The following is a 286,410-nucleotide window of genomic DNA, read 5'->3' as shown; positions in this document are numbered from 1 at the left end:
TACTGTAATCACATAAACTAGATCGGGACATTGCCAAAGGTTCTAAGAAGGCCATTTTAATAAGAATACTAGAAGGAAATGTATTATTTGAAATAACATAATAGTATTCCAGTAAGAATACTATATAGTGATTGATTCTAGTAACATTATGGGAGACAACTTGTTTGGGACGGAGCTTTATTATGGCCAACCTTCTAGCAAGAACACTCACTATAGGCATTTTTTTGGAGGTTTTGCGATGGCTAACTAAATCTGAACGCATTCAAGGAAATGAATTTTGTTTGCTACCTGGCTTCTACTAGCTTTCGTGCATTATTACAATTGTTAGCATTTGCAGTGACTGACGAACAGGTCAAAGGTCACTCTTTTGTGCCTTGTCATTAAGCAGCGCTGTAACGTCTCGGGCGCTAAGTAGTGCACAGCAGATGAGGGTTAAGTAAGGGAATCTTTTTTTTCATTACTTCTCACTATGTGCATCTTTGAACTATCGACACAGCACTCGGTGATGAATTGTGCTCCTTCGTGTGAAGTGTCAGGATGGTAATAGGGTGCGGGACGCCTGGCCTAGCGAGTATTCAAGTGTGGCGGTAAAGATAATGGCTTCAACTTTAACTGTAGTTTTGTGAATTCAATAGAGAAAGTGCTGAGAGCGGAAAAAAAATCGCTGTATCGTTTCGTTCTCAAAAGTTGGCCCAGGTTTTGTATATGAGGGTCTCTGTGTATGCTAACATTCAGAGTTTTATCAGAGATTGTTCTGAGAGAGAGCCAAGTTAACCAAAGCTGTAATGGTAACTGAGCAAGCTGAGCTAATAAGCGTGACAGCTGTAGCTGAGTGAACCAATCTAATGAAGACTACAGTGCTAAGTGAGCGATCTGAGGTAATAAAGGCCACAATGCTAGCTGCGTGAGTGAAAGTAACAAAGCCTGTGGTGCTAGCTGAGGGAGCCGAGCCAATAAAAGCTATGACGTTAACTGAGAGAGCTGAGCTAATGAAATCTATAGTGCTAACTGAGTGATCTGAGATAACAAGTCTACGATGCTAACTGAGAGATCTGAGCTAAAAAGAGGTTGCGAGGTTAACAGAGAGAGCTAAGATAGTAAGTGCTGTGATGCTAACTAAGCGAGCTGAGATAATAAAGGCCGTAACATTAACTGAGAGAATTGGGCTAATGAAGGCTGTGTCACTCTGGTCAAAACACTACCTACATGCAAACAGTTTGTGGACTGAAAAAAACAAGAGAAAATAAAAAATCTGCTGTACCGTATTCAGATGTTAAAGAGGCATACAGACTGAACCTCGAGGAAATTGGAAACGAGGAAATTGGTATTTATCACATGTGCGTACACACAGCTGTACGCAATGCCTATTGATAAATCCCACACATTCGAAATTGATGTGCTCGTGCACTGCCACGCTCATTTGCATAAAGAAACGCCCTCAAATAACCATATATGGTAAACAACTCCCTTTTAAAAAGCACAGTAGCCTGCTCGCAGTACTGCTTGAGTGTGAACATCTTGTGATCTGCATCTTGTGAGCACCGAAATCAGTAATTACTCTCTCAATCATGCTGATATGATACATAGTACATGATATAGAAGCTCCGCAGGATTAGTTTACCTGCTATTACACTGATCTACCACTAGGGGTTCTTGCATACACATGGTCTGGAAATATCCACACATCCTCACGTATAAGCAAAGCTTGATAAATCCCATTCAATGCATAGTAACCTGCGTACATGTGCGTTTACGCACAAAACTATGCAAACACACGGGTGATAAACGAGGCCCCAGGACTGGGTTAGGTACTCTTAGGGCTTTGTTAAAAAATAAATAAATAAATAAAAGTCAAGAGTAGAATTTCCTTTGGCATCAGTAAAGTTTCTTTTCTTATCTTATCTTATCTTATCTTATCTGAGTGAATTGAACCAACAAAGTCTATGGTACTTGCTAACCCTGAAGTCAGCAAGTTCAACAGAAGATTCCTTGTTTTGTGATTTGTGAACAACCTTATTTGATAACTTGTATATAACTTGTGTACAATGAAAAATTGGTAAAATATACGCTAAACAGTTGATTGTTTGTACATTTTGTTATCCTGTTTTTGTGTGTTATCCTGAAAATCCCGGCCTCACCCCTAAAGTCACTATGCTACGATAGTGCTTGATCGTCTGTGACAGTAAAATTTCAGTGTTTTCACTGACAGAATAAGGAGGTAAAAATAAATAAAACTTTTTTAAAAGATTAAGATTTTCAATCCTGAGGTAAATGCTAAAGCTAATCTGAAAACAAAATTCTTGTTAAAAATGCTGTTTTTTAAAAAAATTATTATTATTATTATTAGTCATAATACATAAAACATTGTGATGTAATACATAAAACATTGTGATGTAAAGTTATTGTTTTATGCTAAGTGTAATTACAGTGTAATTTTAGTAATAGGAAGTCTTTTCTTAGTAACCTAACAACACATCTGAGGTAAATGTTTTATGCTAAGTGTAATTACAGTGTAATTTTAGTAATAGGAAGTCTTTTCTTAGTAACCTAACAACACATCTGAGGTAAATGTTTTATGCTAAGTGTAATTACAGTGTAATTTTAGTAATAGGAAGTCTTTTCTTAGTAACCTAACAACACATCCGAGGTAAATGTTGTCGTTCCTGACAGGTATGTGTCGTTTTTAATGTCACTATTCCCTTAACTTGTCTGTTTGCAAGCCTTAATGGCTACTTGTTAGCTAGTTCCATGGTTGGACTGATTTTTTAGCTAGGTTTCCAGTTGCCTAGCAACAAGGTGCACACAAGGTGCTAGGATTACCTCAGCCAGTTACAGGTATTATTAATGTTATAGCATTATTACCTCAGGCATGTTACAGGTATTATTAATGTTATAGCATTATTACCCCAGCCAATTACAGGTATTATTAATGTTCTAGCATTACTGCTGTTATTATTGTCCTTTTTTTCTTTGCTTTGGTATTACATATGGCCATGTCAACAAAGCTCTACTAAATTTAATCTAATTCATTATCAATCCAGCTAGTTAGCTTGGTTGTAGTTTATTTTCCATGAAACTACTTGAGATATCAGGACAACTAGCAAGCCTAACAAGATAGTTTAGCTAACTAGCTGGCTAGTAAATTACACTAGGCACCAATTTAATCAGCATTAAATAGACATTTACATTGTCCAGTATAAAAAGCAACTGTTACCAGAGGTTAGGCCATAATGATTTACCTGGCTAGCATATAGCCATTAAGTCTATAATACTGAATAGTGTGAAATATTGTTTTAAACATTCACGGTTAATGCTGATTGAATTGGTGGGTAATTTCATGTGCAAGCTGGCTAGTTATCCTAACTAACTTTAGTTAGCTAGGTTCATTGACAAACTGGTGCTCTCTACTTGTCATGATACAGTATCTCTAGTCATTTCAAGAAAACAAACTGCATCTCTTGGACTCTGAGGACTGCCAAGTAGCAATTTTCTAACAGCAGCGGGTTGGCAGGGTTAAACACCCTCTTTCTCTTTCCCTCTTGTTCTTTCATCTCCATTCTGAAAGCCATATGTCGTTCCTCCTTGGCAGAAAGCGAAAGGAAAGTCTGAGCATCTCTGCATAACTGAAAGCCCGAGCATCAATCCTTAGCAAACGAGATTAGAGACGTAAGTCATCATTTTTAGCTGCTAGCCCTGCAGCCCATGAAACCAAGGCCTCGTCCTCGTCCTCGCTCAGTTCCTCAGAGACGGAGAAAGAGAGAGATATAGGGAGAGACGGGTGCAGATGAAAGAAGTCTCCATCCCATTTCCCCTCCATCTCTCCATCTCTTTCAGCCTCGGGTTGGTAAGCATGACCAATCACTGCTCTCCGTCCACCACACAGCCATACCACCCCCCCTCCCTCTCTCTCTCTCTCTCTCTCTCTCTCTCTCGCCATTTCTCAGCAGTAATGGAAAAGGTTGGGCACAGGATTGGGAAGAGGTCGTGCCTGACCACCCAGAATGATGATGAGGGCGAAGAGGATGAATAAAGCCCCACATCTCTCTGTAAATTTCTTTAAAAGCTTTGGAACGTCAGGAAGAATTTCGCTGATTGTTGCCTGGATGAATGAAATCATGCTGTACAGTATTTGCTATGATAACGCTGTCTCCAGCTTGCACATCTATGTGATTTTTTTGTTCTATATTAGCAAAAAGCCATTCTGTAAAAAAAAATCATATCACCTAATGTTTAGCTAATTCCAAAAAGTTGAAAAAAAAACACAGAAAATGAAGTATCTAATTTTTGTATTTACTGTGAGCTATTCATGTAATTTATACCAATTATCCTCATACTGCAACATGTTATAGTGTTTATGGTAAATATAAGGCGATCCAAAACCTAACCCTGAGGGACACCTGATATAGCATTAGTATCATTTACGATTTTTAATGTCATGTGAGCGCCAAATGTATGTGTCTTCCGACAACCTTCCTCTAAAACCATTAACTAAAGAGCACACTACTAGGATACTACTAGGATAATGCAAAAATTATGATGGCAAAATCCATTGCACCAAAAAAAAAAAAAAAAAAAAAACACCCATATATTTATGTAAATCCTAAGTGTATATGCTGAGCTGTAATAGGCTTGCAGTTGTGAATAAGGAACCCATTATGTTTCTGATTGATGATTATCATTGTGATAAGTGACAGTTCTAATCACATCAGCGTTCTTATTGAGTAATCAGATATAGAGTTCTCTTCATGCGCACACAGTGTGAAATCAAATAAATCGTCATGATACAAAGCGTTTAATGGCTTCCATTTTTTCTAAACCCACGCATTAAATCAGTTTTGCACGCGGCACACTGAGCAATCATGTGCAAACATGCTCAAGTACTGAATTACAGGAAGTAAAATATCAGCCTCATTCTTGAGCGATGTCAGTCAGTTTTTTTAAGACATGAAGGGGCGTGGCCTAAAAGAGGGTATAGAATTGAACAGGGCTTCATGTGCATTTGGGAAACATTTCGAATATGGCTTGTTTGGAAATCCATGGTGTTGAATCTTTCAATTAAGCTGATTAAACATTTCTGACATGTCTGACAGACTGTGCAATCATGTCATAATATATAATGAAGATCCTCTCTGAATAGACCTGCTAATAGATCATATTTGTTGCAATCCCATGAGTTTTGCGTAATCCTACTCACACTCTTTCTTCTACATTGTGCAATTTTTGTCTGGGACAGCAAAATCAGGCTGAAATTCATACAGAATGGTTTACTATTATGCAGTGTAGCACCACCATTAGACTAATGAAAGTCCACAGTAAAGTGCTTGGACCCCTAAATAACATGATAACATCATAAAAAAGGTGAGCTGATTATCCAAATGTGAGAATGTTATTCCTGTTAGAATTGCTGTTAGAGCTCAGTTACAGCACCAGACGTTTGTGTCTGGACATCATGACAAGTGTGTGTGTGTGTGTGTCCTCGTTCCTTTGAATACTCACACACTGTGTACTGCCAGATGACACACACTGATAACGGGGCGTTCGGAATCCTGCTTAACAAGGAACAGTGTGTTACAGACGGTTGCTTTAATCAGCACGGCAGGATCTGGAGTCTCACTTCAAAGGCCTCTTACCAGACACACACACACACACATATACACACAGGCAACTACATGTAGGTGTGTAATCAGTTAAATTTCCCTACAGTGCAGAGATATTAAATGTCTTTGATATGCTGTTGGGAATTTGTGTGTTACTGTGTGTAAAAACACCTGTATGTATCACTACACAAACACACACACACACAAACACACACAGTCTTATGTATGGTCCAACAATGCAGTGACACATTGTGCTTTGAGAAGAAAGCTGTGTCACCGTCCAACAGTTTAAACACTCAAGTGTTGCTTTATCCTTGAACACATACACCCACACACGAATGATTTTATATTGAACCCCAGGGAAAACCCAGGCTCTTTTAAAATGCTACACTGTCAGCTAACTTCAGCAGTGTGTGGACTAAGACATGAGTTAGTGCACTTCAGCTGAAGTCGCCTTTATTGTTAGCAATAACAAAAAGCAATAACATAACAGGCATAACAGGGTGGAACATAAGAGGATGCAACATAACAGGAAGGAACACAACAGGGTGGAAAATAAGAGGATGCAAAATAACAGGAAGAAATATAACAAGATGCAACAAAACATGAAGGATCGTAACAGTGTGGAAGTATAACAGGATGGAAATATGAGGCAAAATAATTTAAATTAGTCAAAATTAGCAGTAAATATCAGTTTTTAATTATTCGCACAAACAAATGTAGTTCTGCAGCTAAAACTATATGATTTTTCTCTACTAAAAGTCTACTAATTTTCATATTATATCAAAATCCCAACTTTGTAACATGGTGGAACATAACCAACACCAAACTCCAAAGTGACCAAACACTTAATCCTTCTGAACAAGTAAACCATATCTGGGGTCAAAACACAAGCAGAGCAGATTCATGGCTCAAAATCCCACCTGTTCCACATGTACACACAGGAAGTACTATAGTACTATAAATACACAGATTAATGAGGGGTTAATGAGAAGCAGGTGAGACCAATTAACAACCATGGCAACATGGCAACAAGAACAGGAAGCTATGACCACATGAAGAAAATGAGGGCGAAAAATAGGACAGAGAGCGTGTAAGTGCACAGTAAATCCAGAATCTCACTCTAGTCATGTATCGACAGCTCTGAATCACTCCACCGGTTTCTATAGAAACAATAAGGTTTTATTTGAAAGGCAGGGAATATAATATGTATGCACTAGAGTGGTAGATATTTTTGTCTGAAAAATGTAAAGATGGAATGAATGAAACTGGAGTAAAAGTGATGCAAAAACTAAACCTGCACATTTCAACCAATGTCAAGGTGATGTGAAAAAAAAATCTAAATATGATGGAGGGATGAAAGAAGAAGCACCCCTAAAGAGTGGAGGAAGAAGAGACTGGAGCTGGACGGCATCATCCCTTATAGCTTATATCTTTAACTTATATCTTTAGGATCCACTGTGCAGGTTCACATACTGTCATTCTCCAAGAAAACAGGAGAGGCTGGCGCTATTTTGAATGTTAATAAGGCATACGCAAGCAAGAAAGAAAGAATAGAAAAGGCAAGAAAAGAAAGAATGTAAAAGCTAAAAAGGAAAAATAAATAAATAAAGACAGCAGCAATATAAAAGGTTAAAGAAATAGAAATAACATAGACTGATAAAGGTTAAAAAAAAAGAAAAGGAAAGAAAGAAAGAAAGAAAGAAAGAAAGAAAGAAAATTTAAAAATTAAAGAGGAAAAAAGTAACAATTGAAATGGTAAAAGAGAAAGAAAGAAAGAAAGAAAGAAAAGAAGAAAGAGTGTAAAAGGTATAAAGGATAGATAGAAAGAAAGAAGAAAGACTGTAAAAGGTAAAAAGGATAGATAGATAGAAAGAAAGAAAGAAAACAAGAAGAAAGACTGTAAAAGGTAATAAGAATAGATAGAAAGAAAAAAGAAAGAAAACAAGAAGAAAGATTGTAAAAACTAAAAAGGAAAGAAAGAAAGAAAGAAAGTGTGATTATAATGAGTGTGCAGTTCCACTGAGTGTGAGTTGAAGCGAAGCTGCTGATTGGTCGGCTGCTGTAACGCGCATTATGACATCATCAGCTGTCAGTTGGAATTGAACACTGTGTAATCTTTCATCTGAAACGGTTTCAACTGTATAAAGTTTATAAAAAGCTAAAAGTCCACAGTGCGGCTCTCGGTGAAATCCTCTACAGAAGAAGCACGTGTGATTTGGAGTCGGTGTACGATAAATACTTCACACTCAGCACAGGAAGCAGGAAAGAAGAATAAGAAGGCAAGTAATGTGAGAGAAATAATAATAGGCTTGTTTTGCAAACATTGCAATAAAGGTTTTGTAGAACTGTGGAAGGAAATTCATTTTCAAACAGAACACGGCACGAAATTGTATTCAGCAAGTCCGCCTCAGAGCCTGTACAGTCACCTGTAGAATTCTGTAGTTCCAAGAACTCCACTTCAGAGATATCTACATTCAGACGTACAGCCTGCAAATCCGTCCAAGAGCTGGTTTACAATTCCCAAAGCCACCAATTATAGCTCGAGCCAGCCACGGACGAGACGAGACGAGACGAGAAGAGACGAGACCAGCTCTGAGTGACAATCCCTTCCTACGAGTGAATAAAGGATTAGCAAAGCTGGTGATAGATACTGTTGACCCACTTCCACTCCAGCACAACAGGCTTCACTTCCTGTTAGAGAGGAACCCCATATTTTACTGCCTTCTCTTGGACTTGGAGCCTTTCATGTGAGCTTACTGAGTGTGGCTTTGAAGACAAGACTACCAGCCAGAATCTTTTCAATCAAAGCGACGCCATGTACCAACACTAGCAGTAAGACCCCACTGTACGCCTGCGGAATTATTAAGACGGCTACGTGAAGAGAAATCCAATAATTATACAGAAATAAGTCCATATCGCTAACCTGATTCTAAAGCATATCCCTCACAAGGTTCAACTCATAAAATGAAACGGAATTAATTATTAATCACTAATGTTATTTAGATGTAGTTAATCCCAAACGAACCCTCCTAAAGAGTGGAGGAAGAAGAGACTGGAGCTGGACGGCTTCATCCCTATAGCTTAGACCTTTAACTTATATCTTTAGAATCCACTGTGCATTCTCCAAGAAAACAAAAATACATACCTAGAATGAAAATACATACCAAGAAGCAAGGCTGTCGTTCTTCTTTCGGCTGCTCCCATTAATTCAATTCAATTCAATTTTATTTGTATAGCGCTTTTAACAATGGACCTCGTCACAAAGCAGCTTTACAGAAATAAATGGATTCACAAAAAAATATATTGTAAATATGTGAATTTATCCCTAATGTGCAAGCCAGAGGTGAAGGTGGCAAGGAAAAACTCCCTGAGACAATATGAGGAAGAAACCTTGAGAGGAACCTGGCTCAAAAGGGAACCCATCCTCATCTGGGTGCAATGGATAGTGCAATTATAAATAAATCCCTTCTATTATTGTGTACTATATGGACAAATAGTGCAATTGTGCAACCAATAAATTCATCACTGTTTTTGCAAGAAGTTCGGTTGGTTAAAATCTATCCACCGTCCACTGATGGAGTCCTGAGTACGAAGGTGTTTGTGGAAACTGCAGCCCCAAAGCCACTACAGCAATCGCAGTCCCAAGCCATTACAGTACAATTAGGGGTCGCCACAGCAGATCATCGGGCCACATGTTCGATTTGGCACAGGTTTTACTCCAGATGCCCTTCCTAACACAACCCTTCCATTTTTTTTTTTTTTTTAATTTATTATTATTTTTTTCCAGGCTTGGGACTGAGAGTACACTCCCAGTGGCTGGGTTGGTTTCCTGCCCAGGAATTGAACCGATCAAGAGGTAAGACTGTAAAAGGTGAAAAAGAAAGAAAGAAAGGTAAAAATTAAAAATTAATCAATTTAAATGAAAGCCAGAAATAGTTTTTTTAAAAAAAGAAAGAAAATAGTAAAAGGTAAAAGGTAGAAATAAAAGAAGTAAAATAGCAAAAAAGAAAAGGAAGGAAAGAATGAAAGAAAGACCTTCAACCACTTTTATTTTAAAACATTACATTAAAAAAAATGCATTTTATTTCATTATTTTTCAAGAAAGAATAAAAAATAAAAAGGAAAATGTAACAACTGAAATGGTAAAGAAAGAAAGAAAGAAAGAAAATGGTAAAAAAAAAAAAAAACACGAAAGAAAGAAAGAAAGAAAGAAAGGTAAAAAGTAAAAATTTAACAATTAAAATGGTATAAAGAGAAAGAAAGAAAGAAAGAAAGAAAATGAAAGCCAGAATGAAAAAGGTTAAAAAATAAATAAAATAGTAAAAGGTAAATGGCAGAAATAAAAGAAATAAAATAGTAAAAAAGAAAACAAAGGAAAGAAAGAATGTAAGACCTTCAAACACTTTTGTTTTAAAACATTACATAAAAAATACATTTTATTTCATTATTTTTTTCAAGAAAGAATAAAAAGGTAAAAACTAAAAAGGAAAATGTAACAACTGATAATGAAAGATAAAAGGTAAAAAGGAAAGAAAGAAGGAAAGATTAAAAATGTAAAAAATAAAAAGGAAAATTTAATAATTGAAATGGTAAAAAAAGAAAGAAAGAAAGAAAGAAAGAAAAAAGAAAGAAATAAGTAATAACAGATTTTAAAAAATTTGAAAGAAAGAAAAAAGATTTTTAAAAAATGTTTTTTTATAACATTTTTTCTTTTATTCATTTACAGTTAAACAAATGGATTAAAATCAGGTCTCTGTGTCACGTGTACATGCGTTTTATTTCTTGTAAACGTATCTGGAAATCAGCCGCTTTCCTTTTGATAAAGAGCAGAGCGAGTTGTGTGTTGTGAGGTTAAGTGCAGGAATGTGTGCGTTCTGTATCGCTCACATTCCTGCACTTAAAAATGCATGGAATTACTGCACTGCACATTTCCGCCTCTGGATATTTCTCTAAAATTCTCATGATAGGTTTTGCTCGCTTACACCACGACTAGTCCATTTTCAGTGCACAGCCCATGCTTTTAAAGAACACTGATGGAATGAGTTCACTTTAATTCCAGCTGACGGACACCATGTTCCACTACCAGGCTTTCCGTCTCGTACAATTCGTCTGTCTGAAAACAAAAAAGGCGACAAATGAATATTCAAATTATTCAGATGTACAGGGACAAATTGAGATGTTTGCATTCTGTGTTGCTTAACACGCATCTCATAGCGACACAAAAGAAATGTGTATTAGTTAATAAATAAATAAACAAACAAAATGGTATTGTATTTCGACGAGTGCTAATCCACAAAATCGACGCTGACGATCTTTCTCAAAGCTGATGTGCTAGCTAGCCAGAGCAAGAAATACTGTACGTTCACTCCACTTGGGTCCTTACTACATTGACCGGCATAGATGAGATGATTGAGTGCGATTGTGTATTGCTGAACAAGTGTAGCCTGTAGGCATATAGCTGTGATCCTATGGAAGTTAGGCTAACAAATGACTTTGGTTCATTACATACAGCTAAGGTATAGTAACTATTATTTGTTTATATACTGGATAGCCAGCTACCATCCATCCATCCACCATACCACTTATCCTGGACAGGGTCAAGGAGTAACCTGAAGCCTATCCCAGGGAGCTTGGGGCACGAGGCAGGGGACACCGTGGACGGGGTGCCAACCCATCGCAGGGCACAATCACTCACATATTCACACACTACGGACAATTTGGAGATGCCAGTCAGCCTACAATGCATGTCTTTGGACTGGGGGAGGAAACCGGAGTACCTGGAGGAAACCCCCAGAGCACAGGGAGAAGATGCAAACTCCACGCCCACAGGGCAGAGGAAGGATTCAAACCCCCAACCCCCAAGTGTTGCGAGGCAATAGTGCTAACCCCCATAGCCAGCTATGCTATGGGTTACCTCTTTATAAAGTTAGGGTTTGTAATACAACTGGGCTATCAAACAACCAGCCAAACTAGTAACATTTATCTTCATTTACACACAGTTGAACTTCCATTTATGTGTTGATTTTCTCCACCTCAGAGTTTTCACTGGAGCCTCGGAGCGAAAACACTTCTCTGGATATGGAGCTCCTCTGTAGTTCCTCGGTCCACAAAGTCAAAAGAGCAAACCTGAGGGTGTACAAACTTTTGCACTCGACTGTATAATATCCTACTACACAGTATGTACATAGTTATCCAAATTTAGATTATAGATATTAGCCTGGTTTATTTCTGTTAACTCTTTTTATCAGGCAAAAATAGACACACCCCTATATGAATGCATGACCAGCTAGTGCTCATTTGCATATGCAAATTAAGCTAACTGGATTTTTTTTTGGTAAGTCACTATTTTTTCATTTTTCCTGTGTCTCCTCGTTGGTCATGACTAACACTGTAACACATTTTTAGGTGATGTTAGAGCGCTCACCACCTCACCCACTCTCGTTATTACTGTACTTCTTTTTTTTAAATGGAAAATAAAGCCTTGGATAAACATCTAGAAAATGTGCTTCGTTTCTCTTGTTTAAAAGAACTAGGCATTTGGGACAAAACCTTAAAATGGCTGACGTTCAATAAGAGCACTAACTACTGAAAGATTTTCGACTGATCAAAAATGGCCAACATTCTATTAAAAATAATAACGAATTCTAGAGGTGGGGATCAAACACCAAAATGGCCGATGTTCTAGTAATAATGCTAGTCATGAAATCTAGCATTTGGGACAGAGCCCTAAAATGGCTGATGTTCTAGTAATAATGCTAGTCATGAATTCAAGCGTTTGGGAAGGAACCCTAAAATGACATACATTCTAGTACAAAACATTAATCATGAACTCTAGCATTTGGGACAGAACCTTAAAATGACCTTTCTAGTAAGAAGAGTAAGTTGTCATGAAATCTAGCATTTAAGCACAGCCTCTAAATGGCCAATATTTTGATAAGAACACTAAGTAGTCATGAACTGTAGCATTTGGAACAGAACCTTGAAATGGAGGACGTTCTAGTAAGAATGCTAATCATGATTTCCAACGTTCTAGTAACAACGCTTATCATGATTTCAAGCATTTGGGACGGAACCCTAAAACAATCTGTGGATCTAGTAAGAACACTAAGTAGTCATGAAATCTAACACTTGGAATGGAGCCCTAAAATGGAGTAAGTTCTAGTAAGAATAATAGTTGTAGCATGACTATTATGTAGAATTCATAATAGTCATGAATTCTAGCATTTTGATAAGAACAGTAAGGAATCATGAAATCTAGCATTTTGATAAGAACAGTAAGGAATCATGAAATCTAGCATTTGGGACGGAACCTTAAAATGGCCAACATTCTAGCAAGAACCCTAGTCATGAATCCTAGAAGACTAACTAGTGAAAGATTCTACTATTTGGAACACAGCCTTAAAATAGAGAGAATGAGACCACTAATTAGTGGTAGATTATAGTGTTTGGTGAAGTCTAGCATTTGGGATGGAGCCCTAAAATGTATGAAGCTCTTTCTGTAGAGCTGTAACTAATCATGAACTCTAGTGTAGCATTAGTAAGTTAGCATTATTTCTGAGTTTTCATAGACATGTATTTTTTATTTTACCATCATCGTGTTTTCGAATCCTCAAATCGCATCACATCACTTGGGTTCTGGATTTCACACATAATATAATCATCAAAAGTTGTTATATTTACAATTTGGCAGTAGAAATACATGTAACAGCATTGTGCTAGTAAGCTAGCTAATGTTATAATAATTCTTTTCTAACTCTGAGATTTGGCTATCAAGCATGAATAATATTCTATCTATAACAAAACAGTAGATATGATGACTTAAATTAGAGATGCTAACTGAAATTGCCATGGTTACTATGGTTACAGATAGCATTTTACAGTTAGCATGTGTCTTTTTTAAGTACACTCATATATTCTGTATAATAAATATATTTATTTTATGTTCTCCATCTTTTATAATCACTATTATTTTTTAATCACATGCTAGGCTTCTGTTCATGTTTTTAAATCCGTTATGAAGTTTCTTTTTGATCTCTGCTATCGAGAGGCTAGCGTTCTTTTGAACTACTTTTCTCTTGTGTTTTTTTTCTTTTCTGCTAATTTTGACCTCCAAAATGCTAATCACAGTCTCCAATGAGCTCTCTCACCCTGACAACCGCTCGTCCCCTCATATGAGGACGCATTAATATCTAATACACTCGCTAATGAGCTAATAATGCAGAATCCAACCACGCTAATTAAACCTTGAAGTTCATCTGTAAAGGAGTCCATGAATAAAATCAATAAGGCTAGCAACAGAGCTCTTGGTATTGCAGGCTAATATTTATACACTGTTTATATTTTCATCATGAATTATGCATTGATTATTAAAGCCCCCTTTTTCACGCTAATGACTGCCAATCAACTTTTTTTTCTTTGCTTTTGAAAGGTTTAAAAAGCAAAAGTCAATTAAAAAGCAAAGTCAAGCAGCACTTGCTGTCCTTCTTTTAACTTCGTCAACTTAGTGTTGTGATTAGCATAAAATACTGGCTTCAGAACAGCATTAACCTATCTAGCCAGCTACATGTTAATGAGCTAACTAGTTGGCTAGCATTAAGCAGCAGATATCCGAATTCGCTACCAAGTGAGCGCATTAGCTTAAGTATTTCATTGTGAATTTAACACCAGCTTTAGGCTTGCAAACCTCAAATTACTAACCTTGCTAGCAAGCTAGCAAAAGGGCTAAAAGCAAATTAAAACCAGTAACTGTTTTGATGACTGCAAGCTAACATTAGGCTGTGCAAGCTAGCTAGTTTTCCCTCACAGTTATTTTTGCTAAATAAACCAAGCTAACTTCACCGACTCCCACATTTTCATTTCATTATCTGTTGTTCATCTCGGTCTGTTTACACCTCGGCTCCTTATTGCTCCTCATGATCTTATCCGTTTTCATTTCCTGCTAGCGCTTAGCATTTAGCCACACGCTCCTTTTCTTTCCTCCATCTCCGCCTCTTCAGGGTTTGAGGCGATAACCTGACGCTATCAGGCACGTCTCTGAGGAAATATACTGGAGGAGAATTCATTGGATTTAATTGTACACTCCATCCCAGACAGGGAACGAGGGACGGAGTGGATGAAGGAAGGAGAAGAGAAGACGAGGGAAATGCAAAGAGCGGAGTATCAAGTAACTAGAACTGGAAATAACATCGTTCACACTTCAATTTCAGTCTATTATCCTCAGTGGAGAAAGCCAAACAGGCTTTGACTAGCATGGGTCAACAGTGATATAATGCTAACGTTGTGGGTTAGCATCACCAAGTTACACATGAAAAAAACAATAAATAAATAAATAAAATCTTTTCCTGTGACTTTTTACGTGAGGACCATTAAGCGAGGTTTAAATACCTCTTTATATTGATTCCATTTTTGATGTTTTAAGTGTGTAATCATACAGTGTGAGATTTATATAGTTTAGTTTATATCGCTACATCCTGCTAGCTAGCTCTTTAGCATGACATTTGTTAGCATGTATGGTTTATTTCTTGCTGAAATGATACGTTAGCTAGCTGGTAGTGGTTTGTGTAAGAGTTGCTAGCTTTGGGTTAGTTAGCTAGCTTATTTTGGACATATTTGAAATGGTCGATAAAACTGTCGCTCTGCTAGTAAACAAATGTCAGCTGATCTTTTGTGTCGATTTTTTTTTCTTTTTATTGAAGTACAGTATTGTCATAAAATATCGTAAAACCATTGTGAAATTTAATGACAGTTTAAATCCGGCGCACAGTTAGCCGCAACCAGTGGCTATAAAAAGGCTTAAAATTTCACATTTGACAGCTTAAAGTGATTATCGTCTTTTCCTCACGTCTTGAGGGGAAGTGTATCTGATCGGCTCGGCTCCTGGTTCTCTGAGGGAGAAGGCTGAGAACGTCAAGGCTGAGTAATTTAAACCCCGTGTCGATTGAAACGCAGCCCTGGAAACTGGATTTTGGTGGATTCCTGTCTTTTTCCTTCCTTCCCGTCAGTGACACACGGCTGCTAAGGAGAGGAAAAGGAGAAGAGAATGTGAGGAAATGTGTGTGTGGGTGAGACGACACCTGCTGAGACGAGCCCACCGCCGTCGTCTCTTCATCCTGAGACATGTCAGGGGGTCTGAAGAGAACATGAATGTGCTGAGACTTTAAACTGGAACTCACAGAGAGGGCGGAGTGATGGATGACGAAAAAACCTCCAGAATGAAGAGTGCAGAACCTTAGAGAACATTTACTTTGCTTGAAATGTGTATGAAGATGTCATACACATCTGTGTTTAAAAGCCATTAGGCTTTTAAAACATCCACTATGTAGAATGATCCAGAACGAAATTCCCATTACAAGAAATGTTCTAGAATATGTACTTCTACAATGCTGAACATTCTAGAACTTTTACTTTTCTTAAAACAGAGTATTCTGATCTTGTAAATTATGTACTAAAACATAACTACATTATGTGAAGCATTCTAGAACATTCACGTCCACTACGTTAAAGCATTCTAGAACATTCTCGCCCACTATGATGAACATTCTAGAACATTTACTCCAACTGTGTTTAGAATCCATCATAAAAAATTTTTGAATCTGTTCCTAAAACATAAATCTAATGCAGAATGTTCCAGAACAATTTCTTCCCTTAAAGAAAGTGCTCTAGAACATGTACTTCACTACACTGAACATTCTAGAACTTTTACTTTGCTTGAAATATAGTATGCTGATGTTCTGTGTTATGTACTAAACATAACTCCATTATGTGAAGCATTCTAGAACATTCATATCCACTATGCTGAACTACGCTGACCATTCTAGAACATTTACTCCAACTGTGTTTGAAATCCATTACAAAAACTTTCTAAAGCATTTACTAAAACATAAATCCACTTTGTGAAACATTCCAGAACAATTTCTTCCCTTAAGCATTTTAAAATACTGATCTAATTATGTATAAAAACATAACTCCATTATGTGAAGCATTCTAGAACATTCATATCCACTATGCTGAACATTCTAGAACATTGACATCCACTATGCTGAACATTCTAGAACATTCATATCCACTATGTTAAAGCATTCTAGAACATTGACATCCACTATGCTGAACATTCTAGAACATTTACTAAAATTTAACTCCACTATACAAAACATTCCAGAACTATTTCTTCCCTTAAGTATTATAGCATACCATAATTATGCTTCATACTGCCACGAAAACGCTTCAGCTGTTTTCCATGGACTACACCAACACACATTGTGCTCACACACACGCACACTACAGTGTAAACCCATATGAGGATGGGTTCTCTGTTGAGCCTGGTTCCTCTCAAGGTTTCTTCCTATCACCATCTCAGGGAGTTTTTCCTTGCCACCGTCGCCCTGCTTGCTCATCAGAGACGTCACACACACACACTTCACTTTACTTTTGTTTGTGTAAAGCTGCTTTGAGACAATGACCTTTGTAAAAAGCGCTATACAAATAAAAATGAATTGAATTGAATTGAATAATTACTGTGTAAATCTTTCTAGATTATTTACATCCACTATGCAGAACATTCGCTAACATGTACGTCCCAGTGTTCTGAACATTCTAGACAATTTCACTCTATGTAGACATGCTAGAATATTAATTTCTACCTTGTGAAGCATTCTAGAACATTTGTTTCCATTGCGTTTAAACACAAATCCTAAAACAGACATTCTAGAACATTTACTTCCTCTATGGAGATCATTCTAGAATGTTTAATTATCTATGGAGAACATTCTAGAACATTTACTTCCATTGTGAAAAATATTCCAGAAGCTTTACTTACACTATAGAGATTATTATATCACTATTTGTAATATTCTAGAACATTAACATCTAGTATACAGACATTCTAGAATACTCTAATAAAACTTCCATCTTGTGAAACATTCTAGAACATTTACTTCCAATATGTTCAATGTTCTAGAACATGTTCTTTCTGTATGTAATATGTTCCAAACATGTAGTGCCAGTATGCAGAACATCCTAGAATATTTACTTCTTTTCATTGTTTATAGTTTATAGTTTAATATACTTTTAATATTAATCAGACAAGTTAGTTGTTATAGCAACCATAAACAGTAGTTCCATCGCTGACTGTTACAAAATGCTGACACTGGAGACTCCTTCCAATGTAAATGTTACTTAAAAAGTTACTTAAATTTCTGCTTACAGAAAACCTTCCTTGGTTATAATCGAGAGAACATGTCATGGTGAGGATGAAATAAAAGAATTATGAACCTTGAGCCAAGTGTGTGTGTGTGTGTGGTGGTTTTTTTTTTTTTGGTTTTTTTTGGACCTACTCTCATTCAATGCAAGATCTCATTTTGGAGAGTACTGTCTGGAAATTGTGTGTGTGTGTGTGTGTGTGTGTGTGTGTGTGTACTCTGTCCTATTCTCTTTACAGGGACCAAAAGTCCTGAGAATGCAGGGAACATTCTGATGCAATAACAAACGTTAATGGTTTTTGTAATACAATATGCAACACGACCACAATTAAATATATGTGGCAGCCTTGGAAAACCCTTTATATGGGGAAATTTATGACATAAAAACTACCTGAGCTGGAATATGTTTCTCTTTTGCTGTCAATCACAAGGGTTCATCTGACAGGTTTTCCCAGAATGCCACACATTTATATTGACAATGTAAAGACAAAGTGACAGAAGAAATGAGACAGAACCATCTGGAACATCAACATTTACCTCAGATGTGTTGGTAAATTACTAGGAAAATAATCAGAACAACTAATACTACGTTACAATTACATTTAGCATTTATCGCTAACCAAACTTCCATTGTTTCCACCAAAGCTCATTCAATGCCATCTGAAAGTTTCTACCACAACACACACATAATGGTCACAACCCCTAGAACATTTTAGAAGGAGGATTTCCGACAGAAATAAGTACCACTGGATATCAAACGCCTCCTTTTTGTGTCAGGTTCAAAATTCTGGCACTTTTATTGTTGGATCATTTTGCCCGGAGCTACAACTGTGAGAAGCCTTGATCTTTTTCTACGCAGCTTTCTGTCTGGTGCTGATAAAAACGGTCTTTTAACGGGAGGTAAAGTTATAATGACAGATAAATTTCAAAGAAGGTCAGTTCGACATGTCAGGGGGGGTCTAAAGTACATATAAGCAGAACGTCGTGTTATTTGAAACAGGGAAACGATCTGTGCAACGGTGATGCAACAGTTCTTCTCACACAAACTGAAACTAGCCATTTTATCACACGGTTCTCTGTCACGTTCTTCTGACTGTGAATAATTAAGGCTAGTTCGTGCTTCGGCCATAATAGTGGACGGGGCCATGAAAGTCACCTCAGTTCACTTTCACTCTGAGACCTTTTTAAAGCAGAAATTTAAACAACGTACTAGATGAAGGCAAATATGTTACAAAGACATTGTAATTTAGAGTCATCTCCAGAAGTCGGAGAAGTCCAGTTGACATCACACTATTTAAAGTAGACAAAAATATCTAAACAAATTTGTTAACATCTATACACTTTACAGTAATAGATTTAGAAACATAGCACATGTCTGACACTATTACTTTTATAGAATACAAACATAGCTAGCTAGCTAACTACTAATTTAGCTAATATTAGCTAGGAAGCGTAGGCTACTGATAGGCTGTTTTCCAAACTTAAGCAAAACTTGATTGTGGCATAGATGATATATTTTTGTGTTTTATTTTAAATAACTAAATGTTTAATAAGCTATATTAATGTTAACTGAAAACACGTTATGAATTTGGATAGCTAGCTGAATTATGCTAGCAGCTTGACCTTACTTCACATCCCCTTGCACTCAGAGGTTTAATTAGCAGTTAAATTACTTTATTCATATCAAACAACTCAATCAACAACACTCGAGTCAAGTTCTACACATTTTTCACAAGTCATTTGTATCTGAGTGCGTCGTTATAAACCAGATGTTATGTTTATGGCCGCTCGAGGCAAAGGCTATAAAATAAAAATGGCCTCTCTGCTCAGGTTCGACACCAAACACCAACACAGTAAGGACTTATTTGTATTGTTATTTGTCTTTTATATATCCAGGAGAAAAAAAACTGCAGAGACTAGCATATCACGGAACAACAACATGAAGAAAGAGTTGAGCATACACAGGTGTACGCTAATCTCCTTCAAATAAATCAGATAAAAATGATAAAACAGTACCAGACTGGTATATTTTTGTGCCATAACAAAGCAATGTATATGTTAGCATTTTATCAATAAACTTCACTGTAAGATGGTTATTTGGTAGAGTATTTAAGATAAGCATGCTATTAAATGTGACTGGCAGAAGTAACCAGAACCACTCCCCTTTGCCCCGCCCATTTGCAGCTAGCTCTGGTCAGCTAATATCCCTCTCTGGTATTGTAAGGCTACTGATAAACTGTACTAGCTGACCTATATTTGTTTCCCTGTATTAGCATAAAGTCTGATTTCATAAACCAAGTTGATTGGCTAGGTTCAATTTTGTTATATTTTTTGTTATTTACTAATGTAGACTTTCCCTTCCTGACAATATCAGAATGTTCTTTGTGTGCACTTTCTTTATCTTCATCACACAAGCCTGCAGATATTTGGATTTTACAAATAAATACAATCGGAAATATTAACACAATAGCAAAGATTTTACCAGAACATACAACTTAGTAGAGATTCAGCTGAGGTACAGGAGAGAATATATCCAAACACCCTCACACACACATACACACTGAATTATTCACTATAATGCTGCCTGTGGGATAGTTTGAAATATAAAAAGAGTGGTAAAAAATGAGAGCGAGAGAAAGAGCATCAAATGTTACGTATTCAATAACACACTTGTCAATTTTTCTGATCATTTCCACCAGAAGAAGAAGAAGTGAGACATGCTGTGTGTTTTAATATGATCTTCTCTCCATCACATGTGTGTGTTTGCAGCACCAGAGAGTGTCCTAGTTTCCAGTCCTATGTGTTCAGGATGCTATAATAACAGCGCTCTATGTTTCTCAGTCCCAGTGTTCCTATAGCTCCATGTTCCCATGTTCCTGTACTTCCCATGTCAAAGTGCTCTATGTTTATTCCCAGGCCCCAAAGATTTCAGGACCCTATGTTCCCAGAGCCCTATAAGTCCAGATCCCTATCTTTCCTAGACTCTTTATTCTATGTGCCTTAAAAGCCCAGTGCCCTATACGTCCAGGGTTCTATATTTCCAGCACCCTACTCCAGAGCCAAGTCCAAGTTCCTATGTTCCCAGTGCCCTTTAAGTCAAGTGCCCTATATTCCCAGTGGCTTGTAAGTCCAGAAACCTATGGTTCCAGTGACCTATAAGTCCAGGGTTCCATGTTTGCACTGTCCTATAAGTCCTAGTCCATGTTTTCCCAGTGCCCTATAAGTCCAAATCCCTATCTTCCCAATGCCCTAAAAGCCCAGGGCCCTATAAGGTCAGAGCACTGTGGTTTCAGTGCCCTATAAGTCCAGGGACCTATGTTCCCAGTGCCCTAAATATCTTGAGCCCTATGGTTTGAGTGCCCTGTAAGTCCATGACCTTAGTTTTATCAGTCCCATGTACTATAAGTCTGTTCCGTATATCCCCAGTGCCCTATAAGTCCAGGTCTCTCTATTCCCACTGATCTACAATCAAGGTCCTTCTATTTCCAGTGCCTTATAAGTCAGGTCCCTATATTCCCAGAGCCCTATTTTTCTAGTGTCCTGTAAGTCTTGGTTCCTATACAGTATTTCCATTGCCCTATAAGTCAGGTACCTACGTATATCCTCGAAGCCCTATGGTTCCAGTGCCCTATAAGTCAGGTACCTATATTCCCAGAGCCGTTTGGTTCCAGTGCCCTATAAGTTTTTGTCCCTATATTCCCAATGCCTTATAAGTCCTATTCCCTATATTTCCAATGCTCTATAATTCCAAGTCTATATATTCCCAATGCTTTATAAGTCTTAGTCCCTATATTCTACTAGCAACATAGAAACCAGTGTTTTATGCTAAACACAATGAGTCAAAAGTCAAAGTCAACTTTACTGTCATTCCTTCTTATCGCAGATGTGTTGAGTGAGGGACGAACTATAGTTTCTCCAGGACACATTGCTACATTTAACATGAAACAGCAGCAGACAACAGTGCAAACAGACAATAGACTATACACAACACTATATAATATACTAAAAAAGGAAAAGAAAGATCAGTGGTCACATCTCACATGATCAGATTTGTGATTTGGATGATCACATTTGACGTAAGCTCCTCCCTCATTGATTTAGACAAGACAAGCAAAGAGTTGAAAGTGAGAGAGGAAGGAAAAGCCCCATCACTGCCATGTACACTTACTGCCCTCTAGTGGCTGCTTTTTGGAATTTCTTCCATCTCCTTCAGTCACCTTGCCCGAGCACATGTTTGTATCTGTTTTTATCAGAGCTGAGATATTATTATTTCAGATCGATACGTAATTCCAGCTGGGTTTGCAGGCGAATCTGAAATCTGTGGTTTTTCGTGATTTTGAGATGAATTGATTCAGCTGCTGATCAATCACTGCGTTGCACAGTCTCAAGGAAGATGTGAAACATCATATACACACTCACACGCACACACACACACACACACACACATACACACACACACACTTGCTCTTTATAATGCATTGTGTGTGTGTATGTGTGTTTCAGATCCTCCTCGAGGCGGTGTGTCTGACAGCTGACATTTAGCTGATCAATGAGGACCTCAATCAGATTCATCAAAGCGTGACATCACTCAAAGCCTCATTAATCAGCATGATGAGTTTATGCACTTACACACTGCTGATATATCAGCAATTACTCGTTATGAACACACACACACACACACACACACACACACTGGAAATGTGCCTCATGTAGCTGATAAGCTGCTCTCAGTCAGTGTATGATGTGAAAGATGTGTGTCTGATGTGTTCACTGGGACTCCTGCCTAGAGTGAGGTTTGTGGAGATCTTCTTCCATGCCCTGGAGGTGCACACAGCATTTGTTTCTGATGTTGTCCAAATCTGTATGGGGAATACCAATGTTCTTCTTGTGGAGGAAGAGGAACCCGAGGAGACCTTGCAAGGTGAACACTGTATTGTTATTCTTCATACTTCTTCTTCTTACAATTATTATTATTCTCTCACACTTTCCTAACAGGCATCCAAAGTTTGGTGTGAATAATTAAAAGTGCTCCCAAGATAAGACCTCACTTCCTGTTTCCAGTAACATTCCTCAGTGACCAAAGGACATGAAAGGCTTGGAGTCAGTATGGCATAACATGACTCATAGGAAACCAGTTTTCCTTCAAATTCAAGACTAAAATCACAGTGTTTCTGCATTCATGTAAAAATTACACGAGCATTTTTAAAGTGCCCCCTAGTGGTCAAACAATACTACACTTCTGGATGACCTTTAGGCAGTGGTCTTAAATTCACATATCAAACTTGGTGTGAATAAGCAAATCATTGCTTAGTAGTAACGACTGACTTGTGAAAGAATCTGTTCATGAGAAGGATTCGTTCATGAGTTGAACATCGCTACTAAGCATTTGATTTGGCTTTTTAAAGAATCATTTGAACCAGTTCACAAGTCCAGCTGTATCAAACTTTGTGTTTCGTCTACACAATGTTAGAGTTATTTGTTTAGGAAATTTTAGTATAATTCTGATTCTAATAAATTGTAACATTTTAACACAAAAAACAACACAAAGTCTAACATACTAAGAAGAACTGTTTTGAATTGATTTTCTGTCTGAATGAAGACCTTTTGTCCTACAGGCATGGATTCTTTTAATGACACAGTAAATAATACATTAAATGACAATTAACTCATTTGTGAACCAAACATCATTGGTTCATCACTGATTTCATAAAAATCATAAGGAAATATTTTCTATAGTTGTTTCAGTTGCTGTTTACCTCAATAGCTGATAGGAACTTATTAAAACTGGTAGGTGCAAACTGTGAATAAAAATAACATGTGCACAAGTATTTATAAGAACATAAACACACATATAGATGTGAATTTTATGTGGCACATTTTGGAGGTTTTATACCTCCACCACGTGACAGTGAATCAAATTGAATGGTTGATTCATTTTTTAAAAAATCGACTCAGTAAATTGAATCAAACTTCCCATCATTTGTGCTGAGATACAGGCCACTTCCTGTTCGTCAGATGGTTATAAATATCAAACATCTTGTGTATGAAAACCCCAAATCACAGCAGTTAATGACTTCCTGTCTCCGAATGCTATAAATACAATCTAAGATACAAACAGAAAAGAGTCATGAACTTTTCCTGATTACTTCCTGCTCTCCCTCTGTTCTCGCAGTTCTCATCTGTTTATTGTTCTGTCATGATCCTAAATTGTGTATATGAAGAATATGAAGACTCCTGAGACCTGAACTTTTGTTGTTTTAAATGTGATTGATAAATGCAGATTGATGTAATTCTGTACTGTAGCACAAGATGGCAGAAGAGTGATTCCTTTTTGTGCTGCAGTATAATCTGTGTTTTTATCATCTATAATGTGGAACTAGAGGAATTTATAATGCGTGTACACACATTTAGTGCTGGAATGAACATTCCAACATGTGTGTGTGTGTGCGTGTGTCTGTGAAATACACTTAAAGGCTCTTTCACACCTATTCATCAGTTTGCTGAGTACGAATCAGAGAGAAAGTGATACTTTTGGTTCATTTCCTGTTTGATTTGGCTTGTTTTCTCATTGCATGCAATTAAACAAATCTAGTAGTGTGTGTACAAATAATCATCTGAGCATGGAGAACTTATGCGGCCAGAACACAGCTCCAGAACAATACTCACCTGCACTGAATAGAAAAACCTATGTAATTCAGATGTAATACAGCACATCACCACAGTGTGGCAGCAGAGCGACTTTTATTTATTACTGGAATGACTGTGTTAAGTGATTAAACAAGAGATTAATTATTTATCATCTCACACTGCAGGTTTTTAAAGCTTTGTCTGTCAGGTAAACAACATCAATAATCATCTTAACCTTTTTATAAATGCCAGTACCAATTTTTCACATATTTCAGCTAAGAAAATGCTCCACACATGTCTATATAGAAGCCACTGATTCTAGCAAGGGCCTAGCAGCCTAGCTAGTAATAGCATGTCGATCTGGTCATGCTAGCTAGGTTATTTGGCTACAGGTTTTAATTACATGATATAATAGCTAGCGAACTTGGTGCTAACATTGCCTCACCTCTTTGGTTAGCTGGCTAATGTCAGCGCAATTCTGTGTTTACATAGCAGACTAGCTTAGCTAACAATGCTAATCTCATATATTGTGTAAATCAATTTGTGCTGAATAAATGAAAAGAAGTAACTTTTTTAAAAAATATAAGTAACTAAATACATTTTTTAAAAAATGTAAGTAACTAAAAAAATTTTGCTAATCAGAATTGGCCTCAAAAAAAAAAAAAAAACCTTTGGTTGATACTAATTTTGCTATCAACAACATCCATCCATCCTTCAACTTGGGGCACAAAGTGGGGGGAGTGTCAATCCATCACAGGGCACAATCGTGGATACAGACACACACACATTCACACACTACGGACAATTTGGAAATGCCAGTCGCCCTACACCGCATGTCTTTGGACTGGAGAGGAAACCGGAGTACCCAGAGGAAACCCCCAAAGCACGGGGAGGACCTGTAAGCTCCATGCACACAGGACGGAGGCGGGAATCGAACCCGCCTCAAATGTTTTCCTTTTTTTTAAACAACATTGACAATTATACTTTTAATACAATTATGCACACCATTTGGTTTCTTGTTGAAAGAAAGAAAAAATCTCCAACAGTTGAAGATTTTAATTTCAAATATTTAATATCACATTCAGAAAGGAAGGTGCAAATTTTTTGAACTTACAGTCAGGTCAGGTCCACAAGTATTTGGACACTGACACAATTTTCATAATTTTGCTTCTATACACCACCACAATGGTGGCAACCAAGATGTGATTGAAGTGAAGTTTCAGCTTTATTTCAAGGGGTTTAACAAAAACACTGCATTAACTGTTTAGGAATTACAGCCATTTTTTACACAGTCCCTCGATTTTCACAGGCTGTAATTGGACAAACATAATTATAAAAAAATTAAAATTATTTTAAATGCTTGGATGCAAATCCTTAACAGTCAATGAAAATATAGCTCTATACACTTCAGAATTCATCGTGCTACTGACCCAGTTCCATAGGCAGCCATACATGCCCATGCCATAACACTGCCTCCATGTTTGACAGACGATGTGGTATGCGTTGGATCATGAGCCCTTCCTTTCCTTCTCGATACTCTTCTCCTCCCATCATTCTGGTACAAGTTAATCTTGCATCAGAACTGGGCAGGATTTTTAGAGGGTTTTTTGTTCTTGAGTTTTTGTTCTTTTTTTGTTCTTTTGTTCAAAAGTTTTTGTTCTTTTGGGTATTACCAGTGGTTTGCATCTTGAGGTAATCCGTCTGTATTTACATTCATGAAGGCGGCTCTTGATTATAGACTTTGACAATGATATGCCTATATCCTCAAGATGTTCTTGACTTGGCTAGATGTTGTGAAGGAAAGAATTTTGCATTCATCCATTTTAGTTGTCTTCCGCGGTCTTCCAGGCCTTCCAGGCTCGCCAGTGCATTCCTTCTTTTTAAGAATGTACCAAACTGTTGATTTGGCCAATCCTAAAGTTTCTACTATCTCTCTGATAAGTTTGTTTTGTTTTTTCAGCTTAATGATGGCCACTTTCACTTGCATCGACACCTCTTTGGGCCCCATATTGAGAGTTCCCATGAACAGCTACTGAATGCAAATTCAACTCTTGGAATCAACTCCAGACCTTTTATCTCCTTAATTTGTCATGAAATAACAAGAAAAAGGTCACACCTGGCCATGAAACTGCTTGTCAGTCAATTTTCCAATTATTTTTGAGTCTGTGAAAATTAAAGCTGAAAGCATACAATTCAATCACATCTTGATTGCTTCATTTCAAATCCATTGTGGTGGTGTACAGAGGCAAAATTTTCACAGTCCAAATACTTATGGGCCTGACTGTATATCATTTTGTTTTGTTTGGGGTTTTTTTCCTTACAAAATTATTTGACTTGTGCGCTTTACGATAAAGGAACATGAGATGTGACACACGAAATGTTTTGCTGCTGCACATTTCTTTGTCTTCTTCAAAGGGTGCACAAACTTTTGTACTCACCTGCATAAGATGTAATCATAGAAACCTTTTTTTTTTTTTTGCTTCATCAAATGAATAGACTTCAGACTGGAAAAGCAGCACACATTGTCAGTGATTACAGTGAATGAGGGTACCACCAGGTGGCAGCACTGTGACGTCATTTATTATTTCACGCCACTTCAGAGGATGTGACATCATGGCTTACAACATCAACTGGTTAATCTTGAAGGACCAGAGAGAAATAGCTATATTAAGGATAGCTATATTATTATAACTATCTATAATAGCTATATTATTATAACTAGATAATAACTGTAGTTATAAGGATAGTTTTGATATTTTTTTTTTCCAAGTTATGTAATGTTTAACACTTTTGTACACAGGTTTTTGGGATCAGAACTTTTCACAACAAAAGAAGCACAATTTCACACACTAACTAAACTGAAAAAAAAAAAAAAACAGTTCAATTGTTTGTGTGGTTGTGTTGTTATTTTCCTCATTAGTTAGCTTGCTAGTTATTTTCTAAATATTTTACTTTTTTAAAATAGATTTGAAATAGTTTAAAGGTGAAAGAAACTGTCAAATAATTTTGAATAAAAATAATGTTTGAAATAAATGAAATAAATAAATTCTTTTTGAATAAAAATATTAACTGCTACAGTATTTTAGTGAATTAAAAAAAAAGGTAACATTGCTAATAAACAATGAAAGCAAGTAGGCAAATAGTGTTAGTCTAGTTATCTGTACTGATTTTTGACCTTTCTATTTCAGTGTTAGCAAAAATCCTATGAGTCATTAAGCTGAAAAAATGTGTCATTAAGCTGCACAGTCATTTCAGCACGTTAAAAAAAATCTTTTAGCAAAAAATATTTGCTACAGGAGTTGAATGAATAACATGCTAACATTCTGACTAAACCAGTGCAAGCAAACATGATGCAAACATCATGCTAAATAGAATTCATTTCAGGATTTTTACACACGTTTTTTTCTCTTATTTCATCAAAATCAACACATTTTTACATTTAATAAAGCCACATTGTTTGCGTTAATGCTAAATTAAGTTGTTGTTGACCAGAAAATACAAGCTGAAGCTAGCGAAACTAAGAAATCTGGCAGGCAGCTGTTAGCATCGATTCTGAGGTAAAATGGTTTGATGCTACTAAAAATGTAAAACTTTCATCATTTATTTCAATTTTGTACATGATTTTCATGTTGTTTTTTTTGTGAGATTGTGACTGAACTAACAAATATCAATTAGCATTATGCAGCTAACATTATGAACTAGCATCTACAATATGCAAAGTATATCAACGTTAAATTAAATACCTAACCAAATGAAAGTGAAAAGAGAGTGAGTAAACAGGATTTTAGTTTTACATACGGACTTATTTTTTACTTACTCTCATTATCTTTCTTTTCTCTAATTCACCATTTTCTTTTTTTTCTGTTTTTTTTCCTTTTAAATAGTTTTCCTTCCTTTTTTTCTCTCTTGTCTCTTTTTTCCTCTACCTACTTGCTTTTCTTGTTATTTTATTCTTTTTTTCTTCATTTACTTTGTTCCTCTGTAGTCTTCCCTCTTTTTTCTCTCCTTCAGATTCACCTTTTTTCTTTTATTATCTTTATTTTTAAATCTTTGGTGTATTCTTTGGTGTTTTTTTCCCCCTTTTCCATTGTATCCCTTTTAACTTTTTTTCTTTTCTTCTTTGTATTATTTTATCATTATTTCTCTTTTTCCTCAATCTATTTTCCTTCATTTCTTTTCCCATCCATTTCCTTTTCCCCTTTTCCCCTTTTCCCATCTTCTCCTTTTCCTCTATAGTCTCACCTTTGGTTGCTTCTCCTTTCTTTCTTTCTTTCTTTCTTTCTTTCTTTTTGTTTTTATTTTTTCCATCTTTTTTCCTGTATTCTCTACTTTCTTTTTTTACTTGATTTCTTCCACTATTTTCCTTCACTTCCTTCTCCTTCTTTAACTCCTTTTCCTTCCTGCTTTCACATGTGAATTTTCACATAAAATGATCAAGTGAAAAGGTTCAAACTGTTTTTTTTTTTTTAAAGATGAGCAGATGAACAGATGAACAGATGAATGGGGGACGGAGAGGTGAACGTGTGAAAGACCCGAGGTTACACACAAGGACAATCTGTAGCCTTGCTTTTTAAAGAATGAACGAACACACACACACATGCACCTCCCCCTTCACTAACCCTAAAAAGTGGGAGGAGTTCAGCCATTTTAAACAGCGAGAGAGAGAGAGAGAGAGAGAGAGAGAGAGAGGAAGAAAGACAGAAAAACAAATCTGAGGGTCAGAGAGATGGACAGGGAAAAAGTGATAGCAGGAAAACAAGTAGCAGGGGAAAGTTTTTTAGGGAAGAATGTAAAGCGAGAGAAATAGAGAGAGAGGAGAAGACTAAGACATAGAGAAGGACAAGTGGGGGTAGAAAGTAAGAAACGCCTGAGGGGAAACTGGGGGGGGGGGGGGGGGGGTAAAGAAGAAGGGAGAGGGAAAGAACAGAGATGGATAGAAAGAAAGAGAGAAAGAGAAAAAGAGAATGGAAAGAAAGGGGAGGGAAAAGAGAGAAGAAGGCACATATACCTGAAGCATGGAAAATTGTAATTAAAAGAGAGAGAGAGAAAGAGAGAGTGTGTCTCCTTCCCATCTCCTTCTTTCCTGTTCTGCCTGTGTGTGTATGTGTGTGTGTGTGTGTGTGTGTGTGTGTGTGTTTGTCACTTCCTGCAGGAAACACACTTGCCACCGAAACACCACTAAAATGGCCGCCATCTACTGGGAGAGTTTCTCTTTTGTTTCCTCTGTCCATAAATCGTGTGTGTGTGTGTGTGTGTGGTAAGAGAGTCGTGCCCTCCTGCCACCCCTCTGAGACGGGATTAAACTCTTTTGTGTGTCATGTCAGTGGTGGGGGGCTGGGGGACGTGTTCCAAACCAGCGATCAAGCACTAGAACCAAAGAGCAGGAGATCCACCTGTATGAGCACTGTGGGATAGAGGGAACCGGAACACACACACACACACACACACACACAAACACACACTAGTCTAAAGTTAACACGAAAGAAAAAAATAAATAGAAAAAAAGAACAGTTTGAAGGGTCAAAGAAAGAAAAAGACAAAAGAATAAAGAAAAGGAAGAGAAGCAATGGGGGAAAAACAGGAACAGAATGAAAGAAAAGACAGCTGGAGGAAGAAAAGAAAGAAAAAATAAAGGAAATAGTGATTAAAAAAAGAAACAAAAAAGATGGTGGGATGAAAGAAAGAAAAGGAAAAATAGTTTGAGAATAGTTTGACGGAAGTACGAAAAAGGAATGGAAGCAAATAAGAAAAAAAAAACAGGAGAAACCAATGAGAGATAAAGAAAAAGAGAGAAAAGGGAAGAAGGAAGAGAACAAAAAATGGTCAAGGGATTGAGGAAAGAATGGAAGTAAGAAGAAAAGAACAGAAAAAAACAGGAAAAATTTAAAGAAAAGGGGGTAAAAAAGAAAGAAAAAAAGATGGTAAGAAGATTAAAGGAAGACAAGAAATGGGAAGCTGTGAAGAAAGAAAAAGAAGGCAAACAATAAGGCAGATAGAAAAAAAGAAAAATATAGAACGAATGATCAAAAGAAACTGATAAAGAAACTGAGAAAACAAAGAAAGGAGGTAAAAAGGAAAGAAAGAAAAAAAAGAAAGAAAAAGGCAGGAAAAATTTAAAGAGAAGAAAGAACCATTTGAAGTACTATAGGAAGATAAAAGAAAGGAAGCAAAGAAGAAAGAAAAAGAAGAGAAACAATGAGGCAGATAGATACTGATACAGAAAATGGATAAGAAAATGAAAGAAACTGGTAGAGGGATTGAGGAAAGAGCGGAAGGAAGCAGGAAGAAAAGAACAGGCAGAGGAAGAAGGAAAGAGAAGGTAAAGAAAAATAGGAATAAGAAACACAGAAAGATTGTAGTTGGAAAGAAGACATTGTAATTAGTGTGCATTATCCATTGAGTGCGAGTTGAATCGAAGCTGTTGATTGGTCGGCTGCTTTAACGCCTGTTATGACATCATCAGCTGTCAGTTGGAATTGAAACCGTCCAACATTCCGTCAGTGTGTTTCACACTTTAATCTGCAATATAACTCGAAAACATCTGCTATTTCTGACTTCATGGGAGTTTTTCCATTGCTGTTTTGTTTAGATGAAAATGGCGGCTGTCAGGGCCAGAGTGGGACTGATTTTCAGCCTGGAAATGTCATCTGAGCGGCCCACGCATGTGGCCTCTATGTGCAGCCCACACACTCACACGGGATGTCCACCGTGCCAAATCCACAGTTTGAAACTCTTTTGACTATTTATTTTCAAAGATATTGCACAGTAGACACCAACTACAACACAGAGAATTGTACAAATAATTTAAATTGTGAACAATGAATGAACTAGGTTAATGAATGTCGAGATTAAATAGAAAACATACATAAAAGTACATCTGAAAGGAACAAATCAGTCATGTTTTGAAAATTCCTTGATACTAAAATGACTAAACACTAAACTGAAAGTAGCCTTTAGATGAAGGAAAGAAATTGTCGCTTGTCAAGCTACAGTGCAGTCAGAAAGTATTCAGACCCCTTCATTTTTTTTCACATTTTGTTATGTTGTAGCCTTATGTAACATAAAATGCTTTGAATTTTTTTTTTTTATAATAATTATTGATTTTTTTTATACCCAATAATGACAAAGTAAAACCCAGATTTTTTATAACTTTGCGAATTTATTAAAAAGGAAAAAAACTGAAATATCATATTGACATAAATATTCAGACTCAGTACTTAGTTGAAGCACCTTTGGCAGTGATTAAGTCTTTTTGGGTATGATGCGACAAGCTTTGCACACCTCGATTTGGGGATTTTCTGCCATTCTTCTCTACGGATCCTGGGTCCCTGGAGGACTAGTGGTTAGGCCTCAGCGATCTCACCACCATAGCCCGGGTTCAATTCCCGGACAGGGGACTAACCCCAGCACACGACAGTGCACTCCCAGTGCCGGTCCCAAGGCCGGATAAAATTGGGGAGGGTTGCGTCAGGAAGGGCATCCGGTGTAAAGACTGTGCCAAACCAAATATGAGGACCAGTGATCCACTGCGGTGACCCCTAACAGCTGGAGCAGCCAAAAAATGCAGCCAAAAATGAACAACAACTTCTATGCAGATCCTCTAAAGCTCTGTCAGGTTGGATGGGGACCGTCGGTGGACAGCCATTTCCAGGTCTCTCCAGAGATGTTCGATTGGGTTCAAGTCCAGTCTCTGGCTGGGACACTCAAGGACATTCACAGAGTTATCCCTAAGCCACTCTTGGATTGTCTTGGTTATGTGATTAGGGTCATTGTTCTTTTGGAAGATGAACCTTTGGGCCAGTCTGAAGTCCTGAGCACTCTGGAACATGCTTTCCTTAAGGATATCTCTGTATTTTGCTGCGTTCAGCTTTCCTTCTAGCCTGACCAATGCCCCAGTCCGTGCCACTGAAAAACACTCCCAAACCACCACCATGTCTTCACCATCGGGATGGTATTGTGCAAGTGATGAGCGGTGCTTGGTTTCCTCCAGACATGATGCTTGGAATTGAGGCCAACAGTTCAATCATCATTTCATCAGGCCAGAGAATCTTGTTTCTCACAGTCACAGTCAAATTCCATGCGGGCAAATTCCATGTGTCTTGCATTGAGGAGAGACTTCCATCTGGCCACTCTGCCATAAAGCCCAGATCGGTGGAGAGTTGCAGTGATGGTTGACCTTCTGATCTCCACACATGATCTCTGGAGCTCAACCAGAGTGACCATTAGGTTCTTGGTCACCTCTCTTACCAAGGCTCTTCTCTCCCGATTGCTCAGTTTGGCCGGGCGGCCAGCTCTAGGGAGAGTCCTGGTTGTTCCACACTTCTCCCATTTAAGATTTATGGAAGCCACTGTGCTCTCAGGAACCTTAAATGCAGCAGAATTTTGTTTTGTAGACTTCCCCAGACCTGACACAATCCTGTCTCTGAGCTCTACAGGCAGTTCCTTTGACCTCAGGGCTTGGTCTTTGCTCTGATATACGTTGTCAGCTGTTAGACCTTATATAGACAGATGTGTGCCTTTCCAAATCATGTCCAATCATTTGAAATTGCCACAGGTGGACTCTAATCAAAATGTAGAAACATCTCAAAGATGATCCAGAGAAATAGGATGCACCTGAGCTAAATTTCAAGTGTCATAGCAAAGATTGTGAATACTTATGTCAACGTGATATTTCAGTTTTTTTAAGTTATCACAAGTCTGGTTTTTGCTTTGTTATTATGGGGTATGGAGTGTAGATTGATGTGAAAAAAATAATTTAAAACATTTAGCATACGGCTGCAACATAATAAAATGTGAAAAAAATGAAGGGATCTGACTACTTTCTGAATGCACTATATAAGTTTGTCATGATTTAAAGCAGTAGAGTATCTCCTGTGACTTTTTCTCTGTGGGTAATTTGCATTTATACTCATTGCTAGAGTAGCATGTATCATGTGCTACACTGTGAGTGACATAGATTCCTGTCTCAGCAGCTGCATCGCTACCATCTGGGCTTGTTGCTGTCATAAACAAGTCTGTAAATTTGGCGCGTTAACATGTGTCCTCCTCTAACACCTTTCTCTTCTTTAGTCTGGCTTTTTCCGCACCACTTTTTTTTAGCTGTCCATATTGATTAAGGCCACTCTTGTCTAACTGTAAACCTGTACATTTGTCATTTGACCAACCTGGAATCAATCGAGCAATTAGGGATCATGGACGGGAGGCCGGGGCATGATCGATAGGCTACAAGTGTGTGTGTGTGTGTGTGTGTGTTCGTGTGTGTGTGTATATGTGAGTATGCGACTCAGAGCATAGCTGCTCGCAGCCTACTACAGCCTACATTAGCTAGCATTAACATCAACTGTATTATAAACTGAAATGTTAACTAACTCCTCACCACCATGACGTGTTTGCGGTTGCCCCGTTTCAGGGTTTGCTCAAATAACTCCCAGCAGTCAGAAAGTAAAATACTGTGAATGGTTTTTCCCTGTTGGAAAAACCGAGAAGGACATTTTTCCCCCATATGACATGAACGCAACAAAGAAAATAGCGAGGAAAAAAAAATCTGTTGGTGTGAGGTTTCCCAGTTCACAATTCTAGATTATTGGAATATTTTCTAAACATAATTTTTTTTTTACCTACATAAAGTTTTCTGGATTTTCTGAGAACATTTTTATGTAACGTAGCTGCAGTAACTTTAATTGTAGAAACTAGCAAAGTAAATTTAAAAAACCAGCAAACAAACAAACAAACACAAAACAACCAAGTTTTCTCTCAGTAAAGGCAGTACTGTATCTAGGACCCAAGTATATATATATATATATATATATATATATATATATATATATATATATATATTTTAATTAGGAGTCCAAACAAATGTTTCCATGTAATACATTTTGTGATTGTACATAAATATTTAACAAATCTAAGGAGTACATCTGTTTCTGGACTGGCGAACAAAAATAAGAACTGGTCTCATATAAAAATGACTCTGGCACAGAGCATGTAGTGGGTTAGCACAGCCAGATTTATTCAGTGAGAGAAGTAAGAAATAAATACAACAAATAACACTGTAATAATAATAATAATAATAATCAGTTTCCTGTTATATTTATTTTTAAAAAGTAACTTTTTTTGTTTTTGTGTCCTCACAAGAAGTTCTTACATAACAACAATAACTCTGCAAACTAATTTTAATTTTTTTAATTAAAAAATAAATAAATAAATAAAAAATTATAAACTAATTTTATTGGAGACAAAGACAAAATATTTGCACATCTTTTGTCACATTATAAGAGAGATTTCAAATCCCTTCTTTCTGGCTTCATTAACCTCTGGAAGTGTCAGCAAGATGGCCGCTGAGTGGCCATTCTTTACTAGAAAGACTTTCACAGTTATCATTGTTATATTAAGCAGAAAAAGAGCTTTATGTTATGGAGGCTTAGTGATTGAATTATTAAGCTCTTAGCACTATAATATACAGTGCTGCAGGGTGGAGGGATGCAGATCACACACACAAACGTCCCAGTGTAAATTTAACAAGAAAGAAAGAAAGAAAGAAAAAAAAAACAAAAACAAAGAAAGAATAGTTTGAGGGGTTGAAGGAAGAAAAAAATAGAAAAGAAACAATAATAAGAGAATGAATGAGAACAAGAATGGAAAAGAATGAAAGAAAATGGTGGACAGATTGAAGAAAGAAAGAAAGAAAGAAAGAAAGAAAGAAAGAAAGAAAGAAAGATGTTGGGATGAAAGATGATGTGTGTTTATAGTGAGTGTGTGATTATAATGAGTGTGTGTTTATAGTGAGCGTGTGATTATAATGAGTGTGTGATTATAATGAGTGTGTGATTATAATGAGTGCGTGATTATAGTGAGTGTATGATGATAATGAGTGTGTATATAATGAGCGTGTGTATATAATGAGCGTGTGATTATAGTGAGCGTGTGATTATAGTGATTGTGTGTTTATAGTGACTGTGTGATGATAATGAGTGTGAGATTATAGTGAGTGTGTGATTATAATGAGTGTGAGATTATAGTGAGTGTGTGATTATAATGAGTGTGAGATTATAGTGAGTGTGAGATTATAATGACTGTGTGATTATAATGAGTGCATGATTATAATGAGTGTGTGCTTATAGTGAGTGTGTGATTATAATGAGTGTGAGATTATAGAGAGTGTGTGATTATAGTGAGTGTGTGATTATAATGAGCGTGTGATTATAGTGAGTGTGTGATTATAATGAGTGCGTGATTATAATGAGTGCGTGATTATAATGAATGTGTGATTATAGTGAGTGCGTGATTATAGTGAGCGTGTGATTATAATGAGTGCGTGATTATAATGAGTGCGTGATTATAATGAATGTGTGATTATAATGAGTGCGTGATTATAATGAGTGCGTGATTATAATGAATGTGTGATTATAGTGATTGTGTGTTTATAGTGAGCGTGTGATTATAGTGAGCGTGTGTTTATAATGAGCGTGTGATTATAGTGAGCGTGTGATTATAGTGATTGTGTGATTATAGTGAGCGTGTGATTATAGTGAGTGTGTGCGTATAGTGATTGTGTGATTATAGTGAGTGTGTGATTATAATGAGTGTGTGTTTATAATGAGTGTGTGATTATAGTGATTGTGTGTTTATAATGAGTGTGTGATTATAATGAGTGTGTGATTATAATGAGTGCGTGATTATAATGAGTGCGTGATTATAATGAATGTGTGATTATAGTGAGTGTGTGATTATAGTGATTGTGTGTTTATAGTGAGCGTGTGTTTATAGTGAGCGTGTGATTATAGTGAGCGTGTGATTATAATGAGTGTGTGTTTATAATGAGCGTGTGATTATAGTGAGCGTGTGATTGTAGTGATTGTGTGATTATAGTGAGCGTGTGCGTATAGTGATTGTGTGATTATAGTGAGTGTGTGATTATAATGAGTGTGTGTTTATAATGAGTGTGTGATTATAGTGAGTGTGTGATTATAGTGAGCGTGTGATTATAGTGATTGTGTGATTATAGTGAGCGTGTGATTATAGTGAGTGTGTGCGTATAGTGATTGTGTGATTATAATGAGTGTGTGATAATAGTGAGTGTGTGTTTATAGTGAGTGTGTGATTATAATGAGTGTGTGATAATAGTGAGTGTGTGATTATAATGAGTGTGTGTTTATAATGAGTGTGTGATTATAGTGAGTGTGTGATTATAATGAGCGTGTGTTTATAGTGAGCGTGTGATTATAGTGAGCGTGTGATTATAATGAGTGTGTGTTTATAATGAGTGTGTGATTATAGTGAGCGTGCGATTATAGTGATTGTGTGATTATAGTGAGCGTGTGATTATAATGAGTGTGTGATTATAGTGATTGTGTGTTTATAATGAGTGTGTGATTATAATGAGTGTGTGATTATAATGAGTGCGTGATTATAATGAATGTGTGATTATAGTGAGTGTGTGATTATAGTGATTGTGTGTTTATAGTGAGCGTGTGTTTATAGTGAGCGTGTGATTATAGTGAGCGTGTGATTATAATGAGCGTGTGTTTATAATGAGCGTGTGATTATAGTGAGCGTGTGATTATAGTGATTGTGTGATTATAGTGAGCGTGTGCGTATAGTGATTGTGTGATTATAGTGAGTGTGTGATTATAATGAGTGTGTGTTTATAATGAGTGTGTGATTATAGTGAGTGTGTGATTATAATGAGTGTGTGATTATAGTGAGCGTGTGATTATAATGAGTGTGTGTTTATAATGAGTGTGTGATTATAGTGAGTGTGTGATTATAATGAGCGTGTGTTTATAGTGAGTGTGTGATTATAATGAGTGTGTGTTTATAATGAGTGTGTGATTATAGTGAGTGTGTGATTATAATGAGCGTGTGTTTATAGTGAGTGTGTGATTATAATGAGCGTGTGTTTATAGTGAGTGTGTGATTATAATGAGTGTGTGTTTATAATGAGCGTGTGTTTATAGTGAGTGTGTGATTATATTGAGTGTGTGATTATAGTGATTGTGTGTTTATAGTGATTGTGTGATTATAATGAGTGTGTGTTTATAATGAGTGTGTGTTTATAATGAGTGTGTGATTATAATGAGTGTGTATTTATAAACAGTGTGCCAACATACACCTCATTTTAATGCAATGGCTGCACAAACTGTGCTGCATTATTTGTAGGTCACATGACCATAACGTATATGTGGACTGTCACATCTCCTTTTAAACTTTTTTTTTTTTAATTGTTTTGTTTTTTATTGTTCGGCATTTTACCTTCAGACCTGGTGTCTTTTTGGATTTGGAGGCAGACCATGGAAAAGAGCGAGCTTTTCCTGGAGCGTCTTCATCCTGAAAGAAAAGTGTGAAAACTCTGCAGGATATGACGACATAACGCCCATTATGACATCATCACCTGACAGCTGGAACTGAAATTGTCCAACATGCGGGAAGGTTTTACACTTTAATCTAAAACATAACTGTAGAACACCTTAATAACATTTTGTTTTCCTAACACGACTTTATCAATGGCATGATATTTATGTAAATATCAGAAGTAGCATGTTTGTGACATGAGTTTGGGATAAACATGTGTTTAAGTGTTTATGTCTTTATGTTAATAGTTATATATTTATGTACAGGTCAGAAGTAAGCTAAGTGCTAAGTGATGCTAATAATGCTTAGGTTTTGTTTATGATAATGAGGGAGCTGCAGATTGGATAAATTCCCCGGAAGTTGTGTGTTTACAGTAATCACACTGGTATAAAATCATATGCACGCGCAGCACACACATTAAAAAAAAGGGGGCTTTTGGGATGTTATTTACGTTCCGACCGGAAGTAGTGTTTATGCTAATGAGCTGGGGGGGCTGGGCGTATAGCGCGGGATCCGCCCTTCATTCAGCACATGGTTTACGCAGCGTTTCCTTCGCGCCACTTTCTCAGTTTTACTACGACCTACTAACTGGTTTGGGTGAATATTTCCGGTGCGGTGCGGCTCGGTGGCGCGTGCTGCTCGCTCCAGGCGGCGGCGTGGAAAAGTTTGCGGTGCAGTTTGGTGCGTTTTGGGGCCGAACGGCGGCACTGATCGGGGGTAAGTGTGTGTGAGTGGTGTATTGAACATGGTGGATTTCACAGTGTGAGGAGCTGGTGGCTTTACTCTGCCTTATTCACGGGGAACCTGTTGTCGCGTGCGTGTTTCTTATTCCCAGCGTTCGGCACGAGGACCCGTGTCAGGTTGTTTTTTTTTAATATAAATCGGGATTTGGATTGATTTTGAGCGTGGCGGGAGATTTCAGGAGCACGGGGCGGTGTATGAAACGCAACTATGGCTGATGAAAACAGTGTAGTAAAGAGTGGCGCATGGTCGCCCTCTGCTCCTCCATGAGAACATGAAGGGGGGAGATTTGAAAAAGCTGCACCGTCCCTCCTGCACTTAAACTCGCTCCGAGCTCCAGTCCGTCCCGCGCAAACCGAACTTCGGCGATCGGAGGACGTTATGAGGCTGATTTCATGTTTTTAACAGCTCTTTGTGCGCGTTTATTGTTAGCAGAACAAAGCGCGCGCGGTGAACAGCAGGAACAGCAAGCAGCGCGTGGGGAGCAGCTTCCGTAGGCCGCGCGCTCCACCACCACCGCAGCAGCAGCAGCTTAGCAACCAGTGCTAGGCAACGCCAAAGTGGCGCGCTGGATTAAAAAATACCAATAAAATAAACAATATACTGTGAAGGTTTAATGTATATTTTAAACCTGAAAAAGTCGTATGTTTGTGTGGTGTATTTCTGTGGAATAAAGATTGTGTGCTGTGAGAGTCGGGACGCTGCTCGTTTTGTCGTTACAGTGTGTTCATGGAGCTAACTAGCTAGCATTAGCCAACTTAGTTTCGATACAATTAACCAAATTTACTCGTTAATCATTATTAATTTCAATACACTTTATTTATGATATTTAATTTTCCCGTCATTTCCCCCCCGCAGCTGTGGTGCTTTAGCATGCTTGCTTCGTACCACGCTAGCTGTTAGCGTTAGCCAGCTAGCATTAGCGCAGCGCTATGGCAACAACACAGAACTAAGTTTTAATTTCCGGTTCCGTCCTGTCGCTGCGAACGTTTTTATTTGTTTATTTTTTAATAAATTTTTTTATGTACTTGGTGTGGAAATATGTCGTTGTGACTGAGCGGTTTTAAACGTGGACTAACATTCACGCTAATGGTTCGGCTAGCGAGCTCACCGGCGCCATGTTACCGTTTCTCATGAGGGGGATGGGTGACCGCGCATGCGTGAGATTCGTGCGCCGACTGCGCATGCGTGGTATTCCAACGCACAGCGCGGTCCGCTTACTCGTGCTCTCTGAGTTCTGATCAAACGCGACGCCTTTAACTGGAAATTAGGATTTTTTTTTAAAATTATTATTATTTTGGACTTAACATGATTATTAGTAATGATAAAAGATGGCGGAGATAAGAGCCTGGCTTATTAACACGTGATATTAAGCACCATGTTGGTATTTCCTGTGAATCTGAAGCACATGTAAATAATCCCTAATATTTTTTTTCTGTTTTCTTTTACTCTTTAGGTCTGATCCAAGATTCCTAAAAGTTATTGGACACTGAAGTACCACCATCCCAGTGGCGGTGTGTGTGTATGTGCCTGCGTATTGCCAAAGTGCTTACAGTGCAGGTAGTAATAAGAAATATCTACTGCAGTGGAGGCACTTCTAGCAATGCGCCGGCGGTGGAGGCTCCCTACGCCCTCGTCCCAGCAAGGGAACAAGTGAGCACGCTCGTGCTAAGGTGCATCTAGTGCAGATAGTGAAGTAGACTAGCACCTACTGCCCTAAGTGCTCCTTCTGGCATGAGGGGCCGTGATTAGCATCTCGCCCCATCCAACCACCACCAACAACCAACCCCCTTCCTCCTCCTCTTCCTCCTCCTCCTCATCCCTGGCTCTGGTGCAGATCTCGGCTAGTTTTGCATAGTTGCACCACAAGAAAACACGAGTTGTGCAAATCTATGCAAAACTGACGGCGGCCTGCCTCTTCTCCCCGTCCCGCTGCCCGAGGCGTCCCGAGCTCGAGTGGTGCTAAAGTGCTTATAGTGCAGGTAGTGTGTGAGCGATCTACTGCAGTGTGAGCACTTAAAGTACTTCCAGCTTCAAAGCGACACTTCCTGCTGTAAGCGCAGCGCCACGTCACTTCCTGTTTGCCGAGAGGACGGCGTCAAACATCAGTCCACCATGTACACTATGCACCCCCCCCCCTTTTTTTTTTTTTTTTTTTTTTACACATTTGTCATCCCTTCATCCCTTTCCTTCTTTGTTCACCTTTATATTGTTTCCTCCACTTCCTGTTTCCTGTTCTCCTTCCTCCCTGTACCCTCACTCGTCTTTCATTCTTTTAGTCCCTTTTTTCCCCTTTTTCTCATTTGCCCCCTTTTTCCACTCTCTGCTTTCTCTCTCTCCTCTAATTTTAAAATCTTTTTTCCTCCTATTTTTCTTCATCTCCCTTCTTTTCTTTTTCTCTTCCTCGTTTTTCCCCTCTGTTCAGCTTTCCTCTTCGTTTTGCTTCCGTTCCCCTTCCTCACTTTAGCATTTGTGTCTCTTTTTATTCGTTTCACTTTTTTCTTTTCTCCACCGTTCTCATCTTTCCAGTTATCTGTTCTTTCTTTTCCTCCTTCTCCCTCCCCTTCTTTCTCTCTAATCTCACCATCTCGTTTCTTTTCTTTATCCTATCATTCCCCTCCCTTTGTGTTTCTCTGCATCTCGCTTCTTTCCTGTTTCATCTTTGTTCTTTTTGCCCTCGTTCTTTACTTTGACTTCTTGTCTCTCCTTCTTTTTGTCCTGTCTTTTTGTCCTCTCTCTTTTTTACCCTTTCTTGCTTTTCCCAATACTTTCATCATAATTCATAATTTTGCCATCTTGTTTTTCTGCCTTTTTTAGCCTATCCTTACTTTCTTTATTTCCCTTTTCTATTTCCTCCTTCTCTTCCCTTTCTTCATCTAACCTCATTTCACTTTTTTCTTGTATCTTTCTCTCTTCTAGCTTTTGTTCTCTATTTGCTGTTCTTTCCTTTCCTTTTTTGCGTGCTACATTCAACCTTTTTCCATCTTGTCTTCTCTCCTCACCTCCTCTATCTCTTTTTTTTTTTTTTTTTTTTTTTTAACTTTATCCTCTGTTTCTTTGCTTTCATTTTATTTCCCTTACCTGAGTTCTCTGCCTCTTTTCCTTCTTCAGATCTAATCTTTCCTCCGCTTTCTTTTTTCTCATTTTCATTCTTTTTTTCCCCCCTTTTTCTCCATCTCTTGCACTTTGTTCTTCTACCTTTTGTCGCCTCTTGTACCCTTTCTCTTTTTTGCCACTTCCTTGTTGTCTTTTTCCCCTCCTTTTCTATCGTTCATATTTTTCTTCTCCTCTAATCTCTTATCATTCTTTCTTGTCTTTTTCTTCCATCCATCCATCTGTGGTCCACTGTGGCCGTGCCCTCAGGCCCGCCCGCAGTGCATTATGGGTATTGTGTTGAGTCATGAGTGTGTGATGTGATGATGTTGCCGGTCCCGTGCTCTGTCCTCTCGTCCTAACTGCGCTGTCCCTCGCTCAGTTTTGCTGGTTTGCATCCTGCTTGACTTTACGTTCGCTGTGCAAATCCATGCAAAACTGAGCGCAGCAGCGGCTGCTCGAGACGCGGCGTCCGGTCTCGTCCTCGTCGTCCCCTTGCTGTGCAGGTCGGGATCGGTGACAATGCTGTGTGTGTGCGCGTACAGACGTATTGCACTTGTCCCGGCCTGTACAGGAGTGTGGAGATCACATCACGCTGGATGGAGCCGCGTAACAGTGAACCGGTTTAAGTGTGAATACGATCAGTAAATAAACCGTCTTGGTGTGGAACAGTGTTTAAATGGAATAGAATGGAAAGGAAATAAAACTGATTTCCAATAATGATGCTTGGGTTTACTTTTTCTGTCTTTTTCTTTTTTTTTTCTCCCCATGACAGGCTGTGTCTCAAATCAAGTTTCGAGCTCAATTCATGTGTGTGTGGCTTTTATTGTTAATTATTTTTTTTTTTTAAATAAATGTATTACATCACAGTTAATCTTTTTTTTTTTTTTTTTTTTTTTTGGTATTGTATCAACAAGGTCCTAATGTCCGCCATGTTTTCCAGAATTCTTGTATATGCTGCTTTTCTAAAGACTGTCCAAATGTCTGGCGGGCTGTGTTCCAAATCAAGCTTTTCCTTTTACCCTAAATTGTTTTTCAAGCCACTGAGTAGTGTACATTACGTTGATGCCACTGGCCCAGCATTTGATCACAGTGTGCAGTATTTTAATTATATTATTGAATTAAAATAACATTTTTATATAAGGCACAAAAATGGCTGTGTTCCAAATTGAGTTTCAGCCCAATCAGGTGCTGACCTATTGAACAGTGCGAGGCATGCTTGGATGACTAACTGGCTGTGTTCCAAATAAACACCTGTAAACAAACCGTCTTTAAACACGTTTAACGCGCGTGTCGGGTTTGTGCTGGTACACTTCATACGTCACGAACAACCGACTGATATCCGTGTACACTCTGCACTTCAGAGCCTCGGTTTATCTACACAGAAGTAGAATATCTTCCCTTTCAGCTGAAGTTGCTCATCATCCAAAGAACTCTGTCTGTCTATCTGCCCTTTTTTTATCCAGTAAGAATGGAGGGATTGCCTCTTCTTTCAAAACAAGCAGTTTATAAATGGCTGTGTTCCAAATCAGGTTTTGCCCCTCAATAAGTGCCTTCATTTACACTACAAGGTTTTTCTGAATTTTTCAAATTGAGTAGCCTACTATCCCTTTCCTTCATTCATTCCTTCTTTCTTTCCTGTAACTTCTTCCCATCCTCTTTTCTTTATTTCCTCTGCCTCATTTCTCTCTCCTTTCTTTCATTCCTCTCTCTTTTTTTTTTTTTTTTGGTTGCACTCTTTTCCTTCTTTCATTCTGTCTCTCTTTCCTTCCTTCTTTCATTTCTATCCCCCTTCTTTCTTACTGTTCTTTTCCTTCCACTCTGTCATTCTTTTGTTAATTCTTTTTTTTCCCTCCAGAATGTGATGAATAGCTTTGTTTTAATTCATTTCTACTATAATAGACTTTTTTTTTTTTTTAGATCAACTAAGAAGTCAATCACACCTTTTACTATATTTTTCTCTCTCTTCATTTTCTTTATTCTTTCTTTCTCCACCCTTCCTCCCTTCTCCCTATTTTTCTTCTTTCTTTTTCTGGCCATCCTTTCTCTTTCCTTGTACTTCCATAGTTCCTTCCTTCCTTTTTTTAATTTGTCCCTTTCTTTCCTTCCTTCCTTGTGTTTTCATCTTTTACTTCCTTCCTGTCACTGGTCCTTCTTTTCTTTCTACCTTTCTCATACTTCTGTACTTCCTTTTTTTTCTTTGTCCTTTTCTTTCTTTCGTTCCTTCCTTCCTTCTTTACTCAGACTTCTGTACATCTTTCCTTACTTCCTCCCTTCCTTCCTCTTTCTGTCCTTCCCCCACCTCCTTTCCTGTCCTTTCTCTTTCCATCTTTTCCTGTCTTTCCTCCTTCCTCTTTTTGCCCTTTAATTCCTTTTTTCCCTTCTCTCCCTTTCTCTCCTTTCTTACTCTCTGCTTTCTTTGTTCCTTTCTTTCTCATTTCATCCTTCCTTCCTTACCTTTCTGCCCCTCTTTATTCCTCTTTCCTTTCTTCCACCTTTCTCTTCCTGGCCTTTTCTTTCCTTCCTTACTTCTGTTTTTTTTCCCCACCTTTTCCTCCTTTCCTATCTCTGGTCCTTCCTTTCCTTCCTTACTCATACCTATTTCTGTACATCTTTCCTTGCTTCCTTTCACTTTGTCCTTTCATTCCTCTTTCAGTCCTCCCCCCACTTTCCTTCCTTCCTCTTATTGCCCTTTAATTCATTTTTTCCCTTCTCTCCCTTTCTCTCCTTTCTTACTCTGTCTGTTTTCTCTGTTCCTTTCTTTCTCTTTCCATCCTTTCTTCCTTTAACTTTCCTCTTTCCTTTCTTCCAACTTTCTCTTCCTGGCCTTTTCCTTCCTTCCTATCTCTGGTCCTTCCTTTCTTCCTACCTTCCTCTACTTACTTCTGTACTTCTTTCCTTTTTTCTTTCTGTCCTTTTATTCCTTTGCCCTTCCTTCCTCTTTCTGTTCTCCCCCCACCTCCTTTCCTGTCTTCCCTCCTTCCTCTTCTTTTTCCTTTAATTCCTTTTTTCCCTTCAGTCCATTTCTCATTTCTTACTCTCTTTGTTTTCTTTGTCGCTTTCTTTCTCTTTCCATCCTTCCTTCTTTACCTTTCTGCCCCTCCTTATTCCTCTTTCCTTTCTTCCACCTTTTCTCTTCCTGGCCTTTTCTTCCTCTCCCGGGTTCGCTTGCGTTTCTGTTTTCTGTCCACTAGGTGCCGCTGTGGCCTTCAGGAAGTTAAACATTGGGAAGGAAGGATTTGACATTTTGCTTGAATTACTCTTGATTTAAGAAGCAGCTGATTAAAGCTCATTACAGCACTGCAGATTAGAGTGCGGCTCTGAGGGAACTTTCCAGGATCAGTGACGGATGAAAATGTAGCTTCAGGAAAGAGCAGTGTGTTCAGAAAAGCTCTGGAGTGTGTGTGCTGGAGTGTTCAGATGGCCCTGAGCCATACTGTCTTGTGTTTGTTTAGATTTCACTGTGGACTAGTATGTGTGTGTGTGTGTGTGTGTGTGTGTGTGTGTGTGTGTGTGTGTGTGTGTGTGTGTATGTATATGAGTGTGTGAAATGATGTCAGTGTGAGAAGGAGGAGCTGGAGGAGGCGGAGACAATTCCAGGACACCGCCCATGTTGCTTTGACAGCTCCAGTAAAGCTGTGTGTTTGTGTGTGTGTGTGTGTACGCGTGTGTGTACTGGTTGTTACTGCGCCGTGTGAGACTTAATGCATATCATCTGAGGTACAGTCCTGATTTTCTGACCTTTTAGTAAAACTCTTCTGAGATTTCCTGAACATTTGTGCATCTTTCCTGAGACTTCAGTGTGGTTTGCTGACATTTAAAGTAACTTCAGGTTTTTTTTTTTTTTTTATGTCTTAAAGTAGCTCTAGTGAGGATTAAAGCAGCTATACGTATTTCCGAGATCTTAAAGCCACTCTTAGGGTTTATCCCACTGTTTTGAGGTTTAACAGATTTTTTTTCAGAGGTTTTAATCATTATTCATGAATATTTAACCAAACGTTTCTGAGATTTATTCAATATCGGCGCATCTGAGAGATGTAGAACTTTTCAGGTTTACCGTTTTTAATCGTGAGCGTTAATACGACACTTTCCGATGTTTTTTTATTATTATTTTAAAAATTAAGGGAATGATTTTGGAGTTAAAAAAAAAAAAATTTTAAAAAACTTTCCATATTCTTTTTTTTTTTCTGAATATTTTATTCACTTTTTTTTTTTTTTTTAAAGTACATTTTGTGATTTTGTAGATCTCTTCTGAGGTGAGTTATTTTTTGAGGTTTAATGAATCTTTATGAAGCTTTAATGCAGCTTCTTTTGTTTGAGTTTGGAAGTGGTTCGTTTGCAGTTTTGCAGAAATTTCCTGAGCTAAAATTATGATTTAATGAGCTCTAACGCAGCCGTTACATCAGATTTACGAGGTTAACTGAATCATTTTTGAAGTGCCCTTAAACATTAAAAAAGATTTAATGACAATAATAATAATAATAATTATTATTATTATTATTATTATTTAATGTTAAAATTTTGAAGGTTTTCATGCATGTTTATTTGAAAAGTAGGAAATTCCTTGATTTGAGGGTTACTGAGTCATTTTTGAGGTCTAACGAATCATTTTTAGGTCAAATGAGTCATTTAAAGGTTTAACGTACTGTCTATATATAATTTGTTTATTTGTATGATTGTTGAGTGAATAATTTCCTGAGGTTTAATATGATTCATTTAGGATAATAATATTCTGTCAAAAACCTTTTTAATGAGTCATCTTCAGGCGCCCTGAATCAGTTATGATGCTTTAGAGAATCATTGTTGGTTTCATTCTGTTAAGATTTAATGAATCACTGAGAATCATTTTGAATATTTATTAAATCATAAGGTTTCATGACTCATTTTTAAAGATTTAGTGAATCATATGTATAATGATTTGTTTAAGTTTTGATAAGTTATGAGGAATCTGCATTAAACTTTACTCAACTTTTTTTTATTTTTATTTTTTTAACATTTTTGTCTATAGCAAGGTTTATTTAAGCATTCGTTAGGATCTTATGAGACTTTGTAAAGCTTTTGTAAAGTTTAAAATTGATTTTTAAAGTGGTCTTCTGGGGTTTCTGAAGTTTATTGTGAGTCTTCAAAGATTTATTTCTACCTCTTACTCACATCAGGGCATGCTAGGTTTAGAAATGGACTAAAGCTGAATAAAGTGTGACGTAGTGAACGTTTCACTGAAGTTATTCTGAGCTTTAATGTGGCTTTTCCTCTGATCTCGTGCAGTATTTGCAGCATCACCTGTGAGTGGATCAAGGTTCCCTCCACACCTGGAGTTTCTCTGAACAGAGTCATTACTGCAGCTAGATTGTTGTAGTTAAAATGGACAGCTGGTGGTGGTTGGTGTGTTTGTGCTTTGCTGCTCTCACTGACAGAACGCAACAAAACACGATGAGCTGCGATAGCGTGCGCAATCTTCTGCAGCTGCAGCAGATCGACACAACAACTGGTGTACTGGACACACCTGAGAAAGGTAAGGGACAACATTACCACACACACACCCCTTGGACAGGTAAGGGACAGCATTACCACACACACCCATATACCTTGGACAGGTAAGGGACAGCATTACCACACACACACCCATATACCTTGGACAGGTAAGGGACAGCATTAGCCCACACACACCCCTTGGACAGGTAAGGGACAGCATTACCACAGGTATGAGGCAGATTAAACTATGGAACTTTCACATTGAGACACAATGATGGAATGGTGGACAGGATTTCATCTACCAGCTTAAGATGTCAAAATGGTCTTTACAGCAGCTGACCAATCAGCAGGTCTGATATAAACTCTCTCCTTGGAACTCTTGGAACTGTTTGTTTGTGTTTTTGTTTTTTTTTTTTTTGCACTGCTGTTCCACTTTGAAGTATGTCCTTGTTGCAAGTTTCATAGAACCTGCACTTGTGAGGGCCCAAAGATTTGATCAGTAAATTCTTTTAACTATGTGAAGTTTGAGTTTGTCATTTTCCAGTCAAAGCTGTTTTATCCTTCCATCTCCTCAGGATGAGATAAGCTTCATATCTGTTTGTTGCTGTTTAGTTTCCGTCTGACAACAAACACAACACGTACACACTTGTGCCTCGAGCAACTGTATTTCAGAACAAGGGCTTGACTGGTGTGGTAAACTCAGCTGGGTAACAGCTAGCTATCTTACTAACCAGTAAACACTAGACAACAATGTCATAACATCGTCCTTTATTATTGGCGTGTACTACTTAACTGATTGGAGAGTTGGTCCGTTTGATTGGGAGAACAGTTTCTGCACCAACTGGGATATAAAATTGACAGACTGTGGTAGAATATTGAGTGTTGATATAAGGGGTGGGGTTACCAGTCAGCTGTATTCACAGGATGTATTTGATATCAAAAGCCAAAACTGCTCACCAGATGCCATAATGCTTTCAAGCATGCTGAGAAGACAGGGTGCCCAAGGGGGACACTTGGGAGTGAAATTTGTCCAGGAGAATAATTGGGCAGGGCCTGTAGTTTACTTGCAATGTACTTAAGTACAGTTCTGATTGTTGTAGGTTAGCATGATAGACAGGTTAAGATGATGGGTGGGGTTAGAACTCTGCTTTAATTACATCTCTGTTCACATCAAATATGACTCTGACTGTAGAGTGAACATGAATTTTAGATGTTCTCAAGATGCAGTTGAATATCTGATGGATCCAAGAAGGAGATTTCACAACAATTGTGCTTTCTGTATCCCTGAACATAATGTTTGCATTTTTCCCACTGAGTATTGGGGCATGTTGAGTCTTGTAAGCACAGTGTAAAAAAAAAGTGACGCTTTGCCTCTTTGTGAAAATAAGTCTATCTGAAACATTTGGGTGGAGGTTCAGCAGGAGAGAAAACCATGCCTGAGGCTCATCATCTCAGATTATTTGGATGAGTAGAAGATAATGAGGAGATGACAATTGAGCAAACGATTTAATTTGAAAACCACCGTGTGTTGATCTACAAAAACATGACATCTGTGTTTCTGATTCAGCGATGGAAAATCTCTCTGAAAGATAAACGTTTGATGGATGCAGAGTTTTTTTTACACTCGCTTGCGCCAGTTCGTGTTCAAACTCGCAGCTCCGCAGCTGACCTGCATACAGAGGAGTGTGTGCTGGTATCGAGTGTGTGAGTGTGTTGTATGTGAAGAGTTGTTGCTAGCCTTGATGATATCATTCAAAGAGATAAGCAGGAACAAGATGTTCTCCTGACTGTATGCTTTCACACTGTACATTTAGAGAAAAGAGCTCTTCATGGGTTCTTTGGATGGTTAATGGTTTTGTCCTTCTTAAGGTGTTGTACTTGGTACCTTTTCTGAAAGGAAAGCCTATTGTAGAGGTCTACATAGAACCTTTAAGGGTTTCTCAGTTTGCCTGTCTTGGGCCACCATTAAAGGTGCTAGATGAAACTATGCTGGTGTCACTGCTGGTGTCACAGCGTAGATTGGGCTAAGCCAAGTCTTCCTAGTCCATACTTGTGCAATCGCATTAAGGTTGGACTTTAGCACAACCGTTAAGACTTTACCACATTCACCAAAAGAGAAAAATGGTTCTTCACAGGTTCTTCGGATGGGAAAAGCAAACCTGCTGTTATAGGGTTCTCCTTGGTTTACATAGATTTAAGAGGCAATGTCACAATTTTACTCAATTTCATGTTTTGCATTCATTTTTTTTTTTTTTTTAATTTTCCCACATTGATGTTTCTTAGAGTTATTTACCATGATTTACATGGCTGTGATTCAAGGAAAATATACCATCCTTCAATTAATGGAACAGTACACCCTAACTAGTGCCATACTTAGATTTTACAGATTAGGACTTGGACTCTACAGCTTGGAACACTGGACTTCTGACTTGGACATTATAGTTTGGGACTCTGTACTTGATTTGCACTCTATGGCGTGGAATTCAACTTGGTCTCAAGGTCTAGAGAGTCTGGACCTGACTTGGGTTCTATAGCTGGATATTATCTTGGGACACGAGTCCACTCGGATTCTATGATTTGGGACTTCAGGCAGATTTTAGGTCTACAGACTCTGGACACAACTTGAACTTGAGCTCTTGACTTGACACTCACGCTACAGCTTGGGACTCTGTACTTGACTCTGACTCAGTGACTTTGGACTACAGACCTGACTCAGACCCTAGGAGTACACACTCTGGACTTGATTAGGACTCCAGATCTAGCAACTATGGACTCCATTCAGACTCTGTATCTAGGATGTGATCGTAAGCCGATATGCACACACTCCTAGAATCTGGGTAGTCCTGGGTCCAGGTACTAATGAGCTGTGCTGCATTGTTTGGTGATAAAAGGGTACACAACACTTACATACGCACACCAGCCTGATAGATCCTCGTGCACACTCAACACCAGTAGACAGAACTATATTGGGTAAATGTCATTAAATAAGTGGTTTGTGGTCTGATGTAGTGTATGTGTATAATACATGCACAAAAATAAATTTCCTTTTTCGGTTCTGACAGAATCGGATCTTCAAGTGTGTCTTAGCCGCAGTGTGACCTGCTGCACGAGGAAGGTGGAGGAGCAGTACCAAACAGCAGTGCATCAGGACATCCAGAACCTTTTGCAGACCTTCAGCTACAACCTGAAGCTCCTCATCACACAAAATATTGCTGCCTTACAAGGTGAGTGAGATCAGACCAGGTCAGAACCCTTTCTCTCAAGCTTGCCTCAGACTGAGTCTAAGCTTGCCTCTTGGTTTAGGTCAACTTTAATGAGATTATAAGAGATTGGATCAATCTGGCTGGTTTAATCTGGTTGGATGGGGTTCTCATTAGATTCTGTCAGATTGGGTCAGGTTAAATTGGGTCAGGATTGGTCAGATTGGTTTCAGTAACAGTTTGGCACAACATGAAATGTTCAAAATATCCTTCATATTTTGCTGTCTATTTCCTTTAGCTTTGCCCTGGTGCTATAGGCTAATGTAGCTAACACCTAATACAGTCTAATAGGTTATGTTATAAACTCATAACGTCATTGTTTCGAACAAAGTGGATCCTTTTCAGTGTGGTACAACCAATTTTAGTTGGTTAGCACTTGATGTTAATTGTAATTACAGTGTAGTAATTAGTTTTTTCTGAATAATTTAGCAACACATCTGAGGTCTCATTTCCACTGTGTCTTCAAATCATCGGCATAAATGTTCACCCTCAGTTATTAGCTAGCTTAAGTTCCATGTCCATATTTCAACATTGTCTAACAACAGTATAGCAAGCATTGTAGTATGAATGCAGTATTAGCCTTGCAGCTCCATTAACTGTCTTCAGACACCAAAATGGCTGATCGAGGACTTCAGTGGGATGTGATACGTTCTGAATATTTTGTTTTTTGGTCATACTGTTCCACCTGAAGGTTTGCGTTTGTTCCTATCTGCTCGTGTGTCAGTGTGATGTTAGTACTCAGTGATGTGTGTGTATTACAGGGCCCAGTGGAGGTAATTTAAGGCAGTTAAGTTGCATTCTGGGAGGCTAATGGCTCATGATGAGATGTTCCTGTGACTGTAAACACGCACACGCACACTTGCGCATTCCTTTTAACCTCAAATCAAATGTCCTGTTGAAAAATACTAACCTGTAATTTACCACCCAAAGGCCATTCTGTCTCCCTCTATCTGTCTCTCCCTTTCTCTCTGTTTCATTCTGCATCTCTGTCTCCCTCTTAACATCAGTGTATTTCTCTCTCTCTCTCCTTCAGTCACTTTATCTATCTCATCTCTGTATCTGTCTCTGCAGGTTTCTCTATATATGTCTCGTTTTCAATCTCACTCTCTATCTCTCTTGCTTTCTATATTTTAACTGTATCTGTCTCTTTCTGTATGTCTTACTGCCTATACCCCTATATCTGTTTCTCTATATCTTTGTCTCTCTTATCTGTCTCACGGTCTGTTTTTTTCTGCTGCACTCTTTCACTATCTGTCTCAACATGTTTTTTTTGTTCACCACTGTCTCTATTGACTTGTCAGCTGGCAGTCAGTTATGGTTTAACGTTTAGCCTTTAGCTCATGAGGACAGCTGAAGGATGGTTGATCACCTGTTAGACAAACATTCTCATGAGCTCGTCTGGCACCTTCACACACCTGTGTGAGTAAACACACGTCCAAACTGTGACTCACACCCCGGCACTTTCTCTCATTTTATGGCTGTGCTCCATTCTTTATTAAGGGCTTTAGTGCATATCTATACTGTTTTGCTCAATAGAATATCAACAAGTAAAGAAAGGTGCTAATAAGTTGGTGGCTAGCAATTTAGCTGGTTAATTTTAACCATGAAATGGCTTATGGCAGATTACATGCTACATTCAAACTCCGTCACGAACAGCGTTTGTGTTTACAAGAACAGAAGATTCAATATGAACTTTTTTGACAGTTGTCACAATATTGTGTCACATGGAAATTAGGTTAGCAGCCTATGCTAACAGTAGTTACAGAGTACTTTTACAGTATTTTCTGAATAATTTTCTGACACATCTGAGGTAAATGTTGATGTTCCAGACAATGTTGTCTCGTTTTCCATTACTGTGTCTTTAGCTTGCTGTGTAAAATAACAGCTACATGCTAGCTAGTCATATCAACCCTGATTTAGCTCAGAAAGCTAGCGAACTTAGCTAGTGTCCATATTACCACGTTACCTAGCAACACTTTAACCACTTTAATGTCACATGTCCTGTGTTTTACTTGTCTTTCACAAGTTATACTCAAAAACACCAACAAAAGTGAATACAAACACGACTGCTAGCTGTGAGACGAGCTTTTTACTTTCGGTCACAGTGACAATTTGGTTGTCCATGTTTGCACAAACTTTCATGGTGTTCTGATTTGGTAACTAGAAGGACACTTGATTTGGAACACAGCCAGTCAGACAAAAAAAGGCTTTGAGGGAAAAGCAGCCAATACACAGCAGGTGAGACAAAATAATCGTTTTGGTTTCCATGGCAGGATGACTGAATGCGAAAGAAAAGGTGACCTATACACACACACAGACTCTGAGCCAAAGCTGTGTCCTTTCATTATCAGAGTAATGTGCTTTACTACTGAGGCATTTAGCATTGCTGAAAGACTATAACAGCTGGTTTGTTACACATGCTAACATACTAATTATCTTGATTACTAATGCTAGCTAATGCTAAGTGGATCTCTTGGCTTTGGCACCATTTACATTTGTATAGCCTCAAAATCTCAGAATTTATAAATGAATTTGTTCATTTGACAAGTTTTAGCATTCTGTTACATACTTTAGTAGTGTTATGCCATGCTAATGTTTTAAAAGAAATAATTAGCTAAAGCAAAGGGCCTCCATTGGTGTTTTTTTTTTTTTTGTTTTTTTTTTTTGTATTTTTTTTTTTGTCCCCCACCAGTAGTGTGATTAGTTTTACTTCAAGATTAGTTTTATTTCTTGTCTGTAAACTCTGAATTAGCTAAGGTTTGTTGCACCATTAGCATTAACATTGACAGCCTCCAGGTCTCACATTTATTTACTTATTTATTTGGGTTATAGATTATCTCTCATGTTTATGGCACATGCTAATACCCTGAATGAACTAATGCTAAGTGCATCTTTGGCTTCATTTGACCCCAGTTGCTTTCAGATTTAATTGTTTGTCATTTTACTCAAATTATTCATTCCTTAGTGTTTTCCAAGAAAGTTTTTCCCCCCAACATGGTACATTATGCTCAATTTCTCTATGGAATCCTTTCTTAAAATCATATTTGTCTAACTAATTTACTAATTCAGCAAGGCTAATATTGATCACACAACAATTATCACTAGTGCTAATGCACTTTTTGTGGATGTTTCCTGTATTAGCTGTTTAAAGCAGGGTTTGCAGTCAATGCTACAGTGTAACTTTTGCCACACAGAGGTTTTTTTTTTTTTTTTTTTTTTTGTAAAAAGTCATTTTTCCAACATACCTGAGGTAAATCTTGACGTTCCTGACTGTTCTGTCTAGTTTCCAGTGCTGCTGTATCTTTTCATTGTCTGCATAAGACTTACTGTCTATGTGCTAGCGAGCTAAATCTTATCTCATTCAAAAGCTAACTTATGCTCTGCATCTAGATGTCCCACGTAATAGGAACCCCATTATCTGGAAAGTGGTCCAATCACTAACCCAATGTCATTTGGTGACTGTCTCTTTTTTTTTTTTTTCTGTACTTTTTCTATTTATCTAACCATACAATACTAACACTCCTAATCACACACAATGTTAATTTTGCTAATCCTGTTTTCCACAAGCACGAAAAGCGACATCAGTGCCCCATTTCCATCAGGATGTTTATACTGTCCACTTCCATAGCCTGTGGACAAGGACACAACATTAAGTAGTGAACTGACAGGCTTAAAGACGATCCTCTTGAATGCATAATGTTGATAAATAGCGCATTACATGCATGACTGATACTCTAATGTGCCACTCTGCTTGCTGTCACTTTGGTTTTGATTAAGTCTCACTGGCAGCATCTGGCCCTTATTTATGCATGTCTCTTTGTCTCACATTTTAGACTAATTAATTTTAGTGGCAGGACACGGAAAAGCCATGTGGGTGGCTGTGTGTGTGTGTGAGCTAGAGAGAGAGAGAGGGTGAGAGAGACGTCCCATTCCCAAGAGAATTTTTTTCAGATGGGAATTCCCCAAAGCAGTGAATCTGTATTTAAAGCCTACGTGAGCCACAAGGCTAATGAAGCTAACAAGTATTGCTTCCAGTTTAGCACTGTGCAGTCTGCACGTTTAAGTCGTCACACATTCGCCTCAGATGGTTTTGTGGAGTTGTTCACTGTCTCAAACAGGCTTATGTGGTTTCTCAGACTGTATGGCACACTATAAAAATGGACTAAAGAATGCTGAATAGCCGAAAACAGCCCATCTTGAAGCCAGATCCCTTTCTGGAGTCTGGACCTGGACTGAACTCTAGAGCTATACACTCTAGACTCAACACAGACTCTACAGCTTAGGATTCTGGACTTGACTCAGGATCTAGGTCTATGGACACTAATGACTTAGTCTCCAATGCTAGTGTCAGTGCACTTGAATTTATCTACAGAATCTACAGGACACTGGAGTCAACTCAGATCCTAGATCCAGTAAAGCAGAACTTGACTTGGACTTTTGAGAGTCTTTTAAGCCAATGTGTCCCAAGCCGGTAAAGTCTGAGTGAAGTCCAGAGATTCACTCAGACTCAGACTTTATATTGTGTACAAAAACTATGTACTTGACATGGGCTGTAGAGCTAGGAGCTATGTAGTCAATGTTGATTATAGAGCTAGGAACTATGTACTGTACTATGTACGATGACAGACTCTAGAGCTAAACCCTAGACCTGGGAAATATGGTCTCAACATGGAGTCTAGAGCTTGGAACTGTGGACTCGACACTGACTCTGGCGCTAGGAATAATATGCTCAGCACAGAATGTAGAGTTAGGAACTCTACAGACTTTCGACAGTGACTCAAGAACCTTGATCTGTGCAGAGACTCTAGAGCTAGAAACAATGTACTTGGTGCAGACTCTATATCTAGGAGCTATGTTCTTCACACAGAACCTAGAACTATGAACGATGTACTTGAGCCAGAATCTAGAGCTAGTAAAGATGTTCTCCACACACAATTTAGAGCTAAGAACTATATACTTGAGACATAATCTAGAACTAGTAACTATATACTCCAAACAGAATCTAGCGGTAAGAACTGTGTACTCGATACAGACTGTAGAGTTAAGAACTGTGTACTCGATATAGACTCTAGAGCTAAGAACTGTGTACTTACCCTGTATGGATCTAGAACTAGGAACTATGGACTTGACACCCACTCTAGAATAGAGAAAAACAGAAACAGTTGCAGTGTGTGTTAACTGATTAAAAGGTCTCATTTGCTGTGACACTGGAGTTCAGGTGTGTGTTCAGTGTTTGTGGCGGGAGGTTTTGCTACCATATTTAATTTCTCAGGACAGAGCCTTTGTGTGCGTTGTAGTCTCATCCTCCTCTCTTTGCAAAAGTTCCAACACTCACTCACTCTCTCACTCACTCACACTCTCTCTCACACACACGAAAACACAGTTAGTAACCTCGGTCAGGAGCTCCACTTCTCCTCATGCAAAATAACAGGGTTCAAAAACAGAGCATTCTTTCACCATGAGAACTGGAAAGAGACAAAAAGAGAGATGGATGTAGAAAGGAGATAGAAGGTTGTTTTTCAGTCATAATATTCTGTTCTCTCTCTCTCTCTCTCTCTCTCTCTCTCTCTCTCTCTCTCTCTGTATGTGTATGTGTGAGATTATAATGGCTGTGTGTAACACCAGACTGACTCCTAAATCCACCCACACACAATCTTGCACTCACACAAACTTCATGCAAACAGCTTTTCCCCTGTAATTTCACACACACAAACATACAGTAAATCCTGTAATTAAGAATGTATTTCCGAAGTGTGAGCTGTACACAAGGACACACTGCGGTGTCACCGTTTCACTTAACAAGTCAATGCAGCACTGATTAGCATAACAAGTCTGATTAGCAGACTGAGTCTGGAGTGCTGTGGCTATGCTCACAATCAGATATATCATTATTCCATGGCTACAGAAAACTCATTTCTCTTTGACTAGCCAGTGTGAATTAATTCTTATTTTATAACAGCATTGTGGAATCCTGATTGGCCAATGCATCTGTGAATCACAATGCAGTCATTGTAATATGTTATCATTTCTATAGTAACATATCATTCACAGTGGATTCACAGTTCATTTTAAAAATGTGGTGACATTTTTCTGTTAGGAGATGTTTGTTTAACGTTTATGGAAGGAGTCTCCAGTGTCAGTGCTTTTGTAATGCTCACCACATGACATCACCCTCTACCTGTTGTAAGGAATAAGCATCTTGTCTTCATTAAGATGCTGATGAAGATGACCTGCTGGCAAGCACAATGAACACCACACTTCATTTGTCTGATCACTGTGTGTGTGTTAGATAAACATAAAATAAGATCTTGTGTCATCATGAAAGACAACTGCTAATGAGTCGATTCGTTATTGTTCCTCTGTCGTTCTCCCAGTGCTGAGCCGCTGTGTTTCATTCACATCGCCTCTGCTGAAAAAGAGTGTGCTCAGTGTAATTGAATTGGGCGAGTGGGACATTAAGTGATTAACTCTTAACGGATTTTCTCGCCTCTCAGTGGAGCAGCTCCTCTGTCTCCTAATTAACTTGCACTCGTTAACTAACTGGATCATGTAGCTGAGAAAATGGAGAACTGCAGGACTGGAGAACAAGTGATGTCTAATCCTGTTGGACGATTTCCTCGTTTAGCGTAAATACCATGTGGTCTGGTTTAGAAGATAATGAACATGATTGCTTATGAGGATTGTGTCCCCTGATCAGATGCCACTGTACAAAGGTTCTTAAAGGGTCATAGGGATAGTTACCAGTTCTTGGCTTCCTGAAAAGCTTCTACTTGGAGCCTTTTCTGTATACATAGAACAGGCATGGTTTCCACCAGAGAAACACCCATAATCCCTTTAAGGGTTCAAGATTTAAACTTTTCTATAGACCTGTTTTTGCTGCAGGAACTTGGAAATATCACAAACTCAGAAACCTTAACATGTGAACCCAGAAATCATTTGAATAATACAGCAACATTTTGTAAGAACCTCTTTTTTTCCAGGAAGTTTATCAAGATTTTTTAAAATCAAGTTTTATTGAGCAAATTTATGACCTCAAGCTCTACAGGAACCCTGGAACGTTTTCAAGAACTGAACATTTTCTGGCATCTGCGACCATTTCAGAAACTGGGAAACTGTTGTAGGTGACTTTTTCAAGTATGTGGGGAACTTCTTGAGGAACTTTGGTGGAAGCCCAGCTACATAGCACGTTTTTCTAGATCCAAGGACCTTTCAAAAAAATAATTCAAAAAATAAATAAGAGTCAGTTACATATGGGAATCATTAGAACATTTTCAGGAACTCAGCAACCTGTTCAGAAATCTGGGAACTTTTGTAGGAAATTCTTTCAAGGAACTTCTTCACAATCTTTTTTGGGAACCCAAACACTTTTTGTGTTGTATTTTGACAAACCTTTAACATTTTTTTTTTAGGAACTGAAGGAAACTGAATGATTGTACTTCTTGGTTTGGAAGTGGTACTATTTTGTAGACCAGGAACTATTGGGGGTGGAGCTTGCCATACTGATTGGTCCAACGCAAGCTTAGACCAACGCTTTTAGCTTGTATTTTTTGCAAAATTTGTTTACTTACTGCTACATTTCCACCGCAATTTCAGTAGTCTTCACAAGGGATAGGGAGGTGTTATGATCCCTTCAGAATATACTGAAACTCTGAATCATGAAATGGCCAATACTATGAACAAGAGGATTACCTCTCATTACACTTTTTTTATTCAGTATTTATTTGAGATTCAAAATCTCCTTATACCCTTGTAAACAAGTGTATTAAGTATGAATAATTTACTTAAAAATTGTACAATACATTGTCCTAGAAAGCCTTTGTTACATATTCCCCATCACAAATCATGTGTTTTTCCTTTCATTTTTTTTCTTGGTTTTATCTCTTTATTTGGCCTGCTGTGTGAACACGTGTGAAGTGGAACCCGGCTAAACCACAAGTCATATGACTGATATACATCGCTCTGTTTAACACACCCAACATGAAACACACACTGAGTTTCCCCTCGTGATGACCCACACTGCAAACAAACTGATGGAGGGGTGGAAAGTACAGTTTTGAGAGATGTAATTTAAAAAAACCTTTTCAGAAACTTAACAAGAAAGAAAGACTGTTGAAGGAAAGAAAGAACAAGAAAGGGAGGTTTCTGAAAATGGTTAAAAAAAAAAAAAAAAAAAAAAAGAGAGAGATAAAATTAAGGAAAGTGCAATTAAAAAGGAAGAAAGAATGAAATGTATAATTAAAGAAGGATTGAAGGGTGAAATGAAAGAAAGGTAAAAATGAAAACAGTTGGGAAGAAGTAAGGAAGGAAGAAATGATTAAGAAAGAAAGGTCAAATGGAAAAAAGAAACAGACAAAATGAGAAATCAGGCTGAGAGTGAGAGACCACCTGATCTGTGTTTGGTCAACTTTATCTGATCATGGAAACAATTTATATATTTTGGAAGGTGAAACTAAAGATCTCAGTGAGTCACAACATACATGACAAGACGTGTGTGTGCACACGAAGTTTTAAAGTCACTTGTTCCAACACTTGCAGGAGGAGGAGCTTATAGACCATAGGATGGTAGGAGGAGGAGCTTATGGGTCTCAGGCTGGCTGGAGGAAGAGCTTTGTAGGTCTCAGGATGGCTGGAGGAGGAGCTTATGGGTCTCAGGATGGTTGGAGGAGGAGCTTGTAGGTCTCAGGCTGACTGGAGGAGGAGCTTGTAGGTCACAGGATGGCTGGAGGAGGAGCTTGTAGGTCTCTGGATGGTAGGAGGAGGAGCTTGTAGGTCTCTGGATGGTAGGAGAAGAAGCTTGAAGGTCTGAACTGCCAGTTAAAGATCTTAATATGAAAGCTGCAGTGTCGTGCCCCCTATTGACAACTGAAAGAAGTTAATGTTTTATAAGCTAATTGTTATCCCGAACTGTTGTGGATAGTTAATAATCTCTCTTTCTCTCTCTTCTTCTTTCTGACTGTCTCTCCTCTAGACATGGTGGACTTGGTGGTGCGTGAAGTGCAGAACAACACCTTTTCCCTCTTGAAAGTTTTGTACGGTGACCTCGCCTCACGTGCTTCCTCTCCGCTGGCTGAACTCTTTACTGATGTTGGTCTCTTTGTGCTGGGGGCGGAGCTTAACCTGGAAGAAGCAGCACAACGTTTTTTCCAAGCACTTTTCCCACTGGTGTATGACCAACTTGAGAAGCCAGGCATGGCACGTTTAGATCCCGTCTACCAAGAGTGTTTGCGGTCAGTCGGGCACCGCACAGCAGCGTATGGTAATGCCCCAAAACGCCTCGCGTTGCTGGTGGCACGTGGCTCGCGGGAAGAACGCATTTTTCTGCAGTCGATGCACCTTGCCGTTGAGGTCATCAACACCACAGACCACGCTCAGCCAAGCCGTGAGTGCCGTCGTGCGTTAATGCGAATGCGCTACTGCCCACTGTGCCAAGCCCTGACAGACAGCAAGCCATGCATGGGCTACTGCCTGAACGTGCTGCGTGGCTGCCTGGCCAGTCTCGCCGAGGTCGACACCCACTGGCAGGAATTTGTACGCTCGCTGGAAGCGCTCGCGGCACGCATGCATGATGGGAACGAGCTCGAGCATGTACTCGCCTCAGTTCCCCCTCTCATCATCGAGGCTGTGGCTTACACAAGCAGGAATGCTGCCCAACTCACCTCACAGGTCAGAAAAGTACCATGAGGGACAGGCAGCAAGGACGGAGCTCAAATTTGATCAGCTAATCACAAACTTGATGTGATGTCACCACTTGACACATTGCTTAGAATAAAATCATGGAATGGCTTCATTTACACAATATAAACCTTTACACTATTATATAAATAAAATAAATATAAACTAAACACTATTAGTTTAGTTAATACCTCCACTTCAGCTGCTATATTTTTTTTAGTAAAACATTTATTCAGTGTTGTTAGTAAGTTAGCTAATATTAGGTAAACTGCTGTGGTGATGTCATAAGATCAAATTGTCAGATGGCTGATTAAATTTAACCTCAGTTCTGCCTCTGTTGCTAGAGGGATTTAGCAAAATCAAGGTTTGTGGCCACTACCTAATAGTGCACTATTCTCTAATAATCTTATTCCCTTTCTGTGTGTGTCTCTGGGTGTGTGTGGGTGTATGTGGGTGTTGTAGGTTCGAGGTGTGTGTGGAGAACCTGTACGCTCTGGTCCTGTCCAGCAGGGAGGTGCTAGTGACGCACTATACCTCCAAACCCCTGAAAGAAGCACAGAGGACACACTGAGTCACAGGAGACGGCAAGTCTTACTTATATCTTTTTATCATTATTTCTAGTATTAATTTAATAGGAATTAAACATACTCCAAGAAAGATTCCTATATTTTTTCTTTTCAGATTGTGGAACTTTGTGTTTGGATATTTCTGGGTAGATTTCTGATGCAATTTGTGTAATTTTTTTTGTCTTTTTTGTGCCATCTGGTGGACATACTGGCTAACTGCAGTTTAAATGCATTACAGCCACTGAATGATTGGTTTATGATTTTATTGTCTTTTGTGGGCTTTATCGGAAATGTCTTTCATTCATAATATACAGTTTCTTTCACTCTGTTTTAATTTGAGCTGAAATACTGAATTTATATACAGTGTATATACAGTCCCCTACGAAAGATTAGCCTGATTGTTTAAAGAATTAGTAGCTCTGATTGTCTACTCTTGGTTTGAGCCCTGGGGTTCCCCTGTGAAGACTGATTTTGTTGTTAAAAAGGATAAACCAACATGATGATGAGAGAGCTGTCTATGGGAGAAAAGCAATCCTTTCTGAAACTGAGAAAAGCGAGGAAATCTCATTGCACAAGCATTTGGTGTAGCCAGTACAACAATTTGGAATGTCCTAAAAGAGAAAGAAACCACTGGTGTACTAACAACCAAACATCGAACAGGTTGGTCAAGGAAAACAACATCAGCTGATGACAAACATTGTGAGAGCTGTGAAGAAAAACCCAAACACAATAAGTGACTTCACAAACAACATCCACAGGGCAGGGATGAAGTTATCACAATCCACTGTTTGAAGAATACTTCGAGAGCAGCAATATAGAGGTCATACTACAAGATACAAACCACTCATCAGCAGTAAGAATCCAGACTGTAGAAAGAAATACAGAGACAAGCCACAGAACCCTGGAACCAAGATTAACCTCTACCAAAGTGATGGAAAGGCCATATTGTGGAAAAAGAAAGAATCTGCTCATGTTTAAAAACATACAAGCTCATTGGTCATGCATGGTGGAGGTAGTGTCATGGCTTGGGTTTGCATGGCTGCTTCTGGAATGGGCTCACTAATCTTTACTGATGATGTAAGTCATGATGGTAGCAGCAGAATGAATTCAGAAGTCTACAGAAACATTGTGTCTGCCAATTTACAGAGAAATGCAACCAAACTAATTGGAAGAAACTTCATCATGCAACAAAACAATGACCCAAAACACACTGCCAACACAATAAAGTACATCATCAGGGAAAAAATGTGAAAGGTTTTAGTCAGCCACCAGACCATAACCTAATTGAGCAGCATTTCACCTCCTGAAGAGGAGACTCAAACAAAAAACTGAAAGAGGCTGCAATAAAAGCCTGGAAAAGCATCACAAAAGAAGAATGCAACAGTTTGTTGATGTCGGTGGGTTGCCGGCTTGATGCAGTTATTGCTAGCAAAGGATATGCAACCAAATACTAAGTGTTATTTACTTTAACACCATCTGTTCCAATACTTTTGGTCACCTAAAAATTGGGACATTAAAAGTGACATGTTATAAGTTGTTTAACACATCTAGATGTAAATATCAGGAAATGAAAGCTGCAATTCATCTTTTGATCTCAAACCCAAATGTCTTCAGTGCATAGCAGAAAACAAAAGATTTTAGACTGTATTTTAATAGCAGCGTTTCCGCTAGAAGTTATTGATGCCAGTCATGGTGTCCAGGAGTGATTAAGTTTACTGGACAATTGACTATAATTCAGGTCATATGTTAATTACTACTGCTGTGATGACACACTGAAATTTTGGGCTATATAGGAATGACACCATCAAGTACAATTAACTTTTAGTTAACATTTTTGCATACAGTCGACATTTAAATAAACATAAATAACAGTCAGCAGGCCTACGAATGCAACAAACAGCCAAGAACAAGAAAACTTTATGCTAACGAAGAATATTACTTTGATACAGCTGCTAATAATGTTTTATCTTTGTTTTAACTGACAAAAGATTGAGCTTGGTATCAGCTGCCTTGAGTTCAAGGCAAGAAAGAGGAACTTTGAATTTTGGAATAGAGTAAAGTAGTATTTAACTGGGTAAGAAGAAATTTTAATTCATTTGAGTGTGACAAATTGTTAATTCTGTGAATAACATGTCTGGATTTTCTGTTCTTAACAATGCTAATACTAATAATGATACATTTATTTCAACATCAAATGTGTTGTAGTTCCTCTGTTTGTCCACCAGGAGGTGGCAGAATAACACACATGCAGAAGGATGAATTAAGAGACTGTAACAGGACTGAAAACATATGGTGTGTGTGTGTGCGTGCAGGGAATTCCTCAGTTCTTTGCGGCACTATCGGGCATTTTACGGAGGTTTGGCTGATCAGATGTGTGTTCGAGAGCTAGCGTCAACTGACGGCCCCACCTGCTGGAACGGAAATGACGTGGTCAAGAGGTGCAACACATACACACAATACACAATGTAGCGCTCTCAGCCAACCAGAACACGATGTAGACATTAGTGTCATCTGTTTACACGTCGTGTAGTGTGTGAGAGATAAAATAGAGCATCTGAATTAATTTATTTTAAAAATATGCTGTTTCCATGGTAATAATCACATCAGTCAGGTAAAATGTGACATCACTAAATACGAACAAATGTTGTCTCAACTGAATCCGTGGCCCGTGCTCCATGCATGTGCACCAGTGTTGTGCTGGTACATCTTTATACATTGTACAATGACACAAATCATTGGCATGATTTGTTTACTCTGACTCCGCCTCCATTCCTGTCCATGTTCGAGAAACCCCGCCTCTTCCATGTTAGATCTATAGAAAATTGGCAAAATTTCTCAGGTCTCTTTTTACTTGGACAGTTATGACAACCTCATCCGCGGAGACATTCTGAGCAACCCCCCCCGGAGTTGCCGCACAGAATTATGGGATACACGGGACAGTGAAGAATATGTAAATCTTTACAAACCATCCAGGTATAGCATCTCGGAAGGCAGAAAACATTCGACTTGCTTCCTTCCTTCCTTAGAATACAGCCTAAGTAGGCATTTGTTGCATTTTGGACATATATATATATATATATATATATATATGTATGTGTGTATATATATGTATGTATATACGCGCACACACAAACTGTATAATGTTTTATTTATAGAGTTCTGTAAATTTGCTGTTTTAATTTGTGCAGAGTTGAGTAACAGTTCTCTCTTTCTCTCTCTCTCTCTCACACACACACACACACACACACACACACACACACACACACACACAGACAGACAGACAAATGAAAAGACTGAAAGAAAAATGACTTTTGGAAAAAACATTATTCCCTTGTTCTCTCGCTCCCTCATGTCCTCATTTCGTCATCCCATTATTCTCTTTCCTTCTTCCTTGTTCTCCTTCCCCTCATTTCCTTTGCGCCCTTCTCCCCTTTCCCCCTCATGTGCTTCTCTCCTTGCTCCATCACCTTGTCATAACTTCTCCCCTTGCTTCCACTACTGCTGCTTTTCCTGCCCCTTTTTCTTCCCACTCTCTCACTTTCTTGTTCATTTCTTCTCCTTTCTCTCTTATCTTCTAACCCCTTCCTCCCTCCCTCATTTCATTACCTTGCTAGTTATTCATCTTCTTGTCCTGATGCTTCCTCATTCTCTTGCCATTCTGATGCTTCTTCCAGCTCTAATATCTACTGTTGTGCAGCTTTAAAAGCATTATGATTTTATACTCATTTTAGGATTTTAATGGCCACTTCACTGTCCCCCTCTCGCTCCTAAAAGCTGCTAAATACATTTAGCCTCTCTGTGCTGCTCTTTTTCAACATCTAGCTCTCCATAATTGACCATTTTTTTTCTAAAAACTGTTAGTGGATGAAATGTGTCCTGGCACATTCAGAGCTGTGTGCAGTTTTAATTCAGATTAAATTAAGTCCGAGATGTACTGCTGACTATTGTCCTCAACACCCATATGACTTAAAAATAATCAGAAATCCTGTCACATTACCTCAGTTTAGCTAGCTAACTAGCTGTTCTTAGCAGTGATTATTATGGACAATACTTTGAAACCTGTAAATATAACTTTAAAATCCTCTCAGAACTCCTGTCTGTTTACCTCAGTTCAGCTCGCTAGCTGCTTTTAGCAGTGATTATTATGGACAATGCATGGAAACCTGTAAAGACAACTTTAAAATCCTCTCAGAAATCCTGTCACATTACCTCAGTTCAACTAGCTAGCTGTTCTTAGCAGTAATTAATAAGGACAATGCTTTGAAACCTGTAAATATAACTTTAAAATCCTCTCAGAACTCCTGTCAGGTTACCTTGTTTCAACTAGCTAGCTGCTTTTAGCAGTGATTATTAAGGACAATACTTTGAAACTTGTAAATATGACTTTAAAATCCTCTCAGAAATCCTGTTACATTACCTCAGTTTAGCTAGCTAGTTGCTTTTAGCTGTGATTATTATGAACATGACTTTAAAATTTATAAACATATCCTCTCCTTTCTGGTTATGCAATGTTAGCCCGCTGGTTAGTGTTAGCAGTAATTTACAAACATTTATAGATTTTGGCTAAAGCAATCCTTGAACTTAAGGTCTGTGTAGTTCATGTTAGCTTGTCACATTAATATTGGGTACTTTTATAAATATGATTTGAAAATGCACATATTAGCCAGTTAGTGTTATCAGTAAATATTAAGAATGGCAAAACATATTAATAAATGTTTAAAAATTCTGTCAAGTTAGTTCACGTTAGCCAGTTAGCTAACATTATCAGTAAAAACTATGAATAATTAAATGAGAAAATACCTGCAAATTCTCTAATCAGTTCTGTCAGGATAGCTTATGTTAATCAATAGGCAGTTGTTTAGCCTTATCATTGTAGATTAAAAATTATTTATGCTTTAAAAATCTATAAATAAAAATGTGCTCATCTAGATACTGTTAGCAATAAAGGTAATACGCTGAAAGGTTAGTGCATGTTAGCTAACTGGCTAGAGTTAGTTCATATAATGTACAATCAATAGATTTTAAAGGTGAAGTGATTTGAAAGCTGATTTAGGAACAGATTAAATGAGCTAGGAATTATCTAGTCATAGCTCAGTTACTGTTATCTTCTGGGCTGGCAATCAAATTAGCCTAGGAAACCAAACTAGCAAAAAGATCAAATGTCCAGAGACAAAACTAGCATAGAGCTGAAACGTACAAAGTTATGTAACTAGCATAGAGCTGGAATGTACAGAGAGAAAACTAGCATAGAGCTGAAATATACAAAGTTACCAAACTAGCATAGAGCTCAAATGTACAGAAATACAAGACTAGCATAGAGCTGAAATGTACAAATTTACAAAACTAGGAGAAAGCTGAAATGTACAAAGATATAAAACTAGCTTACATCTGCTGAGATGAGTAAACACACAAGACTCGCAGAGATCTGTAAAGGAAATTTTTATATTAGTTTATTTCTAATTTAAAAACATCCATACATGGACTCAGTGACACGCCCACTTTCCTATATATGGAGTCTGTAGTGTGTGAGTGGTGCACGCACACACACACACACACGGCTGAACTCTGCTACCTGTGAAGCTCTGAGGGGAGATTAATGTGTTTAAAGGGATTTCTGGCCGTTTAACCTGGATGTAAACATTGATCTGGAGTTGTGTTTTGCTCTTTTTATTAATAATAAATCAGGATTATGTTTGCGAAGGGAAAACCCTGGAGTGTCCCAGTGTTCCTGATCGGCAGTGCTCTAATACAGTCAGGGTGCAGTTCCTCAGCTCGGCCTGATGGAGGCGCTGTGGTTATTCACACGTTGCTTTCTAAAGCTTTTCACCTTAGTGCTCGTCTCATTTCAGCTTTCACTACATTATCATCAGCGTGAGGAGACAGAGACATAACAAGCTCCGTGTATGCATCACTGCAGATGATGTCACACTGTTGAAATAATGGTCATAATTATTCGTTTATATATTTAAATAGCTACTTTCACACTTTAAAAATAATAAATACTTTATATGTTGGTATCAGTGTTATTAGGAAAGGAGGATTATATCTATGATAAAGTAATTAATAATTGTGAAGATGTATGATATCCAAAATAGAGTGAATGTCTGTCTGTGTCTGTCTATCTGCCTATATATGTGCAAAATAACTAACACTTGTCTGCTATTCTGTATAATTGTCTGTCTGTGTTTGTCTGTCTGTCACTCTGTTGGTTTGTCTCCGTCTATCTCTGTCTCTGTCTCTCTCCCCCTTTCTCTTTCTGTCTATCTGTAATGTGCAAAATAGCATTAACAAAAAAATGTCTCTCTTTCTATATAATTGTCTGTCTGTCTATCCAGCTGTCTGTCTATGTATCTGTCTGCTTATCTGTCTATTTATCTATGTCTGTGTTTCTGTCTGTCTCATTGTCTGTCTGTCGCTATGTCTAACTGGTGGTCTGTCTCTGTCTATATTTGTCTTTCAGTCTGTCTCTATGTCTGTCAGACTGTTTCTGTCTATGTCTCACCATCTGTGTCTAAATGGTGGAAAGGTGACAAGGGGATGTAGAAGCTACAAGGTGAAGATCCTAGTTATCATAGCAAGGGGATATAGGGATAAAGGAGCAACGAGGGGAAGGTCTAGGGGATGAGGGTATAAGGAGATGGAAAAGCAAAAGAGTGCAAACAGAAAATGCAGCAGAAAAAAGGAGGGAATGAAGGAATGATGAAGTTAGGAGAGTATGGGACAAGGGAGAGAAGGAAATTAAAGGGCTAAAAGGTAAAGTGATTATGGATCAAGGGAGCAAGGTGATAAGGAGCAGCAAGACAAGGGGACAAGGGAGGATGGAAAAAACAGAGCAAGGGGATTTCAAGGAAGCAAAGGAAATAAAAGAGCAGATATTTAAGGGGATAAGGGAAAAGGGATCAAGGATGAAGGAGCAAGGGAACAAGGGCACAGTATCTGACAAGGGCGCAAGGGCACAAGGGGACAAGGAATAATTACTGCTTGCCCAGTATATTATAGCAAGTGTGTTTCTGTCTTTGCATGGCTGCATCTCAAACTGCAATAGTGCATCAAAATAGGCCACTATTTGACCACTCTGGTGTCACTATGGCCAGTGCTTCATTGTGGTGGTGTTCCAAATCACAGTTCTACCACACAACATCCTATAGAGTGTAGTCTGTATTAATTTGTGACTGTGTACAGTTTTTGCCCACACCACAGAATGACTGTATGCAATTTGGGACACAGCCCATGACTCTGATGTTGAAAGATAGAACACATGTTTAGAGGGAAATTTTTAATGGAAACTCATCCTGTAGGCAGGGTAGAGTTCTCAGGAGTGTGTGTGTGGGTTTATTTTAGATTCAGTAGTGCGTGTGTGTATTTAGGGTTTCTATGTAGGTTTTCCAGTCTTTTCCCTCGTTTATTAGGGTTAATGCGTTGCTGCACCCTGCTCATCCTCCAGAGTGCAAAGATGAACGAGCACTGCGCCTCTGGATTAGGACACAGCAGCTGTGTGTGTGTGTGTTCTTTCTGTGAATCGATGAGACTGCAGATGCCTGTTTGTTTCTAATGTCCTGGGTATGACCCTTTGGACCTGTCTCTCTCTCTGTCTGACTATCTGTCTCTCTTCTTTTTTTTTTTTTTTTTTATTGGCTAACTTTCCATATTACAGACAGACAGATAGACAGAGAGACACATAGTCAGATAGAAAGTCAGACAGACACTGACATCTCGACTGATTGTCAGACAGACATTCGGACAAATATAATCAGATAGACAGATATGGTCAGAGAGACAGTCAGAAACAGACAGATACAGATAGACATTCACATATACAGACAAACAGATGCAGTGAGGTAGGACAGAGAATCAGTCAGTTGGACAGATAGAGAGATAGAGAAACAAACGGACAGTCAGACAGAGAGGCGGATAGGCAGACAGATAGTCAGTCAGATGGGTAGATGGATTGACAGTGAAAGGTAAGAGATGAAGAAGAGCACAAACACGGTGTGTTCCAATCACTTGGTAGTTATGCAGCATTTTTGGGCAGCATCTGTGTACTCCTAACCAATCGGAAGCCAGCTGTCCAATGAGGTGCCTTATTTCGGTCAGATTTGAAGGCAGAATCGCATGTATCCTTCTGGAAGAAGGAATCCCGTAATACATTGGACCGGAGTCCTGAAGCTTTTAACAAACATGGCGGAACAGGCAAATGTCAGACAAATTTTGTCTGTAAATGTAAGTAAAATGTATTTATTTATTTATTTATTTATTTTATTTTTTTTTAATTCAACTAACATTTTCCCCCTGATTTTTAAGTTATATCATATATATCATATATGTCATGATTATATATACAAAGTATATCAAAGAAATCAACAAGTAGATGATTGCTTGCTAAAAAAACATCTCGGCAGAACTGAAAAGGGTAGCAGCACTTTCCATGTGTTGGAGAAACCGAGTTCCACCTACCAGGACTGAAAATGGCAAGGTGAGTGCAGGAGCACTCTGTTGTGCCTCTTGTCCTAATTTCATCAATGTGTCATGGTGAATCCGGTTCATCTGTTGCAGTAGCCTCTGCTGGAACACACCAGAGAGGGCAGGCGGGCGAATAGAGAAACAGAAAGGACCTGGTTGAGTTGTTTGAAGAGGTGATGAGGAAATTTTAGCATATTACATTCCAATATTCGCAATGGTTAAGTCATGAAAACACCTGGAAAAGAGATATGGATGAATGGACGGATGGATGGATGGATATAGATAGATGGATAGATTGATAATTGATTTTAAAAAAGAAAATAACATTAGCTACAATGATATTGGTGAGAACTAGCTTTAACCAGAACCATTAAAACCATCAGGGTTTAACATCACTGAATTATGAATAATGAGTAGCTCATATTATTCGGAGCTGTCCTGAACTTCATGTTCCTCAGTTGGAAGTTCATCCCCAGCACCCAGGCATATGGTGTGGAGGTACATGAAGCGCCAAATGTTGGCACAGATTCACCACCACTGGGTCTTTATTATGCCGAAAGTGTTCAGTGATGACACTGGCTGCTTGTATGGCGTAATAAGCTCTCAAGTCAGGGATATCCCTCATCTCCTAGAAGAAAAGAGCCAACAGGTGGAGTCATGGACTGAACCAGGAAAACCAAGAAAAGTATCCAGATACCTGTCCTGGTGGTCACATACAGCTTGGAGTTTTATAGATGTAAACAGCTTCAAGTTTCTGTAGTGCCCACTTTTCTTCTGGGGCTTTAATCCAGATGTGTGATCCATCTATAAACCCCCTGGTTTTGCAGCTGGGTTTTGAGCAAGTCAAGGCCATCTGCCTGTTGCTCCTCCTCTGCTATTGACACAAATAACTCAGGACAGGTATCAGCTCCTCAGAGACTCTGTGGAGAATTTTCCAGACAGTGCTCTTTGGGATGCCAAATGGAAACCACCTGATATGAGGCTCCGCTGTCCAGCCGGAATAAATATAGCAGGACATCAATGGTGTGACTCCAACCATGATGACGCAATTGGTTCAGCACCCTCATCAAACCAGCTAGTGATTCCCGAATTGAGACGAAAAAGACAAAAATCTGGGCAAGTGTCTTGCTCAGTACTAAGAAAAAAAAAAATGTAGCAGGGGAATAAACTGGTTCAGGGAGCAGTAATGGGTTGCCATGCCTTCATTCTCTGGAAAAAAAAAAAAAAAGAATGAATTCTTATTTATGTAAAATTAATAAAATGAATAATTAAATGTAATTTATAAATAAACTATTGCAAGCATTTAATTATTGATCGATCGATCATTATTTTTGAAAAGTACTTTTATTCCAATTCCAGTGGCAGTGTGGAGAGGTGAGGGAATGTCAGCCAACTGGCGAACTTACTCACAAAAGTCTACAGTAATTGTAATTCTGTCTGGTAATATTTTTTTACGAGCATATAAAAATGGCAGATACGCCTCTTTCTTGAAGTGGCCTGCTCTTCTTTTTCAATTAATTCCCAATGGAAGGTAAGCGTAAGGAAAATAGCCACCACTAGTTCAGCATCCGTCCTGAAATAAATTAGTGTGTCGGTACAGAAACAGTTGTCAAGTGCACAGCAAACTAAACATTAAACATGGTGATGAAAAGCTGTCTCAAATGCTCTTCCTGCTGAGGTTCCTTTTCCATTAAAATGTGCCTAGTGTGTCAGCTTCTTTCCGATTGAGGGGGAGTTCTAAGAGAAAAGGTAGAGTGCTAAGAGATGGAGAGCACTAACAGATGAGATACAGTGCTAATAGATGAGAGACAGTGCTAACAGACGAAGTAGACAGCTAAAAGATGAAAGAGAAGGTACAGAGTGAACAGATGAGGAAGAGTGCTAAAGGATGAGATACAGACCTAACAGATGAGGTAGAGGGCTAACAGATGAGGAAGACTGTTAGGAGATGAAGAGCACTAACCAATGTGGTCCAGTGCTAACAGATGAGGAAGAGTGCTAACAGACAAAGTAGACAACTAACAGATGAAGAGTGCTGAAAGATGAGGAAGACTGCTAGGAGATGAAGAGCACTAACCAATGAGATACAGTGCTGACAGATGAGGAAGAGTGCTGAAAGATGAGATACAGTGCTGACAGATGAGGAAGAGTGCTGAAAGATGAGGTACAGTGCTGAAAGATGAGGAAGAGTGCAAGGAGATGAAGAAGAGCACTAACCGATGTGGTCCAGTGCAACAAACGAGGTAAAACATGTTCTAAAACATGAAGTTGAAGCTAACAAATGAGCAAGAGTGCTTACAGATGAAGAGTATAAGGTAGAGAGCTAACAGATGAGGTACAGTTCTAACAGATGGAGAGCACTAAGAGATGAGGTAGAGCGCTAACAGACGCTAACTGTCTTTCACTTGTCAGAATGCAAACGTGAAAATGCTAACCCTTGTTCTTTGACACTAATTTAGCGTTTAGCATGTTGAGGGTGTGTGAGTCATTTGGCTGTGTGATTTCCTCAGTAAATGAGCGAGCGCCGGTGATACAGCGGGTTAATTTAGCCCGCGTTCTCTCTGACGAGCTAACAGCTGTTTGTCTGTGATCTCCACCTCCACCGTGCACTAACGCTAGCTCATTAAACTTACACATGGTGAGACACACACACACACACATACACACATACACATGCAGTGTCCTCTTTGTCTGTTTATTTCTTTATTTAAGAACAGCAGAAGGTGGGTCTCTCTCACACGCTGCCCTTTGTGTGACGGCCGAGATGAACGAGCCGCTCGCTCATAGTTCAGAGTTCACACACGTACACACAATTAGAACGAACAAGAAAAAAATCGAACTGAACAGAAAATGTGCCAGGATTATTGGCATAGGCATGGGAAATAATAGCATTTCTTCATGAAACATTTGTTAGCAAAATTATTGGCACCCAATGACTAGATAAATAATTGCACACCATGATAACTATACAAGAAAATTTGTTTTAGTAAGTTAGAAGGAAGGCAAAGAATATCCAAATGACCACAGTTTTCATCTTTTCCCATGGGATCATCAAGTTTTAAAATTAGCTGTTAGAAAACAATGTCAATAACAGTACACTGTTTGGAACAGTTACACTAAAAGAAGGTCTTCTGGCAAGAAGCCCACTAAACACACCTCCTGAACTTCAAGCCTTTGGTAAGTTCATTTTTAAAAAAAAATTGGAACATTGATGTTTGAGGGAAAAATTACCAGTGATGTTTTGGGGTGGTTTTATGAAGATTGACGGCATAATTATTTCCAGTACCAGCCTGAAACCCATTTACCTCTGCCAGGAGATTAGGACTGTTTAACTCTAGATCAGGACCCTAAACACAGACATTTCATTCTCTCAGAGGTGTACCAAAATAGTACTAGTGGGGGTGCCAATAATTCTGAGAACAGCGCACTACATTAGAAAATCTGTTTATAAAGAAAAAAAGACTGTACAGTATCACCATGTGTATCAAACTCAAAATTACAATGACTAATTCTTATGAAGGGTGCCAATAATTCTGGAGCTGACTTTAAATATACAGATAGACATAAATGTACAGTGACATAGAAGGAATGACAGACAGATAGATGGTTTATTGATGCTGTATGGAAAACCGCAGTCCTTCTACCCCATAGTTCAAAAAGTGCCAATGCAGTAAATGTATTTTTTTTTAAATAAAAGGTGTGTGTGTTCAGTATCTTGCTCCTCGCTGTGCACCACATTCTAAAATGTTCTGCTCGTCTGTTCTGTCCCCAAGAGGATGTTTAATTAGAGCCGTCCTGGTTCGAGTCCAGCGTGAGGAACTGCCGCTCAGCTTCATTAGCTCTGGGCCGAGCTAGCCAGCGGAAAATTACAGCCGGTTTTAATGTATGCGCTCTGAATGCTAATCGTCTCACTTCACCTAGGTGTAGGGCACATGAAAATCTCTAGGAATGCCCCGAATATAATAAAAAAACAACAGATATTAATGTAGAAAAAACATTAGTAAAAAGTGTAAAAATTGTGGTCCAGATTAAGAGAATCATCTGGAAAGGCTGTGTCTCAAACTGCATGCCGCTAACCTAAATAGTGTTTTGACACACTAACCCAAGCTAGCCAGTGGAAAATTACATCTGGTTTTAATGGACATGTTCTGAATGCTAATCGTCTCACTCCACCTGGGCTAAGCAAGTTCATAAAGCGCACTGGGGCAAGAAAAAGAGTTATAAGTCCCCCTCATCAGCAAATTACACCTTCTGGTCCCAGCAGATGTTCCCTAAAAAGTAAGTGAGGTGAAAGTATACTTTATTTTAGTGCCACTACTTTCAGCTTTCAGTGCAAGTTTGCAGTTCCATTTTATCCAAGGATGGGTTAAGGGCTGTATCCCATGTAAGGGTGGTGTCCCATAAAAAAAAAAAACAGTCACGTCAAGTGGGTTTTATTGTCCTTCCACTACATATACCTTGTATTCTTTGAAACGAAATGTTGTTTCCCTAGAACCATGTTGCAACACGTAACACAGTAGTACAATACACAAGTCTACATAACGTGCAGATATACTGCAGCAATACTGCTGAAAGCAGCAGCAAAAAGAGTCTTATAAATAGTAAAGTGTCTAATGCTGCATTATAAAGTACAGGTGTGCAGTAATGTTACTTGAGGCATGCTGGGTTAAGGGTTTAATTAACGCAGGTGAGTGTTGGGACGCAGCGGTGTGTTGAGTATTCTGACTACCTCAGGAAAGAAGCTGTTGCAGAGTCTGGTGGTGGGGGTGCAGTCCTATAAGCTGTTTCCTGTAAGGGTTGTGCCCCTTTGAAGGGTCATATCCCCTATAAGGTTTGTGTCCCCTATATGGCATGTATCCTTGACAAGAGTTGTCTCTCCAATAAGGATTGCATCCACTGTAAGAATTGTATCCCCTATAAGAGTTGTCTCTACTGTGCCGCATGACCTGTAAAAGTCGTCTTTCCTATAAAAGTTGTGTTCCCTATAAGGGTTGTAGCAAATATAAGTGTTGCAAGCCCTATAAAGGTTGTCTCCACTTTAAGGCTTATATCCTCTGTAAGTTTTGTATCCCCTATAAGGGTTGTATTCCCTGTAACGGTTGTCTTCCTTACAAGATTTGTATTTTCTGTAAGGTTTGTATCCCCTTTAAGGGTTTTATTCCCTATAAGGGTTATCTCCCCTTTAAAGGTTGTATCCTATATAAGGGTTGTAACCCCTATAAGAGTGGTCTTCCCTATAAGGGTTTCATTGCCCTATAAGCATTGCTTGCACTATGAAAGTTGACTCCCTGTTAAGGGTTGTATTCCCTATAATGGTTGTATTCCATGCAAGGGTTGTATAGGTTATTAGAGTTGTATTCCTTATCAGGATCGTATCCCTTATAAGGTTTGTGTATCCCCTATGAATCTTATGAGGCTTGTGTTCACTATAGGAGATGCGTCTCCTGTGATGACTTGGTATCTCTTGTAAGGTCTATGCCTTTATATGGGCTGTGCACTTTGAAAAGTTTGTGGCCACTTTGAGTTGTATAGCCTATAACGCCTGTGTCCCCTATGCCACTTAGCATCCTGTATCAAGTTTCCATTTTCTCGACAACTCACGTTGTCTTTTGTGGTCCAGTGGTCAAGTAACATGGGTTTGATCCTGGTTCTGTATGAATGCTGTCCAGTTCATTGCTAGTTAGCCTGTATCCAGTGTAGCAGTATAGTTAAATTTGCTGACACTACAGAGATTAGCCACAGCCTTGAAGATAATGAATGACTAGCTGTTATTCCTGTGGATAATTAGCTTAAAAAAACAACATTGCTACTGAAATGTGGTCTTGTTTTTTAACAAAAAAAAAAAAAAAAGCTACATGATGATGTGACAAATAGACAGTTTTTGCTGAAGATGATATGACATACCAAGGTAAACGTGTTGACCTAGTAAGTCAGCAGAGAGGGATAAGATCCAGTAAAGTACAGCACCTGATTACTCAAAGCTAGGGTACTTCCCAGTTGTTGGACATGGCTAGTTACAGTAGAATCTTTAAAGTTTTAACTTGAAAATATTGAATAATATTAAAATAGTGAAAATATTTTAGTGGCTAACGGGCTAAGTCTGTTTGCTGAGACTACTTAGTGTTAACAATGTTAACATGCCCTAGCTAGCAAAATAGCTTTTTGTCACAGCAACAATCCCTGTTCTTCTTTAGAAATTTCTTGATCAGTGTTATGAGATGAATGAAGGAAAGAATGAGACCTGCCCTTGGTGGAGTTCATGATTTTGTGGGTGCATTGGGCATTTCATTTGTTTGACCTTTGACCTGTGCAAGGTGAGCTTCCTGGAGAAATCCAGAGAGTATACTTTTTTTCCACTCCTATTTGATGGTATGTGTTTCTGTAGCTTTGTTGAGTCTATCAGGTTGGAGGAGTTGCTTTACCATCTTGTTATTCTCTAAAGGTCACACGGCAGGCTTTCGGGGAAGATCATGCAGTGATCTGATAAAACATGGAGAGGGTTGAGAAATGTTTCGACTCGCTTGGCGGTGAGTGTGTTTGATCTGCTTGCGATCTGAAACTAAGTTATTGAAGAGCAGCTACAGGAGCTTTCTGAAGTTGAACCTGAAAACCTCTTGGAACAATAAACCCTGTGAACTGGAGCTTTAAAACCCAAGGCGAAGGTGTAGAGATGGAGCAACAGTCAGTAACTGGGCTAACATGATGATAATCATCATCATAATCATAACAGAACAACAAAGGAGGACACATCCAGAGACCTGCCATTTGGATGAAAGGCATCATTTAAATGAAGTACTGAGTTGAAATAAAATCTGTTTTCAAGATGAGCGTTGTATTGCGATTCCTCACAGCTACTTATTTGCTCCTCTTTTCTGTGTTGAGATGTTTATCATATAGAGACTCCATTCAAGCGTTCTTCTGTAGAGAATTTCAGTGAGCGTCACTGATTTTTTTAGAAACTTTATACAGTTTAAACAGTTTCGGATTGACTGACAATGTTGGACAATTATTGAATTGAATTCCACCTGACTGCTGCTGATGTCATAACGGGTGGTAGAGCAGCCGACCAATCAGCAGCTTTGATTCGACTCGCAATCATTAATCACACTTTTTCTTTTCTATTCATTCATTTCTCTCTTTCCACCGTCCTTGTTCATTCTTCCATTTTTTTTTTTTTTTTGCGTTCCTTCATACTTGCTTTCTTTCACCGTCTTGTCTTCTGTCGTACAGAGACTCCATTCAAGCGTGCTTCTAAAGAGAATTTCAGTGAGCGTCACTGATTTTTAGCAACTTTATACAGTTTAAACAGTTTCAGATTGACTGACAGAATGTTGGACAATTATTGAATTGAATTCCAACTGACTGCTGATGATGTCATAACGGTTGTTACAGCAGCCGACCAATCAGCAGCTTTGACTCAACTGGCAATCATTAATCACACTTTTTCCTTTCTATTCTTTCATTTCTCTCATTCCACCGTCCTTGTTCATTCTTCCGTTTTTTTTTTTTGCATTCCTTCATACTTGCTTTCTTTCACCGTCTTGTCTTCTTTCTTTCACACATTTCTTTCTTTGTGATGTTAAACTTTCAAACTTAATTAAAAAGTCTTTTTCTTTCGCCTCTGCCTCATCGATTTCCCTTTAATCCTTTCTTTTTTTCTTTCTCTGAGGCAGTTATTTCTATATCATTTTTTTTGTTCTTTCTTCCATTCCTTCTATTTTTTCCTTTTCCTCTCTTTTTTGATCATGTGATTTTGCACTTTCAGACTACAGAAAGAGTCTTATTTAAAATATTTCTTTCTTTCATCCCTACATCACTCTTGCAGGCACAGTCTTTTCTTTAGAAAGTGCAAATAAAAGCTATAAAGTTGTGTTAAAAAATTGTTACATTCTTCCCTGCCCCTGAATACTGGTGCAGGATGCCTTTGGAGGACTGTGCTTTGCCCTGGGCTCAGCCCTGATTGTCTTCATATCATGTAATTGCCCCTGGTTTGAACCCCAGCTACACCTCTGACTCACTTCTGTTACGAGATATAAGTCGTTATTGGGCAGCGATGAGTCATTTGCATAAATTTGAATAAATGTGGAGGTGGCGTGGATCTAATACATAACGGAGTAGTGTGTGGAAAAAACATAGTCAGAGTGTCCATGATGACGAGGAGAGTGAGTCGTTATGTTCTACTCAGGAGGGCTCATTTCATCGCGTTTCCACGGTAACAGCAGGTCGCTTGTTTTGTCGTGCTGGTCTTTGTGGCCCATATAGTGAATAGGGTGTGGTTTGGGACACATCCACAGTGGGCTGATGATGTTTATGTGGCCTATATTTGGAAAGGGCGTATGGTTTGGGACACATCCGCAAATGGCGTTTATGTGGCCTATATAGTGGAAAGGGTGTATGGTTTGGGACACGACCACAATAGTGGGGCAGTGAGCTGTAAAATTGAGCTGGAGAGGGTATTAGTGTGGGCGAGACACCTGACCAGGACATGAGGCATCGGCTGACATGCCAGCTCACTCATGAGGAAATGTTTATCATCCTGTGCTAATGATGGGTTTCCCCTTTTAGCAGAGATTCATATGCAGTATCCCAAACCACACACCCTATTCCAGGGCTGTCTAAAGTCTGGCTCCTGGGCCACGGTTTCTCTCTTAAACTGTATGATAGGTGGCACTAAGACCAACATGTTGCAATTTTTCCTTTCACCTGTTGGTGGCAGCAGACTGTGTTAACACAGTTAGCTAAATTGCAAGAGCACAGTTAAGGGATTTAATACCATTAGACACTATGAAACCAATCATAGGTTAATCAATGTAAAATATATTCAGAGGGCAGAGAAACTGAAGCAGCTGGATGCTATCTTTTGCAGAAGCATCTTTTTATCAGAGCAAAAGGGGTGCAAGACATTAATAGAGATAATAAGTGGCAAAGCTTCCAACCACTAAGCATTGAAAAACTTTCATGAATTCTTAAGTAAAGAAAAAAGATTGTTCATTTGGACAGCTCTATTCATTACATAGTCCACATAAAAACCATCAGTCCGCTGTGGACGTGTCCCAATCTACACACCTTATTCACTGTATAGGTCACATAAACACCATCTGTATGGATAAAATGGAAAGACAGTATGTATCCACACAGCTGTCTGTATTAAACTGCCTGTATGAATGCATAACACTGTGATGATGTGATGGAAGGATCCATTTCGTTTTGGAGATGGGGGGGTTACAGAGAGACAGATCTTCAGGCCCTCTGAAGAGCTGTAATTTAAAATTCATTCCCAGCAGCTGGAGCTCGACTGCCTGCTGTTCTCTCAGTGTAACACGTGTTGTCTCTTCACATCTGGAAATCCGTGCCTGCTACGCCTTATTTATGACCTGCTGCGCTACTGCGGGCATCCCTGGCTACTGGAGCAGATGTCACACACCATTATTTTTTTTATAATGGAATCATTCAGCAAAAATAAAAATATCCGCAATGTCCCTCTTACTCCAGGCAGACAGAACATGTTCGGTGCCTGAGGTATGCTTTGTTAGTTTATGCGCTCATGCTACAAGGCTTGATCATAGGATATCACAGCAGTTTAACTAATGTTATCCAGCTTGCTAGCAAACCTTGTGATTGATCTCAATCACGCAAAATGCCAAAAAGCTAAACATTATCCAGCTTGCTATAGAGCTGTGCTGATTGATTAGCATCTGATAGATAGCTACTGCTGGATACGGAATGTTAGCTAGTTATTTAAGCTAGTTATTTAGCTGGCTAACTTAGCTAATGTTGCAATAGTTTATCTAAGGTCAGCTAGCTTTGTTTTAAATCACAATAATTCAGTTACCTGAAAGTTATATTGTTATATATGCTACTGCTGGAGATGTAGCTAGCTAGCCTAGCTAGTTAGCCGGCTAATTTTAGTGCAGCCCAGCTATTACAGTGTGGGGTTAAAATATTTGTTTTCTGCTACATGAAAGCTAAATCAGGGTAAAAAAGTGATGTCAAATAATCAGATCAATTTGCAATTGGCTGATTAAATTAATCTCAAATGGGTATTTTGTACCTGTTAGTTGGCTAACAACCAAGAAATTTATTTTGAACTGTCATTCTTTTAGTAATATACCAACGCATTTGGTTACATGCTAGCTGGCTAAATTATTAGCCTCAGAGTGTGTCTCAATCAGCTCGCTAGCTCCCTAATTTGTGAATCAGTAGATCGTGTATACGAGTTCAGGCACTGGTAAGGACCCTGGATCACTACACATTTGGACACTGATGACTCAATTTCCAGCAACATGACTACGTATTAGCATTGTAAAACATCAATTACAGCCAGGACCGATATCTTTGACATTATATGTCGTATAAATTTGTTGACTTGGTACTTCAAGCAGGATCATAGACTACATGCTTCAGAAAATGTGACGTCATTTCCAGTAAGGGAACATAGTGAGCATCGATAACCCCTGGTTTTTGCGATGCATTGTGGGATATTTTAGCGAGCAAAAGCCCTTAAAATGGCCGACTCTCTGATCAGTGCCCTGCCTATTGAACTAGGGAGCTGATTGAGCCGCACCCTCAGTCTTTAGTGAGCTCATGGTGAGACATAACGTTAACTGTGTTTTATGTTAATGTTAGCTAGCTACCTGAGCTGCCTCTGTTGGCTTAGACAGCAATTGCTGCTTTGTTCAAACTCATCATGTTTACCATTTCTAAGAATTTTCCCCATGAACAGCCCACTTTGTGGTAAAAAAAAAAAAGTTTCAGCCAGATATTGATATTTCTCAAGGGGTCATTCCTATGTTCCCAGGGTCCTATGTTCCCCCAGATTTATATGGCACGTAATGAACACTATTCCCCAGTTCAATATTCTGTTAGCACACATTAAGTAAACTTTTCAAAAGGTTTTTTATGTAGTCAGAACTAATTTTTTCAGGGAACTGGGGAATATAACACCCTTTGTCATGTGTTCATTAGGTGCCATGTAAATCTGGGGAACACAGGACCCTGGGAACATAGACACACTCCCTTTCTCAATATGGCAGAAACTGTAGAAGTTGGTTAGCGATCAATGCTAAGTGTACTTTTAGTCATAATTTATTTATTATTTTTTTGAGTAATTTACCACACATTTGAGGTAAATGTTGACGTTCCAGATAATTCTGTCTCGTTTCCACTGTCACTCTGTCTTCACTCTGTCTGTATTAATGACTTGTTCGCTACTTCACAAGTTGTATTAAAAGCATAATAGCATGTTAGGAGATCACTCTGATATAAACACTTCACTCTCAGCGATGGCAGGAAACGAAACCGAGGCGGAAACATATTCCAATTTCCTCCAGTCGGATCTCGAGGGAGTTGTGTTAACCTCCACGCTTCTCCTGTGTGCGCTGCGTTATGGCCGCCATATATTAAAGGTATATTTCTGACTGCGTAGGGAATTGTGGGAAATTGCCTGATGGATCGACAGCGATATAGAGATTTGTGTAGCTGAGGAGTGCTGTCTGAGTGATGCGTTCCTCTGTGTGTGTGTGTGTGTGTGTGTGTGTGTGTGTGTGTGTGTGTGTGTGTGTGTGTGCGCGTTAGGCTTTTATTATTATTTATTATTTATGAGGGTCTGTTCACTCTCTGACCACAGATATGAGAGAATTGCACTTTTGGAGGACATAAATCGCTCTAAAACGCCACTTGTGTCTCATACACCCCCTGCCTTCCTGTTCTGGAGGATTATTTACGACCTGCTGTAGTACAGACCCTATAATCTGTTAGCGTACTGTAAAGAAATGCTCAGCAAATGTGTAATATTAATATCAACCTTACCGTGTATGAAAAAAAAAACATAACCTCTAGTTTTATGGTAAATGTAATAAAGAAAAGCTGAAAGAGAGAGATTTATTAAAAAGACAGTAAGAAGGTCAACGTGTAGCTAGCATTTAGCATTTATAGTTTTACGTATACATGCTAAAGGTAAATAGTTTGTAGAATTTCCTTGTAACTAGCTAGCTATAGCTATAGTATCTATAATAATATAATAGCTATAATTTCCTAATAACTAGCTAGCTTGAATAACATCACTAACTCAGGAGACACCGAGTTTTGTATTGTTAACTTATTAAGAAGATGAACGAAAGAATAACGGCGAATGCAAAATGCTAGCAGGCACCAAGCTAAAGACCTAAAATGTAAACATAACCTCAAGAGCTTTGGAGTACTTTTATTATGGATTATTATTCATGATATGCTATGATCAAACTAGCTAGCTACTTAGCTAGTTTTGCACTAAAATATTTATGCTAGTCTGGGTATTAGCTAGTCAGCCAAGTGTTTAGTGGTCTATAGCTATGTACAGAAATGATATCCAAGATACCCAGTATTTAGCTGTAGGCATGTTAGTTAGCCAGGGGATTGAGACATAACCATCAGTGTTGTAGCTAGCTAACACACCAACACACACACACACACACACAGTTTGATCAATGTTTCATGAGCGGGAGGCTGTTATTGATCAGGACACACAGACAGCTGGTTAATGGAGCCCGGCTTCCTCCTATCCCTCCTGTAGTGTGCACCACCTAGCAATGTTCTGCCCCATTATCCCTAGCTGTCTTGCACGTAGGAGTGTAAATGACCTTTATCGGCTTTAGCGGGAGGCTAGCGCTGTTAGCGCACGCTGTGACTGACTGATGTCTATGTGTCTCTGTTGTGCAGTCAACGTAACCACACACACACACACACACACACACAGTTGCAGGAGTGTGTGCATGTGACAAGTGTGTGTCACAAGGGACTCATTTGTTCTTAATTTATTAACAACAAGAAAGAAAGATACATACTACTTGGCTAATGGTGTTAGCTAGCTAGCAGGCTTTAGAATGAAGGAAAGAAAGACAAAAAAAAGAAATGGCTAGTGCTAGCTACCTGGCTTTGCATTTAGTTTAGGTTGACAGATGATGTGAAAGAAAGAAAAGCGTTTAGCAGGCTTTAGCTATGACATGAATAAAAGAAAAAAAGAAGAAATTAAAGAAAAAATGAAAAGGATTTTAACTAAGTAGTATATGGTGTTAGCTACCTGGCCTAGCATTTAGCAGGCTTTAGCTATGACAAGAATAAATAAAATAAAGAAAGAATGAAAAAGAAACAAAGAAAGAAAAGGATACATACTACTTGGCTAATAGTGTTAGCTAGTTGGCTTGGCATTTAGCAGGCTTTAGCTATGATGGAAAGGAAGGAAGGAAGGAAGGAAAGGATGCATACTACTTGGTTAGTGGTGTTAGCTAGTTGGCTTGGCGTCTAGCAGGCGTTAGCTATAATATAAATAAATAAACTAAAGAAAGAATGAAAATGGCGTTAGCTAGCTGGCTAAGTGTTTAACATATGTAGCTCTAGCTATAACTTGTTTCTGCCAAGTAGGTCAACATTCCTCAGCAGCCTTAGCAAGCATGCTAATGCTAAAAAGTGCTGGCGTTCATTATTTATTTATTTATTTGTTTGTTTATTTTTACAGTTGGAGAACTCTGACTCATTTCGTTGCTCAGCAAGTCAGGCAGCTTGAGGTGGGAGTTTTCTTCTGCTTTTGTCCTCCAGCCTCTCGGAACTTTCTGCCCGTCTTTGTCTCGGGTGCTTTGTTTACCTGGCGGCTTTAATCCCGGATTTAGCCGTCTGCTGCCGAGCGTTTGCTGGCGCTAAAGCTCTTAGCTTTGTTCAAACAGAACGCGAGGAGTCAGAGCCAAGGTCTCTCACGCTGATAATCCTCCATCTCGCGCGCCTCAGAGCGACCTCGTAATCACGTTACACCTCCTCCTGAAATACAAACCCCAGAAAAAAACAAAAAAAAACCCAAAAACACACCACTGACGTGGAAGAGTCACGCAGCCTGATGCTAATTCTGTGTGCGTTGGTGTCTCGCACTTCTTTCTTTTCTTTTTTTTTTTTTTTTTTTTTCTTCTCCCCCCATCGTTCTTTTGGAAGGGCGTCCATGTTGCTTTCTCCTTCTGCCTCAGAAAACACACAGTAGTATAGCCTATTATTAGCCTATTATTAGCCTGTTATTATCTTGTTATTAGCGTTGTTAACATAAGACGCCATTTTCTATTTTTGCTCACGCAGCTCTAATATTTTCTTTTTTTTTTTTTAATATTGTTTATGTGAATATTTTGAAGAAGGAACATGACAAAAACAACACGCTACATTTAGCCAAACTAGTGCATCAAGTTAGATATATGCTACCTGTAGCTATATAGCTAGCTAGCTAAGTGATTAGCCGCAGCGAAGCGTTTTCTGTCACCTGACAACTTCTTTATTCTCTGTTCTATATACATGGTGTTCAGTACATATATTTATTTAAATTGTCATTACATAACTGTGTGTGTGTGTGTGTGTGTGCGTGCGTGCGTGTGCACGCACACACACACACACACTCGTGTCTCCCTGAGCTCCACAATAAGAGACAGCACCATCTGGTACAGCTCTCATCTGCATCAGGTTTATTTTTACCTCAAAAGTGGTGGCTCCTGTCAACCACACACACACTCACTCTCTCTTTCTCTCTCTCTCTCTCTCTCTCTCTCAGGTGAGAGAGCCTTCTGTACATTACTGTTGTTAAAGAAATAAACAGATTAAAGTTCTTAAATTGTCCTGATTGTGAAGAAATGAAGAAGGAATGAAAGGATTCAAAGACAGGAAAGTAAAGGAAGAAAGGGGGCAAGAGAAAAATTGACGGAAGGAAGGAAGGCAGGATGGAAGGACAAAGGGGAAAATAGAAAGAAAAAGGAAGAGAAGAAGGCAGAAAAGAAAAAAACATAAAAAGAGAAAGAAAGAAGGGAAAGAGGATGGTGAAAGGAAGGAAGAAGGAAAGGAAGAACAACAGAAGGAATGATGAAAGCGTAAGAAGGACAAACATTTAACAAAGTAGAAAGGAAGAGGATTAAATAAGAAAGAAAATAGGGTGAAACAAGGAAGAAAGATTGGGAAAAAAGAAATGGAAAAAAGAGACAAAGAAAGAAACTACGAGGAAAGAAAGGGAATGGACGTAATGGAAGTAAATAAATAAATGAATAAAGACTTAGTTTAGGGAGCACATCCTCCCTACGTAGGCAGCCTCCTTCTGAATGGAACACTGTTATAGCGCATACTTTAAAATAATGTGTGTTAAATATTGCATTACCTCTCACAGCTGTGTAAATAATCAGTTCTGTTAGTGTGTGTGTGTGTGTGTGTGTGTGTGTGTTTGGAAAGCCTGTAGCTTGTAGCATCCACACACACTTTCTCCTTCAGGGCATTATACCTTTCAGTCACTCACTCACTCACACACACTGTAGGCAGGAGAACTGATCATGTGTGAAGAAGCAACTTGACTCTCATAACTCTGTGTGTGTGTGTGTTTGTGTGTGAAGTTGCTGAGGTGTAGGGAGTTTGTTTACTTCTTTTCATTCCCTCCAAGGTCAGCGAGTGAGGGAACAAGGGTATAAGATCTGTTCACCTGGAAAGATTCAGGACGTTGCACGTCTTCTCCCAGCCATCAGACCTGTCTCTCTCTCCCTGTCTGTCTCTCTCTCTCTCTCTCTCTCTCTCTCTCTCTGTATCATCCTTCTCACTCTCTCTCTTTCACTCTGTCACTCTCCCTGTTTGTCTCTTATTCTCTCCCTGTCTGTGTCTTCCAACCTGTCCAAGACTTGTCTGTCTGTCACTCTCCCTTTCTCTCTCTCTGTCTCTCACTTCCAGACTCTCCTGGTCTGTCTGTCTCTTTCTCTCCCTCCCTTTCTCTCCTATTCTGTCTGTCTCTTTCTGTCCTTGTCTGTCTGTCTTTCTCTACCTGTCTGTCTGTCTCAGTCTTTCTCTCCTTGTCTGTCTCTCTCTTCCAATCTGTCCAAGACTCTCCTGTTCTGTCTCTTTCTCTCTCTGTCTGTCTTTCTTTGCAGTCTGTCTGAGAATTGTCTGTCTGTCTCCCTGTCTCATGTTTTCAGTTTTCTCTCTGTTTTGTCTCAGTCTATCACACTGTCTGTCTCTCTATATCTGTCTCTCTGCTTGTTTTTCTCTTTCCTGTCCTGTCTCTCCCCTTCTTTTTCTTTCTCTGTTTCTTTCTCTTGTTCTCTCCCACAGTTCATCTTTTCTGTCTGTCTCCCTATCTCTGACCATGTCCCCTTCTCTCTGCATATCTGTCACTCTCAACCTCTTCTCCTTCTTTCTGTCTCTCACACTCTGTTTCTGCCTCTCTGCTTCCATCTCTTTACCTCTCTGTCTCTGCCTCTCATGTTTCTCTCTCTCTCTTGCTCTGCGTTTTCTGTCTTATCCCTCTGTCTCATTCTTCCTCCATCACTGTCTGTCTTTCTGTCTGGCATTTTTCTCTCTGTCTGTTTTCTGTCAGTCTGTATCTCTTTCTCTATTACTGTCTCTGTCTTTCTTTCTGTCCCTCCCCCTCCCCTTCCATCGTCCCTCCGGTATAATCCCTGTGTCTCGGCTCAGAGCACTGCTGTTTTATTGAATGGTCTTTTTATCCATTCACTCGTTTATCTGCAGGCTTGTTCTCTTTTTCTTCATGTTCAGCCGCTCCACTTCGTGTAATGTCCCCAAAGGACACAGATTTTCTCTGTCTCTCTTTCTGTCTCTCTCTCCGTCTCTCTCTCTGAACCAGCTGTGCTGGTGTAACTGTATTAGAGTCAGAATTAAAACACAGATATGCTGCGTGTAGGTGTGATGATTTACGAGTGTGATGATATATCGTGATAATCAGAAACTCTGATGTCATAAACCTCATGCTATTAAAACACATTTCGTTTATATACCTTCACTACTTAGGGAGCGACCTGGAGGGAGAGTTAATGAAGTGCCCTTTATTGCATTATGGAAAATTGCCTTTAGATATTGCTCTTTAAGGAATGAGGGCTAAACAGTCTCTCTCTCTCTTTCTCTCTCTTTCACACACACACAAACAAAATGACACAAAATTTTAATTTTATGCTTCGCAAATCAAACTTTTTGTAAATTCATAACTTCATTTTGTGGTGCTCCCTCAGAGACGGCCCCGCCCACTCAGCTGTCTGCAGCTGTGATTTCAAACGATTGTTGACGTAAATTGCAATTCCTAATCGCAATGCTAACATTGTAGAGAAAAATTGTTATTCATTATTGACATGTATGGTGTAAAGACGTAAATTGTGAGTGGTAATTGCAGCATAAACGTAAAACCGAATTTTATTCGTAAAGTTTTAAATTGTGATCTGTAATTGCAAAATAAAATTGTCAATGTCATCAATTTTGATTCGTTATCGAAAACTAAAAAAAAAAGTCATCGATTTAGATTCATAATTACATCATCAATGTAAAGATGTAAATTGCAATTCATAATCGCAACATAACCGTTGTAAACTGGTAATTTTGATTCGTAATCGCAGTGTAAACAGACATAAACTGATTCGTAATCTGTGTGAACATTATAAAGAGGCTAGTTGTGATTCATAATTGCAACATAAAGACGTAAATTGTGATTCGTAATCTCAAAATTGTAAATGCATTAATTGGGTTTCATAATTACAACATAAACGTAAACCAGGAATTGTGTTACATAATCGTAACGTAAAGTTAACTGCGACTCATAATCGCAACATAAACACTGTAAAATGTCAGCTGTGATTCATAATTGCATGATAAACATTGATTGTCATTCATAATTGCAATATGAACATTGTTAAAAAAAAAAAAAAAAAAAAAAAAAAAAAGGGTTAATTGTGATTGGTAATCACAAAATAAATATTGTAAAACTAATTGGTTCGTAATCGTGACAAACGTAAAACCGTAATGATTTGTAATATCATTAACATTAATTAGTTTTAGTAGTTAATTAGTTTGATTAGTTTGCATCCTTATTACATCACGTTGTTATATATTATTGTGCACAGTATAACAGCATTATTATGTAAATATGAAGTGTTATGATTATGACTTTAACAGGAGACTGTACTGTAGCTGTGTAAAAGACGAAATGGGTTTAGTTTCCATATTAGGAGCTAAAATGTCTAAAATGTCGCTCTTTCTGCAGTTACACAAAGCGAGTGGTGGGCAGTGGGATACGAGCCCAGGGACAAAACCCAGAAGTACGGGTGAAGGACGCTGATCCGGGCATCAACCAGGTGATCGACAAGCTGAAGTATATCAACCAGGTAAGAATCAATCAGATGATCAGGAAGTTGATTGAGCGAATCAATCATCTAAGAGGCAATCGTATCACATGCGTGAATCAGTCAGATATGAAATGTTTGGGTGATCGATACAGGTGATTAATACAGCCAAGTGAATCGATCAATCAGGTATGAACCAGTATGAGTGAATCAATTTGGCTGAGCAAATCAGTTACTTAGATTACTTAGCCAGTTAGTTAGCCATCAGTAGTGCCAAGTAAATCAATGAGGTAACTAACCAATCAGGTGATCACTTCAGAGGAGTAAATCAATAAGGTAAGAAGTGATCAGGTGCTTAATACAGCTGAGTGAATCAAATCAGATTATTAATACGCCTGAGTGAATCAATCAGGTATGAAGTGATCAGGTGTTAACTACAGCTGAGTGAATCAATCAGGTGATCAAAGCAGTGAAGTGAAATGAACTGATCAATATGGCCGAGAGAAACAGTCACGTACAAACCAGTTATAGCTGATTGAATCGGTTAGTTATGGGCCAATCAGGTGATCAGTTCAAACAAATAAACCAATGCTGTATGAACTAGCTAGCTAACATCACTTGCTAAGTAGTATGTATGATAGATGGCATACGAAACATAAATAGCTAGCTGATAGACATACAAAAATGAGTTAAATAAAACTAGCTGGCCCAGAAGCCCCGTCTTGGACTTTTAATGATTTTACTGCTCAGAAATTAGCTTGTGTAATTTGTCTTTAGTGCAGAACAGCCAGCGAGGATGTGTGTGATCGATGGATACATATTTACCAGTCCATCTTCAGTGTTTGTGTTCAGCTTCTGGCTAAATCAATGGTGTTTTAGCCCCATTGTCTCATTGTGGTGTTTGTGCTGAGACGGCTGTGTGTAGTGCGTTTAGCCAGAGGACGTGATGACGCTAATGCTGATTCAGGGATCATTATGGTCGATTTTACACACACACACACACACACACACACACACACACACACTGTGTTTCAGATGAGGCTGGGCTTTTATTTCAACCAGGGCAAACCATTTTAGCATTACAGTCATTTTGCTGTCAGTCCTTACAGTTATTTACTTTTTAACCTGGCAAGTAATTTGATTTTTTTTTTGAGCTAACACCATAATCTGGAAGCTAACACTGTGATCTGGGAGGCAATTTGCTAATGCTGCAATATGGTATCTGACTTCATAATCTGGGAGCTCAGTAATCCTGGGAGTTGACCCCATTATTTTGGAGGTAATTTGCTAATCTGGAAGATGGCTTCATTGTCTGTGAGATTACTTTTCAATCTGGGAGATAATTCATTAATCAGTGAGATAATTTGCTAATCTGGGAGTTAATCCCATAATATGGGGCCTAACTCATTAACTTTGGAGGTGATGTGGAAATATCAGTGGTAACTCCACAATATAGGATGCTCATTTCATAATCTGGGAACTCTGTAATCTGGGAGTTAACGTCCCAATCTGGGAGATAACTAATCTTAGGAAGTAATTTGTAAACCGGGAAACTAACTCCATAGTCTGTGAGATAACTCTGTAACCTGAGAGCTAAATCCTTAATTTGAGAGCTAATTTATTAATCTGTGAGGTAATTTGATAATCTGGGATCTTATTCAGTAATCTAGAAGCTAACTGAGTAGTCTGGGAGCTAATTTTTTAATCTATGTGCTATTTTTTTTTTAATCTGTGATGTAGTTTATTAAGATATGATTAATTTATCTAGGCAATTTGCTATCTCTGTAACCTAGTTAACTTCATAATCTGGGAAGATTAAACTAGGGTGTAATTTGCTAATCTGGAAGCTAGTTCTGTAATTGTTAAACTAACTCCGTAATCTGTGAGATAACACCATAGCAGTAATCTATTAATCTGGGAGGTAATTAGCTAATCTGGGAGCTAATTTTGTGACCAATAAATTAACTTAATAATCTGGAGTTTAACTCATTAATCTGGGAGGTAATTTGTTACTCTGGGAGCTAACGCAGTAACCCATGAGTTAACGTGATAATCTGGGGATTAACTCCTTAATCTGGGAGATAATTTGCTAATCTGGAAGATAGCTCCATGATCTTTCATTAACTCTGTAATCTGTGATGTGGTTTATTAATAAGTGAGGTAATTTGCTAATCTGGGAGCGAATTTTTTTTTTTTTTTTTTTGGGGAAGGTTTGTTGCCAGGAACTTGCTTGCTAATTTTCAGCTGGTTGTATTTTAACAATGCACATGATGCTATAGATATTTCAATATACTGTTAATCTTCCATAATAAGTTTGTGGTTGATGTCGTACTCGGCGTGAAGAAGTCCGAGCTCAGTTGAACATAGTGGCGCATGCTAATGGTCTTCGTTTGTATGCGCCATTGAATTAAAAAACAAAAGTGATCATTCAATCTCACTCATTTACATAAACTGCTATTGATTTGAATCCAGATCGTTCTCTCTCTCTCTCTCTCTCTCTCTCACACACACACACACACACACACACACACACACACACACACACAATATTTGTGCTCCTGAGACAAAGTGTGACCCTCGATAGAAGCCTAACGATTATTATAATGTAGAAGTCTGTCCTATATACTGACCTTCTAGTCTACTTCATAGTGAACACTTCTAAGTGCTAGTTTGTGATTTGAGACACGGCCCTGGACTTGGTTGTGAACACGAGAGGAAATCAGGATTTCTCCAGTGAAACTGTGCTCCGTTTCTCACTGTGAATTATTTACCACTCTTTGGCATGCGGAGCATCTCCCTTCTGAATCAGTGATGCGTTTCTCCTCTGAATCAGTGATGCGTTTCCTGTCTGAGGTCAACAGCGTTAACGTCTGTGTGTGTGTGTGTGTGTGTGTGTGTGTTTTTTCACTGTCACACTGCACACAAACAAAACGCCTGTGAGAATAAACGATGGGTTTAAAAGTGCACTATGGCCTACACACTCCTCTACGAAGGTGGTTAATTATCAGGCTCGTTAGCAAAGCGACCTCACTGACCTCCAGGATGTGCCAGGGTCAGAGTTCACCCTAAAGCCTTCACTTAGTCCTCAAAACAATAAAAAACGAGACGAATATCTCACATTCCGTCTGGGGCACCAGTAATCAGAGCTCCTCACTCGTCATGCTAATGAGGGTCGTTAAGCATGAGAACCAAACCGAAATGGCAAGACGTCCAGGAGGATGAGACGGAGAGAGAGAAAAAGAGAAAGATGGGAAGAGAAAAGGAGAGAGAAAGACAAACAGACAAGAAGCGAGGAGGATGTGTAAGGGTAGGAGAAAGAGACGGAGAGAGACCAACGAAATGGAGGGACAGAGGCAGAAAGGGAAGAGGGGGAGAGAGAAAATGAGAGAGAAGGAGGAATAGACAGGCAGATTGAGAGAAAACAAGAAAGACAGAAACAGAAACCAGAGAAAGACTGTGAGAGATAAAGAATGTGAGACAGGAAATAAAAGAAGAGTCATGGGCTTTCTTTCTCACTTTTTGTTTTTCTTTCCAATATTGCTGTGTGTGTGTGTGTGTGTGTGTGTGTGTGTGTGTGTGTAGAACACTACCTGTCAGTATGACCTTTAACTCAGGACACCAAACACACAGAGAGGACAAGACGTGGGTGTGTATGTTTGTGTGTGTGTGTAAATAAGGAGGTGATAGCTGTGCTCCGTCTGTCACTGTCTCAAGACTTTCCGTTAAACATCAGTGACGCATAACCTTATTCAAAGGTCTGACCCATCCCATTTATCCTACGCTGCACTTCCCTAGTGCACTAGGGTGTAGGGTGCTCACTGTGGGAAAGTCAGTGAGATGTAGTGCACTATTAATAATCGGGATATAAAGTGTGAAACAGTGGACACTGTTTTTGCGCTCAGCAATCACGACCTGCTCTGTGTGGCAGAGGGGCGGGGCACCAAAGGGCGGGGCCAACCAAGGGGAGGAGCCAATGAAGATAGCTAGCTTGTTAGCTTGTTAGGAAATATGCTAGGTGGCTTGGATTATTTAAACTAAACATAAATAGCGAACTGGATAAAAAGAAAAACATCCGTTCTATTCTTTTATTTATTTCTCTGTCTGTCTCTCTATTGCTCCCATTTTGAACCGCTTTCGTTTTTTTCTTCCTTTCATTTTCTTTCTTTGATTCATGCCTTTACTTTTCCCTTTTTCTTTCTTTCTTTCTTTCTTTCTTTCTTCTTCTGCCTCATTCTTTGAGGCACATCTTTTTTCTTTGCTTGCTTGTTTGTTTTTCTTTCTTTTTCCTTCCTTCCTTCCTTCTTTCCTTCCTACCTTTCTGATTTCTTTTCCTTTCTTTCTTTCTCTTCTTCTTCTGCCATGTTCTTTGAGGCACTTCTTTTTCCTTCTTTGTTTCCTTCCTTCCTTCTTATCTAATTTCTTTTTCTTTCTTTCTTTCTTTCTTTCTTTCTTTTGCCTCTGCCTCATTCTTTGAGGCACTTCTGTTTTCTTTGCTTGTTTGTTTTTGTTTCTTTTTTTCTTCCTACCTCACTCCCTCCCTCCCTTCCTTCCTTCCTTTCTTCCTTCCTTTCTGATTCATTTCTTTCTTTTATCCTTCTTTCATTTTCAGCTCCTCACAGTATTTCCAGGAAGTAAATTATCCAGTTTCTCAGCAGTAAATTCATCCGTCACTCTGCGTTTTGCACTTACTCTGGATATGAATTGATTTTTCTCCTGGGAAAAAGAATGGGATGTCTTTTTCTTTCCCCCTGGATGGTGGGAGCGGCAGCACAGAGAATCATCTGTGAAATGAAAACTGTGTGGAAAGGCAGCTGCCCGTTATTTACACCAGCTACATTCTCACAGCTGACTGTATTAAAGTAAGGTGCATTATGGTGTTATAGCAGAGCAATCTTTACTCTTAGCGCTGCTGTTTACTTCCTGGTTGGAGCTGATTGACTGAGATTGTGTACACACATTTACACACGCTCTCGTTAACAACCAGCAGTTTGTTTTCACGCTTGAAGTCTTTGATGCTAATTAAACGCGTTTGTTTTTATTTGTCTCCTGTTTAATTAATATGATAAACAAGAGTCAAAATTAATTATACATAAAAGCACTTACACAATGTTCAACAATGTAGCTAAGAATCTTTTAGGGTTGGGATTGGTTCCTCAGCATCTGATTGGTTCATTTCAGCTGAGGCTCCACCCACTTACTCACCTTCATTAGTACACCCAGAATGTTTTCTTTACGTCAGCTGAAGAGGAAGCTGTTACCCCGAGGGAAGTATTTATCTAACATTGTCTGAATCTAAATCAGGACAGGGCCTTCAAATGGCCGACTCTGAAGTAAGAACACTAACTGATTACTCTAGCATTTGGAACAAAGCCTTAAAATGCCCGCAGTTCTCATAAAACTTGAGACCGAGCCACAAAAGCCCAACCTTGTAGTAAGAACACTAACAAGTCATGACCTTAGCATTAGAGTTAGAAGCCCTACATTGGTTGGGTTTGGTGTATGGGTAAAACAGTAACTAGGGTTAAACTCTAATTTGGGAAAAGGCCAACATTCAGTAAACACAAACTAGGGATGAGATGTAGTGTTTGGGATAGAACCTTGTAAAATAATTTAGGTATTTTGGTATGGTGCACTAACTGTTCATGAATTCCAGTATTTGGGACAGAGCCTTAAAATATCACCATTGTGATAAGAACATTTGGAACACAGCCATAAAGTGAGAGTGAGAACAAGAGCTCTGGTGTTTGGGAGGAAGCCTGAAAATGGCTGACTTTGATGTAAGAACACTAACTAGGGATGAAGTGCAGTATTTGGGATGGAATCTTGTTTAAAATGTCTGATCTTTCAGATAAGGTCGCTATCCTGACAGGAATTCTGCCATTTGGAGACCGAGCCTCAAAATGGTTGATGTTCTAGAAGGAGCACTAACTAGTGATGAATTTTAGTGTTTGGGACTGAACCTTAAAATAACTGATGTTCTATGGAATTAAATTTGTGCCAAAAGTATTGAACGTAACTTTTCTAGAAACGAGCAAATATACAATGAGAGAGAAGAAAAACAGTCTGAAACTGAAAACAATGAAAAACTTCCTTTTTGCTAATCATAGTTTACGAATGCACTGCCAGAGTTTTCGTTTATGCTCCGCGAGTTTACACTCACCATTCTGGCACAAACCTCTCGGGTGGGCGGGGCTTAACAGCGATTTAGAAGGATCGACAGCTCCAGGTCAGGGACCTGTTGATCCAAATCTCACTAACCAGTGAGGGTAAATCACTGTTAAGCCCCGCCCACCCAAGAGGTTTGTGCCAGAATGGCGAGCGTAAACGAAAACTCTGGCAGCGCATTCATTTTCTTCTTTCTCATTGTATATTATTGTTTGTTTCTTGAAAAGTTACGTTCAAGACTTTTGGCACAAATTTAATTCCATAATGTTGTTGTAAGTACAATAAATCATGCATTCTAGAGCGCAGCCTTAAAGTGGCTTTGCTGGTATTTGGAACAAAACCCAGAAATGGACAATGTTCTAGTAAGAACCCTAATTAGCCTTAATCTGTGATGGAGCCATAATGCCTGATAACAGATGAAAAGGTTCTTGGTAGTGCACTTGGCAGTTTGGTAAAGTGAATGCTTGTGATAGGGTTCTACAGAGAACCATTAAGACTTGCTCCAGTCAACTATATAATAAGAACACTAAGTAGTGATGATGTGTACTGTTTGGGATGGTGCCTTAATCAAGCTTAGTTTATGATGCCATCATCAAGGTGAAAAGTTGATATTGGTTGGTAACTAGAACAATATCTCTGGCATAGTGCCTTAAAACAGATTCTGTTCTAACAAGAACATGAGCTAGGGATAAATTCTAATTTGAGACAGAGCCATAAAATGGTCAACATTCAAGATAAAGCGTTATACAGAGCCTTAAAATGGCCGACGTTCTAGTAAGAACACTAACTAGGGATGAATTCTAGCATTTGGGAGAGAACCTTAAAGTAGTCAATGTTCTAGTAAGCAAGAACGCTAACTAGTAATGAACTCCAGCGTTTAAGACGGAGCCGTAAAATGGCTGGGTGACGTATCTGTGTTAGCACTAAGCAGCTAATTTTTCCTCCTCGTCAGCTCGCTAATCAGCATGAAGAAAAAAGTTTTATGTAGTTGGAAAAGTTGTGATGTTCAATTGGGGGACGAAACACACATACACACACACACACACACACACTGAGTTCTTTTTTCAGTATTTTAGGTTCACAGACACACGCAGATGTGAATTTAGCACTAATACCGAATGAGGCATTAGCTCATAACCTACCCAGTGCTAATCATTTCTCACACAAATTTAGCAAAAAAAAAAAAAAAAAAAGTTGACATTAATTTGATAAATGAGGCTGTCAGGGAAGAGCAGCATCTGCCTGAGAGTACACTGAAACACACACGCACGCACGCATACATTTCATTTATAACTGGTGATAAATTGGGGCAGTAAATTTGAACGCTGAGGTAAATAAACGTCCCGATACACAAACACGCACTCGTGACATTTTCAAATCTGTGTTGACACTTTAACCAGAATATTTAAAACACACACACACACCCGCATGCTAATATTTTCGCTAGCAATCTTATTAGCATGCGCTTTACCACTCACAGGCATTGAATGTAAAAAAGCTACTTTGAAAGCAAATGGGGTTTGGGATTGTTCACTGGTCCTTCCTGTGCTCTATTTAGCATTATGCTAATCAGCATTTAGCGTACGAGATTAGCATGATATGTTCGTTGAAACCTCTGCTAACTAGCGATGGAGGACGCAGGAATGTGACCTTGAGCTGTATTCTATCACTTGGGAGGACGCTTTAAAATGGCCGACGTTCTAGTTAGAACATTTTGGACAAGGAAAGTAAGAACACAAGTAGTGATGGACTGTAGAATTTGGGACAGAGCCTTAAAATGGCTAACATTCTAGTATGAACTCTAGTTAGTCATAAACTTTAGCATCTGCAACAGATGCTTAAGAGTAAGAATTCTAACTACGGATAAACTCTAATTTGGGACAGAGCCATAAAAAAACAAAGATTCGTACTTATGAATTCTAGCATCTGGGACAGAACCTTAAACTATGCCTAACCGCTAATTTGAGACGGCGCCATAAAATGCTAACATTCTATAAAAACACTAACTAGGGATGGACTCCAGCATTTTGGGTAAGAAATACACGTGAATTGGCAATTGTGACGGAGCCGTAGTTTGCTAGAATGTCTAAGAACAGATGAAATATAAAGTGCACTTGGTAGTGCACTCAGCAGTGGTGTGTTAATTAGAGAATGCTTCGTTAAGCTTCAGGCTAAATGAGGCGCATGTTAATGAGGCTTATCAGTGTCACACAGCTGCTCTTCTAAAGCCATTTATATCAATCTGTTTTTAATGGCTAATTGCTGACCGTGTGTGCGCGCGTGTGTGTTATTTTTAAATTTTACTCCCTTAGAATTAGTTCCCTCAATCTAATCAGGAAGTGGCGCTTGGAACGGGATGTATCGATAATTTTGCTAACGATGGTTCACTGCTCTTCAGGCTAATGCTAACAATGTAGCCAGGCTACAGGAACATAGCTAACAAAAACAAATGTTTTTAAAATGTATAAAAAAAAGTTCTAAACTCTAGAAGTTATTATTGTAGCTCAGTAACTTATGAGCTAATTTCCAAAAAAAAGTGAATAAATACTAGCTAGTTGTGAGTATGTGAGAATTCCTGTCAGTTTTTTTTTTTTTTTTTTTTTTTTTTTTTTAACGTTAGCATAGTGCTAAGTCAGACTTATTCATTGAACTTGCTGACATTCACTCATTCCAACAGCAGCGTCAAAGACACACACACACACACACACACACACACACACACACACACAAACAAAATTAATAACTTACAATAAGCCTAAAAGGTGAAAACTGAGCTCCCTGCTTTGAGGTATGAGGTCAGAGGCATGACCTTTGACCTCCCTGACCTCATACTGAAAGGTTTCTGGCTCAGTTTAACTTCAGACTCGTTTCCAGATCAGTGGAGAATTCGCAGTTGATCTCTGAGCAGATTAGTTAGATCCCCTTTAGATCTAGAAGCAGGAAGCCCTGCACTAAAGCCATTAAACTCCCTCTCTGTGTAGCGCGCGCTGCTTAGCCGCCCCTAAATCCCCTGCCACTGTGTCGCCTCGTCCTAAGGGAACAGCGGCTTGTGTGAACTCCATAGGTCTTCAAGTTCACTAGTGGCTCTGTTTTCAAATGGTGACTGACATTGTCAAAATGTTTAAGCTAGAATTACAGTCTAAAACACAAGCTAGCATTCAAATTTAGAGTCTAATCTCCAATTAGCATCATAGTAAACAAGCTAAAACAGCAAACTAGCGTTAAACAGACTAAACAGCAAACTAGCGTTAGAGTAAACAGGCTAATTGGCAAACTAGCGTTAGAGTAAACAGGCTAAACGGCAAACCAACGTTAAACAGGCTAAGCAGCAAGCTAGCATTAAACAGGCTAAACAGCATGCCAGCATAAGAGTAAACAGGCTAATCTGCAAACTAGCCTTTGAGTAAACAGGCCAAAGAGCAAACTAGCTTAAGAGTAAACAGGCTAATTGGCAAACTAGCATTAAACAGGCTAATCAGCAAACTAGCGTTATTGTAAACAGGCTGAACAGCAAATGAGCGTTAGAGTAAACAGGTTAATTGGCAAACTAGTATTAAAGTAAAGAGACTAATCGGCAAACTGGCGTTAGAGTAAACAGGCTAACTCTCAGACTACCGTTACAATAAATAATATTAAACCCTTTAAGTAAAATTTCTGCTGTAAGCTGCTTGGACCTGTTGCAATGCATTTTGGTCCGGAATCTCCATAAAACCACGTGTTCAGGTTTGTGTGTCTCTTTTTTTCCCTAGTTAATGGGGTTATTGATCATTCTGACACACTGGCATTTCTCTAGCGCGCACACACACACACACACACACACACACACACAAAGAAAACGCCATCTGAACCTGAACGCATTTAGATTACTTCATTCCAGCCTGGACACACACTTCCATCAGAATATAATCTCCACACACACACACACACACACACACACTTCCACCAGACTATAGCGTCTTTACACACTCCCTCCTCTGTGGTAACGTATTGTATGGAATATTTCGAACACGTACGCTTGCTATCCGTCCCGCTTTGCTAGTGTCTGTACTATTATTCAGTGTTCATCAATGAAGCAGGAACACACACACACACACATTGTGTAATCACATGACTTTGTATTTGAAGGTGCGTTCATACGGAAAGCGTGAGTTAATGCTTTTCCAAATGTGAAGTCAAACACGTAACATGGTCACCGTTCATCATGACATCACTGTTGCTAGGCAGCGAGACAATATGGAGGCCAGAAACCTATTAACTGTCATTTGACTGGGAATGAAAGGGTCAAACTCATGTTCCTTAGGTTCAGTAACCTTAAGACTACTTCAGCTTTGCCCAATGAGTGGTATGAAAGGAGCATAGAGGTGAAGGAAAAGAAGAAAAAAAACTTCTTTTATCTGGACAATATAAAGACACAGCAACAGTGGAAACGAGATGGAATTATCTAGAACGTCAACATTTACCTCAGATATGGTTAAATTACTATGAAAGCACTCTCTATGACTAAAATTACACTGTAATCGCACTTAGCATCGACTGCTAATCCAACCTCAATGGGTTCCTCTGTACTGCACAACGTCAACATAGCATGGATAATTTTCTCTCTCTTATTTTACCACTCTCTTTGTAAACATGGCAAACACACAAACATTTAAACTTAGCCTAACATAGGATATGAAGTTCTTTGCTAATAGCTAGTGAGGTAGCAGTCTATCAATAAAAATAGTATGCACTGAGGTGAATCGAGGAGTAAGAGCTCGCTAATAACGGAGTATAACAGCTTAGCAGCTAGCTAGGGCACAGTGAAAGTGGAAATGAGGCAGAATTACCTCAGATCTGTTAAATTACTATGAAAAAATCCTCCATACAACTAAAATTACACAGTAGTTACAGTCAGCGCCAATCACTAACCCAACTTCCGTGCGTCCCGCTATTCTGAATAACACCCAGCCATTGAAGCTGTCATAACATGAGAGTGTATTTGTGTTCCCAGGGTCCTATGTTCCCCAGATTTATATGGGACATAATGAACACATGACAAAGGGTCTTATGTTCCCCCAGTTCCCTGTGAAATTGAGTCCTGACTACATAAAAACCTTTGAAAAGTTTACTTAATATGTGTTAACAGAATATTAAAATGGGGGAACATAGGTCCTCCTGTGTTCATGATGTGCCATATAAATCTGGGGAACATTGGACCCTGGGAATATAAGAATCATTATGTGCCATATAAATCTGGGGAACATTGGACCCTGGGAACATTGATCATTGGGAACATAGGAATCATTATGTGCCATATAAATCTGGGGACCCGTAGGACCCTGGGAACATAGGAATGACCCCTATCTCAGGTAGAAATCTGACAATAATATAAGATAGCTTACGTGATATCTCATCACGCAAGGCTAGCATCATATGAGGTGACATGAATTGAGGAACGAGAGCTGGCTGATGATGGAGCGTAACAATTTAGCAGTTAGCACACAGCTATGACATATTTTACATACAGTGCAACGGTGGAGATGAGACAGAACCATCTAGAATGTCAAGATTTACCTCAGATGTAGTGCTAATAAAGCACTGATTCATTGTCTGATAGCTAACTAATCTAGTTGGTGGAATTCATATTAGCGTGGTGCACCATCGCTCTGATATGTCTGATAGACATGGCTCTAGTGTGCACCATTTTAAAAATGTTGTGTTTTTTTTTTTTTTTATTATTATTTATTTATATGACTCATAACGGCTGTTGGCTTGAGATGAAATTCATGCCGAATAATGAACAGATCACTGCACCTGCATCATCATTACGAGCTTAATGAAGCTGTGGTTTATACACAGCGGCGGCGCTAATAACGCTGTCAAGCCTCACAATAAATCCATTTTCCCTCCGAAGCACAAAGCAGCCAGCCGCCGTTAGATAACGCACCTCTGTGCCTGTTGTTTGCTCTGCGTCTCTTTCTGCTCGGCCTGTGATAGCCGTGTGTGAAATGTCGTTAGCCCGAGTGTTAGCCTGTATGTTGAAGATGAGCGAGAAGAACAAGAACACTCCATGAACAAGATGTGACCTGACTGTAGAGACATGTTGCTACTTGCCTAGATAGATAGATAGATAGATAGATAGAGAACGAATAAAATAATTGTTAGGTAAAAGCCAGACAGGCAGCAGTGTTTTTATAGCTAATCGAAAACCTGTAGCTAATCTAGAGCTAAACGCTGATGCTAACAATGTTAACGTTAACAGTGTGCCCATTTCCTCTGAATATCAGATGTTCCAGTTCCCAGAGTTTGTATATTAGCATTTAGCTTACGCCGCATTCTTTACGCCTGTGTTTGAGTCGGAAACGCCGCTAATAAAAAAAAAAATAAAAAACTGCTAATGGTGGGTTTCAACGGTTTTCTGAACAGCTTGGAGCTGCAGGGTCACAGGACCGCTCACCCACAAACCCGTGTTCAGCTCTCATTCTGAAAGTCTGAGCAAACACAAATTCCAAATGGCTAATCTAACTGAGGAACATTACAGCCTGCTAGCATTAATGATACAGCACTCAGCAGAAAAATATATATATATATATATATATATGACTCATTCAATCCCCAGTGTTAGCATAAAAGCACAAAGGCAGCGTGGGGCCGTTATCACTCCGCTCTCTTCACCCTGGAAATAAACGACAGCGTGAACGAGGGATAATCAGCGTTATCGCTCTTTAGCATCACCACGCTGTGTTAGTGCCAGGGAGGAGAGCAGTCAGATTTCCCGGAGCAGAAAAAAAGGTTTTGAAAGAGCGAGACAGAGCTTTTGTTTAATCCCTGATCGATGGCTTCACACTGTCGCCTTTTAATCTCTGCTTCTCTTTCCTCAATTATCTTGCCGTCTCTCTTTCTTTTTCTTTCCTACAAGCTGATAACATTCAACAATGGTGCACTCGAGAAGTCATCTGGAAAAGAGTTAGCGGTCGTTTGTGTGTGTGTGTTCAGCCTCTCTGTCAGGTTATTTATAGAGCGCTAAAGTCATAGCTAGAAAGATATTTATGCTATCCATTTTATTTACGCTATGGCTTGTTTCTATCTTTCTTGCTGACGTTAGCCAAATACTGAACTAACCTAAACATCACAAGGTTGTACTTTTTAGTCAGGCTTTAGCTTAATATTATATGCTAATTGCTAATTAGCTCATTAACCAGCAAGGTATTTATTTCTTTATTTTTTACTGTAGCTAGTTTCTAAACACAGCATTGTGTTTCCTGCTAATTAGCCAGCTAGCTAGCAGACCATTATTCAACTAGATAAATGGTCTCGTCATGATCCCTTGCTAATTAAATAGCTTATTATCTAACAGGTTATTTATACTATCCCTTAATTTACAGTGGTGCCTCAAAGTTAGTGAACTCTTTAGAATTTTCTATATTTCTGCATAAATTACATCAGACCTCAGAAAACATCAGATTTTCACACAATTCCTAAAAGTAGATAAAGAGAACCCAATTAAACAAATGAGGCAAAAATATTATACTTGGTCATTTATTTATTGAGGAAAATATAATCCAATATCACATATCTGTGAGTGTCAAAAGTATGTGAACCTTCAGTATCTGGTGTGACCCCCTTGTGCAGCAATAACCGCATCTAAACGTTTGGGGTAACTGTTGATCAGACCTGCACATCAGCTTGAAGGAATTGTAGCCCATTCCTCACTACAGAACAGCTTCAACTCTGGGATGATGGTGGATTTCCTCACATGAACTGCTTGCTTCAGGTCCTTCCACAACATTTCTATTGGATTAAGGTTAGGACTCTGACTTGGCCATTCCAAAGCATTGACTTTATTCTTCTTTAACCATTCTTTGGTAGAACATGTGTTTGTGTGCTTAGCTTTCTCTTCACAGACAGATGTTCACGGACATTTTCCTTCAGAATTTGCTGGTATAATTCAGAATTCATTGTTCCATCAAAGATGGCAAGCTGTCCTGGCCTAGATACAGCAAAACAGGCCCAAACCATGATACTACCACCACCATGTTTCACAGATGGGATACGTTTCTTATGCTGGAATGCAGTGTTTTCCTTTCTCCGAACATACTTCTCAATTAAACCAAAAAGTTCTATCTTCGTCTCATCCGTCCACAAAACATTTTTCCAATAGCCTTTTGGCTTGTCCACGTGATCTTTAGCAAACTGCAGATGTTCTTTTCGGAGATCAGTGGCTTTCTCCTTGCAACCCTGCCATGCACACCACTGTTGTTCACTGTTCTTCTGATGGTGGACTCATGAACATTAAAATTAGCTTAGAAGTTGCTTAGAAGTTACCCTGTGTTCCTTTGTGACCTCGCGGACTATTACACATCTTGCTCTTGGAGTGAACTTTGTTGGTCGACCATTCCTGGGGAGGGTAACAAGGTCTTGAACTTCCTCTATTTGTACAGTCTGTCAGTTCAGTCTTTTTTGCTAATTTGCTGATTAGTTAGCAAAGTATTTACATAGCTTGTTTCTAAATATTACCTTTTCTTTTTACATATGCTAACACATTAGTAGTCTAGTAGCTCATTATTTGCAACTAACTGCTAGTTAATTAATTAACGGTGTATTTTTGATACTTCATTAATCCCTTTACTTATATTGTACATAGTTTCCAAGTATGATGTTTTTTCTCACAGGATTGCAACTATTTAGCCTAGCTAACAGTTTATTCATACTATCCCTTTAAGTTAAATTGTAGCTTGTACATCTAAACATGTGCTAAGTGTTAATTTTTAAGAACTTGTTTTCTCATGAGGTTGCAAAATTAATTAGCCAACTTTAAATGATGCAGTTTCTTAGCAGTGTCTTAGCTAGCTAGCAAATAGGCTCCAATAGCGCTAAGTTGTGTTCTCTTTTCTAGCCATTCTTCATTGTCAGGCTTTAGCTGAATGTGTTTTAATGTGTTAGCTTAGGTGTTTATGGAATCTCTATATTTGTATTGTAGCTAGTTTCTGCATAGCATTGACATTTTGTTTGCTAATACACTAACTGAAGCAGACTATTAGCTAACTACCGAATAGGCTGTTATATTTTTCGTTGACTCTTCTTTGCGAGGTGTTAGTTGACCGTGTTTTATAGCTTGCCAACACAAATGCTAGTTCGTTGTGTCTCTGGAAATTCTTATCTTTTGAACTGGTAAGGAAACAACAGGATTAGACATCGTGGCTTGATATGAAATTTGAAAACGTATAGAAGTCAGTGGCGTGCGATCTTTAAATACGAAAGCGATATTTGAATTATTTTATGTTATTCTCTGGGATTTTACAGCTTTGAGCCTCAAGTGCAGATTGAGTTCAATTGACTGGATCATTATATTCACTCTCCTTTTATTTCATTTATCTCTGAGTGAAGAGCGACTCGCTCGCCGTTTATATGAAATATCCTTCGCAAAGAGCCATAAAGCATTCAGACCATCTGAGGCGCATCGTTTTATTTAATATTTAATGCCGTATTTTAGCGTTTATTCTGCCCATTTTACGGCTGATCCACTTGCTTAAACAGTCTTAATGGACACGTGGCGGCAGATGGACAGTTTTTAAGGACATGACACACTTGTGGCGACTTTGGAGTTTCTACTAATTGCTACGAGCTAAAGTAGCATCTGTTGTCTTTCAGCCAAGATGGGAAGTGGGATGTCAGTTTAAACAGACAACGCTTCATCAACAGCTACTCTACATTGGCTTTATTTAATGTTTACATGTAGAGTGAGAATATGTACAGCTTTTGCTCTTGTCCCATACAGGAGAAGACAGTTAGCTTCCTAGCTACAAATACTAGCTGCATACATTTTAGGCTAACTAGCTTTATATGTCTTGCTGACTAGCTAGTTTTTTTTTTTTTATTCACTTTTGAATGTAGCATGTTAGCATTTACCTCAGAAGTAGTCATTCAGTTTTCACAATGATAATCCTTAAAAATAATGTTTTCTTCTGTAAAGGAACGTTGCGTTTGTTGTATTGACCAGATACAGGAAATATACATTATGACTGCTAAGACTTTTCTCATATATTTTTTTTCAGCTGCTAACCAGAAAGCTAATCTCTTAAATGCCAAAACAGAAACAAGCTCACAGAGAGGAAATCAAGTGTTTTGTGTTTGCCACATAAACAAAAGTTTCTTTAATGCTAACCAGCTAGCTATATAGCTGAGTGACTGTTATTAGCTGCTAATAATCTGAAATTCTGAAATAATCTCAAATAACCTTTCTAGCTAGCTGTAACCTCAGTGTTTCCTCAGGAGAACCACCACATCACCACAGCGGCCATGTTTTTCCAAAATCTGATTGGTTAGGTGCTGAATATCCACTAGAGGGCACTGATGATCATTTTTAGTATCTTTTCTTTTTTTCCAATGGAAAGGGTATTGCAATATTAGAAAATAAAAAGTTGACCTTTTCCATAAAAAAAAAAAAAAAAAAAAAAAAGAATATTTCTAAATATTGGGTAGACCAGCTTTGGCCTCAGGGTGTAGCGGGTGTCTCGCATGCATTAGAAATTGTCTAAAGACAATGAGGCAATAAAACTGTGGGAAGCAGCCTTACTGATTCTCATTCAGAGGATGAAGCTAAAATAAATACGCCGTTCAGGGGATGAAGTGATGGCCGGAGCAATAAGAAGGAGAGAGGATGGGTCTTTCGTCCAGCAGAGGAGATAAATCCCTTTGTCCCTCCGGGCCTCGGCCGTGCTCAAACACAAACCAATCTGTTTTAAAGTGTGTGTGTGTGCAGGTGTGATTGAGAATAACGTACGGCGCTCGAGGCCGGAGAGGAATGCTTCATCATGGCCTTTTTCTCATTTTTCTCTTCCACTCCCTCGGGCGATGAACACTTCAGCTTTATTGTGAAGGACGTGTACAAAGAGGGAAATAAACGGATTTGGGACGGAGCCACAGGCTGGAACTAACTTAGTACTTCATTTTATACAGAGATGGTAGCTAACTTGCATGCTAGTTAACTGTTTATGTATATTTAGCTAGCATATTCCAAATTATGTCTTAAAATTCCAGGTAAATGTATACATTATTTTTATTTTATACATTATTTCATGGAGTTATTAGCTAGCTAGATATTTGTTTAGCTAACAAAGATAGCCGATAATTAATTTGCACCTTAGCTAGCTATATTTAATCCTTATTGTAAAGCTGTAATATCTAGCTATACAACTAGCAAAACACAACTGGTGACACGACCCCAGTATTAATTTGCGAGCAATATATATAACTAAACATCATGTTTGCACTTCTGAATTTTTCATGCTGTTCATTCTGTCTGAAATATGTATCATATTTTTGAGGAACCAACTGCTTATCATTCACATGCACAGGCTGTAGATAACGGTTTGGAATGTCATTATTTGGAAGGTCATTAACATATAAACCAAATAACAATGGACCCAAAATACACCCTTGTGGCACTCCAGTCTCATAATCGAAGTACCTAGAAACTGAATGACAACTCCACACATGCAGTTTTCTATTCTCTGAATAAGACTTAATCCGCATGATAAAAGTCATAGCGATATTAAAAGATCAGTTTATCAAACAGAATTTCATGATTTACTCTGTCAGATGCTTTCCTCACAACAAGAAATATGGCACCAACCACACCCCGTCTATCTGTTTTAGCTTTCAGTAGATAGCCATTTCAGTAAAATTGTACTTTCTAAACTCAAATTGCAAAAGAAGAAGAGAAATTTGGCTATTATTAATATGAAAAATCAGCTAGCTATGCATATTTAAAACTGTGTGTGTCCAATAGATCGTTATAATTTTAGCTAGCATTGGTAATATCAAGCTAGCTAGCATTCATCAATTTAAAGATCAGTTAATTTCGCATAAATATGATGGCCCTGTGGAACCACCGTGGAAAAGTGTGACAGTGTGTGACATGCCGGACCTAGCAATCTAGCTAACACTGTTAACTAAACACTCAACACTTTATTAGGATCTGTTCCCACACCTCAGACAAGCGCATGGATGGTTTCAGTCTCCTTCCTGTCCGAAATTTCCTCTCGCTTTTATTGTGTGCTTGGTCAATGCAAGAGAGTTTGATCGTTTTTTTTTTCCCCCGTCCATCACGTCTCCGATAATCCATCTGCTCTGCTAACACTGAGTCTGTGCAGGAACTAATTAACGCCCCACCTGTCTGCTATAGAAACGCAACCTTCGGTGTCTCACGCAATGTCCTGCATTCCATTTACAGCTAATTATGATTATGGCTAATTAATTTACACACACACACACACACACATATATATATATATACACACACACACACACACACAAATATATATATATATATATATATATATATATATATATATATATATATATATATATATATACACACACACACATACGTACATACATACACACATTAATTACTAGCTTGTTTGTGTGCCAGCTCCTGCAGGGACGCTTTATCCCTAAATTGGGCACTCTGGACCAGATCGAGATGGGCAGCGGCGAGATGGGCATTTCGATTAGTGGACAATGTGATGATGAGGATGGCTGCTGGGGGTCTGGAGATGGAGCTGGAGAAACTCGGATCATTAAACCAACTGAATGTGAGTACTACCATCATCCAAAATGCCAGGAGTTCAGGACTAGTTAATGTTCTTACTAGAATGGCAGCCATTCTAAGGCTTGTTGTGTAGGGCTCATACACTAGCTGCTAATTATCCCATTAACTAGCAGGTTAGTTATGGCGTCTGTCTACGTCTTCCCAAACCATCCAAAATCAAACCCAAAATGACAACCTTCACCCCAGTTTGTCCGAGTGGAATAATCAAGTAAATGTGATTGGCTGTGATTAACATTAACTTATTTCAAACAATCAGAGTTTGAATGCAGCCATAATGCAGCAGAGCCTTGGGTTCCTTTTATATTAGTATTGGAATACAGAAGCAGAGAGAGAGAGAGAGATGAAATGGAAAAAGTTGTCCATTTTCCCCATTGCATTATAGGACTGATGGTGCAGGGATTTACAAAGATGAGTTTATTAAAGATTCTATCAGAGCAAGCACTGCACAAACATTTCTTACTGAAAATTGGTGTAAATTTGTCCAAATTACCCAATGCACCATGGGACTGAGCAAATTATGTAGTGATGGATGGACAGATGCATGATGGATGGTTTGATGGGCTGATGGAAAGATGGATCGTCATGTGGATGTATGTATGTATGAATGAGCAGAGCAATGGATGGAGAATTGGCTGGATGGATGGCAGATGATTGCTGGATAGATGGTCAAATGGGTGGATGGATAGATGCGCAAATAGACAGGCTGATGTACTGACTGATGGGCACATGAAGGGATATGTAGATTAATGGATGAATATTTCGGTCAGTGGACAGATGGGGTGATGAATGGAGGGATGGATGGATGGTTGGCTGGGTAGATGGACAGATCAGTGGATGGATGGTTGGATGGACAGATTTTCTGAGTGGATGGATCATTGGATAGCTGGATGAATGGGTGAATGGATGGCTTTATACGTGGCTGGATATATGGGCAGATGGATGGGTGAATGGATTTAGAGATGGATGGATTGTTTGATGGATTTAGAGATGGATGGATTGTTTGATGGATTTATGGGTGGATGGGTGAATGATTGGATTTATATGTGGCTGGCTGGATGGATGGATGGCTGGTTGGCTGGATTGATTCACTGGATTGATCAACTGAACTACAGCTATGATGTCATACACACTTCTCATGTGCTTCTTAAATATCACAGCAGTGCTCTATAAATACGATCACTAAAACAAATCGACTCAAATTCCTCCAGTGGACGTGAAAATGCATTTTATTCCAGACTTTTTTTTTTTTTCCTCTAACGGATGAATAAATGTCATGTAAACTAATGGTGATTATTTATAGATAAAAACGACCCGTCTGGTCTCCATCTCCCCTGTTCTTCGACCCGAGTGTCTCTAAATCAATCTTTGCAGCTGCTCTTTCCCTCCTGCTATCATTTATCTCTCGGACACGCACTTCTGATTAATCGCCTTCCCTTCTCCTGGTGTCACGGGTCACCAAAAGGCAACATCATCGTGTTACGCTAATGTTCTTCTCTCCTTGTTTTGTGCCGCTTTTTCATCATCAAACCTGGCCACGCCCCCTCACTTACACCAAGCTCCTCAGTTCCTCTTGCTCCTTACAGATTATATAAATCCAGTGTGGATAAACTCGATTTGCGGCTTCGCAGGAAACTGAAATCAGATTTTTTTCCCCAGCTTGTCTCCCACTGAGCCTTGCTAACAGTTAAACTTGTATGTCTTAAACCTCAAACTCACTAAATTTTATGCTAATTGGTTATATTTTAGCTCACTTTATAAACACTGGAAGTGGAATTGGTCATGCCCCATTATGAGTGGCCTTGGCTTTTAAACAGGAATCTAACAAGTCATCAGCTTGTATGTTGAAATAAACGACAATTATACTCCCACTCCCACTACACTTTTACGGCTTAACGTGGTGGATCGTTGCAAAGGTCAAAAAAGGCTTTAATCGAAATGAACATTTTGATTCAAATGTTATCCAAAATCAAGATTTTGCGTTTTATTAAGTATGCAAATTTTGCCCATATTAGCCTGATTTGCATAAGTAAATGTCAATTTTTGGAAAAGTCCCAATGCAAAATGTACTTTTAAGAATATCAGTGATCCCCTGCCAAAGATTCATTCTGATGTCTATTGTTTTAAAAAATTACCCAATTCAGTGGTCATGCCTTGCCGTAAGATAAGGGTTACTGCAAGGTGTGGGGTTAAAGAGTTTGTAGATTTAATTACTATTGCGCTCATATGAATTCTTTTAGATTTAAATTATCCCAGTATATAGTCACGCCAGTATATCATCCCACCACTTGCACTCACGAGTATTAACCAGGTCATCTAAACTCCATGTCTATATAAGCATATTCTAATTTACTTGAGAGTGATTTAAACAGGAGAATAAACTCTGAACATTGCTTTTATTAAACAGTAAAAGACACCATTTGTATCTCAATTGTTGAGGGCAATGAAGACGGACACGCTTTAATCTGTTTAATATCCGTCGCAGCCCTCTGGCTTTTGTGCGCATTAATCACAGTACACTCCACGAAAAGCTCACGCCCCATTTATTTATTTATTCTTCCAATTATTTATGGAAGCGACCCAGAGGCCTTGTCGTCGGATCCGCACGAGCGGAGCATAAATATTTTGAATCGGATTTGCATGTCGTTATCTCGCGCATAATGGTAGCGTATCTGCATTCAAACAAAAACGGTGACCTTTAATTGACCTCATTCATTTGAATACGGCTGGTTTTGTGTTTCTTATCTCCCGAAATGAACGTCTCTCCCCAAGTGCCTTGTTTGTTTGAGCAGAATAATCTGCTAAATATGATTAGCTTTGATTAGCGGTAATGTGATTTACACTCGAGTTCTGTTTCTGAATGAAATGAAAAAAAATAATAATAAAAAAAAAACCTCTGAAGAAATCCCTGCTAATCCCTTTTTAGCATGGAGTTTGTCATTGAAATGTACACTCAGTTTGTTAAAAATGATGCTAATTTCAGATAATTCAGAAATGAAATCAAAGCGACAATCTACAAACCCTACCCTACAGAATAACCTAAATGGAAAAAAACACTTTTTAATCATTGAAGAGCTGGATGACTGTTTGCTAAATCTAACTTCACCTTGCACTAAATAAGCTAAACTGAAATAGGTTGCAAGAGCTGCAGTGTAGCACATTTTGGGTGTGTTTAGCTCAGGAGTGTTTGGAAGAGCTAAAGGGCGCCAACGAGTCGTTAGCAGAAACGTTAGCTATCGATCATAGGAAACGGAGGAGGGTTCTTTAGCAGCGTTAGCGCTAATTAAAAGCCCGTGTCAGGAGATGATGTTAATATAATATGACTCTTGAGTTCATCAGCAGAAGGTGTGTAATGACGGCCGAAGGTGATCTCTCTCTCCCACACACCTGATTAGCCGTAATGATCTGCAGGATTGGTATGGATCCTGCTAATGGAGTTGAGAGACTGTCGAAGGGTTTCGATCGCTCCTGTCCTGAGACGACACTTTAACACTTTATTGATCTGCTCTCCATTTTATATGACACATTTCTGACCTCCCTCCCCCCTTATTTCCGGTGGGTAATGGTATCTTCCATATTTTCTCACAGTGAAGGCCTGCTGAGAATTTCAGGCATGTTCATGCACAACAAAATCACTTTATAAATGGCTCAATATTGCAGGTTGCTCTGGTCGGCAAGAGAATTGCCGAAGAGAATTGGAAAGAAACAGAGAGCTTTGAGATTATATGGGATGCCAAGAAACAGTTTCTTGACCTAATTTATAGAAGCGCTAATGATTTGTTACTTAATTCTTGTCTTGTTTTAGTTTGAGAACCATAAAGCTATTTGGGCACTCCACAAGCCCTTGTGCCTTTTATTTTTTGAAACTACGTCTTAAATAAGTCTTTTATATGTTTGGAATTCAGATTGGAGATTGCCTGGCCTTCAGATGAAACAAGAATTAAGAATAAAATGAAATAAGGATTCCAGACTGACTCTAGCCTCAGCTTTTACATGATGACATTATGTTAAAAAATCAAATAAAATAATAAAAATAGGTCTCTTGATGGATCTATTTGAACTCTACAATGTGGCTCTTTAGGCGATCCTAATATCGGATAGTGAAATGATACCAATTACCTTTAAATATATACCTTAGTGAGCAATTTAAAACTGTGTTTTCTCCCATGCTTACCACTTGTCTGTGGTACGTTTGACATGTACATGGTAGTTATCAATGCTGGTGTGACTGGAAAATGGCCAGACTAACACACTTTGGCAGGAACACAATCGTCGTACAGTTTCAGTCAGGATCTTGTCGGCTCACGAAAGTGGATTTTCAAAAGACCTTTAGAAAACAGGCAACTGAAAGACACAAATTGCAGCTGAAAAGTCAGAAGACTGTTTGAACCTGATAAATAATAGTAATCTACCAGTGCAAAAGTCAACACTTCAACTGTGAGAAGACATCTCGACAAATGGTGCCATAGGTGAGTGTTGCAGCTAAGAAACCACTCTCTGCAGAAAGGCAAAGTATGAAAGATTACAGTACACTGAGTACCATAAACCTTGTTGCACCAAACTGATTCAGGATGGAGCTTAATACAATGGCAAAATGGTAAGATTTTTTTATTCACAAAGGTCAGAAGTACTGGTAAGAAGCACACAGATGCTGATATCCTCAAATTTCTCTGAATCTGAGTGGCAGGTCTGTTATGTTTTTTTGGGGGGCAAGTTCCAGCCAACACTGTAAGAGACCTGGTCAAATTCAATGGAATAGTGAATGCAGTAAATATCTGAGAAAGCTGAAAACATTTTTTCTGCTTTTTCATCTAAAGCAGCAGTCAGACCGAAAGTAAATAAAATTAACCTGCAGAAAGACAAATCACTGAAGGGGAAAGGACGTGGGAAGTGAATGATACGCATATGCTTCTGGCAGCATCCATGTTTGCCAACTTCATATAGGTGAACTTTGTCTTGTGAATTCAGGAGCATCGATCTTGTGAGCCAGTAGGAAAGAAGGTGGGCAGGACGGTGGTGTCTATGGATGGGAAAGCAATGGTGGATCTGCTTATTAGCAGCTCTGTGTACCCTTGGGAAGACAAGTGACTGATAAAAATTAATACTGGTTCCCCAACAAACCTGTTAAATCCAGGCAACATCTGATCCAGAATTACTCATGTTTAAGAGGCAAATGAATTGATCCCTTGTTGTATTAAAGAATGTGAACTAGCTGGAAGGGAAGAGGAAGGGGCCTAGAAAGTGTCCTGGATGAAACACAAAACATTCAAGCAATGACCCCCATGACCCTCCAGGAATCCAGGATTCAGTTCCAGGCCTTGACCTCCTAGAACAGGGTGGATAACTGATACATGGGAACATCTGCAAAACACATGAGGTACACCTTCATCTCCAAATGGGAAGACTGGTGGGGAAAAAAAAAACAAAGCTAAGATCTTATGGAACTATCAGATGTGGAACAGCAATGGTGATTGCTCTTGTAACCCAGAAACACCAGGGACAGACACAGGAACTAGAGAAAGTGGAGAGACAGCATTGTCCCAGTGGCAATAGGAGCACTTGGGATCGTGACCCACATGTTGAAAGACTGGCTCCAACAGATTGCAGGAATGAGATCATTTGACCTTGGTCAGTGAAAGTGCAAGCTAAGGAAAAACAAAGCTACTTCTCCATCCCCTTGAACACCCAACAGGTCTTTGGTAGGAGGACCATAAGAGGAAAGATGAAACATACAACAACCACACCACCCACCAGAAAAAGGAGGCGCTAAGAATTCATCATTGAAGAAGTAGAGATCAATAAAGTGGTGTTTTCTGAGGACAGAAGCAATCAAACCGTATCAACATAGTTTCTGCTCCATCGGCTGGATTCCTGAACAGTTCTGCAGATCATCAAGTGTCTGTCTGTGCAAGAGATCACCTTTGCCCGTCATTACACACCTACTGCTGATGAACTAGAGAATCATATTACATTATTGTAGTAGCAGAAGTACTGTACTGTTCCCTCAAACTCCCAGCAGGCCTCTGATAGAAGGCCAGAGAGTGGTGAAAGATTCGAGTATGAAGTTTCTAAGTGAATTTGGTAGCCCTACCAAGCAACACTTTTTTTTTTTTTTTTTTTGGCTTCAAAACGTAACTGCAATATTATCTTCTTTTCCAGCCATGAATGTCTGCGGGAGGGAGAAAATGACTTTTCTCAGACATTTCCCTGTAGAGAGAGATGTTTGAACCATTATATCGAAATGTCTTTGCTCATTTTCTTTGTTTTCTCACTCACTGAGGTGAGATCAGCTAATATTAACACCAGGTAAGGCACGTATGCACAAAATCTTGTTACAAGTGTACAAGAATGCCTAAACCATCAGTCATAAAACGGAACATGCATTCAACAACCATGACCGGACATTTGATTTATTTGTTATTAATAATGAGATGATAACCAATTTATATTACAAATGCACCAGTAAAGAAGTTTCCTCGAAATCAATTTTGCTTGTATGGTGTTCCTCAGGGCTCAATATTAGGTCCTTTTCTGTTTTTTATATCTTGTTAATTTCCACACTTTTTCTCTGCACACCTGCTCAATGAGTGTCAGCCTGCAAGTAGCCAGATGGCTCATTTGGCTAATGAAGAATGAAAAGGCCAAGCACACATCATCCCGAAGAGCAATTTTAAAGATGAACCCAGTGACAGAAGTGTGACCAGAAATAGACTGTATTTTCAGTAAAAAGAGAACTTAATGTCCTTACTTCTGTTTACAGGGTCTGTTATAGCAATGACCTAATGGAGTGTGTGTTGCATTTGTCTAAAACTGACCTTACCAGGTAATGAAGACAAAATGCATCCTGTTCTTATTTGAGATTTTTCACTATCGTAAATCACACAAATGGAGAGGATGCACACGAGATTTTATAGATAAGTGGGGCCTGATGAAAAGCAAACAAAAAACATTGCTCCAGCCTGGTGTGCAGTGCGGTTAGTAATTTAGCACTTAGGATTTTAGATGTTTAGCTATTGTTAGTTATGACAACAAGGGAGCATCATTGATGTAGTTGGAAATCAGGTAATGTAGAGACTGCCACACTGAGCCACTGCCAAACTGAGGGCTTGCAAAGGCCTTTGGAGGCCAATTCAACCCAAGCCATTTTGTAAAGCATAATGCTTGTTTTGTGTGATCATGGCCTAAATGTTATTATGACCACAGCACTGTTGAATTCTGGATTCTGATTGGTCAGAAGGTGTTGATGCAGTTTGCAGCTCCAAATCACGGGTTTGTATTAATGCGCTGGTTCTAATACGTTATCAGTTCTAGTAGTAACTCATTCACAAAGACTTCTATCAGAAAAATGAAATACTTGTTCATATGGTGAAGATTTCTTTGGTGAAATAAGCATTTATGTAACATTTATGGCAGGACTCTTCAGTGTCAGTGCTTTGTAATAGTCAGCAAGGGGTCAGATACAGGAAAGGCTTCAGGACAGGTGAGTTTACATATTCCGCTTTCTTGGTAACATGACAAGCTGCCTTCTGTTTTTATTTAAAAGAGGATAGCAAGAATTAACCACAACAGTAAGCATAACTATAACCAGATAAAAAGTATAACCTGTGATTGTTTAATACTTTTAAATAATGTTTTTTTTCCTTCTGTGTGAATGCTAAGCAGAAATTTTACAGTATTCTACAATTGCCTCCACCTTGGTTCATTTCAAAACCTTTTTTGTCCTCAAATGGGCAGAAGCTGATTAATATACGAGCTTCATACTTACTAAGTTTCAGCCTCTTTGTGACTGAATGTCTTGCTTTGCTAATTAGGGCTGAAAAGGCCATGCACACTTCATTCTGAAGGGCACTTTTAGAGCCAAATTCGGTGACAGTTACACCTTGAGAGGTGAGAGGAAAAATAGTCTCTCTTATTACAAAGGTGAGAGCGAGCAGTCAACACCTCCATCGCCCCTGCTCATGATCTCATAATGAAACTAATGAACTTTACAGCTCTTTCCCGACCACCTTCACTTACAGCCATATTGGGCACCTTAAGTGGCTCACCTAAAGAATATTAATCTATTTATTATTTTAATGGTTATTGGGTGGTCCCAGCATGCTATCACACACATATATAGATATGTGCTGTTCAGAGGAACTATCACTTGAGAGGTGAGATTTATTCCTCATACACCCAGAACAAAAATGCGTGAACGAGCTAAAATCCCTCACCTTTAAACAGTTGTTCAAATGTGCTATGCGTCACATTTGGGACACAGCCGGCGTTAGCGTCTAGGTGTGCTTGGATGTGAAAATGCCTTTAGCTGAAGTGTGAAAGTGAGGACGCACTGTGGCGGCGTCCCTGTGTGGGTGAAATCGAGTCAGAGTGTAACTTTAGAGCTTTGTCGTTGAGGGATCAATCATTCCCTCTGCCGAAGAGCCATGGGTATTTTTTCTGAGAATTGATTTGAAACGGGTCCAAAGGTTTCAGTGAAGGATGGGCAGTGCTTTTCTCTCTCTCTCTCAATCTCTGAGCTCTCTCTCTTCTCATCACCCAAGTTTGTCCTTGAATGTGCTGCGACTCAATAGCAGAACTCGAATGATGTTCACTTGGCGTGGCTTCCCCTAAAAAGGAAAATGGGACTTTATTTTCACCAAGTGCCCTCAGTGCAGAAATAGCAGGTAGAGGAGAGAGAGAACGAGAGAATGAGTGAGAGGAAAGAGTGCTACACTAAACAAATTTAAATTAAAACAAATTAACACCTATTCTTCGCACAATCACCAGTCTGCATGCCAAGTGTGCTTTTATCCACATCTAAAAAAAAATGTGTGAATATTCTGAAGTGGCATCGTCAAAAGAGCTCCAGCCAAACAGTCATTGGCTGCATCCCAAACTTCTGTACTACATAGCAGACTCTTAAAATTGGTGCACTATCTGTGGTGTATTTTCTTTAAGCAGATTGTACACCACTGGGCATGTCTTTGGGTAAGACAAATAGGCATATCATTGAGTGAGTGGGACAGACGGATGTCTCTGAGTAGGAAAGACATACATACCTTTGAGTGACAAATGGGCATGACCTAGAGTGGAATTGATGGGTGTCTTTAAATGGGACAGCTGGGTGTGTCTTTGAATGGGACCAATGAATGTGTTTTGGAGTGGAACAAATGGCCGTGTCTTTGAGTAGGACAGATGGTTGTTCCTTTGAGTGGGACTGATAGAATTTGAGTGGGACAGATGGGTGTGAGCTCGAGTGGGACAGATGGGTGTTAATTCGAGTGGGACAGTTGGGTGTGAATTTGAGTGGGACAGATGAGTGTGTCTTGTAGTCAGTGGGACAAATGGCTATGTTTGATTGGTACAGATGGGTGTGTTTCAGTGGACAGACAGGTGTCTTTGCATGGGATAAATGGGTGTCTCTCTAAGTGCTACAGACAGGTGTGTCCAATGTGAACATGTCCCAAACCACACACACCCTCCTCACTTTATAGGGCACATAAACCTCATCGGTCCACTGTGAACATGTCCCAAATCACACACCCTATTCTCAATATATAGGTCATTTTTAATGCCACAGTGCATTAAGGGTATTCATCATTTGGACACCAACCTGCTGCACGAGTGCTCTTTATCCACAGCATAGCTGTCAGACTACTACGCAAACACACACACACACACGTGACACTGGATGAAAGCGCACACACTCGTGTCACTGTGCAGTCGTGTTCTAATTTGTCAAGACATGTGAGTTCACCAGATGTAAGCTGCCCTATGCTTCATTATAGTAGCATCATCACTCCCTTCTGAAATGATCTCGAAATCATCTGCATTATTTTGGCTGCTCTGATCCTGAATTCTATAGAAATCCCTTAAACCCCGCAGTGAGGCAGGGAGGGAGGGAGGGAGCAGTGGATGAAGGAGGAGAGATAAAAGAGGAAATGAACAGATTGTTTTGATAGCAGGATGCCGCATGGTGAAGCTATACTGAGTGCTCAGTGATGTAATGAGTCATTATGAACATATTTACACCTTCTGGTCTACTGTGCATGTTAGCATTAGCCTGATAATTGAGCATAAATCACGAATAGCAGAAATTCATCATGCTGTGAGGGTCACTCCCTCCACCCCCGTCTCGCTATGCTTGGGATATTCTAGAAGAGTTAAAGCTCACACTACGTTCTAAAGGACTTGCTATCCCTTAATCCCTGTTTCCTACACCAAGGTATCAAAGCGGAATCACCAAAATAAGAACGAACTAGAATCCGAAGCAGAACAAGAAACTACAAAGAGAATAAGAATAACATCAAGAACAAGAAGCAAAACTAGAACCGTAGCTAAAATCAAAACCAAAATCAAAAGTAGAACAAGAAATATAACAAGAACCAGAATCAGAAAACAAAAAACCACACGAAGTAGAACTAGAAGCAGCTCCCGAAAAAGAATTAAACAGAATCAAACTAGAACCTTAATTAGAAAACAACCAGAACTGGAACAAGATCCAGTACATAATAAGATCAAAAAGGACCAAGATTAGAACACAATTTGGAATCTGGAATCAGAACCGAGACAAAAAAAACAAAACAAAACCAGAATAAGATCAAGAGTTAAAAAGCTAGAACACAATTGACAATCAGGATTACAATTATAGAAACTAGAAGCGGATCCTGAAAAAGAACTAGAAACAGATGCAAACTAGAACCTAAATTAGAAAACAACCAGAATCACAACTGGAATGAGATCAAGGAAGAAGAATCGGAACAAGAACTAGAATCTGAATTAGAACAACCAGAACTAGAAAAAGACCATGAATCAGGAATCAAACCTAGAGCAAGAATCTGAACAGCCAGAATAACCAGTCCAAGATCTAGAAAACAGAATCAAAACTTCAACAGCCAGAACCTCAAAAAGAACAAACATAGAACCACATTAATAAACAGAACCACAACAAGAACCAGAACAGTAGGATGAAGAACAAGAATCTGAACCTCAACAGCCAGAACCAGAACCACATCAAGAACTTGCTACAGTATCAAAACAAGATCAAATACAAGAATTGAAAGTAGAACAAGAATCTGAACCTTAACAGCCAGTATAACCAGAAAATGGACTAGAAAACCAAACTAGAATCAAAACTTAAACAAGGACATGATCCACAGAAAGACCTATACTTAGAACCACTATAAAAACCAAAACAAGCGTGTGAAAACTGCATCTGGACGTGACGCCAGTTCCCTGTCTATTCATCTGCACTGTTTCTATGGAGACGCTATATTGATGCAGTAAAACGTGGATGCATATTCCCTTGACGGCACCCACACATTCTTCTCATTCTCTGGCTTTGACTCATCAGAGCCGTGTGGAACAAAGCCAGACACTTACGGGGTTTTGATGAGGCGTCACGTGGCGTCACTCACTAAAACATTCACGTTCATTCGGACGAGAGGATGGACAACTCACTATAGCCCCCGCTCTGATCGAGGCGAAGTAAGTGAATTCATCTGTGAGAGAAAGTGGGTTCTCCATCCAGCTGTGTTTATGCGAATACTGATATATATACATCAGAAATTCAAATACACACCCATACACTAGAACAAGAACTAGAATGAAAACCAGGATCAGAACTAGAACAAGAACCAGAATGAGAATCTGAACCATAACAACCAGTCTAACCAGAACCAAACTCAGAATCCAATCAAGAAAATAACCCAAAACTAAAACACACAGTCTAGAACCAAGACGAGAAATACAAAATCTAGAATTTCAAACTCCAAATCAAAACCAGTAATAGAACAATAATCTTAATCAGATTTACAATAGGATCAAGAAAATGAATTACCACATAATACAGAACCATGAACAGAGTTAGAAGCAAAACCACAATCAATGATAGAACAAGAACCAGAACAAAAACTAGAACCTGCTCCAGAATCAGGGTAAGATCAGGATGAACCTAAACCTAAGCACAATCCAAAATTAGAACTATGACAAAAACCAGAACAGGAACTGCAAACAGAATCAGAACTAGAGCTGGAATCAGAATCTCACCTAGGACAAGAACCAGAGGACAAGAACCAGAGAACAAGACCCAATGTCAAAACTTAAACCAGCATCAGGTGAAAAACAAGATGCCAAGCCCCAAGAGCCAGTATATAACAAGAACCAAAATGTGAATTAGAAGCACAATCAAATCTATAACAAGGACCAGAACTGCAAGCGGAACCAGAGCAAGAACTAGAAGCAGAACTGAGTATGTGCAAGAACAAGAACAAAAACCAGATTTGTACCTAGAAAGCGATCAAGGAATATATCTAGAACCTGAAATAGAATCAGGAAAGGAGCAGGAAGAACCCAAACTTGAACGTAATCCAGAAGGAAAATCAGAAGCACAACAAGAACCGGAATTAGAAACAGAAACATAATTAGTAAAAGAACTAGAGCTAGAATCAGAATCAAACAAGATTTAAGAACAAGAACCAGAACCAAAATTAGAGTTATGAGAAGAACCAGAACAAGAACTAGAAACAGAATCAAAACTAGACCAATAACCAGACCCAACATAAGAACCACGAGGAAAAAATACAGAATGGCAAAACTAGAACAACCATCAAACACAGAATCAAAACCTCAAGAAGAACCAGGCACAGAACCATAAAACTGATAAGCAAGGGATTGTTTTATGTTTTCAGTTCCCTGTATTTTCTCCTCCATTTTTCTTTTCCTCCGTTAAAACCCTGTCAGAAGCTGCGGGTCAGTCATGTGCAGCTGTGTGCCCTCTAGCTGTCAGTCATCCTCCCTCAGGAACATAGCCCCACCCCCTTAATCATCACCTACATCATTTAAATCTGCCCTCGTCTGTAAGGGAACGTCAGGAACGGTTCCAGAGCGGCTCTAACATGGAGGTGCAATGTTAAGTGGGCAAACTCACAGCTTTAGTATATGTACACTGTTGTGTATAAGTATTCACCCCCTTGAAGTTATTCACATTTTGTAGTGTTACAACTTGAAACTGAAATGAATTTAATTGGGTTATTATTATTAGTATTATTATTATATTTTATTTATTTGTTGGTTGCATTAATATCCACCCCATCTGGAACTATGTGAACTAGAAGGAGAACAAGAACTAGAAAGAAAACCATAATCACAACTAGAACAAGACCTAGAATCTGAACTAGTGTAACCATAACTAAGAATAAGTACCAGAATAAGTACCAGAAACTGAATCAAAACTAGAACAATGGCCATAACCTAAATTTTAACCACAGGAAGAACCAGTACAAAAACTGAAAGCAGAACCGGAAGGGAAATCAAATCAAGAACACAACTAGAATAAGCATTAGACCAAGAACAAGAAATAGAACCTGAACCAGATTCAGAATACAACAAAGAAGACAACCCAAAACTGCACACAGTCTAGAACCACAACAAGAGGAGAGCAAAAACTAGAATCAAAACCCAAATCAGAACAAGAGCCAGATGTACAACTGTAATCGGAACCAGATTTAAAATGAGAGAAGAAGCAGAATGAGAGCTAAAACTTGAATCAGGAGAAGATCAAGAAGGACCTATACTTGAACATAATCCAGAAGCAAAATTCCTTAATTACTAGAAACAGAACCAGAACTAGTATATGAACTAGAATTAAAATTAAATATAAAATTAGAACCTAAAATGAACCAAAACAAGAACTAAAAGCAGAACCAGAATGGGAATAAGATCAAGAACAGAAACTAGAACACATAATTATGAACCATTACAAGAGAAGACAACAAAAACAAGAAATAGATAGTAGAACTGTAATCGGAACTATACTTAAAATGAAATCACGTAGATGTAGCAAAACACAATCCAGAACCACAATCAGAATAAGAGCCATAATCAACTAATGAGCGCTAGAACCCAGAACCAGAATAAGATCTGAACAAGAATAAAACCAGAATCAGGACTAGAGCAAGAACGGGTAATATAACTAGATCGGAACCACAAGAAGATCCAGAACAAGAACAAGGAATAGAATCAGAACGACGAGAACCGAGAAGCCGGCATGCTGAAGAGCTTCACAGTGGTGCTAATTAATGCTAGATTAGCAAGGTGATGTATGGGTTCATTAATGGTAGGGTTGTGTGTGTGTGTGTGTGTGTGTGTGTGTGTTAATTAACAGTAGAGTAGGTGGATACTGTAATTGCATGCTGCATTTTTAAAAGCATCCAACACTGATTCATCTGTGTGTGTGTGTGTGTGTGTGTGTGTGTGTGTGTGTGTGTGTGTGTGTGTGTGTGTGTGTGTGTGTGTGTGCGCACACTAGACTGAAAATCCTTTTCTTTTCTTCTTCTAATGTACTACTGTAGTAAATATGATGTACCACATCAAGTAACTATGGCAACCGTTTTGTCGCACTATATGTTACAGTATAGCGGTTTGGGACGCAGCTTGCAACATAATTTTGTCACTTCAAGACACAACAGAATTTATTTTTGTGTTTCCTGTGCTGGTGCTATTACTTTTCCCTCCAGTTTTGCTCCAGCGGTGTGTGTGACGGGAGCAAGTGTTTACACTGATCCGATTCATTGCACACTCCACGTCCATCACAGCCTGTCCTCTGATGTTAATTGGCAGTGCTAATTATCCGACCGCGCACTATTAAGCATCGGATCTGTGGTTCTGCGGGTACGGGGAATAAATGGCCATCCATTAGCGTCTCACTTCCTTTCACGGATTAGCTCGCTATTGATTTTGGACAGCCATTTTTTTTCCTCATCCCTCCATCCTTATATCGATCCGTTTCTAATGTGCGGTTACAGTGTGACCATTCGTTATTTGTGATTTCGAGCTTACATTCATTCTGTTGTCAGTGGCAGCCACATTTACTGGAAAAGATGAAGTTAGTAAAAATGGAGTGTGTATATGAAAACACACCCATATATTTAGGGAAAAGAAATCTTTATTTAATTATTACCCCATGTCACACAGTGATAGCTAGTTCAGTAGTTAGCTACTGTTTATGTGTAGCTACTTTGATGATTTCTCATGGTAGGTTGGCTACAGCCATGTCCATAAGTATTTGAACAGTGACAATTTTTGAAGTTTTGTCTCTGTACACCTCCACAATGGATTAATCTGTGAGATGTGATTGAACTGTAGACTTTCAGGTTTAATTTTCACAGGCTCAAAAGTAATTGGACAATTGACTGCTAAGCAGTTTCATGGCCAGGTGTGACCTATTTTCTCATTATTTCATGACAAATGAAGGAAATAAATGGTCTGGAGTTGATTCCAAGTGTTGAATTTGCATTTGCGGCCCAAAAAGGTGTCGATACAAGTGAGTTAGGCCATCAATAAACTGAAAAAAAAAACAGACCTATCAGTGAGAAAGCATAAAATTTTAAAGTGGCCAAATCAACAATCTCAGCAGCACTTAAAGGCCTGAAAGACCACAGAAGACAGCTAAAGTGGATGAATCCAAAATTTGTTCCTTGTTGAAGAAAAACCCCTTCACAACATCTCGCCAAATCAAGAACACTCTCGAGGAGGTAGGCGTATCATTGTCAAAGTCTACAATCAAAAGACACCTTCATGAATGTAAATACAGACGGTTTACCTCAAGATGCAAACCACTGGAGACACTCAATAAGAGAAAGGCCAGATTAGACTTTCCTAGAAAACATCTGCCCAATTCTGGAACAAGATTCATTGGACAGATGAAACCAAGATTATCTTGTATGATGGGAAGAGAAGGAAGGAAGGGCTCATGATCCAAAGCATACCACATCATCTGTCAAACATGTGGAGTGTTTTGAAGTGTTATGGAATGGGCATGTATGGCTACCAGTGGAACTGGTAGCAGGATTTCAGCAATTCTGAAGTCTATAGAGCTATATTTTCTGCTCAGGTTCAGTCAAATGCTGCAAAACTGATAGGACAGCTCTTCCAGTACAGATGGATAATGACTCAAAACATACCACGAAAGCAACCCGTGAGCTTCTTAAGGCAAAGAAATGGAATGGCCAAGTTAGTCACCTGACCTCAACCCAATAGAGCATGCTTTTCACTTACTGAAGACAAAACTGAAGGCAGAAAGTCCCACAAACAAGCAGTTACTGAAGGCAGCTGCAGTAAAGGCCTGACAAAGCATCTCAAGGCAAGAAACCCAGCATTTGGACTTCAGACTTCAGGCAGCCACTGACTGCAAAGGATTTGCATCCAAATATTTAAAATAATCCTTATATTTAATTGTTAGTTTGTCCAGGTACTTCTGTGAAAATGGAGGTACTATGTATAAAAATGGCTATAATTCCTAAACAGTTAATGCAATATTTTTGTTAAACTCCTTTAGTTAACGCTGAAAATCTACACTTCAATCACATCTTGATTGCTTCATTTCGAATCCATTCTGGTGGTGTACAGAGGCAAAATTATGAAAATTGTGTCACTGTCCAAATACTTGTCGTAGAGAAGGAATAACCTGCATGTAGATATTTTGCGATCTAATATCCATCCATCCATTTTCCATACCGCTTATCCTACACAGGGTCGTAGGGAGCCTGGAGCATATCCCAGGGAAGCCGGGGCACAAGGCAGGGAACACCCTGGATGGGGTGCCAGTCCACAACAGGGCACAATCACTCACACATTCACACACCCATTCACACACTATGGGCAATTTGGAAATACCAATCAGTCTACAGCGCATGTCTTTGGACTGGGGAGGAAATCGGAGTGCCCGGATGAAACCCCCCGAAGCATGAGGAGAACATGCAAACTCCGTGCACACAGGGCGGAGATGAGCTTTGAACCCCCAGCCCTGGAGGTGCAAGGCAAATAGCCTCCCCACTCTAATATTAGTTTAAACTTTAGAAGTTTATTTAGTTCAGTTATCTATTGGAGGTTCTGCATGGAAATGTTAGATAAACTTTAAAAATGACTGTTGAAGCTTTTCTTCTAAGAACGCAACTTATTTTGAACGCTATTAGCTTGCTAGCTTTTCCATTTAGCTAGCGTACTTCAATGACAACCTCTTTTTTTTTTTTTTTTTTAGCACCAGCTAGCTTTAGAAAACTCATGGTTATGTGATACCATGTGACTTTCATGTAATTTAGCTAGATTTACTTCAGCTAATACTGTACAGTCACCCTAAGTTACGTAGTTCGGCATGCACTCATCTCATCAATTCCATCAAAGCGAGAGAATCCTTCCTGCATGAGCCGTTTCGTCCTTCACAACACTGCCGTGTGTTTATTTATCAGCTAACACACGCTGTGTCCATATGTTCAGCTAATTAAATCACTGTGCTCTGATCTCCTGAACGAGAATGCGTTAAACTTGGTAGCCTTTCCAATTTTTTAAACATTTTGAAAGAAATATTTCAGTGTAAATAATGCAGTTACAACGTTAACTCAAAAGAAAAAAATTCTTCATAAATGTAACTCCAGTCTTATACATTTAACCTGCTAGCCTAATTGTAAATATTTACACTCTAGCATTTTAGTTTTTAGTATCGTTTTAAACTTTATAACACTGTTTTAGCCCAAATTTGGTTTCATACCCTTTTACATTTATGCAATAAGCACTTCACCTTGAAGGTCAGGTTTTGGCCATCTCAAGCGCTACGCTCTGTCAGTCTCCTTTGCTGCACCCTTTAAAGGGAAGGAGCCTGAGGCGCTGTATTTGGGCAGCAGCCAGACTCTCTTGTCTTTCTCACGCTGAAATGTCAGATGATGGAGAACCGTGGCCTCGCTCCAAATATTTTAATAACTCTGTTTAGATCCCATCGTGGCTGGTGACACGTATAAATTACAGCTTGGGGAAAAAAAAAAGAAACAAGGCTGGGAACACCATACACACACACACACACACACACATACACATACACACACAAGCACGCACACATACTCGGCTCACTGAAGGCTGTGTTCCTTGTTTTTGTGAAACGGTCTGATAAATCTGACAAGGCCAAAGTGATTCATCACAGACACGCCACTGTGTTTCCTTTAACGGCCTCATTGTTTAGGTGAATATTGATTTTTATAGGCGCGTGTGTTGCGTCCATAACAGATGTATGAAATTTTCAGTGCGCTAACTAGCAGCAGTTAGGATTCATTAGACAACTCGTAGCAAAAATATGCATTGCTCGAATGTGTGTCTTAGGTTTCCTTATTTAACTGACAGATACGTTCAACATTGCAACAGTAAAATAATTGAAAGTTAATAAATACACAGTGCTTGTGTGAGCCATTTCGACTCTTAGTGGCATATAATGAAACAAAAGCTGTATGTTAGATTGTAACGAAATGAACTATGACTAAGCTTTCATTGGTATGACTCATAAGGGGGAGCTACTTTGTTTTAGAGGAGGAAGTGTGGGCTTGATTATGTTTAAATGTTTTAATAATAATATACAATAGTATATAATAGTAATATACGTGGTATTTTATATCAAATAGCTTACTTTATTATACAGTCTTTTCAATGTATTGTTCAATACACAGACCCTCGTATCGAACAATACGATACAATATGCAGTATCGTTACAGCCCTGATATAGTATGTAATTAAATAGACAGAATGAGGAATGCAGACAATGCATATTCAGAGTTGAGTTAAGAGAGCATAGTGAGAGTAGCGCTATTCAGAAGTTACATGAGAGTTATGCCATATGGAGCGTGTCTTAATTATACACACTTTTTCCTTCCTCGCACGTGGCGCGCCACTGTTTGACTGTTTGATGTAACCACAATACGTCACATCAAATGTATGGTTTGGGTTGTAAATACACTAGAAAAACTATGGGGTGCCATTTAAGGCCAATGCATTAATATGACACTATTAAGTATTTAATAGTATCATCTTTTTAAAGTTTAATTAATTAATGAATTATGAATAGACTTGGTAAGCACATCAGATGAGTGCTCGGTCAGCTTATCCTTCAAACTGTCTGCATGTTTTCTTTACAGGAGAGCCCAAGTTAACAAAAGCATTGGAATTATTTTATCAATTCAACAACTCAAATAGAGAAATAAAAGATGTGATAAAAGCCTGCAGAAACCTGAGAACAGTCCAGTCTCGCTATACTGTATCCACCGAGGGATTGTTTACCAGAAAGGGTTTGAAGTAAAACCATTTTAAGGAGCCTTATTTATCAAATGAAAAACTAAAGAATCCCTGAAGAATTTTTTGCATTCATCGATTTATACGTCTGTTTGGTCCAGACACACACACACCAGGTGGGGAAACACTAACACACACCACTTTAACCACAGATGTTTAAATATTCAACTTGTAAATATTTAAGGAAAACTGGACACACACACACACACACACACACACACACACTTCACAAAGAAGTTAAAAGTGTGTGAAGATAAACATGGGACATCTCCTGGTCTGCTTTTGCTTCCTTCTTTTGCACACTCTATTTCATCCATATTGGATGAAGGGTGAGTGTGTCCCCTCCTCCCTCCACTTTAATTAAATATCAGAGAGACTCATTTCACGCCACATTCTCACTGCTGCTGAGTGTACACACACACACACACACACACATACGCACACACACCTTGAGAAAGGCTCTGGGTGTTTAGTTTAAGCAGCTGCTGTGTGTGTGTGTGTGTGTGTGTGTGTGTGTGTGTATACACTCAGAGTCTTCCTGTCCCACCGTGAGCTGAGTTTGATTTATAATATTTCCCTCTGTAGAGTTCGCTACTTAGCGTCGTTCTGTCCCATCGCCCAGACCAAGTCTTTAATCTCTGCACTAGTTACAATTTATATTATATATAAAGTAATGCAATGTAAAAAGAAAATAAACATTGTTAAAGGAGCTGCATAGTGAGAGTGGGCATGTCCTGTGTTTGGCTGTGTTTGGACTATTAAAAAGCACAAACAACAAATGTGAAATCTTTACATTCAACATCCCCTTCAGTGATGATGAGAATCCTCCATTTTTTTACACACTGTTCATAATCATTTACTTCATCTGCATCACACCAGAGATACAGATCAGGCTACGTCCTAAACTGCATGTCATCATTCAGGCTTATGCATCTCTGTTGACTCCAGAATCCCTAGTTTTAGAATCTGGGTTGAGTAGTAAATCCCCAGCCCTAGAGTCTTAGTCAGATGCAATGTCCCAAGCAATGCAGGCTGAATCAAATGCAGATTATTTTTTTGTTGTTGTTCTAGAGTCGAGTCCAGGGTGCCAAGCTGTAGATTCCGAATCAAGTTCAAAATCTCTGGTTATGTAGTCCTAGTCAGTTTCATGTTGTCTAGTTCTAATTCCCTAGTCTTATCAGAGTCCTAGCTCTAGACTCTGATTCTAGAGCTACTAGAATCAAACTCTTTGCTCGACAGTGACTCCTGAGATAGCATGTCTGGAATCATAGTTGAGTCCAGAGTCCTACTCTCTAATGTCCAGAGGTGCTAGCTCCAGTCTTATTCACAGTCCAAGTTGAACCAAGAATGCGAGTTCTAGTGTCTGATTTGCATCTAGAGTCCAAAGCTCTAAAGTCCTAATCCAGAGTTCCTAGCCCAGGAGTCCTAGTTTAGTCCAGAGTTCCCAGCTCTAGAGTCTTAGTCTAGATATGCTAGCTTAAGACTCCGGGTCAATCTGAAAGTCCCTTACTTTAGAGTCCTTGTTGAGTCCAAAGTCCTGAGTTCAAAAGTCTGAGTTGTGTCCAGGGTTCTTAGCTCTAGCATTAAAGTCACATCCAGAGTCCCTGGTGCCTAGTTAAGTCCAGGATGCCTAGTTCTGGATTTGTAGTCATTTCCACTGGCTATAGGTCTAGATTCTGCAAAGGTGTGAGCTCTGTCCAAGTTAAGTCCAGAGACCCTAGCTGTAGGGAGAGAGTTTAATCTAAAATCCTAAGGTCTAAAGTCTGAGTCAAGTTTACAGTCCCTATCTCTAGAGTCTTAGATGAGTCCAGATTTGCTCTGGAGACCAAATGCAAGGTTTTGAGTGAAATTCAGATTGGCTAGTTCTAGATGGGTCCAGAGTTCCAAATCAAGTGGAATTAGTGATCATGTGCAGGTATTTTAGCCATAGAAATCAAGTTAGATCCAAAGTTCCTAGCTCTAGAGTCTCAGTTGACTTCAGTGCTCCCAGCTTTGGGGTCCATGGGTCAGAGTCAAAAGCTGCAGAGTCTGAGTTGAATCCAGGGTCCTAGCTCTAGATTTCTAATCTTATCCAATGTCCCTAAGTTCAGAGGTGTGAACTGTAGAGTCAGAATTGAATCCGGAGGCCCTAGCTGTAGGGTGGGAGTATAATCCAGAGTGCTAGATGAATTCAAAGCTCCAAATTTTGGTAACAGAATCCAGGTCTTCTCTATAGAGAACAACTTGGGTCCAAAGTTCCTAGCTGTAGAGTCTGAGTTGAGTCCTCAGTTCCCAGCCTCTAGAGACATCTCTCAGCAACTCACAATCACGCTGTTTCAACCAGTTTTTGCTTGTCTCCTCTAGAACCAGTTCACTCAACAAATAAGCTATTATTGTCGTGCCTGGAATGTTCAGAATTTTATATCATTATTACTTAGTGTATTTATTGGCTGTAGCCTGCAGGCTACTCTTAAAACAGGCCTGGGGTGAAAAATCACACAAAACGTTCAGAAAGACCCTGAGGAAGAATACTCAGACACCTCACTATAATACAGTTTAGCACCTTAAAAAGGTTCTGTGGTAGAGTTATAAGAACTACTGCTACCACTACTACTACTACTACTACTAATAATAATAATATTAATAATATAATCCTTTAAAAGTACATGATAAAAAAATCTAACCCATTTACAAGGCCAGAATCTGTGAAAACTGCTAGTGTTTGTGTGTCTCAGAGCTCTGTGTGCATGACACTGTTTTCATTAGAGTTCATGTTGCACTATGACACCCTGTTATCAGGCTGTAGAATGCATCATGTTCTCACTAGAGCTGGGTGTGTAATTGCAAAGCGCCTCTCTGTAATTTGTTCTAATGATTATTTACGATTTGCAGCGTAATCGCGCCCAACTCGTGCATAATATCATTCTGATTTAATTGCCCTCTGTGGGAAATTCCCGCTTTTCCCTTTCCATTCAGCACTTCATTATTTTGGTGTGGAAATGAAACGAGCTGCTGTTTTGTGCACTAATTTGAATATTAATCGGCCGTATTCCCCCGCGCGGCTGCTTAATCAGGGGATTGAGAATATCGGCACGTTGTTGGACAAACGTTAAACAAGAACGCGCGCCAAACCAAAAGCTGCTAATAAAAAGGCTAATGAGAGGTTAATGCCAAAAAGGAGCACAAGAACCTTGATTCATTATGCAAATGTGATTTAAGGTGATATGCTAATGAGCGCATGCAGACTTCTGTAGCCTCTTTGAACATCTTCAGCTCGATGCAGCACTTAGCATAAAACATTGCTTTTAGCCAGCTAGCCAGCATTGCACTAATATTATCCAGCTGTATGAAATCTTAGCTAACATTAACATAACCTCTCCACAATTTTATCTTAAAAAAAAATAAATGATAGTCTGTCAGTGGAGTTGTTAGCTACAAATAAATAGCTAGCTTTAAAATAGCAGTGCTTTAAAACAAGCTGAAAATGACATAGAGCTAACTGGCTAGCCGTACTGCCTTCAATTCCAGTACATTCTGTAATGTGTGAGGGATTGTAATTATATTAGCTAAAATATAGCTAGCATAAAAGTAGGATTTTAAAATAGCTAGCATGGCTGTCATTTCAGCTAACTAGCTACTAAATAAGTAAAACAAGGTAGCTAGCTAATACTCTACATAGTTAGACTTACACTGAGGAGAAGCTAAATAAAAATAGTTAAATAGCTAGCTATCTAGCTAGTTAGCAACTGTCATGCTATGAAATGAAATACTCATTAAAACATTAGTTAATAATCCTTTGTATGTTAATTCATTTTCATATTTACTGTATGTGGTTAAAATTCAGTTGAGCCAAATAGAGCGTTCAGTGATTGGTGGAGTTTAACTGAAAGCCCCGCCCCTCATGTCTGCCGCCTAAAACAGCGTGATAAACAGACAGACCTGAAGCGATGATTGTAGTTTGTCAAAACACAGATGCTTACAACAGAAACTGCATGAAATCTGTTTCATCTCATCTTTTTCACCCTGTCCATTATTTTTTCGCTGTGTTGTTGACGTGACGCTCGGTGTGCGATCACACCTCTCTCCACCCCCTTCGTCTTTAATTGTTTTTCTCTCACCGAACATGACTCGGGCAGCTGTGTTTCAATCCGAAACTGCCTGAAGATCAATTCTGTGAAGCAGAATAAATATGCCACCCTCGCTTTTTTCACAGCATGTCTTCAAAAATGGCTGTCAGGAGCTCCAAGGCGAGGCGGAGGGATCAATAGTGCTAACTGAATCTCACACACACACACACACACACACACACACACACACACACACACACACACACAAAGCTTTCTGTTTTCAGCATCATGGTGAACAGACTAACCGATTTTAGCATGAAGTAAAACAAAATATACTAACACACAACCTAGCATTATAGTAAACAGACCAGCACTATACTAGCCAGAACTAGCATTATGGGGAAAAAAAAAAAACAGAATAACCATGAATTAGCATTATAGTAGGCTAACAGATGTTTAGCATAATATAGGCAGCCTTCCTGTGAAAGTAAAGTTATTACCAAGTCGCTGTTATTACAATGTTGTGATATTTGGTTAATTTCCCAAGACAGCCATTTTTTTTTTATTTATGTAACCCACGAAACAAAAACAAGATAACAAAAGAAATCCAAACATCCTGTAGAGACTGCGATAAATCACCTCAAACTCTCCACAGCCAAGAAATGTGCAGAATCCTCTTGAGTAAAAACAGCGTCAGAAGAAACACGTTAAATATTTTACTTTAGTGTTTGTTGGCTGGAAAAAAAGTCGACATCTGGCAACCGAGATGGGAAACTATGTAGCGTATATTAAGACCAAGGCTCCGTCCCAAATAAACATACTGCTAGTGTGCTGGTTTATTTAGGAATTCCGACTGCATCTCAAATGCTGGAGCTCACGGCTAGTTAGTCTTGCTCCTAGTATGTCAGTGGCTGCGTCCCAAATTCATACCTAGTATCTTACTAGGTTTAAGGCAGACTTCATGACTAGTTAGTCTTCTTAATGAATGTCGTCAGTTTTGAGGTTCTGTCCCAAATCCGTGCCTAGTTTCTTACTAGAGTGTTGTCCATTTTAAGGCTGTGTTCTAAATTGAATTTTAAGGCTTCATTTGTGTGTCTTTATCATGACTCGCTTTTCTCCCTTGTGTTTTTCAGTGACTGAAGAGAAGCCTGGTGAAAACCTACACCCTGGCCCACACACACAGGATGCTGGATGCACACTTGAGGTTTCCGGCTGCAAGAACACACACAGTGCCTTGTGGGTTCTGAGTGCAGTATACACACTGCTAACGTTATGGAGGTAACACCAGAACACACTCCGGCACACTCCTGAACCTGGACGCAGTAAAGACTCTGTACCAAGACACCTTTTCTTCTCTCGCCTGTTTTTTTTTTCTTTTTTCTTTTCTGATGTGGCACATTTTCACTGCCGACTCTGACACTTGCTCCATAACACTACTCCTTTGTGTTAGGGGCCCTCTGGAGTCAACGAGGGTGAAAAAAAGAACCCTGAGATGTTCCTGACATTCCCTTACAGACGGGGGCAGATTTAAACTGTGTAGGTGATGATTAAGGGGGCGGGGCTATGCTCCTGAGGGAGGATGATTGACAGCTGGAGGGCGCATGACTGACCTGCAGCTTCTGACAGAGGTTTAACGGAGAGGGAAAAAAAAAAGGAAAACGGAGGAGGAAATAGAGGGAGAAACATAGAAAGAGAGAATTCTGGAACACAGAGTTAACCTGGTGTAATCTGATTACTGATGACTTTTAATATCTGAATATTCATTACTTTTAAAATTAATATTCGTAAGAAACTGTCAGCCTAGTCAGCGTGGAGGATTTAAATTTAGATTTAAATTTATGCACACACTTTAGTCTTCACAGACGGACAGTGAGACGGACAGACAGATGAATACAGGATGTATTGTACTAGATAGACAGACAGACAGAGACAGATAGACATATGGCCTAACAAACATAGACAAAATACAGTGTACATAAGTCTACACACCCCTGTTGAAATTGCAGGTTTTTGTGAAATAAACAAATAATGCCAAAATAAATCCACCTTTAATGTGAAAAACAAACAGAAATATTTTATAAGGGAAAAAAATAATACTTAAATAACCTGGTTGCATAAGTGCTTTGTTAAAGCACCTTTTCCTTGTAATACAGCACTCAGACTTTTGGGGTAAGAGTCTACCAACGTAGCACATCTTGATTTGGCAATTTTATTCCACTCTTCCTTACAGAATTGCTCCAGATCTATCAAATTGTCAGGGGATCTCCTGCTCAAGTCACTCCACAGCTGTTCAATAAGATTTAGATCTGGGCTCTGGCTGGCCCATTCTGAAACGTTCATCATCTTCTGAAGCCATTCCTTGGCTTGGATTTGTGCTTTGGCTTGTTGTCAAGCTGGAAGGTGAAATTTTTCATCATCATCATTCTTTACCCAGTCCCAGCTGAAGAGAAGCAGCCCCATAGCATGATGCTGCCACCACCATGCTTCACCATGGCTACGGTGTTCTTTTGGTGATAAGTATATCTTTTAGAATTATGCCCAACAGGTTCCACCTTGGTCTCTTCAGACCATAACACATTTGCCACATGGTTTGGAGTGATTTGGGTAGGATATTTTATTCATGAGAGCAACCCTACGCCATAGTCTAGACATGTAATGAATGAGAGATTGTTGGCACAGGTATGGAGTGACCAGTACTTGCCAGATTTTCCTGCAGCTCCTTTAATTTTTGCTGTAGGTCTCTTGTCAGCTTCCATGATAAGTTTTCTTTTTGTCCTTTCGTCAAATCAGGAGAGACAGATTCCTGTTCTTGGTAATGTCACTATGGTGCACCATTTTCTCCACTTCTTGATGACAACCTTCACAGTGTTCCATGGAACATATAACGCAGTGGAAATGTTTTTTTTTTTTTTTTTTTTTTGCCCCTCTCCTGATCCATAACTTTTGACAGTGAGATTCTGTACATGCTTTGTAAGCTCTTTGTGGACCATATCAAGACAATCCTGCAGAAACAGCTGATCTTTATTTGGGATTAATCTGAATCACTTCATTGGTGATAGGTGTATGATAATTACTATTGAACATGAGTTGGAATATGATTTGTTAATTCTAAGCTCAGTCACATGGCCCATAATAAAAGCGAGTGTGTGTGTGTGCACACTTATGCAACCAGGTTATATATATATATATGAACACTGTATATGTTTAATGACCCAAGGAGTGAAGTGATATAAAAATGCTATAAAAATATTCATGTAAACATTTTAAAGTTTTGTTTTCAGTGCCAACTAACCCCTTTAATATATATATATATATATATATATATATATATATATATATATACTGTATGTGTGTGTATTTGTATGTGTATTATATATATATATATATATATATATATATATATATATATATATATATATATATATATATATATATATATATATTATACACACACACAAATATACAGTATATATAGACTATATTTTATTGCGTAATGACCATAGCACACCTTTTTAAAGTGGAACGGTGCAATATTATCAATTTCATCATATGCTTTTTTTTGTTGTTGATTCTTGGTACTATGTACCTAAAAAATTTATATTATTACACTTATTTTATTTTATTTTATTTTATTTTATTTTAATAACCTGTATGCTTAATATTTTTACAGAGCACATTAACAAACTAAATCCATTCTCTGTCGCGTATTTATTTCGAGTTTATAATGAGAGGCATTAAACTGATATGTTGACCTCATTCTGTGTGTGTGTGTGTGTGTGTGTGTGTGTGTGTGTGTCCTCCTGTACTGAGCTGATAACGATTCTGAGTAATAATACAAATCATTAATCCCATGAGCAATAGCCTTAAATTAGCCAGTTAGCCACATAAGCCCATTAGCATGAAACATTTTTTTTTTTTTGCCACCCACACGGAAATCTAAATACATCCTCAGATTAAATGAGTCTATTAAACGTGTAAAACAATGTTTTTGTCCCAGAAGTTTGATATCTGTGTCAGTCAGTAATGAACCCTGGGAAAATTATGCTAATTAAAAGTGTGTGAGGGTCGTGTTTATTGAGCAGTAATAATAATGATGATGATGATAATAATAATGATAATAATAGGAATCAGTTAAACCCACGCGGAAGAGCCTTAAATTAGCCAGTTAATTTTTTAATGCAAAGCTTAATGCATTTTTTTTTTAATGAGTCTATAAAAAGTGTAAAAAAAAATACTGTTTCAGAAATGTAATATCTGAGGAACAAACGCTAGGAAAATGATGTTAATTAAAAGAGTACACGGATCACTAACAGTGCTAACAAAGCTGCAATATAAAATGCTTTTGTTTGTATGTCTACTATTATTCTCTTAATGATGATAATACAAATCAATTAAACTCGTAATAAATTGGCGAGATAGCGCCGTAAGCCTATTAGCAATGCGTTACTGTTTACCCAGAATGCATTTTTCTAAATGCATCCTCAGCATCTGTAATGGAAGCTGAACAGATTAAACAAGTCCATTAAACATGTGAAACACTGTCTTGGGCTCAGAAATGTGATTTCTGCTAGTAAGTTTTGAATGTGGGGAAAATTATGCTAACGAAATGCTAATTAAAACTGTATGAGGATCGCTAACAATGCTAATGAGGCCCTGAAAATCTCACAATGAGGGAAAAAAAAAAAAGTTTTATTCTGAGAGTTAATGATGACAGAAATCAGTCAAACCTGTGAGGATGTTTTAATCGTGTCAGTTAGCCGCACAAACCAATTAGCATGTCAGTTTTACCCATAATGCATTTCTAAATCCATCATCACCCTAAAATGAGTTCATTAAATGTGTGAAACAATATTACTCTTTACCTCCGAAATGCTTTTGCTAGAAAAAAATAAAGAATGCTAATTAAACGGGCATGAGGCTTGCTAACAATGCTAATGAAGTGCTTAGAAACGCACAGTGACAGAAAATGAAAATAGTTTTACAGTGTTACTTCAAAGCACTGTGTTACTTCAAAAAATTAAATAAAGTTCATGAATTTATTAAAGTTACTGCCTAATTTAAAACTATTGCCCAATATTCACCTCAAAATCTTATTAGCATGCCATTCTTTTTTCTAAATCTTACACTGTGATTACATGAGTCTATATTACATAATATTTTTCCTCAGAAATATAATAATTACCTGTGTATGACATTGCTAAAAATGCTAACAAGTCTGAAAAACAAGCTCACAGCTCTCTTTATAGAGTCATATCAGCTAGCTAGTTAGGTAGCATGATAACTAGCTGGTTGTGTACTAAAGCGCTGGTTTATTAAGAGGCTAGCATGATAATTACCTAGCGCTGATGTAGAGCCTGCCTACAATAAGTTTTTAAACATTTAATATTTAATAAACTTCCATTTTGGAAGTTTATTTCTTCTTTCTAGCCAGCTAGCTAGTCAGGTAATGTGATAATTAGCTGGCTAAATAAACCACTGGCTTGCTAAGTAGCTAGCATGATGATTACCTGATTCAGAAGCAGAAACAGCTTTATTGGGCAAAGTGTGCTCACAAATGCACACAAAAGGAATTTGTTTCTGGCTAATACAATAAAAAAAAAAAAGATTACAATAACCAATTCACAGTATTGTGTATGTCTAAAAGGTGTATGTAAACAAACAGATGTATAAATCAGTGTGTGTGTATGTGGCAGTAATATATTACACTAAAGCCAAAAACAATGCACATTAAACAAGATTAGTGTCTGTATTAACTGTTCATAACGGAGATGACGTGTGTGTGTGTGTGTGTGTGTGTGTGTGTGTGTGTGTGTGTGTGTGTGTTTGTTTGGGGGGGATAACTGTTTTTGTGCCTAGTTGTTTGCTCCATAGCACCTACCAAGGGGCAGAGTTCAAAAAGGTCATGGCTAGGGTGTGTGTGTGTGTGTGTGTGTAGGGTGTGATTATTTTATAACAGGTTTTAATATGGCTAAAAAGAAGTGGGCGCGTTTAGGAACGTTATCGGAACAGGGCAGACGTCGTAACACGAGTTGTGCACTTTCTTTTTTTTTTTTTTTTTAAAACAAGGTCACTCGTATTTGGAGCACAGCCCTTTAGACCCCCTCCTGCGTCGCCACCTTATTTTTGAAATTCATTAGCGCTGGAACCCATTTAGCGTCTGAACCCTAGTGGGAACGGGGGAAAATTGAAAACTCAGATTTAATTTTGCTCCCTTTACTTCCTGGGGAGTTCGTCCCTCTCGGCTATTAGCGCCGAGCCAAAGTTCAATTACAATTAGGCTGAAAATGAAGGTCGCTAACAAAAGAGTAGTGCGCACTAGTGACCTTAATACACTCTAATATGGGTGTATTCTCTCTCTCGCTCTTGCTCGCTTCGTTAAATAAATCAGCAGAGTCTAATGAAAGAGCGAGGATGACGACGAAACCTTTCTTGTCGTTTATTCTTGTGTATTTTACATAATCGTCAGGAAGCACGCTGGATTTTTAGAGGAAGGGATCGAGATTACCAGTAAACAAAACAACGATGTATAAATGAATGATGAGCAAGAAGTAACATAAAAAAGAAGGAAAGGACAGAGAAAAACAAGAGTGGAAAAAAGAAAATGAAAGGTTGAATGAATGAATGAATGAATCGAGGGAGGGAGGAGCGAAGGAAAAGTTCTTTCTTTCATACTATTACTCTCATCAACCTCCTTTCCTTTTATTCCTTTTCACTAAATGAGTCCCTGTTTTCTTTGTTCTTCCCCAATTATTTTGACTTTTTCTCTCTCGCTCTATTGTTTTCTTTCTTCCTTGCCAACTCCTTTCTTTTTATTCTTTCATTCTCTCTTTGAAAGAGAGAAATGAAAAAGAGAAAGGAAAAGTGAAATGAAGGAAGGGAAGAAGGAAGGAAGGAATGAAGGAAGGAAGGAAATGGATTGAAAAAAGAAAATGAAAGAAAAAGGACAGGTGAAATGAATGAAGGGAGGAGGGAGGGAAGGAAGGAAGGTAGTTTTGAGAAACCAAAATAGAAGTGAAAGAAATTTATTAAGGAAAGCAGGAAGGTGACTGAAAAAAAAGAAAATGAAAGGGAGGGAGGAAGGATGGAAAGGAAAGGTTGAATGAATAGAGAGAGGGGGGAATGGGAGGAAGGAAGGAAAGAAGGAAAAGGATTGAAAAAAAATTATTTCTTTCATACTGACTATGACTCTTATCTCAACCCCTTATCAACAAGTGCCTTTTTTCTTTGTTCTTTCCCACTTACTTTGCCTTTCTTTGTTTCTCTCTCTCTCTTGTTTTCTTTCGTCCTTGCCAACTCCTTTCTTTTTTTTCTTTCTTTCTCTCTTTGAAAGAGAGAAATGAAAAAGAGAGAGAGGAAAAGTGAAGTGAGTAAAGGGAAGAAGGGAGGAAGAAGAAAAGGGGAGAGAGAAAGGACAAGTGGAATGAAGGATGGAAGGAAGGAAAATGATTTAAAAATAAAATGAAAGAAAAGTGAAATGAATGAATGAATGAAGGGAAGAGGGAAGGAAGGAAGGAAGGAAGGGAGGTAGTTTTGAGAACCCAAAATAGAAGCGAAATAAATTTATTAAGGAAGGCAGGAAGGTGATTGAAAGAGAGAAGGGAAAAGTGGCATGAAGGAAGGAAGCTAAGCCAAAATGGAAAATACATTGAGGAGAGAGTTAACAAGTAAGGATGGACAGATAAAGAAAGGGATGGGGGAAAAAGGAAAGAGAGAAAGGAAATGTGAAATAAGTGCAAGAAATTAAGAAGGTCATTTTGAGTGAGAAAAAAAGAAACCAAAATTGAAGTAAAATAAAATTAGGAAGAGGAGAGAACAGAACGGTAGTAAGTAAGTAAGAAAGAATGGATGGTTGGAAGAGAGAAAGAAAAATGGGGGGAAAAAAAAGAATGACAGATTACAGTAATTGATAACATTTGCTTTGACAGTTTAATTAAAATGGTAAAGATCAGCGTAGAAGTGTACAAGAAGAAGCACATGTCATTTCCTCTCTCAATCATTTTGCTAAATTATGCCATTAAGCAGTTGAATAAAAATATCCAAAAAAAAAAAAAAAAATAGAAGTGCATTAATGGGTGACGCTTATCATCATCTGAGTGACGTTCTGGCATGTGGTGGTGTTTTTATTTATTTATTTATTTATTTATTTATTTATTTAAAGAATGAGTAATCATTTTTCATTTTCCATTTCACTTCCATATGGTGCCGAGTGAGATCTCTCCCTCGAGTGTTGTGCATTAACGTTAACCATTCATAATATCTCAGCACACTAACTCCCTCATTTATCACACACACACACACACACACACACAGTCTGAAGGTCACACAGTTTCACAGTATGATGATTATCTGAGCCAGCATGGTGGTGTACAGTCTCACTCGGGACGCCTTCAGGGACGCAACGGCGATCAGAAATAAACTGCGACAAACTTTTTCTAGTTCTGATTTGTAGACATTTATGCGAACCGTTTTGTCCCTGCGGATGGAGACGCCAAAAGTCACGTCGATATGAAAATGTCAGCTTGATTAGACCAAAAGGACAGACTGCAGTAAAAAACCTATTAAAGTAGACAAATCTGATTGTCTCATAAAAAAAAATAAAAAATAACATTGTGTTCCTGACTTAATCAACCAAGTATAATACTCACAATAAAAACAGCAAGAGATCAGCTCCACTATTTTATTATCGTTCGTCCTCAGACAGTTACTTTGCGTCCTCACTTTTAAGTGAGAAATGACAAACAAACTGGAATTTGGTATGCCTATTTTTTTTTTTTTTTTTAAAAAAGTTTTTTCAGTGGTTTCCAGTATCATCTCAGTGTTTTCATCCCAATGCTTTCCCAGTGACTTCCCACTATATATTCCTGTGCATATTTTCCAGTGTTTTTCCTACTCTTTTTGTCAGTGGTTTCCCCAAAGGTATTCCAGTGTTTTCCCAGTATATACTGTATTCCTGTGTTTTTCCTGTATATTCCCAATGTTCCTAATATTTTTGCAGTGGTCTTCCCAGTATATATTCCAATATACTGTATATTCCAGCGCCAATCCAATTTTTTCTCAGTGTACTGTATATTCCACTATATAATTCAGCATTTTCCAGGATATTCCCAGTGTTTTTCCTAGTTCTTTTGCAGTGGTTCCTGTTGTTGCAGTGATTCTGTCCAATGTCTTCCCAGTATTTCCAAAAGTTTTTCCTCAGTGCCATCTCAATATTTTCCCAGTTTATATTCCAATATATATTCCTGTGTTATTTTCCAGTATATTCCCAATGTTTTTCCTAGTGTTTTACACTGATTCCAGTATATATTCTAATAAATTTTCCAAGGTTTCTTTTAATAATTTCCAGTATATTTGAGAAAAACCTGTGGGTTTTTTTTTGCAGTGATTTTGCTCAGGGCTGTTACAGTGTTTCCCCAATATTTTCCCTGTGTCATCCTAAAGTTTTCCCAGTATATATTCTAATATTTATTAATTATAAATTATTAATGTATATTTGCCTTTGTGTAACCCTGTCTGCACATTAATTGCTCCTAGTTCAACGAAAGAGTATGGTTTGTGGAAAAGCCCCAGTAAACTCACTATTACAGTTAAAATGCATTCTTACACTTGGGTGATAATGAAGTCTAGTCTGCATCTCCTTTGTGTCAAACATTAACTTATTATTACAGTAATGGAACTGTGAACAATAAACACCAACACTGTGTGCTGTGCGGTACAGCTGGGAAATCCAGAGTGAAAACTTGCCTCATTCATATTGTCTCATTGTCACAGCAGAGATGCCCACAGAGATGCTGTCTCTTGCTGTGTGTGTGTTGAATACAGGGAACAGAGACACAAAAGCCCACACGCATGCAGACACAGATGTCTGTAAAACAGCAGAAGTTGAGAAGAAAGGACCTGGTGTGTGACCAACCCTGAAGTGAAAAAGTAGAGAAAGAGGGAGACAGTGGGCAAGATATTGCTGTTCCAGTGCTTTCCCCGTGGATTTTCTAGTGCGTTTCTGAGCGTTAAGTGTTTTCTCAGTGATTTCCCGTTATGCATTCCAGTGTTTTTTCAATATATTTCCAGCAGTTTTCCATTGTTTTACCAATGGTTTCTCTTTTATATCACCAGTGTTGTCCTAGACTTTGACCAAAGCTTTTGAGCCTAGACTTTTCCCCCAAGTGTTTTTGATGTTTTCATTCCCATTTATTTTCATTATCCATTTCATTATCAGGTTGTTTCCCATTTTTCCCCAGTGGTTTTCCTATATATATATATATAGTCACAGCACACTTTTTAGGCAGTGCGAATCAGTACTATTTCCAGGTAAGTTTATCCACCTTAGGGAAGGTGAGTCATAGGCATAGCAATTGTTAGTCTCTAAGGTATCCAGCTAAGCCTATCTACAGCAGTAAGGTTAATCATAGGTGCAGACAGCTTTGAGATGAAGAAGCAGGAACAGTAGAAGCGGGAGGAGAGCAATCAGAATCAATCAGGCAAATCCACAGGTAAGAGGAGCCATATCGACTGCAGCATCGCATCGGGCAGCGTGAGTACATGTACAGCTTGACAGAAAGAAAGAACAGGTGGTTAGAAGTATACTAGGAGAGAAAAGGGTCTTGATCAGAGTGACTCTGGCAGGTCAAGCTATGACGGCATAACTAAAAGAGAGAACAACAAGGTAACACATGCATGAGGGAAGATACAGTATATGGCAAAACCACCCTCAACAAACTTGATTGACAGCATGAATTAGCTTGATTTTCCAGTGTTTCGCAATGGGTTCCAAATATGTTTCCTTGTATTTTCCCAGTAATTTTTTTTCCAATGGCTTTCCAGTGTTTTACCAAGTGTTTTAAGTGCTTTCCCAGTGAGGTAGCCAATATAGTGCAGATAACATAGGGGTACATCCAGCCAACAAGGTATTACAATATTCCAACCTAGAGGTAACAAAAACACGAACTATTTTTTTTTCCTGCATTATGTAACCACATTTTATTTTTTTAGCTTAGCAAAGTTTCTAAGATGAAAAAAGGCTATCCTAGTAATAATAATATCTACATGAGCTTCAAATGATAGACTGGAGTCAGATGTAATGGCCATCCAGAGTTAATGCATAATGAGAGAACTTAATACTAGCTGCCTCTGGTCTTTGTAGAAGTACTTCTGTCTTGTTGGAATTAAGTAGGATGAAGTTAATCAGCAGCCAGTTTCTAAGGTCCTTTACACATTCCTCAACTTTATTAAGCTGATGTCTTCATGGCTTTGCTGAAAAAATGTAGCTTTGTGTCATTAACACACCAGTGGAATAATGATTGAATACCCTGTTTATGAATAATTGTGCCCAGAGTTAATATATTCAGGGAAAGAGCAATGGGCCTAGAAGAGAGTCTTGTTTACAAACTGATAATAGTCAGTGAAATAAGGCTTGAGCCAGGAGAGAGCTGTTCTCCAACAAACCTTTGTAGTGTGTCTAAAAGAATACTGTGCCAGTAGTAGGTTATTTACTACTTTAACCAGCGCTATCTGAGTACTGTGATGAGGCCAGAACTCTGAGATAAAGATTTCATGTACCTTTTCTTGGAGATAAAGGGGACATTTGAGATGGGTCTATAGTTTTATGCACTTTTATTATTTTTCCTGAGGCAGCCAAGAAGAAGGACTGTAATGAGAATATATAGCATATATTCATTAACACTAAAAAAAAAAATCTGAGATTATTATAATTTCAAGTCTTATTCTAATGTTTATTTTTAGAAAGAAGCAAAATTATCTATTAAGACTATTTTAAACTTTACGTTTAAGTTTAGTATTGAAGGTTTTAGTTTATTTATTTGTTACTACATCACTACTACTACTAGATATACAGTACATGAATACACGAAGCCTAAAATAATTGCCAGAACGCAGTGTAATACACATTTCTGATCCGAGTCAGGATAGTGAGCACAGAGTATGAAGGCAATTAACCACTGCTGATGCCTCATGATTCATGTGGTGATGATTAATAATTGAGCACAGATTTAGTAAGTGTTTAATGTAAGAGTATTTGTAATCGTTAAGCTCATTGTGCAGAATTCAGTGACTGAGAGCAGCTTCATGACCTCCATTACTGAACTGCTGCAAATAATCAATACAACACCAAACACAGCACAGCACTTTAAAGTGTGTTGAATAAAGAAATAAATCTAACAAACATTTATAGTTGACTGACACTATTTGAATTATTTTTAAACCACAGTGCTTCTGGATTCTGATTGGTCAGAAGGCATTGATTAATTTTCTGTAACTGCGTCTCAGAGAGCAGTGTGTGTGTGCTACTCTTTACGTTTTAAACTGTGAAACTTTCCCTTTCAGTTACACTGACAACAAATTTTAATTATAACTGCCATCTGGTGATGTCATATTCACCGGCTGCTTAAGCTCCGCCTCCATTCTTCAGCATCCTATCCAGTCTGTTCTTTCTTTCTTTCTTTCTTTCTTTGATTACAGAGAGCATGCTCCAAAAACCACAGACATTTTATTCATACAAAATGTTTGTTTTATTTTTTTTTTACTCATCTTTTCATTACTGATCTGTATACAAGAGAGCGTAACAAAACCCAGATATGCAATCCTTTCTGATTTTTTATTTATTGTTTTTTTTTTTTCTTTTCATTAAAAAAAGAAACGTCGTAAGGCATGTCTGCTCTTCATGTCGACTCAAATCTTCCAAAAATCCTTCATAACACACTTTAACTGTGATGTAAACGCAGATCAAGTCATATACAGCCATAACCAATATTAATGTCTAACTCAAAACCAAAGTGGATTGTGGGGGGAAAAATGCAATTAATAATTCATATACATTTTTATTTTTTATTTTATTTCCTCTCTGCATCAGCAAAAATGAAACAAAGCTGCAAAAATACTCCAACACACACACACACTGTGTGTGTGCGTGTGTGTTTTAGGGAATAATATAGGGGAAATGATGAATGAGTGGAGTAAAGAGTATGTCATCACTGTACATGTCGTATAGTAGCAGGATGGTTTGGAACACAGCCATAAGCAGTCTTAGGATGACATGATGATTGCTAAAGGCTTAGCTAGCTGAGCGAACACTGCGCACTTAACAATATGTACCACAGACAATGGTCTCATTTGTCAGACTATTAGTGCAGTGATTTGGGACACAGCCATGGAGAGAGTGGAACACAACCCCAGCCATGGCCTCTGTCTCAAACTAGCTGCTACTGTACTACACATCACTGAAGTCTGTTAGTTATACTGTACTGTTTGTAGTGTAGTGATTCGGGACACAGCCATGAGCCGTGACCAGGAAATGATTGTAATGATTGTAGAACTGCACAAAGGATTCTAGACTCGTGAAGTGGACTCTAGAACTGCACTGACAATAATCAGATTCCAGAGGATTCTAGAAAGGTTGTGGAACTGTACTGAAAGCAATCCGCTACTACAGGATCATGGAGATCCTAGAACCACAACAAGAATCTGAAAAACAAGGCGCTGATTCTAGAACGCACACAAGAACCTGCAAAGAGCATCCTAGAATCACACAGCGGACTCTAGAACTGGTCTGACAACAATCAGATTCCAGATTATTCTAGAACCACACCAAAAGGTTCAAGAACCTTTAACACCATCACCGACCTAGGTTCTAGAATTATATTGACAATAATCTGCTACTACAGGATTATGGGGATCTTTGATCCACATCAAGCCTCACAAAAATGAAGCAAGGATTCTAGAACACACAGATGATTTGAGAACACTCTAGAACAGCAATGAGAATAATCAGATTCCAGAGGATTCTAGAAAGCTTCTGGAACTGTATTGAAAGCAATCTGCTACTACAGGATCATGGAGACAAGGCACTGATTCTAGAATGCACACAGAGGATTCAAGAACCTGCAGTGAGCATTCTAGAATCACACAGTGGACTCTAGAACTGCAGTGACAATCAGATTCCAGAGGATTCTAGAACCACACCATGGAATCCAGAAACACAATGAGGATTCTAAAACCTTCAGGTATAGGTTTTAGTAGTGTGCTGAAAGCAATCTGCTCGTACGGGATTATGGGAATCCTATAACCACAACAAGCATCTCAACTGAAACGGGGATTCTAGAACACACAGAAAAGATTCAAGAACCTGCACTGAGGATTCTAGAGCCCTCCTTAAAACTACTTGAAAGTCATTATAATATGATAGGACTGCACTGATGATTCTAGAATCACACAGAAGAATGGGCACTGATGATAATCACATTCCCAAAGATTCTAGAACCACTTGAGGACTCTAGAGCTTCAGAAAGGATTGTTAAAGGTTTTTAGAATTGTATTGAAAGAAATTTGCTTCTAAAGGATTATGGAGATTCTATGACAATAAGGATCCTGCTTTGATTCTAGAACCCACACAGCTAACCCAAGACTGACAACAATTTACGGGATTCTGAATATTACAAATCCACACAGAAAAAAAATGTAGAATTTTATAACCGAATCAAGATTCTACAACTGGCCTGATGCCTCTAGAACCACATTAAATGAGAGTCTGGAGAATTCTGGAAGATTTAGAAAAAGCACAGAGGCTTCAAGGACTACACTAAAAGCCATTCGATGTTAGCGGATTCTGACAGGATCTAGAACCACAATGAGGATTCTAGAATCATATGAAGAACTAGTCCACAGCACTTGGGAACCCAATGATGCTACTCTAGAACTGCACAGAGCCGCACTGATGATTCTGGGGGAATCTACACAATAACAGAACCACACAATGGGTTCCAGTACTACAATAACGAGTCTAGAATCACTGAGGATTCTCGAATTTCTCGACTATCTGGATGGAAAACACACTAAATAAACACTAAACAAAAACACTAAATGGGAATTCTGATTCATTTCAACCGAGAGTTAGATTTAAACTCAGGGCTCCACCAAAAACGTTCATTTTAAAGCAAGGCCCAAATCAGATCTGCGTAATTTTTGAGTCTGTATGTTAAAATTGTGTGAAAATGATGTGATCAATGAACGTTCATAACATTCACAAGATTTCAAAGTGCTTTTAGAACAATCACCAAGTCATAATGTTGAAAATTAGGATAAATATAAAGATTGTGATGAAATACACATATATGCTAAAATTCTGCGTAATTGCATATGCATGAATGTAGCACAGGTTTTACATTTATTCCAGTCTCTCTCTCTCTCTCTCTCTCTTTTTAAAGAATGTGATTAAGTTGCAGTTGTGGAGGTGTGTGTGTGTGTGTGTGTAGTATTTTTTGCTGTAAGGTCAAATTTTGTGCAAACACAAACTTTTTTTTTTTTTTGCGGACTCAACGTAGGAAAAGTGCTGAGAACACACACACACACACACACAGACACACACACACTGACCGGTGGCAATCTGAGTCCCGAATGGAAAGTGCCAGAAGGCCACACGGACACAAGGGAATATATATACACTCACACACACACACACACACACACACATGGAGTCAAAAATGAGGTGACCTAGTAAAGTGTGTGTGATTGACTTTCTCCTTGACTTTCTCATAGTGACATTTAATTTATTTCAAAAAGAAGTCAGGTGGCATTGATGAAAAAAGAAATGAATTGTTTATAAAAGGTATTTTCTCAAATCTCTCAAATCTCGTATATATGAGATAAACATAAACGGCTTATGTCAGTATTCGCAAACTGATGAGACAGAGAGACATTTGTCTGCCCTTTTGTTAGTGTCTTTGTGGTAGTTTGTCCGTAAGTAAGTATTTTTTTTTTACTAGTTTCCCATTTGTTTGAGATGCTCCATTTCTTAATTTTTTAAAACTATTTTTTATGATTTCCAATTTGTTGGTGTGTTTTTAAGCGAGTAGCGAGTAGTGTGTAGTTTGTGAGTGTGTTAGGGTTGTTTTATGACAGTATGCATGTGCTAGGTTTGTAGTAGTTTACAAATATGTTTGTAATTTTTTTTTTGTTAGTTATTTTGCCAATTTGTTTGTTTGGTATCGAAGTCTTTCCATTTGTGTCTTTACATTTGTTTCTTACTGATAGCTTGTCTAGGTTTTTGTGTTTTTTTTATGCTCATTTGCTAATGTATTACTGTTTTCTTGCAATGTTTCTCAGTGTTTTAATGCTAGTTCGTCCATTTATTACAGTGTTTAAGGTAATTTGACTTTGTTTCACTGTTTGTTAGGTTGTCCTTTTCTTAAAACTTTCTAGTTTTTGTGTATTTTTATTGTAGTTGACACATTTATTAGTTTTTTATGCAACTTTGTCTTTGTCCTGTTGTGCTTTTTAATGGTTGGTTGTCAATTTGTTAGACATGTTGTTAAATGTGTTGGATTTGTAAAGTAGTTTCTCTTTATGGTAACTTGGCAAATTATTGGCAGTTTAGTGTTTTTTTTTTTGTTTGTTTTTTTTTTAATTTATTTAAATAATTTTTTTAAATGGTAGCTTGTCCATTTCATAGGGTGTTTTTTAACGGTAGTTTGTCAGATCTTTTGTTAGAGGATTTTTGTTTATTTTTAAAATATGCATGGTAGTTTTCCAATTTGTTGGTGTATTTTTAGGTTGGTTTCCAAATTTCCTTAGGGCTGTATTATGGTTCTTTGCTCATGTGTCTGTGTTTTATATAGAAGTTTATCCCTTTAATGGACTTTTTATAAACAGTATTTAACCCTAATTTGTCTTTTTAAAATGTTTTTATTTGTAAGAGTTTACATGCTAATTTGGCTGTTAAATTCTAATAGTTTCTCATTTATTAGTGCCTTTATGGTAGCTTGCCCGTATACTGTTTAGCTGTTTAATACGGTTTCTTTTTTCCTGCCGGTGCTCTGCCTTTTTATTAGTGTCGTTATGTTAGTTCACCTATTTTGTAATGTTCTTGTGCCAGTTTGGCCTTTTATTATCAGTCTGATACAAGCAATTAGACTAATGTAAAAATCTTACAAAAGTTAGCGAATACTGACATTAGGTGTTATTATTATTCTGTAAAGATTTGTTTAATGCTTGAGTGTTACAACGATGATATGAGGTGTCCTTCATGTAAAGTGATATAAAATTCCTCTGATAATTAATCTATATCTTATTTAAAACATTAATGCACAACCAAAAAAAAAGAAATGAAAGAAATGACAGATGTGAGATATGATGTCATGCATTCACAGTGGCACAGAAGCAAATATGATTTATACTTTTTTTTTTTTTTTTTTTTTTTTTTTTTTTTTTTTAAATCTTTTTATTGTTCCTCCTGCTCATGTCTCTATTCCTTTGTGATGGGTTTGGAAGAGACGACTCTGCATCTTATATAGATATCTCTTTTTTGAGGTTCTCATCTTGCGCAGTGGATATAAAAAAACACAAACAAAAATAGATTCTTCTTCATGTGTATATATATATATTTTTTTTTTAATCCTGGTACTTCACTGAAAGGGATCTGAGGAACGTGCTGCAGCATTCCTCCGTCTTTTTTTGTAAGAACGAGAGAAAAAGGTGTCATTTGAGGATGAAGCTGCTCTTTGGAAACAAGCAGGATGCAGAAATTTTGTCGTCTCTCTCTCTCTCTACCTCACTATATCTGTCCTTTGGGTGTCAATCCTCATGCTTTCCATCGTAAAACCCCGTGGGGGTGGGGCTAACAGTGTGGGAGGAGCTAAGCTGCATCATAAGGTGTCCACTCCCCTTCCAGCCATTATCTCCACCAGAACTGAAGCAACGTGACCATCATTAAAGTGATCGGTGAGGCTATAAGGAGCGGTGCCTTGTCAGAAGCAGGTCTAATAGGTGTGGCTTTATCAGATGCAGGTCGTAGAGGCGTGGCCTGGTCTTGACGCCCCGCCCCCACAGCTGGCGCCTCTGTGCCTGTGAACTCAAACTCAGTGGTGTAGCCGCTTCCGCTGCCAGAGCCGCTGACCTCATCACCTGAAAAAATAATCAAACCTGGGCTTAGCAAGGAGGCAGAACCAAACCCAGGCACATCAACATTCTCTAAACACGTGTATGGAGAAAAGAAGTAAAATAATTATATAAAGAAGCAGTGCAAGGACTAACAACACTGAAAAATTTTGGTTGGAAAAATTGGTCTCTCTTTGTTTTTGCACAAAACAGTTGTAGATCTGTAACGGTTAAATTTATTTATTTATTTATTTATTTTTTTTAAAAAGAGAGAGAATAAAGCCTAGTTCAGACTCAGGAAGTCCCCAGCGAGAACCCACTTCATCTGTCCGGTTCACAGAACTGCTGATTAAAGTGCAGGAGTATTTTCCGCTCTTCCCTCATCGCCCACACAAGTACAAAAAGAAAACACATTCTGGGTCTTTAGATCGGCTCAAGATCAGAGGATTTTCTACCCAGAATCCTCCACTGACATTGCAATTAAGCTCACGTCGAAGTAGCAAAATTGTCTTTGCAAGTCTAAATTAGCGCTTGGACTGAAGGTGAATAAAATGTGCCTGGTGAAAATGTCAGCTCATTTGAATGTGAAAGCAGTAGGGATACAAAGAAAATTGCGGCAACTTCACAGCAAGTCCATCAAACTAGAGGATAGGAAAACATTACTCACACCAAACTTTGTCTTGAAATCCTCTGTGCTAAATTTTGAGCATTATACCATCCAGGCTAACATAAGATCCAGTTTTTTAGTAAACAACAACAAACTAGCGTTATGAAAAAAATCAAGCTGTCTAAGATCTAGGGTTAAACAGGCTAAAACATAAACAGTATTATATTAAGCAGGCTAAACCTACAATCTAGCATTGTGTGAAACAGGCTAATGCAGGAACTAGCATTATAGTAAACAAGGCTAACTCTCAAACTATTATTATAGTGAACATGCTAACCCTGGAACTAGCATTATAATAAACCTGCTATCCACGTAACTAGCATTGTAATATATCTGCTAAGACTATAAACAAAGGCTAACATGCAATGTATAATTTTTTTTGAACAGGCTAAAACAAACTAGCATTAGGTAAATATGCGAACATAAAAATCAGCACTAGCGTTAAGTACGCCATCTTTGTGATGCTGAAGGGAAAATAGTGCATATTACTGGAGTCCTGGAAGGAGATGTCGTTGCCGTTGTAGGCGCTGCGCAGTTTGTTGGTCATCACTCTCAGAGCCATGATCTGCTGGCGGATGAAGGTGTCTGGGCGAGTGATATCAATCTCCACCTCTGGATTACTCAGCTGATTGGTCAGGCCATCTTTCACAACCTCAGGGAAATACCTGCACATGACAGGAAATGACTTGATTTAACCCTTAAACACCAAAGAAGCATTTTGCTTAACCACTAAACACCTAGGAAAATACCCAAATATCACAGGAAACAACTTTACTTAACCCCGAAGCACTGAGGAAATATCTGCAGGACACCGAAAACATTGCGTTCAAATGTTACGTAACTCTTAAACCCTGGGGAATTACATACATGTCAGAGGAGACAACTTTCACTCCTAAACACCTGGGAGAATACCTAAATATCACAGGAAACAACTTTACTTAACCCTAAACGCCGACGAAATACCTATTCATGACAGGAGTAATTTAGTTCACCCCTAAACAGCAAGGAAATAACTGTACATGACAGGAAACAACTTCACTTAACCCTAAACAATAAGGAAATACCTGTTCATGACAAGAGTAATTTTACTTAACCCCTAAGCACCACGGAAATACCTGCACATGACAGGAAACAACTTCACTTAACCCCTAGAGACTAAGGAAATACCTGAGGATCACAGGAAACAATTTTACTTATCCTCTAAACTGTGGGAAAATACAAACACACAAGAAATGACTTTACTTAACTCCTAAGCAGCAAGAAAATAGCTGCACATGATAGGAAACAACTTTACTTAACCCCTAAACAATGGAGAAATACCTGCACATGACAGGAATTAACATTAATTAACCTCTAAACACCAAGGAAACACTTGCAAAAGACAGGAAACAACTGTACTTAACACTTCAACACTGTAGAAATGACTTTACTTAACCCCTAAACACCCCGAAAACAAATGCACATGAGAGGAAACAACTGTACTTAACCCCTGAACACTGAAGAAATACCTGTACATGAAAGAAAACAACTTTATGTAACCCCTAAACACCACGAAAATACCCACACATGATAGGAAACAACTTTAATTAACCCCTAAATACCAAGGAAACACCTGCAAAAGACAGAAAACAACTTTACTTAACCCCTATACACCAAGGAAACAACTTTACTTAACCCCAAAACACCATGAAAACAGCTGCAAATGACAGGAAACAACTTTAATTAACCCCTAAACACCAAGGAAACACCTGCAAAAGACAGAAAACAACTTTACTTAACCCCTATACACCATGAAAACAGCTGCACATGACAGGAAACAACTTTACATAACCCCTAAACACCACGAAAATACCCACACATGATAGGAAACAACTTTAATTAACCCCTACAAACTGAGGAAATACCTGAACATCACAGGAAACAACTTCACTTAGCCCCTAAACATTTAACCCCTAAACCCAAAACCCCTAAAAATGAATCCCTAGCCCCTGAACTCTGATCTATTAATTCCTAAACACCCATAAGAACAAAGCGTGAAGCACACACGATTTAAAATATTTTGATCAGCACCTTTCCGCTAACCCCTAAACAGTTAGTCCATAACCACTTAATCCCTTCGGTGTAGGATTTTGGGGTTTGCGATGTATCCAGAGATGGTGAATAGCTGTTAGTGGCTTAACACTTAGCTACCATATGCCACTTGCACCAATGGCTATTTTAGTCAGTATACTGTTAATGTGGTGGTTTAAGATGGAACTCCAGATAGCAGCCCATTGTTATTGTAACCGGAGAAGGGACTTAGGGTAGTAGTGAACAAAATGAGGAATTTTGGCTCAATAATTTGCCATAATACAGTGGTTTGGGACGCAGCCACATGCAGTAGTGAATTGTCACAGTAATCAGGAACACTTCACTAAGGCTGCTAACTAAATGCTAACTTAGCTTGCTAATATTGTTTGCTAACTAGTATGTTCCAGATTTAGTACTACATGTACTATTTAGATGCACTATTTAGTGCATTTAGGTTTGGATTTGGGACACAGCCCATGGAAAGAATCAAGCATACATACACTATGTCAGTGTAGGGAATAAATGCGTGTCAGACATGAAGAATGCCTAACACACCCTGTTCAAACACACATACACACACACACACACACTTTAATCACACACAGGCATGTTGACATGTCTGTACACTGCCATTTGGCTCAGCGTTGATTCCTGTTGTGAAAGAGAGAGCGACAGATGAAACAGTTTGATTTCTATTTGCTCCATCTGGTGATGAGAGAACAAATGGAGAGATGCCAAGATTGTTGACTGATGGAAAGAGACAGATCATAGAAAGACAGGCTGGCAGTGTGATGGAAAAGAGAGAGAGAGAGAGAGAGAGAGAGAGAGAGGGGCAAAGGCAATTCAATTAAATTAAAAACAATTAAACCCTTAAGCAAAACCTTACTTTGCTCCGCTTGTTCCCAATAGCCATGTCAATAAAGGTTCATGGAATTTGAACTGAACTGAATAAAGAGAATCCATTCTAAAAAAAAAAGAAAACTAACCATCCTGAAACAGCTGTTTTTCTACTTCTTTATTACGGTCATAAAACTGCAGTATTGTTTGCAATAACAGTATCAATAAAGCTTTCTGGAATTGAACTGATATGAGAGACAATCACTACTTCATATCGTTATAGCCTAAATTGTTTAAACTTTATCAGTACTGTACTCGCTAGTTATGTCAATAAAGCTATGTGGAAAGAGAGCGAGACACAGGGACAGGGCGAGAGACATAGAGAGAAAGAAAGAAAGAAAGAAAGAGAGAGAGAGAGAGAGACAATTTGATCCGGTTCATTACGAACAGCTGATCGTCTTGAAATGTATTTTTTTTCTTTTTATTGAGTAATATTGTTTTCAAAAAAAAAAAAACATTCAGAGATTGAATTGAGATGGAGAAACTGAATGAGATAAAGAGCAAAATAGACAGTTCAGGTCAAAAGCTTGATTGTATTTACTTCTCTATACTTCGGTAATATTATTTCTGAGAGTTGTGCCAATAAAGTTATCTGAAATTGGATTGAAAGAGATAAAGAGATAAAGAGAGTCTTAGAGACAGTATCAAGGACAGAGACAGGTGATTTAGTGAAATAAAACTGGGACACTGCATAACACTTAGTGTGGCAGCTGCAGTATGGCTAGTTGTGCTAGCAGGCCATGCTAAGTGTAATTATAGTGTAGAATTAGCCATATTTAGGCTTTTACTATTCATTTACCAACACATCTGTGGTAAATGTTGATATTCCGGATGGTCCTGTTTCATTTCTCCTGTCACTGTGTCACTACCTTGTAAACTTCCTTTAAAAAAGAACTCTTTTGTGTTAGCTAGCTAAATTGTTACAGCTAGTTCATATCCCTTGATCCAACTCCTGCTGTGACGAGCTAGCTAATGCACCAACATACGTAAACTGTATTTTATAGTAATAGCTAGCTACCTAATTAGCTAAACATTCAACAGAAAGTTATGCTACATTCAGCCATGGGTTTACTAGAAGATTCCACATGAATGGACCACTCTTGGGGTAGAATTTTTTTTTTTTATCTCCGAGTCATGAGTCTTGATTTTTTTTCATTATTATGTAACCCAGTAAGTTGAGTTAGCCGTTATTGCTAAGTGTAATTAGGGACCAAGCACCACAAGTGCGTAGTCACCTATTGTAATCATTAGTGTTCTTCTTCTTATTATTATTATTCTTCTTTCTTGATATGTAAAATCATAACCATAATCTGATGCTTGCTTAGCTCCTTACTTTGTCTCTGTAGTGCTTGGCCCCGTAATTGCTGCTTGCAGCTATATTTACGATTTAATTTTAATATGGACTTTTTTCTCATTCGTTTACCAACACATCTGAGGGACATGTCAATATTGCATAGTCTCAAGTTCACGTTTTAAACGGTTAATATAAAAGACTTCATAGCTACGTGATAGCTAGCTAAAATGTTTTTCCCTGTTGCCTAGTTCTAATGACAACTTAGTTCCAGTTTCTTCTTGGCTATATTCCAAATGGCCATACTGCTAGACTAAGTAAAGGGACACCATCTCTTATACCTACTATTTAGTTAGCTAGCTAGCTAAAAATATAATACTGACAGTCAGCCACTGCCTGTGGCTGTGTCCCAAAACACCACACTACTACTACTACTACTATTACTATTACTATGTAAAAATGTATGTCCTCTATGCTAACTATAAGACCATGTGATCTGGTGTTATTTGGACCTATTTATTATAGTACTGAGGTGGTTTGGGATGCAGCCCCAACCTGACAGTAAACACACTCCATAGTTCACATTCAGAACATGATTCACCTCTCAGTGATTCTGAAGGGACCAAGGTGACCCAAATTCCATTCCAATGGAAAAGGAACTCTGCGCCCTACACCCTACACCCTACACCCTTCCCCTTGGCAAATCCATCACACAGACAAGAAACAGGACCTTTTTCCCTTTTCTTTTCTAGTGCAGGTTTACACACACACAGTCCATAGTTTAAAGTCGACAAGTCCTTCACGACGTGTGTGTGTGTGTGTGTGTGTATCTTGCCTTCCTTTAGTGTGACTGTTCCAGCACTGGTCACTGTTTGGTTCTATCACGTTTTCTTTAGAGCAGATCACATCAGGCAGTGATGTCCAGAACCTCTTCGCCTGCTTCAATTTCTCCTTAATGTCAATCACCTACAGACAGACAGGTAGAAAGACAGACAGTCAGACAGACAGATCTTAATCATGAAGATTCACATTTTTAGCATGTGTATCCATCCTAAATGCTAGAATTCCTGTCTAGGGTCTATGCTAACTGCAATTAGCCTATTAGCTAGCAAGTTCCACTACCTCTGATGTTCTCTTCTCTAGTGATTGTTATGTTTCATTCATGGACAAATCTTTCTTTTTGAATGAGTCACTAACATGAATGAATCGGTTGCAGCTAGCTCACTGGACTAAGACTGACTCCAGCATCAGTACATTAACAAATAACAGTAATATACTATTATCAATCATAGATTATATGTAGGGTAAGTTTATATATTTATCTGTTTTTTTTTTTTTTTTTTTTAGATATGAGTCAGTAAGTCCTTTCAGTTTGGATTGAGATTCATTCCTTTCACAATCAGCAGGTCAGAGTTTGAATTAGCTAACTAGCATTCAACGGGCCTTTGTTTGAACGAGCGAATCTTTCCGTCGTGACTGAGATTCATGACTCTCTCATTCAGTAGGTCAGCATGTGAATCAGTGAATCTTTCTGTCATGACTGAGATTCGTTCTTTTTGCACTCAGTGGGTCAGTGTTCAAATCAGCAAATCTTTTGGTCACAACTAAGATTCATTCCTCACATGTTCAGTGGGTTTGAATCAGTGAATCTTTTGGTCATGATGGAGAATCATTCCTTTCACATTCAGCAGGTCAGAGGATGAATCAGTGAATCTTTCAGTCATGACCATGATTCACTTCTCTCTCATTCAGCAGATCCGTGTTTAAATCGGTCATGACCAAGATTCACTCCACTCACGTTCACTGGATCAGTGTTTGAATCAGTGATTCTTTCTGTCATGACCAAGATTCGTTTCTCTCAAATATCAGACTGGGTGATATTCGTTCCTTTTACATTCAGTATCCATTTACATTCAGTATATTCACTTGAGGTCCATGTTAGAGTCAGATTCACTCTTCACTTGTTCAGTGGGTCAGAGTATGAATCAGCGAGTCTTTCAGTCATGACCAAGATTCGCTTCTCTTGCATTCAGGGAATCAGTGTTTGAATCAGTGATTCTTTCTGTCATGACCAAGATTTGCTTCACTTTGCATTCAGTGGATAAATCTCTGAATCAGTGACTCCTTTGGTCATCACATAGATTCATTCCTTTCGCACTCAGTGGGTCAGTGTTAGAATCAGTGAATCTTTCGATTGTGACTAGGAATCATTCCTTTCAGATTCAGCAGATCAGTGTTTGAATCACTGAATCATTCAGTCATGACTAAAAGATTCACTGCTTTGTCTTTCAGCAGGTGAGATGTCGAATCAATGAATCATTTGGTGGGTCAGTGTTTGAATCAGCAAATCTTTCAGAGTTTTGCGGACAGCTTTTCAAACCTGAGATAAAAAATCTAATGCTAATGCAAATTTTATGGGTTTTTTGGTTTCTAGGCATCAACATAAATCATTTTTAGATTTAACTAATGTTATTTTCCTTTTATGATTTAAAAAAAATATTGTAAAAGTCTGGGCAAATTAATTGAGCTGAAATCGGATCGAGATCAAGCGCCTCAGCAGCCTTTCTACGCTAAAAACATACTGTAACAGGTGTGTAACATTACGAATGGCGCGCACACACACACACACACATACAGGGCCACTAGGTGCTGCTACTCTTCTGAAAGAGATAGATGGGGAGAGAGACAGATGAAGAGAAAGACAGAGAGAGAGAGAGAGGGAGATGAGCGTCAGTGTGAATAAATAAACAAACTCATGTTTCAAACACATATTAAAATACAGACTCCAAATTAGAAGGGCACCAAGTGTGAGGGTCATCCAACACACACACACACACTGCACTAACAAGGATAAATTACATTGATGCTAGGTGTGTGTGTGTGTGTGTGTGTGTGTGTTTTTCCCTGGGGCCTCAAACCCACTGGCCACATCTAAAAATCTCTGCAACAAATGTGTTATTAGTGCAAGGTCACACACACACACACACACCTCCTTATTCTTATTTTATTTTCTTTAATATTCCTCATTTTACATAGATTTGTAATCATTTATACATGCCTGAGTCCTGCATATACACACCTATTCGTCTGTCTGTCGGTCTAGATAAAAGTCTTTCTGAATATATATCTGTCTGTCTGTCTGTATGTGTGTGTATATATATATATAATAAAACTGTCTGTCTGTCTGTCTATCTAACTGTCTGTCTGTTTGTCCACCTGTCTGTATATATATAAATATATAAACCATCTATCTATGTAGATATCTGTCTGTCTGAATATACATCTGTCTGTCTGTATATATATATATATATATATAAATATATATATATATATATATATATAATAAAACTGTCTGTCTGTTTGTCCACCTGTCTATATATATATATATATATATATATATATATATATATATATATATATATATATAAACCTTCTATCTATGTAGATATCTGTCTGTCTGAATATATATCTGTCTGTCTGTCTGTATGTATATATATATATATGTATATACTGTATATATGTAAAACTGTCTGTCTGTTTGTCTACCTGTCTGTATATATATATCTGTCTATGTAGATAACTGTCTGTCTGTCGTATGTGTATATATATATATATATATATATATATATATATATATATATATATATATATACTATATATTTATACAGACAGACAGTTATCTACATAGATAGACAGTTTTTATATATATTATATTATATAAATATATATATTTTATATATATATAAACCTTCTATCTATATATATGTATGTAGCTGTAATCTGTTTGTATAAATATATATATATATATATATATATATATATATATATATATATATATATATATATATATAAAACTGTCTGTCTGTCTACCTGTCTGTGTACATATATATATATATATATATATATATATATATATATATATATATATATATATATATATATATATATATATATAAAAACCTTCTATCTATGTATATAACTGTGTGTCCATGTTACAATAGATAACTGTTTGTATATCTATCTGTCTACATAGATAACTGTCACTCTGTTAGCATTATTATTATTATTATTATTATTATTATTATTATTATTATTCCCCTCTGAATTCCAGACTTCATGAGGAATTTTCCAGGTTGTTGTTTGTGAAACGTCCCACACTTCTTTCTGCATTACAGATTTCTTGTTAATTAAATTCTACGACACAACGTGAATCGTGGAGCCACCGCGCTGCGATGTGTTGATGATATTGGGAATATCTACACCTCTCCTAAAATGTTTCCCAAACCTCTATACTATTCCAGTTTTTTTTTATGTTTTTGTTCCAGTGCCAGAACACTGGTTTTCATCTCAGTACATAAACACTGCGAAGGTTTTTCTTCTCTTCGTGTTTTATGCACTGTGGCAGTTAACTAATGCTAAGGCATGGCCTTGAAATATTCGTTGAAGTTATACTGATATTTAATATATTACTATATCACTCTTCGTTAATGTAATGTGTGTTGCCATAGAAACGGAGAAGGCTGAAGAGATGAATGGCTCTGTCGTGTAATTATGATAATTCTGATACACGCTGAATGCACTGTAAACCATAAAGTGGCATTATAGCACTATAACACTAGTGCAGTCTGAGTTGACTGTTTTTTTTTTTTGCAAAAACTAGATTTTCTCTCTCAAACAGCTAAACTCTGTTTCGTAAATGTACTCAAACCTACATTAGATTTATTTATTTATTTTTTCTTTAACACCACACAGCTGAGTGTGAAAGTTAAAGGTCTTCAGACAAACACGAGATCAGGGGCTTTATTATCTGCAGGATCCTCGGGCAAGACCGGTAATCCGGTTCACTCACACTGTTTTAGATTACAGTGAAGTGTATCTGGCTAATTGTGAATTTACGCAGCGTGATACTGCAGTGTGTGTGTGTGTGTGTGTGTAGCACTGCAGGAAACGTTTCACACCAGTGCTCAGCGCATGAAAGCCTAGAAATACTTTATAGTTTTTTTGAAGACTCTAACATCTCTAAACACCGGCTGTGTCCAAATCAAACTTTAACGTCATCAAATGCTGCTTATTAAAAGTGATTAAGCTATAATCCCGTTATCTAATATTACACTAATTAGGTCCTAAGATAATATTCATCAAATAAGCTAATCACGTCTAAAGCTAGTATTAAGCTAATAAGGTCCTAAGCTGATATTAATGTGTTTTAAGCTAAACATGACCTAATAGTCCTGAACTCATAAATAAGCGCATTAGATGATATCAAGGTAATGAAGTCCTAAGCTAATATAATTGAAAATAATTTTAATCTAAAATTCCTTGAGCTATTATTAATGTAATAAATTAAATGAGGTGTATTAAAATGGAAGAAGATAATATTAAGCTAATAACTTTTTTTTTTGAAAGCCAGGATTAAGCTAATAAACCCTTAGGCTTATATTATGGTAATAATCAACTAATGATGTGTTCAGCTAATATTAGTCTAACAATATATTGAGCTGATAAGGTCTTTATGGCATAATAGTAAGTAAAAATATAAGTAAGAAAGTTTTATATATATATATATATATATATATATATATATATATTTATTAGATTATTCAACAAATGCATTGGTTTTTTAAAAATGAATGCTAAAGAAAGATCATTTCTTTTGGTAATGTTATTTTAAATTAGTAAAAGAAAGAAATGTAAACAATGTCTAGAAATTATTTGAATACTTTTGCTTGATTTTTTTTTTTTTTTAATAATTCTCTGAATTTGTTCTATGCAAATGAAAATAATTTATATAAATCATTTACTAATTTACCAATGGTTTATTTACTAATTTTGGCACTTCTGTCATACAATACAAATAAATAAAAAATAAAGTAAAAACTACAGATGCTCTGCTGTTCTCTGTTCATTACTTATTGAAGTAATTATGAATATTTTATTCAGGCATTAATATAAAACCCTTTGTATGAGTTGGTAGTGAAGGCATCAATAAAACATAGCATGTGAAGACATGTTTGGGGTTAAATTCAGTGATTATTCTTTAAACAGTGTAAAATATTAAAGGTGTGATCCCCCCACTGAGCAGGAACAGGTGATGAGTTACCGGCCGTTAGCCGTCTCTCATAACTGTCAGGGCGAAACAGCATCTCGGCTGCACCACAATAAATAAAATTCAATTTACGACTTTGCTGCCTTTGAAATTGTAGCCAGGACATTTACGGAGCAGCAATAGCGCGTCCCGGAATAGGGACATGACTTAGCACATCGCTAACCGGCCCGTAACGCCTGCCTGACATTTTTCTCCAAGTCAGACGCTCCTCACGTTGCACCGTCTCGCCATCTATTTTCACACGACGACACCTATGAACCGGGTGACACTCGTCTTTTCACTTCCAGTGATGAAACTTAAAACCTCTCTAACGTCGTTCCCTCTTTATCCATCTGTCTCTGAGGCTCTCTCGCACCCGGGTAAAGGCTTTAACCATGCTGAAGTGTGCAACACGTAGCTCAGGGACTTTCCCCATCAGCATTCAGTTTATACAGCAAGCAAGAAAGAAAGCAAGAAAGAAAGAAAGAAAGAAACTAACTAACTAACTAACTAACTAACTTAAATAAAGGCCAAAAGAAAGCAAAGAAAAAGGAAATGGATGGAAAAAAGAAAAACAGAAAAAAAAATTATAGGTAAGGATGCAGAGGTGAAAAACAAATGACAGAGGGAAAAGATGAACAAGAAAAAGGAATAATTAAATAAAAAGGATGAAATAAGGAAAGATAGATGGAAAAAGGAATAAAAGGATGGATTAAGAAAAAAGATAGAATGGGAATGACAAAAGGAAAAAACTAAAGGTGGAGAGGTGAGAGAGAAAGAAAGAAAGAAAGAAAGAAAAAGAAAAAGATAGGATAGGATAGGGAATGAAAAAAATAAAGGGAAGGATTGAGAGGTGAAAAACAACGGACAGGGAGAAAAAGATGGAAAAGTAATAACTAAAAACTAAAGAAGAAAGTAAGAACTAAAAAAGAAAAATATAAAAGAATTAAAGAAATAATAATAAATAAAAGAGGGTAAAGGAAGTAAGGAAAAATGAAAGGGAAATTGGATGGAGAAGAAAGATAGGGAATGAAAAAAGGAAAAAAGAGAAGATAAGCATGGACAGGTGAAAACAGGATGGAGGGACATGAGAGAGAAAGAAAGAAAGAAAGAAAGAAAGATAAAGAAAAGAAGGGGGAATGAAAAAAAAGAAACAGAAAAACAGAAGGCCAGAGGGAGAAAAAAGATGAAAAAGAAAAAGGAATAATCAAAGAAAAAGGAAAAATGAAAGAAAAAGAATTAAATGGATGGATGGAGAAAAAAGATAAGATGGAGATGCAAAAAAGGGAAAAAAATAAGAGTAACAATGGAGAGGTGAAAAGGCGAAGGATGGAGGGGGACAAACATGAAAAGGGAAAAGGAATAATTGAATAAATAATTGCAGAAAGATCACAGAATGAAAGAAAAATGACAGAAAAAACAATTAAAGGGAAAGAAAAAAGAAACGATACATAGTGAGGTGGAGATTTTTTTTTACTGAAATAAAGAAATATAGTAAGAAAAGAAATAAGGGATGGAAGGACAAAGGATGTAAAGATAAATAATTTAAAAAAAATAAAATGATGGATAGAAAGAATAAAAGAGAAAAGAAAGTTAGACAGAGGAAAAGTGGGTTTGCAAGCATTTGTAGCATTAGCGTTGTTAGCATTATGTACTGAGTAAAGCTGGATTGTGTTATAGTCATATAAAATTAGTGAATTTGTGTTTAACCCAATACAGGTCAGAAGACTAGTCACAATCATGATGACAATGTTATATGGACACTGAACTTAAGATAGCTTAAAATAGACTTTTTAAGACAATGTAAAGGAGCTGGGACAGTGGAAATGAGACAGAATTATCCAGAATATCAACATTTACCTCAGATGTGTTGTTAAATTGCTAAAAAAGACACTTAACAACTAATAATTCACTGTAATTACACTTAGCATCAAGTGCTAACAGAACGCCCACAGGATCCACCATATTGAGAATACTGAGTGAGCTGTCAGAAAGACACAGCTTTGTTTTTACCACAAAAAAAGCTGGTCATGTGGGAATTTATCTTACTTTTTTTTTTTTTTTCCACACAATGAAACCGAACTGTGCTCGAACGCAGCGAGAGAAAACATTAGCTGCTGTGTGATTAGCTGTGTTAGCTTTGCAGGAGGGAGTTTAGCTTTCGGCTTTGAAGGCAGCAATTGATTTATTATTCATGTGGAACAGAACGATCTCACACTGAGGGGTCAGAACCATACGTCCTGTGGTAACACACCCACGTAACACACTGTGCTTCTGCCTGAGAGCGAACCACACACACACACACACACACACACACAATGTGGCAGCATTAAAAGCATTATTTATTCACCTAATCTTACAATTATCCTATTTATTACTCATATTTCTTCCCACTTATTATTTTCTATCAGCATATCTTATAACTGATCCCATGTTGCTCTTTCAGACAAAGTAAAGTATAAAAAAAAAAAAAAAAACTCATTATCTCACAAAATGCATGTAGTTTGTGTTGTGTTTTGAAATGAAACACAGCACTCCTCTTCCTTTAGCACTCTGTGAGGCTAACTGGCTAACTAATTTAATTGAGAGATATCAGATCTGCTCTTATTACAGTGTGATGACGATAATGATTCAAACACGCACACACACACACACTTCATTAGCTTCCTCATTCATTCATCGCTCTGTGCGTTTATCTCACACTGCTCATTTATTAAACACAAGAGAAAGAATTTTGTAAGAGGAGAGAATTAAGAAAAAAGGAGGAAGATCAGAAGAGGGAGAAGAGAAAAAAAGAAAGGAATATGAAGAAGAGAACACTTGAGAAAAATATAGCTGCATGCAGCGATCTGCGGGGTCCAAGCACTCTTCACAAATATTGCCACCATTGAACAATAAATAAAGTTATATAGAACAGTAAAAAGATGGCAGCCATGTTTTTGAAGGAACCCAGTCATTATTAAAAATCCACTCACAGATTAGCGCAACAATGTAGTACACCAAATATTAGTTAGCTTGGAATTACATTTCCTGAGCAACAGCTACTTGAACTTAACTCCGCCCCTTATCGATAACCACCCTTCGACCACCCTTTCAGACCTTCTCAGAATCTGGTATTAAACATACCTTTCAAGTTTAGTGTGAATCCAGGCAACAAGTGCTAAACTAATCTCCACTAGCATTGTTTGGCATGTGGCGGCCATATTGTTTACAAATCTCACCATGACTTTGATAATTATTGAGGTTCGGGCACTGATGAGTAGTTTGACAAATAACATTCATACGACTATTATGCAAATGATATTATATTTGAGTGGGCGGAGCTAAATGGTCCAAATGGTATATTTTTATGGTTTCAGACAGGAGAAAAAAAAAGGATCAGGAGAAAAAAGAAATGTCACTGTCCATCTTATTTTACACGAGATACAATATGCTTGTTTTTATGAGCAAAAACATGAATAGTGTCCCCTTGTGGCCAATTTGAGTCAGGCTGGATCAGTTACTAGAGTGTCCCTAGAGCGAACTATCATTCAAGTTGCGTGACGATAGATCAATGTTAACCTTATCAGATACCTGCTGAAAGCTGATTGGCCGGTGTTGGACATTTTTTTATTAAACAGATCATTATCAGTTACCTGCACTTAGCTCCACCCCTATGTATGATCACACCCCCCATGTATGACCCATGCGAATGCATGCAACTAATCATGAGTTCAGCTGTTTGAGCCAATTACCCTCTGACTTGATAGAATTGAGTGATGTGTGGCCATATTGTTTATGAATATCGACAAGTTTTTGTGAAGATACTACCAAAATCTTAAAATTAGTTCTCAAAACTAAGTTTTGCATACTATGCAAATTAGCTCCAAACCGAAGTAGGTGGAGCTTAATGATCCAAATTGCAAATTGGTTAGAAATTAGGTCCATAATCAGATGTGTGCACCAAACCATAGAAGAATAGAGGAAGAGAGAGAGAGAATGAAGAGAAGACAAAACGAGGAACAAAAGAAAAGGGAAAAGGAAAGAAGAAAAAACAAAGAGAGAAACAGCGGCAGAGCTGCACTTCCTGTCTCCGCCCCTCACTGTGAGAGCCATTTTGTTCAGCTTCACTCCTAGCTGAAGCCATATCTGTGTTTGTATTTTTTCCTTTGAACTACTGACTAAGTCAAATTGGCTTACTAGCTAGCTAGCTGGTTAGCTGGATTGCTAAGTAGTTAGCATGCTAATGACAATGCTTACAAATGAAAGACATACTGTATAGCTTCAGCATCTTTTGTGTACAGATATTGGGTGTATGAAATATACTAACAGTACAATCCACCATTTTGGAAAAAGAGGACAAACCACAGCAATGCCTTCTAAGTAAGTATCTGGGCTGGTGAAATAGACTCAAGAGTGATGATGTTGACTCAAATCCTTGTGTAACACTACTCTGATAATAGGATAATATATAGGAATAGCCAGTCCTGAAACTAGTTCTGGAACAGACAATCGGATCGATATTAGCATTAGCCTTCAGGCATGTTTCTACTCACGTGTCATTAGTTGGAACAGTGCAAGAGTGCATTATTTCTGCGACTTATATCTCACACTGTAAACAGATTCATCTCTGGTTTATCGTCCTCATTGTCCCGCTGGCGTTCTTCTGTCTGCCGTCGTTAAAGCCTCGTTAGCCTTCGCCGCTAATGTAAATGTGAGTGGTGGATTTAATGGCATCTCATATAAGCATATAAAGCCATTTACAAAGAACATTAGCATCAGCTAGCAGCTAATGGTGGCTCACACACATCAACAAGGACAATAAACATCAGACAGATCAAATGAAAGTCTCTAGGCACCCTCAGAAACAAGTTTCCCTTCTTGTTAATGGGTATGGCGTTCAATTGTAAGGCTCCATCACAAATGTAACATTTCACACCTAGTTAGTGTTCCTACTAGAGCGTGCACCATTTTTAAGGACCAGTACCTTGGAATTTTTCAAGGCTCCTTCCCAAATGCAAGACTTGACAATTCATGATTTGTCAAAGCTCTTTTTGAATGTCCATGCTGCCCATTTTTAGGGATTTGTCCCAAATGTTACAATTCATGACTAGTTAGTGTTTTTACCAGAACCTTGGTCATTCTGAGGCTCTGTCTCAAATGCTAGAATTGATTATTGCTCTTACTAGAATGTTGGCTATTATCTAGTTCTGCTTCAAATGTTCTTCTTAGAACATTTAAGGCACCATCCAAAGCATTAGAATTAACATCTAGTTAGTGTTTTCACTTGAATGTTGCCCATTTTAAGGCTCCATCTAAAATATTACACTTCATGAGCAGAACATTGTCTTTTAAGGCTCTGTTGCAAATGCTAGTATTTATTAATAGTGTTCTTTGGAGAACATCTGCCTTTTAAGGCTCCATCACAAACACTAGAATATACAAACGTTGTTCTAACAATATGCCTTGATGGTGGCTATTTTTTTTTGTCAGCTTAGTCATACAGTGTTCTTTCTCTTCTTTCTTTTCACCCACTCTTCTCTTCTCTCACTTTTCCTATTCATCCTTGTCTTCTTCTTGTCTTTAGGGCAAATTGACAAGTTTTCCCTTGATCATTCCCTTCCTCTTTTGTCTGCCTGGTTGCATTTTCATCCCTCTCTCTTCTTACATTTACCTCTTGTACCTCCTTCCATCCTGTTCACTGTCCTGAACTTCTCTCTTCTTCTCCTCCTGTAAAATGCATTGTTTCTCCCTTGCATTCAAAGAATTGATTTATTTTACTGCAATCCCTCACTCTACTTGGCCTGAAGTAAAAACACAGAAATGGAAGTGCTGAATATGGAGACACCAGTTATGTGGCGGGTAATAAACCTCGCTTAGTGGGACACATTTGTGGGTGAGAGACCGGCAGCATGTTAACAGTAAACACTCTGTGAGCATTCCAGAAGTAATTATAATTATACAGCAAGGCTCCACTCGGATAAAAACCACTGACCCAAACACTCAGGCTGTGCGTTCACTGCATTCTGTTTTATAAACCCAGAGTGCTGTTTAACTCCCAAAATAATGAGGACGCTTTACAAGTGCACTTAGAGCCACAGCATTTCAGGAAGTGATCTTTGCACAAAGCTAAATGAATTAGTACTCAGACTTGTTTATTTCATATCTAAAATCCTGAAGTTTTGCATTTGGTTTGTTGGTTTCTACCTGCTTTTATGGTTTGGTGTTAATATACTACAATATTTTGCCAACATCACCAAGTACTACTGAAAAATTTGCTCCCTGCTGCACACACTCTTCCTGTTGATGCTGCAGTTGTACATTCATGGGGTGACTACAGCCTCAGCTTGGCTGGAAGAAGAACTTGATTTGGGTGGAAGACACTTTGGTTTTGGATGATGAAACCTCTGCTTCTGTGGAAGGTCAAGTTTGGTTTGAAGAAGGCTCAGATGGGCTGAAAGAATCCTTGGTTTGGGTGGAAGGGCTCTCGGTTTTGTGGAAGAAGCTTAATTTTTGCTTGGAAGACGACTCAGTTTGGCAAGTCTTAGGCTGGCAAGAAGCCTTCATTTCAGCAGAAACTTGTTTCGGTGGAAGAATCTTTGGTTTGGGTGAAATAAATTTTGTTTTGGGTACAAAAAAAAATCCTTGTTTTGGGTGAAAGAAGCCTAAAGTTGGAGAAGTCCTTAGTTTAGCTGTAAGAGGCATTAGTTTTAGAGAAATAAGCTTGGTTTCGGCTAAAGAATGGCTAATTCTGTTTTGGCAATAGCATATCATTGGGCATAAGAAGACTCAGATTGGTGAAAGAAGTCTTAGTTTGGGCAGAACTAATCTTGGTTTGAGGTCAATAAACCCCAGCTATGGTGGATGAGTGGTATAAGAAGCCTCAAGTTGTGCATAAGATGCCTTGGTTTGGTTTCAACAGAAGAAGTTTTGGGTGGAAAAAAGTTTCAGCTTGGCCAAATAAGTCTTCGTTTGGCAGAGAAGCCTTCAGTTTGGGTGGAAGAATCCTGGGTTTGGAAAGATGACGCCTTGGTATGGGTTGAAGAATCATCGGTTTTGTGGAAGAAGCTTAAGTTTGGGTGGTAGATGCCCCGGTTTGGCAGATGAAGACTTAGTTTGGGTGAAAGAAACCTTGGGTTTAATAGAAGACATCTTGGTTTGGGTGGGTAGAAGAGGACTCAGATTTACATAAGAAGTCTTAGTTTAGGTGGCAGAAGCCTTGATTTTGGTGAAAGAAACCCTTTAGAAGCCAAAGCTAAAGCTTAAGTTTGGGTAAAAGGAACCTTAGTTTTTTTTGAAGAAGACTTGCTTTGAGGTGAAAAGACCTCAGTTTTGGATTGGGTGGAAAGATCCTTAGTTTGGCTTAAGCAAAACAAGATCCATTTTGGGTGGTAATAACCTTGGTTTGGACAGATGACACATTGGTATGGGCAGAAGCACCCCTTCTTGGCTGGAAGAAGCCTCCATTTGGTGGAAGAAGTCTTGGATTGTGCAGAAAGAACCTTGGTTTGAGCAGAAGAAAGCTTGGCTATTGTCGAAGGAGCGGTGGGAAAAGGCTTTGGCAGAACAATCCTTAGTTTGGGTGGTAGAAGCCTTTGTTTGGACAGAAGAAGCCTTGGTTTAGGTTGAAGCACTCTCTGCTTGGCTGAACTCAGTCTCAGTTTGGAGCAATACAATCTTATGTTTGGGCTTGGGTGGTGAAAGCATCAGTTTGGGCAAAAGAAGCTACTGTATGGGCACCACTGTCTGCAAGTTAGTTTATTAGTTGGGAAGAAGTTGAAAGGCTAGCTGGCTAAAGTGGTGGTAAAGTACCCACCTGTAATGTTCGGTGAAAATGAATCTTATGGTATGTAAAAGAAGGTGCTTTGTCATTACATAATTGTTTCAGTTTACACAAAAGTCAAATTTAAAAGAATCCTTCAATGTTACACAATATTATAGTTTTGTTTTTAATGATCATTTTACATTTGCGCAAGCGAGGGCGTTTTTGGCCCAGCCTGGGGCTTCACATTGTCAGTCAGCAGATACTCCTGCGCTTGTTTTTTGGGTGCTAGACACTTCTAAGTCGTTAGGGCAAATCGACAAGGGCACGTCGAAAACGGTATTGAAATGCAGACATGGTCCTAAATCGACCCCCTTGTTCCTTATGTAGTAAAATAACCATTTTGTGCAGTGTTCCCTGTGTAGAAATCACTCTAGGGCACTGGAGGGTTGGTCTCGCAGGATTTGGAACACCTCCATTCAGACTCGGGTCATGCACGGCGTGATGAATTGGGTCTGCACTAAAGGCCCGCGAGGACACGCCTGACAAGCCCAGTCCTGGAAGAATCAATAAAACTCTAATACCGCAGCAGAACGGGTGGAGAATACACATACACACACACACTCGTCTGTCTTTTCTCTCTTTTCTCTCCTCTCTAGGATTACGTGCTGCACTGCTGCAAAACACTGCTGGAGTTTGAGCAGTGCGTGATCCGGGATAAAAACACAATCCGATCTGAAACGAACTCTCGTCTCAAAGCAGCTCGGCTTAAAGAATATACATAAAAAAAAAATAAAAGAGATTTAGAGTCAGAGTTAGAGGACAGGATTAGAGTGGCCGGACCAGGGCTTGATATCCAAAAAAAAAAAAAAAAAAAACCCAAGGGCAATATATTGCAAAGCAATCCCTTTATGTCGTAAAGTGGAAGCTGACCCTTCTCACTTTAATCACTGAAGAGCTGTTAAAGCTGCAGTTCAGACAAACATGAAGTGTACACAGTATCCCTTTACCTAAAACGTAGTCAAAAAGCCAAGACGTGATTAGTTTCTGATATTTGCTTATTTAGTTTTGCTAACGTAACTAACAAGTAAGAGAAGTTTCTAGCCTCTAGTGTAGTACTGTATGTGCCTATATGCCTAAATCGTCACATTTTATTTTATTTGCGTTGCGATTTAATTTAATTTGACTTATTTATATTCTTACTTTCTTCAAACTGATGCTACTTCTAACCTTAGATAAATGTTTCTATACTTAGATTTTTGTTTTACCTTATTATTAAATCATATTTTATTTAATTCTTTATTGATTTCTCATTTTATAATTTACTTTTAGTCTAGTTTTGATTTCATTTTGGCTTTTTCACAGTTCTACACTTCTATTATTTACCCAATTTAATTATATTTTATTTAGTTTATTTCATTACATTTTGATCTAATTATATATTTAAAATTAAGTTTAAAAAAATATATATAATTAAAAAAAAAATTTTTTAGTTTGGTTTTAATTTGGTTTATTCACAGTTCTTGTGCTTATTATTATTATTATTATTATTATTATTATTATTTTTATTAACTTGTCCTTTTCATGCTATTATTATACTAGTCTTAACTTACTTTATTTACAGTAATGCTATTTTCTTTCTGCCCTTTATATTCAAAGTTTGCTATTTTATATAAATAAATTTATTCATATTTAGTTTGGAAATTTTAATTTATTTTATGAACCGTTTTGCTATTATTGTATTGTCTGATCTCTTGAGTTTAGTGAGAACCAGGCTGAAGTGTACACTAGGATACACGAGTGGGTTTGATTAGCTAAACATCTGGATGTTCTATAGTATATTTGTTATTTTATTTAGCTGAAATAGCATAGAAGAGCTGCTGAGAGTGTTCCACTGTTAGCCTCAGTGCTGAGGTTCTCGAGGTGAGCTAACACACAGACCTGCGTGTTCCTCTGGGGGTTGAGTCCATTAGCGTGTTTCTCTGACAGGACCGGGTAGTCCTGAGAATCTTATTCTTATTTATCCCCGTGTAGTGTGGAGGGCACAAACGAAGGAGACGTTTAGTAAAGTGTGCTTTGGGGAAAGGGGTCTTCAGGCAGCAGGCTGATGATTCAGTGTAAACAGACGAGAATGATCTGATAAATTCATCAACAAAAATAAATACATTTTGTGTTTAGATAATCCATTCTTAATGTAATAGTGGATAGTTTATTTATTTAGTGCATGCTATAGGAAATTATAGTCAAGTTCGTCAAACTTTCTCACTCTTTTTTTCTTGGCTGTGTTCCAAGCGTGAAGGGTTATCTCTAATGTGTAGTGCACTTATATATAGTGTCCCTAGTGTTTTATATTATAAATACAAAATATAAGAAAATCATATCTGTGGGAGAGAGAGAGAGAGAAAGAGAAATAGGAAGATGAGAGAATGAAACAGAAAGAAAGAAAGAAAGAAAAATTACAATAGAAAGATAAAAAAAGAAAGAAAGAAAGAAAGAAAGAAAAGTGAACCTGAAAGATATAAATACAGAGAACTCAAACCTCTGTACAACACATTGTAGTTTATATGCACATGACTATTATACAGCTGTGGGTGCGCGCGCGCGTGTGTGTGTGTGTGTGTGTGTGTGTGTGTGTGTGTGTGTGAGAGAGAGAGAGAGAGAGAGAGAGAGAGAGAGAGAGAGAGAGAAAGAGAGAGAAAGAGAGAGAAAGAGTAGGTGGATTGTCAGCTTACGCTGTCCTGCATTGTTCTCCAGACGCTCCTCTGGGAAGCAGTGTGAGAAATAACACAGAGATTGAGCCATTTCCTGACAGACAGACAGACAGACAAAATGACAGACAGACACACAGACAGAGAGACACAATGACAGACAGGCAGGCAGACACACACACACACACACACACACAGACAGACAGACAGACAGACAGATGCACACACAAGCAGGCAGACAGACACACAGACAGAGAGACACACAGACACAGAGAGACAGACAGACAGACAGAGAGACACACAGAGAGACACACAGACACACAGACAGAGAGACACACAGACAGTGAGACACACAGACACACACACAGAGAGACACACAGACACACAGACAGAGAGACACACAGACAGTGAGACACACAGACACACAGACAGTGAGACACACAGACACACAGACAGAGAGACACACAGACAGAGAGACACACAGACAGAGAGACACACAGACAAAAACACAGACAGAGAGACACAGACACACAGACAGTGAGACACACAGACAGTGAGACACACAGACAGACACACAGAGAGACACACAGAGAGACACACAGAGAGACACACAGAGAGACACACAGAGAGACACACAGACAGAGAGACACACAGACACTCACCAGTCTGTCGAGGCCGCTGCTCTCTGATGGAGTCATGTCTTCGGGGCTGTAGGGTTTGAAACGAGCATTGAACACCTCGCGGGTGCTCCGACCTGATCCGGATCTAACTGGTTTGGGATGACCACAACCCTGAAACACCTTCACACAACAGCAACAACAACAAAGTGGTTACCATGGTTACCAAAACAGCCTTCAAATATGTGTAATACGTGTCTTAGGTTGCGTCCCAAACAGTCATACTTCTCCACTAAATAGTGAGCCAAAAACAAGGCTTTCCTGGTTACCATGAAAAGTGGCTATGCACTACGGCTACGTCCCAAATCTACAACATAGAACCCTATAAATAGGTTACTATGAGTGTAATTAGGAAATGACCAGAGTAATAGTATGGTGGTTTGGGACACTGCCCATGGCCAGACTTGCTACACAATCAACATTACTGTTATAAGAAGTCATAGAAAGTCTGTGTGTGTGTGTGTGTGTGTGTGTGTGTGTACCTTGGCGGAGACTTGTATGCTGTTTTCCTGCATGGTCATGATGGCCTCAGAGATCTTCAAGTCGATCGGCTCCATCACGGCCTCAATGTTAAACGGCCCCTTCAACCTCTCAGCTACCAGGAGCATGGAGTCTACACACACACACACACACACACACACACACACACACACACACACACACACACACTAATAACTAGATTTGCATTTACTGAATGAAGCACACAGTGCGTGCAAGGAGCTAAGAAAGATGGAGAAAGAGGGAAAATAAGAGAGAGAAAGAAATGAATGAGAGAAAAGTCAAAAAAGAATGAAAAGGAGGGAGGAAGAGAAGAAGAAAGAAGAATAGGTAAGAAGGCATAAAAGAGAAGAATGAGTGAATTAAGAATGAATGTGAGTAAAGCCAATAACGGAAATGAGAAAAGAAAGGAAGAAAGAAAAAAACAGAAAAGTAGAAAGAACGAAAATACAAAGAAAGGGATAAAGAGTGGGGAAAATGTCGAAAGAAAGAGAGACAGACAATGAAAAGATGAGATAGGTAAAGAAAAGATATGATGGGGATGAAAAAAAGAAAAAAAATATATATAAAGGAATGGATGGAGAGGTGAAAAACAAAGTACAGTGTGGAAAAATAGAAATAATTAAAGAAAAAAAGATTAAATAAAGAAAGAGAGAATATAGAAAAGGAGGATAAGCAAAGCAAGGAAAAATGAAAGAGAAAAGGGTTAAAAGGATGAATAGAGGAAAAAAAAAGAGGATGGGACATGAAAAAGGAATAAGGAAAGGTGAAAAAAAACAGGATGGAGGGATACAAAGATGAAAAATAAGAAGTAATAATTAAGAAAGAAAGAAAGAAGTCAAGTAAAATGAGTAGAAAAAAGACAGAAAGACAAGAAAGAGATGCTTGCTCTTTTTCAGTCCCCTCTTCTTACATTTGAAACTTGATGTTTTAATTCTTGAAGCATTAGTTAGTACGCCCTTGACCCCTTGACCCCTTGACGACTTCCTGTCCAGACTATATAGATCAACATCGCACAAGTGTACACTCGCAGCACAAAATGGTCTACAAGCCACGCCCACTCTGTTCATCAGTCTGTGTGATTCAGCAACCTGTTAGTGAGGCATCAGTGTGTGTGTGTGTGTGTGTGTGTGTGTGTGTGTGCATGTGCGTGCGCGTCCTTCACCCGAATGTCTCCTGAATGTCCCATCCCGTCTCTGCAGTCGATAGTGTGGACGGACGCCGTGCCGCTCGCACAGTTCAGTCGTTAAATCTCAGTTATTAATTTGCGCTCGTAGGGAACCTATTACCACGGCCGGAGTGAGACTATCGATCCAAGTGCACTCTGGATGAACGAGGGTGGCATGAAAGTGTTTGATCTTTTCATTTAGGCCCGCTCCTGAACGATAGAACCGCCTGCAGGTGTCTCGCTCTTTCATTACAGCCGAGAGAGAGAGAGAGAGACAGAGTGAGAGAGGAAGATTTAAGACTTGATTGTCAATTAGGGCTTTGAAAGAGGAAGTGAAAGCGCGAGTGCTGTTGAAAAAATAAAAAGGAACGAATGGCTGCAGGCTTCAGGCACAAAATGGAAAAATGAAATAACAGCAAACGCAATTAACGTTGAGAGGTCAGAGAGACTCGAGAGATTTAATAACGGAGAAAAACACATTAGGCTCAATAGAGACGTGCCTCCATCTTCAGCGATAAAAAAAAAATATGTAGAACAAACACCGAGCTTCATAAAATCTGCCCCAGACACGCCCCAGACATTTTTTTTTTTAAATTACACGTAAAACTGTAGCTCAGTTTAAGTTTTATCAGGTACGATAAGAGACTTGTGTTTGTTATTAGGGTTTATTATTTGAAGTTATCATGATCAACAGAATTTTGTGTTTGGTTTTAATTTCCCTGTACAATACAGTCAGGTCCAGAATTATTGGCACCCTTGGTCAAGATTGTAAGAAAAAGTTATATGAGCAAAATCTAACCTTTAAAGAAAGCAAGAATAAATTTGTTTATATTTCACATTTATTTCATTGAAGACAATTTTATCTACTGTAATAAAAATATAACTGATCACTGAAGTAACATTGATTTTAAAATTTATTTACTAAAGTACTAAATGCAGGGTGCCAATATTTCTGACTCATAAGGTTTTTAAAAAAATTCTAAGAATAAGTTTATGTCAGTTAAACATATTTTCAACATTTTTACCAAACCTTTTTAATTTTTTTTTTTTTTTTTTTTTTTTAAACCATCTTCACCTTCAAGGGTGCCAATAATTCTGGGGCTGTAGTTTTCTAACATTAGCTAGCTGGCTCCACCCACTTTTCCACGTCTTCCCTTCCCATCGACCACACTCTCTTTTCTATATCCCTTTACCTACTTATTTTCTGGACTCCTCCCACTATTTCCTGATCCTTATCCAAACCACTCCCCCTATTTCCAGACTCCGCCCCTTTTATGAACATTTTTTTTGGGCCTTTCTTACTTCAGCCGTCTTTTCTTTTCACAACTGAATTAGATCAGAAAATATAACCATGGTTCTGTCTTTCAAGACTCCACCCACTCATCTTCTAAAACCCATCCTTCTTTTCTAGACTATATTCATTCATATATCCAAACTCCACCTATCTGAGCCAAGCCACACCCCTTTTCCCATTCCAGATAACCACTATTAGCTTTTAGATCCACCCTGCCACCTCTTTTCAGAGCTCTTCCCCAATTTCAAGATCTCTTCTTGCTTTTTACCCCTTTTTATAGAAATATTCTAGAGAACCATGATGTCTTCTTCAGGGTTATGGATTGTTAGTAGTAGGGTTCTCCAGTTTCCTCCCACTGTCCAAAAACAAACAGAGAGATGGATTGGCTATGCTTAATTGCCGCTAGGTGTGAATAAGTGTGTGAATGGTGCCCTGTAATGGACTGGTGTTCCATCAAGGGGTGAATTCTTCTACCTTGCGTCCAGTGTTAATGAGATCCACAATGTTCAGGATAAAGCGGTTACTGAAGATAAATGAATTCTTCCCCAGAAGCTCAGAGCTCCGAGCTGTCTGAGGAAGAAGACAAACAGAGGCGTTTTTTATTTGTAAATTCTGTGCGGTGGCGCGGAGCGAGTGAATCACCGACATGCCGCAGGGGGGGAAACGAGGACACATTTATTGTTTATTTTATTTTCAGAATTTGAAACTCGTCAAAGGTTCAGCGTTCACCTCAAACTGTGTACTGAAAAGTTTCCTCTCGCTGAGATCTGAGATCTGAGCTGCAGAGCGAGTAGGATGCTTTAACTTGAAATGGATCCTGAAGTGGCTTTTAATATTAGCTCCATGTTATAACTTTAAGTCTAAAATAGAAAGCACTGAAGCGCTAAAGAGGGCGCCTACAGAGGCAACAAAAAGTCTGATATATTCACACTTATCTGGGTTGAATTTCAGAACTTTCAGTTTAATCTGCATTTTATTACCAAACCGAAATGTTTGGTTAACTGATTGGTGGATGGAGTCAGAGGTAATTAGTGGGTGTGGTGGGTGGATTAGATGATAAGCAGTTAATGAGTGAAGTGGGTGGAGTCAGAAGTAATAAATGGATGTGCCTGGTGGAGTAAACAGTAATTATTGTGGTGGGTGGAGTCAGCAGAAAATAATGAGCAAGGTGGATGGAGTCTGAGGTGATTAGTGGGTGTGATGGGTGGAGTCATTAGTAATTAGTGCGTGTGGTGGGAGAAGTGAACATTAGTTAGGGTGGCATATGGAGGCAGTAGTAATTAGTGGGGGTGTTGGTGGAGTCTGAAGTAATTAGTGTAATGGGTGGAGTCAGAAGTAATTCATGGGGTGGGTGGAGGCAAAAGTAATTAGTCACTGTAGTGGGTAGAGTGAAAAGTAATTAGTGAGTGGGGTGGGTGGAGTCAGAAAAAAAATAACAGGTGTGGTGGGTGAATTCAGAAATAAATTAGTGGATGTGGTGGGTGGAGTTAAAACTAATTAGTTGATGTGGCTGGGTGGAGTCAAGATTAATGTGGTGGATGGAGGCAGAAGTAATTAGTGGGTGGGGTTGCTGGAGTCAAAGGAAAATAGTAGGGTGGATGGAATCAGCATTCTTAGTGGGTGTGTTGGATGGAGTCGGCATGAATAATAATCAGTAAGTGTAGTGGGTGGAGCTAGCAATTATTAGTGGGTGTAGTAGCTGAAGTCAGCTGTAATTGTTGGGATGAGTCAGAAATAATTAGTAGTTTTGGTGGGTGGAGTCTGGATTAATAATTAGTGAATAATAATTAGTGAATAATAATTAGTAGCTGTGTTGGTGCGTTCAGTAGTAACTAGTGTGCTTGTCATTTATGTGATGGAATACAGTGGTACTGGGAGTTAACAGGGATTGGTGGGTGTGGTGGGCGGAGTCAGAAGTAATTAGCGTTAGGGTTTAATGGGTGTAGTCATGGGCGTCTCTGTAGCAGCTCTCAAGTAATAAAATCATTGAAGCAATAAACAAAACAAACAAAAAAGCTCATTTAGTGCTCGACTGTGTTCACCTTCACTAATTAGGGAGCGACCAGGAGGGAGAGTTAATGAAATGCCTTTTACTTTTATTTTTTCTCTTTTTTCCCCCCATCATTCTTTTCCATCATGACTTTTGACACTCTTCAACGTTAAGTCTATCATTTATCCATGGTTTATATTCAGCTCCTGCTGCTTCACTCTAACCGAGGTGTTGTAATTGCAACTATTTTGAAGTGTGCGAGGTTAAAAAAAAAAAAAAAAAAAAAAAGGATTGCAGGAGGAAGTGGCGTATCCTGGAATGCTTAGTGTTTAAAATGTCGCAGTTGGGTGTTACAGCGAGTTTAACCACAGGCATGCTGATTGAATGTTTCCTCTAAGTAAACACTCAATTTTTATTTATTTCCCCAGAGGAAAAGCCACAGCTGTCACATAGCTAGAAAAGAGTTCAGGGACACGCTCCAAATGTGTAGCGCTGCCTACTCCTACACACTACAGCATCATGTACATCAGGTATGACACAGAAGGGAGGATTAACACCTTAACACTTATACACACATATGGTGGGTTTAAAGGATGTGGTTATATAAAGAGAAAAAAGAGAGATGCTGAGTGTTGGAAAGAGAGCACCAGTGTGAGAGTGAGACAGAGAGAGTGAGACAGTGTGAGAGTGAGACACAGAGAGAGGATGAAAGAGAGCGACGGATGGTGTGATGGTGTGATGGTGTGAATGAAACACTTTATCTGTCTCCGCATCTCTGTCGGGGTTTGTACCTGTCAAATCCATCACCGCCGTCGCACGCTCCATCACTCCGCGGAGAGAAAGACAGACGGAGAGAGAGAGAGACGGATGGAGAGAGATGGACAGATCTCGGATAACAAGGAAGTCAGAGTGAGGGAAGACGTGGGAACGAGGGATGCCGAGATGGGAAAGATAAAGAGTCGTCCTACACTGATTATTCAAGATGCAAATAAACACATAAGTCAAAGAAAAATATTATATATTTTTTTTTATATTAATTTATTACTTTTTATATTACTCTATCTTTATTTGCATCTAGAAAGCAGAACAAAAGAATTAAGAAATAAAGACAGTAAAGTCAGAGGTAAAGTAAATAAAGAAAACTAGGGAATAACAAATTAGAAAATAATTAAAGTAGTTGAAAGAGTATAAATACATTAAATAATTAGTTAGTAAATAAATAAACGATGTAGTAATGACCTGAATAAGTAGATAAAGGAAAGATTTGCTCAGAAAGAAAGAAAACAAAGCAAAGCAAAGAATAAACATTAAATGGTAAAAATAATAAAAGGAAGATAAAAACAATAAATGGGGGAAAAAAGACAGGATGGGATATGAAAAAAAAGGAAAAAGGAAGTATGGAGAGGTGAAAAAAATGGACACAAAGATGAAAAACAAAATGTTAGAAAGAAAGAAAGTAAGAAAGAAAGATAGTAGAGAGAAGGAAATAACAGAAAAATAGTGAAAGCTGAAATAACGAAAGATGGCAAATAAAGAAAGAAAACAAACCAAGAAGAAAAAATGGAAAAAAAAGATAAGATAAATAAAGAAAAGATGCAATGGGGAATGACAAAAGAAAAACTAAGGGAAGGGATGGCGATGTGGACAGGAAAGTGAGCCAAAATAGGAATAATTAAAGAAAAAAAGATTAAACAAAGAAAGACAGGATAGGGAGATAAAAAGGAAAAAGAAAAAAATAATAAAAGAGAGAGAGAAAAAACAAAGCAAGGAAAAATGAAAGAGAAATGTCATTAAAGGTATGAATGGAGGAAAAAAAGACAGGATGGTTGATGAAAAAACAAAAAGATGAAAACAACTACGAAGTATTAATTAAAGAAAGAAAGAAGGAATGAAGGAAGGAAGGACGATTTGAAAAAGATGTGGCAAAGAAAGAGATAAAAAAAGAAAAAGAATGAAATAAAGAATTGAAAATAATAATAATAATAATAATAATAATAATAGTTTACTGTATCAGTGATGTTAATGCTAGTGAGCTGAATGTGTGTGTGTGTGTGTGTGTGTGTGTGTGTGTGTGTGTGTGTGTGTGTGTGTGTGTCTGGCTCGCTGAGAAATTCCTGCTCATCTTTACCCAGATGTGTTTATAGAGTTCGGTTTTCCTCCTTTAACGTTCTCCACCCGCTCCGTCCCCGGTTCCTGCGCTGATGCTCGTGTTTGTGTGTATTTTTACCCGCTTCTTTACAAGGACAGGAAATATCGGGGAGCTCGCGGTGGGCTCACAGCCGCCTCGGGTTTCTGCTCCACATCAAAACCGCGCGATTAAAAAGAAATGAGTCACTAAAATCAATGCGGATCACTTACACTGCGGTGACAACAGGCTCGCTAACGGCAACGCGAGCTGAAAACTTAATTAGCCATGAAAATGAGCAGGACAGAGAGAGAGAGAGGGAGAGAAACAATGCTGAGCTGCATGACCTGTACATATGTCCAGTGTTTAGCCGTTAAAGAAATAACCATGTTTCAAAATTCTAAACTGCTTTAATGCGAAAACATTTTAGTTTGTAGTTAGTGTTTACTAGAATGCTAGTTTGTTTACTGTAATGCTACTTGCCAATTGATAGTTCAAGCTAGTTCATTAAAACTAGTTTAGCCCGTTTGTTATAATGCTAGTTTGCGTTTTAGTCTGTTTAACATAATGCTAGCATGTGTGTTAGGCTGTTTACAGTAATGCTAGTCTGTAAGTTTAAAAACAAACGCTTCTTCTAAGCATGCTGTTTTTCACATGATAATATGCTAGCAATATACCAAAACTATAATAATAGTTTGTGTGTTACTCTGTTACTATAAAGCTAGTTCATGTTTTACTCTGTTTACTATAAAACTAGTTCATGTTTTACTCTGTTTACTATAATGCTAGTTTGTGTTTTACTTTGTTCACTATAAAGCTAGTTATAAAGCTAAAACTAAAAACTAGTAAAGCTGAAACTAAAAAAAAGCTAAAACTAGTAGTAGCTAGTTTGTGTTTTACTCTGTTTACTATAAAGCTAGTTAACTAGTTAAGCTAAAACTAAAAAAAGGCTAAAACTAGTAGTAGCTAGTGTGTTTTACTCAGTTTACTATAAATCTAGTTTGTGTTTTACTCTGTTTACTATAAAGCTCGTTTGTGTTTTACTCTGTTTACTATAAAGCTAGTTTGTGTTTTACTCTTTACTATAAAGCTAGTTTGTGTTTTACTCTGTTTACTATAAAGCTAGTTCATGTTTTACTCTGTTTACTATAAATCTAGTTCGTGTTTTACTCTTTACTATAAAGCTAGTTTGTGTTTTACTCTGTTTACTATAAAGCTAGTTCGTGTTTTACTTTGTTTACTATAAAGCTAGTTCATGTTTTACTCTGTTTACTATAAATCTAGTTCGTGTTTTACTTTGTTTACTATAAAGCTAGTTCGTGTTTTACTTTGTTTACCATAAAGCTAGTTTGTGTCTTACTCTGTTTACTATAAAGCTAGTTTGTGTTTTACTCTGTTTACTATAAAGCTAGTTCGTGTTTTACTCTGTTTACCATAAAGCTAGTTTGTGTTTTACTCTGTTTACCATAAAGCTAGTTTGTGTCTTACTTTGTTTACTATAAAGCTAGTTCGTGTTTTACTTTGTTTACTATAAATCTAGTTCGTGTTTTACTCTGTTTACTATAAAGCTAGTTCGTGTTTTACTTTGTTTACCATAAAGCTAGTTTGTGTCTTACTCTGTTTACTATAACGCTAGTTTGTGTTTTACTTTGTTCACTATAACGCTAGTTTGTGTTTTACTCTGTTTACTATAAAGCTAGTTTGTGTTTTACTTTGTTCACTATAACGCTAGTTCATGTGTTACTGTTTACTATAATGCTAGTTCGTGTTTTACTTTGTTTACTGTAAAGCTAGTTTGTGTTTGTACATATTATTGATTTAGCAAAAAAAAAAAAAAAAGTCAGGAAATTGTGCTTAGTGTGCTATAAAATGAAAAGCTAGAAAAACTAGGACACATACAGCTGATGTTTTTCTCACTTTCTCGCCTCAAAGTGAGCACAGGATTTAGGTGACAGCTTTCGAGGTGACGTTCACGTTCACATCCTCCATATGTGCACGTGCAGTGTTAAAGCCTGAATCGAAACATAATCTGTCACAATATTTTCACTGTAAAATGTCTCCAGTAATCACACACACACTTCTGGATCTGGTATTTGATATGTAAGACAACGTCCAGTGCGCTTAGCTGCTCCGCTGCCCTCCGGCACACTCGTCTTAAATGTTTTAAACACTCAATCTGCCGGTTGGGGATCCGCGACTTTATGGCCAAAGCTTTTCATTTTACTGAAATGGAAAGTCTTGACACGGCCAACTCACATTCACTGTGCTCAAAATGTTCTCTACTTTTTTTCACCAAAAAAAACATTGAAGGTCACAAACTCAGTCAAGAGATTTTAGAAGGAGATGGAGATGGAGGATGGAGTTCGCTCGTGACCCTTTCAAATCTTTACAGTTCTAGACTGATTTTTTTTTTTCGCTTTACTTTGCTATATATTCAACTACATACACTGCAAATGCCTAGGTTCTTCAAAAATAATAAACAAAAACACGTCTTTATAAATGTGCGTATTTTTACTAAACATGTAAAGCGTCAATCGAAAGTAATTCAATTAATCTCTTTAATAAATAACTCATTATTTAAACAAAAATTCAATCAGTAACACTCCATATTCTTCCTTCCTTCCTTCCTCATACCCAGCCTTTTTCTTTTTCTTTTCTTTATTTCATCCCACCCACTTTCTTTCTTTCTTTCTACTCCTTTTCTGTTCATTTTCTTTCTCCTTCCTTCCTTCATCACACCCAGCCTTTTTCTTTTCTTTGTTTATTTCATCTCACCCATTTTCTTCCTTTCTTTCTTTCTTTCTTTCTTTCATCCAAACCTGCTTGTTTGTTTGTTCCTTCCTTCCTTCCCTCCCTCTCATGGAATCTTATTTCTTCTCTTATCTTTTCTTTTGCTTCCTTCCCTTTTTTCCTTCTTTCTTTCCACCCATTATTATTTCATTTCTTTTCTTTTTCTGTTCTTTTGATATTTTGGATATGACATATGCAAAAAAAAAAAAAAAAAAAGGGCAAACCAGGATTGTCCTCGCATCAAACAGAAATTATAGTATAAATTCTCGTCTACTTCCAAACACTAATGTGGAATTAACTGAAAATCTCAAATGTCTCATTTCAGTACAATGTTTTTTTTTCTGAGTTATGAGCTAGAAATAAAAAGTAAATAAAAAAAAAATGCATTACAATATTTTACTAAAAACAGTAATAAATTCAGCTCGGGGTGCAATTTGGGATTGTTACCAAAACAGATTCTTTCACCAGACTGGAACTGCTCCTGTGTGTCTTTTCACATGACTTCAGTCTTATTGTGCGTTTCATTTATTCTCAGTATTGACTCTGGATTTCAGTCTGTGGAGAGAAAAAAAAAAAAAAGACTTTTTTTTTTGGTGTATCTTCAGTCAGATTTCTGAGCGTAGGAGAAAGAGGACGTCCGTGTCTCCTTGAGTTTGTCTCCTCCTCCTCTCCTTTCGGGGACAGAAAAAGAAAGCGATGTGGTGCAGTAACGATGTCACAGAGCTGTTCATCATCCGAATGTAACACACACACACACACACACACACCCCATGAAAATCTCATTATCGCCACAACAGATCAGTACACAGTGCCTGATATCGATCTCCATATCAGTGGGATGAGTGTTTAAGCCGTCCTGCGGGGTTTTAATTACTTTGCGGTCCAATGGCGTGGATTGATGATGTCACACCGTTTTTATTTTATTGTACTCTTAAAAGCACATGAGGTTTATAGTGCCAGACAGATGCGCTGCATTAACCCGCTATAATGAGCGGATATTTTCACATTCATTATATTTCCTCCTGCGTTCGTCATCTAGATGTTTAAAGGTGCATTAGGTACGTTTTTTTTTTAACAGTTACGTTTGTTCAACATTCGAATGGTGACGCCCATTCCACGTCCGAAGCTCCGCCTCCAGGATCTACAGTGGCCTGTAGAGTAGAGTGTCTATAAAATGAAAAACAAGCGTTCCAGACAGGATGTCAGTTTTCCAAATGGGTTTTCTCAGAGACTTACAGTTTTTGTCAATTGCTTTGGCTTACTGCTTGAAACAGTTTTGGCAGCGGACCCTGGAAGTGTTTCCTTACATCCAAATTTCAGTCAAGCTCTACTTTTCCACGGACACTGAATGCTTACTGTATCAGAATGTCATTTTTTTTTCTCTATATCAAACTGACTACTATTCAGATGCAGATTTTGACAGTACAAGGAACAATACAGTAAACAGAAAACTTACACAGCACAATAGAATGCAAAAATGCATCAATACAAAAAAAAAAAAAATCAAACCAAAAATAATACAATGTACTGTAACACAGTAATACTATAGTGCTACACTAAAGACTCTGTCCACCTCACTAGACGTCCTGTCGCTCCTGTCTGTCTGGCCAGAGGTTTTCATCGACATCACACTTGATATTTTCCCTTGCGTGCCGCAACCATCCCCTGCAGTGCTCTGCTGGGAATCCACTGCAGCAAACAGAGACATTTGGTCTCGAGGTTGATGATCATAGACTTCAGGAATTTCAGGAACTCCATTAGCATCCTTTGGTGGACATGAAACCATTCCCTGATGATATGGTGGAAGCTTACGTTATCCCACACAATTACAAAATTTGGCAAGTCGAGACTTACTAAACCTTGCCCTGTGATGAGTTGGCACCTTGTCCAGGTTGGTACCCGCCTTGTGCCCTGAGTCCCCCTAGGATAGGCTCCAGGCTCCCCAGCGACCCTGTGTAGGATAAGCGGTATGGAAAATGGATGGATGGATGAACTTACCAAACCTCTCTTTGTCTCACTTGATTAGATCTCTGTCAAGGGTGTCCAAGGCTGTCCATCAGGAGATGCAATACTGGGAAATGTGTACTCACAACATTCTCAGACATGATTGTTATATTGCCCCACGTGCTGGCCTACTGTGGCTCGGTGGCACCTGACATTTCTCCTGCCACGTCTCCTGCCTTTGGCCGGATTGAAACCAACCTCATCCACGAACACAAGGGCATGTGGGATTTCACGTCCAAAAATTACATTACAAAAATCCCATATCAATGCTATTTCTGGAATATATGCCTGACAGGTTTTGACGGTTGAATGGACTGCTGTGCATTTGATGACTTGCACAGTGAAAGATTTCATATCTGCAACACGTCAGTTTTGATCAGCAAGAAATATGCATTTGGTAATTGTGCGAATCGTAGACAGTTGTGCTTAGATGTGCTGAAACATGTGAAATTTGCTTAAAAGAGTAAGAAATTTGAATCTGTTAAGAACAAGTGACCAGTGGTGTAGAGGTTTACACGTTGTATTGAAAATATTATTTATCATTTGAGAATTGGGTCAAAGCAATTAAGAAAAACTGTAATATACTTTTTCTATGGCTTAATGCATTTTTTTTTTTTAAAAATCATGTTCTACATATCTTCCAGGTCATTTGCACAAAAAATACACATTGTTACAATTAGAGGGATTTCGAGTACATCATCAGAGAGTAATCTGATCTGGAAACGGAAAAAAAAATGCCTATGTACTGTACAGCTAATAAGAATGTTGGATATTCTGTTAATGTTAATGTTACTGTATGTCAACAACAGCAGTGCACGATTCTCGATTCTGATTGGTTGGAAGGTGTTGAATATTTTCAAAACAGCGGCTGTGACATTAGTGTGGCTGCAAATCACAGGTTTATATTAATAAATAATCACAGGTTTATATTAGTAAATAATCACAGGTTTATATTAATGCGCTCGTTCTAATACGTTATCGTTTCTATAGTAGCGGCTCATTCATGGCGACATCGGGACTTCTATCATCATTTTTCTGTTATTTTCTTCTTCCTTCCACCCTTTCTTTTTCTCTTTCCCATTGTTCTTGCAATATTTCTTTCTTTCCTCTGAACACATTTTTCTTTCTTTCTTTCTTTCTTTCTTTCTTTCTCTGTCTGTCCCAATATGTTCTTCCTTTTTTCTATTATTTGTTTCATTCTCTTTTAGTTTTTTTAATTTCTGTTATATATTTATGTCTATATTTTTTTCTTTCATTATTTTTCTGCTATTTCCCTCTTTCCTCTACGCTTTTTTTTCTTTCCCATTGTGCTTTGATTGTTCTCTTTCTCTTTCTTTCTTTCTTTCTTTTTCTTTTATCCTACCACCCTTTCTTTTTTTTTACTTACTCTTTCCTTTGCTTACTTTTCCTTTCCCTTCCTTCCTTCCTTCCTTCCTTCCTTCCTCCCTCATGCCACATTGTCCCACTAACTTCTTTCTTTCTGTTCTGTTCTGGTCTTTCACTTTTTTCTTTCCTCCTTTATCTTTCTTCACCCCACTTTCTTCTTTTTATTCCTCATTAATTTCTTTCTTTCCATTTTTTTCTTTTGTTTTCTTTCATATTTTCTTTTTTCCATCTTTCCAGAAGAAAGACTGAATGGTTGTGTTTCCATCACACTGCTGTTCTTGTTACAATAATCCGCTACTCGATATGTGGCACCTATTTATGTAGTAAGACCTATCTCATTTTCACTCTTAACATTTAGCAGCTACAATTTGCGGGGTTACCATGACAACTAGCCTGAGGCTGTGTCCCAATCTGCTGCACTACCGCAGCACATAGTTAAGTTAAAATAGAACACCATGCACAGGTGTAATTACCACAAGCGTACGACATACTTCGTTCGACATGCTATTTAGCACTGAGGTGTGGCGGATTGGGACACAGCCCACAGAGAGACGGTCACATTTAGCCTCCGGCCGCTCTGTTTAAAACGTGGACCCTGAAATTAATGGGTTTATTAATTTAGTGTTGGACGCACGGGGACGTCTGTCTCCGTCTCAGTTTTAGCCTCGAGATAAAGGAGCTGGCCCACCTCACACAGCACCTTCATGGGAGTGCGCACTCTCTGCACGCCCTCATCCGATTGGCAGAAGTGATGCGCTGATGATCCCTCCTCGCAGTTTATTATTAGCTAGTGAATTATGAATGTCAGAGATGTGACCTCTGTTCTGGGGTTGGGATATGACAGGAAATACCGTTTCATTCCCAACCTGCATGGATAATTCTCTCTTATCATTAGGGAATTTGAACATCACCCACTTCACATTTCAGTGTGTGTGTGTGTGTGGGTGTGGGTGTGGGTGTGTGAGTCTGAAACACAGCCCGTAACTGACTGCCGCTCTTCCACCGACTTTGTCTCATTGCTACAGTTCCGAATGTTTTACAGAAGAGCAGCCGAAGAAAACACACTTTGTCATTTACGCTTCTCAGTTTCCTGATGGCTCCGCTTTAATGGAGAAGGAGTAATTTCCGCAGAGACGCTTTCAGAACGAGCAGCTTTCTGTTTTCCGGCACAGAAATCAATGATCATTTCCGCTGGATTAGACCTACACACTTTCTGTTCTGTCGTCTTATAACACAAAGAGATAACAAGACAAGGGCACTCTTTCCACGGGCTCTGTCCCAAACCACATACTAATGTGAACTACAGAAAACAATATTACTAAACTAAAAAAAAAAAAAAAAAAATTTTAAAGAAAAAAAATTACATTATATTAAACATTCAGAATAAATATATACTAAAACTACCAAAAAATGAAAGCTTAAAATACTGCCTTTGAAAAGAAGTACAAATAATATAACAAGAGCAATAACAAAATGACTTGTAAAATACTTGTAAATAATTAGAAGTACTGACTTTTAAATGGTAAATAATTAAAGTACTAACTTTTAGTACTGATTTTTTTCCCTGTAGATCATTAAAGTACTAACTCTGTAATTGTAGATAATTAAGTATTGACTTTTTCCTTGTAGACAATTAAAGTGCTGACATTTTTATTTATAGAAAATGAAAGCATTGACCCTTTACTTGTAGATAATGTGCTGACTTTTTGCTTGTAGATAATTAAAGTACTGACTTTGCATTAACATATCTTTAAAGTACTGATTTTTTTTTTGACATTTTACCTGTAGACAATTAAAGTGCTGACTTTTTAACTGAAGATAATTAAAGTACTGACTTCTTAATTGAAGATAATTAAAGTACTGACTTTTTACTTGTCGAAAATTAACCTACTGACTTTTACTTTTAGAAAATTTAAGTACTGTGCTTTTACTTGTAGATCATTAAAGTATGGGCAGTTTACTTGTAGATAATTAATGTGCTGACTTTTTACTCTTAGTTCATTAAAATAATGACTTTTATTTTTAGATCATTAAAGTACTGAATTTTCACTTGTAGACAGTTAAAGTGCTGGCTTTTTATTTTTAGATCATCAAACTACTGACTTTTTACTTGTATAAAATTAAAGCGATGACTTTTTCCTTGTAGACAAGTAAAGTACTGACTTTTTTATTTATAGAAAATGAAAGCATTGACCCTTGTAGATAATGTGCTGACTTTATGCTTGATAATTAAAGAAAAGGTTATTTAAGATAATTAAAGTACTGACTTTGCATTAACATATCTTTAAAGTATTGATTTTTACTTTAGCTCATTAAAGTAGATCATTAAAGTACTGACATTTTACCTGTAGACAATTAAAGTGCTGACCTTTTAATTGAAGATAATTAAAGTACTGACTTTTTACTTGTAGAAAATTTAAGTACTGTGCTTTTATTTGTAGATCATTAAAGTATGGGCGGTTTACTTGTAGATAATTAATGTGCTGACTTTTTACTCTTAGTTCATTAAAATAATGACTTTTATTTTTGGATTTATTTTTAATTGTACAACATTAAAATGACTTTTTACTTGTAGACAATTAAAGTGCTGGCTTTTTACATGTAATATATTAAAGTGCTGACCTTTTATTTTTAGATCATCAAGCTACTGACTTTTTACTTGTAGAAGATTAAAGTACTGACTTTTTACTTGTAGACAATTAAAGTGCTGACTTTTTAATTGTAGACAATTAAAGTGCTGACTTTTTTATTTATAGAAAATGAAAGCAGTGACCCTTTACATTTCACTTGTAGATGCTTCAAGTACTGACTTTGTATTAACATATCTATTAACGTACTGACTTTTTACTTAGCAATTATTTGGGATTTTTAAAAAAAATGAAAAATTGTTTATTTTATCTATCTTTTATTTTTGACACCGTGATCCTGTGTGGTCTGTGTGTATGTGGGTGAGTTCAGTGGACGGATGAGGCAAGCCGAGAAGAAATGTTTAAATGAAACCCTGTAATTCTCTTGTGTATAACGAGCAGCCGAGGGTCTCCACTTTGGCTGAAGTCTGCGCGCTAACCAAACAGACAGAGAGGCAGCTGTTCCATTAGGCCGCTCCCTAAATCACCCCACACAACACACACACACACAAGCAAAAAGGATGGAATCGGAGCGCGACCCGATCAATAAGGCCTTATCAACAGATCCTGAAGCTAAATGTCACGATCGGCTTTTAGGAACGACATTACGACATCAAACACACACACACACACACACACACACATAAATATTCAATAGACAAACGGATTCTCGACGGCGGCGTGACCGAGCCGAGTCGGGGTCGATGGCTTTTTGTGAACGAGAGACACACTGATTGAAAATCGATAGTGAGGAAAATGAAAAATCTGCAGAAATGTCACAGAACAAAGGAGAGGAAAAAAACAGATGCGTGTAAGAGAAAAGTGTTAACACGCCTCAGTGTTTTAGCACGAGATGACACACGGTCAAACATCTTGCAGAGAATTCAGCAGATTCCTCCTGTGATATACGGCGATATGTGGCTAGCATGCGTGCTTCAGAATAGAATCACTAATCTGTGTGGACAGAAATCTGAAAATTCTTTTCACCACGGAGGACATAGCTGTCATTCCAACTGAGGAACATGTTTATGTCTTGTAATGAACATTTTTTGCTTTAATAAACAGTCATGGTTTAATAAACATCACTTAGCAAGCTAAACACAATCTGGCAGAACGGACATTAGCTAGCTAGCAAAGTTCACTACCAGAGCCTTCTCGGTTTATATCTGAACTAAAAAGCTAATTAGCAAGTGATTTTATATCAAAATGATGTGAAATCAGTTCATATCATACACAAGACATTAGCAAGCTGAGATGAACATAGATCTTCTCCACCTGAGCTTGCTCAAGCTAACTAGCTAGCGTTATTGATGTAAGATAGTTAGCATAACAAGGAGAAGTTTTTACTAGCAAAACCTAAATAGTTAGCTAGCTTATAGTGCCAAAAAAATAAGATAAGACTAATAGCTAGCTGGCTTGTGTTACACCTATAACACAGGCTGTTATTGAGTTGTTAAACAAGTTAGCAGTGAGGAGCTAGCTCACTGCAGGAGCGAAACGTCAACTACAGACAACATGATCATCATCGATATCATCACCATCATCAACAGAGAGAGAGAGAAAGTGTGGGTACCAATGAAGACGTTCCACTCTGGGTCCAGGTCAGCCTGATTAGCGAGGCAACCCTTCATGACGTTCTGACAGTAACTCCTGCACGGCTTCAGGTCCACAAACCCGCCGCAGTACGGACAATACAGCATCCGCGTCAGAGCCTTACTGCAGCCGGGGGACACATTCACCTGGAGACAGGACACAGAGATCAGGTTAGAGGAAGACACGTAATAAGACATACGGATCAGATTAGACAGTCAGACTTCAGGTTATCGCTAGAGAGGCTGGTGGGTTTTAGTCTCACAACATGGACAGGTAGGTGTCAAGTGAATGACATTGCAAATGATCAACCACAGATTCAGTGGTGTATGTGTGTGTTAATTTATCAATTAGTGCAATGATATAGTGGTGTACGAAACTGACCAATCAGAGGGATTCCTCCCTCTTCCCACCCATCTGTCACAATGAAAGACATACCCATCTGTCCCACTCAAAGACACGCCTATCTGTCCCACTCAAAGACACGCTCATCTGCCCCATTCAAAGTCACACCCATCTGTCACACTGAAAGACACGCCCACTCAAAGTCACACCCATCTGTCACACTGAAAGACACGCCCACTCAGACACCCATCCATCCCACTCAAAGACACGCCTATCTGTCCCACTCAAAGACAAGCTCATCTGCTCCCTTCAAAGTCACATCTACCTGTCCCACTCAGACACCCCCATCCATCCCACTCAAAGACACACCCACTCAAAGTCACACCCATCTGTCACACTGAAAGACATACCCATCTGCCCTTCTCAAAGACACGCCTATCTGTCACACTCAAAGACACGCCTATCTTTCCCACTCAAAGACACGCTCATCTGCCCCACTCAAAGTCACGCCCATCTGTCACAGTGAAAGACACACCCACTCAAAGTCACACCCATCTGTCACAGTGAAACACACGCCCACTCAGACACCCATCCATCCCACTCAAAGACACGCCTATCTGTCCCATTCAAAGACACGCTCATCTGCCCCATTCAAAGTCACATCCACCTGTCCCACTCAGACACCCCCATCCATCCCACTCAAAGACACACCCACTCAAAGACGCATCCATCTGTCCTGCAAAAAGTAGACTCTGTTTCAGACTCTGAAGTAGTGTACACTATAGGAATGATTGTGAGACAAGTTTGAATATTGACTTGAAAAGAAGAATCCAGAATCCTCTTCATTAGCGCTGGTTTAGCATGTTAGCACAGTCTCCTCCTGAGCTCACTCTAATTTACAGCTACACAGTGTGTGTTTTTGTGTATGTGTGTGAGCGTCTGTGTGTGTGTGTTTGTCCTTCCTGTCATCGTTGCTCGTTCACTCGTTTACCCGCCACACGCCGCGCTACACGTGTTAGCCGTCGCTGTGTAATTGAAAGTACAAGAAGCGGAGCGTGTTAGTTGCGGCACACCTCGGTGCGCTAAGATAAACACATCCTGTCCCTGTCTTTCTGATCTCTCATCATATCCACCCATCTCTCTGTGTCTTTCTGTCGCTCTTTTGCTCTTGTCTTGTTTTAGAGCTCTGGGTGTATTTTATAGCTAACTAAGTCTCTTTCTCCTGTCTCTCTCTCTCTCTCTCCCACCTATCACTCATCTCTCTCTCTCTCTCTCTCTCTCTCTCTCTCTCTTTCACTCTGTCTCTGTCTTTCTAGAGGGACAAGAAATCCTGACATTTTCATGCTTTATTACAGTCCTTGAAACGCTGATGTGACACAGTTGAGGAGGAATCGTATACTATGCACAATATCCTTACCTTATACTGTATGTAATCAAATGCATAGTTCACCTGTTTAACCTGGCCCTTTTACATTAGTGACCATAAATCAAAATGGAAAAGAAATAAAACATACAGAATGCTCATTGTTTTGAAGTGAAAGAAAGGAAGGAAGAAAGAGGGAGAACCCAAAAAGAAATCATAACAAAGAGAGAAAAGACAGAAACAGGCAAGCTCGAGATGAAAAACGAAAAGAGGTGGAAAAGAAGAAAGGAAGCAAAGATAAAAGAAAATAAGATGGAGGTAAAATAAAAAGAAAGAAAGAAAGAAAGAAAGAGAAATTGATAAAAAAAAAAAATAAGGAAGGAAGGAAAGAATACAGTACCATTGGATGAATTGGTCAACTAAAAAGGAAGGAAGGAAGGAAGGAAGTAAAGAAAGAAAGAAAGAAAGAAAGACAGAAAGAAAGAAAGAAAGAAAGAAAGAGAAAGAAAGAGAATGTGTCATTGTTATGATCATTACGTATTTATGGCTATGTATAAATATGAGTTAAAAATCCTCTCAGAAATCCTGTCAGAATTGTTCATTAGCTAGCTGGCTAACGGCTGGCTGTGAAAATCCGTGTGTAGAATCATTTGGTGTTTGTAAACAAAAACAGATGTGGTGCTTGTTGGTGCTATAATGTTTTATGGTTACAACATCGTAAACAAAGTTGAACAACGTTAGCTAGCTAAACGTGTCCATTATCGAAAAAAAAAACGTGACCTTGCTATCTAGTGTCAGGTAGCTAGCTTCTTGATGTAGGTTTGCTAACTAGTAAGCTAAGCCTGTTAGATTATTAGCCATTATAGACGGAGACAAATTACACTGGAGAGAAAGGGATGGTTTATCCTGAGCCTGCGCATACACACTCCCATATTTACCTCAGAACAGTCTGTGTGTGTGTGTGTGTGTGTGTGCGCGCTTTACATATATCTAATGATTCAATGCACTGACATTTAGCGTATCGATTAGGGCAATGACATGGTGGTGAACAAAACTGACCAATTAGATGAGCTCTCCCCTCCCCCAACACACACACAGGGCGGTCCTTGCTAAGTGTCATTACAGAATTTTACAATTAGTCATATTCAATCTTTTATTTTATTTTTATTTTTTTACATTTGTACCAACACAACATCTGAGGTAAATGTTGATATTCCAGATAATTCTGTCTCCTTTTTACTGTCACTGCACCTTTACACTGTCTGTATAAAAGACTATGAAAGCCCTAACATGGCTACCCGCTGGCTAGCAAAACCGTTAGTCGTTAGCTAGCTTGTGTTTGCCCTTTATTTTGCTTTATTGTAGTCCTTTATCTTTATTTCACACTTGCTGTCAACTATTTTCTCACAATTTTAGTTAGCTAGCTTAGCTAGTTTGATGACGATTTTGGCTAGTGGCAGTTTAATAGTTAATGTTGGCTAACATTGGCTAGCTTGCTGGTAAACTTACATAGAGTTTTAAATTTACTGAGCTGCAGTTAAACAGTCTACCTAGCATCAGCTAGTGTCTCTTTTGGTTTTGGTGAATAATTTTTGGCACCAGAAGTTCTAGCATCTAGTTAGAAAACTAGCCACTTTCAGAACGGAGTACGTTAACGCTAGCTAAGGTGTCACTAATGTTGCTAATTGATGACATTGAAAACAAAAGAATATTGCGTTGGTGTTTGTGATTGTGAGTATTTACGCATGTAAGTTGGATAACCTCTCAGAAATCCTGTCAGATTTGTTTTTTAGCTAGATTTGTTGGTTAGTTTGGCTAACAAAATGGGTACGGGTTTTTTGGTAGTGTGCGAACTTCAATCCTCACTAATGTGACACTGCAGGCGCAATGAGAAGTACCTCGGAGTTAAACAGATGGACTGAAATCCTCAGCCGGTGTGACACTCTAAATCCAACCAGGCACAGTAATCCATAATCACAAACACACACACACACACACACACACACACAAACACACACATTTGTGAGATTTGGTGCTGTTTGGCTGTGATATGATCAGCGTAGTGAGGATAAATCCTGCTGTGAGTGAGGACGAGCTTAGAATTTCATTCATTCTCTCCTGTTTAGTATTCATGTATAATTTATATTATTGAATTTAGTGTGTGTGCGTGTGTGTGTAATGTTTCTGAGATTAACAGTTCAAGCTGTGTGTGTGAATGGCACGGTGTATGAATTTAGGTCACAGAATAAGATCGTGAAAACAGTGTCCCAAATCACATCTTATTCACTACATATTGCCTATACAGGGAATAGGGTGTGTGGTTTGGGACACGTCCACAGTGGACCGGTGATGGTGTTTATGTGGTTTGGGACACATCCACTGCAGATGGTATTTATGTGGACTATATAGTGAATATAGTGTGTGGTTTGGGACACATCAACAGTGGACTGATGATGGTCTTTATGTGGTTTGGGACACGTCCATAGTGGACTGACAACGGAGTTTATGTGGTTTGGGACACATCCACAGTGGACTGACGATGGTGTTTATGTGGTTTGGGACACGTCCATAGTGGACTGACGACAGTGTTTATGTGGTTTGGGACACATCTACAGTGGACTGATGATGGTGTTATGTGGTTTGGGACACGTCCACAGTGGACTGACGATGGTGTTTATGTGGTTTGGGACACGTCCACAGTGGACTGACGATGGTGTTTATGTGGTTTGGGACACGTCCACAGTGGACTGACGATGGTGTTTATGTGGTTTGGGACACGTCCACAGGGGACTGATGAAGGTGTTTATGTGGTTTTGGACACGTCCATAGTGGACTGATGAAGGTGTTTATGTGGTTTGGGACACGTCCACAGTGGACTGATGAAGGTGTTTATGTGGTTTGGGACACGTCCATAGTGGACTGATGAAGGTGTTTACGTGGTTTTGGACACGTCCACAGTGGACTGACGATGGTGTTTATGTGGTTTGGGACACCTCTACAGTGGACCGATGATGGTGTTTATGTGGTTTGACTGACAATGGTGTTTATGTGGTTTGGGACACCTCTACAGTGGACTGATGATGGTGTTGAATGCAGTGTGCACAATGCTAATCTGGTGTCTATACGCTTTCATTACTTGTTAGCTACATTAGCCGTAAAGCTTTGTTGCCAAAAAGAAAAAGAAGAAGCACATTTTAGACACCACACATGACCGAGTACATTTAGGGAATAGGGAATAGGTGACATTTAAGACGTTGTGATGGTTTGTGCTTCCTGTGTGCAATCCCCTGTGAGGAAAAAAATGAGAACATCCCCCCTCAACCCCCCACTCGCCCTCTCCCCCTCTCACACACACTTATACACACTCCAAAATCCCAACTAAAGACATTACTAGCCTTGAGCCACAGCTTTAGCATTACACACACAAGTCTGTAATGCCGCGTCCCCAGAAGAAGGAAGTGGAAACATGTTAATGCTAATGCTAAATGTCTTTAGGCATCAGAGAGGAAGCACTAAACCCCCCTGATCCCCTCCTGAGTCAGACATGTTGTGGCTAAGCATGATCCCATTTTTTATCTGCATCCAAATTAGTGCCAGGAGCCAAACGGCCTTTAACTTAGCAGTGGGTTAGCATGCTTAGCTTCAACAGCGCTGGCACAGCTAAAGAAATGACTCTGAGTCAATGGTCCAACTGGCAGCCCGAGGCACCTGAGGCATCCGAGGCACAGTTCTACAACTCGACTTACAGCTCAAGATCATAGACGCTAAGAAGAGTCGGACAAAAAGACGTCACAGACACAAAACCAGTTGCAGCTCCATCACTTCTTTCCTCAGCACACAGTCTGGTTTCACTCCACACCCAGCATCGGACGCAGTTAAGGGGTGTGGCCTAAAGTCTGAAGGTGGGCGTGGCCTAAAGTCTTAAGGCGGAGCAATACGTTAGAAGTGATTCAGATAGGAATAAAGGTCTTATTTTGCATTGTAGACCATTAAAGGTTTTAAATGTCTAAAATAAATTCCAACAATTTGCAAGAATAATGATGTGTAAAGAAGGAAGAAAGTAGAGAGAAAGAATAATTAAAATAAATAAATTAAAAAATAATAATAATAAAAATGAGGGAATAAAAAAGCAAAAGGGAAAAATTAAAAAGAGAAAAAAAAGAAATAAAAAATGGACTAAAAAAATGAAATTAAAAAATGGACTAAAAAAATAAAAAATGAAGAGAAATACAGAGGAAAAAAATGAAAAAGAAACAATGAAACAAAGAAAAAAGAAATAAAGAAAGAAGGGATGTAAGAATGACGAGTGTAAAAATAAAAATAGAAAGACAAGAGGGAAGAATAAAAAAGGAAGAATGAAAAGGAATGAATGAATCAAAGTGTATAGAGAAGCATTCAAGAAGGAAGAAAAGAGAGAAGGAAAAAAGAAAGAAGCTTAGAGAAAATATGAAACAGAAAAAAAATGAAAAAGAAACAATAAAAGGAAAAAAGCAACAAAGAATAAAAAAGAAAGGATGGAGGTATGACAAGAGTGTAAGACTGAAAAAACAAAAGAAACAAAATATAAAAAATTAAAAATTATGCAATTAGAGAAAGAAAGAAAGAAAGAATTAAAAGGAGGCAAAAAGTGAGAAGGGAATCAAAGAACAAAGAAAGAAGAAGGGATGGAGAGGTGGAATGAAAAGGATGGTATGATGAAAGAATGAAGAGAATGAAAGATAAAAGGATATTTTAAAAAAATAAAGAAATTATGGAAATAAGGGAAGAAGAGAGAGAGACAGAGAGAAAGAGTGAGAGAGAGAGAGAATGATAAGGAATAACAAATGCGATGCTAAACTGGAGGCCATAAACTCCCATTACTTGTTAGCAACATTAGCATCACAGCGCAAAACTAATTGTTTGGGATAAAATTTTTAGCTGAACTGTTCCTTTAAATGCTCAGATTCACAGCTCTGTCCTGTCACACTCCATCATCCTTCTTTTCAAAACTCTGTGTGTGTGTATGTGTTATCAGCAGTGCGAGTGTGTGCTGAATACAGATTAGCATGAGGAAACGCTGTGTGTGTGTTTAAGAAGGCGTGTGTGTAATGGAGGAGTGGAGAGGTGCGGCCGCCGCTCCTTCACTCAGACCTGCAGTCTCTCTTTTCATCAGCCGCCACAGAATGAAGTGCTAATTCAGTTCAGCTCCATCTCAGCCTCTTTCTCTCTCTCTCTCTCTCTCTCTCTCTCTCTCTCTCAGACACACACTCACACACACACAGCAAAAAAAAAAAAAAGACATTCAAAATGGGATGCGTCTCATTCTCAGGTCGGAGAATCATCGTGTCCTTTGACGAGTTGAATCTATTCCAGTAACTGACATCATCATTACGGTGAATCTGATTGGCTGAGAGCAGAAACCTTGTACAAGAACCGTTTCCTTGCAGAATCAGAAAGGCTCCGCCCCCCAGCCTGTTGATTAAGAATGTAATCTAATGATGCTTATTCATTTAGCTCTGCCTCATCCGATCCTGTGATTAGACATCTTTCTGTGTAAATAAAATTCTTCAGTCAGAATTTATTTCATTACTCTTTTTGTTCGTATGTGCTAAAGTTAAAGTTAATAACAGGAAAAATCTCGATGCTAAAATTTGTTTTATTTCTGCAGTCTACATCATGTTTCTCAAAACTTTTTTTAATATCATTATGATTGTTTATATTATAATCATCTCATCATCACTGTCAGAAATGGGTTAAAAAAAGAGAGAAAAAAAACGTTCTAATGAATATATGAAGTAATGAATAGAAAGTCAACTGGGAAATATGAAACAAATAATAAATCCTAAATAAACAAATAATAAACGATGGATAATGATAAATATAAATGAATGAATGAATTAATAAATAAATAAATAAATACTGTATATGTCACCATGACTAGGATTTAAAGACTTAATTTTTTTTTTTTTAAATTTCAATCCAATTAGGCTTATACTATTTCCTCAGAGATATCTGATATTTGTTACGTTTTTTTCTAGATCAGGTCATTTTTGTGTGTGTGTGTGTGAGGGTAGGTTGTGATGTAGTGTTTTGGGTAATCTGTGCAAGCGACCTAGATTTTATTCTGTGAGACAGACAGACGAGAGAGAGCGAGAGTGAGAGAGAGTGAGAGTGAGAGAGACAGAGAGAGAGATCGCTGTGTTTACAGGAACTTGTTTTCCCGCTCTGTGAGAATTTCACTAGGCAGGTCGGAGGTGTAAATGGCGTTTCTGCGGCTCATTAATGCACATCTTGTGCTGCATCTGTCTCTGCCGTGCGCACATGCTATTCCACATTTAACGCCGAGACCTGTTTTATCTCAAGATGATGAGTGTGTGTGTGTGTGTCATGATGCTATGCTTGCGCGTTTCCTGGCACTTGATGCGATGTGATCCGGTGTCGCGTGGGTCAAACACCGACAGATGAGAAGGCACGCAGCGACGGGTTTGATCCCTGAGACCCACCCGGTGTCATATTATCACCAGGGAAGGGGGAAGGGGGTTGGCTGTGTTCCAAATATCAAAACCAATGCACCAAATTGCATGTCACAATAGTACTCCATCATATGTACACACTGTTTAGCTTAATAGCTAATCTTGAATGCCTGTAACTGCATCTCAAACTGACATATCTTCAAAATCGTACCAGAGATGATGTAATATTTGGCACACTCTTCAGAATGGTAGTTTGGTGATTTGGGATGTAGCCCATAGAGAGTGCAGAATACTAGCTGCTGTGTCCCAAACCACCAAACTATTTTATTAAATATTATCTAGACTAATTGTTGTGTTACTGTTATATGCTATGTAGCAAGTGGTTTTAGTGCCACAATGATAAAACTTCCTAGTTTACCTCAACAACTGCAGCTGAGTCCCAAACTGCCATAAATAGCATGTACAAGAGATGACCAATTGATGCTGCATCTCAAACACCCATGCTACATTACTACAAAATATTATCTATACTAAATACATAATGTGTCAAAGTAGTACACATTGTTCAGTGAGTGATGTTAGCAAGCTGGCTAGTTCACACAATAATGAACACCATAATCACTTTATAGTCCACATAAACACCATCATCATGTCCCAAAACACTCACCCTATTCATTATATAGGCCATAAAATACCATCATCAGTCCAATGTGGACATGTCCCAAACCACACACCCTCCATAGGCCTCATAAATACCATCATCATTATGTGTTTATTAATGTATTCTGAGCCAATCATAATACACCATACAGGGTTGGAGAAACATCATTTGACAATAGTGTGTTCTAGCTGATGACAGATGATGAAATCTTCTAGTGCACTCATACTAGTGGACCCCTGTTGCCTTTAAAGTCAATGATTTTCACAGACATACTGGAGAGGATATGGGACTTCTGAGTGTGTGTCTGTGTGTGTGTGTGTGTGAGGGACAGAGAGAGAGAGAGAGAGAAAGCGAGAAAGCAAGCAAGAAAGAGAGAGAGAGAGAGAGAGAGAGACAATGATATTTAAATAGGCAGCTCATTTCTGCCTGTAGGCCTCCTAAAGCACTGACACTCACTGAGTATGTCTTCCATAAAATAATATCACACTAACACTGTTCTGACTCGACACTAAATTATTTCTGCTGAAGGACATCTAGAGATTTTTTTCAGGACACCTTAAATGATGTGATAAATTCTAGCTAGAATAATCATCCAGCTTCTGTAAACTGGACTTGCCTTTAACTTAAATGCAAACAGCTTTCAGATGTAATCCATAATAATCCTCCCTTAGGGATTCACCATTGATGCTAACTTAGCTAGCTAGAAAGTTCTTGTCCAGGATACCATCCTTGTCCAAGATACTGTCCTTCTCCAGGATACCAGCCTGTTTATCCAGGATACCTTCCTTGTGAATGTTGCCTTCCTTGTTCGGGGACACCATTCTTGCCCTAGATATATTTCTTGTCCAAGATACCTTTCTTGTCCATACTGTCCTTGTCTACGATACTGTCCTTGTCCAAGATATTATCCTTCTTTGGGGTATCATCCAGTTTATCCAGGATACCTTCCTTGTCCAGTATACCTTGGGATGCCAGTATGCTTGGGATGTCTGGGATGCTATCCTTGTCCAAAATATTGTTCTTGCCCAAGATAACTTCCTAGTTCAAGATGGCATCCTTGTCCAAAATATCTTCCTTGTTCAGGATATTATCTTGGTCCAAGATACATTTTATGTCCAATATACTGTCCTTGTCCAAGATACCATGCTTCTCTGTATGTGCATTTGAGGAACAGTGTGAGGGCAGGAATACAGAGCTGTGATCGACAGCTTCACTGAGTGGAAGGAACAACCTACAACTCAATGTGGTCAAGACAAAGGCACTGATGGTGAACTTTAGAAGGTCTAAGTCTCCACACACCCCTGTCTCTATCCTTGGGGGGATGTGGAAGTGGTGGAATCCTACAGGTACCTTGGAGTCCACTTAGACAACAGACTGGATTGAACATGTAACACTGAGGCAGTCCACAAGAAGGGACAGTGCAGACACTAATTTTTTAGGAAGCTCAGGTCCTTCAATGTATGTAACAGGATGCTATGTATGTTCTACCAATTGGTTGTGGAAGACAACATCTTTTACACAGTATGCTGGGGCAGTGGCATCAAAGCAGGAGATGCCAGCAGACTAAACAAACTAATAAGGAAAGCTGGACAGGTAATTGGGACCAATCTGGACTCCCTGGAATCAGTTTTGTAGGCAGGATGCTTGTTAAACTGCTGCTCATCATGAAAAATGTCTCTCATCCCCTCCATGAACACCTAGTCATGCAGTGGAGCACTGTCATCTCCAGACTGATCCAGCTATGCTGGAGGCTGTTACAGCAACAAAGGGGGGACCACATATTCCACATACTTTTGGCCATATAGTGTACCTTTCTTTTCCAGGATACCATCCATATTCAGAATATTGTTCTTGTCCAAGATATACTACTAGTCCATGCCTTCCTTGTTCAAGATATGGTCCTAATCCATGATGCCATCTTTGTTCAAGATATGGTCCTTGTCCAGGATACCTTTCTTATTCAAGATACTATCTTTGTCCAGGATGCCATCCTGTTTGCCCATGATACCTTCAATGTCCAGGATACTTTCTTTGTCCAGGGTACTATCCTTGTCCAGGATACCATCCTTGAACAGGATACCTTTTCTTGTCCAAGATGCCATCTTTGTCCAAGGTACCATCCTTGAACAAGATAACATTCTTGTGCGAGATGCCACTGTTATCCATGGTACTTTTCTTATGTGAGATACCATCTTCATTGACGATACCATCTCTGTCCAGGATACCATTCTTGCTGTCTTGGATAAATTCTTGTCCACTATGATTACCAGTTAAATGGCATATGCTGACCATGTTTAAGCAGCAAAAACTTTCACTTGCTTCTGACAGAATATGATGGTGGGTGTGTTATGTGAGACATAAAAATTAGATCTCCAATTGCCAGGAAATGAGGTTGGAGACAACAAAAAAAGAGTTAATTTCCAATCTTTGAGTCTGACAGCAGCTAAACAAATAAAATTTAATCCCCACAAATTGTCACATTACTGTTCAGTACACTAAAGCTTTTAAGTGCACTACAGCGTCATGAAGCACAAATCCTCCAAACGGCTTCATAATCCACCACACTGAGAGTCTTCAGTCTCACTGTGTCTGATTTAAAAGCAGGAGCTGGGTTTAATCCCACTCTAATTCCTCCTATAAAGCCACATCAGTCTCACACTGTCATTTACTACATTTATTTACTCTCTTTTGTTTGTAATGACTTACAACTGAGGATAAGACAAAGAAAGAAAGAAAGAAAGAAAGAAAGAAAGAATGGAGAAAAGATACAGAAAGAAAGAAAGAAAGAAGAATGGATAGATGGATGGATGGATGCATGGATGGATGAAGTGATTATAATTTGGGTGTATTCTTTCTCAAAACTCACAAATCCTACCACTCACTGCAGGACACTTCACTAATGCTGTTAACAAAGCAAAAGTGAGCAAAAAATTGTAATCTCTTTTGTGTGTTTGCTTTTGATCAGAATGGAGTAAGCTAATGACTTACACAGTTCTCCTGCTGTGTTTATCCTCTCGTGTGCAACTCTAACATCTCACAATCTCAGAACAGCAGAGCGCAAGCATGTGATTGATGGACACGGCAACGGTCTCGCACTCCAATTACGGCCAATCTCATCTGTCAAAATCTCCTGCCGTGGCCATATTTCCTCACTGCGCTTGTTACCCAATGCTCTTTTTAACGGCTCTGTGTGTGTGTGTGTGTGTGTTGAAATGATATGGTGAAAAGATCAAACTAAGCAGAAAAAAATGGAGGAAATGCAGTTTTTGTATCAACTTTAAAGTAGCGATTATATTCCTTCCTAATTAAACGTGTATGCATCATCTTAACTCCCCCTCAGTCTAACCCTGCCTTCTTCACCATAACTCTACTCCACCCACTTACAATAATCCTGCCCCTTGTCACTCTAACTCTCCGTGAGTCAAACTCCTCCCCTCACTCTAACCACACCCTCACTTTTACCATATCCTCACTCTAACCACACCTTCACTCAAACCACACCTCTCACTCAAATCACACCCTTCACTCTAAATCCAGCTTTATTCACCACACGCCACGCTCTAACCCCACCATCACTCTAACCACAACTTCTCTCTATCCACACCTTTCACAATAAACACACCCATACGCCCCTCTAAACCCCACCCACAGTTTAAATCCTCCATTCAGGATACTCTAATGCTGCCCCTCACTCTAACTCCACCCTCACTTTAACCACAGTCTTCACTCTAACTCCACCCCCCCAACCACAAGACACACTCTAACTCCACCCCCCCAACCACAAGACACACTCTAACTCCACCTTTACTATAACCACACCACTCACTCTAACACCACCCCTTACACTAAACTCACCCTCACTTTAACTCCTTACCTCACTCTAAAACCACTCAGTCTAACCCCAACTCTTACTCTAACCCCACCCCTCACCCTCCCACTCTAACTCTACTATCATTCTAACAACACCTCTTACTCTTACTCCCACCCTCACTGGGTAAGAGTGAGGACCACACCCTCACTCTACTCCTCCATCTTACCCATAACTCTACTACACCCACTCACTATAATCCTGTCCCTCACCCATCACTCTAACCCCACCCTCACTGTAACGCCTCCACTTAGTGTAACCCTATGCTCAGCCTATACCCCACCCCTCACTCTAACTACTCCCCTTAGTCTAACCCCCACCTGTTACTCTAACCCCATGCCTCACATTAACTCCTCCCCTCACTCAAACCACACAACTGCATTTTATACTCCAACCCCACCCTTACTCTAATCCTGTCCTAATCTCAGTCTAATCCCACCCCTTACTCTTACTGCACCTGTTACTCTAACCCCACCCCTTAATTCAAATTTGAAAATGCAGTGTTACCTAAACGCTGCATTATTCTGAGCATTAATATAGTAAATAATAGTAAAACAACTTTCATGATAATTGTTCAGGTGTAACAATTAGAAGAACAGAAACAAGACTAGATGCCTATCGTATGAGTTTTAGTGTCTTTTAGGTCTATAATGAGATCTCCATAAGTTTGCAAAGGAAAAGTTTGAAAAGGACCCATATATACTACATGCCCCATGATTCCTTGCATGTTCCTCACATTAATGCCATTACAGTCTGATTGATGGTCTTTCTTTCAAGTTCTGTTTCAGCTGATGAATCACCGGCGTAGTAAAAAAGGTGAAATGATAAATGATGTGCGTATGGTATGTGACAGCTCATTACAGTGTGAGGCTTGCATGTACTTTAATAAACTTTAATAAAAAACCCATTAATAAAAATAGACTTCAATAAAATGCAGTGTTCTGCTGTGACCATAAAGACCTTTGTTAATATTTTTATTAAACAGTTGTGTAGGTGTTTATATTTGGTATTGATAGTGCTATATAATGTCAGGCTAAATTTGTGTGGTAAGTATTGATCAGATATTGATTGTCCTGCACTGAATAAAGAAGCATTATATTTGTGTATCATAGGTTGATTAATAAGTGATATGAGCAAGGCAGTGGTGTTTTCCCAAAGCTACATACACACTATACTTCCTATATTCCCAAAGCGTTATGTTTCCAAGGCCTGATATCCCCAGAGTGCTATATAGTCCCAGAGTTCTATATTCTGATAGCTCTATGTTCCCAGAATCATATATTTCCAGGGCCTTATTTTTTCTAGGGGTCTACGTTCCCATTCCTAAATACTCTCAAACTTTTACATCCTCAGGTCCCTGTGTTCCCACAGACTTATATTCCAAGGGCTGAATATTTCCAAGCCCTGGTATTCCCAAAGTCCTCCATTCCTAAAGTCCCTTGTTCCCCGAGTCCTATATTTCCAGGGCCCTATGCTCCCAAACTCTTCTATTCCGAAAGTCTTTTGTTCCCAGTGTCTAATATTCCTAGGACACTCCCAGAGTCCTAGATTCCAGGAACTCTATATTCCCATGACTCTATTTTCTTTGAGCCTTGTCTTCCCAGGGCCCTTGTGTTCCATATTCCCAGATGGAATTCTATATTCCCAAAGCTCTGTGTTCCCTGAGCCGTATGTTCCTAGGGCTTTACATTCCCAGAGAACCATATTCCCAGTGCTCTTTATCCTCAGTTTCCCAAGCCTTTTTCTATACTCCCAAGCCTTTTTCTATACTCCCAAAATTGTATACAATTCTGGGTCCTTTTTTTGTAGGGCCCTATAGTCCCAGATCCCTATAATTTCAGAGATCTTGTTCCCAGGGCTATATTCCAAGGCCTCTATGATTTGCCTTATATTCCCAGGGTCCTGTGTTCACTGGGGCCTGAATTCCCAGAGCTCTATTGTCTCAAGGCTCTATGTTCCTTGAGCTCCGTGTTCCTAGGGCTTTATATTCCCAGAGAACCATATTCCCAGTGTCTTTTTCCTCAGGTCCCTATGTTTCCAAAGTCCTTGCTCTATACTCCCAGAATTGTATACTATTCTGGGTCCTATTTTTTCGTAGGGCCCTATAGACCCAGATCCCTATAATTTCAGGGATCTTTGCTCCCAGGGCTATATATTCCAGGGCCTCTATGCTTTGCCTTATATTCGCAGGGTCCTCTGTTCCATGGGGCCTGAATTTCCCTCTATGTTCCTTGAGCACTGTGTTCCTAAAGCTTTATATTCCCCTTATGCTCCCCTAATTTTTCTAGTCCAGGGGTTCTATATTCCCAGTGGTCTATGTTCTCAGGGCTCCATTTTCTGAGAGATCTACGTTCCTAGACCACAATGTTCCCTATGTCCTTTGTCCCCTGGGATCTATATATATATGACTCTACAACCAAAGGTTCTTCTTTTTTTCCCAGTGTTGTATGTACCCAGAGTCATTTGAACATTGGGTCCTGAGAACACAGAGTAAATGCTTCATCATTTAGGTGTTTGCCTTATTTTAGTGTTAACTGCTTATAGACATTTGTATGGAATTTGTTTTGGAATTCTGGATAATAACGTGCTGCAGTGAGTCGACAAGCGCTACCTCATCTCAGAATCTAGTATTACACAGACAGAGGCATTGCTGGGATTTGCAATCACCTTCTGGACACTAGCACAGGACCTTAAATGCTAAACATGAAGATTTATATATCTATATCTATATCTGTGTGTGTGTGTGTGTGCCCACAAATGATTGAACTACAGAGTTTAAATATCGCATAGACATTATTAAGCACTTTATCAGGCAGACAGACTACCTCCATCAAACACACACACACACACACAGTCTCGAAAATGTTCAAAACACATTTTGGAAAGGACATGAAAGCAATTACTTCTCTCTCTCTCTCTCTCTCTCTCTCTCTCTCTCTCGGCAGCATTCTAATAAACGCTGCTCCTCAAGGACACTTCTCTTAATGGCCATTATCCTCGCTTTCCAAAGAGACAGATAAAAGACGCCTGCCATTACTGTCGTTACAGGCGCTGTGCTGTGATTGGCTCATTCAGCGGTGAGTTGTGTGGCTCCTTGCTCTGCTGCTGTCACTTTTAAATTCATGTTTATGACGCCGCCGTGTCTCAATAAGAGCATTAATCACTTCCTGACTTCTGAAAAGTTATCAAATGGCTTTGTGTTTCCATCAGCTGCAAGGTGACGGCGTCAAATCGCACCAGCCAAGAAACACACACTCGCTATCAGAAAGTCCTAGGTCATGTCCCAAACTGCCATTAATGTACTACATAGGATGTTGAAATAGCTCCAAACCACAGATTATAGTCACAGCACGTAAGTGGCAATTTGGGACACAGCCACAGGCAGTGTCCAGTTGCCATGGTAACTTTGGCTTACCTAGATTACTAAGACCCCTTGCTAAATTGTATGCACCAAAGTGAATCTACAATTTCAAGTATAGAAGTATGCAGTTTTGGGATGCAGCCTATGGAGAGACTGAAAAACACACATTCTCTGACATTGCACTGTCATGGGCCACATCCTAAACTGCCTCTGATGTCTAAACAGGATGTCTTAATAGCTCCAAATCTTACCATATTAGTTGTTGGTTATATGACGATTTGAGATGTAGCCACAGGTCATGAACATGGCAGACATGAAATGTTATAGTTTGATATCCTGTTCAGCACTAGTGGTGCAATTTGAGACAAAAAAGTACTCCTCTACCCTATGTTACTATAGTTACAGCAATTAGTGCATTTCATACATTTATATTATTTTAGCAAAGTAGTGCATGGTTTGGGACGTGGCCCTAGGTAGTCGTTGCATTGTTTTGGCATATACACCCTATGTTATCTAGCATATACAGCAGGCATTACAGGAAGTACACCATCTGGATCTGATATTTAGTGTACTAGTATGTGGTTTGGGATATAGCATATCCACATTTATAAATGTAATAATGGACTATGACCCAAATCACTATTACTTCACTGAATAGCCCACCACAAAAGGTCTTCATAGGTCATTGTGCCATTTAGCAAATTGAGGCGCAGCTCACGCAGAGATTGAAATGGCACTGGTTATAAACACAGTCATAGGCTGTGTCCCAAATTGTGAATAATGCATTAATCTTATGTTAAAGTATTACACATGTAGTGCCATAGACAGACTTGAACACAAACTTCAGACAGTGTGTTTATTGTAGGTGTGTGTGTGTGTGTGTGTTTCCTCTGATGGTGTGATTTATTGTGTATGTGTGCTTTGTGATAAAGCAGAGCTCTGATCCATCCCCGCCACGGCTGCACTAATAAACACCACACTAAAGGTCAGCCTGATAAACAGCAACCTGATTAAATCCCCCCATGCCCTACTCCCTATGCCCTACTCCACTCAGGAAACAGGAAGTACAGAGTAACCTGAAAACATCCCTCGATCACAGACACACAGGTCCTCCAGGGACGAGTGTCACATAAAACACACCTGATTCAGAGAGTGAGATACAACCAAGTTTGTTTGTGTGTGAGAGAGAGAGAGAGAGAGAGAGAAAGAGACAGTGTCTGTCTGCCTTTTTGTCTGTCTCGCTATCTGTCTGTCTGTCTGTCTATCTATCCATTTAGCTAGGCTTTTAAGCTTATTGTAGTTACTGGATGCTACAATAAGCTCTGCCTCACCTTGGCCACACGATTGGCCACCTCCCGTCCCACCATGAGTCCCTGGACGAAGGTGCGTGCGGCAGCGAGGGCACGTGTGATCTGGACCTTGAGTTTGCGCGGTGTGTCTCCGAACGGCTTCAACTGGTCCGTGTACTTGCTCACACATTCTAGATATTCGTCTGTGAAGGAGAACTGAGAGTTCAATAGCTGGAACATCTTCTCCAGAAGCCTGGCCCAGAAGTCGCCTAGCATCTCCTCCAGGTTGACATTCCCTCCTGTGTAGTAACGCCGTAGCTCCGAGAACAGGTCCTCGAAGATCTCTGAGTTTTGCATGAACAGGTTGCCGTAGGTGCGGACGAACATGTGGTTCAGAGACTTCTCCGAGTTGTCCAACAACTCCAGGAAGAACTCTGCAAGACAAAGAGGAACCTCAGTGAATCACATGGAAAAACTAGATACAACATCACATATCTGAACCTTAATGCAGAGGGGAATTAAACCTGAGGAGTCCAGCTCAGCAAATCAAACTCAGTGAATCAAATTCAGGGAATTAAACTTAGAGAATCAAAGCTTGTGAATAAGTTAGAGGAATCAAAATCTGAGAATCAAACTCTGAAAAACAATATTGTGGATTCTGCATTGAATACCCAGGGAACCAAACTCAGAAAACTGAACCCAAGGAATCACATTCAGGGAATCAGACCCAGAAAACTGAACTCAAGGAATCAAACTCAGAAAACTAAACTCAAGGAATCAAACTGTGGGAATCAGACTCAGAAAACTCATCCCAAGGAATCAAATTCATGGAATCAGACTCAGAAAACTAACCTCAAGGAATCAAACTAAACTCAGGGAATTAAACTCAGAAAACTAAACCCAAGTTGGGTGTCTTGTGGCACAACAGAAAAGCATTCACCCTATTGTCTCTGGAGAACACAAGTCCGAATCCAGATGATGACACAGCCATCCACAGATAGGAGCCCAAGAGAACAAAATTGGCTGTGCTGTCTGGGTGGGAGGGGTATACTCTCTCTCTCCCCCCTTTCTCTCAATCTAATCAAACTAGACAGTCATGAGTGTCTGTGAGCTCATGCACATGGAAGGCGCTATCTTCCGAGTGTGTTACAGCTCCCTATAATGCAGCAGGAGTTTGAAAAGAAGCGGTTAGCTTGCTTCAGGTGTCTCAGAGGAAGCATGTATTTGTAGTCACCCTTCTCAGCTGGTAGCTGTCGTATGAGAGGGAGAGCCGACTGGTGGGTGGGAATAAGATTTAAGGAATCAAACTTAGGGAATCAGACTCAGAAAACTAACCTCAAGTAATCAAACTCAGAACACTAACCCCAGGGAATCAAACTCAGAAAACTAAACCCAAGGGATCAAACTCAGAAAACTAACCTCAAGGAATCAAACCCAGAAAACTAACCCCAGGGAATCAAACTCAGCAAACTAAACCCAAGGAATCAAGCTTAGGGAATCGGACTCAGAACATTGAACTCACTGAATCTCAGAGAATCAAATTCAGAAAACTGAACTCTGAAAACACAAGGAATCAAACTCAGTGAATTATATTAGAACAAAATATTTTAGGATGATTTTTAATTATTTAAAATCATAAAATCAAATTAAGGTGAATAAACTGAACAAAAGTCATGAATCAAAACTAGTTAACCAAAATCAGGTAAAAAATTGGAGAATCAAACATAAGGAATCAAATCCAGGGAAACAAACTTGCTTGGACTTTATGGGGATTCACGTCACCAGGTCCACATCAGTACAGAAATGTTATTGCAGTACTCATACAGACTGTAAAACACTCTGAGCCGCATATGTATGAAAGACGCTACACTGTATAGTGTGTTAATTAAAACTGTTATTAATGAGCGCTGTGCTGTAAACAAAACTCTGATCCAAGATACAAAGAGAAGACTCTACCCTGATTACTGATCCAGTTTTTAAAATTATAATTTTATTACATCTTCATTCATATTCATATCTTTTCATCCATTTATGACAGAAAATATAACAAACAGGAAGTGCCGATAAAATAAATGGATTAATCAACAGAAGCTGCTGTATGTGTGAGTGAATGCTCTCATTACACACAATGGAAATACAATTTCCCCTTCAGCTAATTACACACGCACACTCACACACACAAACACACACACATACAGAGGCTCACGCAGTTCCTTAAACACTCCACTGAGCATACTATTGCATTTCTAACTCATCACATTTATGCCTGTGTGTGTGACAGAGGGATGGGTTTCTCTGCACCAGCAGCATCTCCGCCTCATTTTCTTCCTTCACACTAATCGCTTGTCTGCACCGCTGGCATTTTATGTTGCACATGTCATACACAAACACACACATACCCCGGTGGCAGCTCATCAGATCATGCCTTGTTGCCCCCCAAATCCCCAACAAAGTGAGAACAAATCAAAATAAACAACAAAACACAGCACTACTAAGGCATTAACTCTACAGAGCGCGCGCACACACACAGACACACCTTAAGGAATTTAAATCAAACCTGAAAAATCCAATTCATGAAACCAAACTCAGAGATTTAGATTCTGGGGACCAAACTCAGGGAATCAAACAAAAAGATTCAAATTCAGGGTATCACTCTCCCTCACTCACTTTCAGTCACCACTTTATCCCAGTCAGGGTCGCAGTGAATCTGGAGTCTATCCCAGGAATACTGGGCATGAGGTGGGAATAGGTGGGAAAAATTTGAGAATCAATCAAAGTGATTCAAATCCCTGGAATCAGCCTCAGAGAATTAAACTCAGAAAACCAAATTCCAAGAATCAAGATCAGGGACTCTGCCTTAGTGAATCAAACCCAAGAAACTGAAGACCAGGAATCAATTTAGGAATCAAACTAAGGCATTGGAAAATCAAGGGAGAGAAAGAAAGTGAATCAATTTCAGGGAATTGAATCATAACTCAAAGAATTAAGCTTAGAGACTCAAAACTGTGAATCATGGTGCAAATTTGTAAGCTCCATTTGACATACCATCCATAAAGGCATGCGTGCACACACACACACACACACACATCTATATAAAGAGAGTGAAGGATGAACATCACAATCTGTATTCAGAGAGATAACTTACACACACACACAAACACACACACTATGTACGATCTAAGCGTGAGTAAATTATAAATGATTTGCATATAAATTATTAATATAGGAATCACAGTGAGCTGGTGTGGATGTGAAATGGTGCTGCGTCAGCAATACGGAGTTCAGCAGATCAGTTACACAAACACTTCAGAACTTCCTGTTTCTTTCTTTTCCCAGCATGCACTGCATCACTGGAGTTCTTCTAATGGGTAATAGAGCTGTACTAATCCACCCCACATCTCTACTGCCAAATACTCTCTTTATCTGTGTGTGTGTGTGTGTGTGTGTGTGTGTGCACGTAATTAATAGGCCTGTGTGGGCTAATTGAGAGTGTGGAAAGGCCATTACCTACATGTCACATGCACTCATGTCAGTTGTCATGACTCTAGTAGACACACAAGACCAATCCAGCACCAAATCCACTCCCCTTATTCTATCCACTTATCCACTCCAATTTACCCCAATACATATCCAAATTAACCCCTAATCAACCCCAAAATGAACCCCTAGTCCACTCCCAAATTAACCCCTAATCCATCCCTAAAGTAACCCCAAATCCACCTCCAGATTAATCCCATATCCACCTCCAAATAATCCACAATCCACCACCAAATTGAACAGTAGTCCACTCCTAAATTAACCCCTAATCCATCTCCAAATTAACCCCAATCCAACTCGAAATTAATCCCTAATCTACCCACAAATTAACCCACAATCCCCTCACAAATTAAGCCAAAATCCCCTGTAAAATTTCTACCCATATCAATTCACAAACCAGACATAAATATTTACCTTAATTTAAACCTGGACCAAAATCCAGATTAAATGCTAAATTCTGATTTATCCTATCGACTAAATAATGATTAAACCCTAATTTAACCTGGAATAAAGCCAATTTGAACCCTGACAAAGGTATAACTAAAACATGTATTACCCTTGACTTAAACCCTAAATCTTCTTTAAAACCAGATTAAATTGTAATAAAATCAATCTACATTTACATTTAAGGTATTTGGCAGACAAATTTATCCTGAGTGACTTACAGAAGTGCTTTGAAGTCCCTATCAAAAAACACACTTATTCATACTGGTTCACAAGGTCAGGTACTAAGAGTGCCATCAGTCTAAAATCCCTGTGTTGGAGGTTAGTTTAATATGAAAAACACATGTTAACAAAGTGCTGAAGACAGCCAGTGACTCGGCTGTTCAGACTTCTAAGGGAATTTCATTCTGTAACCTGGGTGCCAGGACAGAGAAAGGTCTTGATGCATGTCTTCCTTGTACCCTGAGAGAAGGTGGGTCCAGTTGAGCAGTGCTAGAGGACCAGAGGGAGTGTGGTGCAGTGTGGGGTGTGATAAGTGCTTTAAGGTAGGTTGATGCTGGTCTCTTTTTGGCTTCGTGACTGGGGTAGTGTGGGAGAACAGATGCATTCTGGATCAGTTGGAGAGGTTGAATAGCTGGTAGAGACAGACCTGCCAGGAGTAAGTTGCAGTAGTCCAGTCTCAAAATGACAAACAAACACTTGATTGGCCTCTGTGGATAGAAATAGCTGGGTCCTCCTGATGTTCTAAAGGAGAAACCTGCAAGTCAGTTTAGCAATGTGAGGTGAGAAGAAGACTTGGTTGTCCATGGTTACACCAAGGTTGCATGCAGTGACAGATGGCGAGATATAAGATTTGCTCAAGAAGATCTCAAGACATGGTTACGCTTCACCAGGGATGAACGGCATCTCAGTTTTGCTCAGATTATGTTTCAGATGATGAGCTACCATCCATGATGAGCTGAGATCCATGTAGAAGCATGGGAGTCTGAAGGAGGAAAGGAGAGGGTGAGTTGAGTGTTATCAGCATGAGTGATATGAGCTCACCAAGAGAGCAGGTACAGAGGGAAAAAAGAAGAGGACCAAGCACTGAGCTTTGTGGGATGCCAGTGGAGAATCTGTATGGAGCAGACTGTGGATCCCCTCCATGTCACTTGATGTGACCCTCCCTCCAGGTAGGAAGCAAGCCATTGCCATGTTGTGTCAAGAATTTCAAGACTCACTCGTAAGGATGGACAAGTGAGTCTTACAGTTGACTGTATAGAAGGCCGCTGGAAGGTTGAGGAGGATGAGAACTCATAACAATTTGGCTGATCTAGTGGCATAAAGCTTCTCAGTGACGGCTACAAGAAGAATTTCTGGATAAAAATAATTTTGACTAAATAATTGCTCACAATTAAACTGTGACTAAAGCAGAACTAAACCCCAGAATAAATTCTGACTAATCTGAAATAGGATTTATTTAGGATTTATTAGCTTGTGTTAGTCAAGGATTTAGTCTGGTCTACAGGAAGACTGACCCCTTATAAATCTCTGATTTATTACAGACTCAACACTGTACTGTAGAGGAGTCTCTATAAACACACACACACGTTATCCCTGTTAGCATGATTAACAGCAGGCCTGTGTATGTGTGATGGGAACGGAGGGTCGACATCTGGTCACGCTGCAGAGTCATGAATCAGAGCTTCATGGGCGTGTGTGTGTGTGTGTACGTGTCTGCACATGGTTCACTGATGGTTTTTACTTGTGTGCGTTTTTTAACATTACTAGCCAGAGCTCCAATATCAGACAATCAAAATTCTGCAGCTTCATCTGTGTGTGTGTGTGAGAAAGTGAGAAAGAGAGAAAGACAGAGGCAGATTAGAAGGGATTGGAAGAGGAATGGGAATCAATGGAGTAGGATTTCAGATGGGAAACAATGTGATGGAAACCTATAATATGTTATTTAAAACCACTAATGTTGAGCAAAATGCTGTATGGTGACGCAGTGTTAGCTTAAACTGTCTCACACTAGTGAGTTAATTTTAGTTTACGGTATCTAAAGAAATGAAACATGGGATTGTTTTTAAGGTCTCCTGTCAGCTAATATTAGCTACATGGCTTCTTCTCCATTTTGGGTGTTTTGCGCCACACAGTGAATTGCAAGAGTGTCATCTTTCCATGTCATATTTATACACAGTTTATGTACATTTTGACAGCATCAACTACTTTCGCCTTTTTGAAGCAAAAACACACACTGTCACTGGGTGTCTAGCTCAGGAGCGTGACAGGGAAATGACATTAGCGCAGCATTAGCATGAATCGGGTTATAGTAACTGAGTATGACTCATCACGCTTCAGCCTTTAGTGCCTCTCCTCCCCGGGTTTAAACGTCTTTCTAAACTCATTCACGCCATTTACAGCGTTCACAATCGATTCTGTCCATCTCACACACACACAGACACACACACACACACAAACACAAAAGAGCCAGAGAGAAAATTAGACTTTATAGGTATAATGAATGTGGTTATTAAGGGGTGACCTTTCTACTACCCTCACTGTGTAGGGTGTAGGGTGTTGGGTGCAGACTAGTATGCAGTACATAGTGTAGAAGAGAAAACGTGCACTACAGAGTGATGAATCTGAGGCTTTATCCAAGCTCATTGATCTGCAACTAATGTGAAAGCTGACACGCTACAGCGCTAATCAGAGCTAGCGTTCTGAGCTAATGATCACTGGAGCTCATGACAGATGAGTGTGTATGTGTGTGTGTATGTGTGTGTGTGTGTGAATATAAAACCATCTTTTGATAAGATTACATAACAAGTGAGAGTATACTGAGTGTAATCGAGCATTCATAAGAAACGTGTGAATTTCATCATGGGAAGATGAACACTTGTTGCTGGGCAACTAGGAAATATTGAAACCAAGCAGAAGCTACTTAGTGACTGAGGTTAAGACTTACCTAGCTAGCGTGTACGCACAAAGTCAGAGTGGAAGTGGAAATGAGATAGAACTGTCAAGAACATCAACATTTACCTCAGCTGTGTTAGTAAATGCTTATCTTTAATTACACTTTGACCACAAAACCAACGTAAGTAGGTTTTTGCGTCAGCGTAGCATGAACTTGGTCCTGTCTGAAAAGTTTTACCACAAGTGGGAGCCGTCCGCATGGAAACATTTTGTAAACACGGTGAATTTGAATGTAGCCTAAAGTAGCCTTCAAAGTTATTGGCTAATTCTTAGCTAGTCAGGTGGCAACCAAACCATAATATAAACCAGCCTACATGATCGCTCACCATAAGAGCTTGCTAATGACTGAGTTTAACAATTTAGGAGCTAATACACAGCCATTAAGTGTTAAATAGACAATGTAAAGATATGGTGACAGTGGAAACAAGCCAGAATTATTCAGAACGTCAACATTTAGCTCAGATATCTTGATAAATAATTAAGGAAAGACTTCCTGTGAGGAAAATTTCATCGTCGTTAAACCTAGCATTAATTGCTGTTCAAAAGTTTCTACCATAAAACCTGTTCGGTACCTGTATTTCTAACAAGTTTCGTCTAATTTGTCACACTTTTAATACTTTCACTTTTGTCCAAATACTAGCTAGATAACAATTCTGGTCTCACATAGAGTAGTGGTACTATTTTTGCACATTTTAATAACTTGACCGAGAGCTGTTGAAACATTCCTTTAATTACATTTTACAGCATTTGGGGGCTTCTGAATTGTTGAATAAATTCCTCATATCTGGGCTCCACACGGACCAATTATTCTCTCCATTCTGATAACAGCATCTCTCCAAAGTCTACAAACTCTCACTGAGGAGGAAAAAAAGCTTGTTGGCTTAATGTGGCTAATACTTTATTAAATAACTACAGAGCTTTAATTACCGCAAAGTGGATTCTTGAAAGAATGAAGTTGGTGAACCGTTTTATATAAAGTGTCATGTTAATAAATGTCTACGGTATACACATAATGCTTGAAAAGCATTCAGGGTAAGAATATATTGAATGATGAAACATTCTCACATTCGCAATGTAACGTATCTAAAGCAAAAATAACCACAGTGTTATTATCATATACTTGGCTGGATCCCATTAGCAGCGTATCTTCTCTACCGTTAAAATGAAGCAAGCCCAGGCAGACAAGGACATGAGACAGAACTATCCAGAATGCAGACGTTTAACTCAGATGTGCTGATAAATTACGAAGAAAAAACTTTGCTTGGATAAAAACTATAGCCGTTAACGCAACTTCTATGGCTTCAACCATATTAAAAAAACATCAATGTGACACATAATACGTTCTGATTTGTCAAGTAGGTTGGAAAATGTTGTAGATACCACAAGAGAAGGCTGTTCATGTGGGAAAAAAAAATGATGAACACACATTTTTGAGTGAAGAATATAAAACTGAGAAAATGGCGTCTGTGCATCTGAAAGTGAATGTGACAAGAGGAAAGGGAGATGTGTGTGTGTATATCTGTAGCACGGCATGAAATTAGTGTGTGTGTGTGTGTGCATGTGTGTGTGTGTGCAGGGAGGAGGCCTGGCTTTAGGAAATGGCCTCCATTTACTCTAATTAAATCAGTGTAACACTGGATCTGCCTTCCTCCTTCTAATATGTGTGTGTGTGTGTTTGTGTGTGTGATGAAATGATAAATATAGCAGTTGTGTGAGGCTGGTCAAAAGGCTTTTACTTAAAAAAGGCTTTCACTTAAAAAGGTTTACATATGGGTCCTAAGACTAAGCTTAGCATTATTACCAGGGTTAGGATTATCATAATTTAGCTACATTTAGATATAATTTAAAATTTAAATATGATTTAAAATTCCTCTCAGAAATCCTGTCAGGTAAGCTCATGTGAACTACGTAGCTAATGTTAGCGGTGATGCTTGGAAACTGTTATGAATATGACCTCAAATTCCATTCAGAAATCCTGTCATTTATGAAACTCCTGTCAGGTTATCTTATGTTAGCTAGCTTACTAAAATAAACAGTGACGATCATGAACATTTATGAATACAGCTAATGTAAACTATCTTGCTAACATCAGCGGTGAAGATTATAAACACTTATGAATGTGACTTAAAAATCCTCTCAGAAATCCTGTCAGGTGAGCTAATGTTAACTACCTAGCTAATATTAACGGTGAAGATTCTGAACACCTACGAACATGACCTCAAATTCCTCTCAGAAATCCTGTCATGTTAGCTCATGCAAGAGGTAGCATTGTAATAAATATTTGTAACCAATTATGAAAATCAATCAGGTTAACATATGTTAGCTAGCTTACTAACATTAACAGTGACAATCATGAACATTCATGAATACAGCTAATGTTAACTAGCTAGCTAACATTAATGGTGAAGCTTGAGAGCATGCATGAATTTGGCCTCAAATTCATCTCAGGAAACCTGTCAGGTTAGCGCAGGTAAGAGCTAGCATTGCAGTAAATATATAAACATTTATGAAACTCCTGTCAGGTTAATTTATGTTAGCTAGCACACTAACATTACTAACATTAACAATTCATGAATATTTATAATATAGCTAATATAAAACATTTATTGATGTAAACATTTATCAAAATTCTGTCAGGCTAAAATATGTTATGCTAGTTGAGTAACATTAACAGTGCAGCTTATGAACCTTTATAAACATGACTTTAAAATTCTCTCAGAAATCCTGTCAGTTTAGTATATTTTAACTAGCTAGCTAACATTAGGAGTGAAGCTAATGAAAATTTATGAGCATGACTTAAAATTTCTCTGAGGAATCCTGTCAGTTTAGCATATGCTAACTAGCTAACATAAGGAGTGAAGCTAATGAACATTTATTAGCATGACCTCAAGTCCCTTCAGAGATCCTGTCAAGTTAGCTCATGTCAGAAAATTAGCTAGCAATAGCACTCTTTTTTTTTCCTCCATGGTGGCTGTTAGTCACTTCTGCCGACTGTGACACTTCTGCCGACATTTCACACTCGTTCTTATTTCCATATATGGACACAATGACATGCCCACATCTACGAACTCAAAGACATGCTATATTTTTATTCTAAATAATAAGGTGAGTTATTGATATAACTTCAATTATACCCTAGCCCCACACCACTAACCTCTAGAGAGAAAGAGAGAGAGGGTGTGTGTGTGCGTGTTTGTGTGTGTTGTAGACCCGAGGCTCAGTAACAGAAAGACTCGTGTATAAGATACAGTCTACGGCTCATGGCGTCTGTGAAGTTCTCCTCTCTTTTGCTAATTGCTAGCTGCTGTGTGATCTCTTCATCACTCTCAAACTCATTAAGCTCTGAAGGCCCCGAGCTGGCGGTTGCCAAATCCTTGCGTCTCGCCCCTGTTGTTGTTTACACGCAGGCAGTGATTCATTACCTGAGGAGGAAGTGACAGCTGTGTGCGCACAGACGCGCGCCAATTATGCAGATTCTGTTTTGCTCGTTACAGATTGCCGGGCCGGGCGGACGGGCGGTCTTCAGAGACCACCACGCTCTTTTCATTCTCTGTGTTCTCCACGGTGGCTGTTAGTCACCGGCCGGCGGAGTGCGAACTTCAAAAGATCGGATAATGGACAGAGTCTCGCAGGGGTAAAGAGCCAAGGAGAGAAAACACAAACTCCCAGTCAAACTCAGAGTCAGAGCGGAGAGTCAGCTGCTCCATATTCAACAGAGCGGGAAAAGAAAAAGCCAGAGAAAGAGTAATGAAAAGAAAAGGTAAAACAAGGGAGGTAAAAAAAGAAAGAAAGAAAGACGGAGGAAGGAATGAAAATAAAGTTAAAAAGGGGAGGGAGGGAGGGAGGGAAGGGAGGAAAGACTTAATAGGTTAAAGAGGGAAAAGAGGAAACTAAGAAAAATGGAAGAAAGAAACACAAAAATTATGAAAGAAAGAAAGAAAGAAAGAATTGAGGGAGGAAATAGGTTAAAGAGGGAAAAAAGGAAACTAAGAAAAAATGGAAGAAAGAAACAAAAAAAATTAAGAAAGAGAGAAAGAAAGAATGAAAGAAAAGAAAAGAGAGATGAAACAGGTAAAACATGGAAGGAAGGAAGGAAAGAAAGAGAAAGAAAGAAAGAAAGAAAGAGGAAGGAATGAATGAAAAAGGTAAAACAAAGGAGAGAAAGAGGGAAAGAAAGAAAGAAAGAAAGAAAGAAGAAATGAAAAGAAAAAGGTGAAACAAGAAAGAAAGAAAGATTTGAGGGAAGAAATGGGTGAAACAAGGAAAGGAGGAAACTAAGAAAAAAGGAAGAAAGAAACAAAAATTAAGAAAAAGAAAGAAAGGTTTTAGGGATGAAACAGGTAAAACAAGGAAAGAAGGAAGGAAGGAAAGAATGATTTTAGGGAAGAAATATGTGAAACTGGGAAAGGAGGAAACCAAGAAAAATGGAAGGAAGAAACAAAAAAATTAAAGAAAGAAAGAAAGACAGGAAGGAAAGACAGAAGGCTGGAGGGCTGTCTGATGGAGGACATCAGTAGGAGAGATACAGGGCCATGCTGGTTCTTTCACACAGGCTCTGAGCTGAAAGTGGAACAGCTGTAATCAGACGCTGAAAGTCGCTCACTTTAATAAACCTGCGCTGATGATTCTTCACCTGACAGAGCTGAGGAGAGAGACGTGCGGTCACTCAGCGGAAACGTCACACTACCGTGATTAATAATTTATCCCAGCGCCATCTATCACCGAGCGACAGGTCGTCTTGTGTGTGCGTGTGTGTGTGTGTGTGTGTGTTAACCTAATCCGTCACTGCACTGAAAATAAATTCATAAATACATAACAGTATCAGAAAACATTTGTGAGGGAAAATTACAGAGTGCAAAGGTGAAAATGATTTTCCCGCCCCGGAGCGAGAGACTTCTGCTACACGATTAGTGCTAATCAGCTCGTGTACAACAGCGCCAGTGTCAAAAAGTACAACCTTTCTACATCAGCGCCATTTCACACTGTGTTTCGGCTGTGTTTCGGCTGTGTTTTGTTCCGTCATCTCATCAAACCGAGTATGCACGCGGTCACAGCAGTCGCACAGGATTGCTCCTGGATACAAACTAGACTTAAAAAAAAAACCTCATGTAAACAGGAGAAAAAAAAACCCTGTTACAACAGACGGTGTAGTAGCAGTGGTTACCATGGTAATCTCGGCTACAACGTACCTGTTGGATAAGGAAGAGAGAAGCTAAGCTACCGCGTAGCACGCACAAGTAGACACCAAATCAGGGCGAAAAGTATCGAAATACATAAGAAATACATTTCATTCACGAAAGAAAGAAAGACATGAATGAAAAAATATAGTGAAGAATAATGAATAAAAGCAGGTGGAGAAAAAACAAATAAAAACAGACAAAATAAGATCTAGAGGAAAAATAAACAAAGAAAGAAAGAAAGAAAAAGAAATGAAAAAGCAAGGACATAAGGATGAAAAAGTATGAATGGAAGGATGAAAAATGAAGGGAAGAAAAAGAGCGAAAAAGGCATAAAAATGAAAAAGGGTGAAGAAGAAAGAAAGAAAGAAAGAAAGAAAGAAAGAAAAAGAAAGAAAGGCAACTGAAAATTAGAAAACTCAGGAAGTGAGTGATAAAAATAGAGGAAGATAGACACAAAGAGAAAGAAAAAGGAAGAACAAATCACGAAAATGAAAAAATAGAGAGAATGAATGAATGAAAGAGAAAAATGTGGAAAGAAAGAAAGAAAGAAAGAAATAGTGACGAAAATAAAAAAGAAAATGAAATGAAGCGGTTGGAGAAAAAATGAAAAAATAAAAACAAAAAAGATAAAATAAGATCTATAGAAAGAGTAAAAATAAAGACTAAAATGAAGAGAGGAAATGAAAGAGAAATGGAAGAAAGAAGCCAAAAAAAAAGAAATTTAAAAGAAAGAAAGAATATTAGCTAAGTTATAATTGCACAGTCTGGGAAAGTCCTCTCCTTCAAATTTACTTATCTCACTTTTATCTTAGACAGACAGACAGAAAGAAAGAAAGAATTAAAGGGAGAAGAAAGAAAGAGAGAGAGAGAGAAAGAAAAAGAAAGAAAGAAAGCCGTTTGAGTGAGACTCTGAAGTGAAAAAGGCGCTGGCTGAAGTGCGCACTTCGGAGCATTTGGTGACTTTTCGTCCCTTGGCCGAGTTCCCTGCTCTCGGAGGAGTGAGTAACGGGATCAGGCAGCTTGTCTTGGTGTAAAATCCTGTTTAAAAAGTTGAGCCACAGATGCCATCACAAGCCCCATCCAGAGTGGCGTCTGAATCACATGACCTCGGAGCAAAGCCTGCTGGGAAATGAGAGGGGGGTAAAGTGGTGCACTCTCCAGCATGGCTCTGACTCAACCTGGACCACTCCGTCCTCTGTCCTGGCCGCGGTCTCTCGGTCTCTCAGCCAATCTGCGCGATCCTGCAGCCTCTCTAATTAACAGCCTCTCAGTGGGAGGGGACTGAGGCGGCGTCTGTGCCAAGACACGAGGGCGGGTGCCAAGAATAAACACTCATGGGTACCCGACATTGCATCAGGTTTTAAGATATTAGTCTGAGGCTGTATGTTACCCAAAAAAAAAAAAAAAAAAAAAAAAAAAAAAAAAAAAAAAAAAAAAACTTCTTTAGCTGTAGCTTCTTTCATTGGTCAGCTTTTTAGACTTAAATGAGGTTCGGCTGTGTTTCATTCTGGATACAGATTCAGCCTAAATGCTGTCTACCTAGGCAGCCTACTCATGAGAAAAAAGGGGGGAACAAGGAAGGAAAGAATAATATAGATAAAATAAAGATAGATAAAATGCCCTCGGTGCTAAAATACCTTCAGAGATAAAATACCCTCTGAGGTAAAATATTTTTAGAGATAAAATGCCCTTGCTGCTAAAATACCTCCGAGATAAAACACCCTCAGACATATCTAACCCTCAGGGCTAAAATCCCCCTGAATTAAAATACCTTCTAAGACAAAATACTTAAATACCCTCGGAGATAGAATATTCTCAGACATAAAATACACTCACAGTTAAAATTCTCTCCAAGATGAGATACCGCTGGTGCTAAAATGCAGAGATAAAATACACTCTGAGACCAGATACCCTCAGAGATAAAATACCCTCAGAGATGGAATACCCTCAGAGATGAAATACCCTCAGAGATAAAATACATTCAGAGATCAAATACCACTAGAGATGGAATACCCTCAGAGATGATATACCTTCAGAGATGGAATACCCTCAGAGATGAAATACCTTCAGAGATAAAATACCCTCAGAGATAAAATACCCTCAGAGATAAAATACATTCAGAGATCAAATACCACTAGAGATGGAATACCCTCAGAGATGATATACCTTCAGAGATGGAATACCCTCAGAGATGAGATACCCTCAGAGATGGAATACCCTCAGAGATGATATACCTTCAGAGATGGAATACCCTCAGAGATAAAATACCCTCAGAGATAAAATACCCTCAGAGATGGAATACCCTCAGAGATGAAATACCCTCAGAGATGAAATATCTTCAGAGATCAAATACCCTCAGAGTTAAAATACCACTAGAGGTAAAATACCCTCAGAGACAAAATACCCTCAGAGATGAAATACCCTCAGAGACGAAATACCCTCAGAGACGAAATACCCTAAGAAATCAAATACTCTCAGTGATCAAACACCCTCAGAGATGAAATACCCTCAGAGATGAAATACCATAAGAAATCAAATACTCTCAGAGATCAAACACCCTCAGAGATGAAATACCATAAGAAATCAAATACTCTCAGAGATCAAACACCCTCAGTTAAAATACTCTCTTAGACGAAATACCCTCAGAGACGAAATACCCTCAGAGACGAAATACCCTCAGAGACGAAATACCCTCAGAGATGAAATACCCTCAGAGATAAAATACCCTCAGATATAAAATACCCTCAGATATAAAATACTCTCAGAGATCAAACACCCTCAGAGTTAAAATATTCTCTTAGATGAAATACCCTCAGAGATAAAACACCACTAGTGCCAAAATACCCTCTTATTTCTTTTCTTTTACTGTGTGTATATGTGTACAGCAACCTTAAGTGTTAGAAAGGTGCTATGTAAATGGAAAGCGTTATTCCTTATTCTTATTATTTCTTTCCTTTTTCATTATTACACCTTTTCTTACTTTATAACCTTTCTTTCTTTCTTTCTTTTATTCACTTGTTTCATTACAATTTTTCTTACTTTTTTATAACTTTTTATCCCTCCATCTTTCCCTATTTATTTATTTATTAAAACTTTTTAACATTTTTTTATTTGTACTTTCATACAACTGTTTTTCTTTCTTTCTTTCTTTCCTCCTTTCACTGTTTCACCTGTTTGTTCCCTCACAACTTTCTTTCTTTCTTTCTTTCTTTCATTGAATTCATTCATTTGTTTCATCATTACAATTTTTCTTACTTTTCTTAGAACTTTTTTATCCCTCCATCTTTCCCTCTATATTTATTTGTTTATTAAAACTTTTTAATTTTTTTTAAATTTGTATTTTCATGCAACTGTTTTACTGCCTTTCTTTCTTTCTTTCTTTCTTTCTCTTTAATTCATTCACTTTTTTCATCATTACAATTTTTCTTACTTTTCTTTCTTAACTTTTTTTATCCCTCCATCTTTCCCTCTATATTTATTTATTAAAACTTTTTTAAAAATCTTTCATTTGTACTTTCATACAACTGTTTCACTGCCTTTCTTTCTTTCTTTCTTTCTTTCTTTCACTGTTTCACCTGCTTGTTCCCTCACGACTTTCTTTCTTTTTTCTTTCTTTCCTAGTGCATAAATAAATAAACAAATAAAAGCCAATCTCTTCCAGAAAGCCTCTCCGATCAAATCCTCATGCTCCATGAATCACAGGCATTGATCAGTCTGGAGTAATAATCAATAGTCATTTAGACGGAGAGATCCCCGAGCCCCGGTGCTGTGAATGAGTGATTAGTAAAGCGTAGCGACGCAGCAACAGGTCTCCTCCGGTTTTCCCCGAGAGAAATACGCCGGCTTGTGTGACGCGCGGCTGTCCCCGGAGCGTTCGGATTGAGAGCCACATCAAACATGGACACGGGCGGCCATTAACAAGGGACAGAGTAGAAAGATCGCAGGGAAACTCTCGCTCCGAGTGCCGAGGAAGGACGACGGGCGTCCTCGCGGAGCTCGATCTGAACACACCTTACACCACCGTGACCTTTAACCCCCTACACCAAGGCTTCCTGTATCACACTCGAGCACTCATATATTATCCATAACATAGCACTTCTTTAGATTTTTCTCCTTCAGATTTTCATTCTTTTCTTTTTTTTCCATTTTGCTTTCAATTATTTTAATTCCGTTCATCTCTGTCTTTGTTTCTTTTTTTTTCAACCCACTTTTTCCCCTGCATCCCATTTATCCATCTTTTATTATTATTATTATTATTTTTTAAAACTTTTCATACTTTCTTCCATCCTGCCAATTTATTTCTCTAATTAATTCTTTCTTCAATCCAGTCTTCCTTTTATTAAATCTTTATTTTTTCTTTAATTCTTCCACTTCTTATTTCAGGAATTAGTTATTTTTTTCCTCCTCTTTATTTTGTAGCTTTTTCTGTTTGTTATTACCAACATCCTTTTGTGTGTCTTTTACATTCTTTCTTTCTTTCATTATTTTTTCATTACAGTTTTTCTTACTTTTCTTATAACTTTTTATCCCTCCATCTTTCTTTCTTTCTCTTTAATTCTTTTATCATCCTTACATTTTGTCTTACTTTCCAACATTTTAGCCTTTTATCTTCTTTTTTCTTTTTATTATTTATTTCGTTCTTTCTTTCTTTCTTTCTTTCTAATGTGTCATTACATTCTTTCTTATTTTAAACTATCTATCTATCTATCTATCTATCTATCTAATTCTTTTTTCATTACATTTTTTCTCACTTTAAACTTTTTATCCCTCCATCTTTCTTTCTTTCTTCTTCTTTTTTTCTTTCTAAGATAAAAGTGAGATAGTAAATTTAAAGGAAAAGACTATCCCAGACTGTGCAATTATAATTTCTTTCTTTCTTCTTTCTAATTCTTTTTTACTTACTTTTACTTACTCTTTCTGTCTTTCTTTCTTCACCTCCCTTTTCTTACCCTTCACTTTCCTTCTTCCTTGGTTGCTTGCGTTTTTCACTTACTCTGTCCAAGTGTCTTTCTGTTTCTGACGGTGCGTGTGTATGTATGTGGTCGGATGTTCTTGCTTTCATTTTAATTAGGTTTGTGTGTGTGTGTGTGTGTGTGTGTCACAAACAGGTCCACCCCCTCCATGCACACATTCAGCGCCTAAGGCTTGTAACTGTCTCACATCTATATTTCACCTGTGTGTGTCTGTGTGTGTGTGTGTGTGTGTGTGTGTGCGTGATATCCGTGTTGTAGCATGCAGCAGTGTATATTATACATGGACTCTCGTGACCGATTGCATCTCAATCTCTCCGCCTCACAGACACACACACACACACACACAGGTGAAATATGGATGCAAGACACTTACAAGCCTTAGGCACTGAATGAGTGTGTGAGTGTGTGTGTGTGTGTGTTTGGGGGGGGGCATTTTTGTGATACAGACACACAAACCTAATTGAAATGAAAGCAAGAAAAGCCAACCACACACACACACACAAACACACACAGCCAGCAGCAAGTCCTGGTTCTCTTCGATGGACAGAGTACCTGAGGGAGCACCTCTCAGTCCAGAATGCAATGCGCTCAAGTGTGCACTTCACTGTGAGGAAGTACCCTTCAGAGTGCACTGAGTGTGTGTGTGTGTGTGTGTGTGCTGGGGGACGCTTCTCCCCAGGTGCTGATTTTTTATTGATGTGTGTTTCTGAGGCAGATGTCACATCGTGTTTGGTGGACACGGGGCAGTGATGTAACAGGGACACACACACACACACACACACAAACACACACACACACACACACATTTCTAAACACACCCATATGATAAATATAAGCATCTATAAAGGATTCTTTTTCTTTTAGCAAGCCGCTCTGACAAAAATATGAGTAGCTGTTCATTTCCTGAGGGTTCTACTGTATTAGCATAGAGCTAAGAGTGATGGAGCGATGAAAAAAATAAGTGGAAAGAAAGAAAGGTTGAGGGATAAAATAGTTAAAAGGGGGAAAGATTTAATGGAGAGGAAGAAAGAAAGAAAGAAGGCGCAGACAGACAGACAGACAGATAAATAGATAGAAGACAGAGACAGACGTGTGGACAGAAGAATGGATAGACAGGTAGGTGACACAGGTGTTATGTTTATAACTACTTCCTGTTATGAGCACCGGACTGACACTTAGCCACATATTCCTCATGAGTTAGCATCTTAGCCGTGTGATGCTGATCATCATCCGGCAGGTCGAACACATCATACGTGTCCAATCCGAACCCGAAGCCATCCATCACACGCTCGCTTCGCTCGTTAACTACGTGTCCCTTCACGTGTCGGGTAGTTTTAGCCGTTTATCTCCGCGCTCCGCGAGCGTGAAATTGAACAGCCAGCAGCCGACAGACGCAATTCCAGCCTGGAAGTGAGCGTGGAAATGACTTCCTGTGATGACGGCGCACTCTGTTCGGCCAGTGTGAACCTCCAGATGCTCCACACACACTTCACTAACACGCTGAGGTGAGCAGTGGAAAAAAAAATAGACCAAAAAAAAAAAACGAGATGTGAGTTACTATCCTTAAGATAGACGAGGACACTGATGCTTGCTAAACTTTTAAAAAAATTATAAAATAATTTTATTTTTTCAGAAAATTTTGTCAAATTTTACTTGAATTTCTTCCTTTAGTTATTTATTTTTTTCATTCCTACATGCTAGCTACATATTTCATGGCCAGATAGGTTTAGTAAAGTGGCTTACAAAAAGGCATTCCTATAAACAGTGGATGGCGTGCTGGCTAAGACATGCGCTAGCTAAGAAATGCACTTGCTAAGACATGTGTTAGCTAAGAAATGTGCTAGCTAAGAAATGTGTTAGCTGAGAAATGTGTTAGCTGAGAAATGAACTAGCTAAGAAATGAGTTAGCTAAGTAATGCACTAGCTAAGAAATGCGTTAGCTGAGAAATGCACCAGCTAAGAAATGAGTTAGCTAAGTAATGCACTAGCTAAGAAATGTGTTAGCTAAGAAGTGCCTAGCTAAGAAATGTGTTAGATAAGAAATATGTTAGCTAAGAAATGTGCTAGCTAAGAAATGCTCTAGTTAAGAAATGTGCTAGCTAAATAATGCACTAGCTAAGAAATGTGCTAGCTAAATAATGCACTAGCTAAGAAATGTGTTAGCTAAGAAATGCACTAGCTAAGAAATGTGTTAGCTAAGAAATGAGCTAGCTAGGCAGCCATATTTTGTAAAAGCTTTTTTTTTTCTTTTAAATTATAAATTCTAGCTTAAATGTTTATTTGATGTTTCTTCTGCCTTATCGTGACAGCGGAAAAGAGTACAATGAAATGCTAGCATAGTATAGAATAGTATGCTACTATTCTATGCAAAACCTTGATTTTTTAAAAATGATTATTACAGTTATGAACTGTAGTCCTGGTGCTGTGGCAATTGAATGGAGAACGAGCGAGACAGAGACTGAGAGAGATGGAGAGAGAGACGGAGAGAGATAGAGAGAGATGGAAAGAGAGCGAGAGTTTATTTTGCATTAACATGCGGTGTGATTCACTAGTCTCTCTCGTTTTTTTCCCCAGTTTTCTCTCTCAGCAGCTGCTGATGCATTTCCTCTCTTCATTTCACTCTCTCTCTTTCTCTGTCTCACCTCCTTCTGTCAGATCCCTCCATCATCATGCCGAGTCGTGCTGCCAGTCAGTGTATATCAGAAGCTATACTGCAGTGGGGGAAGGGCGCGGACACTTTTCTGACAGACTAGCATATGCTAACATGGCTGCATTACCCAAGCAAAGAGCTTCTGAAACCTTTCTTTTGAATTCACTGAGACAGGAAATGACATGTCCTGATTCCAGACAAGTTAACATTTTTTCCTATCTAGCTAGGCTTCATTTCATAGCGTGATAGCAAACTATCATTTTAGCTAACAAGTTCTTTAGCTATTTATGGTTAGCTACTGAAATGTTTACTGCTCTTGGTTTTATGGCACTTTCAGCTATATTTTAGCTAATAGCTAACGGCAGCTAGCAAGCTTTAGTAAACTAAGTTAGGAACTAAAATGCTAACTAAATATACTTCACCTCATCAAATCAAACTTGTCATATTGCTATATTTAATTATCAAACATTTTAATTTTTAGCAACATTAGCTAAGCAGCTCATTGAACACTACTATGTTTAACGTTTAGCTAACATAGAATGTATATGACGTTAAGTAGCTAGTCAAGATCAGGTACGCGAGCGAACATAAGCTAATCCTTTGTGTAATTAGCGAATGACCAAACTAGCTAACTAGTACGTTAGCTCATCTTTGTGTAAACACTAGAATGAGAGTAGACGGTGTGTTTTGGTGAATCTCCTCAGGCCAAAAGAGGCTAATTGATGACGACGGTGCGATATTCCTTCAGAGAATTAGCCGATCGATACATGGACACGCAGGTAACGCGAGCTCAGCGTCCTCAAGCTCGGAGATGTTCCATCGATTTTAACAACACGGCCATATTCCAGCTCGAATAAAAATACCGGCTAATTTGTCAAGCCAAACCGAAGTACTGCGGCCCTTTTTTTTTGTCTAACGGAGCATTATGGTGCATTATGGGATTGATTTACACGCTGTTCTGTGTTCACAGTCGGAACAGTAATACTATCCTGCTGAAATGGTAAATATAGAAATCCACTTTAATACACACATCAGATGCTGGAGGCGGGTTGGGTTTGGTGGGCCGGTGGTGAGGGGGGGGATACAAACACCAAAGCTGTACTGCCTGAAGGAAACACTGAACTGACAACGACGAGGGGAAATCAAAGTTTCATTAAAAAAAAAGATATATTGCAAATTATATTTTTAAAGAAGATATCAAAAGAGGTAATATTTATAGAAAGAAAGATGAACACAGGGGATGAATGGATGAGAAAGAAAGAAAGAAAGAAAGAAATTGTGAGGGAAGAAACAGGTGAAACAGTGAAAGAAAGAAAGAAAGGTGTAGGAATGAATGAAATGAAAAAGTGAAACAAGGAAGTTTTCTGAGACAGGAAAGAAAAAATGGAGAACAAAAAAATAAGAAAGAAAGAGAAAGAAAGAAAAAAAATAAAGTTGTGATAGAAAGAACAGGTGAAACGATGAAAGGAGGAAAGAAAAATGGAAGAAAAACTAAAAATTTAAGAAAGAAAAATGAACAAATGAAAGAAACCAAAATGTAAAGAAAGAAAGAAAGAAAGAAAGAAAATGAGGAGAAACAAAGAAAGGTATGAGGGTAGAAACAGGTGAAACAGTGAAAGGAGTCAAGAAAGAAAGAAAGAAAGAAAGAAAGAAGGAAAGATGAAAAGGTAAAACAAGTTTTTTTTGAGACAGTAAAGAAAAAAATGGAGGAAAAAAAGTTAAATAAGAAATAAATAAAAAAAAATAAAGACAGAAAGAAAGTGATTAATTAGTGTGCAGTTCCACTGAATGAGTAGAATCGAAGCTGCTGATTGGTCGGCTGCTGTAACATTATGACATTGCATGACATGTAAATTATGACATCATCAGCTGTCAGGTGGAATTGAACATTATGTCAGCGTGTTTCAGTGGGAAAGTTTCACATTTTAATCTGAAAAAGGTTTCTACTGTATAAAGTTTATAAAAATGAATGAGTGAATGTGCCATAAACACTTGCATATGTGTAAGACTGGTGTTTAAAAGCCCCGCCCCCTCAGAGTGGGCGTGGTGAGCTCAGCTCCTCAGAGGCACTGCACTGAGTTCCCTCCATCACATGACTTTAAAGTAATTGACCTTGAGAAATTAATTACCTGTGCCACTGCTCACACACACACACACACAGTCCCGAGTGAAAGAAGCGTGTGAAGACGAGTCATTTTTCACACTTTTATCAGCACTCGCTTTCTCATTGCGCTTGCCCTCTGTGGTACTTCATTTTTTTTTTTAAATTAATTTTACAATCACACTGCTGCCTAATCATGTGGTTTGGGACACATCCACATTGGAGCAACGATGATGTTTATGTGGCTAATATAGTAAACAGGGCATGTGATTTGGGACACAACAACAGTGAACCGATGAGGGTGTTTATATGGACTATATAGTGAATAGGGTGTATGGTTTGGGACACGTCCACAGTGGACCCACAACGGTGTTTATGTAGCCTGTATAGTGACTAGGGTGTGTGGTTTTGGGAAACCTCCACAGTGGCCCAATGATGGTGTTTATGTAGACTATATAGTGAATAGGGCGTGTGGTTTGGGACACATCCACAGTGGACTAACAATGGTGTTTATGTGGACCACAAGGTGAATAGAGCATGCAGTTTGGGACACAGCCACATTGGACTGATGATGGTGTATACGTGGACTATATAGTGAATAGGGTGTATGGTTTGGAACACGCCCACAGTGGACCAGTGATGGTGTTTATGTGGCCTATGTAGTCAATAGGGTGTGTTGTTTGGGACATACCCACAGTGGACCGATGTTGGTGTTTAGATGGCCTATATAGTGAAAAGGGTGTGCAGTTTGGGACGCACCACATTGGACTGACAAACACCATCATGTGGACTACATAGTGTATAGGGTGTGCAGTTTGGGACACATCCACGGAGGACCGACATTGGTGTTTAGGCGGCCTATGTAGCGAGTAAGCTTTTTGGCTTGGGTTAAGCTGTTTGGCTTGGGATGTGACCACAGTGAACTGATGATGGTGTTTTTGAGTATACAATGAACAGGGCATGTGGTTAAAGATGACTGTGAAGGGGAGGAGTTAATATGAAGGGTGGGGTTTATATTTCACTCATTAAATACTTTTTTGGTAGTGAACATCTTGCTAACTGCTAAACTGTGACAGAAAAGCCTGAATAGCTGAATACTAACGTGTAATTAGCACTCGGTTTGAAGTCTGGGTTGTTAATAATGGCGCCCACATTCCTCCCGCAGCTCTTCATGACTTGTGTGTTGTGCTAATTTTCTCCTAGCTGATCGCTAATGAACACAGCAGGAGAGTCTGACACTATGTACTGCGTGTTCACAAAAGCAAGGCTAAAACAACAGCAGGTTTGAGACTCAAAAGCTAAGATACTACTTTGCTAACTGTGCAGTGTGCTAAACAATTAGTGTGTTAAGTTTGTTCAATAGTATTGGAACACCAATAAATACCAATAAGTGGTTGAATGAGAAGGTCATGTGACAAGGTCGAAGAAATCCCATTGGTTTATCAGGTCGCATTACCATGACAGTTTACCTAAGGCTTTCAGGCTAGTCCCTAGTGTCTTCATTTTCTAGTCTTCTTGTGTCCTTGTTGTGAAGCCCCCTTGTCATCTGGGATACTTGTTTTTCAGTGTCCTTGGTTCCTCTTTCCCTGCTTTTTATTTCTTGCCCCCTTGTTTTGTAGTACACTTGTTTTTATTGTCCTTGGTTCCTGGTCTCCTCTTTTTGCAGTGTGTGTGTTTCCAGTTCTTGTCCCCTTGTTTCCAAGTATATCAGTTTTAATTGTGTCCTTGTTTCCCAGTGCTAATGTTTCTAGCTTTTGTCCCTGTTACCTAGTCCCCTTGTTTCTTGGTCTTCTTGTTTCCCATTGCTCATGTTTCTAGCTTTTGTCCCAGTTTGTACATGTCCCCTTACTTTCTAGTTCTTAGACTTCTTGTTTCTTAATGCGCAAGTTTTCTTGCTTTCATTCAGCTTTTCCTAACCACTTTGTTTTCTAGTCCCCTTGTTTCCCATTGCTCACACTTTCAGTTTTTGTCCCCATGTTACCTAGTTCCCTTGTCTCTTAGACCCCTTGTTCATATTGCCTATGTTTCTAGCTTTTGTCCCCATGCTTCCTAGTGGTCTTGTTTTATAGTCCACTGGTTTCTTCATCTCTCTGATTCCCAGTCTCCTTGTTTCTTAGTCTCCTTGATTTCCAGTGCTTGAGTATCTAGCTTTTGTCTTCATGTTTCCTAGTTACTGAATTTTCTAGTCTCCTTGTTTTCTAGTACCCTTGTTTCTTAGTCTCCTTGATTATCTAGCTTTTGTCTTCATGTTTCCTAGTCACTGAATTTTCTAGTCTCCTTGTTTTCTAGTACCCTTGTATCTTAGTCTCCTTGACTCCTAGTGCTCAAGTGTCTAGCTTTTGTCCTCATGTTTACTAGTCATCAAGTTTTCTAGTCTCCTTGTATTCTAGTCCCCTTGTTTCTTAGTCTCCTTGATTTCCAGTGGTTGAGTGTCTAGCTTTTGTCCTCATGTTTAATAGTCACTCAATTTTCTAGTCTAGTTGTTTTCTAGTCCCCTTGTTTCTTAGTCTCCTTGATTCCCAGTGCTCGAGTGTCTAGCTTTTGTCCTCATGTTTCCTAGTCATCGAGATATCTAGTCTCCTTAGTTTCCAGTACCCTTGTTTCTTAGTCTCGTTGATTCCCAGTGCTCGAGTGACTAGCTTTTGTCCTCATGTTTCCTAGTCATCCAGTTTTCTAGTCTCCTTATGTAATGGGGTAGAAGGCAGGAAATGTAGGGACTACATTACCCTAGTGTAGAACTACAAATTGGTTGGACTACAAACCCCATGAGCCTAGACACTATAGAGGAAATCAAACAATGTAGGGACTACATTACCCTGGTGTAGGACTACAAACCCCATGACTCTAGACAATATAAAGAGGAAACCAAACTTTTTGGGCTTCCTCTTTGTGGTACCATGTGCTAAAGGCCATGTAATAGCAAATGAAAAGAGCAGCTGAATAATGAGCAGCATAGAACTGAATTGTGAAGGTAAGGGCTGTGATTGTGATGGTTATAGTGGGTTTGTTTAGTTTTAACATTTGTATTTGCTTTTTGTTTTAGTGTCCTTATGGGAGGTATGTTGTTTGGTGCCTCAGAGAATTAAACAGATTTATTTAATGATACAGGCACTGATTTTAATTGAATTATTGAAGTATGTAACTTATATTATAATCTGGGTGTTTTATGCTTGCTGGTTTTAAGTGTTTTTAATTATGGTAAATATTTTAGAGGGCAATCATGAATTGTATTTTCTTTGGTTTTCTACAGATGATGCATGATTGCCGTTTACTTTTATTGGTAACAGTGGTGGATTATTTGACGTCTTAAGAGATTACTGTACTGTTATATTGGGTCCGGTGTTTTGAAGTGGCAAAGTGACCAAATTCATTGTGAGGTGGTGTTTTGTCCTTTTTATGTTTTCTTGTTTTGTTGTGGACCTATAAATGACAGTGGGGTTCCCATTTCTTATATATGGTAACTCCGTAAGGTGTGGGGAAACAAACTGTAGTGGTTTAACCTGGTGATGGTTTTGCTCTGGAATTGTAGTGAAGTTGTAGTTTTGTCTGTGTTATTTGTGATTGCGTGTGCACTTATTTGCAGAGCAATCGCCATCGTACATGATTGGGTAACCCTGTGGTTTTTGGTGGTCCCAAATGTTTTTTTTTTGTTTGTTGGTTTTGTTTCCTTGCCATTCTTAACTACCCTTTGTGCTATTGCTGTATTGGAATATTGTTTAATAAACTTTGTTATATTTGCAAAGAAACGCACTGTGGCTGTTGCCCTCCTGAGTCCTCCTCATCTCTTGTGAGATGATGGGGTTACGCTTATATTCTAGTACTCTTGTTTCTAAGTCTCCTTGATTTCCAGCGCTCGAGTATCTAGCTTTTGTCCTCATGTTTCCTAGTCATCGTGTTTTCTAGTCTCCTTGTATTCTAGTCCCCTTGTTTCTTAGTCTCCTTGATTTCCAGCGCTCAAGCGTCTAGTTTTTTGTCCTCATGTTTCCTAAAGACAGTGTTTTCTAGACTCTTTGTTTATTTGTCTCCTTGTTTCTTTGTCTCCTTGTTATTCCCCTTGTTGTTTCCTGGCCTCTTTCTTCCTCACCATTTTATTAATAGTTATAAACCAAGCAAATGCTGTACGTAGTAACAGGTTGGAGTGAAGCTATGAGTCAGCGCTAACTCTAACGCTACCAACTCTGCGCTGCTGAAAAAAGCCAGAAAATGTTTTAGCCAAGGGTTTGTATGTCGAATTACATTTCTGCGTGCGTTTGAGTTGGACGAGGCAGCAGAGCGCACTTCCCCACATCGCATCCGCGTTAAACACGCTGGACCTTAATTAAAAAAAAAAAAAAAAAACTTAATAAAAAAATCAAATCCTTTCTTCCTAAAATTATTCATTAATTCATTCATTTATTTATTTAAATATGGTTTTTGTCTCTTCACTTATTTGTAATAAACTTTATAAATAGATCAGAGTAAAGAAAATGACAAAGCAAAGGAACTCTTAATTAAAAACAACAATGTTGCCATGGCAACTAAACGCATTAGGATGGTTGAGGACTGTTGCCATAGTAACTCGGCAGAGTAACTGGAAGCAAAAGGGAGCGCAAGTGCTAATTGACTTGACTGTCTGATGAGGACCTATTTGGGACGGAGACACATGTTGTCTAGAAATCATCATATGAACTGGTACTCGTACAATTAGCCTTTAGCTTTAGCCATAGCTGGTTGCCGCTAACTAGCTAAGTTGGCTAACGAAGTCAGAATGCATGTCCATATTGTGTCAATTGTATAGAATGGGTGAATATTTACAGATTAAACACGCTGGCCAACAATCAGACCCCGCCCCCTGACCACACCCCTTTCTCACCTGTGCACACTTTTTCAATGTGAGGAGAATCAAGGTGAGTTTATAGTGCCCTTTTTTTTTTTTTTTTGTGTCCGTGTTTCCTAGTCCCTAATTTACAGTTTCTGCCCCCCTTGTTTTCTAGTTTCCTAGTCTCTAACCCCATGTTTCCCAATCTAATTGTTCCCTTTTGTTTTTGTTTCCTAGTCTTGTTTTCTTCTACAATCCTAGTATCCCTATTTTCCAGCCCCCTTGTTTCTACTAAACTTGAACTCATTTAGTAATAAACCACAGTAGAGTACACTCCATGGTGCTGGGTTTAACACCCAATAAACTGACTTCCTGTTCTGACATACTGTTTAATACAGTATTATTATGTGATTTGGAACCGAGCCCATGATTTTATTTTATTTTTTTTTTGGCCAGAGCACCCATATAACTGGCTCTCAAAAGTAATCTTGATTAGCAAGTAGTGCCAAAGTTAGCGGAGTGTGATGTTAGAAATTAAAATACTGTAGCAGTGAGATACAAAAATATCAATATAGCCATTTTGGCTATTAGCCACTCTCATGATGCCCTTCTTACTAGCTAGTGTTACTAGCTAACACCGCTTTAGCTAAGCTAACTAGTTATTTGGTTAAAAATAAGTCTCTATAGGTAGCAGACTAGCTAACTTGTCTAAAACATTACTTTGTTTGACTTAAACCAATAATTTGATAAGTTGTATACTAACCCGAAGAAGTGAAAAGGAAGATTTGTAAAATAAATCAAGTTAAAATAAAAGGAAGCTAAATTATTAAACATGATTTCATCAGAGTGGATTATAAACATCATAATTTCTCCCAAAGGCAAAAGACCTTTACAGTAATTTAACATGTGAATAAATACACATGAGAATTTAACTCACTGACCTCTGATGAAATATTTATTTTAATAAATAGCTTTTTGCTATCGCAGGGCTTTAGCTAAACACTAAATCACTCTGACTTGATTAGCATAAAGCCTGACAGCAGTGGAGGAAGTGGATTTTGTGGCCAGTAAAGTGGCCGCAGGTGGATAATGGACGTCGGGACAGGGAGTAATGGACAGCAGGACAGAGAGTAATGGACGGATAAAGATCCTAAAACATTAAAATGATGAAACTGTGGCTTCCTGACGACCCACTAATTCATTGTGGTTAGCATTAGCGCTAGTGTTTAGCATCAGAGCTGTACAGCAGCCAAATCTCCGCTTTAGCCTCTTCAGTAAGGCAGATCTGTCTCACTGCACACTGCCTGTCTCACCTCATGCTGTCCTATTGTACACTGTCTTACTGTATGCTATCTAACTCACAGCCTGTCTCACTGCATGTTGTCCTACTGCACACTGCCTGTCTCACCTCATGCTGTCCTAGTCCATACTGCCGGTCTCACTACCTGCTGTCTTACTGCATGCCACCTATCTCACAGCCTGTCTCACCACATGCTGTCCTACTGCACACTACCTGTCTCACTATGCACTGCTTTAGTGCACAATGTCTCACCACACGCTGTCCTACTCCATGCTGCCTGTTGCACTGTCTGTCTTAATGAACACTACCTCTCTCACTTAATATTGCCTGTCTTGCTGTATTATATCTGTCTTCCTGAATACTGCCTGTCTCACTGACTGCTTTTTTTTGTCTCACTGAAAACTGCTCTTCTCACCTGTCACTGTGAAATCTGCTTGTTGACCTGCTAAACAACACTCTTCTTGCTCAACACCGCCTGTCTCGCTGAACGCCGCCTGTCTCACTGAATGGCATGTTTAAGAAGAGCACGCACAACTGGGACGAATTCTCCCGACATTCTGAGTGGCATTTTATTTATTTTATTTTTACTCGCTTCAATTATGCATGGAAGTCTGGGGGGAAATGTCGACGAGAAGACGAATTTGAAGGAGGGAGAGAAATTGAATGTAAACCCAAGGTTGCTCGGCCTCATGGGATATCGGAGGAACGAGCTCTCATAGCCGACGCCAGATAACCATAATGTGCAAACACACTGGCCTGTTTTTACAGCTCTCTCTGGGTGTGGGTTTATGGAGCACATCCATAATGTTTCACTGTGTGTGTGTGTGTGTGTGTGAAGGCTGCAATCTATCCAAGTCGTTTTGAAATGTCTAGTCAAAGCGACTGGTGTTATAGTCCTGAAGGCATTACTGTCTGTGGCACAGGGTGTAATCTATCTCCATGCGAGTATCTCCACGTATCTATCTACTCATCCATCCATCCACCCATATGTGCACCTATCCATCCATCAGACCATCCATCTATTGGCTCATTCCTCCAATTATCCTGCTGCCATCTATCCATATGCTCATCTACCTATCCATTCATCTCCCCCTTCATCCATTCTCCAATCCATCTGCTTGTTCATCCATCTGTCCTTCCATCTCCTGAACTGTACATCTATCTATCTTTATAGACCTGTGTATAGCCATCAATTTATCAATCCATTTTCTCAGTCCACATCCATTCAGCCATCAATTTATCTGCCAGACTCCATCTTCCCATTCATCCACCTACTTATCCATACCTCCACCTCTCCATCTATTTGGCTGTCCTTCCATCTTCCAATATACAGTATGTATCCATGTGCCCCATCACCCATCCATCCATCCATCTATGCATCCATTAAACAGCTCGATTACTGATTCAACTGCCTATCCATCCATCTCCCCCTTCAACTATTCACCAATCCATCTGCTTTTTTTCATCAGTCATTCCCTCAGCTCCCACATATCTATTCCTTGTGGACCCATGCATAGCTATAGATTTACCCATTCATCCAATTATACATCTGCCATCCATCCATATTTTCATTTACCCATCTTCCCATCCATACCTCCATCTATCCATCCAATTGCCCATCCTTCCTTCTTTGAGTCGACTTGTCCTTCTGCCCTTTTACCCATCTATCAAACAGCCAGTCTATTTATCCTTCTCCCCCTTTATCCATTCACCAGTCTATTTACTTATTTATCCACCAGCCTCTTTATTCACCCACATATTCATTCCTCTGTCTATCCATCCATCTATATAAACTTGTGGATTTGTGCATAGCTATCCATCCAACCATCCATCTGTGCAGCCATTCACCTATCTACTCATTCCATCTATCTACCCATTCTTCCAATTATCCATTTGCCATCTATGCATATTTTCATTTATCCCTCTGCCAATCTTCTCATATGCTCACCCATCCATCTGCATGTCCATACCACCATCCATTAATTTGCCAGACTCCACACATCTATCCATCTGCTTGCCCATCCAGCATCTACCTTCCCATTTACACATCTTTGTCCATTCTTCCTTCTTCAAATTCACCCATCGGTCCCACAGCCAGCCTATCTATCCACCTCGCCTTCATCCATTCACCAATCCATCTGCCATCCATCCAACTGTCCACCCACCCATCCATTTCTGTCTGTCCATCCATCTATCTATATAGATTTGTGTATCGATATTGCTTTATCCATCCATCCATCCATGGATGTGTTACTCCACCTATCTTCATCACTTCTCTTAATCAGAGATATGAATTGAGCACAGATTTTCTCACTCAGTGTTTTCTGATCCACACCGCTGTTCAGTGATATCACAAACACTACCTGAGTGAGCATGAGGTGTGCACTTCATCCTGCACAGCTTCAATAAATGCTTTTTTTTTTTCAATTTTCTCCAGCATCTGTCCATCAGAATCACCATAGGAAATGTAGAACATGATGGAGAGGTGTAAAGCATACAGGTATAATGTACTGACATCGTGCACTCGAATTATTTTATGCCTTTCAGCACTTTCATAACGCCCCTATTGTTGGCGTGAGACAGCGCTGCTGGTATATTCTACAGAAGAGCAAACACCATCACACCACACTTGAGACTATAACTGGGGAGCTTTAACTGAAATACCACATCACTTCGCAGACCTGAACTCTTACATTGCATGCATTTCAATTTCTATTTACTATTTTTAATTACTTGCAGCTGCTAACTATGGAAACTGATTAACATTTTAAACAAATAGTTTGTCCTTATATGAAGACATTTTATATGTGCAGTAAGTCCTTGGAGGAAATGTAAAATCTGTTCATCACCAGAGGCTCAGCAGGAACAGCAGCTCATGAGAACCCAGCCTTGAACTGATGAGAAGAAGAAGAAGAAAAGTGAATTATATCTACAGCTTTTCAATCAGGAGACATTTTTATAAAAAAAAAAAAATCACCCACAGCTGAGACTTTCATTGTTATAATGATAACAGTAATACTTTATCCTTCCACTTCATCCAGCCAGCATTCACCCATCTGTCTGTTCATCCATTCAACTAAATAGCCATTCAGTCATCCACTTGTTCATCTGTTTATCACTCTATCCAATCATATAGCATTCAAACAATCGTCTGTTCATTCACCCATCTGTCTGCCCATCTATGCATCCATCCAGCTATCAATATATCTAGTCATCCCCTCATTTGTCCACCTGCCTGTTCATCCATTCAACTAAATAGTCATAACTATATACATTATTTTCCTGATCATTCACCATCCATCCACCCATCTGTGCACTCATCCATAACTATTCATCTGCCCATCCATTTATCCTTCCTTCCATCCAGCCACTGCCCATACAACCATCTATCTGTCCATCTACCAACTAATCATCTGCCCATCGATTCATCAAATGATGCATCCATCCGTCTGTCCACTCATCCATATAACTACTCATCTAAACATCCATTTATCTTTCCATCCATCCGTCCACTCAACTGCCAACTTATCCATCCATCCATCCGTCCGTCCTTCTGCCCATAATTGGTCTGCTCATTGATTCATCAAATAATCCAATCCATCCATCCATTTGCCTGCTTATCTATCTGTCTTTTCACGAACCCACCAATCCATACAACTATTCATCCATTTATCCACTGCTTATCCATCCATCCATCCATCCATCCATCCACTGCCATATATCAAACAACCCATCCATTCATCCATAAAACTGCTCATCCATCCACTCACTGAATGACTCTTTTAGGTGAGTCTCTAAATCAAATCATGAGCATGAACAAATCTACAGTTTTGCCGATGGATGTCAATGGAGATTCTTGATTCCTTTGAGTCTCATTCACAAATCAGAGTTGGTAACAAATCGGACGAATCAAATCCAAAGGACCAAGGGAACTGAATTTCTAAAATGTTGTCATGGGGAATCGAACCATACCAAGTTCAATTCACACAGATCTTTTAGAAACAAGCTGTTAATGTGTTCCCCAGTTTCGCATGTCATTAAAACATGAGATCCTGCAGACAGTACAGGAAAGGCAGCTTAATTAACCGCATTTAGTTGTGATTATTTCTGGCTTCCAGTCTCTTTTTTTTTTTTTTTTTTTTCTGGGAGTTCGCTGTAAGAGTACATGAGTACAAGAGTAGCTCTGTCTCACTCCAACAATAGCAGAGTTATGAAAACGCTAGAAGGCACAAAATAATAAGTGTGCATGATGTCAGTACATTACACCCATATGGTTTACATTCCTCTGACAGCTTTACAAATAGCTTTAAATCTGAGATGGTGCAGGATGAAATCGGGGTTATTCTGGAGGTCAGAGATGGGGGAGATGCGTTACAGGAAGCTCAACCAGACTGCTCATGGAAAGTGCATTATGGAGGACCTGAGATTACAATCTATGTCAAGGAATTTTAAAAATGCAGTTAAAACTGTAGTTCATTTTTGAACTACTTTGATAATTACTGTAAATTGTTTAGCAAACTTTCCTAACCGAAAATATCATGTGAGCGATAATAACATTGGGAAGCAAAACCATTTTTACACGTTTCTAGAACAATGAAAGAGCATTACTGCAACATTCAATATGTATTCTAAGAAAGTTGAAGCAACATTCTTGCAACGTTCTAAAAAAAATTACCATTAACATTCCAACAACGAAAAAAATTGCATTTACATTGTAGGAACATTTACGAATGCTATGTTACAACAGAACCAAAAGTTCCTCAACCATCACTCAGAAAATGCTTTGCTAACCTTAAGTTTTTTTTTTTTGTTTTTTTTTTTTAGCTGGAAGACCTAGCCAATGAGCATAGGTTAGCTAGCTAATCTGCTAATGATTCTAAATTAGCTAGCTACCCAGAACGATATTAGAAGTATTGAACAAGTAAAATACCAGAATATCATACAATGATCCCAGCTAGACGAAAACTAACATAATGGAAGCATTATTGTTGGCGCAATACTATAGAAATGTTTATAAATGTTAAAAAAATTGAACAGTGACAGAACCAAAAGTTCCTGGAACCATAACATTTGAATATCCTTCGACCTAAACTAAATTAGTTAGTTGGATAATTTAGCTAATGATACAAAATTGGCTAACTTGGTAATGATTCTTAACTGGCTAGCCAACCAGGTAACATGATGGGAATATTAGTAGTAATGGTCTTACAACTAACAATGTTGCATCAATGTTGTAGGAATGTTTATAAAAGTTCTGTTATGACGGATGACCAATTTAGCTAATGATACTAAACTGTCTTGCTAACTTGCTAATGATTCTAAATTGGCATGATGGAAATGTCAGCAGTAATGTTTCTACAAGTAAAAATGTTGCCGCAATGTTCAGTAAGTGTTCTGCTAACCGACATTTGTTAGCTAGTTACCTAATTTAGGTGATGAGTAGCCTGAGCTGATACATGCCCAAGATAACATCAATGACTAATTTTTACAGCAGTGTTAGGGAATCTGTTTACATTACATCCATCAGCAACCGTATGTTTTACAGCATGGAGACAAAGCACTGGTTAGAAGTTGTGGATCGAATGATGTCATCAGTATTTCATCATCAGCTATCTAGAGCTCAAACATGGAAATCTGTGGTTAACCTCTCGGTGCTTGGTCCCCTTAATTGCTGCTTCCAGCTAGCTGTTATTAAATCTGGTGGGTGTAAATGCTGTTTGTGCTTGATTCATAGTTAAAATTCTCAGACCAACTCGGAGATGCCATGGAGCCGAAAGAAAGGATTGAAACATCTAAATAACACGCACCCACACACGCACGCACGCACGCACTATATCTCTCTTGTGAATATTAACGGCGTGTTCTCTCGTCTCTGTGATCGATACTTGAGCCGGACTGACAGCCGCACGCTAATTGAAGACGACATGTTTTTAAAAGAGATGAACGCCCACAGATGAGAGAGGGAGACTGAGAGAGAGAGATGGAGGACAGGATGACAGATCTGCGTGTAGACGATTGGGTTATCGGTCCAGACGCATCAGGCAGACCTCTCTGACCATCAGCGGGGGGAAAGAAATGGCGCCCGAGTGGCTCGCTTTGTAACAACTGACAGGAAATATTACAGAGATAAAATTACAAGGCTGCCACTGTGACTGTGTGACATTGTGGGCTTGAGGACAACATGAAGGTTTGGGTCTGGGGAAAAAAAAAAAAAGTGGCCACTCTTTCCGCAGATTGAATCTATTCCTAGCAGAACTGATTAGCACCAAGGTTTCCATTCTGCTTCTAAATAAAGAGATGTAACAGCCTTGTCTCATTACCATTGCACAAAACTCCTTCTTTCAGAGGACTGAATCCAAAATGGCTGCCATTTCCTCAGTCAGAATGATTTTGTAATTAGGCTCACATCACTCCAGTTAGCTTCAAATATGATACAATTACACTGAAAGCTTAAAAAAAAAAAAAAGAAAATGTCATAATTTAAGTGTGTAATTCGTCTTTTAGTAGCGGATCCAAAATGGCCGAAATCTCATCATTTCTACAGTCCAAATGATTAGGTGGGTTTTTTTTTTGGTCTTCTTACCATCAAAAAAAGAGAAGCTGGTGAGGAAATGACTATTTATACCTTCGATAACGTAACTATAAATGGATAAAAAGTACAATGTCATTGTCATCATTGGAAAATCTGCCGTGGTAGAAGAGGAATCAAACACTTGTAGTTAGAGGAAAATAATCACCCCATCATTCATTATTGTTAATTTACGCTAATAGCTAGGCATGTTGAGCTAGTTTTGCTAATTTAGTAGCAAAAATTCCCTTGAAATATTAGCAATTAGCTAAATGTTGAGAGACTTGGATTCAAAATGGCTGCTTTGTCCAAGATTCCAATTATTTCAGTCAAAAAGCGTTTTAAAGAATGTTACTGTTTAGCAGATAGCTTCCACTGATTGTGCTGCCCACATCTGAGTAAAAAAGATACAGATTTATTGTACTCAGTTAGCCATGCTAATTTAGCAGGAAAGGATTGTTTGCGATACTTCTGTTTTGAAATGTAGGTAATTACGTTTTTTTTTTTTTTTTGGTGGTGGTGGTGTTCTGATTTGGATTAATGTTCTCCTGCTTGTACGAAGGACAAAACTCCTTTCTTCAGAGCAAACCCCTTTCTCCCAGCACTTAATTGAAGCCATAATTAACAATCCTCTCAACGCTGCTACTTTGATTCCAGCCTTGTTAACGAACAGAGCATGTTCCTAAATTAGCGTGCTACCAGGACGCGGGTGTGCGGGGGTCCTGCGGGATGCTAGTGGCTTGCGTTCTGCGCTAATGAATCCAGCGGGTTTTAATGAGCTGAGATTAGCTTTGATTCTTAAGAGGCCGGCGGTGAAGTCAGCATTCGTCACGCTGAACAAAGCGCCGTTCAGGCGTGTGCTAATGACGAAGGGTCACCCGGACATCGAGAGACTACAGTTTGCTTTGCATTTATATTAGCGTCTCGTGGGAATGGAAACGACTTGTTTATGCACTAATTTAACATTCATTTTGTCCTTTTGTCCAGCTGCTGAACACCGAGCCTGACGGGGATGTCCTTATTCCCTTAGTTTTGTCCTTTAGCTAGGCTAAATAGTCCACACCACAACCCCAAACTGAGCAGTGTATCAAAATATCCCCCAAATCCCATATCTACTAAACAAGTATTCTTTTTCCGCTCACTTTCTCTCCCTCTCTCTGTTCCGTTGAGACCTGAACTTTGGGTTTTTCTATTTTTGTAAAGTTTACAATTTCAGTATAAAGTGTGAAACTTTCCTACTGAAACACACTGACGCAATACTGAATGATGTCATAACGGGCGTTACAGCAGCCGACAAATCAGCAGCTACGATTCAACTCACACTCAGGGGAAAGCTACATTTATTACAACACACACTGGGTTTCTTCCTTTCTCCACTTTTCCTTTTGATCCATCCCTAAATATTTTCCTTTTCAATCTTTCTTTGGACAACACACACAATTTATTCCCCCACCTCTTCTTGTTTTTCCATCCTTTCATGTTTCCTTCTTTCATTTTCTTTCTTTAACTTTTCTTAATTATTTAAAGTTGTCTCTTTTTTTCTTTCTTTATTCATATGCATCTGCCTTCTTCCTTTCTTTATCACACATTCCCCAATCTTTTCATTTTCCATTATTCCCTTTCATCCATTCCTCATTCTTTCTTTGGACAAGACACACATCATAATTACATGCTTTCATTCCATTCTTTCTTTCATTCTTTTTTCATCATTTGAATTGCTTTTATTCTTTTTCTTTAATGAAATATTCTTTCTTTCTTTCATGTGCATCCTATTTTCTTTCATTCTTCCAAATTTACACCTCCCTTGTGTAATTTTTTTCTTTTTCAAACCTCCTTCCTCCATCCATTTTCTTTTCAGTTCTGTCACCCTTCTTTTTCATCCATTTCTTGACAGTCCACTTCTGGACACAGGGCTGCGAATGGTCTAATCTCTATGGATGACTGACAGCTGCACTGACAGTCACACATTAATGCAAAACAACCTGCGTGTGTGTGTGAGAGAGAGAGAGAGACCGAGAGACCCAACTTACACCTACATTCATGTTTGAGTTAGCCTGTTTAATTCTAGTTTAAGCTAGCCTGTTTACTATAATGTTGTTCTGTGTTTTATTCTGTTTACTCCAATGCTAGTTTGTATTTAGCCTATTTACTATAGTGCTGATTCATGTTTTAGCCTGCTAGTTTCAGTTATCCTCTTCACTATAATGCTAATTTGTATGTAGCTTGTTTACTATCATGTTGGTACATATTTTAGCCTGCTAGTTTCAGTTATCCTCTTCACTATAATGCTAATTTGTATGGAGCTTGTTTACTATCATGTTGGTACATATTTTAGCCTGCTAGTTTCAGTTAGCCTCTTCACTATAATGCTAATTTGTATGTAGCTTGTTTACTATCATGTTGGTACATATTTTAGCCTGCTAGTTTCAGTTAGCCTCTTCACTATAATGCTAATTTGTATGTAGCTTGTTTACTATCATGTTGGTACATATTTTAGCCTGCTAGTTTCAGTTAGCCTCTTCACTATAATGCCAGTTTGCTATTTTAGTTTGTTTGCACTTACACTGTTTACTATAATGCTAATTTATATTTAGCTTGTTTAATATAATGTTGGTCCATATGGTTTGCTATTTTAGCTTGATTGCACTTAGACTGTTTGCTATAACGCTAGCTCATGATTAGCCTGGTTGGTGGTGTATTAGCTAAAAAAAAAAAAAAAAAAAAAGCTCAGGACCAACTGACTCTCTCAGAATGATGTGAAATGGAGAGCAAGTTCTGGCAGAATTATCAAAGACAGACTGATGTTTCTGTAAAAATACAATACACTTAGTGAAATTAATTGATCATAAAACGTAATTAGTGTGTAATTTAGTGAGGGGAATCTCTGGAGGATGAGTGTGAGCACTGAATAGTGCATAAACACACACAGGATGAGTTTTACAGTGAGAAATGTGTTGTCCTGCTGTCATGCCCTCTGTGTGTGTGTGTGTGTGTGTGCGCGCGCGCAAAGTGTGTCTGTCTCCGCATCTCAGACTGAGCATTATTAGCCATTAGCGCTGAGTTAGCCGCTGCTTAATTAAACGTTGCTCTTGACGACTTGCTCTGTGCTTCATACTGAGTCCTGACCACATTCACACCTGCTTCTGTGGACTTTAAGCTTTTTATAAACTTTATACAGTTGAAATCATTTCAGATTAAAGTGTGAAACTTTCCCATTGAAACACACTGACACAATGTTCAATTCCACCTGACAGCTGATGTCATAATTTACAGCTCATGCGATGTCATAATGTTACAGCAGCCGACCAATCAGCAGCTTCGATTCCACTCATTCAGTGGAGCTGCACACTAATTTCAATCCTAACACACACTCATTATTTACATCTTTCTTTATAATTCTGTTCTTTCATTCATTTTCTTTCTTCCTTTCCTTCCTTCCTTCAATCTTTTAAGAGTTTTAGGCCCAGATATATGTACATGTATGATAACTGCATTATAACACCTAATATCGCTAATATCACAAAATCTATATTTCTCTCTCCTTCAATTTTTTTTCCTTTCTTTAACATTTCCACCCATTCATCTTCACCTATCTTATATTCTTTGTTATTTTTTCAATCCACTATTCTTTCTTTCTTCCTTTTTCTTTCATATATTTTCTTTTATACTACTTTCTTGCCTTTCCTTTTCTTCTCTTTTTTTTTGCCATTTCTTTCCTTCTTACTTGTTCTGATCATGTTTATTTGTAGTTCTCTTGTATTCATACTTTTCATATATTCATACTTTTCACTTTTCTTTCTTTCTGTGATACTTGGTCTTTATTCCACGTTTCTTTATTTATCCATACTTTAATTTGCTTTAACTCTTTCCTTGCTTTTCATCCTTTCCTCCTTCTCTTCTTCCCATTTTTCTTTCGACAACACTCATTATAATTACACACTTTTTACTTTCCTTCATGTACTCTTTCTTATTCCTCCATCTTGCCTCCCTCTTTGCCAAATACTTTCATAATTCTACCAATCTTTAATCTTTTTTTTATTCTTCCCTTTTCATCCATCCACTAATTTCTTTTTCTTTCTTTCTTTCTTCCTTCCATTCATGCCCAGATGTTCATATAGTATGTGATAAGTTGGAGTGCAAACTACCACCTGATGTGTCTACCATGAAGGAAGAATTGAGCACTAAAGTTAAAATGAGAGATGGAGGATGAAGATGAATTGAAAGGGCCTTAAATAAATAAAATGGCAGTGGAGGCTCTATAGACTGATCTGTGGAGATTATCTGTCTGCTGGAGCTCGGGAGAGAGAGCGAGAGAGAGAGAGAGAGAGACATACAGAGAGAGACACAGGGAAACAGACAGGGAGTGATGTGATGGAGGTGAAGTCTCCGCTGAGATCGTCCTCTATCGCTCCACTCACTTTAGCTCACATCACTCCATCACAACAAAGCTTAATAATTCATCACTGCTTCCAGGAAGTACACTGTGTGTGTGTGTGTGTGTGTGTGTGTGTGTGTGTGTGTGTGTGTGTGTGTGTGTGTGTGTGTGTGTGTGTGAGAGTGAGTGACCCGAGTTTCAGGTTTCAATAAAAAAGCCAATTTCTGCATCATTGTTTAGGGCAAACGGAATGACAACAAACTGCTGACATGCTAATTTTGTGTGTGTGTGTGTTTGTGTGTGTTTTCACTATTGAAATGGTTGCTATGGTGACAGTGTGCGTGCCCACTGTCCAAGCATGATCTTTACCTAGGGATGTTTCCTTTGGTTAAAGGTGGTGAGAATTTGAGTTTTTTTTACAAACTGTTGAAAAGCACACATTTTATCTACGCTACGTTTGATTAGGTGTGTTTCCATCACCGGAACCCGTGGAACTTTTTTAAGGAACTAAGACATTTTCCAGAATACTGGGTTCTTTTCCGAATTTTTTTTTTTTTCCAGGAACCCAGAACCTTTTTAAGCAACTCAGGAATTTAGGGACATTATCAGGAACTCTGAATCCTTCTTCAGAACTCAGGAACTTAAAAGCTATGAACCTTTTTCAGGAAGCCAGGAACGTCTACAGGAATCCAAGAGGAACTTTGTCAGGAACCCACAGTCCTTTTTAGAAAACCAGTAACTTTTAACTAACTTGCAAACTATAAACCTTTCAGGAACTTTGCAAACTTTTCCAGGAACTCAAAACCTTCTCACAGGATCCCAGAACTTTTTTGGAACTCGGGAACACAGAAACTTTTTCAGTAACTTAGCATTACATGGTCAAGATGTTAACTTAGTTCCTGCAAAAAGTTACTGGTTACAAAGATGTATTTTCTAGAAAGTCAACCAGTTTTTCAAGAACTATGGGACTTTTTCAGCAACTCAAAATAGAAAGCCAGTAACTTTTCTTTCATGGACCGAGGAGCTTCTTCAGCAACCCAAGAACTTTCTCAGGAGCTTGATGTTCAGAAACCTAAGAAACAATCTTTTCCCTAACCCAAGAGGTTTTTTTTCTTTCAGTTTCTTTCAGAAACTTACATACATATATATTATTTTCTAACCTTTCAGCCTTTGCATCTTGCCTAAGAACGCCAGCATTACCTTCACGGATCCTGCTGTTGAAACCTGAGGTTATTAAATTGTTTGTGCTAAAGTCTCTGTGCTATCTTCCTACAGCTAGAAGTGCATTTTAATTGAAATTAATTGACGGAGACTCTGTCGCACTCTGAGGAAATGTGCTCGTAAAATTGAACACAGATGGCAGCAAACTGAACTGGAACACCTGAAAGTGAAGCTTCGGCCAAACAACGTCCCCCAAGCCCCAAATGAAGTCGATCAGCCAAGACATGTTTAGTGTCTAGAGCTTATTTCTTCAGTTTATCACTGGAGCTATGAGGAGAATATAGCTAGCAACAGTTAATCTCCAGTGTAATCACTAAACTCTGAGGGTGAGAGTGGGTGTGGTTAGACTAATGGTGGGGTAAGAGGGAGTGGTGTGGTTTGATTTAAGGTGGGGTTACAATGAAGGTGTGGTTTGACTGAGGGTGTGGTTTGACTGAGGGTGTGGTTTGACTGAGGGTGTGGTTTGACTGAGGGTGTGGTTAGAGTGAGTTTAGAGTAATGGGAGTGTTAGTGTGGGTTAGAGTGAAATGCATAGTTAGATTAAGGGTGTGGTTATTGGTGTGTGTTTAAAGTGAGGGGTGGGATCAGAGTGAGGGTATGGTTAGATTAGGGGTGTGGTTAAGTGTGCTTAGATTAAGGGTGTGGTTAGAGTAAGGGAGGTGTAAGAGTGTGGGTTAGAGTGAGGTGTATGGTTAGATTAAGGGTGGGGTTCGAATAAGGATGTGGTTAGAGTGAGGGTTGTAGTTTCCACTAGACACATTTATATATAATATTCTAATCACATACACCTCCCTTGCTCTCACTGCACTGCGCTAACATGCTAACATGGCTAACAATCTATGTAACCACCAAAAGTCCATCTCCCTAATGTTCAATGGTGGCTTTCACTTTCAACTTCTGACCTGCTCCTTTAACATGAGTGTAGAGTGTGATCCGAACACCCGCTCAGATGACTGATAGGATTATGATGTGAACAGTCCTGTGATTCAGCACTGCTCCCACACACAAACACACACACAAACACACACACACACACACACACACACACACATATGCCATGTTAGGAACGTGTGGGATTCATCTTATAGAATCAAAAGTGTGGCTAATGTGCTAGCAAAGGCCACCATTATCTAATGCACAGACAACCAGGCTAAAGTGGGTCATGTGACCAGCGGGGGAAGTTCTATACAGGCACTTCAATACACACACACACACACACACTAAAGAGCTTTAGAGTGAGAACAGCGTGAGTCAGAGTTAATCCATCAAGGCAACACAACTGGTGGAACGCGTGCGCACACACACACACACACACACACACAGACAGACTCATTATAATACACTGAGGCAATGATATGAAATTTGAATTTTAACTGCCAGCTGATGTCATAATGACTGTTACAGCAGCTGACCAACCAGCAGCTTCTCTTCAACTCACACTCATTAAAATATTTACAAACACTTTCTCTCAATTTTTCCATTCTTCTATTCTTCCATGCTTTCTTTCTTTCTTCCTTTCCTTTCTCAGAGACTCTAGAGTATTACTCTTCACTGTATCTCCTGACTTGTATTGTTGTGTACCGCGTAATACCAGCTTAAATGTGTTTGTCATGTTGCTTGTTGACCCCCGCACTCGTCTCCAACACCTCCATCATATAAAGCACTTATGTAAACATCCTAAACATGTAGTGACGCTCAACAGCGTTCTCGTGTTGAAGTGGGGGTGCGGTGGGAGAGAGTCATCACCAACCCAGAGTGCTCTCCTCTCAAAGCTTGCTCAGACAATTAACTCACACACACTCACAGCGCTGGGAAGCTTAGTGCCACTTAACATTCATGCTCTCTCAGGCTTTCATATGCTAAAATGAGGGGCTTTTTAAAATATATTCATATACTCGAAAATTATTTTGCACCTTTGTGAAGGTTCACATATAAAATCATGCTGTGCTGAAGGGCTTCTAGAGAAAGGAGGCATTCGGTGACTTCTCCTAAAGAAGTGCATGTCGTTAAAGTGCACTTGCAGCAAGATGGGAGGAATGTGTAGGGTGAATGAATACTGTTGCATTTGCTGGAAAACCAGACTTTTTACCCGTTTTACCCATCGTTTACCCAGATCATCTGGACCTACACTCACGTACCCTCTCACACCATCAAATTATCAACACGCACACTCGTTTACCTCCTCACACCATCAGATTAATTCCACCCGTTTTCATTTACCCTCTCACACCATCTGGTCATCTGTGCCTACATTAATTTACCTTCTCACACCATCAAATAATCTCTATCTACACTCCTTTACAATCTCACCATCTGATCATCTGTACCCGTGCTCGTTTACCGTCTTACACCATCTGATCACATGTGACTATACTTGTTTACCCTCTCACACCATCAGATGATCTGTACTCGTTTGTACCTACACTCGTATGTCCTCTTACATCATTGGATCATCTGTACCTACACTTAAGGGTACCTACCACACCTACCTTCTCATACCATCTTATCAGCTCTGCCTACACTTATTTACCTTCTCATAACAGCTGATCATCAGTACCCACACTCATTTACCTTCTCACACCATCGGATCATGTGTATCTACACTCATTTAGCCTCAAACACCACTGGATCATCTTTACCTCCACTTGTTTCCCCTACCACATGATCGAATCACTTGTACCTACACTTGTTTACCCCCTTAGACCATCAGATTATCTGTACCCACACTCATTTACCCTCTTACACCATCAACTCATCTGTGCCTACATTCGTTTACCCTCCTGAACCATCAGATAAATTGTACCTACACTCATTTACCCTCTTACATAATCAAATCATCTGTGCCTACAATCATTTATCCCCTTGCCCCATCGGATAATTTGTGCCTACACTGATTTACCCTCTCACACCATCTGATCACCTGTAACTACACTCCTTTACCTTCTCACACCATTGGATCATCTGTACCTGCAATCCTTCCCCATCAAATCATCTGTACCTACACTCGTTTATGCTCACACACTCAGACCATCTGTACCTACATTTGTTTACCCTCACACTATCAGGAAACATCTGTACTTATCATCTGTATTTCTTCCTTCAAGTGAAGCAGGTATAAAGTCAGGCTGAACATTTTGTAGTTTATACCCTTTAGTGAGTGTTACTGTGGTTTGTGTGAGAAAAGATGGAGTTCATGTGTTCATCCTTCCTTCATCCACAGAGCGAGGAATCCATCATTGACGCTCCTCTGGCTGAGAGAGCACAAACCGCCCAATCGATACTCACCTGCCGAGCTGAAGGGCTTTCCGAGGATTAGATGTCAAACCTGCTGGGCCTATCTCTATGATAAACTCTGTGTGCATGTGTGCACATATGTGTGTGTGTGTGTGTGTGTGTGTGTGTGTGCGCTTCAGGCAGCAAGACTGAGCAATGATTCCTCTAGCAATCCTATTTGCTCTAGGCATCTTCTGCTAATCAGTTATGAATTTTAGGTTTGAATATTCAAGATGTACAATATGGTTATAATGAATGCTTCAAAATATTAATTCATTCGGGAGAATGCTTGACTTCCGCATCCCTGAAGGGTTTGGACATATTTGAAGCAGTACGCATTCTTCTTGGAGAAGGAGCCTCCTCCTGAATGGAACGATAATGGGTTTAAGTCAGATTGTGGGTGGGGTTAAGGATGATGGATGAGGCTAGAGTAAGGCCAAGAGTGTGAGAGCTAGATTAAAGTATGAGACAGAGTTAGCATAAGGGGTGATGCTAGTGTGATGAGTGGGGTTAGAGTGAGGGGTGGGGTTCGAGTAAGGGGGTAGGTGTAGGGTACAATTAAAGCAAGGGCTGGGGTTCAAGAGCACAAGGAGTGGGATTAGGATGATGGACGGAGCAAGGGTAAGACCTGGAGTGTAAGGGGTGGCTTGAGGTACGAGACAGAATTAGTGAAAAGGGTGGGGTTAGTGTGGTGGGTGGAGCTAGTGTAAGACATGTAATGAAGGATGGGGTTAGAGTGGGGCAATAACAAGTTTCAATCAAGTCTCTTTTCTGTGGGAGGAAATGGCTTGCTAAGCAACCGTGTATCATAAAATGGCCACCATGACCCTTACCTGCATAGGCTGTTTTTTTTTTTTTTTTTAAACTGCATATCATCCACAATAAAACTTAATAATAAGATCTGCATAGTTGTTGTGTATTAGAAACTTTAATGTTTTAGCGAGCCATCTCCTCCCATTAGCAGGATGTTTTAGGCTAGCACTCAACCGGATCAAGTCCGCCAACGCCTCACTGCACCATTAACACTTGTCATTTCTAATTCCGCAGGATTTTAATCAAACTCATCCTCTGCAGTGTTAGTACATCCCCCGTCTGAGTTTTTAGTGTGTATCCCCATGTAACTGCTAACACAAAGCGCTCTATACAATCCGAAAGGTTTTATGTGCACGTCACACTTCATAGCCTCAGGTCGAGGCTGTCACTGGAATTAGGGCACTCTTATCTCTCTCTCTTTCTCACACACACGTATACACACATGCATAAGCACACACAAACACACACACACACACACTGCTGCAGGATTATCTCTTAGGCGTGTAAGCAGGTCTGATATTAACTTCTCTCTGCCAGTGCAAATGCACTGGTTTGTGTGGTACACACACACACACACACAGCTATTATGTTTCCATTCAGTGATTCTTCCAGTTCTGGTCCTCTTACGCCCTCTAGGAAGACGGGCAGAGCCAGGATGATGAGGAGAATGCGAAGATGGGTGGAGTCAGGGTGATGGTGAGAACAGCAACATGGGTGGTGGTAGTGGGATGGGGAGAATAGGAGGATCGATGGAGTCACGTGATTGGGTAACTAGGTAGCTGGGCAGAGTCTGAGGAATTGAGAAAGTAGGAAGATGGATGGTGTCGGTGGGATGGGGAGAACAGGAAGATGGGTGGAGTTAGTTAGGGTGATGGGGTAAATGGGTAGATAGGCAGAGTCAAAGGGAATAGGAAGATGGGAGGTGTCAGTTGGATGAGGAGAACAGGAAGATGGGTGGAGTCAGGGCAATGGGAAGAATAGAAGGTGGGCAGAGTCAGGATGATGGGGAGAATATGAAGATGGGTGGAGTCAGGTGATGGGTGAAATGAGGTACAAGAGGCTTGAAGGAAGATTAATGTGGGGGAGGGGTTAGAATGATGGGTGGGTTAGAGGGAAAGGTAAGGTTCAATTCAGGGGCGGAGTTAACATGCAAACACACAGCAACACTCCCTAACACGCCCTAATATAAATGCTAACACACTATAGCACAACCCAGTAAGATACACTAGTACACCCTAATAAAAATGCCAACACACACTAACATTTCTTATTATTAACACTAATACAACATAATGCATGTTAACACACCCTAACATGAAAGCTAAAATATAATATAAATGCTAACACACTGTAACACGCAATAACACACATCAAATATCGCATTTAAACATGCTAACAGGAAGACAGAAACATGACTTCCTGTGTCTCACCGTCGAACTTCCTGTGTTTGGTGGTGAAGACGGTTCTCATAGTGACGCTGCTCTGCTCCATCAGGTGTTCGAGATCGGCTTTACTGCGATGTGTGAGCGCGTCCTCCATCTCCACCCCACAGCATGTGTACTCCTGAGAACACACACGCAGGTGCTCACCTGTGGAGAACACACACACACATTTTATTACACCCACAGCTTTTGCCCAGATCACACAGCAGCCGAGAGGAACACCAACTGGATCTAATGATGCGTTTCAGCTGGCTGTGACATCATTAATTAGTGACGCCCCATATCAGTCACCCAAATATAAATAGGCATTCATTTGCATAAATTTGCATCCCAAGGATATGTACTAAACTGACAACAATGATCTGTGTGTGTGTGTGTGTGTGTGTGTGTGTGTGTGTGTGTGTGTGTGTGTGTGCGTGCGCACCACAAGCACATTGCTAAGCATTACACCGCTGTGTTAATAAAATGAAAAACAATGTTGCTAGCATATAAACTAACTCGGCTAGCAACACCATATTAGGTTTCCAGGTTCTGCAGTTAAAGTTTAGCTTATTAAAGTGCTAGCTAGCTATTTGGCTAGAAGGCTTGCTATATATTGCTTGCTATGTCCAAAATGTTAGTGTTTATGCCTAGGTAGTGTTCCTACAAGGACATTCAGTCAGTCATTTGAAGGTTCTGTCCACAATTCTAGAGCTAGTGTTCCTAGCGCTAGTGTTTATCCTAAATGCTAGATTTCAGAACCAGTTAATCTTTTGAGAACGTCAAAAGGCTCTATCCCGAATACTGGAAATCGTAACTAGTTCATTTTTTTTAGGACATCTGCCATTTTAAGGCTCCATCCCAAACACTAGAATTTACCAATTAGTGTTCTTATTAAAAATATCAGCCATTTTAGGATCCGTCCCAACTGTTAGCATTTACGCCTAGACAGTGTTGCTACTAGAACATCAGTTATTTAATGGTTTCTTCCAAAGCTCCAAAGTTCACAGCCTGCTGGTGTTCTTACTACAACAATGCCAATTTTAAAGCTCTGTCCCAAACACTAAATTCTGTAACTAGTTACTTCTTTTAGAATTAGGAAAATACAATTTATGACTAGCTTGCTATTAGAAAATGGAGTAAACTACATTAGCTAGCTAATGTGCTGCTACAGGCCCCTGTTATGTTTATACGTATATTGGCTAATCAATGAGACATGCTTAAACTTTTGGACTTGTTTCTTGACAGAAAGTGCACAGGAGCCATGTTTATTCATTAAGACAGCGATTATGCGCCTGTTCTGTGTGCTGTGTGTGAAATGAAACGTGAATTAAATGTGCGGTGACATTAAAATGTGCTGAGTCGATGACTTTAAATCTGTGTGCGTGTGTGTGCGTGTTCCACGCTGCACTGAAACAGAGCAGTGCTACAGCTAGAACTAAATATCACAGTGATTAGCGTACTAATCTCAGGTCTGTAGATAAAGTTTAGCTCCTGCAGTGATGCCTCAAACTCTTGGTAGCTAACTGTACTGTATCACTGATATATTTCTGTACCTATACTACTCGTAGTAAGGCTAGCTAGCTAATTTGATCATGCTAACACTAAATTAGTGAAAGTTGGAGTAACAAGAAGAGGTCTGAGTGGGTGTGGCTTGAAGGATATATGGAAACAAGCGTGACTCTCTATCGGTGTGGCATGAAGCCATAAAAGGGAATGTTGTGTGTCTCTGAGGCCATATATGGAAATTAAAGCATTTTTGAGTTGGTATGCCTTGACGGCCATAAATGGGAAAGACGATGTGTCTTTAAGTTCATATACGGTGGATACCTGTGGATAGGTGTGGTGTGAAGCCTTATATGGAAATGTCTCTTTGTGTCCATATATAGAAATGAGAGCAGTTCTGAATAGGTGTGGCTTGATGCTGTAAATGAGAATGTGGGCATGTCTTTAAGACCATATATGGTAATAAGAACATCGAGTAATGGGTGTGGCTTGAAGGATATGGGAATATAAGATTGCCCATATATGGAAATGACATCGGTTCCGACTATATATGGTAATGTAGGCTCTCTTTGTGTCCATATATGGAAATTAGTACGGCTTTTCTTAGGCATATGTTTCGGCAATAGATGCAATGTGGGCGTGTCTTTGTATTCATATATGTAAATGAGAAATGCGAATTTGATGAAAGATCATGTAACTATGGCCTCCTCTTTAATTGGTCAGTTTCTATCACAGAAATAGAAACTCAGTATGGTTAAAAAAACAAAACAAAAAAAAAACCAAAACAACACAGTGCTGCAATGTGTGTGTGTGTGTGTGTTTGTGTGTCAGCCTAGAGCTGATAAAGCGTTCATCATGAGGCAGATGGAGTGATAGATCGTTCAGGAACCGCAGAGGAACAGAAACCTGATCTCTCCGTTAATTCACTAATAAACTCGCACACACTCTTCTCTTCTCACAGTCACCGCAAATACATCACCATCGATCCTCCATCTCTCACACACACACACACACACACACACACACACATATGAGAGCCAACAATGCTGGAGTGAGATCTCCTTCTTCGTCTTCTTCAAAGCTGCACTGTGGATTTTCTTTCATCCTATCTTCCTCCTTGTTCCAGGACTCCAGGACATGTTCTATTCGGGTACAATAGTTTCCCTACAGTGTCCTTGTGTATTGTGGGTTTTTTTTTTTTTTCATAAAAGCATAACGCAGATCATTCTGACCTGAACAGATGCTGAAGGATATTTCCACTCCAAGTTCAGTGTGATGAAGCGGAAATGTGGACTGATGATGTGTCTGCCATCTGGACTTCCTCGATACAGTCCCACATCCCCTTACTCACTCCCCACTGAGATTGAGACCTGAATGAAACGCGTCCAAATGAGACGCAGAGAGAATTCCCTAAATCCAGCACCACCATATGCTGCTGCGGCACTAAGCTAACTTTCACAAAACTTCAAAGAGTTCATGATACTAGGTCTGTGTTCCAATTGTTTGTTTAACACTTCCACTAGTCCACCACCTCTAGGTTGCATCCATGTTTTATTTCTTTGATGATGAAGGAGCTGTACCTAGCCACAAGCGAAATATTTTGCCACTTAGCATGGTAGTGACTCAGCAAACCTGCTACATTCCATGCTAGACTCAAATTCAGCTACTTAGTACATCAGCAAACATTTTACTTAAAATGGGCGCTTATCATTCTAGTCACTTATCAAAGTTGCCGCTTAGGAAAATATGTTGCTAGCACACAACATAGCATAAGTGGCTGATTTGCTAAGCGGCTAGTATGTTACCTAGCTGTTGTATTAAGTGGCTAGTGCACTACATAGCCAAGTATGCTGATTTGCTAACAGCTAGTGTGATAACTAGCTGTTAATTTAAGTGGCTATCTCACTACATAGCTAAAACAGGATTTGCTAAAAAGCTAGTGTGATAAGTAAATAGAGTAGCTAGCATTGTAAATGAAAAGTTTACTACTTAGAAAACTAGCTACTTACCATGCTAAAAATCAAATCACCTAATTAGTACACTAGCAAATTAGCAAACTTTTTACTTATCACACTAGTCACTTACTACAAACATTACCTCCTTTCCAGTAAGCCATTATCTTATCACACTAGCCAGTGTAACTATGTCGTGCGCTAGCCACTTTAAGACAGCAGCTAGTTATCACTCTGCTGAGATATAGAGAGGTTTCTAAGCCACTTGAGTCATTTCTTGGGTATTTCGAAACAACATATTAAACCTATTTATCGTTCTGCATAAATTATTTTTATTGTTTTAAAATTACATGTTCTGGGGAAACTTTAAAGTCTCTGAAGGCGGTAAAAAAGTTTTTGGTATTGCAACAGTCGAGTGAAATACTTGTTGGAGCTGTTAGTTGTGTTTCTCTATATTGCATCAGATGAAAATATTCTATGTTATGGCCACAATAACCAACTCAGAATGTTAATCTACTTTCCTCCGAAAGCCGCACACTTCCTGTTCTAACTTTATTGAACCGGATTTATTAAACTGGATTTTTCTCTCTCACACAGCTTAGCTGGGTTTATGCTACACTCATTTAAACTGCATTGATTTGTGGATAAACGCTTCTTTTCATTGCCGTGCTACAAACTGTAAAAGCTTCTCATGAAGCTGCAGGTTTGAGCTGAAACTTAGAGCCACAAATCAGCTGGACAGAGAAACACCAGACAGAGAGGCTACTGTACAGCAACACTGCAAGGTACACTACATAGGGAGACTACATAGGGACATTAAATAGGGACACCACTGACCAGCAACACTACAATGTACACTTCATAGGGAGACTACATAGGGACACTACTATACAGCAACACCACAATGTACACTTCATAGGAAGGCTACATAGGAACATTAAATAGGGACACCACTGACCAGCAACACTACAATGTACACTTCATAGGGAGACTACATAGGGACACTACTATACAGCAACACCACAATGTACACTTCATAGGGAGACTACATAGGAACGTTAAATAGGGACACCTCTGACCAGTAACACCACAATGTACACTTCACAGGGAGACTACACAGGGACACTACTACACAGCAACACCACAATGTATACTTCATAGGAAGACTACGCAGGGACACTACTGTACAGCAGCATCCTAATGTACACTACACAGGGACATTACATAGGGATTCTGGTGTACAGCAACATTCCAATGTACACTACACAGGGAGACTACTCTGCTGCACAGCAACACTCCAATGTACACTATGTAGGGAGACTACATAGGGACACTACTGTACAGCAACACCACAATGTACACTTCACAGGGAGACTACATAGGGGCACTGCTGTTCAGCAGCATCCTAATGTACACTACATAGGGACTCTGGTGTACAGCAACATTCCAATGTGCACTACACAGGGAGACTACTCTGCTGTACAGCAACACTCCAGTGTACACTATGTAGGGAGACTACATAGGGACACTACTGTACAGCAACACCACAGTGTGCACTTCATAGGGAGACTACACAGGGGCACTGCTGTACAGCAACACCCTTATGTACACTACACAGGGAGACTACACAGGGATACTACTGTACAGCAACACTCCAATGTACACTACAACAGGACACTAAATAGTGAGACTACATAGTGAGTTTATTGTGCACCAAAACCCCAGTACACTACACAGTGAGACTATTTAACAACAGCACCCCAATCAACAACACATACTGACACAAAATAGAGACAGAGGCACTACATATGTACACTACTGTCTAGCAACACTTCAATGTACACTACATAGGGACACTACAGAGTGAGACCCTATGTAGACCACCTAGGGGCACCACACACCGATGTACACTATAAACAGACAGTACATATGGACACTACTGCAGAGCAACACTCCAATGTACACTACATAGGGGGACTACATAGGGATAGTACTGTACAGCAACACTCCAACATACACTACACAGATACACTGTACAACGCCACAATGTACATAAACACTACATAGGGACACTCCACAGAGAGCTGACTGTACATCACCATACATAAACACTACATAGGGACACTACACAGAGAACTGACTGTACATCTAACTGCATAAACACTACATAGGGACACTCCACAAATAGCCTACTGTATATCACCATACATAAACACTACATAGGGACACTACACAGAGAATTGACTGTACATCTCCCTACATAAACACTACATAGGGACACTCCACAGTGAGCTGACTGTACATCACCATACATAAACACTACATAGGGACACTACACAGAGAATTGACTGTACATCTACCTACATAAACACTATATAGGGACACTACACAAATAGCCTACTGTATATCACCATACATAAACACTACATAGGGACACTCCACAGTGAGCTGACTATACAGTACATCACCCTCTCTGTATCTCTCTCATTCCTAGCTGTCTGTCTCTCTGGTCTCTACATCTGTCTGTGTCATCCCTGGCTATCTGTCTCTCTCATCCATGCATGTCTGGCTTTTACTCTGTACCTGTCTCTCTCATCCCAAGCTGTCTGTCTCTCTGCTTGCTGTGTGTATCTCTTTCATCATCATCCTTGGCTATCTGTCTCTCTGCATCCGTCTTTCTTGTCCTTGGCTCTCTCTACTCTCGGTATCTGTCTCTCTCATCCCCAGCTGTCTGTCTCTCTGCTCTCCTCCTCCGTAGGCGTAATGGTGTGTACACTCCCTGTCTGTCTGCTCCATCTCAAACTATTTCATGGACAATAAGCTTTATTTTTAATGATTAACATTGTGCTGAGGGACTCCACACACACACACACACACACACACACACACATCAGTGCAAATAAAACTCTTAAGTGCACAAAGGAGAAATAAAAATAGAAACTAGGACTTGTGTAATGTAAACAGGAGTGATCATGGGCTCTGTCTCAAATCACACACATCTCTCTATCAGTCTATCATCTGTCTCATTTGTTACCAGCTGTCTGTCTCTCTTCACTCTCTATCAATCTATTATCTATAATTTCTCTCAGCTGTCTGTCTCTCTATCTCTGTTTTTTTTGTCCTAGCTGTCAGTCTGTTATCTCTCTCTATCTGTCACTTATCCATCCCATTTTTTTCCAAGCTGTCTGCCTCTCTATAACTCTTTTGTTCCATGTCTATCTCTCTATCTGTCTTTTATCTGTCCAACTCTTTCACCCATGTCTGTATTCTCACAGTACCGCTCTCTCTTTCGTGCCTGGCTATCTGTCTCTCTCCTCTTTTTATTTGTCTCTTTCAATCTTGTCTGTCTCTCTGCTCTATCTTTCTGTCTCATTAGTTTCTGATGGTCTTCTCTTTCTGCTGTCCTTCTCTTTTGTCCCCATCTGTCTTTTTTTCTGCACTCTCTATCAGTATTTTCTCAAACTCTTTTCTCCCAACTGTCATTCTCTTATCTATCTTTTGTGCATCCCATACGTCTCTCTTTGATTATATCCAATGCTTTTGTCTCTGTCCATCTCTCTACATGTCTTTTTGTCCCCCATTGTCTGTCTCTGCTTTCTATCTTCCTTTTATCTCTATCTTGTCCCCAGCTGTCTGTTACTCTGCTCTCTCTATCCATCTTTTTTCTGGCACATTTTCCCCAGTTTTCTGGTTTTCTATCTGTCTGATCCCACTCTCTTGTCTGAGCTGTCTCTCTGCTCTATCTGTCTTTTATCTGACTCTTTTGTCCCCAGCTGTCTGTATCTGCTCTCTCTATCTGTCTTTATCTGTCCCATTTATTCTGAGCTGTCTGTCTTTCTGACTTTTATTTGACTTGTTTCTGCCACCTGTCTGTCACTCTGCTGTCTCTATCCATCTTTTATCCCTACTTTTATTTGACTTGTTTCTTCCACCTGTCTGTCACTCTGCTGTCTCTATCCATCTTTTATCTTTTATCCTTTTACCCTTTTGTCCCTAGCTGTCTGTCTGTCTGAGATCTATATCTGTCTTTTATCTCATTTACTCTGAGCTGTCTGTTTTTCTATGACTTTTATTAAACTCTTTTGTCCATCTCTCTTTTTCATTCCCAAGTGTCTGTCTCTCTGGACTCTCTATCTGTCTTTTATCAATCTTTTGTCCCCAAATGTCTGTCTCTCTGGACTATCAATATGTCTTTTATCAATGTTTTGTACTCAGCTGTCTGACTCTCTGGAAAACTCTATCTGTCTTTTATCAATCTTTTGTCCCCAGCTGTCTGTCTCTCTTCTCTGTTTAGTTCTTGGTCCCTCTCCTCTCCCTGATTCTCTCTTTCCTCCCATGCTGTCTCTCTGCTCTCTCTGTCTGTCTCTATTTCACTGTCGTCAGTCTGCTGAAGTGCGCACTTGCTTAGAGGAAGCGAGTTTAGCGCTCAACCCAAAGGGAACTTCATTTATTTCTCTATCTCATTTCTAACGGATTTTAAATTCCCTTTATCCATCTTTAAAGCTCCTAATGGCTTTAACATCTTTATCTCTCGCCCAGTGTCTGACCGGCTGTGTTCCAAATCAGGCGCTAACCTCATCAGCCGCTGCCTTTCTGAGCACTACAGTTCAGGGAGTCTTCAATATTATCGTATAAAGGTCGAGGAGGCTGCAGGATTTTATTTCAGCGAAGCACGAGCAACGGAGATTCCTCGGTTTTCATCATTTTCGCAATAATGAGCTTCAAAACCAGGATGAACACTCGGGAGAGACATGAACATTCAATAATATTTAAATACAAAGTTCCTAGACAGCGGCGTACAGTAGCTTCTGTAGCTACATGAGGTATTAACATTATTACCATATTTCACCTCTGTTACAGGAAGGAGGCGGAGCTTAAGCAACTTACGTTATCATATATTCAGCTGGAAGGAAGTAAAGAAAGTAGAGAATGTCACTTATCCAAACTTTCCGACACTCCCTTTCCTGCCTTTCCTTTCTTTATTCCTAAACTCTCTACGTTTTATTCTTCTTCGCTTTACTTATTCTTGTCTTGACTTGTTTTTCTTCCTTGCACGACTTTCTTTATTCTATTCTTGACTTGTTTTATTCCTTCTTTCTTCATTGCCTTATTTTCTTTATTTCATTCTAATTGCTTTGTTTTCTTCCTGAACTTTACTTCTTTCTTTACTTGCGTTCTTCCTTTCTTTCTTCTTTCATTTACTTTCTTTCATTTCGTGACACTTTTTTCTTCCATTTCTTCTTGTCCTTCCCTTTTTCTCTAATCCTTTATTATTACGCTATTGTATTTCGTTATTATTGTTACTTTATTTATTCTCTTTGTTGCTAGTTTTTTCTTCCTTCTTTCTTCCTTGCTTTCTTTAGTCCTTTCTTTACTTGTTTTCTTCTATTCTTTTTGTCCGTCTTTTATTTTCTTTATTCTTTGCATTACTGTTTTTTTTCCTTCCTCTCACTTCTTATTTCCCTTTCTTCCTTGTTTTGTATACTTTATTGCACTCTTTCCTTTTTTTCTTTTTCATTTTTGTTTTACTACCTTAATTCCATTTGTTCCCTGTTATATTTTCTTTATTCCTTTCATTACTTTTTTTCTTCCTTCCTTTACTCCTTTCTTTGTTTTTCTTCCATTCTTTCATTCGTCCTCCATTATTTCCTTCCTTCTGTTTTCTTAGATCTCTTCCACTGTGCAAGCCTTTTAGCTTCATATCATATATTTTGTCCACACTCCCTACCTCGCGCACTCCGCTACAGCAGTGAACAGTGGGCTATCGAGACGGTAAAGCAGCGTTGATGGATTTTTGCCCGAATTAGAATGTGATATTTGCATCGGGAAATCTACAGGCGGAAATTAGAAACGAAAAATTAAGCAGCTCATGATCACGTCCGGCTGTGTTTCAAAAGGAGTGTGCGCGCGTTCCTTTATTTAATCCTCTTTTTCAGTTTGTTTCAGTCGGGTGTCATTTCACTTCCTGATAAAATGAACATCAGTTCTCTAATCCTACACACATACCTACCCACACACACACAAACACACACACACACTGTATCAGCACTCTAATCCCTTAAAGCGTGTGCTGAAGCACTCTTACTCCGACCCCTCTCTCCACCTCTCAGTGTCTGTCTCAGATGGATTATTCCTCCAACCCCAGGAGTGTTCACGCCTCAAACTGACTCACAGACTCACACACAAACAGCGGGGTGAAAGGTCGCGTACCGGAGTGTGGCGCCTCAACCGTGAGGATGTGCGCAGTCCTATAGTCTTCTGTTCAGCTTCAGTTTCTTGACTGACCGTGTCGTATTTGCTTCCAGAATGTTCTGATATTTACTGGAATCCATTCTTCCAGCTACCTGTGTAACGTGCAAGGTGTTCTTATCACATGCCGTCAAAGAGTTTCATCACAGCACTTGGTTTCAAAATGACTGGCTTTTCTTTTGCTGCAAGTAAGGTTTCCTGCTGATGACTCTTCCATGCAGATCATGCTTGTGCATGCAACACTGTAGAATGGTGCATCACCTTTCTGCCCAGCATACAGGCAGTTCTATCTAAGCGTTTTCTTGGTTTTCCAGATCTTGTCATGACACCCGCAGTTCCCTTTAACTCTTTTGTGAAAATTGTTAGCTGGAAGCATTTTGATATCTTTTTATAGCCTTCCCCTGCTTGGTATGCATCAATTAACTTCATTTTCATATTCTCAGTCAGCAGTTTAGAGGAGTCCGTGGTTGTGGAGTGTTCTTTTCTTCTTTCTTTCATTCACTGTATCTTTCTTTTTTCTTTCTTTCTGCTTAAGGATTTATTTGTTTCTTTTTTTTCTGCTGTTGTTTGATTGTTTTTTCTTTCTGCTTGTAGCTTTCTTTGTATTATTCATTCTTTCTTTCTGCTTTAGCTTTTTAGTTCTTTTCCTTCTTTCCTTCCAGCTCATTTCTGCCACAGTATTTCCTACTAAAAGTGCGAATAATGTTTGAAATGGGTTCAGAAAGGCAGCGGCTGATGAGGTTAGAGCCTGATTTGGAACACAGCCGGTCAGACACTGGGCGAGAGATAAAGGTGTTAAAGCCATTAGGAGCTTTAAAGATGGATAAAGGGAATTTAAAATCCATTAGAAATGAAATAAAGAAATAAATGAAGTTCCCTTTGAGTCGAACTCACTTCCGCTAAACGAGTGTGCACTTCACTTTCACATTGACCTTTCAATTCTTGTCACAACACAAGTGTGTGTTTGTGTGTGTGTGTGTGTGTGTGTGTGTTTGGAGAATGAAAAGTGAAAAGTCCTGATTCTGAATTACACACTCATTTCATGTCTGATGAAAAACAAATTGTCTCGCTGCTGCTCTGAGACCGAGTACAGCTAACGGGCACACACAGACACACACACATACACACACACACACAGACAAAACAGATATTGCCTGGAGACCCCCTTGTCCCAGACCACTCAACTACAGCGTGAGTGTTTGTCAGTGTGTGTGTGTGTTCTTGAATGTACTGTCTTTCCTCTCAGAGAAAGACGTGCTGATCCCAAGCAGTCTGGCTTCCAATCCACTGAGACGGCCCTATCGACTGTTTTCGAACACGCTGTAATCTGTACATGAGCCATCATATTCTCCTGAACCACTCTCTAGGCATCACAGGAACTACACACAAATTGTTCTGGTCTCTCCTCTCAAGAACATCTTACAGGGGTGACATCAAACACGGACAAAGAGTGATCAAATGAAAGGCGGTGTACCCCAGGGACCAGTGCTAGTTCCCTTCTTCTTTATAATATACACCAATCCCATGCTTTCTCTCATCACTTCCCAATATCTCCATCTGTCCTTCTCTCCAGAGGACGCGCTGGTCTCAACACACATACAATACTACACAACCACTGCTTGTGATCCCGTTAAAACGTAGATGGTAGAGGTTTCTTCATCTTTAATGTATTATAGCAACTGACAAAATTCAACAAAAAACAAACAGAAATGTTTTAGGGAAAATAGAAAAAGAAAAAACCTGTAATGACCTGGTTGCATAAGTGTGTAGCCCCTTTTATTATAGGGCATGTGACTGTACTTAGAATGAAAATGTTCCAAAGTAATGATCATACACCTGTCATCAATAAAGTGATCCTGATTAACCCCCAAATAAAGACCCGTTTCTGTAGGATTTTCTTCTTGGTTTCATCCGACTGCTGAAGCCATGGTCCACAAAGAGATTACAAAGCATGTACAGGATCTCACTGTCAAAAGGATAAGATGAAATCTAATCAAGGAAGCTGTCAAGAGACCTACGGCAACGTTAAAGGAGCTGCCGGAATATCTGGCAAGTACTGGTCACTCCCTGCAGGTGACAACAATCTCTCATATTCTTTATATGTCTGGGCTATGGGTTAAGGTGGCGAGACGGAAGCCCTTTCTCACCAAAAAAAATAATAATACATCCAAGTCTGCCTAAATCATCTGAACTATGTGGCAAAATGTGTTATCTTCTGGAGGGACCGAGGCAGAATCAAGGTTTTTGGGCATAATTCTAAAAGATATGTTTGGCGCAAAAAAAAACAAGACAGCTTATCACCCAAAGAACACCATACCCACGGTGAAGCATGGTGGTGGCAGCATTATGCAATGGGGCTGCTTCTCTGAGGCTCTAGTCAAGATAGAGGGAATCATGGATAGCTCCAAACTGCAATCTATTCAGGCACAAAACCCGCAGGCTTCTGTTAGACAGCTGAAGATGAAGAAAAATTTCACCTTCCAGCATGACAATGACGAAAAATTACGCAGCGCAAATCTAAGCCACAAAGGAACGGCTTCAGAAGAAGAAGATCAACATTTTGGAATGGCCCAGTCAGAGCAAAGATCTAAATCCTATCAAAAGCCTGTGGAATGACTTGAAGAGGGCTTTTCACAGGAGATCCCCTGACAATTTGATAGATCTGGAGCAATTTTGTAAGGAAGAGTGGAATCAAATTGCCAAATCAGGATGTGCTATGTTGGTAGACTCTTACCCCAAAAGACTGAGTGCTGTATTACAAGGAAAAGGTGCTTTAACAATGTATTATTTATGGGGTTTTCATGCTTATGCAACCAGATTATTGTAAGTTTTTTCGTTTTTTTTCTTCTAAAACCTTTCATCACAAAAACCTGCAATTTCTACAGTGTGTAGAACACTAAAATACTGTGATTAAAAATAGTAAAACTCGAACGCTAACAGTGTCAACATGTCTAGTCCTTGTTGTTACAAAGGTGTATGACTGAAATACCTTTAAAATATACTTTAAACAGGGAAGACGCTATTGAATAAAAACTATTTCAGACATCTGACCATGCTGTGACCGTGACCCTGTTTGGATCATTTCTGAAATCTAATCTGCTGGTTACAATGACAATTCCACATAAATCCTACAACCACTCGTTCTCAAGGTATAAGTATATTTTATTTTTTAAATATTGTGTTAACTTCGAGGTCTTGCACACGATCATGCCAAATTCTGTTGCAGACTGTCATATAAAATCTTTTCACATGCTTTGTGATTCATAATATTTCTAATGCAACATTGCTACTGCTGATGATTTCTGAATTCTTTCTTTTGTATTTTGTTGATTTGGTTATGAAGAAAATTGAAACATTAATCGCAAGATCTTGATTTATTATCTACTAGTTCAGATGAGAAACTGAACAATTCAGGCAACAAATTTGATAAAGTACTAAAAAAAACAACCTATATCGATGCTCAAGTCTCTTCCAAGTGTTTCTCCTTTCCCTTCTAGACTAGGCATCTCTGTTTTTTCTATTTATGCTGACTTTCTAACATTAAAATTTCTACAGAACTTGTTTAGCAGGTGTGTGTGTGTATGTGTTTGTGTGTGTGTGTGTAATGAAGTCTCATGTGTGTGAGCTCCTGGTCTCTTTTTATCCTCTCAACTCCTGCAGGACTACTAAACACAGCAACACCTTACATTCCCTCTTGCCTAATTAACCCCTGTACACACACACACACACACACACAGGGTTAAAACAGCCCCTTGTTTTCATGACACGTAATACCTCCGGTGCACAGGTGACTTATTATAATAAGAGTATGTGTCGCTGCGGGAGAACCGAGGAGCCCCGTGGGGTGTGTGTGTGTGTGTGTGTGTGTGTGTGTGTGTGTGTGTGTGTGTGCGCGCGCGCATGATTCTCAGCAGAGAACACAACAAATCCATAATCCACAAAAACAAATCCACCAAACGAGGAATAATTATGTTCACTTGATTCATTCCGCTGATTCACCTGATTCAATTAAAAGATTCGTTCCAAATAAACAGTCCAGAAGCCGCATCTCTCTGATTTAAAGTGAATCAGAGTGATGAATCATACGGATATGTGAATCTATAGATCTTTATGATTCATGTGGTTTATTAGGTACCTAATAGTGAAGTGTGTAGCTTCATTAAATGAGTCAATTCTGACTGACCTGACTAACTTAAGAGTCTTTCCAACTGAACAAGTTGTTCACAAATCATATCGCTGAATCAGGGTGAATCAAATGAATCAAAATTCACTTTGTTCAAATTACTTATGTGTAGTCTAAAAGAATCATATCAAATTATACACATAATTGCTAGTTTATTAGTTACCAGATTAATATATCTAATAAACTGGTAGTGTGTGTGTGTGTGTGTGTGTGTGTGTGTGTGTGTGTGTGTGTGTGTGTGTGTGTATAATAAACAAGCTATGTTCATTCTAGTTCATTTGACTCCATATTAATTTATTCAAAAGTGTGACTTTAGAAAAGTGTCATTTTAAAGGGTGATTCAGAATGAACACTGCTGAATTTATTAAAAATTTATTTAATCAATAATTTAAAAAAATGCCATCAGCTACTTAACAAAATGGCTAATTAATGGTCCCTCTCTTTTTTTCCTCCTAGTCAGCTATTCTCTGCTTAGACACAGACGATCTAGCTTAGACAGATTTTGCTATGCAAAATCATTCAACATAAGTTTGGTAATTTTGCAGTTTTCTTATTAATGTATATAAGCTTTTCATGGGTAGAGTGTAATCAGAATTGTTGTCATGCTAAATACAAGCCTTCTGTTATTCCGGATGCCTTTTCTTTTCTTCTCTGTGCTCAGTCAGTGTTTGCCTTGCTGGTAAATTAGCTATAACATTCCCTGCTTAACCCAATATTAGCTAAAACTGAATCAAACTTGTATTTAATCAGCACATTTTTGGGAACTTCACTTTCTATTGTGTTAAGAACCATTTGTGTACATTATAAGCAAAACTTCTTTCTGTAAATATGATTACAGGGCCAGTTGTAATGGAAGCTACATACAGGTCACAATAAACAATTAACAGCTCTGAATGTCTACTATTGGCTGGAGCCCTGGGTTTTTTCCTGTGAAGATTGCATTTGTTGTTAAGAAGGATAAACCAACCTGACAACCAGAGAGCTGTCTATGGGAGAAAAGCAAGCCAGTTTGAAGCTGAGAAAAGAGGGAAATCAATCAGAGCCATTGCACAAGCATTGTGCATAGCCAATACAACAATTTGGAATGTCCTGAAAAAGAAAGAAACCACTGGTGTACTAACAGCCAGACATTGAACAGGTTGGTCAAGGAAAACAACGGCATTTGACGACAAATATTGTGAGAGCTGTGAAGAAAAACCCAAAAACAACAGTCAGTGACATCATCAACAACCTCCACAGGGCAGGGGTGACGTTATTACAATTCACCATTTGAAAAATACTTTGAGAGCAGAAATATAGAGGTCAATGGAAAGGCCAAAGTGTAGAGAAAGAAAAGATCGGCTCATGATTCGAAACATACAAGCTCATCAGTCAGGCGTGGTGGAGGTAGTGTCATGGCTTGGGCTTGCATGGCTTCTTCTGGAACTGAACTGATGATGTAACTCATGATGGTAGCAGCAGATTGAATTCAGAAGTCTACAGAAACATTCTGTCTGCCAATTTACAGAGAAATACATCCAGTCTAATTGAGAGGAACTTCATCATGCAGCAAGACAATAAGCCAAAACACACTGCCAACACAACAAAGGAGTTCGTCAGGGGAAAAAGTGGAAGGTTGTAGACTGGCCAAGTCAATCACCAGACCTTAACCCAAATGAGCATACATTTCACTTCCTGAAGAGGAGACTACAGACAAGCCTGGAAAAGCATCACAAAAGGAGAATGCAACAGTTTGGTGATGTCACTGGGGCACCACCTTGATGCAGTTATTGCTAGCAAGGGATACGCAACCAAATATTAAGTGTTATTTACTTTAAGACTATGTGTTCCAATACTTTTGCTCATTTAAAAATTGGGTGCCATGTTCTAAGATGTTTAACATATCTAGATGTAAATATCGGGATATGAAAGCCGAAATTCTGATCTATCATCTCATATTCATCCTTTGATCTCAAACCTAAATGTGTGTAAAGAAAAAAAAAAAAGATGTGGCCTTGCTGTTGTAATACTTTCAGAGGGGACTGTATATGTACAGCTACTCTGTAGGGAGTGATAACTTGAAATTCTTATAAATGCAGGCATGCAATTTGATTATAATATCCCTCTTTATGTATAAAAAAAATACACTCCACAAGCACGCGCACACAGATATTTGAACAGAATGAAGCAGTTTATTAAGAAATTCTTTAGGCTGTTATTCTTACTGCTGGTGTTAGTGTGATAGACAAGACAGGTAGACGTGTTTAGAAGACGTTATACATGACATTTCATACCAATCCTTCTGTTTTTGCATTTCTTGAATTTCTTGAAAAAAAAAATTAATAACCTAAGTGATTTGTACTTCATTTGATTCACCAAAAATGTGGCATTTTTAAACGAATCGATTCACCTTACTCAGAACAATCAAATGGTTCACTAGTCACACATTGCTGAATCAGGCACTTGATTGAATTTCTCCTTAATGTAAATCACGGTGGTGAATCAAATGAATGAGAATTTATTTCATCATAATAATAATTCAATAGTTCTATTCACTTATATACATATGAGTTTTAGTTCATTTGATTCATCACCCTGATTCACTGAAAAGTGTGACTTTATTAAATGAATCGATTTGCCTGACTGATTAAAAGAGCTGTTCAGAATGAGTCAGGTAAAGTGATTCACTAAATCACATCGCTTTTAAGTGAATAGGGGTGGCCAGTTGCTGCTTAGGTGGGCGGCTTGTTTAGACGGCTTGTGTAATTCATTTTGCTGAATAATCTCTTCCTTTTCCCAGGGGGCTGTGCACAATTAACGCTAATTACACAGCAATGCTAACACACACTATAACACACACTATGGGTGTGTGTGTCTGTGTGTGTGTCTGTGCGCATTATTGGGGCGTACACACTCAGATCAGAGATGAGTTTAGTGTGTTGTGGGCGCTGCTTTGATCACACTTGTGAATGTTAATAAACCACTAAACAGCTAGCTCTGTACACTAATCACTCGCATGCTAATCATTCTGATGCTAATCACTCGGATGCGTCTATTCCGGTCTGAGGACGGTGTGTGTATGTTATTTGTTTCTTCTCACAAATCCACCCACACACCCACACACACAGAGGGGAAGGAGCAGTGGTATGTGAGGTTTGTGTAGATGCTAATAATGGAGCTATCAGAGCTGCTGTGCATGCTGGGAAATTAGGTAGCTGTATTATAATAATAGTATTTCCAACCGATTATCAATATGACACAAAGCCAACTGACCACACACACACACACACACACACACACTAAGCTTGAACACAATAATACTGTTGTAACAGAGAGCAAAACATTACACCCACAGAGTGAGAGAAAACCAAGCATAGCAAACCAGGAAAGTGAGACAGTGAACAAGAGAATGAGTGGAAGAATAAACTAAAGAATGAGTGAAGGAAAATGTACAATGGAACAAGTGAGAAAGTGAAAGAGTAGTAAAGAGAGCAAGTGATGTGTAGGTATTTGTGTGAGTATTTGGCCAGGTTCTGTATAAAAAGACAATAAACACACAGACATGGCTGTTTTTCAAGCAGAGCCAGAGCTAGAAAGTGTTAATTAGGTTTAAGGTACAGCCAAGGGGGTGAAAAAGGTAAGGAGGAGGAGCACCAAAGGTGAGGCAATGGGGCGAACCAAAGAGGTGGAAAAGGGTCAGCAAAGGCTTGACCAAGAGAGGAGAAAGAGCTGGAAAATGGGGTGTCATTGACGTGACCATTAGATGATCAGAAGGTGGACACAGGGATGAAAAGGGTGAAAAAGAAGTGCCAAAGTAGTGGCAATGGAGCAACAAAGAGGGGAAAAAGGTGTGTCAAAGGGGCAATTGAGCAGGGGAAAAGGGATGTGAAAAAAGGAGTGACAAAAGTGGGGTAAAAAAGAGTGACTATAGAGCAAAGGGGAAAGAAAATGAATGACCAAGGAGGGATAAAAGGGTTGAAAATGGGTGGCAAAAGGGTGACCAAGAGAGGAGAAAGAGGTGAAAAAGAGGTGACCATGAGGGGACAACAGGATGGCAATGTAGTTGAGTGGGTGGCAAAGGAGTGAAAATGGTTAAAGGAAAAAAAAAAAAGGTGAGGCAAAGGTGCACCAAAGAAGTGGGGCAACAAAGAGGTGAAAAAGGACTGGCAAAGGCTTGACCAAGGGACAACAAAGGGGTAGAAAAAATGGGTGAACATAGAAGGACAAAGAGGTGGCATAGGGGTGACTGGGAGGAGCAAGGGATGAAAATTCCAGGAGATCAGCACTTTCTAAAATACTCAAACCAACAACCATGCCACATTCAAAGTCACTGAGGTCACATATTTCCCCCCATTCTAATGTTTGATGTGACCTTTAACTGAGGCTCAGCACATGATTGGCTGATTGGATAATTGCATGAATGAGCAAGGATACAGGTGTTCCTAATAAAGTGTACAACATTATATACTAATTTGTCCAAAGTAGGGACAGCTGTACCTTTGAAACAAGACAGTTGACTATCAGGGTATATTGGAAAACCAATTATTGGTACACAATGTGTGTTCTGACCTTGTGAACACTGCATTTCTACATCCAAGCTTTTAGTCAAATCTGCAAATTGTTATTTTTTCATTTATTTTTTTAAAACTTGTGCATACAGAGTAAAAATGGCATCCAGTGGGCGTTTGGAGATGCCTGTTAAAATGAAGTGCACTTCTTCTCCTTCGTGATAAAAGCGACTCTCTGTTTGCTGTCAGCTGCATTTGATCTCCTGAAAAGTAGAAAACTGTTGCGGTGTAAAATGTGACGTCTCCGTTAAGTCTCTGTGTTTGACAGTGTGCTGAATTTTAAACCTTATTTTAAAGATGTCATTTTAAGCTAGTAAAAAAGCATGTTAAACAACAACGTGGTTAATACGTTTTTTTTTTTTAAAAAAAAAAAAAGGCTACAAACAGCTGAAGAGCACTTTTATCTATATTTGAAATGACTTGTGTATGCTAATTAGAAAACACCTCATGAGCTGTTGACATCAGTTCCATTATCTACTCTTGTTTATTGACATTGCAATAGTAGTACAGTTGATAATGCTAGCACATGGCTAGGCGGCTTTCTCAGTGCTAGCATGCTAGCTCTCGTTAGTCACAGGTACAACACGACTGAGATTAACCCTAAACCCCCTCAGAGTATCTCATCATTTTACAAAATTTAACTTTTCCCACAACAACTACAATCTGTTTATTCCCAATATTCACTATGTTAGCTTAACTAGCATGTTTTTCTATTTCTCTCTGTCTCTCTCTAGGTCCATTTCTCCTTAATTCCTCTCTCCCTTCATCCCTCTCTTCTTTCACCTTCTCCTCATTCTTCAAACTAACACTCCTACCCTTTAACCTTCATCCCTTCTCTTCCTTTATATGCCCTCTCCCTATCTCTCCTTTAACCCTTTCCTCTTCATCCCTCACTTTCTTCTTTTATCCCTCTCAGTGTCTCTGTCTTCTTATCTTTCCCTTCATCCCTCCCTCTATCTGGCTTCATCTTCCTCTTTATCCATGTCTCTCCATTCTGCCTTTTCCCTCTCTTTCTCTACCTCCCTTTATCTCTCATTTATTCCTCTCTTGTTCTTTATCCTTTGTCCCTACCTTCACTCATACCCTTTCATCTTCATTCCCCATCTCTGCCTTTATCTGTCCTGTCTTCCCTCGTCTTATTCCTTATTCCTCCCTTTCTTTATCTCACCCTTCATTTGTCTCTCTCTCCATCCCTCGCTTACTTCTTTGATCCCTCGCAGTATGTCTTCTCATCTTTCATCCCACTTTATCCTTTTCTCACTTCATCCCTCCCTTTAACCATCCTTCTTTCCATTCTTCTCTCCATTGCTTCTTCATCTGTCTCTTTTTGTGTTCTCTCCATCCCTCTTTCTGTGTCCGCATCCTTCTTGTCAGCCCTGCCTTCGTCTTTTCGTCTTTCGTGACCCTCTCATCAGTGGTGTGTTGACAGAGTGCTGTGTGTTTGTGGAAGAAATGATGAACATAGATCTTGCAATAACACACACACACACACACTCTGTCTGATCAAAGCTTTCTCTGAAGATCTTGACATTTTCGGACCTCTGGCTTCATTACATATATTCACACACACTCAAAAAGAGTGGCTTCAAATCCTTGTAAAGTAACAAAAGGTATGATCTACTGTCCAGGCGGCTTAATGCTGACTAATGAGTTCACTTAGATTCTTTGAATCCTTTGATTTTGATGTACGGACTGATAACAGTGTTTTATCTGAGTGTTTTAGTCATGAATAAATCACTCCATCAGTGCTAGCGTGAACAAAGCCCACGGCACAACTGGTCCATCTGGACTACTTGGAGTTTCACTGATATGACTTCCTATGATGACTTCATTAGTACTGTGCAAAACCTACAATCGTGGTGTTAGCCTGACTATCTGTAATTTACCCACCTCTGCCCTATGTTAGCCGTAATAGCCCTGTGTTATCCACACATCACTGTCGCTGTCTGAATAAACTACCTCCCAGCTGCTCGTGTCACAATCAGGAATCTCTGACTAAATCCTCTTCCACAGCAGTTTGAGCCAAGTGACAATACTGTCAGGAGCCTAAGGACCAAATTCTCTCCAATGGTGACTCAAAATGGGTGATGATTCTGTCAGGAACCTTTGATTAATCCCCCTCCCACAGTGACTCAAGAAAAGTAACGAGTCTGTCAGGAATCTGCAACTGAACCCCCTGCCACAGTTACTCGAAACAAGTGATAATACTGTTGGGAATCTCCAACTAAACACTCTCCCACAGTGTTTCAAGCTGAGTGATGATGCTGTCAGGAATCTCCATTTAAACCCTCTCCCACAGTGTTTCAAACTGAGTGACGATACTGTAAGGAATATCCGACTAATCCCCCTCCCACAGTGACTCAAGAGAAGTCATGATGCTGTCAGAAATCTCGAACAAAACCCACAGCCTTGAAACAAGTGATTATGTTGTCAGGAATCTCCGACTAACCCCTTCCCATAGTGACTCAAGAAAAGTCATGATGCTGTCAGAAATCTCCAACAAAACAGACAGCCTTGAAGCTGAGTGATGATGCTGTGGGGAATCTCTGACAAAACCCTCTTGGATAGTGTTTGAAGCTGAGTGATGATGCTGTGGGGACTCTCTGACTAAACCTCCTCCCATAGTGACTCAAGAAATGTGAAAGGTGATGACTCTTGGTAATCACTGACTAAACCCTCTGCCACAGTGACTCGAGACAATGCTGTTGGGAATCTCCAACTAAGCCCTCCCCCACAATGTTTCAAGTTGAGTGATGATGCGGTCAGTAATTTCAGACTAGTCCCTCTCCCTCAGTGTTTCAAGCTGAGTGATGATGATGTAGGGAATCTCCGACTAAACCCCCTCCCTTAGTGACTTAAGAAAATGGCGAGACTCTCATGAATCTCAGACTAAACCCCCTTCCATTTGCTGAAGCTGAGTCATGATCAGGAATATCTGATTAAACCTCTTCCACAGTAGCTTCAGGCAAGTGATGTTGACGGGAGCCAAATGACCAGACTCCAGCCCACAGTGACTCAAGTGATATATGCTATATCAGGAACCTTCAAATAAAACCCCCTCACAGTGACTCAAAAAAAACTGACAATTCTGTCAATAATCTCTGACTAATGCCTCTGCCACAGTTACGTGAGAAGTGATAATGCTGTGGGGAATCGCAAACTAAACCCCCTCCAATAGTGACTCAAGAAAAGTTGTGACACTGTCAGAAATCTCTGAGTAAACCCTCTCCTACACTGACTAGACGAGCAACTGGGAGAGGGTTGACAACAGTGTCAGGAATCTCCAACTAAACCCCCTCTCACAGCTGCCCAAGCTGAGTTACTAAAGTCTCACCCAGTCGCTTGAGCTGTTCTGCCTATATCATACTACAGCAATGATGTTTCTTAGCCCAGTGGACTACACTAAAAACCTTTTGGCTATGTTTAACCTGCTACTGTTGTAAACATGTTACACTGCTACCTCTGCTGCCACTCCTATGCCACTGGCTTATGTGTTTTTAATGGTCAATTAATACAGTGATACTGTGATATTTTTAGATTAGGGAATCATACCCTGAACATGTCAACACCCCAGCATTCGACTTGGTTAACTAAACTGTTGAGAATCTCTGACTAAACCCTTTATCACCATGGCTCAACCCAATGAATGACCCTGTCAGGAATCTTTGAATAAAACCCTGTCCTGAGGCAGCTCAAGCCAAGTGACAACATCGTTGGGAATCCCAAACTAAACCTCCTTTCATTGGAAAACTATTGCATTTGTCGATTTGTACAGCGGACATGCTAAACTAACATCATATAAGGTATGCTATATGGCCAAAAGTATGTGGACACGGGATTACCGAACATCCCATTCCAAAACCATGGGCATTAAAATTGATTTGTTCCCCCTTTGCTGCTCTAACAGCCTCCACTCTTCTGGGAAGGCTTTCCACTAGATTTTGAACCATGGCTGTGGGGATTTGTGCACTTTCAGCCACAAGAGCACAAAGGGGTTGGGCACTGATGTTTAGCAAGAAGGCCTGGCATGGTGCTCCAATTCATCTCAGATGGGTTTAGTTCAGCACACTCGAGTTCTTCCATGCCAACCTTGGTAAACCATATCTTTATGGACCTCACTCTGTGCACAGGGGTGTTGTCATGCTGGAACAGGTTTGTGCCTCTTAGTTCCCATGAAAGGAAATCTTAATGCTATGGCATACAAAGACATTCTAAACAATCATGTACCTCCAATATTGTGGCAAAAGTTTGGAGAAGGCCCACATATGAGGTTCATAGTTATGCATACCTTTGGCCATATAGTGTAGCTTACAAAATAAACATTATCATGAAACACGTTACTTTGTTATAACATAATACTGCAACAAATGATAGTGTCAAAGGGCAAGGTTATAAATCTTCCACATGTATTTTGTTTATTTAGTATTTAGAGTTTTTCTGTGAATTTCTGACTGTCCTATGAGGGGGCTGATCTTTATTTCAGTGTTAGCTACAGCACCCCCTGGTGTTCCCTGTTTATAAACATGTACACGTGTCATTTCTGAACACAGCAACTCCTTTTGTTGCGTTACTTGTATTTTCGTTGCATTCTAACTTTGTCGACAAAGTCTAGACTCAAACCTCTCTGTATTATGGCCAAAGATTAAAGTATTGGCACTCTTGGTTTACGTTGCAGCGATTTGACACACATTTAGCATGCAAACACGTGGGACATTACCGGGTAGTGAATTCAAGTTTGAGACCAGTGACAACCAGCTGGGTGAATTCAATAAGCAAACTCTGTGTGTGTGTTGGCAGTAATAGTTTCTGATGACCGACTGGTGTGATCTGAAAGTGGGAAAGTGTGAGAAGCAACACACACACAGTCAGTGTGAATCACACTGCCAGTTAAAGATTGATCCACACAACAGGAACAGTGTGGGCAGAGACACTGCGTGTGTGTTTGTGTGCGTTAGATATACTCTCTCTAAAAAAACAGAAACACAGTTTATTTTCCTTTTTTTTTGACCAGAGAAGTGACCTAAATGAAGCCAAGGGTGCCAATACATCAATCTTAGGTAATAATATAGAGAAGTTTGCGTCCAAAATTTGCAAAGTTAAAACACAACAAAAGTATGAGTCACGCAATTATAAGTCACACTACACACACAACACACACACACATATTGCCCTGAGTATCACTTTCAGCATGTTGTTTGTTTCAGTTCTCACACTGTCTGTTCTCCAAACTGCCATTCTTTGATATTTCACACTAAATCTGTTTGTTAATAATATAATAACAGCTCTCGTCATTTCTGCAGTGCTTCAGCAAAACTGTGACTAAATCCAGTCATGCTAAATAAAGCTCACTGAGAGACAAACAGAAACAGAAGATGCTGAAAAAGGGAATATAAATATTATTTTTTAATATTAATACATAATCATGTAAATAAATAAATATGTAAATACAGGTGATATGAATTATATATGAATGTGTACATGTGCACAGCTGTTCAGATCTCTTTGATGTACAAAGACTTGGCTCACAAAATTAAATAATTTAACCGTTTTGTGTGTTTATGTGCAGCACTAATTGTATGTATGATGGTTACCTCACCGCTGACTTTTTCAAAATACAGATTAAAATGCATTTCTGTCTTTTTTTTTTTTGTTTGTCTGGCACAGCATGCTTCCTTTCCTTGTAGCCACTCTCTCTCTTTCACCTTACAGTGACAATAGCTGTGTTTACATTCAGCCTAATAATCCATTAATAATCTAACTGAGAGCTTAATCAGAAATAGAAAATACTCATGTATATATTTCAGTCAGAATAGAGTCATAATTTTTGTAAATTTGGGATTTTACGATTATGTTGTATTTTATTTTCCACAAATTGAGCTGGAGAAATAACCAGAGATCATATATATATATAAAATTCGGTCAGAATTAAAATGTTCGTAAAGTTTGCTTAATGTCCCATCAAAACCAACTATCTAAAACACAGAACAATAAAATACAGATGACATTTAAAAGGACGTGCACTTGCTGGTCACTTTATTAGGAACACCATCCTAACACTGCCTGAATTCTTTATGGCATGGGTTATACATGGTGTTGGAAACATTGCTTTGAGATTCTGGTCAATGTTCACATGCATCACATACTGTGAATCCTCCATTCTACCATGAAAGAAAACATTCCCCACACCATTACACCACCACCACCAGTCTGGCCATTCTCCTCTGACCTCTCTCAGCAACAATAACCATAGTAGTAGTAACGAACAGCCAAAAAGTTATATCACAGTATAGCTTTATCATAAAATATCATGGTATGATGTGATGTCCTTTCAATTTTACTTCAATTTGAAAATTGGTTAAAAGATCGTTCCACAGAAGTTGAACTCATATTTGATGAGTCAACAGTTTCTTTTTGCTTCATTCAATAAAAAATGAGTCTGTTAGCTTTAAGGTTATGTGTTAAGACCACCGGATTTTGTATGCTCTTTCTTTTAGGTGATATCAGTAAAAAATGAGATTTTCGCAGCTATGCTAATGAAATGCAACTACATTTCCATTCCTTCTGAATGATCAGACTGATGATTGAATAATAAAATATGTAAAATACAATCATTCTCTTGGGATATCTCCAAACATAATGCTGCTTAATCAGGACAAAACTGTAATACTGATTGTATTGATTCATGAAAAATGAGGCCATACTGCTTTATTTATTAGATTCGAATTTTAGATTCTGAACTACTTTATCTCTCATTTAAATAATGTCACTAAAGGTTATATTTTAGCATTTATGAAACATTGACCAAGTTTGGTCTTGGCTATGCATTTATATCTTCCAGGTTCAATCTTTTTTATGCTTTTTTAATTTTTCTTTGGCGCCTGCATATCTCACTGAACGTCTTTCTTTTTCCCAACCCGTCACACAAAACCTGTTAATGCTGTCCTATTTACAGACAAACAATTGTAATTCTTGTATAGAGTGGAACTCAAATATGAATTACATTTTCTTAAACTGTCAAGGTCAGTCCAATTTTTAAAAATGAAAATCTGTCTTTTTTATTTAGTTAAATGATGTCCTTGTTCTTTATCAGAAAGAAAACTCAATAGCAAACAATTTGAATAATAATAATAATAATAATAATAATAATAATAGAAATAATAGAAAAAAATACAAGAACAAATGATGCCAAATTTAACCAAAGCATAAAAAATCAAAGTCAAGAATAAGATATGTGATAAAAGAAGCAATACACAAAACGTGCAAGAAGAAAATAAGCAGTTAAAAATTGAAACAAATATAAATATAATTACTGCATTCTACATGAAAAATACAATGCAGTAATTATATTTACAATATCATTATATCTAATTCATCTGATATCATTTTTATTTTAACTATTTCCTTAATCTATATTACATCTTTAAATGAATTATTATTATTATTATTATTATTATTATACTATAAAGACTGTAAAACTGTTATTAAAAAAAAGTTAACTTTAAGTAATGTATATTATTATTAGCTACAAGTAATAGTTTATATATCTGTCACTCATCCTGCTAGCTACCTGTTACAGTCAGGAAAGGTGTTCGTTAGAAACGTGCTTTATGACGTCACCAAAATTATTTGATCGTTTTCATTTAATAAGTGTTACTTGATATGAATGAGTCACGAAGCGACTTGAATAACAGCTGTTACATCATTAACTGTGATAATGTAACCCATGATAAGTCATCATGAGAATGACAGACGGGCAGACAGACAGCATCTTCTCACAACACACACATGACTGTGTGAGCACATTTCCTCTCCACGGACAAACGCTCCTATGTGATTACTGCACTATACATAATGACACCCTCTGTGTGTGTGTGTGTGTGTGTGTGTGTGTGTGTGTTAATGCTAAACTCATGCCTGAAGGACTTAATGTATTCAACACGGCCAGCGTGAGAGTGGAGCCCCCTACTGACATGTCTCACTCTCACCACCCGTCTGTCTGCGCAGAATTCACACACGTCTGCACATAAAGCACGCTGCTGAGATCTGCTCCGTGGGAAACAAATTACCACATAATGCAGAAATAAAAGAAGCAATGCAAAAATAATGCCCTACACATAAAATATGGGAGGAAATAAGCAAGATAGGCAAGAATTAGTAGTGCACAAAAGCAAATAAATAAATAAATACATAAATAACACCAAAGCAAATAATAAAACATGCAGGAGTAAATGATCCAAAAATAATCAAAGCAAAAGATTTAAAACATAGGGGGGGAAAAAAAACAACGCAAAATATAACCAAAGCAAAACAAACAATGCAAAAAAATAAAACACGGGAATGAATAATGCAAAATAAACAAAGCAAAAAAAATAAAAAATTCAATGCAAGAAAACATAAAATACAAGAAAAAACAATGGAAAATATAATCAAAGCAAAAAAAAACAAAAAGAATTTAAAAATGCATTTTTCACGTGAGAAAAACAGTGGCAAATATAACCAAAGCAAAAAATAAAAATGCTAAATATAAACAAAGAAAAGAGCAGTGGCAAAAAAAAACAGACATAAACAATGCAAAATATAACCAAAGCAAAAAAAATATATAATAATAATAATAAAAAAAGCTGAATGAAAATACAAGATAAAATCAAAGCAAAAAAAAAAGCATTTTTTAAAAACTGAGTGAAAAAAGGCAAACATAATTAAGGAAAACAATTTTTAAAAAATACAAGGAAAATACTAAATATAAGCAAAGGAATAAGCAGTGCAAAAAAAAAACAAGCTACAAGGATAAATGCATGAAGTAAGAAAGCAGCAGAGCTCCTCAGACTTCAGAGCACTCCTCTGTATTTGTGTGCACTCGTGCTTATCCACTTCCTCAAGTCCTCACTTAGGTTTAATATTGTGCTTTAGAGTCGCTGTCTCATTCACTCCAGCACCCGTACATCAGTCTCTACTCTTACAGAACAACTTCCTACTGTCACACTGTCGGCCTTAGCATTTTTAATGACGTTAAAATGATTTTTCATTCATTATTTACTGAAAAAACTGCATTTTATGTCATTATTTACTGTAAATTACAATTATTTTGACATTTTTTACTGTTGAATTAGTGCTGCTATTTCACTATTTACTGTTAAGTTATTGTGAATTAGACTTTTGTCATTATTTGCTAGAATTTTCATTTTTATGTCGTTATTAACAGTAAAATAGAAACATTTTGCCATTGTTTAGTATAAATTAGCATTTTCTACATCTATTTAATGTAGTGTTTTTATTTCATTATTCATTGTCATTGTCATGGATTAGAATTGTATGTCATTATTTACTGGAAACTAGCATTTTACGTCATTATTTACAATAACTTAGTGAATAATGAAATAGCAACAACTAATTTACAGTAAACAATGACAAAATAATAGTATGTTACAGTTAAAGTACTATTATTTTGTCATTGTTTACTATGAATTAGTTACTGCTATCTTATTATTCACTGTAAGTATTGTAAATTAGAATTTTATGTCATTATTTGCTAGAATTTTCATTTTTATGTCATTATTACCAGTACAATAATATTATTTTGCTATTTTTTAGTGTAAAGTAGCATTTTTATTTCATTATTCACTGTAGGTTGTTGTCTTGGGTTTTTGGCAAAGTAGAATTTTATGTCATTGTTTACTTAAATTTTTCATTCTTATTTAATTATTTACTGCAAACTAGCACGAGATGTCCATGTTTACTGTAATACTGTAAATCAGCATTATTTTCTCATTGTTTTACTGTAAACTGGCATTTTTTATTTGATTATTCACTTCAGTTTAACATTTTTATGTCATGAATTGTCCATGTCATTATCTACTTTCATTTTTATGTCCTTATTTACTGTAAAGTGGCATTATTTTGTCTTTGCCTACTGTAATTTAGCATTTCTATGTCATTATTTAATGTAAACCAGCATGTAATTGCATTATTTACTGTAAATTAGCATTATTATGTTACTAGTTTTGAGAAATTTGAATTTGTATGTCAGTATTCACTGTAAATTCAGAAATTAGCTTTTTAATGTCATTATCTACTGTAAATTAGTACTACTGTATATTACAAATTATCTGTCACTTTTTACTCTAAATCCGTGAATTATCATTTTTATGTTATTATTTTACACTGAAGTAGTGTTGTCATTATTTTGATTGCATTACACATTTGTTATTAGTTTCAGGAAATTAGATTGTGTATGTCATTATTTACTATTAATTTGTAAATTAGGTTTCTAATGTTGTTATGTACTGTAACTGATCATGTTACCACATGATTATTTTACTGTAAATTACAATTAGTATGCGATTGTTTACTGTACATCTGTACAGTAAATTAGCTTTCCTGTGTCACTGTTTTCATATAACTTCGCATTCTTATGTTGTTATTTTAATATAAACCACCATTTTTTGCCATTCATGTCATTGTGCAATAAATGATCGTTTCTATGTCATCAATTATAGTAAATTAACATTCTCATGTCATTATGTTACACTATATTTATTATCACAGCCAGACCATTCCCTGAATCAGCGACTCTGTAACAGGAGCTGGTTTTCCAGAAATAAAAAAAGAAAAGCTGAGGCTCGGAGTGTGATGTGTTCACAGATCTGAGTGTTTCCCTCGTTTACTTTCTATTAAAGGCCGAGCGCTCATGAGTAATTAATTTTGCCTCAGGGTGCTGTCACCAACACCGATCTTCATCTGAACACACACACACTCACGCTAAATAAATAAATAGCAAACTACTGCAGTCTGCAAGAAACCAAACAGTTAAACTACATGAATATGGAGCCTGTGATTTAATGTACAAGAGTCAATAAAAAATCAATATCCGGCGTTAGCCAATTAGCTAACTTTAGCTAAGCTCATCAATAATGCAAATGATTTGGTGAACAGCCTAAGCTTGAACTTCCTTCACACACACACACACACACATATACGAGTGTGTGTGTGTGTGTGTGTGTGTGTGTGTGTGTTCCTCTGTAAACCCCCACACCATATTCCCTCCCCTCTTATCCTGTCCTCCCCTGATCCTGTTAAAGTGCTGAAAGTTTATAAACCTGACAGTCTGTTCGGGTCGAGTGAACGCACCACAGCGTGTATTCAGTAAATTTAGTAAATGTATTCAGCATACAGTAAATTTCAGAATGATAAGATGACCTCATCTAGATGTTCATTACTAAGGAACACACACACACACACATTTATACATATATATATATGTATGAATTATGTATATATCAATTCACACCAAAAATGAAAGTGCAGAAGAAGCTGAGATAAACATTTCTAGATCAGATCTTACTTTCTAGCTATAATTCTAACCCCTGAGCATTAGATGAAGGTTTAAATAGTGGTACTGGTACAGTGCATGACCCAAGACCAACATTGGCAAGAAATAACTATTGAAAATTGTGTCAAAGAAGAAGAAATCTTGAGAGGAATCAAGGATTGGGTTTTTTAAGGGCTTTTAGAGCAGAACCTGCATATTAATCCAAATGCTTATGTGTTAATTTAAAGCTAAACCCTAAATTTAAAGTACAGTCGGTTTTAGATTAGGGTTTGAAGGAATACATACCTCCTAAAGTTAACCCAAAACCCAAAGTAGGAATGAACGATAACGTTCAACAATGCTGTTGAATTCTGGACTCTGATTGGTCATTCATTTGATTCATTGCTGATTCGTTTTCTTTAACTGCAGGCCTGACAGTAGTGCATCTGCAAATCACAGGTTTACGATGTTAATGCACTCGATCTAATATGTTAGCTTTTCTACAGTAACAGCTCATTCACTGGGACTTGTTTGGCAAACGTTCCAAATGACATGTGAAATCGTGACGTTTTCCGCAAGAAGATGTTTATGCAACGTTCATGGAAGGAGCCTCCAGTGTTTGTGACTGTCTGAGATACAGCTGTAACTTTAGTTTTTGTCATACGGTTTCAGAACTGAGGAGTTTATGCTTTGTGGTTTCTCAGTAACGTCTCATGCTGCATTTTTTTTCTTATTAACTTCAAGAGAGAGAGAGAGAAGAGAGGCTAGTGAAGGAACAAGTGTTTACAGCCTATATGACAAAATTAATAACAGGATCTAACTTGTTTCGTGGATATTCCAAAACATTAAATGTAACTATAAATGGATAAAAAAATACTCCATTCTTCAATTGCTAAAACATTGCAAGCGTTGGCAAACTGCTGTGGCATAAGAGGAATAAAACTCAGGACGTACTTTTATAAAAATAAATAAATAAACATCAACGCTGGTGTGGTAATGGTTGCGTCATTAGACCACGCCATCATGGATTATTTTGCTATAATAACACAACATCCATCCATTTTCTGTACTGCTTATCCTATACAGGGTTGCGGGGTAACCTGGAGCCTATCCCAGGGGACTCGTGGCACAAGGCGGGGGACACCCTGGACAGGGTGCAAACTCATCACACACACACACACACATCCATTCACTCACTATGGACAATTTAGAGATGGCAATCAGCCTACAGCGCATGTCTTTGGACCGGGCGAGGAAACCGGAGCACCCGGAGGAAACCCCCAAAGCAAGCTCCGTACACACTGGGCAGAGGCGGGAACTGGGAATCGTCAGAGAAGTATCTGTATCCAGGTCTCATTTAGTGTCATAAATGTCGAGACCCAAGGTTTTAACACTCTTAACAGAACTTCTAAAGATCTAAACCCTGACAAGTCAGTCTTTTAGAGCTGCTCAACTTCTCGTTTAATCCTACTTTGGAGAAGAAGAAGCAGATGTTCTTAGACAGATTTTGCTCGTAGCCTAATATACCAAACCCTAAAGTCTAATTCTGACCCCTGACTGGTTTGAGAGAGAGAGAGAGAGAGAGAGAGAGAGAGGGAGAAGACACAGACAGATAGACAGACAGGCAGACAGAAGGATGGTCACCAGACACCTGAAGAGATGTTTCTCAAGCCAACAGAGCTGGATTTTAGTTCTGGTATCTCTCCCACAGACCCTTCTTTTTCCATCCCTAACCCCTCCACCCTGAAGTGTATTAGAGAGCACTCTAACAGGTCCCTCAGAAGCCCTGCAAACTCAGAATGAGACCAGACCCAGGGATTTACCTGCGGTCTGGTGCTGGTTAATCCTGATGGCAGTGAATCCTCTGTCCACGAGCGCCTGCTTGACATCCCTGCAGCTCCGCGAGACTCCATCATCACCCTCCTCCTCATCCTCCACGCGCTCGCGCTCGCGCTCGGCTCCTCGTCCTCCCGAGCAGAAGCAGAGCGCCGCGGACAGAGCCAGCACACACACCTGCAGCCTCACCATGCTCACCAAGCCGCTAAAACACCTCAAAACACACACGCATACACACACACACACACACACGCGCGCGCACTCCAAATCAAAGCCCAGTTCTCCCTTAGGTCCGTCCGCCTCGCGCTCTGATCAGAGTTTCCTCCTCGCGCTCTTCATAGCGCAGCGCGTGCTAAAGCAGCAGCACGCTAGAATTAAAAAAAAAAAAAAAAAAAGAAAACCAAAAAAAAAAAAAAAAAAAAATCCGCACCGACCAACAGCAGCTCAATAACTTCTCCGCTGTATACCGAGCTGCTGCTGCTGCGCGCGCGCGTGTCTGTGTGTGTGTGTGTGAGAGAGAGAGAGACACAGCGAGACAGAGACAGCACACAGTGCAACACACACACACACACACACACACACACAGAGAGAGAGAGAGAGAGAGAGAGAGAGAAAGAGAGAGAGAGTTCGTGCGCCGAGAAAATCCCGGAGTGGAGTCACCGGAGCGCGTGAGGAGGATATTTTTATTTAGCCTACATGATGATTAATATGGTCGCTCAAGTACCAAATGGGAAAGTGCTGATAGCTTGCCTAATGTGGAGTTAAATTAGTGCAGAGAAGATCATTAAAATATCATATATATATATATATATATATATATATATATATATATATATATTGAATTGAAGCTAGATATATGAGACGTGTATATAGAACCAAATTAAACTTTCATTTGTCCAACATACTCACTCCTTCACTGTTTAGTGGTATTGAGGCAACAGACGTAGGATTCAACGTGTCTCGTTCAGCCATGAACTCTAAATTCTAATGCCTACACCTGTACCAAGTGGTAGCCCGTAAACAGTAAACCCCTAAATGGTAGTACTGAGGCAGTAGTTGAAAGTCAACACATCTTGTTCAAGCCAAACCCTAACTCCTTATCCCTACACCCTTATCGAGTGGTATTAGAGCAACCTTCTAGATGAAGGTTTGAACACATCCCAGTCAGCCATAAACCTTCATTCCTAATCCCTACATGCTTATCGAGTGGTAGCCCATAAACCGTAAACCCCTAAATGGTGGTATTGAGGCAGTAGATGAAGGTTTCAACAAGTCCCAGTCAGCCATAAACCTTAAATCCTAATCCCTACACCCTTATCGAGTTCTATTGGAGCAGTAGATGAAGGTTTCAACATGTCTCATTCAGCCATGAACCCTAACCCCTACACGCTAAAGCCTTAAATGGGGGTATTGAGGCTGTAGCTGAAGGTTTCAACCCCCTAAACCATAATCCCTACACTCTTACCGAGTAGTACCCCGTAAATGGTAGTACTGAGGCAGTAGATGAAGGTCAACACGTCTTGTTCAAGCAAAACTCTAACTCCTTATCCCTACACCCTTATCGAGTGGTATTGAGGCAGTAGGATAAGGTTTCAACAAGTCCCAGTCAGCCATAAACCTTAAATCCTAATCCCTACACCCTTATCAAGTGGTATTGGAGCAGTAGATGAAGGTTTCAACATGTCTCATTCAGCCATGGACCCTAAACCCTACACGCTAAAGCCTTAAATAGTGGTATTGAGGCCGTAGATGAAGGTTTAAACCCCCTAAACCATAATCCCTACACCATTATCAAGTGGTACTGGAGCAGCAGATGAAGGTTTCAAGAGGTTTTCAAGCCTCATTCAGGTGTAAACTCTAACCACTACTCACTAAACCCTTAAATGATAGTATTGAAGTGGTAGATGAAGAGTTCAACACATCTCATTCAGCCATGAACCCTAATCCCTAATCTCTACACTCTCAAATGGTGGTACTGGAGCAGAAGATGAAGATTTCAACACGTCTCATTCAGACATAAAAGCTAAACCACTACACCCTAAACATTTAAATGTTAGTACTGAGGCAGTAGATGGAGGTTTCAATGCATCTCATTCATTATAAACCCTAATTTAAAGAAACCTGTAGATCCTCCAGGTAGAGACAGAGGAATACCTGTAGATCATCCAGGTACAGAGATGGAGGGACACCAGCAGCTCTTCTAAGTGCAGAGACAGAGGGACACCTAAAGCTCCTCCAGGTACAGAGACAGAGGATACCTGCTGATCCTCCAAGTACAGAGACAGAGGGACAACTGTAGATCATCCAGGTACAGAAATGGAGGCATACTTGCAGATCCTCCAGGTACAGAGGCAGAGGGACACCTGTAGATGTTCTAGGTACAGAGATGGAGGGACATGTGTAGCTCTTCTGAGTGCAGAGACAGAGAGACACCTAAAGCTCCTCCAGGTACAGAAACGGCGGGACACCTGCAGATCCTCCAGGCTGGAATTTTGATATCATTTTAGAGACAGTGGAATTAATTCAGTATCAGTTACAAAACAGTGTGTGTGTGTGTGTGTGTGTGTGTGCGTATGTGTGTGTGTGTGTGTGTGTGTATGTGTGTGTGTGTTTCGATCTGAATCAGAGGTGTGAAATCATTAACCTGCCGAGCCATACACGCCTGCATTCCTCCAAGATCAAAGCCTTGTGAATTTGGTGTAAAATGATCTCGCTGGCCGGGAATCTCCTTCAGCCGAAGGGAAAGACATGCTCCACTTCCCCTGGATCAAACCTCACCATCTAATTAATACACCATTACAATAATTAACACAACCTTCATCATACTTTACACACCATCTACCATACTTAACACAGAATATGTGGTAATTAATGCAGAATAAATAACCCACAACTGTCTGCAAATCATTCACACCAGACATACCATTACATTAACACACCTCTTTACTATTACTTAGTGCTGCATTAACACTGCTGGCTTCATTAACATCAAGCAATACACTGACATCAGACACTGCATTAACACCAGAATCTGCATTAATACCAAGCACTGCATTAACACAAGGAGCTGCATTAACAGAAAGTACTGCATTAATACTAAGCTCTGAAGTAACTCTGGGCACTGCATAAACACCAGGAACTGCATTAACCCTGGTAACTGCATTAGTATCAGACACTATTAACACCAGGAGCTGCATTAACACCAAGCACTGCATTAACACCACGGGTTGCATTAACATCAGGAGCTGAGAGCTGCATTGACACCAGACAATGTATTTACATCAGGAGCTGCATTGAAACCAGGTACTGCATTTATATCAGGCACCACATTAACACCAGGCACTGTATTAACGCAAGGACCTGCATTAACACCAGATACTGCATTAACACTAGAAGCTGCATTAATACCAGGGGCTGCATTAATATTAGGAGCTGCATTACACTAAGCGCTGCATTAACACCAAGCGCTGCATTAACGCTGAACTTCACATTAATACAGAGAGCTGCATTAACACCAGGCAATACATTAACAGCAAGAGCGACATTGTCGCCAAGCACTGCACTAACATTAAGAGCTGCATTAACACCAGACACTGCATTAAAACTGAGAGCTGCATTAGCATTAAGACCTGCATTAACACCAGAAATTGCAATAACACTGAGAGCTGCATTAACATTAGTACCTGCATTAACATCAGGAGCTACACTAACACCAAAAGCTGTATTAACATCCAACACTGAACTACAAACTGTGAGCTGTGTAAACTTCTGGATCAGCATTAACACCGGGCATTGTATTACCACTGGTAGCTGCATTAATAGTAAGCACTGCATTATCACCAGGCTCTGCATTAACACTGGAAAGTGAGAACACAAAAAAAACCTGCATTAACAATAGGCACTGCATTAACAGGAAAAACTGCATTAACACCAGGTTTGGCATTAACACCAAAAACTGCATTAACATCAAGAGCTGTGTTGACACTAGGAGCTGCATTAACACTAGAATCTGCATTAAAACTAGATGCTGCATTATTACTAAGAGCTGCATTAATACCGGTAACTGCATTAACACTAAGTACTGTATTTCTACTGAAAGCTGCAATAACACCAGATTCCCCATTAACACTGGGAGCTGCATTAACACTAAAAACTGCATTAACACCTGGACTGCATTAACACTAAGTGCTGCATTAACACCAAGCACTGTATTAACACTATGAGCTACATTAACACTAGACATAGCATTAACACTAAGAGCTGCATTAACACCAAATGCTGTATTAACAGCAGGAGCTTCTTTAACACTTAGAGCTGCATTAACACCAGTAGCTGTATTAACAGCGGGACCTGCATTAACCCTGGGACCTGGATTAACACAAAGAGTTGCATTAACACCAAGCATTGCATTAAAACCAGTGAGCTGCATCAATCCCAAACACTAGCACTGAGAGCTCATTTAACACCAGACACTGCATTAATTCTGAGAGCCGCATTAACACTGGGAGCTGCATTAACACCGGAAGTTGAGTTAACACCAGGCCCTGCATTAACACCAGGAGCTGCAATTAATATCAGGTGCTGCATTAACACCAAATGCTTTATTAACAGCAGGAGCTTCTTTAACACTTAGAGCTGCATTAACACCAGTAGCTGCATTAACAGTGGGACCTGCATTAACACAAAGAATTGCATTAACACCAAGCATTGCATTAACACCAGTAGCTGCATTAACAGTGGGACCTGCATTAACACAAAGAATTGCATTAACACTAAGCATTGAGCTGCATCAATCCCAAACACTAGCACTGAGAGCTGATTTAACACCAGACACTGCATTAATTCTGAGAGCCGCATTAACACTGGGAGCTGCGTTAACACCGGAAGTTGAGTTAACACCAGGCCCTGCATTAACACCAGGAGCTGCAATTAATATCAGGTGCTGCATTAACACCAGACACAGAACAGAAGTGACTGAATGAACCAGCGATTATTTCAGTACTAGTGTTAACACGAACAGAGTTCAATTGACTGAAGAGACGACGATGGGACTGTTTCAATGGTTTAGAAGTCATGTTGATTAAGTATAATTTTTAAAATACAAATATGGAGGCAGACTTTCAGTGGTATTCGAATGAAATCTTTAAATGTTTTAAAATGCTAGAATCTCATGTCTCATTAAGACTCATGCAAAAGAGAAACATATTTCAGCTCAAAGGGAAGTGCAGTTTTTCAGAAATCGAGTTGAAAACATCACAGTGTGACCACATGAAAGGTTTTCCCAGGACGGCACATAAATTATTTGGCAATGCAAACACTAATGTCTAGACTTAAAACATTATTTATGTTTGTTGTCATGGAG

General features: G+C 38.8%; 2 protein-coding genes across 3 annotated transcripts; one reads left to right on the top strand and one right to left on the bottom strand.

Moving 5' to 3' along the window:
* Positions 1-43,539: 43,539 nt before the first annotated feature.
* Positions 43,540-132,349, top strand: gpc5a (glypican 5a). The gene is made up of 9 exons (XM_026928711.3): positions 43,540-45,331; positions 46,877-47,123; positions 50,146-50,307; positions 59,312-60,006; positions 60,478-60,599; positions 62,894-63,019; positions 87,064-87,184; positions 105,723-105,885; positions 130,165-132,349. The coding sequence occupies exons 2-9, from the start codon at positions 46,973-46,975 to the stop codon at positions 130,311-130,313; spliced, it is 1,689 nt and encodes a 562-aa protein (XP_026784512.3). The 5' UTR covers positions 43,540-45,331; positions 46,877-46,972; the 3' UTR covers positions 130,314-132,349.
* Positions 132,350-141,530: 9,181 nt separating this feature from the next.
* Positions 141,531-281,522, bottom strand: gpc6a (glypican 6a). Of its 2 annotated transcripts, XM_026928953.3 has the most exons (10): positions 281,036-281,522; positions 249,477-249,635; positions 203,901-204,292; positions 186,503-186,668; positions 169,530-169,660; positions 169,033-169,170; positions 168,395-168,424; positions 152,672-152,802; positions 148,068-148,243; positions 141,531-146,938 (listed from the first exon to the last, which is right to left on the bottom strand). In XM_026928953.3, exons 1-10 carry the CDS (start codon positions 281,238-281,240, stop codon positions 146,709-146,711), a joined length of 1,758 nt encoding a protein of 585 aa, XP_026784754.3. In that variant the 5' UTR covers positions 281,241-281,522; the 3' UTR covers positions 141,531-146,708. The 2 variants fall into 2 exon arrangements, with proteins under 2 accessions (XP_026784754.3, XP_026784757.3); XM_026928956.3 differs by lacking the exon at positions 168,395-168,424 and having other exon boundaries at positions 141,532-146,938; positions 281,036-281,516.
* Between the last annotated feature and the right edge of the window lie 4,888 nt (positions 281,523-286,410).

Source organism: Pangasianodon hypophthalmus, chromosome 26, assembly GCF_027358585.1.
Source record: "Pangasianodon hypophthalmus isolate fPanHyp1 chromosome 26, fPanHyp1.pri, whole genome shotgun sequence".
NCBI lineage: Eukaryota > Metazoa > Chordata > Actinopteri > Siluriformes > Pangasiidae > Pangasianodon > Pangasianodon hypophthalmus.
The sequence above is the reverse complement of the archived record's forward strand: the minus strand, read 5'-3'. Positions and strand labels throughout refer to the sequence as shown.

Bases quoted from the DNA above. Each gene is read 5' to 3' on its own strand.
- gpc5a (XM_026928711.3), top strand. From the start codon at position 46,973: ATGGACAGCTGGTGGTGGTTGGTGTGTTTGTGCTTTGCTGCTCTCACT. The intron at 60,600-62,893 runs GCAAGTCTTACT...GTGTGCGTGCAG, and splicing joins ACACTGAGTCACAGGAGACG to GGAATTCCTCAGTTCTTTGC. The intron at 105,886-130,164 runs GTGAGTACTACC...TGTGTTTTTCAG, and splicing joins GATCATTAAACCAACTGAAT to TGACTGAAGAGAAGCCTGGT.
- gpc6a (XM_026928953.3), bottom strand. From the start codon at position 281,240: ATGGTGAGGCTGCAGGTGTGTGTGCTGGCTCTGTCCGCGGCGCTCTGC. The intron at 169,171-169,529 runs GTACACACACAC...TGTTGTGTGAAG, and splicing joins GCATACAAGTCTCCGCCAAG to GTGTTTCAGGGTTGTGGTCA. The intron at 146,939-148,067 runs GTAATATGCACT...TTATTTTTTCAG, and splicing joins CATCTCCTTCCAGGACTCCA to GTGATGAGGTCAGCGGCTCT.